Raw genomic sequence first — 225230 nt, 5'->3', positions numbered from 1 at the left:
TTTCCCTATTTTGGAATCACTGGCATCCTTCCTTGGCCTGTTAAAAGAAGCTTTAGAAGAAGTATGACAGCAAACAGCCCTGTGTGAAGAGAGGCTATTTATTTAATACACACAAGGAAGTGACCCCAATAAGATCTGAACTTAAAGAAAAAAAAAAAAAAGCATCTGATATCATTCCCAACTTCAATTTTCTCTAAAATAGGTTTCACAAAATCTTAGAGATTAAAGCCCCAGTTAAGTATTCTATAATACTCCATGACAGATATATACTCCATATTCCACTTGGCTTTTTTGTTATTGCTGTTTTTTTTTTTAATTTCTCCTTGGTCTCAAAGGCCAAGAAATTTTTGAATTTCAACAGCTGCTTAAAACTGTTGTCAAAAAAGGTCATAGAGAGGAGAAAGGCAAGATGGTGGAAGAGTAGGGAACCTCATTTCATCTGGTCCCTTTTTAAAATTTTTTTTATTTTTTAATTACTTTTCAGTATACTAGATAGAATTCATTGTTTATACACCACACCCAGTGCTCCATGCAATACGTGCCCTCCACAATACCCACCACAAGGCTGGCCCAACTTCCCCCACACACACACACACCTGACCCTTCAGAATCCTCAGATTGTTTTTCAGAGTCCATAATCTCTCATGGTTCATCTCCCCCTCCAATTTCCCTCAACTTGAATTTAACTAGATAACTATCAAATCATTCTGAACACCTATAAATTCAACTTGAGATGTAAGAAAATAATTACTGGAATTCTACAAGTAGAAAAATGACCACTTTCTGGAAGGGTGGAGGTGTGGAGATCTGAATCTGAAGGGATATATTGGAAGATAAACAGCAGGTACAGTGAGCTTCCATAAGCTGGTTACCAGAAAGTGATATAGCCCTACAGGGAAAAATCAGAACCCTTAGAAACATGCTCCAATGAGAGACACCCTTGCCTGAAAGGTCCTCAGGTAGTGTAACAAGGCAGAATCCTAGGTGGGACAGTGTGGTCCCAGGATCCCCATAGTCACAGAAAAAAAAGGCAGTGCCTGGGCCAGCAGAGTTCCCAAGCATTGAAGCAGGGAAACTAGCCACCCTCAGTGAGCCTGGGAAGGGGCTCTCAGCTCGGTTTGCCAACAACTGGGAACTTTGGTGTGATTAGGTGACTTCTCTCCATGCAAGGGCCCAGCAAAGGGCAAGAACTCATGGACCCTCTCCCTTTCCCTGGGAGGATCTGTGTGGGCACATATGGCTGGTGTTTACAGGGTTTGGTGCACACAAAAGTGAAAATGGCTTTTCCCTGAGGGTTTATCTAAGAGAAGGTGCCATGACCTTTCAGCTCCAGGGCTGGAGATAAGGGTGCAGTCATTTTTATTTTCATATTCTAAAGCAGTACAGACGCTTTAAGGAAAAAAAGCCACAGAGAGCAACCAGAATAAGCTTACACTGAGCCCAGCCCACTGCCAAGGGGAGGTACAACTATGCCCAGGCAAAGACACCTGAGAATCAGTGCAGCAGCCCCTTCCCCAGAAGATCAGCTGGAACAGAATGCAAATACCAAGCTTACTGAGCACACAGAACTGCACAACTCCAGTGTTAGAGGAAAAAGAATATAGAATTTTTCTCATGATTCTTTTCTTTCAGTTTAAAAATGTCCTTCTCTTTTTTTTTTTTTTTTTCCTTTTCAACTAGTTTCCTATTTTGTCAACTCTTTCTTTTTAAGCCTTTTTTTAACTTTCATTTTTACATTTACACTTTATAGATATATTCTTCTTTGGCTTCCATTATTGCATTCAATTTTGTTTTGGTATATAAATCAGTTTTTCTTTCTTTAGAGTTTCAGGATTCAGTGTCTTCTAACAAACAGACCAAAATACACCATGACCAAGTGGATCACCTGGTTTTGTAGACCTGGATTCTCTCCCCCCACCCTTTAATTTTCTTTTCTAGTTCTGACCTCTTAGAATTTGTCTAATATGTATTATGCTTCAGTCGTGGTTGTTATTTATTTCTTCATTCTCTTTTTCATCCATTCTTCTCTGGGGAAAATGACTAGAAGGAGGAAATCATAATAAAAGAGAACCAGAGGCAATACTCCCTGCCACAGATATATCCATGTGGATATAAGTAAAATGGTCAGAGCTGGAATTCAGAATGATGATTATAAAGTTACTAGTTGGACTTGAGAAAAGCATAAAAGACACTAGAGAAATCTCTTAGTGCAGAAATGAAATCTAATCAGGCCAAAGTTAAAAATGCTTTAACTGAGAGGCAGTTTGAAATTGATATTCTAACAGCTATGGTAAATGAGGCAAAAGAGTCAGTGGCATAGAAGACAAGATGATGGAAAGGAAGTAAGCTAAGGAAAAGAGAGAAAAACAAATGACTGACCATGAGGGAAGGCCTTGAGAAACCATCCATACCATAAAGCAAAACAATATTAGAAGTATTGGGAGGAAGAAGAGAGAGAAGGACAGAAAGTATATTTGAGCAAATCATAGCTCAAACCTTAAGAAATTAAAGAAATACATTGATAATAATACAGTAATACTAGGGGACTTTGACACCCTAGTCACTGCAACAGACAGATCATCTAAGCAGAAGATCAACAAGGTATAAGAGAATGGTCTGGTTTCATTCTTCTGCATGTGGCTGTCCAATTTTCCCTGCAAAATTTATTGTAAAGACTGTCTTTTTTTATTGGATATTCTTTCCTGCATTGTCAAAGATTAGGTCATAAATAGGTCAAGCAGAGAAAGACAATTATCGTATGGTTTCACTCATATGTTGAATATAAGGAATGATGCAGAGAACCATAGAGGAAGGGAGGGCAAAATGAATGGGGGGAAATCAGAGAGGGAGACAAAGCGTGAGAGACTCTGGACTCCAGGAAACAAACTGAGAGTCATAAAAGGGAAGGGGTGGGGGAATAGAGTAACTGGATGATGGATATTAAGGAGGACACATGTTAATGTAAGCACTGGGTGTTATGCATAACTAATGAATCATTGAATATTACATCAAAAATTAATGATGTACTATATGTTGACTAATTGTGCATAATAAAAAATAAAAATATAAAAAATTTTTAAAAGACCAACAAGGAAACAAAGGCTTTGAATGACACATTGGACTAGTTGGACTTCACAGATATGGACAGAGCATTCCATCCTAAAGCAACAAATACACATTCTTCTTATGTGCACATGGAACATTTTTCAGAAGACATCACATCTGGATGAGATGGACATCACAGATATATTTAGAAAATTCCATCCCAAAGCAACAGAATACACATTCTTCTCTAGTGCACACTGAACATTCTCCAGAATAGATCACATCCTGGGTCACAAATCAGGTCTCAACCGGTGCCAAATGATTGGGATCATTCCCTGCATATTTTTAGACCACAATGCTTTGAAATTTGAACTCAAGAGGAAATTTGGAAAGAATGCAAGAACATGGAGGCTAAAGAGTGTCCTGCTCAAGAATGAATGGGTCATCCAGGAAATCAAAGAAATATTAAACAATTTCATGGAAACAAATGAAAATGAAAACACAACATTCAAAATCTTCGGGATGCAGCAAAGGCAGTCCAAAGAGGAATGTGCATAGCAATACAAGCCTTTCTCAAGAAATAAGAAAGGTCTCAAATTCACAACCTAACCCTACAACTAAAGGAGCTGGAGAAAGGTCAGCAAATAAAGCCTAAATCCAACAGAAAAAGAAAAATAATAAAGATCAGAACACAAATCAGTGAAATAGAAACCAAAAGAACAGTAGAACAGCTCAACAAAACTAGGAGCTGGCTCTTTGAAAGAATTAATAAGATGAATAAAGCCCTGGCCAGACTTATCAAAAAGAAAAGAGGAGATCCAAATTAATAAAATCATGAATGAAAGAGGAGAGATCACAACCAACACCAAAGAAATACAAACAATTATAAGAACGTATTATGAACAACTATATGCCAGCAAATTTGACAATCGGGAAGAAATGGATGCATTCATAGAGAACATAACAACCAAAACTGAACCAGAAAGAAATAGAAAACCTGAACAGATCCATAACCAGCAAGGAAATTGAAGCAGTTGTCAAAAATCTCCCAACAAACAAGAGCCCAGGACCAGTTTCCCAGGGGAAATTCTACCAAACATTTAAGAAGAAATAATACGTATACCTCTGAAACTGATTCAAAAAGAAAGAAAGAGAGAGAGAGAGAGAAAGGAAGGAAGGAAGGAAGGAAGGAAAGGAAAGGAAAGGAAAACTTCCAAACACTTTCTGTGAGGCTAGCAATACCTTGATCCCCAAACCAGACAAAGACACCACCAAAAACAAAAATTACAGACAAATATCTCTGATGAACACAGATGCCAAAATACTCACCAAGATCCTAGCTAATAGGATCCAACAGTCACTAAAAAGATTATACACTATGACTAAGTGGAATTTATTCCTGGGCTGCAAGGGGGGTTCAACATTCACAAATCAATTAACATGATAGAGCACATTAATAAAATTGATTTATTTTATTGATGTAGAAAATGCATTTAACAAAGTGCAGCAGCATCCTTTCTTGTAAGGATAGAGAGAACATACCTCAATATCATAAAAGCCATCTATTAAAAGCCCACAGTGAATATCATTCTCAATGAGAAAAAACTGAGAGCTTTTCCCCTAACATCAGGAACATGACAGGGATGCCCACTCTCACCACTGTTGTTCAACATAGCATTATAGGTCCTAGCCTCACCAATCAGACAATAAAAAGAAATAAAAGGCATTCAAATTGGCAAAGAAGAATTCAAACTCTCACTCTTTTCAGATTATGTGATACTCTATGTGGAAAACCCAAAAGACTCCAGCCCAAAATTGCTAGAACTCATACAGGAATTCAGCAATGTGGCAGGATACAAAGTCAAGGCACAGAAATCAGTTGTGTTTCAGTTGCATGCACTTTGGAATTCATCTCTATTACTGAGTTTTCTATTTTAGTCACTTAATTTTTATATACATTATGTCAAACCAGATTTAATAAGCTAACTCTCAAATAAGCATGTTTTACCCCATATAGTTCTCAGGATATAGGAGAAAAGGTCAGGGTGAAGAAATGCCCAGAGGCTGAGGTATGTGGCATCTTTGCTATCCTTTTTTCATTTCAATCAGACTTGAATACTACCCTGATATCACCCCGTCATGGAGCTTGTACTGCCTTCCAAGACCAAGTTCATGGATGGAAAAGGGTATGGGTTATGGAGCTTTCCTGGTCTCTCGGCATCAATAGCACTAGGTTCTCTTCCATTCTGGGGTACCATTATCCCCTACACCAGCACTCAACTATATGTATAGTTTTATCTTAATTTTTCAACTTCATTGATTTCTACTTTTGTAGCTTTGAGTGAGGAGGCACTGTTCTGGTTAATTTATCAACTTTTTGAAGTAAAAAGGGGGGGAATCCTAAGTTTAAATGCAGAATAGAAGCTATTTTATAGATCTGAATCTGGCAAAATTTTGTTACTATTCCTTAGGAATATCTATTGGCTTTAATCAGATATAACAAAGAACTGTTAGCACTTTAAAAAATTAAAATTCCTTCAGGGACATTCAATCCAATTAGATGTGTTGTCTTTGATAGATAATAGGGAGCTTATCACTAAAAGTGCTCAATTATAAAACCTAAGAAAAACTTTGAGAGTAAAAGTGAGAAGAGGACTGTCAAGGGGCTCCCCCTATATCCCCCGCACTGGGATCAAGAGAAACAAGAGTAATGGGCCTTCTGGGTTCCACAACTGCCTCATAATGGAATAATATAGCTAGTAGGTGGGCTCAAGTCTTAGCAGTCACTACCAGCTGGAAGATGGGTCCAAAAAGAGTGGAGATGAAGAAAGAAGCAGAGTTGAGCAGCAAGATAGTAGAAGAAACATGCATTAAAATAGAGCAGGGAAGATATATTGATGACTGGATGAAAACAGACATTTAGGAAATGTAGATATTTAAAGAAAATCATTGGGAAGACTTTTACGTGGTACGCTATATAAAACTCCAACAGTAAAGGTCTATACTATTCCTCAAGGCACCTGGAAGTCATATTTGTTTTTTCACTTCCTATGATTCTGTGCAGAGATTAGGTCACTAGGGCCTTGTATTTTATTCAGAATGTTGATAAATAAACCCCTGACCAGGTGCAAGTTAGTTTGACTTTGCTTTTCCAAGTCATCAAGTCCTGAGCATGTCATGTGTATCCTTTAACATACCATTTGCCAAAGTGGTTCAGCAATTATAAGTTTGGGATGTGTAGGCTTTTAAGGTTTTTAAAATTTTTTTATTTAAATTTAACTTAATTAACACATATTGTATTGTATTGTTAATTTCAGTTGCATATAACACCCAGTGTTCATTACTTCAAGTGCCCTATTTAATGCCCAACACCCAAGTACCTTATCCCCCCACCCCCCACCCCTCTAGCAACCTTGTTTGTTTCCTATAGTTAAGAGTCTCTTATTGTTTGCCTCCCTCTATTTTCCTCTTATTTTATTTTTCCTTCCCTTCCCCTATGTTCACCTGTTTTGTTTCTTAAATTCCACTTATGAGTGAAATGGTATGGTATTTCTCTTTCTCTGATTGACTTATTTTGCTTACCATAATACCCTCTACTTTCATCCACATCATGCAAATGTGAAGACTTCACTCTTTTTGATTGCTGAGTAATATTCCATTACACACACACACACACACACACACTTCTTTATCCATTAATCTGTCAATGGACATCTAAGCTCTCTCCACAGTTTGGCTATTGTGGACTTTGCTGCTATAAACATTCAGGTGCATATGTCCCTTTGAATCACTGTATATGTATCACTTGGATAAATACTTAGTAGTGTTATAGTTGGGTCACAGGGTAGCTCTATTTTTAACTTCCTGAGGAACCTGCATACTGTTTTCCACAGTGACTGTGCCAGCTTGCATTCCCACCAACAGTGTAAGAGGGTTCCCCTTCTTCTTCATCATTGCCAACACTTGTTGTTTCCTGTGTTGTTAATTTTTAGCCATTCTGACTGGTGTGAGGTGATATCTCATTCTGGTTTTGATTTATATTTCCCTGATGCCGAGTGATGTGGAGCACCTTTTCATGTGTCTTTTGGTCATTTGTATGCCTTCTTTGGAGAAATGTCTGTACATGCCCTCTGCCCATTCCTTGATTGGATTATTTATTCTTTGGGTGTTGAGTTTGATAAGTTCTTTATAGATTTTGGGTACTAGCCCTTTATCTGGTATGTCGTTTGCAAATATCTTCTCCCATTTTGTCAGTTGTCTTTTGCTTTTGTTGACTGTTTCCTTTGCTGTGCAAAAGCTTTTGATCTTGATGAAGTCTGAAAAGTTTATTTTTGCCCTTGATTCCCTTGCCTTTGGTAATGTTTCTAGGAAGAAGTTGCAGTGGCAAGGTTGAAGAGTTTGTTGCCTGTGGTTGAAGAGGTTGTTGCTTGTTTTCTCCTCAAGGATTTTGATGGATTCCTGTCTCACATTTAGATCTTTCATCTATTTTGACTCTATTTTTGTGTGTGGTGTAAGGAAATGGTCCAGTTTCATTCTTCGGGATGTGGCTGTCCAATTTTCCCAGCACCATTTGTTGAAGAGACTTTTTCCACTGGATACTCTTTCCTGCTTTATCAAAGATTTATTGATCATAGAGTTGAGAGTCCATTTCTGGATTCTCTATTCTGTTCCAGTGACTTATGTGTCTGTTTTTGTGCCAGAATTGTACAGTTTTTTTTTAAAAGATTTTATTTATTTATTTGACAGACAGAGATCACAAGTAGGCAGAGAGGCAGGCAGAGAGAGAGAGAAAGGGAAGCAGGCTCCCTGTGGAGCAGAGAGCCCGACGCGGAGCTCGATCCCAGGACGCTGAGATCATGACCTGAGCCGAAGGCAGCGGCTTAACCCACTGAACCACCCAGGCGCCCCGGGAATTGTACAGTTTTAATGAGTTCTTTGCTGCTGGGTTTCTTAGAACCTTTAGCATGCAAATGTTACTATAATTGCCCAAGAAGGAGACACAGTATGCCACATTTCTCAAATTTGACAATAGAATCCTTTTTCTCAAAACATCTCAGGATACTACTGTTCCATGGAGCAAACTCTAGGAAATAATTCTGATGGATTGCCTACCTTTATTGAGTTAGAATTTGGCTTTAACAGATATAGTCAAAAACAACTTCTTTTTGCAATTGTTATGAAATAGTATCTTGCAAGAAACATTCTTTATCTTACTATAATCTAGCAATTACTTTAACTATGAAATTGTTATTTTTCATTTATGTTGATATGCATGACCACGTTCAGTTAAGTAATTTATTTCAAAGTCTCCTGCATTGTCCTTTGTGTCACCACATGTAGACATGTGGTTGGTCTTGTTTTCCTAAGAGTATGTAAGCTCCATGAAGTCAAGTATCATGCCTCCACTTTCCCTAAATCATGCATAGCTCTTGCTGCAGTGTTAGATGCACGGTCAAGATTCAACAGGCACACCTTGATTAAAGAAAATAAAGTTTAAAAACGCAGAAGTAAATTTTTAATAAACTTCTTACATATTTGGTAACATGTCATCTAAGTATTTTTGTGCTTTATTTAACACTCTCCTTCTTTTTCCTCTCTGTCCCTTTTAAGCACCAAATACACCCTGTAAGGAAGATAGAGGCAAAAAATCTAAACAATGGAGTCCTGAAAAGGTTTTTTCAAATTTATTCCAATATTAAGGATAAATCTTTGGCTAACAACTTAAAACCATTCCAACTAGTCTTTTGCTTGATTCTCACCCAGTTTATTCATTAATTGGCCAAGGTTTTCATTCCCACTTTTTCATAGCTATGTTCTCCTTAATCTATAATAATATCATATCTTTCAGAGTTTTCTCTTTGCTTTGCAAGTCAGGAAAAATTTCCCTACCATCTCATTCTAAAAGCACTTGGCAGGTAAACTTCTGTTATCATATCTTTGTGTAAGAAGGTCCTTAGCTTAGTCTAATGGTATTTTGCCAAGTAAACAAATTACAGTCTATTATTTCCACTGGAAATTCCCTTTATAAAATTGAAGAATTTCACAATAAAAAAATCACTAGTCAGATAAACCCCAAGTTCTTCTTAGTTATGGCATTTGGGGGGCGCAACTTAATGGGGTTGTTATTCATATGACTGAGTTGATGACACCAATATATCAAATTTATAATGGAAAATTTAAGACCAAGTATTTCTGCCAGTAGTTCCATTGTTCCCACTTCCCTTGTCTGCCTGCTACTTCCTCCAACCCATTCGTCCATAAAATCACTGGCCTCTCTGCATTAACCTCTTTAGACCCTGCCCTTACTATCTTCTTGGTCTTATCCCTGCCCTTGAACTTATCCATTATCCTTGCTTCTTCCCATTAACAACCTTGGCTGGCTTCTTTCATTGTCCCTTTCCAAACTTTAACTGTACACATACTTTCTTTTTTTTCCTCAAGTTTCTCAATTAGTGGCCATCCTTTCTTCCAGTCTAACCCAAAAGCAAACCAAGATGTGGTTGGCACACTCCTCACGGAAGCTTCCAGGCCATAGCTCCAAAACACTTATCAATAGTCACAGTTATTCTGTCCATACAGGATTCTCCCAAGATACCCATGGCTGTCATCCATAGACTCTAGGGCCATCCCTCAGCTTCCTTGAAGTCAGACTCAGTTTTCATTCCTACCACACTCCCACCATCCTGTAAATGGATTACAATATCAAAGTTGACCATCCAGCCAACATCCGGGCCTTTCACATCCTCAGACTTTTCTTCCTTTCCTCCTAATTCACTTCCCTTAGATGCGCCCCCCACCACCCATGCACACACAGTGCTGACCGGTTCTAAGATCTTGTAACTGGTTTATCAGATAAGCTGGACTGAGTAGGGGTGACATAAACTAGCTTAGTGTTTATTTTCATACAACTGTCTTTGAGTCCATTGAACTTGTTCAGTCTTTCCCACCCCTGAATGAAATTTCATGCAGGTCCCATGTTTTTTTCTGGTTCCTCCTGGGTGTTAATAAATAGCTTCATAGTAAATAAATAGCTTTGATGTAGTAAAAAAGTTCAATTAAATCTAAATCAAAATTTCACTCTTTTAGTCCATTCAAGTGCTTCTCCCCCCTTACTCTTTGAGCGATTTGCCTATCCCCTCCCCTGTTACTGGTTAATTAACCACTCATTTTTACTTCTAGGGAAGTTGAGGTAAGTGGGAGGGAAAGATGTAAGGAAAAAAGAGAAGTCTCATTATACTGATGCCACTGAAATCTTTTGTGTTTCATGCCCAAATTCTGGCTCTTTTTCCCTTTAGTGCTTTTATGCATTTCTAGGAGACTCATCTACATTCCTTTAGCAAAGGTAATATCTGCTCCTTATGGTCTCAAACAACATAGCTCCCAGGCTCTGACTTCTGGTGGTCTCTGAGGGTCTGACCTTCTCACTCTTCCCAACAGACCTGTATGGGAAATCCTTTAAGACAACTCAAAAACAGCAATCTGTAACTCAATAATAAAAAGACAAGTTATCTAATTTTTTAAATTGACAAAAAGAATTGATTACATTTCTTCAAAGAAAATATACAAATGGCCAATAAATACATGAAAAGATGCTCAACATCAGTATCATTAGTGTAATGAAAACCAAAACTATAATCAGATACCACTTAATACCTACTAGTCTGGTTATTGGTTAAAAAAAAGAGAGAGATGGACACCTGGGTAGCTCAGTGGGTTAAAGCCTCTGCCTTCAGTTCAGGCCATGGTCCCAGGGTCCTGGGATCAAGCCCCGCGTCGGGCTCTCTGCTCAGCGGGGAGCCTGCTTCCTCCTCTCTCTCTCTTTGCCTGCCTCTCTGCCTACTTGTGATCTCTGTCTGTCAAATAAATAAATAAAAATCTTTTTTTAAAAAAAGAGAGACAATAATAAGTGTTGGCAAAGATGTGGAGAAATCTGAATTCTCATACATTGCATTCTCATTGTTGGTGGAACTGTACAATGCTACAGCAGCTTTGCAAACACTCTGGAAATTCCTCAAAATGATTAACATAAATTTACGTATGACTCAGCAATTCCTCTCTCAGATATACACTGAAGAAAAGTGAAAACAGACATTCAAACAAAAACTTGAAACACAAATATTCATAATAACATTATTTGTAATATCAAAAACAAATATCCCTCAACTGTTCAATGGATAGACAAATATGGTATACCCACACAATGAAGTATTACACAGCCATAAAAAGTAATAGAGCACTGATTCATGCTAAAACATAGATAAGCCAGCAGACCCCAAAAAGGGGGGGGGGAATATTTTATATAATTCCATTTACATGAACTGTCCCAAGTGGGCAAATCTATAAATACAGAAAGTTGATTAGTGGTTAACTACAGCAGATGGGTGGAAGGAATGGAATGGGGAATGACTGCTAATGGATATGGGGTCTCTTTTTGGGAGACAGAAATATTCCACATTTAGATAATGGTGATAGTTGCACAACTCTGTGACTAATCTAAAATCCACTGAACTGTATAATTTAAGATGGAAAATTTGATGGTAAAATAAACTGGGGAAGAGGAGGAGACCAGTCACTATATCAGGTCCATATCACTGCCACTATGGTCCCTTCCCCTTGCTCTAACAAGGTACCCTCAAATTAGGCTTTCCTTATGAGACATTTTTTCAGGAACTAATCTCTCTGTCAGCCAAATTTTGGGAAGCATATTTTAAGCTCTTAAGGTGATTCTGAAAAAGCAGTGTGTTACAGACAAAAAGAAATGAATGAGCATGGTTGTGCTCCAAATAATCTTTAATTACAAAAATGTGTGGTGGCCAGAGTTGGTCCATGGGCCTTAGTAGGCTTATGCTGTTCTAGAGTCAAGTGGAGGAATTTAGATAGAGAAGGAGGATATATGGTACTTTTGCTCAACTGGAAGAACCCATTTTAACACCCTATTATAGTATTACATGACGAAAACCCTCTCTCCAATCCTACTATCCTGTCTGAACACTGAAGCCACCACTTTGCCCTCATTACCCATCCTGTCCCTTCACACCTCCCTGTTTACCTGATTGCCTCACTTAAGTCATTTCCTTACATCCTGGTCCATAGTTTCAATTTTGCTATATCTTTATCCTACATTCACTTACCCCCCTGATCTCATACCACAAGTTCCTAAAGAATTCCCAAGTCTCAGGAAATCCAGACTTGTGGTGTTTTTCCCAGTGCTGTACTGGCCAGTAGTACCAGGGCAATCTCACAGCCACAGTAGTAAGTTGTTCTACCACACAGTTAAACCTCTGGCTGCATCAGAGCCTCGCCACACACCAGCAGGCTTTTCTCTAACCCTCAAAAAAGACTTTGAACTTCTGTCTTGCAGAGATGGTAAGGGCCACCTTTATGAACTCTCATTATCCAACTTAAAAGTGCTTTGTATCTCAACCAATACCTAAACTATCCAGTATGGTGGCCACTAGCTACAGATGGCTATTGAGTACTTGAAAAATGTGTAGCATAACTTGGGACACCTACACTGAAGCAGTGTAAAATACTTTCTGCCATATGTACCCCAATGTTCATAGCAGCAATGGCCACAGTCACCAAACTGTGGAATGAGCCAAGATGCCCTTCAACAGATGAATGGATAAAGAAGATGTGGTCCATATACACTATGGAGTATTATGCCTCCATCAGAAAGGATGGATGCCCAACTTTCATATCAACATGGACGGGACTGGAGGAGATTATGCTGAATGAAATAAGTCAGACAGAAAGAGTCAATTATCATATGGTTTCACTTACTTGTGGAGTATAAGGAATAATATGGAGGACATTAGAAGAAAGAAAGGAAAAGTGAATTGGGGAAAACTGGAGGGGGAGATGAAGCATGAGAGATTATGGACTCTGAGAAACAAACTGAGGGTTTTGAAGGGGAGGGGAGTTGGGGGTTAGGTTTGCCTGGTGGTGGGTATTAAGGAGGGCATGTATTATGTGGAGCACTGGGTGTGGTGCATAAACAATGTATCTTGGAACACTGAAAAAAAATTTTTTAAGTTTTTTAAAAACACAATTTTGTGTTAGCTGGAGTATTTCATTGTAACCACTGAAAATGTAGCTTCTGAATTAAGGTGTGCCATAAGTATAAAATGCAAACTGAATTTCAGACAGTAAAAAAAAAATGTGAATTGTTTTATTGATAGTTTTATACTGATTACCTGTTGAAATAATAATATTTGATATTATGTCTATTACAGTGTGATACTATACTATTCTCAGCTCCTCTGGTATCAGAAGAATAAGGAACATTTTGGGTTTTGTTTGTTTGTTTGTTTTGTTTTGTTTTCCTTCAGGACCATCTTCTACAGAATTTACAAATTCCAAATGCATTTATCCTATAGAATGCCACATGGTATTCCTTTTCCTAATTATCATTAAACATTTCCTCTTTACTAGTTCATTTTTTATCAACAACATATCAGAAAATAAGGCAGGATGGTTAGTAGCCAGTTCTACTGAGGCTTTCAGGAGGAATGAAGAAAATGACTCAGTGAGCTCAGATATCCAAAGTTAAGGGCTGAAAGTCTAAAGGGAATTTCTTTCCTTACCCAGGTAATTCGAAGCCAGGAATAAAAGAGGCGATAGCCCCCAAAATGGAAGAGACCCTCAGTAGATTTGCATTAGTGCTGTTGCTAGTTATGTCTACCTAAGTAATAAAGAAATTGGTCCAGGATTTAATCCAGACAGGGTTCTTAAAAACAGACTGAGACAGTCCACTAATTGGAATTTTGGAAATGTGGCTATGAAAGGACTCACCTAGTTTCATTTCAGTGAAGACCAACCAACTATTTGTGTTTGAGGGCATTTTTTGCCACTATTTCTTGTTTTTAATACTATTTTTTTATTCTGCTAACAGTAAAAACAATAAAAAATAATTGCTAACAGTAAAAACAACAAGAAGAAATGATGAATGTGTGTCCTCCTTTGAGAAAGAAATTATGTTTCTCTCCCCTGAGACTCACTGGGTACTGAACCCAGTTTAGAATAGAAATAGAAGCTAGCAGGTCAAATCTCTGGAGTTTTCAGGGTGGGGGGAAAAACCACTAACCATTTCAAAAGCTGGGCTTTTGCAAGTCCATTACTCCTTAATAAAGAGTTCTGCATCCATATTTTAGTATCATTTTATCTACAGTCTATCAAAACAAGAGGTAGTGGCTTCTTTTATGTCTGAGTTTCATCCTTGAGTTTCATTTTTGAATGTACATGAATAATTTTCAGAAATTTCTCTTTCAGGATGAAGGAGTGCACTTGTGATGAGCACCAAGTGATGTATGGAAGTGTACTATTTTGTATACCTGAAACTAATATTACACAGTATGTTAACTAACTAAATTTAAATAAAAATGTAAAAAAAAAAAAAAAAACCTGCCCTTTCAAATCTTGGGCTTCAGTGTATAAACTTTGATCAGTTTCTGGCATAAAGAGAAGCTTATTCATAGCCAGGATTTTGACTTTGAGATCTCTCTGTGTAGGTCTTCTTGGATCTCTTTATGTAGAGACAAGAAAAAAGAGATTTTGTGTATGAACACTGGTACATGAGTGGCATACTCATGTATAACATGATCCAGAAGGTAATGCCAGAATAAAATTAATATAAAACTGGAATTTTAAAGAAATCTAACCTGTCCTCAAATATAGGTAAATTTGACTCTCTTCCAAAGAGTATTGGGAGAAAGTAACTTCACAGTAAAGAAAACTGACAAACACTGTATTATCAAGCAAGTGATCCAGTCAATATCAATAGCAACAGGACATGCTGATAATTATGTACCTTTTTTTAAAATTTTTTATTTTTTTAAATCTCTTTTTAGTGTTCCAGAATTCATTGTTTATGCACCACACCCAGTGCTCCATGCAATCCGTGCCCTCCATAATACCCACCAACTGGCTCCCCCAACCTCACACCCCTCACCTCTCCAAAACCCTCAGATTGTTTTTCAGAGTCCACAGTCTCTCATAGTTCATCTCCCCTCCAATTTCCCCCAGGATAGTATGTAGCTTTGATACGATGTGATAAGAATGGCCCTTTATTTCTGTGGTCTTCCTCCTCCAAACACCTAACTCTAGTCTAGTCATGATTTTAAAAAGAAATCAGAGAAGTCTCAAATGAGGGGCACCTGGGAGGCTTAGTCATTTAAATGTCTGATTCTTGATTTCAGTTCAGATCATGTTCTCAGGGTCATGAGATCAAGCCTTCCATCAGGCTCTACACTGGGTGTGCAGCCTATTTAAGATGCTCTCTCTCCCTTTGCCCCTCCCCCAGCTTTCTCTCTCTCAAAAAAAAAAAAAAAAAAAAAAATCCCAAATGAGGGATATTCTACAAAATACCTGATGAATATTCCTCAAAATTATCAAAGTCCTCAAAATCAAGAAAAGTTGGAGAAACTGTCATAGCCAAGAGGAGCCAAAGCAGATATGACAATTAAATGTAATGTGTTGGAGTGCCTGGGTGGCTCAGTCAGTTGAAGTGTCTGCCTTTGCCTCAAGTCATGGTCCCAGGGTCCTGGGATAGAGCCCTTGGGGGAATCCCTGCTCAGTGGGGATCCCGGGTCTCCTGCTGCCTCTGCTGCTCCCCTGCATATATGCTCTCGCTCTCTTTCAAATAAATAAGCAACCATATAAATAAATAAATAAAATGTAGTATCCTGAATGGGAACCTGGAATGAAAAAAGGACATTAGGTAATAAATAAATCTGAATAAATTATGGATTTTAGCTAATAATATATCAATACTGGTTCATTAATAAGAGCCAATGTACCATACTAATGCAAGATGTTAACCATAGGGAAACTAGGTTCAGAGTATATGGGAACTCTTTGCACCCATATTGTTCTAAAATAAAAGGTTTATTAAACATAAAAAAGAGAAATGTTGCTTGTTTGTTCTAGTATAGGCCCCTAATAGATTATTAAAGACAATGAATATGAATGACTTGTTATGGAACTTTCTGTAAAACATCCATCCTGGAGTCCATGCCATGTGATTAAAATAATTACCATATAAATAAGATCACTATAGGATTAACTTCTGTTAATGCTTTAGTAATTCAATGCCCCAAGGAGTATTCCACTCCACAAAAAGTGGGTAGATTCCTGGATCACACTAAACTTGAACAGATAAAATTTTAGCCTGCCATTCTGGTATTGGCCGGAACTCACCATTATTTATGCAATTAGTAATTGAATTTTCTTGGAACAAATCTTTCTCAATGTAATAAAAATACCATAAAGTTCAAACTGAGTAGCAATAGGCAACTTTTAATAGCCCAATCTGCTCCCAATTGTAAAGTAAACCAATTTGGGAAAGAAGCTTGTAGACATATAAATAAGTATTTGTTTTATTTGTTAATCACATTTTTCTGTTCAGTTTTTTCTCAATTTAGGAATAAGTTAAAGTTTTAAACTGACTAATACCAGTTGCTAATTGAAAAGCAGAATCTCTGTAAATTTTACTTTACTCCTTTAACTTTAGACACAAAGCTAGATTTTTCAAAAGATGTTGTAAGTTGAATGTTATGGTATTATACTTTCGCAAACAGTTGCCGTCAGAAAGCATTTAATTATCATTAGGAGTCTGTGCAAGCTTTTATTTAGAATATAAATAGTGGTAATGAGAAAAATAGATCATTCATGTTACCCATTCACCAAATATTGAACCATCATCTGCTAAGTCCCAGCATAGGCGTATACTGGGGGCCAAAAAAAGATGCAGGCCTTGTCTTCTTGGTGCAGGTGACATTAGCCAAGTAATTCATGTCAGATTATGTAATGGATTTGATCCAGCAGCTTCAACAACTTGCATACAAATATAAAACTATTTTCTTTTTCTTTTCTTTTTTTTAAGATTTTATTTATTTACTTGAGAGAGAGATAGTGAGAGAGAGCATGAATGAGGAGAAGGTCAGAGAGAGAAGCAGACTCCCCATGGAGCTGGGAGTCCGATGCGGGACTTGATCCCGGGACTCCAGGATCATGACCTGAGCCGAAGGCAGTCGTCCAACCAACTGAGCCACCCAGGCGTCCCAAAACTATTTTATTTTTCTAATAAATACCTTTAATTCTGCCCTGTGAACCGTTCTTTTTACTGGATAGCAGGACCCCTACTGTTGTCTCTTCTCTAGTCCATTTATTTGCTCTCCCTTCCATTAATTATAACAGGATGTTTTTGTTTGTGAAGTCCTGTTTATTTTTAAATATCAATCACTTATTTGATAGACTCTCCCACCTACCTTGCAACTAGACTTAAAGCCCTAGGCAGGTATGGATGGAGTATGTGGGGATTCTCTTTCATAGCACATCCTCCTTCCCTGCAATGTCCCTTCTTTTGAGTCTAACCTCAGAGGAGTCAGAGAAAAAGACATCTGGTTATGGAACAGCCCAGGCAATGCTGCTGTTTCCTTTCTTTTGATCATCACCACTGATCAAGCTTGCTGTCTATAGACAAGATGTGGGGAACCAGTGACCAACAGATTCACTGATGAGGAATTTATCCCAAGTAATTTGTCTAGGTTTGGTAGTCCCTTGAGAGATCCAGTCATATTTTCCAGCTGGAGGCCTCATACCATGTTCTTCTGATGTGCATGCCCCTTTGTTACCCACTAGAACAGCAAGCCTGCAACCCCAAATTGCATGGTCTCAATCCTGCTGTATATGGAAATGGGCCAGATCCATTTTCTGTACATATTTGGAAACACAAATTTCCTTCCTCACCTGCATTATCATACACTATATCTTCTCAAACTTCTTTCCTGATCTTTCCCCTTCTCAGGTAAGAGGAAGTCAACAAGACCATGACAAAGAGCAACTAAGAAAGAAAATGCCAATCTCTAGATACCCTCTTACTTACTAGCAATTCTCTTGCCCACCACTCCTCACTTCCTGGGCTTTGGGGGTGAAGAGGGACTAACCAAGTTTACCCCTTCCCTACAAAGAAATCAGAAGAGGGAAGTATTCCATGCTGCTGCCTTCAATGGCAACTTGGTGTAGCAACTAATTATACGGTGGCCTATCCCCCAGCCTCTGAGTTGCCTGAAGCTACTGGGCCTCCAGGCAGGAAATATGGGTGAGCCCAAGTAATCCAGATGCAGAACATCTGTTTTGTAGTATCTATTAAAACTGAACACATGACTACCCTATGACATAGCAACTCTACTACTGGGCATATAGTCAACAAAAATGAGTATATAAGCACCCCCAAAAGGTACAAGAGTGTTCATAATAGTCAAAACTGAAAAGAAATAGTGGAAATTTAGTAAAACAGCTAAATAAATTGTGGCATTCACACACAAGAATACTTTTCAGCAAAGAAAAGAGAGATGCGCCTGTTATATGAAACATGGATGAATCTCACAAATATAATATTGAGGCAAAGGAGTGAAAGGAAAAAAAAATTTCATGTGAATTTTAAAAGTAAGCAACATAACTGACAATGCTAAGTATCAGGATAATGATTACCCTTAGGGAAGAAGGATGTATAATGGTGGGAGAATCGGGTGGTGCTAATGTTCTATTTCTTGATTCAAAGTGTTTATTGAATTCTATCCTTTACAATCTGTGCATTTTCCTGTGGGTTACATAAATTACGCTTCAACAGAATGATTACCTAAGGGGGATAAAAAAAGACAATGTAATTCCTTCTATAAAAAGTTAGTAGTTGTTATGTAAGAACTGTGCCCAAAGAAGCAGATTTAACACATGTAGCTTCAGGAGTTAGTACTTACATATTTCCAGATAAAGCATGACTTCATTTGGAGCAAATTTATAAATTATTTTGCTCATTTTCAGTTCTAAGTGTTTTTTGCATGTACAAAAGTAAAGTGAGAACTACCAGTGGGTTGTCTCCAATAGCAGAACTTCTCAAAGTGTTAAAATATGTCAATTTCACTTCAAAGTCTTCAGACACTTCAGAGAGAAAGTTATTTAAGATAAATCCAATAAAAATTCATTGTTTTCTTGTATTGTAGGGAATCAAGTTTAGTTCATTATGATGAAAGTGAAACAGCTCTCACCATTGTTAATGTCACTGTAATTCAATTTAAAATTTCAACATTCAAGATAAATTTACTTGGCTTTTGTAGTTATTATAAATATATACAGATATTTTGGCTTAACATACATAAGTATATAATTTAATTGCAAAGATTTTTTTGCAAATATTTTTAAATAGAACTGTTCTATAGGTGCTACCGGTGTAGCAAAGCCAATATCTTACAAAGTTAATAAATTCCAAAAATTATATCGTTTTAATGATTTTAACCAGCCCTCTCAAAAGTGTCCCTATTGTTATATATTACATATAAATTAAGTTCACTCTCAAAAATGTTCCAATTAGGAGTGACATCAACAAGATAAATGGGAAGCCCAAACCTCATTCCCCCACAGAGACACCAACTTGACAGCAGTAAGTGGTACAAAGAGTCTTTTTGAGAACTCCAGAAAACAATTAAGAAGTTATAGTACTCCAGGCTACTGCAGAGGCAAGAATAGTGGTGCTGAAATGAGTAACAAAAGCCATTAAGTTTTATCCAAGATAACGCTTTCACCAAGTTGGCACAGCTCAGCTTGGACCAGGATAAAATACCCCATTCATGACTTCTCCCTCAGGAAGGAAAGAGTAGAATACCATCTAACATTCCAGCTTTTCATGTACTACCAAGTACTGGTTTCTGTCTAACCCAATTTGGAACACTGACAGGGAGTTGACTTACTTTGGATGTCTGAGGGACACTAAGAACAAAGAAGAACTCAGTAGCTTCTTGCAGCACCTGAGAACCTGCAATTCAGATAGACATCAGAGGAAATGATAGGTTATGAACTTCAGAAAAAGAAAAAAGCAAACCTCTGTAGCTGGGAAATTATATGTGCAAGCCCAGAAGACACATCTCCAGAAAACACTTTAGAGGCCTCCAGAATCTCTAGCCAGGCTGATTAGTAGAAGGCTTCCCCCATAGAAAGCCAGTTTGTAAAGAATGGTAGAGGTGCTTATTCTTGCAAGTGTCCAATTTCCAGCGAAATATAGCACAGCATATGAAGCAACAAGGACACATGGCAAAATCAAAGAAACAAAATAAATCTCTAGAAACTGACTCTAAGGAAACAGACACCTATGAGTTACCTGACAAAGAATTTAAAATAATACTCTTTTAAATGGTCAGTGAGCTGTAAGAGAACACAGATAGACAACTACTAAAAAAAAAAAAAAAAAAAATCAGAAAATGATGCATGAACAAAAATGAGAATAGCAAGAGGGAGGTGCAAGATGGTGGCAGAGTAGGGGACCTCATTTCATCTGGTCCCTCAAATTTACGTCTCTTGTTGAATTTGTGTGTGTTCATTACACACACACAAATTCAACAAGAGATGTAAGAAAATTTATCTAGGTCTCTACAAGAAGAAAATGACTACTTTTTGCCAGGTAGGAGATGTAGAACCTTGAATCTTTGGGGAAAATACCAAAGATTTCCATGGGGAAATACCCTTCCCCATGGAGGGGAGGGAGCCTTCATAAGCCAGCCACCAGAAAGTGATATAACACCAGAGCACAAAATAGGGACCCTTAGAAATCTGCTCCAGTGAGAGACATCTATTTCTGAAATGGGCACAGGGGATGAATAGGGCAGAATTCTAGGTGGATCATCATGGTCTCAGGATCCCAGGATACTCAGAAAGAACAGGTGAGCCTAAACAGATACAGTGTGCAAGCAGTGGAGCAGGGAGACTGGTTATGGTCAGTGAACCCAGAAGGGACCCAGCTCTGGTCACCATAAACATTGAGCTGGGCCAGTAGGGAGACCACTCTCTGCTGGACCAACCTGAAAAGGACAAGAAGGTGAATGCTGTTTAACATCCCAGGGGAGATACGAAGTGGCTGTACCAACCACAGAGCAACAGCTTTCAGGGCAGTGTGGCCCCTGAAAGGACACCAGGGGGAACCCATCCATGACCTGGGAACTGCAGAAGAGGGTGGTACATGAAAAAGCCCATGGCCACTAGCAATTGCAAAGGCACAAAGCACAGAGATGCTCGTGGGTCTCCAGAAGTCCCCTGGGAGGGTTGCAGCAGGCAAGAATAGCATGAGTCTGTGGAGTTTGGTACACAGAGAAGTGGAGATGGTTTGACCTGGAGGGTTTATTGAAGAAAGGGGAGTCCGACCTTGTGTATCTAGGCCAGAGATTCCTGCACCATCATATTTATTCTGACCCTCTAAAGAGAAGCAGAACGAGAAGAGAAAGGGAACAAAAGCCACACAGACCACCAGCTCACCTTAAGCCCATCCCCCTGAAAAGAAGTAGGCAACTCCACCCAGGCAATGACACCTGAGAAGCCAGGCAGCAGGCCCCTCCCTCAGAAGACAGACTGGAAGAACAGGTGAATGATAAGCTCATTTCTCATAGGACTGTAAAACTCCAGCACCAGGGGAAAACAATATATGGAGCTCCAGGTGTTCCCTCATGACTCGTTTATACTTGAGGCTCAAATTTTACATTTCTGTTTTGTTTCTTTTTTTCTTCTTCTTTTTTTTTACCCTGTTCCCACTTCAAATGGATTCTAATTTCCCAACTTTTGTTTTTAAGTCACTTTTTAACTTTTATTTTTTACAGCCATGTTTTACAGACTTATGCCCAATATTAGACTGTTTTTCACTCTATCCATTTTATCTTGATATATATATTTTTTTTCTGACTTCTTTGCAATTTTGGGATATAGAGTCTTCTGACACAGAGACCAATAATCAATCATGAACAGGCAGATCACCCTGCTTTGTCCACCCTGACAGATTATAGTGTCCCCCCTACCTTTTTGTTTTGTTTTGTTTTGTTTTGGATCATCTTGGATTTCTTTGCATATCTGTGGTAGATTTTGATCACTTCGGATTTTATCTAGGCTGCATTTTGTTTTGGGTTTTTTGTTTGTTTGTCTTTTGTTTTTCTAGGGTGCATTTTTTTAAATGTACTTATTTTAAGCATAACAGTATCATTATTTTTTTCACCACACCCAGTGTTCCATGCAATCCGTGCCCTCTATAATACCCACCACCTGGTACCCCAACTCCCACCCCCCTGCCACTTCAAACCCCTCAGATTGTTTTTCAGAGTCCATAGTCTCTCATGATTCACCTCCCCTTCCAATTTACCCCAACCCCCTTCTCTCTAACTCCCCATGTCCTCCATGCTTTTTGTTATGCTCCACAAATACACAACTTGGGTTGTGGTTGATGTGTTGGATTCTGCTCATTTGCTCAACCATCCCTTGACAGAATGACTATGAGAAGGAATGTTCAACAAAGAAAAGAACCAGAGACAATGTCCTCTGCCACAGAACTAATAGATATTAGATAGTAGATAGTAGATATAATAGATAATAGGTATTGATAGATGTCAGAGATGGAATTCAGGAAAGCAAATATAAAGCTAATAGCTAGGCTTGAAAAAAGCATACATGACAATACAGAATCTCTAAGGGCAGAATAAGATTTAATCAGACCAAAAGTAAAAATGCTATGTATGGGGTGCAGTCTAAATTGGATGCCTTAATGGCTAGGGTAAGTGAGGCAGAGGAGAGAAAATGTGACCTAGAACACAGGCTGATGGAAAGGAAGGAAACTGAAGAAAAAAGAGAAAAATAACACATAGCACATAAAGAGAGACTTAGAGAATTTAATGATACATTGAAAAGAACCAGTATCAGGATCATCAGGATCCGAGAAGGGGTGAAGAAAGAGGGGGGTGAGTGGGCTCAAAGCTATATTTGAGAAAATCATGGCTGAGAACTTCTATAATCTGGGGAAGGAAACAAACATTCATGCCCAAGAGGCAGAGATGACTCCTCCCAAGATCAACATCTTGATGTAACAGTGAAGCTTGCAAATATTACAGCTAAGGAAACTACCCTGAGAGCACCTAGGGGGAAGAAATTTCTTATTATAGAAGGATGAACATCAGAATTACACCAGAACTATCCACAGACACTGGCAGGCCAGTGGCAAGATATAGTCAGGGTGCTAAATGAAAAGAAAATGCAGCCAAGAACTTTATCCAGTAAGGCTTTATCCACCAAGGCTATCAATCATAGTGGAAGGAGAGATAAAGTGTTTCCAGGGAGACAGAAAGTGAAATAATATGTGACCACTAAGACAGCCCTGAAATATTAAGGGGAATATTGTAAGTGAAGAGATACCCCAGGAGCAACACAGACCAAAAAGTAGCAGGGACAATCTATAGAAACAGGAACTTTACTGGTTATACAATAGCACTAAATACATATCTTTCAATAGTTACTCTAAATATAAATTGGCTGAATACTCAAATTGAAAGACACATAGTATCAGATTGGATTAAAAAAAAAAAAAAAAAGCAGGACCCATCCACATGTTGTCTACAAGAGAGGCATTTCAAACCTAAAGATACCTCCAGATGGAAAGTGAAGGGATGGAGAAGCATTTACCATACTAATGGAGCTCAAAATAAAGCTGGGGTGGTAATCCTCATATCGAACAAATTAGATGTCAAACCAAAGACAGTAGTAAGAGATGTAGAGAGACACTATATCATACTTAAGGGTCTATCCAACAAGAAGATTTAACAATTGTTAAATATTTATGCCCCCAACATGGGAGCAGTCAATTCTATAAACCAATTAGTAACCAAAGTAAAGAAATGTATCAATAATAGTACATCACACGCACCACACGGACGAGTAGGGCCAAGGCTGGGGGAGGGGGGACGGGGGGGGGGGGGGAAGAAAAAAAAATAATAGTACGTTGATAGTAGGAGACTTCAACACTCAGAGCAATGACAGATCCAAGCAGAAGATCAACAAAGAAACAAAGAGTTTTGAATGACACATTGGGACAGTTGGACTTCACAGACATATACAAAACATTCCATCCTAAAATAACAGAATACACATTCTTCCCAAGTGAACATGGAACTTTCTTCAGAATAGTTCACATAACTGGGTCACAAATCAGGTCTCAACAGATACCAAAAGACTGAGGTTATTCCCTGAATATTTTCAGACCCAATGCTTTAAAAATGGAACACAGTCACAAGAAGAAATTTAGAAGGAACTCGAATACCTATAGGTTTAACAGCATCCTGCTAAAGAATGAATGGATCAACCAAGAAATTAAAGAAGAACTTAAACAATTCACTGAAACTAGTGAGAATCAAAAATTGGATCAAAACCTATGGAATACTACAAAGGCAGTCCTAAGAGGTAAGTATGTAACCATCCAAGTCACTCTTTAAAAATTAGAAAAAATCCAAAATACACAAGCTAACCTTACACCTAAAGGACCTGGAGAAAGAACAGCAAATAAAGCCTAAACCCAGCAGGAGAAGAGAATTCATAGAGATTAGAGGAGAAATCAATGAAATAGGAACCAGGAAAAAAAAAAAAAAACAGTAACACAGATCAACAAAACTAGAAGCTGGTTGTTTGAAAGAATTAATAAGAATAATAAACTTCTGCCCAGAATTATCCAAAAGAAAAGAGAAAGGACCCAAATTAATAAAATCATGAATGAAGGGGGGAGATCATTACTAATACCAACAAAATAGAAACAATCATTAGAAATTTTTATCCTCAACTTTACGCCAACAAATTGGGCAATATGGAAGAAATGGATGCATTCCTGGAAACTTATAAACTACCAAGACTGAAACAGGAAGAAATAGGCAATCTGAAAGACCAATAAGCTGCAAGGAAATTGAAGCAGTAATCAAAACCCTCCCAAAAAACAAGAGTCTATGGCCAGATGGCTTCCCAGGGGAATTTTACCAACACTATAGAAGAAATAATACTTTTTCTACTGAAGCTGTTTCAAAAAATGTAAATGGAAGGAAAACTTCTAAAGTCATTCTATGAGGCCAGCATTATCTTGATCCCCAAACCAGTCAAAGACCCCACCAAAAAAACCCACAAAAATTACAAATCAATATCCCTGACAAACAGGAATGCCAAAATACTCACCAAGATCCTAGCCAATAGGACCCAACAGTACACTAAAAGGACTATTCACCATGACCAAGTGGTATTTATTCCTGGGCTTGAAGGGTGGTTCAACATTTGCAAATCAATCAATGTAATAGGGCACATTAAAAAAAGAAAAGACAAGAACCGTATGATCCTCTCAATTGATGCAAAGAAAGCATTTGACAAAATACAGCATCCTTTCTTGATTAAAACTCTTCAAACTATAAGGATAGAAAGAACATAATTCAACATCATAAAAACCTTCTATGGAAAGCTCACAGTGAATATCATTCTCAATGGAGAAAAACTGAGAGCTTTTCCCCTAAGGTTAGGAGCACTACAGGGATGTCCTCTCTCACTGTTATTGTTCAACATAGTACTAGAAGTTCCAACTCAGCAGTCAAACAACAAAAAGAAAAGGTATTCAAATTGTCAAAGAAGAAGTCAAATTCTCTCTCTTTGCAGATGATAAAAGACTCCACCCCAAAAGAGCAGGAACTCATAGAGCAATTCAACAATGTGACAGGATACAAAATCAATGCACAGAAATCACTTGCACTTCTATACACAAACAATGGGACTCAAGAAAGAGAAATTAAGGAAGTGATCCCATTCACAATTGCACCAAAAAACCATTGGCTACCTAGGAATAAGCCTAAATAAAGAGATAAAAGGTATGTACTCTAGAATCTACAGAACACTTCTGGAAGAAATTGAGGAGGACACAAAAATATTGAAATAAATTCCATGCTCATGGCTTGGAATGAACATTGTTAAAATGTCTACACTGCCCAGAGCAATCTATACATTCAAACCAAAATACCACCATTTTCACAGAGCTGGAACAAACAATCCTAAAATGTGTGTAAAACCAGAAAAGACCTGGAATAGCCAAAGAAATGTTGAAAAGGAAAACCAAAGCTGGGGGCATCACACTGGCTGACTTCAAGCTATATCATAAAGTTGTGATCATCAAGACAGCATAGTACTAGCACAAAAGCAGACACATAGATCAATAGAACAGAATAAGATCAGAAATGTGCCCTCAAGGCTACAGTCACCTAATCTTTGACAAATCAGGAAAAGATATCCAGTAGAAAAAAGACAGTCTACTCAATAAATAGAACTGGGAAAATTGGACGGCCACATGCAGAAGAATGAAACTGGACTATTTTCTTATACCACACACAAAGATAAACTCAAAATGGATGAAAGACTTCAATGTGAGACAGGAATCCATCAAAATCATTGAGGAAAACCGTCAATATTGGACAAAGCAACTTTTTGCAAGACACATCTCTAAAGGCAAGGGGAAAAAAAGCAAAATGAACAATTGGGACTTCATCAAGATAAAAAGCTTCTGCATAGCAAAGGAAACAGTCAATAAAACTAAAAGGTAACTGAAAGAATGGGAGAAGATATTTGCAAATGACATTACAGATAAAGGGCTGGTAGCCAAGATCTATAAAGAACTTCCCAAACTCCACACACACACACACACACACACCGCAAAAAAAGGAAAGAAAAGGAAAAAAAAAATCCAGTCAAGAAATGGGCAGAGGGCGCCTGGGTGGCTCAGTGGGTTAAGCCGCTGCCTTTGGCTCAGGTCATGATCTCAAGGTCCTGGGATCGAGTCCCACACCAGGCTCTCTGCTCAGCAGGGAGCCTGCTTCCTCCTCTCTCTCTCTCTGCCTGCCTCTTGCCTACTTGTGATCTCTCTCTGTCAAATAAATAAATAAAATCTTTAAAAAAAAAAAAGAAAAGAAAGAAAAGAAATGGGCAGAAGATGTGAACAGACATTTCTCCAAAGAAGACATACAAATGGCCAACAGACACATGAAAAAATGTTCCACATTACTTACCATCAGGAAAAAAAAAAAAATCAAAACCACAATGAGATACTACCTCACACCAGTTAGAATGGCAAAAACTAGCAAAACAAGAAACAACAGATGTTGTCAAGGAAATGAAGTAAAAGGAACCCTCTCACACTGTTGGTGGTAATGCAAGCTGGTACAACCATTCTTAGAAAACAGTATGGAGTTTCCCCAGGAAGTTAAAATTGGAGCTACCATATGACCCAGAAATCGCACCACTTGTATTCACCCCAAATATACAGTTATAGTGAAAAGGAGGAACATATGCACCCCAATGTTAATAGCAGTAATGTCCACAATAGCCCAGCTATGAAAGGAGCCATGATGTCCTTCAAAGGATGAATGGATAAAGATGTTCATATATAGAATGGAATATTACTCAGCCATCAGAAAGGATGGATATCTACCATTTACATTGACCTGGATGGTACTGGAGGGGATTTATGCTAAATGAAATAAGTTGAAATTAAGAAAACAATTTCACTTACAATTGCACCAAAAAAGAAAAAAATGCCTAGGAATCTAATTAAATAAGGTGAAAGACCTATACTCTGAAAACTGTAAGACACTGGTAAAAAAAAAAAAAAAAAAAAAAAAAAAAACAACCACCTGGAGACAACAAAAACAAATAAAAAGATATACTATGCTTATGGATTAGAAGAATTAATATTGTTAAAATTCCCATACTAGACAAAGCAGTCTGCAGATTCAGTGCAATTCCTATCAAAATACCAATAGCATTTTTCACAGAAATAGAAAAAAAAAACAGTCCTAAAACTTATATGGAACCAAAAAAACCCTAAATAGCCAAAGCAATCTTGAGAAAGAAAGAGCATGGAGGTTCCTCAAGAAGTTGAAAATAGAGCTACCCTACAACCCAGCAATCGCACTACTGGGTATTTATTCTAAAGATACAAATGTAGTGATCGAAAGGGGCACAAGCTCCTGATTGTTTATAGCAGCAATGTTCACAATAGCCAAACTATGGAAAGAACCTAGATGGCCATCAACAGATGATTGGATAAAGAAGATGTGATACACACACACACACACACACACTGGAATACTATGCATCCATCAAAAGAAATGAAATCTTGCCATTTGTGACGATGTGGATGGAACTAGAGTATATTATGTTGAGTGAAATAAGTCAATCAGAGAAAGACAATTATCATATGATCTCCCTGATATGAGGAATTTGAGAGGCAAAGTGGGGAGTTGTGGGGGAAGGAAAAAATGAAACAAGATGGGATTAAGAGGAAGAAAAACCATAAAAGACTCTTAATCTCAAAAAACAAACTGAGGGTTGCTGGAGGGAGGGGGGTAGAGAGAGGGTGGTTGGGTTATGTTCATAGGGGAGGGTATGTGCTATGGTGATTATTGTGAAGTATGTAAGCCTGATGATTCACAGACCTGTACCCCTGGGGCAAATAATAATAAAATTATATGTTAATTTAAAAAAATTTTTTTAAACCTCCCTGAATTGAACAGATCATCTAAGCAAAATACCAAGAAGGAAATAAAGGCTGTAAATGAGACACTGGACCAGATAGACATCACAGATATATTCAGAACATTCCATCCCAAAGCAACAGAATATACATTTTTCTCTAGTGCACATGGAACCTTCTCCAGAATAGAGCACATCCTGGGTCACAAATCAGATCTCAACCAGTACCAAAAGACTGGAATCATTCCCTGCATATTTTCAGACCACAATGCTCTGAAACTAGAACTCAATCACAAGAGAAAAGTTGAAAATAACCCAAATACAGGGAGACAAAAGAGTATCCTACTAAAGAATGAAAGGAACAACCAGGAAATTCAAAAAGAATTGAAACAAATTCATGGAAACAAATGAAATGAAAACACAACTGTTCAAAATCTTTGGACACAGCAAAGGCACTCCTGAGAGAAAGGTATATAGCAATACATATCAGCCTTTCTTATTAAATAAGAAAGGTCTCAAGTGCACAAACTAAGCCTACAACTAAAGGAGTTGGAAAAAGAACAGCAAAGAAAGCCTAAACCCAGCAGGAGAAGAGAAATAATAAAGATCAGAGTACAAATTGATGAAATAAACACCAAAAGAACAATCAAACAGATGAATGAAACTAGGAGCTGGTTCTTTGAAAGAATTAATAAGATGGATAAAGTCCTGCACAGAGAAAGAATCCAAATTAACAAAATTGAAAATGAAAGAGGAGAGATCACAACCAACACCAAGGAAATACAAACAATTATGAGAAATATTATGAGCAACTATACGCCAGCATATTTGACACTCTGGAAGAAACTGATGCATTCCTATAGACATATAAATTACCAAAACGGAACCAGGAATAAATAGAAAACCTGAACAGACCCATATCCAGTAAGGAGATTGAAGTAGTCATCAAAAATCTCACAACAAACAGGAACCCAAGGCCAGATGGCTTCCTGGGGGAATTCTAACAAACATTTAAAGAAAAATTAATTCCTATCCTCCTGAAACTGTTCCAAGAAATAGAAATGGAAGGAAAACTTCCAAACTCATTTTATGAGGCCAGAATTACCTTGATCCCAAAACCAAAGACTCCAGCAAAAACAGAATTGCAGACCAATATCCTTGATGAATACACATGCGAAAATTCTCACCAAAATACTAGCCAATAGGATTCAACAGAACATTAAAAGGATTATTCACCATGACCAAATGGAATTTATTCCTAGGCTGCAAGGTTGGTTCAACATCCACAAATCAATCAATGTGATACAATACATTAATAAAAGAAAGAACAAGAACCATATGTTACTCTCAATAGATTCTGAGAAAGCATTTGACAAAGTACAGCATCCTTTCTGATCAAAACTTTTCAAAGTGTAGGGATACAGGGCACATACCTCAATATCATCAAATCCATCTATGAAAAACCCACAGCAAATATCATTCTCAATGGGGAAAAACTGAGAGATTTTCCCTAAGTTCAGGAACATGGCAGGGATGTCCTCTATCACCACTGCTATTCAACATAGTACTAAAAGTCCTAGCCTCAGCAATCAGACAACAAAAAGAAATAAAAGGCATCCGAATCAGCAAAGAAGAAGTCAAACACACTCCATCCAGATGGCCAACAGACATGTGAAAAAGTGCTCCACATCACTCGGCAGCAGGGAAAGACAAATCAAAATCACAATAAGATACCACCTCACATCAGTCCGAATGGCTAAAATTAACAAATCAGGAAATGACAGATTCTGGCAAGGATGTGGAGAAAGGGGAACCTTCCTACACTGTTGGTGAGAATGCAAGCCAGTGCAACCACTCTGGAAAACAGCATGGAGTTTCCTCAAAAAGTTGAAAATAGAGCTACCCTATGACCCAGCAATTGCACTACTGGGTATTTACCTTAACAATACAAATGTAGTGATCCGAAGGGGCACGTGCACCCAAATGTTTATAGCAGCAATGTCCACAATAGCCAAACTATGTAAAGAACCTAGCTATTTAGTAACAGATGATTGGATAAAGAAGATGTGGCATATATATATTATATATGTATATAATATATATAATGAAATACTAGGCAGCCATTAAAAGAAATGAAATCTAACCATTTGCAACAATGTAGATGTAACTAGAGGGTATTATGCTGAGCGAAGTAAGTCAATCAGAGAAAGACAATTATCATATGATCTCTCTAATATGAGTAATTTGAGAGGCATGGAAGGGGGATGTGGGGAGTAGGGCAGGAAAAAAGAAAACAAGATGGGATCAGGAGGAGGACAAACCATAAGAGATTTTTTTTAAGATTTTTATTTATTTATTTGACAGACAGAGACCACAAGTAGGCAGAAAGGCAGGCAGAGAGAGAGAGGAAAAAGCATGCTCCTCACTGAGCAGAGAGCCCAACACAGGATACGATCCCAGGACCCAGGGATCACGACCCAAGCCAAAGGCAGAGGCTTTAACCCACTGAGCCACACAGGCACCCCACATAAGAGTCTTTTAATCTAATAAACTGAGGGTTGCTGTGGGCTGAGGGGTAGGGATAGGGTGGCTGGGCTATGGACATTGGGGAAGGTATGCACTATGATTAGTGTTTGAAATGTGTAAGCCTGATGATTCACAGACCTATACCCCTGGGAAAACTAATATATGTTAATAAAAATATTTTTTTAAATTTTGGAATAGAATATTACTCAGCCTTGAAAAAGAAGAAAATCCTGCCATTTGCAACAACATGGATGGCCCTTGAAGGCATTATGCTAAGTGAAATAAGACACACACACACACACACACACACCACATTTGCATGATTCTCTATTAGGTATCGAACTTTTAGAAAGAGAAAAAAGAATGGTGGTTGCCGGGGACTGGGGAGGGCAAAAAAGAGTTTCTGTTCAATGGGTATAGAATTTCAGTTTTGCAAGATAAAAAGTTCTAAGAGATCTATTGCACAACAATGTACATAGTGTTAGTTAACACTATTATTAAAAAAGGAAATTTTGTGTTTTTTTAAAGATTTTATTGATTTATTTGACAGATTGAAATCACAAGTAGGCAGAGAGGCAGGCAGAGAGAGAGGAGGAGGAGGAAGCAGGCTCCCCGCTGAGCAGAGAGCCTGATGAGGGACTTGATCCCAGAACCCTGAGATCATGACTGGAGCTGAAGGCAGAGGCTTAACCCAGAGTCACCCAGGTAGTCCAGAAATTTTATGGTTTTTATAACTTTTTTAAAAAGTGTCTTACTTAAGTCATGTTATTGGTTTCCCTATCTAGGACACATAGTGAATCATTCAACTGATCATTCCTTTTTAAAGCAAGCTATCTCCAACACTCCTCTCCAACCTACTCTGGAGAATGAATCACTCAAAGCTGTGAGTTATGATAAATCTGCCTGAGTGAGGATGGTGTAGAGAACATTGAAACATGGCTTTGCTTATGCTCTTCCCAGTTTGAAAAGTACATGACTTATTTGGGGAACTAGTTCATCTGCTATGGCAGGAGAATGAAGACTGAAGTGGTGGGAAGGAGGTGAGGTTGGAAAGATCCAGTTTTAGAGAAAGACTTTCAAACTCTGACCCTTTCCAAACAGGTGGAAGTTTGCCCCCTAGTCAATGGAAAATCTCTAAAAAGTCTCCACAGAGGCAAGTGATAAAATCCCATTCATGCAAAGGATATATCAACAATGGCAAAGACTAGAAGCAAGAGATCAATTAGTGTAGCTCAGATGGTGTCATTTGTGGTTTTGCAAAAACTTCTCAAAGAGATTGTGGAAGTGATTGATTTAGGAGATGTTTTTGAGAGAGAAGAGGATTTGGTGACTAATAGGTGAGAGGATTACTTGAAAAGCAATTAAAGAAACAAATGTAATACATTTGGCATAGGCCTGGCACATAGTAGGCATCCAATAAATATTAATTTCTCTGTTTCTTAAAAGTACACATATATTTCACATCTAGCATGAATTTTCTGTTTCTTTGTTACTGGACTAACTATGACTTTTTAAAAATCAATATATTTTCATCTGGAAAAAAAATGTCGAATAGAATAAAAAATTGAAAAAACCAGTTTGCAACATTTTTGATAATATTTGACAGAATTTGGTTACATTGAGTAAAGTTGATGATACTCATATCCTAAGTCCCTGCAAGTCTATTTCTACTATAACCCCTAAAAAGAATCTCACACATGTGAAAATTGGAACCAACCAAAATGTCTGTTAAGAGGGATGTATATATTGAATTGTGGGACAATCATGTAATGGCATGCTATACAGTATGTATAAACTCCAAAAACATATTAAGCAAAACAAAAAAAGTTGCAGAGGGATATGTATGACCGTTAGTTTAAAGCCTGTTAAATAATACTATATAATAAGTAAGGGAAGAGGCTTGTATAAAGGGGAATGTGTACAAGGAGTCTTAATTATATTTATGACATTTAATTTCTTTGAAAAAAGGACAAGCAAATATAATGTAATGGTAGGATTTGTCAGAGGTGGATATAGTAGTATTTATCACAAGATTCTCTACTCTTCAAAGGGAAAAGAAAGAGAGAGAGGCAAACCAAGAAATAGACTCTTAACTATAGAGAACAAACTGATGGTTACCAGCGGGAGGTGACTGAGGGGATGGGTGAAATACATGATGGGATTAAGGAGTGCACCTGGGGTGAGCACTGGATGAAGTGCTGAATCACTATATCATGCACCTGAAAATAATATTATACTTTTTGTTTACTAACTAGAATTTAAATTAAAACTTAAAAAAAAATTCTGTTTATAACAGCAATGTTTACAATAGCCAAACTATGGAAAGAACCTAAATGTCCATCAACAGATGAATGGATAAATAAGATGTGTGGGGTATATATATATATATATATATATATATATATAATATGGAATACTATGCAGCCATCAAAAGAAATGAAATCTTGCCATTTGTGATGGCATGGATGGAACTAGAGGGTATTATGCTTAGCTAAATAAGTCAATTGGAGAAAGACAACTATCATATGATCTCCCTGATATGAGGAAATGGAGATGCAATTTTGAGGGTTTGGGGGGGTAGGAAAAGAATAAATGAAACAAAATGGAATCGGGAGGGAGACAAACCATAAGGGACTCTTCATGTCACAAAACAAACTGAGGGTTGCCGGGGAGGGGGTTGAGAGAGGGTGGTTGGGTTATGGACACTGGGGAAGAAATGTGCTATAGTGAGTGCTGTGAAATGTGTAACCCTGGTGATTCACAGACCTGTACCCCTGGGGCTAGTAATAAATTATATGTAAATTTAAAAATAAATATAAATATCTTTTAAAAAAAGATTCTCTAGTTATTCATATGTTTGAAACTTTTTCAATAAAATTCAAAGAAAAATGCAGTAGCCAAATGTCTATTGTCCACTAAGCTGCAGAATAAGATTATGTCCAAAATTTGCTAAATGTTTCAGAACAGAAACTGGATCACTTCTTTTTTTTTTTTTTTTAAGATTTTATTTACTTATTTGACACAGAGATGGGGGGTATTACAAGTAGGCAGAGCAGCAGGCAGAGGGCGGGGGAGGAGCAGGCCCCCTCTGAGCAGAGAGCCTGGTATAGTGCTTGATCCCAGAACCCTGGGATCATGACCTGAGCTGAAGGGAGACGCTGAACTGACTAAGCCACCAAGGTGCCCCTGGGTCACTTCTTTAAGATCTTGAATGATCTCCATAGAAACATTAACCACATTGATGCACCAAAGAGTTCTGAGATATTAGTGCTCATTTTGGCTCTGATCTTGAGCAACTCAACAACTGTCTTATGGAGAGGAACCAAAGATGGTGGAGGAGAAGAAGACCATAGTTTTGTCTGGTCCCAGGAATTCAATAGATAGCTATCAAATCATTCTGAACACCTGAAAATTCAACCAGAGATCTAAGAAAAAAAAAAATAGCTGCAACTCTACAAATAGAAGTGACCCCTTTCTGCAAGGTAGGAGGTGCAGAGAAGTGAATCCAAGGTGATATGTGGCAAGATAAAGAGCCTCCATAAGCCAGCTACAAAGTGGTATCATAACAGAGAGCAAAATTGAAACTTTTAGCAGTTTGCTCCAGTGAGGGACATCCCTGCCTAATAGGCACTTAGGTGGTGAAGAGGGGCAGAATCCTATGTAGAACAGTGTAGTCAGGATCCCCAGGGTCATAGAAAGAATGAGGTTTCCTGAGTGCAGCAGCATTCCCAGGCATCTAAGCGAGGAAGCTGGCTGCAATCAGTAAGCCCAGGAATGGGCTTTCTGCTCAGTGTTGACATAAACTTCAAACCACTGCAGGGTCATAGGACTGCTTTCCAAGAAGGGGCCCACCAAGTGGCATAACAGTGATGAGATGCCCTTCCCTCCCCCAAGAGGAGCAGCATGGGTGCATGCCACAGGAGTTTGCAGTGTTTGGAGCTGGAAACAGGGTTTCATGCCTGAGATACAAATGCTGGGTCACACGCTGGGTGAGCACAGAGTGCAGTTAGAGATTAGGTAGACAGGAGTAACTGAGGGTACACTGAGTGGTGCTCCAAGCTCTCAGCTCCAGGACTGGAGATTGGGAGGCCACCATTTTCATTTTTAACCTCTAAAGAGACGTGGAAAGTTTTCCAGGAACAAAAGTCACATCGGGCTATTGAGAGCAGCTCATTTAGCCTGGCCCCCTGGTGAGGGCATTGTAATTCTCTCTGGGGCAAAGACACCTGAGAATCAGTGCAACAGGCCTCTCCCCCAGAAGATCAGCAAGAATAGCCAGCTAAGACCAAGTTTACTGATGACATAGAACTGCAAAACGCGGGGGAGGAGTCAAGATGGCGGAGGAGTAGCAGCTGAGACCACAATCGGTAGCAGGGGATCAGCTAGATAGCTTATCAATCCATTGCAAACACCTACAAATCCAACAGGAGATCGAAGAGAAGAAGAGCAGCAATTCTAGAAATGGAAAATCCACCACTTTCTGAAAGGTAGGACGGCGGAGAAATGAATCCAAAGTGACATGAAGATAGACTGAGGAGGTAGGGGCCAGCTCCTTGCAAGTGGTGGAGCAACGGAGCACAAAATCAGGACTTTTAAAAGTCTGCTCCATTGAGGGACATCGCTCCAGAGGCTAAACCGGGGGGGAAGCCCACACGGGGACAGCGTGGCCTCAGGACACAGAGGGGTCACAGAAGGATCGGGGGTGTCTGAGTGTCACAGAGCTCGCAGGTGTTAAAGCAGGAAAGCCGGCTAGAGCAACAGAGCCGAGAAGTGAGCTCTCAGCTTGGGGTTAACTTGAACCTTGATCCATGGCACAGGCCACTGCTCTGTGAGCAGAGACCCTACAAGATCCAGGGTGACCCCTGAAAGAGCTCAGGGATCTGCGGGGTTTGGAGACTCCAGGTGGGGCTGTGTGCCAGAGACAGAGATGCTAGGTCACAAGCTGGGTGAGCTCAGAGCGCAGCAGGAGGCCAGGGAGACAGGAGTGATTGAGCACTTTTCTCTGAGGGCGCACTGAGGAATGGGCTCCTCCGGCCTGAGACTGGGCGGCCGCCATTTTCATTCCCCTCCTCCAGAACACTACGGAAAGTGTTCAGGGAACAAAAGCTCCCAAAAGCAAACCCGAGTGGATTACTTAGCCCGGCCCCTAGTAAGGGTGGAGCAATTCCGCTATAGGCAAAGACACTTGAGAATCACAACAGGCCCCTCCCCCAGAAGATCAGCAAGAAATCCAGCCAAGACCAAGTTAACTTACTAAGGAGAACAGCGGAATTCCAGAGGAGGAGAAAGCAACGCATGGAATTCATGGCTTTCTTCCCATGATTCTTTAGTCTTGCAAGGTTAATTTTTTTTTAATTTTATTTTTTTTTTCTTCTGCTACATATTTTTCAACTTTTACCCTTTCCTCTTTTAACGTTTTTTAACTAGTTTATCTTAACAATACCTTTCATTTTAAAAAATATATCTTTTTAGAACCTTCATTATTATAGCCATATTTTATCCTTCATTTTATCTAACTTTATTTTTTGTATAAACATAGGGTTTTTTCTTCTAAAAAAATTTTGGGGTACAACTTCTTCTAATAGATCAAAATACACCCTAAATCTAGCACAGGGCTTTGTTCTAGTCTCCAGCCTGAGCAAATTCTCTCCACTTTCTTTTTCTTTATTCTCCCAACCAACTAAACAACTCCTTTTTTAGAAATTAAAAAAAAAAAAACTTTTCATCTTTATAGTCATATTTCATCCCTATATTGTGTTTACCCTTATATATGTTTCTCACTTTTTAAAATTTGGGGAGGTAGTTTCTTCTAAGAGACCAAAATACTCCCAAAATTAAGTGGGTGACCCTGTTCTATTCACAAGTATAATATATATTTTTTCTTAATTTTTTTCTTTTTTTTGTCTTTTTTTCTTTTTCTGAACTTCTTTTCTTCCCCCCATGTTTTGGGTTCTCCTCTGATTAGGTTAAAGCACATTTTCCTGGGGTCTTTATGACTGTTTTAGTATTTTATTCACTCCTTCATATATTCTTATCTGGATAAAATGACAAGGTGGAAAAACTCACCACAAAAAAAAAAAAAAAAGAAAAAAAGAAAGAACAAGAGGCAGTACTGAAGGTTAGGGACCTAATCAATATGGACATTGGCAATATGTCAGATCTAGAGTTCAGAATGATGCTTCTCAAGGTGCTTGCTGGGCTCGAAAAAGGCATGGAAGATATTTGAGAAACACTGTCTGGAGAAATAAAAGCCCTTTCTGGAGAAATAAAAGAACTAAAATCTAACCAAGTTGAAATCAAAAAAGTTATTAATGAGGTGCAATCAAAGATGGAAGCTCTTACTGCTGGGATAAATGAGGCAGAATAGAGAATTAGTGATACAGAAGACGAATGACAGAGAATAAAGAAGCTGAGCAAAAGAGAGACAAAAAACTACTGGACCAGAAGGGGAGAATTTGAGAGATAAGTGATACCATAAGACGAAACAACATTAGAATAATTGAGACTCCAGAAGAAAAAGAAAGAGAGAGGGGAGCAGAGGATATATTGGAGAGAATTATTGGAGAGAATTTCTCTAATATGGCAAAGGGAACAAGCATCAAAATCCAGGAGGTGCAGAGAACCCCCCTCAAAATCAATAAGAATAAATCCACACCCCATCATCTAATAGTATAATTTACAAGTCTTAGCGACAAAGAGAAAATCCTGAAAGCAGCTTGGGAAAAGAAGTCTGTAACATACAATCGCAAAAATATTAGATTGGCAGCGGAATTATCTAGAGACCTGGCAGGCCAGAAAGAACTGGCATGATATATTCAGAGCACTAAATGAGAAAAACATGCAGCCAAGAATACTATATCCAGCTAGGCTATCATTGAAAATAGAAGGAGAGATAAAAATCTTCCAGAACAAACAAAAACTGAAAGAATTTGATAACACCAAACCAGCTCTAGAGGAAATAGAGCTACCCTATGACCCAGCAATTGCACTACTAGGTATTTACCCTAAAGATACAAATGCAGTGATTTGAAGGGTCATGTGCACCCGAATGTTTATAGCAGCAATGTTCACAATAGCCAAACTATGGAAAGAAATTAGATGTCCATCAACAGATGATAGGATAAAGAAGAGGTGGTATATACACACAATCGCATACTATGCAGCCATCAAAAGAAATGAAATCTTGCCATTTGCAATGACGTGGATGGAACTAGAGGGTATTATGCTGAGTGAAATAAGTCAATTGGAGAAAGACAACTATCATATTATCTCCCTGATATGAGGAAATGTAGATGCAACGTTGGGGATTTGGGGGATGGGAAAAGAATAAATGAAACAAGATGGGATCAGGAGGGAGACAAACCATAAGAGATTCTAAATCTCACAAAACAAACTGAGGGTTGCTGAGGGAAGGGGGATCAGGAGAGGGTGGTGGGGTTATGGACATTGGGGTGGGTATGTGCTATGGTGAGTGCTATGAAATCTGTAAACCTGGCAATTCACAGACCTGTACCCCTGGGGATAAAAATATATTATATGTTTATAAAGAATTTAAAAATTAATTTAAAAAAGAACACATCATGTGCAAATATATGCCAACAAATTATGAAATCTGAAAGAAATGGATGCATTTCTAGAAACTTATAAGCTTCAAAACTGAAACAGAAATAGAAAACATGAACAGACCAATAACCAACAAAGAAATTGAAGCAGTTATCAAAAATCTCCCAACACACAAGAGTCCAGGGCCAGATGGCTTCCCAGGGGAATTCTACCAAACACTTAAGAAAAATTAATATGTAGCTAATGAATCATTGAACATCAAGACAGCATGGTACTGGCACAAAAACAGACACATAGATCAATGGAACAGAATAGAGAGCCCAGAAATAGACCCTCAACTCTATGGTCAACTAATCTTCAACAAAGCAGGAAAGAATGTCCAGTGGAAAAAAGACAGCCTCTTCAATAAATGGTGTTGGGAAAATTGGACAGCCACATGCAGAAAAATGAAATTGGACCATTTCCTTACACCACACACAAAAATAGACTCAAAATGGAGGAAGGACCTCAATGTGAGAAAGGAATCCATCAAAATCCTTGAGGAGAGCACAGGCAGCAACCTCTTCGACCTCAGCCGCAGCAACATCTTCCTAGAAACATCGCCAAAGGCAAGGGAAGCAAGGGCAAAAATGAACTATTGGGATTTCATCAAGATCAAAAGCTTTTGCACAGCAAAGGAAACAGTTAATAAAATCAAAAGACAACTGACAGAATGGGAGAAGATATTTGCAAACGACATATCAGATAAAGGACTAGTGTCCAAAATCTATAAAGAATTTTGCAAACTCAACACCCAAAGAACAAATAATCCAATCAAGAAATGGGCAGAAGACATGAACAGACATTTCTGCAAAGAAGACATCCAGATGGCCAACAGACACATGAAAAAGTGCTCCATATCCCTCGGCATCAGGGAAATACAAATCAAAACCACAATGAGATATCACCTCACACCAGTCAGAATGGCTAAAATCAACAAGTCAGGAAATGACAAATGCTGGTGAGGATGCGAAGAAAGGGGAACCCTCCTACACTGTTGGTGGGAATGCAAGATGGTGCAACCACTCTGGAAAACAGCATAGAGGTTCCTCAAAATGTTGAAAATAGAACTGCCCTATGACCCAGCAATTGCATTACTGGGTATTTACCCTAAAGATACAAAGGTAGTGATCCGAAAGGGCACATGCACCTGAATGTTTATAGCAGCAATGTCCACAATAGCCAAACTATGGAAAGAACCTAGATGTCCATCCACAGATGAATGGATAAAGAAGATGTGGTATATATACACAATGAAATACTATGCAGCCATCAAAAGAAATGAAATCTTGCCATTTGCGACAATATGGGGGAACTAGAGCGTATCATGCTTAGTGAAATAAGTCAAGCAGAGAAAGGCAACTATCATATAATCTCCCTGATATGAGGAAGTCGTGATGCAACATGGGGGCTTAAGTGGGTAGGAGAAGAATCAATGAAACAAGATGGGATTGGGAGGGAGACAAACCATAAGAGACTCTTAATCTCACAAAACAAACTGAGGGTTGCTGGGGGGAGGGGGTTGGGAAAAGGGGGGTGGGGTTATGGACATTGGGGAGGGTATCTGCTTTGGTGAGTGCTGTGACGTGTGTAAATCTGGCGATTCACAGACCTGTACCCCTGGGGATATAAATATATGTTTATAAAAAATTTAAAAATTTTTTTTAAAAAATAAATTTCTTATCAGAAAGAGGACTGGTATCCAAAATATATAAAGGGTTTATCAAACTCAATGTCTAAACAATAATCAAGAAATGAGCAGAAGATATAAGAGACACTTCTCCAAAGATGCAATGGCCAAGAGACACATGAAAAATGCTCAACATCACTCATCATCAGGGAAATACAAATCTAAACCACAATGAGATATCACCTCACACCAGTCAGAATGGCTAAAATTAACAAGCCAGGAAATGACAGATGTTGGTGAGGATGTGGACAAAAGGGAACCATCTTATACTGTTGGTGGGAATGCAAGCTGGTGCAACCACTCTGGAAGACAGTATGGAGGTTCCTCAAAAATCTAAAAATAGAGCTACCCTATAACCCAGCAATTGCACTATTCGGTATTTACCCCAACAATACAAACATAGTGATCCAAAGGTGCACATGCACCCCAATGTTTATAGCAGCAATGTCCACAATAGCCAAACTATGGAAGGAGCTCAGACGTCCCTCAACAGATGAATACATAAAGATGTGATAAACATATACAATGGAACCCTACTCAGCCATCAAAGAAATGAAATATTGCCATTTGCAACAACATGAATGGAACTACAGGATATTATGCTAAGTGAAATAAGTCAATGAGAGAATGACAACTATCATAAGATCTCACTCATATGTGAAATTTAAGAAACAAAAGAGAGGACCAAAGGGGAAGGGAGGGAAAAAATAAATATGAAATCAAACAGGGAGACAAACCATAAGAGCTTCTTAATCATATGTAACAAACTGAGGGCTGCTGGTCGAGAGGGGGATGGGGGATGGGATAACGGTGAGACATTAAGGGGAGCATGTGATGTATGAGCACTGGATATTATGTAAGACTGATGAATCACTGGGCTCCGTCTCTGAAACTAGTAATATTTATGTTAATTAATTGAATTTAAATTTTAAAAAAATTTTAAATAACTGTCTTATGACCTTGAGAAAGTCATTTCATTTGGTCCTCAATTTCTTTACCTCTTCTTCTACCAAAACAGTTAAGGTGACAGTCTGTGTCTTATTGTGAATCTTAAAAATAACAAGGATAGCTGCCATGTATTGCTCCATGCCAGAGATGCTAGTAAGCACTTTAATTAGGATTAAATGGTACAATGTTATTATTAATCTATCCATCAGGAAACTAACTTGCCAACAGACAAAGCAGGGATTTTAACTCAGATACATCTATCACTTTCTGAGTCCAGAGTCCATGCATGGTCTTAACCTGACCCAAAGACACTTACAAGGTCAGATCATACTAGTAGTGAGTATCTCTCCTCAGGTTCTGAGTAGGTTGGACATGTAAGTTCTCCTTCAAAGTGGGACACTTCAAGTGTAAAATGGACACTGCTAATATTATGCCAGTCAAAAAACAGGACTGTACTAGGAAACCAGAATAGGTGGTCAGCATAGTTCTGGCTCTGTAGCAAACAAACTCCAGCAACCTTTTCAGAGCTATCATACAAGCACAGTGGCTTCTAGTAGTAATGCAACAGGCTATTTAGATACCCAGTCTAAGGTTCTGTTTCTCTCCGCACCAGACGTTCTCCCAGTCCATCTGGCAGAAATAGAGGGCTAGAATGTTGCCTTCAGATGGTGTCTTTATACACAGCTGTTGCCCACACTGGGGCACACAGCTGCTCCAAATCCTTCTGTGGTTTATCCCCTAGTGCCCTATTCATGTTCTAGCATGCTCTCCCTCCCTAAGCCTTTGATCTAAGAATGGGATGATGTCGCCCTCTGGTGTTAGTAAGGTGGCATTGAATGGCTGTGCAGCCGGTTAGGACAAGGGTGCCTAGCCCTTACCAAGCAAGTGCATTAACACATTTTCTTATTTAATTCTGACAACTTTAAAGTTCATTCTTATAGTCTCCATTTTTATACATCAGAAAAATGCTCGAAGAGACTGAATAATTTATTCAAGTTTATACCGCTAGGAAATAGGTTGAAATTTGATTCCAAATCTGTCTAGCATTAAAGCCCATGGTCTTTCTTCATATCATTCTGTAGGCCACATTAAAAACTGAGTGTCTAAATATTCAAAATACTTTGATAAAACACTATTTTATGAAAGAAGTTGAAGTTGAGGATAGGCTGACTTATTCCATAAAGAGATCTCTGAGAACTTTAAGATGATGTATGTAACCGTGCATACTTCAGGGCTAGGAGGGCTTAGTCCCTCTGCGCCTTTGCTTATGTGATTTTTTTCACTTGTAATGCATTCTTACATCTTTGTTAACATTTTCCTACATCTTTCAAAAAAAAAAAAAACTATCTTTCTCGTTGATTCTTGTTTGTCTCTTGCTTCTGAACTTCCTACCAGTTTTTCTGTACCAGATTTCTTACTCACCTTGTATTACAGCCATTCGTGAATCTAATTCTGCCATCTGCATGCTTGTATTATAAATACTGAGACCTGAGACCATGTCTTCCTTTTTTTCACTTAAAACCCCTATAATATCTATCATAGCACTCCTTAAAGAATAAATCCTCAAGGCATCTGCAGAATTTGAACTACAGTAAATGTCAGCCACTGTCCTTGATGAGATCTTAATTACAAGACATTAATATCTTCTTCCAACTTGACAGTATCCCATTGGGTCTTCTTAGAGAATGAACGAGCCATATTAAATGTCGAATAGCCTGGCAAGATCAAAGCTCTCCTAACACACATCCACATGCTGCCAAAAACATAGGTCAATGAACGCTGGTGCTGGCCTGGAGGCACGGTGTCTTTCCACGTCTCAAGCGTGGAGGTTGTGGGGGCAGCGTTCTGCCAGCCTCGTCTCTGTCTTCCTTCGTTCCCCCATCCCCCTCCCACATTTAGTGGTTACTCTGTTCTACCCTAACACCATCTACCCTCTCATTCAATTACTCCCTTAAATAGAACCTTTCTACTTTTTCCTTTCCCTACATGGCTTTCACTGATTCTGACTTTTGTGAGTCTTCTGTTTTCAGGGAAATGTGGCTAACCTCCTGACCTCTAATTCTGCAACAGACCAGCTGTCTTCCCACAGGCCATGTTTTAACCCTGTTTAAGCAAGTCTTTAAATTCCTGGGATGCTCAGTCGGCAGCTTCATGAGAGCAGCACCATATGCTAGGAGTTTAACCCCTGGCTCCCTGGGTTTTAACAGTAGAGGTGGGTTAGAAACCCAAGCTTCCATATGTGACTAGGTATAAGCCACATAATATCTTTATGCTTCTCTGCAATTCCACTCAGTGTCAGCAAAGTAAGTTTTGATATTGAAAAGCAAAATCAATATTGATATTGATATTAAAAAACTTTTATCTTAGCTTCAGTGATATGTAATAGCAAAATACTAGAAGCAACGTATATACTCATTCAATACAAAATTCAGCCCTATGATAACACAGCTAAAATATTTTAAATGACTTTAGAATATTCTGTGGTATTTATTAAGCTGGAGAAGTGCTTAAGTTATAATGTTAAGGTGGAAGAAAGGTAGAATATAAAAATGAATTAAATAGTAACCATTTTGAAGTACTTTTATCCAATTATTTTTTCCTACACATACATTCTGAAAAAAAAATTTTCGGTGGGAATTAGAGAGGGCACGGATTGCATGGAGCACTGGGTGTGGTGCAAAAATAATGAATACTGTTATGCTGAAAATAAAAAATAAATTTTAAAAAAATTTTGAAAAATTTTTCAGAAAGAATTGCTATTGATTTCAAAACTAATTTTACATATTCGTAGTAATAACAAATCAGTGCAAATACAACAGCTCTGTTGTAGGTACAGCATGTTAAGTAGCATAAGCCCACAGCATACAGGTGGGATAAACCATTTTTATTGCTTCCACCAGGTCCTGGAACGTTCTTCTATTACCAATTCTTCAACAATGCCATGAAAATAACAACGACAACAACAACAAAAACTTTCCTTTCTTCTCAAAGTCATCCCAGGCCCTCTTCTTAGCACCTCTCTGAGTCACAGATTAGGGGAGTAGAAAACCAGAACACGGCAAATACTTCTCCTATTCCAACTTTCTACCAAGAATACCCTCCTTGAATCCCTGAGAAAACACAGGGCACTGTCACTAGAGATAAGCTGGTAGCCCATGAGTACACAATTCTACTAAAAGATGACAGTCTCCCCACCGCAGTTTCAGATAGACAAGGTTGGATTTTGTATAGTAATTGTTTAACTCTGGCAAATAGGCAAATAAATACAACAGTTGCTTTCAAAAATGGTAATATAGGGCCCTTTCAGACCTTATATGCAGAAAAGATCTTATTTCTCCTCTTTGCATTTGTTCGCAGGACAGGGCAAGAAACACAGAGATCACATGACATAACACTTGTCTCTCCAGACAGCTGAGTATTCCATGGATAGACATGGAGGAGTTCTTTAATATGTATTTAGAAAGCAGATGTTTAAAACACAATGTAGCCTGTCAGACAAAGAACCATTTCCAGTTATTTCATTTATATTCAGAATGTAATCACGTCAGAGGAATACCCACAGATAACAGAGGATAAAAAGGTCGGCATAGGTCAACAGCAAACTCCATTCATTGTAGCTTGAAATTTGAGGAAGAAGTACACAGAGGAGAGGCACAAGGAGTTATAGACAATTAATTCCTTGACAAGGTTTCCATTTTTATGAATGCTCACACTGGATAAAGTTTTCATTGTCCTTGAATGACTATAGCAAATACACACACACACGGCCACCCACACTATGGATCAAGCTTCCAGATATTCATAAAATGGAAAAAGTTGAATTTGAGCCAATGAAGAGCTTAACTCATAATAGATAGAGTTGACAAATAGAGTGTAACATTGAACATTTAGAAGTCTCTTATAAATAAAACAATAAGATAGCAAAATAAGTAACTTTGTAAGTAAAATAAAACTTAATAAAATTATTTGGAGAAAGATAATAATTATCAAGTCCTACTGGTCATACATCTGTAATCTATCTGACTGACCTCTTTCTATCCAGGGCTCCCCAAACCTTAGACTAAGCTTGACTAGAATCTTTTACTCACCCTGCCCAAAAAAAAAACAAGAGAAGGAGTAGAATTAATGATGGGAAGAGTTATTAAATTTGGAATGTAGTGAAATTAGATGTGCCCAAGAATTTCCAAAGAGGCCGTCAGAAACAGGGGACTAAAAATAAAGAAAGAGAATAGGGGTGGAAGCAGACATTAGGGAGTCATCTAAGTGAAAATGATGGCTGGAATAATGAATAAGAAAGGAAGCAAGTCAGGCTGACGCCTGGAATAATCCAAGAGTAACAGAGAGAAAGAAAAGGAACAAGATAGATATGGAAGAAATGCTTTTTCCTGAGTTTTTTTTTTTTTTTTTTAACTCTTCTAAAGGTTCACAAAGACCAAGAGAATGGAAAATTCTCAGAATTATCATGATTGAATGTGACAGAAGGGCACAAGAAAATGAAGACCAAGGTCATTGATTTGATGTTTAAGAGTTGACAGACCTTTGGTTTCTGGGTTCACTACTCCACTAACGTGCTCCTCTCCGGTCCAGAGGGCTTAAAGGGTGAATGAGCCATGAGGGAAAACAAAGAAAAAGGGTAGAGTCTTCCCTTTCCTTCACTGTCAGATTTATTCCCATCTTCTCTTTCAAGATAAGAGGGTAATGAAATCAAATGAACTTTCTGCAGAATGAAAGAGGTTTAATTATAACCATTAAAACTTGAACTATTTTTCACAATATGCCAAATAAATTGGCCATTACATTTCCTTCAGCTCCACTTATACTTTAATTTTTTGTATATTTTAAAGGCACTTTTTATTAATGAATATGAACATAACCATCTGGACAACAATGAAAGCTGAAGATCCTCTAATTCTTTTTTTTTATATAGAGATCCTATAATTCTTAATGTCAGAGTTGGGAAGCCAATTGGTGGTCATCTAGCCTGGTCATCTACAGAAACCATATTTTCTCCTAGGGTGTTTCCAGAAGTAGTAGTAAAAAAGTCTCTATATAGTAAAATTTAAACATTTTTAATCTCTCCAATTTATTGTTCTGTTTTTAATGGTAGAAAATTAAAAACAAAGGGAGGCTATTAAAGAGGGTCTCAATAATTAATTCCTCTCCCATATGATAATGATTTTCAAATATTTGAAGGGTTGTCATATTTCTAAGTCTTCTTAATGAATTCATTTAATAAACATTTATTGAGTGCACTGTGCAAAGATGATAAAAACTTCCACACTCCAAAAATACTTAAGTTGCAAAAAGAACCTAGTTTTTGGTATCCTCTCACCTCCTTAACTTGTTCTATGCATCATCTAATGGTTCTATTCTTTTTTTTTTTTTTTTTTCAAAAGTATGCCTATGTGTTGGCCTACATCAAGAGAGTAGAAGAAACATTAATTTTTGCATTCTTCATACTGAATCCTGTATTCAGTGTCACATGGTTTGTAAGTGGTTTTAAAGTCAGATGTTTATAGTGTTTACCAAAAACATCCCCCTGGTTCTACTGGAAGGTATTACCATGTCAAATAGAGAACCTGATCGTGTGGATAGTATCTACAACTCTTCAGAAACAACAGCTAGGCCAGTTGTCTTGAGAAGAAACCCAATCTGGAGGGTTAAAAGAAGTGCTATACACAACTAATGAATCATTGAATACTACATCAAAAACTAATGAGGTACTATATGTCGGCTAATTGAATTTAAATTTTAAAATTTTAAAAAGAAGATGTTGGTTGAAAAATAAATAAATGAAAGAAGTAGAACATTCTCATGCTGTCAGCCTCTCTAACAAATCTTTCCTCCTTTCACTAGGGAAGAAAAGATGGAAGATGTTCCATGGATTATCAGGTCAACAATCCCTGAATCTAACTTCCCGATTGCAGGGTAAAGAATCAACATATTCCAAACATAAAGCCCTTTGTTTGTTTGTTTGTTTGTTTGTTTGTTTTTTGAAGTCTGAAATAGAATTTAAACTTTCCAAACTTTCCAAATTTATCTGATTTTTGGTACAGTTCACAAACTAGTAAAGGCATAAGCAAAATATTGCAAGAGTATTGTTGGCTTAGAATAAGGCTTTTTTTTTTTTTTTTTTTTTTTTTTTTAAGAATAAGACTTTAAAAAGAAGGGATTTCCTTACCCATCCCATGGAATATTTTATAGGTGTGGAAATAACTGAAAATATAAAGTTTCCAGAGAAATAAATATTTTAAAGCAGGATTCTCTGAACTATTTTTTTCTCTGTATGTTTAGTACCATATTTGTGGTACTATTAAATTTAAAAAGATCACCATAGCTATGTAGTTACAAATTCCTAAAGAAAGCCAAGCTTACAGGAGGGAAGGTATATGTTGTTCTTTGGGCTTCTTATTTTCTCAATAGGTAAAACTTTGTATAAAGTAGTCAGAATACAGAGAAGTACTTAGGTAGAATTTCATTTAAAAGCTTGCTATTTTTGATATGTTCATAGTTTTCAGATTGTCAAGTATAATTGAGATAAATATAAAATTTGGAAGGCAAAAGAAAACTTTTGAATCTTAACATTTTGGAAAATATTACACACAACTTTAAATAATTTTCCATTATTGGGTGTATCCAGCAATGCAAGGTTTAATTAAACTGGGGGATATAAATCAAAAGGAAGGGCTGACAGTTTTATTTAATGTGAACTATGAATTGAAAGGAAACACCATCAACTGCTCTAATTTTTATTTCTTTTAGAAATAATATACAGCAGGACTGGAAGAAAATAAAATTCCTTTTACAACTCAAAAAAAAAACATGCTGTTTTTTTCATATGCTGTTTATTTTTTCTTAATTTAATTTTTTTCAGTGTTCCAAGATTCACTGTTTATGCACCACACCCAGTGTTCCACACAATATGTGCCCTGCTTAATACCCAACACCAGGATCACCCACACCCCACCCCCTTCTCTCCAAAAAGTTAAAAATAGAGCTACCCTATGACCCTGCAATTGCACTACTGGGTATTTACCCCAAAGATACAGATGTAGTGAAAAGAAGAGCCATCTGCACCCCAGTGTTCATAACAGCAATGGCTACAATCACTAAACTGTGGAAAGAGCCAAGATGCCCTTCAAAAGATAAATGGATAAAGAAGATATGGTCTGTATGTAAAATGGAATATTATACAGCCATCAGAAAGGATGAATACCCAACTTTTGCATCAACATGAATGGGACTGGAGGAGATTATGCTGAGTGAAGTAAGTCAAGCAGACAAAGTCTATTATCATATGGTTTCACTTATGGAGCATAAGGAAGAACATGGAGGACATTAGAAGAAGGAAAGGAAAAGTGGATTTGGGTAAATCAGAGGGAGAGATGAAGCATGAGAGACTGTGGATTCTGAGAAATTAAAGCTTGCTATTTTGTGGTGCCTGAGTGGCTGTCGTTAAGCATCTGCCTTTGGCTCAGATCATGATCCCAGGGTCCTGGGAGCGAGCCCTGTATCTCGCTTCCTGCTCAGAGGGAAGCCTGCTTCTCCCTCTCCCACCCCCGCTGCTTATATTCCCTCTCTTGCGGTCTCTGTCTCTGTCAAATAGATAAAATCTTTAAAAGAAAAAAAAGCTTGCTATTTTAAGTAATTTCATGTTCCCATAAGATGATAATTTCTTCTGGATATAATAAATATGTAGGTAGCCCTACCAGGAAATAATGCTACAAAATTCATCTAGTATTCATGCTGTTACAAATAATGACATAAATATAATATAGCCATATATTTGCAAGCCTTTCTGAAGCAAGGTCTGTACCATCTCATCTTTATGAATCCGCTCACAGCACCAAATGTGTCCACAATTAGAGGAAAGGGCTATGCTTCTTGTGCTGGTCATCTGCCTGCTTACTCTCAGATTTACTTCCAACATTCCCTAGTTCTGCCTGTATCTCAGTGTCGACATTTTTCAGGCTTTCTTAACAAGTGGCTCCTGAATAGGTTTAGCAAATGGGAAGCTTTGCTGGAATATGTGGGGGTGGGAGAAGAGAAGGAGCCAAAGTATTTTGCCCTCTCTTTCTCTGACTTGGTGGTATCTCTGGCAGTAGCTGTTTGTCCATAACACCAACTCCCATGGGATAATCATTCTTATGTATTTCAGATCTTGTAAGATTGCCACTTGGAGTTTCCAGCTCCTATTGGATAGCCCAGTTTCAGAGCTTTCGTAGCACTCTGTCCCCTCTACACCCTATCCACCAAAAGAGTGGTAGCAGCTTCCTGCTTTTTCTAACTTCAGGATTGCCTCAGTATCTTATTTGGCTTCTCAGTTCTTCTATGACCTCTGTAACCAATCACTTGCACTGAATTTCTTCTGTTTGTGACACCCAAAGTAGTTTCTGCTTTTCTGAATGGCTTCTTACAGATAGAGCTCTTTTTACCAGGAATGGTCACAGGAAACTGGTATTCAACATGGAACTGGGATTGAATTGTCATTTATTTGACTAGAACGCAGTGAAGACCTCCTTACCCTAGTAATTCGACATGCAGTGGCATCATAATTACTTAAAATGTAACCTGTGACTTCTTGAAAACTAGTATAGGACAGGGTAAAAATGATGCTTTGTTCAATTAATTAATGCACTTGACCATCTTAATAATTTTGATTAATAAGAATTGTGATTAACAGGGAAGAGTGTACACGAAAATAGGCCTAAGACCTTGAACTTTTAACACAAAATCTTAAGCTATGTAGCCATATTCCATAGCCCTATAGCCATAGGACAGACATGTCTGAGAAGCAAGCCCAAGTCTTAATAACACAGGCTGCAAAGTTGCACATTAGTTAAATTTATTATCAAGTATTTTATGTTAAGGACCCTAGATGGAAAGGAGTATTTTGCCGAGACTTTGGATGGTGACATTTGGGCAGACAGAGTGGAGGCTGCAAACTCCAAACTCCCCAACTCCCTGGACCTTACTAGCTATCAGAAGCAGTTGGTCAATTTAACACCTCACCTGAGGCAACCAATCTTCACTTACATGAATACATTTACATGATTTCACTTGTGGTTGTTGCCTGAGAATAGAATACTGATTCTCTGCAGATGCCATTCTAACCACCCCTCATTGTTTCTAGTCTCACAAAAAGAGTTCTATCCAACACAGACCAGATGGAAAAGTGCAGGTCCTGCTCCAATAAAAGACAGCAAACACACCAAAGGATTTGCAGAATTCTGTCAATTTGTATTTAAAGAAATCTGGGAAACATGTATGAGAATATGTTTTAGTCTATTTGGGCTGATACAACAGCCCAAATTTGGGCTGTCCTCTGTGAATCAGAGGACACTATCAACAGAGTGAAAACACAATCCCCAGAATGGGAGAAAAATACTTGCAAATCACATATCTCGTAAGGAATTCCTACCCAGAATATATAAAGAACTCCCAAAACTCAAAATCAAGCAACTCAATATTAAATGCACAAAAGACTCAAATAGACATTTCTGAAAAGAAGATATACAAATGACCAATAAACTCATGAGAAGATACTCAATATCACTAATAAGCACAAATCAAAACTACAGTGAGACATTGCGACCTCACACCCATTAGTATGGCTACTGTCAAACAAAATGAAAAAAAAATAATAACAAGTGTTGGTGAAGATGTGAAAATATTTGAACCCTTGTGCCTGCTGACAAGAATGTAAAATGGTATTGCCACTATGGAAAATAGTATGGTGGTTCCTCAAAAAATAAAAACAGAATTATTATATGATTCAGCAATTCCACTTCTGTGTACAGACTTAAAAGAATTGAAAGCAGAATCTCAGAAATATTTGTATAGACATGTCCATAGCAGCATTATTCACAGCAGCTAAAATACAGGAACCACTTAAGTGTCCATCAACAGAAAAATAAATAAGCAAACTGTAGCATATATACAATGGAATATTATTCATCCTTAAACAGAAATTCTGACACATGCTACAACAGGGATGAATCTTGATGACATTATTCTACATGAAATAAAAACAGTCACAAAAAGGCAAATACTGTATTCCACTCATATGAGGTATTTAAAGTAGTCAAAGAGGGGAGGAAGCAAGATGGCGGAGGAGTAGGAGAATGAAATAGCATTAGGTCCCAAAAGTTCAGCTAGATAGTTATCAAACCAGTCTGAACAGCTACAAACTCAACAGGAGATAGAAGAAGAACAGCAGTTGTAGAAACAGAAAAATTGACCACTCTCAGGAAGGTAGGACATGTGGAGAAGTGAACCCAAAGCAAAAGGAAGATAGACCTCAGGGGGATGGGCCAGGTCCTAGCAAGCAGTGGGGCAAAATCAAAACTTTCAGAAGTCTGCTCAACTGAGGGAAATCACTCTGGAGGCTAAGCAGTGATGGAGCCCTCGAGGGGACAGTGTGGTCTCAGGGTCACACAAAGACCAGGGATATCTCAGTGTGGCAGAGCTCCCATGTATAGAAGCATGGAAACTGGTTAGAGACAGAGCCAAAGTGGGGGCCCTCAGCTCAGGGTTACCTTAAACTGTGATCCAAGGCACAGTTGGGCCACTGCTCTTCGAGCAGAGACCCCACAAGTGGCAGATCTGGAAAGACTCCCCTTGAGGAGTCTCCAGGAGGAGTGGCACCAGAGCGCACTGTAGGACTCTGCTGAGTTTGGAGACGCCAAATTGGGCCATATGCCAGAGATAGAAATGTTCAGTCACGGGCCGGGTGAGCATGAAGCACAGCTAGAGACCAGGGAGACAGGAGGGATTGACTGCTTTTCTCTGACGGCGAACTGAGGAGTAGGGCCCTGAGTGCTCAGCTCTTCTGGTTGAGAGATTGGGAGGCTGCCAAATTCATTCCCATGCTCAGAGCTCTACAGAAAGCATTCAGGGAACAAAAGCTACTGAGAGCAAACCTGAGCAGATTACTTAGCCTGACCCCTGGCAAGGGTGGTACAATTCCACCTCGGACAAAAACATTTGAGAATCATCAACAGGCACCTCCCCCAGAAGATCAGCAAGATCATCCAGCCAAGACCAGGTTCACCAATAAATGAGAATTGCAGAACTCCTGAGCTAGGGGAAAGCAACATATATAATTCATGGCTTTTCCCCCATGATCCTTTGTCTTGCAAAGTTAAATATTTTAATTTCATGTTTTCTTATTTTGTTTTTTTCCTCCTTCCTCTTTTAACATTTTTAAAATATTTTATCTTACTAATACCTTTCCTTAAAAAATCTTTTAAAATTTTCTTTGTTATATTCATATTTTATCTCTTCATTGTATGTAACCTTATTTATTATATACATATAGGTGTTTTTTTTCTTTAAAATTTTGGGATATAATTTCTTCTAATAGACCAAAATATACCCTAAATCTAGCTCCAGCCTGATCACATTCTCCTCTATTTTCTTTTCTTTTTCCAACCAGCTTATTTTATCAATTCCTTTTTTAGAATCTTTTAAAATTTTCATCTTTACACTCATATTCCAAATCTTCATCATGTTTACCCTTATTTTTGTATAAATATAAGTTTTTCTTTCTTTAAAATTTTGGGACATACTCTATTCTAAGAGATCAGAATACATCCAAAATCAAGTTGTGGCTCTGTTCTATCTGCCAATCTAATATACAGATATAGATATAGATAGGTATATATCTATATAGATATATACATTTTTTTTTCTTCCCCCTTTCTTCTACCCCCAGTTTTGGGTCTCTTCGGATTTGGTTAGTGTACATTTTTCTGGGGTCTTTGCCACCCTTTTAGTATTTTACTCTCTCATTCATATACTCTTATCTGGATAAAATGACAAGGCAGAAAAACTCACCACACACACACAAATAAAAGAACAAGGGGCAGTACCAATGGCTAGGGACCTAATCAGTACAGACATTGGTAATATATCAGAACTAGAGTTCAGAATGATGATTATCATGGTCCTAGCTGAGCTCAAAAAAGGCATGGAAGATAATAGAGAATCCCTTTCTGGAGAAATAAAAGAACTAAAATCTAGACAAGTTGAAATTTTAAAAACTATTAAAGAGATGCAATAAAAAATGGAGGCTCTTACTGCTAGGATAAATGAGGTAGAAGAGACAATTGGTGATATAGAAGGCCAAATGATGGGTCTACGGCCATACCACCCTGAATGCGCCCGATCTCGTCTGATCTCGGAAGCTAAGCAGGGTCGGGCCTGGTTAGTACTTGGATGGGAGAAGGCCAAATGATGGAAAATAAAGAAGCTAAGCAAAAGAGAGATAAACAACTACTGGACCACAAGGGGGAGAATTCAAGAGATAAATGGTGTCATAAGACAAAACAATATTAGAATAACTGGGATCCCAAAAGAAGAAAAAAAGAGAGGGGCAGAGGTATATTGGAACAAATTATAGCAGATAATTTCCCTAATATGACAAAGGAAACAAGCATCAAAATCCAGGAGGCACAGAGAACACCCCTCAAAATCAATAAAAATAGGTCCACACCCCAACATCTAATAGTAAAAGTTACAAGTCTTAGTGACAAAGAGAAAATCCTGAAAGCACTTCGGGATGAGAGGTCTGTAACATACAATGGTAGAAATATTAGACTGGCAGTTGACTTATCCACAGAGACCTGGCAGGCCAGAAAGGACTGGCATGATATATTCAGAGCACTAAATGAGAAAAATATGCAGCCAAGAATACTATATCCAGCTAGGCAGTCACTGAAAATGTAAGGAGAGATAAAAAGTGTCCAGGACAAACAAAAACTAAAAGAATTTGCAAACACCAAAGAGCCCTACAGTAAATATTGAAAGGGGTCCTCTAAGCAAAGAGGAAGTCTAAAAGTAATAGCCCAGAAAGGAACAGAGACAATATACAGTAACAGTCACTTTACAGGCAATACAATGGCACTAAATTCGTTATCTTTCAGTATTCACCCTAAATGTAAATGGGCTACATGACCCAATCAAAAGACATAGGGTATCAGAATGGATTAAAAAACAAGACCCATAGATATTTTGTCTATAAGAAACTCATTTTAGACCCAAAGACACCTCCAGATTTAAAATGAGGGATGGAAAACAATTTACCATACTGATGGACCTCAAAAGAGGGCTGGGGTGACAATCTTTATATCAGATAAATTAAATTTCAAGCCGAAGACTATAAAAAGAGATAAGGAAGGACACTATATAATACTTAAAGGGTCCGTCCAACAACAAGATCTAACAATTTTAAATATCTATGTCTCTAACATGGGAGCCAATTATATAAACCAATTTATAACAAAATCAAAGAAACACATCAACAATAATACAATAATAATAGGGGACTTTAACACTCCCCTCACTGAAATGGACAGATCATCTAAGCAAAAGATTAACAAAGAAATAATGGTTTTAAATGACATGCTGGGCCAGATGGACATCACAGATGTATTCAGAACATTCCATCCCAAAGACACAGAATACACATTCTTCTCCAGTGCACATGGGATTCTCTGGAATGAACCATATCCTGGGTCACAAATAAGGTCTCAACCAGTATCAAAAGACTGTGATCATTCCCTGCATATTTTTAGACCACAATGTTCTGAAGCTAGAACTCAATCACAAGAGGAAAGTTGGAAAGAACTCAAATACATGGAGGCTAAATAGCATCCTACTAAAGAATGAATGGGTCAACCGGGAATTTAAGAAGAATTGAAAAAATTCATAGAAACAAATGAAAACACGACTTTTCAGAATCTTTGAGTCACAACAAAGGTGGTCCTGAGAGAAAAGTATATAGCAATACAAGCCTTTTTCAAGAAACAAGAAAGGTCTCAAGTACACAAACTAAGCCTACAAATAAAGGAGCTGGAATAAGAACAGCAAAGAAAGCCTAAACTCAGCAGGAGAGGAGAAATCATAAAGAGCAAAGCAGAAACCAATGAAATAGACACCAAAAGAACAATCAAACATATCAATGAAACTAGGAGCTGGTTCTTTGAAAGAATTAAATAAGATGGATAAAGTCCTGGCCAGACTTCTCAAAAAGAAAAGAAAAGGAACAAAATTAACAAAATCATGAATGAAAGAGAAGAGATCACAACCAACACCAAAGAATTACAAACAATTATAAAAATATATTATGAGCAACTATATGCCAGCATATTTGACACTCTGGAAGAAATGGATGCATTCCTAGAGACATATAAATTACCAAAATGGAACGAGGAAGAAATAGAAAAACTAACAGACCCATAACCAGTAAGGAGATTGAAGTATTCATCAAAAATCTCCCAGCAAACAGGAGCCCAGGGCCAGATGGCTTCCTGGGGGAATTCTACCAAACATTTAAAGAAAAATTAATTCCTATCCTCCTGAAACTGTTCCAAAAAGTAGAAATGGAAGGAAAACTTCCAAACTTATGAGGCCAGCATTACCTTGATCCCAAAACCAAAGACCCCAGCAAAAAAAAAACAGAATTGCAGACCAATATCCTTGATGAAGACAGATGTAAAAATTCTCACCAAAATACTAGCCAATAGGATTCAACAGTACATTAAAAGAATTATTCACCACGACTAAGTGGGATTTATTCCTGGACTGCAAGGTTAGCTCAACATACACAAATCAATCAATGTGATACAATACATTAATAAAAGAAAGAACAAGAACCATATGATACTCTCAATAGATGCTGAGAAAGCATTTGACAAAGTATAGCATCCTTTCTTGATCAAAACTCTTCAAAAAAATAATAAAATAAAATTTAAAAAAACTCTTCATAGTGTAGGATTAGAGAGCATATACTTCAGTATCATCAAAGCTTTCCATGAAAAACCCACAGCAAACATCATTCTCAATGGGGAAAAACTGAGAGCTTTTCTCCTAAGGTCAGGAACATGGCAGGGATGTCCATTATCACCACTGCTATTCAAAATAGTACTAGAAGTCCTAGCCTCAGCAATCAGACAACAAAAAGAAATAAAAGGCATCTGAATTGGCAAAGAAGAAGTCAAACTCTCTCTCTTTGCAGATTAAATGGTACTTCATGTGGAAAACCCAAAAGACTCCACTCCCAAACTGCTAGAATTCATACAGGAATTCAGTACAGTGTCAGGACATAATACCAATGCTCAGAAATCAGATGCATCTCTATATACTAACACCAAGACAGGAGAAAGAAATTTAGGTGTCAACATCATTTAAAATTGCACCCCAAACCTAAGATACCTAGGAATTAACCTAACCAAAGAGGCAAAGAATCTATACTCAGAAAACTAGGCCATCATATCCAAAAAAATGGGCAGAAGATATGAACAGAGACTTCTCCAATGAAGACATACAAATGGCTATCAGACACATGAAAAAATGTTCATCATCACTAGCCATCAGGGAGATCCAAATTAAAACCACATTGAGATATCACCTTACACCAGTTAGAATGGCCAAAATTAGCAAGACAGGAAACAACATGTGTTGGAGGGGATGTGGAGAAAGGGGAACCCTCTTAAACTGTTGGTGGGAATGCAAGTTGGTGCAGCCTCTTTGGAGAACAGTGTGGAGATTCCTCAAAAAATTAAAAAGAGAACTTCCCTATGACCCTGCAATTGCACTCCTGGGTATTTACCCCAAAGATACAGATATCGTGAAAAGAAGGGCCATCTGTACCCCAATGTTTATAGCAGCAATGGCCATAGTCGCCAAACTATGGAAAGAACCAAAATGCCCTCCAATGGATGAATGGATAAGGAAGATGTGGTCCATATACACTATGGAGTATGATGCCTCCATCAGAAAGGATGAATACCCAACTTTTGTAGCAACATGGATGGGACTGGAAGAGATTATGCTGAGTGAAATAAGTCAAGCAGAGAGAGTCAATTATCATATGGTTTCACTTATTTGTGGAGCATAAAAAATAGCATGGAGGACATGGGGAGTTAGAGAGGAGAAACGAGTTGGGTTAAATTGGAAGGGGAGGTGAATCACGAGAGACTATGGACTCTGAAAAACATTCTGAGGGGTTTGAAGTGGCGGGAGGGTGGGAGGTTGGGGCACCAAGTGGTGGGTATTGTAGAGGGCACGGATTGCACTGGGTGTGGTGAAAAAATAATGAATACTGTTATGCTAAAAATAAATAAATTTAATTAAAAAAAACTATAGAATACTCAAGAAAGAAATTGAGGAAGACACAAAGAAATGGAAAAACGTCCCCTGCTCATGGAGTGGAAGAACAAATATTGTGAAAATGTCTATGCTAACTAAAGCAATCTACACTTTTAATGCAATCCCTAACAAAATACCATCAATTTTTTTCAAAGAAATGGAACAAATAATCGCAAAATTTATATGGAACCAGAAAAGACCCCCAATAGCCAGAGGAATGTTGAAAAAGAAAGCCAAAGTTGGTGGCATCACAACTCCAGACTTTAAACTGTTACAAAGCTGTCAGCATCAAGACCATATGGTACTGGCACAAAAGCGAACACATAGATCAATGGAACAGAATAGAGAGCCCAGAAATGGACCCTCAACGTGATGGTCAACTAATCTCTGACAACGGAGGAAAAGAATGTCCAATGGTAAAAAGACAGTCTCTTCAACAAATGGCGGTGGGAAAACTGGACAGCCACATGCTGAAGAAGGAAACTGTACCATTTCCTTACACCACACACAAAAGTAGACTCAAAATGGATGAAATACCTCAATGTGAGACAGCAATCCATCAAAATCCTTGAGGAGAACACAGGCAGAAACTTCCTCAACCTCAGCTACAGCAACTTCTTCCTAGAAACATCGCCAAAGGCGAGGAAAGCATGAGCAAAAATAAACTATTGGGACTTCATCAAGATCAAAAGCTTTTGCACAGCAAAGGAAACAGTCAACAAAACTGAAAGACAACTGACAGAATGGGAGAAGATAATTGCAAATGACATATCAGATAAAGGGCTAGTATCCAAAATCTATAAAGAGCTTAACAAACTCAACACCAAAGAACCAATCAAGAAATGGGCAGAAGGCATGAACAGACATTTCTGCAAAGAAGACATCCAGATGACCAACAGACGCATAAAAAAGTGCTCCATATCACTTGGCATCAGGGAAATACAAATCAAAACCACAATGAGATACCACCTCATACCAGTCAGAATGGCTAAAATTAACAAGTCAGGAAATGACAGGTGTTAGAGAGGATGCAAAGAAAGGGGAACCCTCCTATACTGTTGGTGGGAATGCAAGCTAGTGCAGACACTCTGAAGAACAGCATGGAGGTTCCTCAAAAAGTTGAACATAGAGCTACCCTTTGACCCAGCTATCACACTACTGGGTATTTACCCTAAAGATACAAATGTAGTCATCTGAAGGGGCATTGATGCACCCAAAGGTTTATAGCAGCAATGTCCACAATAGCCAAACTATGGAAAGAACCTAGATGTCCATCAACAGACGAATGGATAAAGAAGATGTGGTGTATATATACAATGTAATACTATGCAGCCATCAAAAGAAATGAAATCTTACCATTTGCAACAATGTGGATGGAACTAGAGGGTATTTTGCTAAGCAAAGCAAATCAATCAGAGAAAAACAATTTTCATATGATCTCCCTGATATGAGGAATTTGAGAGGCAGAGCACAGGTTGTGGGGGGGTAGGGGAGTCTAAAATGAAACAAGATGGGATCAGGAGGGAGACAAACCATAAGAGACTCTTAATCTCACAAAACAAACTGAAGGTTGTTGGAGGGGTGGGGGGCAGAATAGGGTGGTTGGGCTATGGACATTGGGGAGGTCATGTGCTATGGTTATGTTTGAAATGTGTCTGATGATTCACAGACCTGTAACCCTGAGGCAAATAATACATTATAGGTTAATAAAGATAATTTTTTTAAAAATACAATTTTAAAAAATAAAGTAGTAAAATAGATAGGAACAGAAAATAGTATGGAAGTGGCCAGAGGCTTAGGGAGGAGTTTGGGGGGAAGGAGGGTGAATAATAAATTATTGTTCAATGGGTATAGAGTTTTAGTTTGCAAAGTAAAAAAGTTCTAGAGATCTGTTGCATAACAGTATGAATATATACAACAGTATAGAACACTTAAAAAATGGTTAAGACAGAAAATGTTAAGTTTTTACCACAATAAAAAGAAAGGTAATGCAAATAAAGTACAAGAAAAAAAAAAAGATTAAAACATGAAAACAGATGCTGAGTGGAAAAAAACACAAGAGCATGCTAATGATTTGCTTGCTTGTTTCCACACTTATTTCTCATTCTTTCTTCTGAATATACCATGTGAATACTTTTCAGTCTTCTTTGCCAATCACTTCTGGTTAAGTTCAGCCAAGGAGAGACATGGTAGAGAGCTGTAAGGAAGAAGAGAAAGCCAGCATCTTTCTCTTTCTTTTGCTGCTACAGGTAGCATTTCCAGCAGACACTTGGGTCTTCTCCGTGACCCCAGCCCTTAAAAGATAGCTCCTCCCTTTGTGACACCACCTCCCACAGGCAGTGTCTGCCACAGTTCTAACTCCTGATCTGTAACCCCATCTTCTCCTGATTTCCAGTGGCTTAAACATCACAGTGGCTATTAGATGTCATTAATCCCCATTTTGCCTTACAATGCACTATTTATTTTTTAATTTATTTTCAGCGTAACAGTATTCATTGTTTTTGCATCACACCCAGTGCTCTATGCAATCTGTACTCTCTCCAATACCCACCACCTGGTTCCCCCAACCTCCCACCCCCCGCCCCTTCAAAACCCTCAGATTGTTTTTCAGAGTCCACAGTCTCCCATGGTTCACCTCCCCCTCCAATTTCCCCCAACTCCCTTCTCTCCATCTCCCCTTGTCCTCCATGCTATTTGTTACGATTATCACAAATAAGTGATAATCATATGAAAAATGGGCAGAAGATATGAACAGACACTTCTCCAATGAAGACATACAAATGGCTATCAGACACATAAAAAAATGTTCATCGTCACTAGCCATCAGGGAGATACAATGCACTATTTGACATTTTTTCCTCACCCATTTAACTCATGCCCTATATTCTACTCATCTTGATTGAAAGAGTGTATCTTCTGTTTTTTCAACTGAATCCTAACTAATGCAATCTCTTATTATAGGTACTTCCAAACCAAATCCATATGAAGAGACCATAAGTCCCCATAAATCACACCATTTGACCTACACACTTTTTTCCTTAAGATTCCTTAAGAAAAGAAAAAGAAAGGGTGCTCATGAGCTGGAGAGGAATAGAGGAAACGAATCTTAAGTAGGTTCTCGACTGAGCACAGAGGCAGAGCCCATATGCAGGGCTGAATCCCATGACCCTGAGATCATGACCTGAGCAAAAAGCCAAAACAAGCACTCAGTTGACGAGCCAGATACGCCAGATCTACAGACCTTTAAATAAGGTCTACATATTTGTTTCTATGTTTTGCACATCCTTAAGTGTTTGATATATATTTATGAAATATACACATACATACTAGGAACTTATCATATATGTCAAGTACTACAGTCTTCTTTAGTAAGATTCTTATAATCCAAGAGCACTGGTGTAATTACCCACCCTGTGGATATTCCAGGAAAAGAGATTGCGAGATGGAGACTGGCACTCAGGAAGTTTTGTGGAGAGGCCCAAGATCAAACCTGGGGGCCGAAGAAATGCAGTCACAACAAAGACCTTGACCATTGCAATGAGGGCTCTGGAGCTGGCCACATCCATTCAGAATTGTCACAGGTCTATGTGAGAAGGCTCAACTCATTAGCCCCACATTCACCAGTCACTGATATCTAGCCACAGATAGATATCCCCTCCCAGAACAGGGCATGACGTCTGGCAAGGCAGCTGTCCTACCTCAGTCTGGGGTACTTTTCAGGAATATTCTCAGTGGACATCCCACTCCTAGATGAAAGTCCTTAAGAGTTACCAGTAATCAGAGCACCACCTTGAGCCAGTCACTTGTCTTGTGTAATACATTTTTAAAGCATCTCCATCCTCTGCCCCCCAGAATGACAAAGGAAAGTTAAGTAAGATGAACTAGTTCTGTGTTGCAGCTGTTCTGGGGCTACAGTTGATACCCATCATCTCCCTCCTCCACTACCCACCAACACTAAACTTCCTGTCACTCTCAACCAGCATCTCTGCTCTCGATGGCTGATCTAGTGGGGTAACCTAGAATTTGGTTACCATGCCTTTTTCATGATTTTTGCACTTGTCAGTTACACAACAAAATGGAGCAAGGAAATGTCCAGAGTCACCAAGTACACCCCTGGGTGCCAAATATATCCCTCCCTGTGCCCATTGTGTAGCAGCAGCTGGACCTCCAATGCCATAGGTCTGCATAGCCCAATAGGAAGGGCCACTTGCACTCTAGCCTACGCTTGCTGCCAAGGTCCTTCCCGTTTCCTACACCAACTCATGACCAAGAGCACACAGTTATTGAGTTACGAAGTTCTTTGGGCCTCAGTTTCCTCACCTGAAAAAATTAAGAGAATTACAGTACATATTTTACTGGGCTGTTGTGAAGATTGAATGGTTTCATGTATATAAAGCAAATAAATAGTACCTGGTACAAAATAAATCATGAAAGAGTAAATTCTAGTTTTTATATTAATTTACATATTTGCCATGATCCACAATAAAGAAATGCAAGTGCCTAGAATATGCTTAGAAAACACAGGACTACTCTTAAGTTTTTTTTTTTTAATTTTTTTTTAAGATTTTATTTATTTATTTGACAGACAGAGATCACAAGTAGGCAGAGAGGCAGGCAGATAGAGAGGAAGGGAAGTAGGCTCCCTGCCGAGCAGAGAGCCCGATGTGGGGCTCGATCCCAGGACCCCGGGATCATGAACTGAGCCAAAGGAGAGGCATTAACCCCTGAGCCACCCAGGTGCCCTTTAAGTTTATTTTAATAAGAACTTTATCATTTGCTGTTGTAATTTTAAGTACATTTCCTTGACTTGTTTTAACAGAATTCAAGATCGCCCACCACATCATATTTGAGGATAAAAGCTGAACCTCAACAGATGAGAGAGTTAATAACATCCAGGTTAAATGACCACTGACCATGAGGGTCGAGCAGCCATTGGATAAATCTTCTCCTCTTCCACTCCTCAGGTGGACATTCACAGGTGAATTTTACTTGGTTCCTTGGAGGGCTCCTGGTAAGTTCAAGCCTTAGTTGCTCACAGAAGTAATCAGCAGAACACACCATTGAATGGGCTTGTGTTCTTTCCCCATTTAATTCTTCCTAGTTCCCACTCTTCTTTTTCTTTTTTTTAAAGATTTTTTCTTTATTTATCTGACAGAGATCACAAGTAGGCAGAGAGGCAAGCAGAGAGAGAGGAGGAAGCAGGCTCCCTGCAGAGCAGAGAGCCCGATGTGGGGCTCGATCCCAGGACCCTGGGATCATGACCTGAGCTGAAGGCAGAGGCTTAACCCACTGAGCCACCCAGGCGCCCCGCCACTCTTGTTTCTTAAGACCACATCTCAACATCAACTACCTGCAAGGAAGATCTCCCAGACTCTGTTCTTTGGAGAAACTTGGGCCAAGACAGTCATTAACAGAAGCAGCCCAACAAAGCAGATGCTTCTGGATTTGGATCACTCTCTAGTCACTCTGTTGGTGGATGACCCCAGTGCACTTTCACTGGTGGTGGATTTGAAGTACAGGTGGCAGAGAAGCACCAGCTTACAGGGGAAGCAGTAAGCCATATGGTGCAGTTTTAAGTATAAGGACTGTGAGGTTGTCGGGTTCTCAAGATTTACTTTGGACATCTTGAAAAAAGAAAACGACAGGCTCAGATTAGCCAATTTCAACTCCAGACATACTGTGAAAGTCAGATACACCCAGAACAGTGCTTTAATGATTATTTCAAGCAGCCATGGGGTAAACAATGCTAAAGATCAGACACAGGATGTGTGTAATGGTTGCAGAGCCACAACAAAGATGAGCATAATCTTCAAGGTTGTGCAAAGTGAGGTTCTAAATGCTGGGATAGGAACATGTGATAGAAAAACCAAAGAAGAGTCACCTGGGTGACTTAGTCAGTTAAGCTTTGGATTCTTGATTTTGGCCCAGGTCATGATCCCAGGGTCATGAGATCGAACCCAGCACTGAGCTCTGCACTCAGCGGGGAGTCTGCTTGAGATTCTCTCTCCTTGTCCTCCACCCCTCACACCCTTTCTCTCAAATAAATTTTTAAAACAAGTGAAAAGCCAGAGAAGCTCAAATCCCCAGATGTCCTTGAACCCTTAGGGCCCTCCCCCTTCCTAGAAAAAGAAACCTCCTTTTGTCTGGATAACTTGCAAAGTTCTTACTTGTGAAAGATGCCTCAAAAGACTGTTTGTCCTCCTTAAGACCCACCCATGCCTCCCTTCTTTGAACTTGAGATCAGTAATTATGGTGACATCACAGTACCAACTGAACAGATGTGTATATAGCACTTAAACCAAAAGAAAATAGCTTTCACACCCAAAGACTTCTAAAGACCTGACTAATTCTAGGTCCAGGGACTGAAGAAACATACAGTAGTGGATCTTGAAAGTGTTTAATCTGAGATATCTAAGACTGCATAAGGAATAATGTATTGATATGGTGGCATTCTATTGTGATTCAAGATTTTTAGTCATAGTAAAAAGTCAGTCCTAATAGCAGCAGGCATGAATTTCTTGAAATTAGGTGTGGCAGGTTGTGTTCCTTTGGAAGCATACTCTGAAATAGAGATTAATGTGCAACTTGTGGGAAACTCTGGGATGGGATGGCTGAGGTGGACTTAGACTGAGCCTTAATACCCACATATCTTCCAGGCATTGGAGGTTCCCAGTAAGGGGTCATTTCAGGCTCACAATGCTAGTGTACAAAGATTCATTGTTCTGGCATGAAAAAGTAAGGTTGTTGGTACACAATAGGAGGCAAGAATAAGCCTATGTGGAACCCAAGTGATTCACGGACAGCTCTTGCTTCTTTCACGTCCAGGGATGGCTGGCAAACTCAAGCAACCATGCCCAACAAGCACAAAACATCTTGTTGGGATGAAGATCTTGGTTGCCAAACCCTAGGAAAGCAATCTAGATCCACTGGTGCACTGGTGCAAAGCTGAGGAAAATCTGGAATGCTGACAGAAGAGAGACAGTGACAACTAGTCATCATAGCCTCAAAATCAGCTGCAGCAGTGGACTCTACCTTGTTCTCCTCCTCCGTGTTTTGTTGAGATTATACTGCGTCATTATGTCAGTCCTCAGATGCCTCACATCCTCTCAGCTCACTTCCTTACTGCCATCATAGCTTGGCGACCAATTGCACACAAGTGTAACTTAATAGCACTTCGCCTTTTGCTTTCTGTACCATCACCCACTCCATTTCCCCACTACTATTATATGGGATTCCTGCAGGAACCTACTTAGTGAATTTAATAGATGTACAAACAGGAAGAATTAACACACTTTTCTCATGGAAGCCCACAAATTCTCTCCTCTCTCATCCCTCATGAAGACAATTTTGAGTGCATTCTACTCAGCTCCTCAAAGGGTCAGTGGCAAGTTTATGTCCCCGTTGCCCAGAGAGGTGATTGGCTCAATATTGCACCGTTGACTTGGCTTTCCCTCTTTCTCTATTGTTATTCCTACACCCCTGTTCTTCCCTGGGATCATTTCTCCAAATAAATTACCTGCATGCAAACTCGTCTTGATGTCTGATTTTTCTAACATTTCATGAGATTCAATTTATTACATCCATTTTACCATTAAGGGTACATTTTTATCAAGGTCACATGAGGGAATGCAAGGACACTTGGTTAGTGTCTTGATTCCTCTATTTTAGGAGTATCTTCTTAATAAGCCAGTTGTCCTAAAATCTGGTCCCTCTGAGATACACTTGAAGTGATTCTATTCTGGAGTGCTTCCTAAAGGCTAGCCAGTGTCAAGACCTCTATAAAGAAAGGATCCTTGGGGTTGGTAAAAATGGCCAGTCAGTAGGCACTGAGCTAGAGATTTGCTGATGCTCACAATCTGTTACCACAAAACCTTCCATTACCTTCCCTAAGCACTTATTAAACTGGACAGTTGTTTTGTTTTATGCTCTTCGAGAATAATCTGGTCTCTATCACACCATATCTTAAAATCACTTTTCAACTGAATATCCCTAAACAGTTTCAAAATAGCTATTTGTGAGCCTTTCCCTCCCCCCTTCCAAGATTCTAAAAATTTAAGATACCTTTACTATAACACTTTAGTATTTTACATCATAAAAGAGTGTTTGCAAAGTGAATTCTTAGGAGGATATGGAACTTGTACAACTTTATATCCCCAAAGCACTTTGCTCATAGTAGATACTTGAATTGTTTGTTGAATGGATTTATTCTAGGTCTTGGGAGGTCTGCTTATTGAGACAGATTACTGCTGGTAACTCAGCAGATCTGATGGCTGTATATCAGTCAGGATGGGCTAGATCATGCTGCAATAACAAAACTTTATGAAGACATTGAGATTTGGCTGTTGTTTCTCTCACTTCATTTTCTGTGTAGGTCAGCAGGCAAGCTCTGTTTGTCAAAGTCAAAGACTTAGGATGGAAAGCTGAATCTCAATATACACTTCTATCATCACCAAAGCAAGAAAAGGGAACATGGCAAATTGCGCACTGGGTCTTAAAGCCTCACTTCTGAGTCCCTCTGCTCATATTTCTTCAGCCAAAGCAAGCCATAACTAAGGCTAACTTCCAAATCTATTCTAAACAAAGTACTATTTAAGCAGTAATATAGCTTTCACAGGGGGTGGGGGAGAGTAGCATGAATCTGTAACTTTTTGCCTGAATTACCTTGGCTTCCTACTTCACTATCCAAGAGATGTACTAACCTAAAAGCAAACACATACTGCACAAATACAGTAAAAAACCAAGACAAAGGTATGCAGTTGCAAAATGGCCATTTATTGCCTACAGGGGAAGGAAAGGGAGGGAGAGAAGAGGAAGTACACAGGTGCAAGGAAACAAGCATATATTTAGCCCTATACATCATGTGTGAGCAGTACCCAATCTCCAAAATGGAAAAAAGTATTTTGTCATCTGACATAGTAGTTAAGGTTCTTAAGCACCTCCCTCTGAGCTGCCACAAGATTTAAAAGGCAGGACTGCTTTGTTTAGTCAATGTTCACATTAATGAAAAAATACTCCCACCCAACTGTGTCCTTTTGCACGCACATTTTGTACAGTGTCTATTGTGAAAACATCTCAGCTGAGCAGTTTGCTCAAGTTTCAGACCTCATCAACCGTTTAACTGTAATAAATAGAAAAATAAAGCAGCTGGTGATTTTGTCAGAGAGAATGTGTTCAGTAAGAGCAGAACCACTTTCTCCAAGGATGACAGAGTGTTAAATGATTAGGACACCACAGAACCAGTCTATTAAACATTAAACACTAGTAAGCTATAATTACATGGCACTTCATTAAGTCTTCTAATTAAAAAGAGAATGATTTTTTTAAAAAAAGAACACAAAGAAGAAAAAAGAAAAAGAAAGGAAAATCTTAGATCTAAACTGATTACTGGAACACAGTAACAAATTGATTTGGTGCTTGGCTTTTTCTTAGGACAAAAACAAAGTAAATATACAACCTAAAACAGGAGAATTTGTTCTGAAATAGTATCAGTAGAAACCCCCAAGTATTTAGAGGAAAAATTACCGAAATATCTTGTTCAGTTTTAAACTGAAGTGCTTTGCTTACCAACCATTAAATTAGTTACAAAAACACTTTATAGGCCACAGAATGACTCAAATTTAGGCAAAACAATGAATTATTAACTTAATGCCAAATAATGAAAATAAATGAACCTTTCCCTATTTAAATGGTAGAGTTGAAGAGTAGATCGTCTCATGGATATTTAGTTGGCACTTGTTTTATGGTTGAAAGAAATCACAATGGAAGATATAAATTAACCCATAGTGAATGTGATCAACACCCTGGCCTTTCCGAAAGAGAAGGTACAAACACACACTTTCTCTTAAAAAACAAAAACAAAAAACAAAACTCCCTCATACCACCCCATCCAGAGGTAAAAAAGCCTAAGTTTGAAATGCTCATCCTCAAAATATTCCAAGGACTCCAATGAACTCTATTCCTCAACTTCTCCTGGATGAAAGAAATGCTTACATTTGGACAACTGTACAAATGCCCATAGTGCACTTCTCAGTGCTGCTGGTGTTTAAGAAATTTGCCACTCACAACACTGAACAATTCCAGATCCAGTGTGCAATAATACAGCCATCCAAACTCCTCCCCACCCCGCCCCCCCAAAAAAGTTGGCAGAGCACCGCTCAGGAATTTCACAGGTAAGGGAATATATTTTTAGCAAGTTAAGCACAGAGAAAGAACAGTACAGCTTCTGAATACATACACACCCAGACTACTGCATCACTTACTGTATCAAGACTGAAACAAGTAGCAGGAAACTAAGCCTGTTAAGAAGCAAAGCCATTGTTTGACACATCAATGCTGAGCCAATTGTGTGAGTTAAGATAACTAACTAAACGAATATGGTACATATAACCACTGTTAGCTTCAAAGAAAATACAGTTATATGTCAAGTAACTAGAAATTAACACAAAACTAAAATGAGCAAGGACGGACCACTTCTGAGAGGGTTACCATGATTCTTATGCTTTTAGAGTTGAAAGTGACAGATACACAAGTAGGAAAATTATCTAAATCTGGAGGAGATTGTTGAAACAAAGAACTACTAACAGGTGCCAAACTATGACTTCTCAAAGTTTCGGAAAGCTGTATGTACCAAGGTACTATGCCAAAAGAGTCATATCACTTGGCATTTACATACCCTTTTCAAAATGTGATTTATTGTTTCTGATAACGCAATTTCTAATTTCAAAACAATGCTACTGAGTTTATACTAAGTGCCATAAAAAATGAATATTTAGTTGACAGAAATGTCCTTATTTCATATGTTTTGAAAGTAAAATTTTACTTAAAAACATTCCATTACTTCCATGTCATAACGTATGCTGAATAAAACCTCAACATGCTTGTTTTCCTTTGGTTCCAAAAATAACCCAAACAAACTTAGGCCAAAAGGAATTACTAAGTAGGTTAACCAAGCTTGTTTTTCCTAGTTATCTCCCTACTTCTTGCTGTAGGACTTGAGTAATTCAACAGAGAAACTTACATAAAGAAGGCATTTGGTTAAAATAATAAAACATGCACGCTCTCCTTAACCACCTTCCTGAAAAGAAATTTTTTTTTTCTTCTCATGGATCTTATTCAGAACACCCTGCAGTATAGCTTGAAGAGCTTTCTTCTTTCTTCTTCCCCAGAAGCTTTAAGATGATGCTTATACAATAAACATTTCCAAATCATTCTGTAAAATGAAAGATGCTCTAGCCATCCTGTTCTGGAAACAGATTTCAACTTTGGTAAATAAGCCAGGTTAAAGGTGTACTAATTTATTTAAGTCTCAATTTGAATTTGGTGATCATGATGCCATAAAAAAATTAAATCAAAGCAACCATAAGTATAAAAGTTCTCATCTGCCTACAAACTGAAAACTTTAGTTGAAGTTCCTGGCTTAGAAAAATATTCTACTTTTCCTAGTTAATTTATCTACCTAGAATTCTCAGAGTTCTATAAACATGACATAATTCAGAAGGAAAAGGTTAAACAAACCTACACATTAGAAAGTTGTTTTTTTTTTTTTTTAAGGGTAGGGCAGGTTGGAGAGAAAGAGAGTACCTCATAAATGTGAGAATTCACATTTCTGTCAAAATATAGGTACATGAGTGCTACTTTTGAAAACGTGCCACGAAGTCATTGCTTGCTATATAACCATTATTCTATGGCCTGCCAAATGTATCAGAAACTATGTTTTCTGTGACCAAAGCTACTGCTCAGTCAGTACATTTTACAAAGCTATTAAAATCTCTCAGAATATAAGACTTAAAAACAAATAAGTACTGGTAAGTACTGGGACACAGTCAATTTGCTAGAAAACCTAGCCCTGTATTAGGAATGAAAAGCACATGCCTCTCATTCCATCAAAGAACATATTTAATCTATTTTGTCTTGTGCTTTCTCTACTTCTTGCTATTTGATTTGAAAGTATAGAGAGCATTTATGATTTTTAGAAACTCTTGGAAATGCAAATACAAACTTAATTTTTCACCCACTTAATAAGAGATACTTAGGAGATACAATTTTAAAATGGAACACAGCTACGTTTGCCTATGTTCCAGTTTTAATGTGCCACATCCTCAATTCTAACACAACCCACCAAAGAATCAAGTGATATGAGCCTTAGGTATCTTTCAACTTTCTCCCTTCTCTGTGATTCAATACATAACTGGAACACACCAAATAACAGGGACAAATAAGAAAAGAAGCTTTATATTTCTGCAAACTACAACACTAAAACACAGTGGCTTCTTTAATACATTCACACAGGATGCTTATTAGTAAAATTAAACATCTGCCTAGGAATATCAGAAAAGTAATTTGAAAAGAAAGAGCTTGGAACAAGGCAAACAGGGGGAGGGGCGGGAAGCTGGTCTCAGAACCCATTGTGCCGTTACCTGACTTGAACATGTGATATTCAAACGAACGTTCACACGCCTTACATCAAAGAAATGAAACGAAAATATTCAGCTACGTTGTACAAAATTTTTTTTACATAAAACATCATAAATCTTGAACAGATTTACTATATCTGAATTCTAAAAAGTTGCCTATAGAATGGTGCTGGGATTCTGTTCTCTGCTTGCTTTTAGGCAGTGCTGTTGCTTAAAAGTTGACACCAGGCACAATATTTTAAAACAAAGTCAACAAGCAAGGAGCAGTAAGTGGATTTGAGCCTTTCCCAGATGTCAGTCCTGAGGATGCTGCAATATTCCCCATCAAAATGTGTAAAGCTATGAGGCGGATACTGATGCCTGAGAGAGTGGGTGACTTGACATGCACTTGTATGACTGTTGTAATAGCAAACAGTGCAGTTTTCCCTTCCTCAAACAACACTGTTTTAATAAATTTAAGGAACACTCCAGTTCTTAGACAATTATCAGAAATCATATTTAACAGTTAAAAACAACACATATTATCACAACCTAAAAATGCCCAAATTTTCTCTTAGCTTCAGATAAAATATGCAGCAGCCCCAATGGCATAAAGCTTATTAAACTTAGATTCTGAGAACTAGAAAGTATATAAGCATAAATATTGACTTTCATTGAATATATACCATATGTCATTCACCTCTTCCTTTTGGCTTCTCACTGCCAAAGTTCTGAACGGCATGCATTGTAACGAGACAATACTGAGGAGAGCAGCATTTCTGATCATCTGAATTGGCAGCTCAAAACAGATACCACTCCTTTTACAAAGGGAACAAAGGGTGAAAGGTGTGTGAAATCTGGGCAGTGGGCTAAAGGGAAACCGTGCACATGAAATTTGGGTTACCATGCCCCAAGTGTGTGTGCCACCCAAAACATAACACAATTACCTACTTCAACAGAGCTACTACCAACATTTACTAAAACCACATTAAAAATACACAGGATAATGAATGCTTTGAAAGAGTGCATTTGGAAGCAGAGAGAACCCAATTACACACCTTCCTGCAACAGAGTGCCTCGATCATACACAAAATAAACTTAAGCTGTTTACAATGTTTCCCAATTTTTTTTTATTTTTTCCCTCTACATTTAACTATTAAAAAAGTTTTTTATTAATAAATGGGCTCCTCTGTGGTTCATATACAATCATAAGTGAACTTTAAATTCCATTTTATACAAACATCTCAAAAAATATTGGGAGTGAAGTATGGTAGGAAATATTGCTCACATTGCTAATTAACATGCGTGTATGAAAGAAGGAAAATGTTCTGTTAGTGCATATACCTCCAGAGCAGAAAACCCGCCCGAAACAAAAGATTTAAAATAAAACATACAGTAGCTGATTACAAAAAAAGGTAATGTCCACAAAATTAAGTTTTTCATGCTATTCTACTTTCCAGTACTATGGTTCAGGTAATCAATTTGCATGGCTAGATGTTGAATGTTTGAGGTATATAAGAAGGGATACCTGCACACTGAGGAAAATCTGTCACCTTAATGGTTGTTTCTTTGTTATTTGTTTGTTTATTCTGGTACTTTACCATTTTTAAAAGAATATTTTATTTACATCAAACTTCACTCAACTACAATGACATTCCAATTATAATAGATGACAAACAACGCCTCTATCACTAGGCACTTTTAAAAGGGAGTTTAGGCTTTACAGAACCCTTCTGATGCAATCCCGTATATGACATTACATCATCCCACCACCCTCGTCCCACTAAAATTATCCTTCTTGGGAAATATTATCTTATACAGCCTGATTAATTTACTATGGAAGAAATTAGTATAAAAGGACCAAAGGAAATGCATCATTTAAGACTAATAAAACAGCCTAAGGTGTTAGGTTTGAAAGAGGAGGCAAATTGTAAATATTTAAAACTAATTAAATAATTTAAATTTGACCTGTACTTTATATATTAGTGAGACACAAATATAGGCTATTTTCTTTTAAAATTTCATTCACATAATGGAAAATTTCTTGTTTATTAAAAATATCACATTTTGAGACTAGAAACAGTAAAGTGCATGAAAAGTTTAAAATATAAATTTCAGAAAACTCTTATAGCAGCAAAAAAGCAGAATAAAGAAAAACTTAAAAACACAGACACAACCTTTTCCTGTTAACTGTGCCATAATTAACATCAAGTAGCCAACCAATTTTTCCCCCAGAAAACAGTATTACGTTCACTGCCTCTTGAGTCACAGATTTTTAACTGGCCCCTCCTGGGCAAAAAAAGGATTCCAACACTTCTAAAGAGCATTGACAGCTGGGAATAAACCAGTAGCTTCTTAATTCAACCCTGACAGACAACAGAAACAAAGATTAAAAGCATATAATGGCCATTTGGCAACTAGAGTCAGGAAAAATGATCCGAGGTTTTCAGCTACTCCCTGTTCTTTCTACGCCGCCCCCAACCAAATCCTTTCCACTGTTACCTCAAAAAGCCAAAACTAGTAGCCACTTGTCCTACTTCAGGAAACACATGAGATATTTGTATCGCTTTTCCCTTTTAAAACTTGGGTCAGGGGGTTTTTATTCAGTAGTTTGTTTATTTTTTTAAACATTTGACTATAACAGCAAAAATTATTATACAGATCATATAATATCTGTTTCTCTAGCACAACCAGACAGAAAAAAGGTAGATGAGAATAATGAAAAATACTGGACACTAATTTTGTGGGCATCCTAAAATATAACATATCCTATTTTCAAGATGTGTGGCAGTAGAAATTACCCACTATTTCCCAATAAATAAACTGGACAGAAAGGCTTAAAATTAATACTTCTAATGAGGTTATAACTAATAGAGGAACTAAATACAGTGACTCCTCAAAAAAAAAAAAAAAAAAACCAGCGCTTGCCCAACAAACTGTCATGTGCTGTTGAATGCCTGATTTTGAAAGCATATTGTGCAACCATCTTTAATTTCTCTATTTTTCATATTATGGTTAAAGGCTGTATCATAGTTTATGTACAGGTCTAGCAAATTTAAGTGCTTTGTTAATGTGCAAAAGACTTGGGGAGCCAAAAATCAGTTTGTTATAATGGAAAACAGAAATTCAAGAAACTTTTCCTGTAAGGCATGCCATCATTCAGTTTAAAATGTCATATTTATAGTTTTTAAAAATTGCCTTTTACAAAAATGGTTGGCTCATTTGAAACCATTCAAAAGAAAGTATTTGTTTTGGAAAAACAAATACACTCTTGTTGGGCCTTAAATTGGTGATTTATTAATTATGAATGTTGACTCCTAATATAATATGAAGAAGGTCGAATTTAAAAACATGTTAAATTAAAAATTTGGAAAGAGTAATACTTTGGTTCCAGCCCTAGTGCCAAATGATACCAATATGCACAAAAATGTACAAAATCTTAGAGCAAACACATAATGAAAGGAACCTGAAGAAGCAGCTTAAGGATGGCCATACTTCACTCCTACATACTTTGATTTACAACTGTACAGGTCCATAGCAACAGCTCCCCCGTCGTTGCGGGGCAGTACTCCACTACCTCCGATTAGGCAAGTGAACACCATTGACAAGAGGCAGAAGTGGAGGGTGGAGTTCAAGTTGTGTTAACAGTGAGAAGTGGTCTGAAGGGATGTGAGGGTGCGGACACCCAGTGATGTTGTTCTCAACCAGCCATTGAGGATCTAAAGGCCCCAGGACACCAAGCACGTTCATATGAGTCTTGGAATAGAAAATGTAGTCAATCACGCCCTGGAAAGAGATGAGAGGTTGGGGGAAAAGAAAAATAAATGCTTAGAAAGAAAGAATAACTCAAGATATATAAAGAACAATCCATGATTTGTAAAAGCCAAATACCTGAGTCACCTGTACTTTCGGTACCTGTTGTCGTGACAAGAAGTCAAAAAGGACTCAAGTCTTCAGTGGGTATTAACGAAATAAAGAGGGCTCAACAGGGAAATACGTGGCCCTACTGGTCAGAGAGCCCTGCATTTGTGTCCAAGTGGTAAGCAAACTAAGCTAAACACACCATGTTGTGTCTAGGCATCTTCTTTAAAAATGGCTTGCTTAGGTCAGTGAAATCTAATACATCAGTATAAACATTATGGGAACTACACTAAATCTATCAGTTTCAACGAGCTGTTTTTATATAAATGTGTGACAAAAAGGTATGACCCAAATTAACTTTTTAATGTTAACTGGCATTATTTTCAGTTACTTGCACATCAAGATATCCAAATACACCTGAATGAAGTCATGGTAAAGCAGGTTTCAGATTTGCCAATTCTAGTTCAGCTTTCCCAGATATGCCACATATGTACAAAATACTACATACACTTAATTTTTCTAATGTGTTCTTTTTCACAGGTTCTCATTTTCACAAATTCTGGATTCTTTACCAAAAAAATTTCAGCAGGGATGTGTGTGTGTGTGCACACACCCAACTCTTGATTTCAGCTCAGGTCTTAATCTCAGGGTCATGAGTTCAAGCCCTGCACTGTGTTCCACACTGGGCATGGAACTGACTTAAAAAGGGAAGGAGGGATTATAGTCAAATTTCTTCCTAGCCGTATCAAGAGAGCCTGAGCCCAAGTGCGGAGAAATATTTCCAGATATGGAAGTATCTATTTAGAAATGCTACACATAATGAGTTCCAGTAGTCTTTTAAATGTTATCACAATGAAATGGGCTACTTAAAAAAAAAGAAAAAAATTTAATGAAAAAAACTTGTATTATCAAAATTTGGAAATAATTACTTCAGTTTGTTGGTTCTGACATGACCAAGACCAAAATAACGACATTGTTCTTTTAAGGAAGAAGGCCTCATTAACATTTAGAAACCATAACCTTGCCACAAATTAAGGTACCTACTTGAATCCAAGAAATGGACTTTCTGCCATTTATACTCCAAGTTCAAATAGTTATGAAATGATATTTGTACAAGGTATTATCCTTTCATTTTGGCTCATGCCCAGTTTTACAGTGACATTTTAGGAAAAGGGTTCACAAGGGTCAGGGTGGATTTATTTGCCTTTATGAGACCACCCCTTTGCTTCAACTATAAAGTAAAAAAAAAAAAAAAAAACACACAACTGAAATACTCTGTTACGTAGGTTGGATAAACCTAGTGACTTTATTAGAGTGTCATCATGCAGATCAACTGATAGACTTACAGAATCCTTTGCAAACACAGGCCTCAAGAAGATGTTAAACATTCTAGAAAGTAAGACATACTTAATTGGAGGCATCACTTGTAACTATTTTCTCAGTGTGAAACATCCAGAGTAAAATTTCTCAATCAGAACCCTTAGCAAGGACGTATCTGCAAACTCATCCAAATATCTGTACATATGTATTTACATTTATATACTGCCATTTCCAAAAAGTAGGTTATTAGACTAATGATTCCTAACCTTTTCCTGATTCAAACTTTTTAAAAGGCTATAATGTAAGGAAAATAACTTTTATATTAGGAAAGACTGTAATAAGTCTATAGAAATGTATTTGAAAAAAGGTAAAAATAATGAAAATAATTTATGAGCTAGCATTATGCTGTTTGTCTTATAAAAAGAATGTTAGAAAATTATATACTATAAATTTCATAATGTAATAGAGAAAGATTTACTACTTGACAAAACAAAGAAAGATTTACTACTTGCATTAACTGGCTCAGGCACACCCTTAGACTGGTGGGATAGAGAACAGCAACAGCGAAAAGTCTGAATTAAGCTGTTAATTCAATGTATCTGGTGTTATAGTCTAAAGGTTTCTGTCCCCCTAAAATTCTCAGGCTGAAATTCTAACTCCTAAAATGATGGGAGATGGGGTTTCGGGGAGTTAATTAGGTCATCAAGGTAGTGTTCTCATGAATGAAATTAGCGCTTTATAAAAAGAGGCCCCAGAGAGCTCTCTTAGACTCTCTGCCACTTGAGGATACAGGCAAACAGCAGTCTGCAACCCGAAGAGGGCCCTCATCCAAACCCAACCATGCTGGTACCCTGATCTTATACTTCCAGCCTATAGAACTGAAAGCAATGAATTTCTGTTATTTCTAAGCCACACAGTCTATGGCCCATATTCTGTTAGCTCTTATGAGAACACCTGGTCTACAAGTAATTCTCCTGTTTACCTACCCTTTGGTATCTTCCCAATTAGTTCTAGATTAAAGGAATCTGATTTCTAAACATCACTTTTCTACATTTCTAAATTATTCAAGGACCAAGAAAGGAAACAAATGCTAAGCCAAATGAGTAAAATTTAACAACACTCTACTGATCCAATGGCAGAATACTGTATTTAGATCCATATGTAATGTTGATTACATGAGCCTTTTATATTTTATGTTACCTAACCTTTTTTTACTGATTGACTTTAATAATAGGATGGCATAAAACACTTTACATAAAACTGAAACACTCACTGCCATTTGGACTAACAGCTTCGTTCTCTGTTGTTAGGTGTGCCCAGTTCTTCCTCAGCTCACCCTGTCTTTCCAGCCACTTCCCATCTTATCCATCTACCCATCAGGTCAGCCCGTGTATCTCTCTTCCCATGCGCACCTGTCTCTCACGGGTTTACAGCTCTATCCTTCTGTCTCAACCTATCCCCATACTCAAACATCAAACACTCTGAGTCACGCACGCACTTTTGGTTCTTTACCTGTACTTCCTTGGACAATGAAAATGGTTAAGATTTTTGATTCAATTATTAACACATGTAAAATCTTTTGAAGAAATATCAACAAAGGATTTTAAAACAATTCGGATGGTTAAGAAAGATGGCTCAGATTAATATCCCAAATTCTGTTTCTCTAATTTCCATTGATGGACAAGGAAAAATAACATTTATCAAAGCCTAGATGTGATAGAAATGATTTGGTCTTTTTAACCACAGGCATACGAAAACAGCAATAAGAGCTGCAAAACTATTAAACATTTATTGTGGGGAACTTTAATTCAGATATTCTGGGTTGTGCTGGCAGAGACGTATTACGTATCACTAGAGTCACAGGGATAGAAATTAACCTATGGTAAACCATGTGCCATGAAGCCTAGAGGTTTTCCTTTGAGGTTGCACAAGAGCAGGGGTGTGCTACAGTCAGAGAGTACCTGCTTTCTTAGTGCTTCATCCCCACTCTGAATTGAATGGTATTATGCTGGGAGCTTGAAATCTACCAGAATGGGAAAACTTACACCACAGAAACCAGCAAGCACCTGGAGTTAGTGTTTCTTTTTCTCAGAAAGCTGGTTACTAGATGTCTACCAGCCCATGACTGCGTATGAGTGATCTGAATAAAATGAATTATCACTTGGGATAGTACTAACTACTCTAACAGCAAAAGTACTAAAATTAGATTCAATTCACTCTACACAATTTTTTCCTCCACCTCATGATCACAAAAGTCAACTAATAACATCACACAGATTTCCCTTTTTCCTATTTGCCCCTTAAAAAGGGGCTAACAAGCACCAAAAATATAAAATGGTTATTGGAGATGTGAAAGACCATTTTGAAAACTTCCTTTGGTATTTTTATTATATTCCCTCTAGGCTTCTTACATGAAACCACTTTCTAATATCTGCATTTTTTTCAAGATTCAAGATTTTAGTATAGATGCCTGAAGTGCCAGAAAGTCAAACAGAGGTACAATGGAGGAGTTACATACAGTCAGAAAGACTGATCGGATAATTGGCAAAGGGAAAGTAATCTTACCTACAGAAAACCACTACAATCAATCCTTCTAAAGAACAATTTGTCTTGTACAATGGGTCCTCTAAATTTTTTTTATTTTGAAAAAATATATTTTTCTTTCATTAAGCTGGAGTGTTCCACGCCTGGGACTATATTAATTTGACTATGTGGATATATATATATATATATTATATATATATATTAGACCCTAAGTACAACCATCTCTAACCCCATCTCCCAAAGAAACTTAGAAAATTTAAAGATAAATAAGACATTAATGGAAAGTACAAAGAAAATTTTGAGCGACTATTATGTAAACTCATTCAAGATCATATACCCATATCAGGTTGCTTATTATTTAGATCCTTACTGAAAGTTAGGGATGGTATGGACAAGTGAAGGTTAACTATATTAATAAATATAAAGTGTTCTGAACTAAGCATTTTGGAAGTTTTTGTTATTTATCAGTATTACTTCAAATGTGAAAGTTTGAAGGTTTAAAAATCTTCTCAAATCAGTAATAACAACAACAACAAAAAACAAAGCTAATAAATCTCCTGACATTTAGAAGCATACTTAGTCAAGACATTTTGAGAATCTAAAAATTCCCAGAGATTATACAAGTAAGTATTATAAATAATATTTATCTTTCTTGTCGTAGGTTTGTATTTGAAATAAGTTCTGTATCAGCCCAGAGGGGGTCACTCACTTTGAAATCAAAGGTGTAATTGGTGTAAGGCATCAGGTTATTTTCATAGGCGCTCTTCAGCTGGAAGCCGTGTGTGATTCTCCCTTCTGAGCTCCCATTCTTGCCATTGCAGCTGAAGTTCATAAGACACTCATTGTACCTTAGCTCCTTGAAGTCTTTATGGTTGTCAGCTACTCCTCCATTGCTCAAATATTCCACGACACCTAGTAAAGAAGGAAGGAATACTATCAGTTAGCATTTTAGACCTTCTATAGGACTTTATGACCAAAATTTTGTTGTCAGGTGGATATACCAGGTTCGGGATGATTTAATTAGGTTGAGCCATATACAATTGCCTTTTTCTGGTTGTCACTGCTAAAAAGAAAAAAAAAAATCAAACACCAACAATTTCATATGGTTAAATCAGACTGAAGAGTATTTCCCTATTTCAGAACAAAGTATCAGGATCATCCAGAAATATCTTCAGGTTTCTTAATGGTTCTTCAAGCTAAAGAGGATTCCCTGAGCTCAAGGTGGCATTCACTAAGAAGGTCTTAACCCTGAAGGCTTTTAGACTATTATCCTAAACCACTATATCTCATTAGTATTTCACTATTTTATGCAGTCAATTAACAACTTTGGGAATATGTAAAATAGTGCATAAGTAATAAAAAATCATTTACAACAAAAACAGATTTTAGATCTTCAACACTTTAATGTTTAGGTTAGGTAGAAAATATTCTTTATTTTGAACTATAGTGAGGCTCTTTCCGTTTCATACTATAAGGGACATTGTATGCTACTTGGTCAAAAATATTAGGTATGTATAAAGAGCTAAAAAGAGTAGAAGCATTCGAAAAATACATTGCTTCCATTTAACAAGCAAATATGAGAAATATATCAGAACCCTTGTGATGATGATTAGTGAAGACTGTTAGCCATCTCCTTCTGTCTGTGATCAGGAATGACAGCAACATATCATGAGTTAAGTGATGAGCACAGTTATCAGTACTGTGAATATGTGAAAAGCACTTATCTAGCACTTACTACATGTTAGGCACTGTTCCAAGTGCTTTATACACTTAAACCTCACAAACAACTTTATGTGGTAGATGAAATTGTTATCCCCTTATTTAAAAATGAGGAACTCAGAGACTGCACTTGTAAGTGGTAGAACCAGGTTCCAACCCTGACAGTCTGGCTGCAAAAGCAGCTCACCATGCTGTACTGTCACATGACAACTCCCCGGCTTAAAGAAAGCAAGCGAAGCAGGAGAAACTTGTACTTGAGAGCATTCAACTCAAAAGGACTAAGAAAGGAAGAAAATATTCTTTATTTTGGTTAAGGTGCCAACTGGGTTAGATGCTGAAGACAAGTATTCATTGAAGACAACATTTATTTACTGAGGAGAAAAAGTAAAGATATTTTCTAGATTTGTGACTTATGAGTTTCCAATTGCAAGTATTTGCGTTATGTCACATTTACTGTTGAGAGAGTAAACAATTTAAAATAGCTTATTAAACATATAAAAAACTTAGTAATACCAAAACAGTAATACTTAAATGTTTTACATTGAAATTTAATATCTAAAATGCAGAAATTAATTTTTCCATAGATCTAAAATAATGTAAGTTAGGACATAAAGTAGTTTAGTGAGCTCTAGAAGTAATGTCACATCCAAGGAGAATATGGATCAGTCTTCTGCACCACATATTAGTAATTTATCTTAATGAATTCACTGAAAAGTTGCAACCCTATTAAACTACCCGTGCTGAATATTCCCTGGTTGCCTCTTCTCCGCTGCACTCCGTGCCCCAGGAGGCTGATGGCATCAATTGCAACCCCTCCTTCCACTCTACCTGCTGCCTGGACTTGGTCATGGGCGGACTGGCAGGAGAGCAGAGTGAGACTCCCATCTTACTGCTGACTTTGCCTTCACTCCTACTACATAATCCTCTTCTTAGAACTACTTTTTCCAAGTTATGATAAAAGTTCCTACCCTTTTCTAAACCTTTAGGTGTAGATGTGGTAAAGGTCCTAATTCCCTTAGTAGCAGAGGACTGCACCACCCCTTATTTTGTGTACCTTAACCCCATACACATTTGTGTTCATAGCTTCTATATTAAACTCTCCATTACCCCAGGTCCTATCATCCCTGGATGCATACTAATACACTCCCTTAATCTGGCAGAGAAATTCACTCAGAAGTTGGGAGCTAGCTAGCCCTTCAACTAGCTGTTAAAGCAAAACTGAAAGGAATGAGGAAATGATGTTATAAATACCTGAATCTGGCAATGAGTTAAGATCTGCACATAGCACCAGCGGGATGGAATTAGGATCTGCGGTTGGGCTGCCAGGCCTACTAGAGGCTTTCTCCAGAATGTTTTTAACCTCTGAGACAAACATCATGGTCTGGATGAGTTTCACATCAGAATACTCTGGGTCCCAATGCATGTGGGCATTCGCCACTATAAGCAGCTGTTTGTCTGCAGCATGAATAGGCTTCATACCTAAATTCAAACATTTGAAACAAGAGGGTAAGATTATGGTTTATGTCTCAAAAAAGCAATTATCTTAAGGTTTTCTCCCAAAAGCCCATAGCCCCTTATTTTTTTTTTCCATTAATCTGTATCTTCCATTTTATCTCATAATGTAGTTCTTAGAAGCTAAAATGCTAAGATTCTGGTAATCCCAACATGGGAATTACTCCTCTAGATCAGGGTAGACAAACGCAGCCCCAGGCTAAATCTGGCCCACCATCTGTTTCTGTACAGCCTGGATGAGCTAACCCTGGTTTTACATTTTCAAAGGAGTCTACAAAAATATCTTCGAAAGACTGTGAAAGAGACTGTATGTGGCCCACAGAGACTAAAATGTTAACTTTCTGGCCCTTTACAGAAAAAGTTTGCCAACTTCTGCTCTATATGCCCAAGTTAAGAATTATATCATGATACAATCAACATTTGATTATAGTTCCTTGACTTGCTGAGTTCTTGATGTAAACAAGAACTTTAAATACCTCTGTCATTTAAAGATCACAATCACTTAGTGAGGCAGGTTTTCAGTTATCTGAATGACCTAAACCTTTTAATTTAAATTCTTCCCACTGCCCAGTACTCACTCACCTTGCATTTCCTGAGCACATCAGTGATGGATCAATAAAAGGTAATAACACTATATTAACTTATACAAATTACGTAAGTAAGAAAATTTCCTACCAAAACAAATTCATACTAAACACCCAAAGAGAGTAATTTTTAAAAGGAGACACAGGAATAGTGTGCTCTCAAAAATCTGGACACAGTTTTTGGACCTGACTTTTTTACTGTTTATTTTGGTGTTGGAATGCTTAACTTTTTTGGTACTTAGGTTCCTTTGGAAAGTGAGATATTCAACTAAAAAAAGGTTCTTTCTTCCCCCTAAAATTGCTTTATAAATTTTGTCAAAGTAAGTATTAACACAGTATTAGCTGTCAAAATGGGAAACAAAGTAGACAATACATTAAAAATTGTAAAAATTAAACTTGGTTAACAGGTACAGAGAAAGACATCCATAAAATACTGAAAGCAAAGTTCAATGTGCATGGTATGAGGCCATTTAAACTATACATACATACATATACATACATTCTCTATTAGTAATGAAAGTAAGAAATTAGCAAGAGCCACTCCTAGAGAGTATGAATAAGGAATTTACTTTTTATTTTATATGCTTTTGCACTATTGCAGTATTAGTAAACATGCACAATTCATTTTCTATTAAAATTTCTATAGAACTACACTATGATCCAGCAATTGTGTTATAAGGTATTCAGCCAAAGGACTCAAAAGTAGTTCTTCTAAGGGATTCATGCACCCCAATGTTTATAGCAGCATTATCTACAATAGCCAAATCATGGGGAAAGCCCAAATGTCTACCTACTGATGCATGGATAAAGATGTGATTTGTATACACACACACACACACACACACACAGAGGAATATTACTCAGCCATCAGAAAGAATGAAATCCTGCCATTAGCAGTGACGTGGAATTGGAGAGTATACTGCTACATGAACTAAGTCAGAGAAACACAAATACTGTATTATTTCATTCATATGTGGAGTTTAAGGGGAAAAAAAGATAATGAACATGGGGGACAAAGAGAGGCAAACCAGAAAACAGACTCGGAACTACGGAGAACACACTGAGGTTGCGGGGTTCGAGGGAGGTGAAGGGGATGATAGGGATTAAGGGATTAAGGAGGACACTTGTGATGAGTGTTTTAAGTACGTGATGAATCATTAAACTCTACACCTGAAACTAATATTACACTATATTTTAACTAACTGAAATTTAAATAAAATCTTAAAACTACAAAAAAAAAAAAATCCGTAGGAATGTCTCTTAAATTTTTCTATTGAAAATATAAAACTCTGCATGCAGAAAAAGACTGAATTTTTAAGTCTACTGTTTTGATAAAATTAAGTTTCCTTTCACCTTACTAAGATATAATTATCTTCAATGTTGAGTATAAACAAGTAACTGAAGTGTCTGCTATATGTGACAGAAGTAGACATTTTAAAAAAATTCTATTGAGGTATAATTGACATTACATTGCTTTCAGATGTACAACATAATGATTCAATGTTTACATACATTGCAAAATGAGTTACCATCTGTCACCATATAAAGTTAACTCTTGGGATTTACTTTCTTTCTTTTTATTTTTTAAAGATTTTATTTATTTATTTATGTGATAGAGATCACTAGCAGGCAGAGAAGCATGCAGAGAGAGAGAGAAGCAGGCTACCTGCTGAGCAGAGAGCCCGATGCGGGGCTTGATCTCAGGACCCTGGGATCATGACCTGAGCTGAAGGCAGAGGCTTTAACCCACTGAGCCACGCAGGCGCCCCGGGGTTTACTTTCTCATCAACTTTCAAGTGCACTTCCCTCATGCCATACATTCTATCCCCATGACTTATTTATAAGTGGAAGTTTGCACCTCTTGATCTCCTTCGCTCTTGTTCCCCGGTCCCTAATCCCTCTCCCCTCTGGCCACCACCACTCTATATTCTCTGTATCTGTGACTCTGGTTTAGCTGTCATGGTTCATTTGTTTTTTTTTAGATTCCAGATATAAGTGAGGATATACAATATTTCACTTTCTCTGACTTATTCCATCTAGCATAACTCCCTCAAGGTCCATCCACATCAATGCAAATGGCAGACTTTTTTTTTATAGCTGAACAGTATTCACTGGGTATATATACAACCTTTTCTTTATCCATTCATCTGTTGATGGGACACATAGGCTGCTTTCATGCCATGGCTATTGTAAATAATGACACAATAACATGGGGGTGTATATCTCTTTTCAAGTTAGTATTTTCATTTTTAATTTTTTGTGGAACCTCCATACTGTTTTCACAGTGGTTGCACCAGTTTGCATTCCCACCAACAACGTGCAAGAGTTCTCTTTTCTCCATAGCCTCACCAAGACTTGTCATTTCTTGTCCTTTTCATAATAGCCATATTAACAGGCATGAGGTGATAACTCATTGTGGTTCTGATTTCCATCTCCCTGATGATTAGTGATGTTGAGCATCTCTTCATGTGCCTGTTGGTCATCTCTGTCTTCCCTAGAAAAATGTCTATTCAGACACTCTGCCCATATTGTAATCTGACTGTTCATTTTTCTTGCTAATGAGCTTTATGAGTTATTTACATATTTTGGATATTAACCCCTTATTGGATATATGACTTAAAAATATAGAAGGTCATTTTTAAAGCAATTTTACAAGATAAAATCTTATAGCCAAAATTCTCTACACTCCACTCTTTTCCTAGAAATTCTGTAGTGTCACTTCTGGCTGTACATTAAATGTTCACTATATTAAATACTAAGAACTATTAAAAACAACGAAGCCATCAGCACCTTCTACATTAAATTCCTCTTGTAGGAATAAAAGCCATATTTCAAAATGTGAAAGTATCTGCTGTATAATTTCTAATTACTTTTCTGAATACTAAAAGAAGAATAAAACTCCAAAAGGAATTGAATTTTCATGAATTGAAGTTACCGAAAAAGAGGTAACTAACTTTTGAAAAGAGTAAGACTGGAAAGGACATAAAAGTAGGTAAAAATGGAAAGACCAAAAAAGAAGAAAAATTTAAAATAACTTATCAAAGATTATCTGATGATGGATAAAATAACAAAGAGAAAAGGGAGGTTTGACAGATAGGCATGGTCTGAATAATTCAAATCAATACTCAGGGCAAACATCTTTTCTTCTACAGTAAGAACAGAAAAAAAGTTTAAAAATAAAGCCCTAATGTGGTCTTAACATCTTCTCCTTGTTCTTGCCTAAAATATACTAATTAAGTAAACAATGAAATGTGCAAAGGCAGGCAGGATAAAGGGGAAAAAAAGGTCTCGATATGCAAAATACATAATGAGTTTCTGACTTTGAAAGAAGCTATAAATAATCTAAAATGCAAAAGCTAAGTACCAGGTAGATAAAAGATCCTGCTCTTACCCTGACAATGACTGAGATATAACAAAGAAATTAGAGAAAACTTGCCAAGTACTTAACCTTAAAGACAAAAGATTTCACACTCAAGAAGCTAAAAATATGGCTAAAAAGAGAACCAACTCATCATAATTTCCAAATTCAGCATTTCCTACTTCAAATAACCTTTTCGAAATAATGGCATATTAAAGACTTTCCTTTTTACAGATTATCTGGTAAGTAATATCCCTAGATATATATATGATGGTTTACATAATTAGTGTTATTTTCCAGCCCAACTCCCCCTAACTTTCCTCAAAGACCAAAAAATCACTGTGCAACAAATAAGGCAGAGTCTACGCACTTGCTTGAAATGGAAAGCACAAGATGGTGGTTATTTTTAGTAAGAATATTTTAAATGGCACTCACCTGTTCCAAATAGTTCTTTGTGGACCTCTAATACCACAGCGACACCAATATTATCTTTTGTCATCACTCTGTTCAGCATAGCTTCGGATCCATCTGAATTAGCCATTGCCACCTGGTTAAATTCCACTGTATGCTTTTGCACCAAGGTAAATCTAAAAGGCACAATGCATTAATTAGTATTAGGTGTTAGGTACTTGGACTATCGTGCTAAAAGACATTAGATGACGGAACACAAGATACATACTATTCACGGTCTCCCTAGTCATTTTCCATCTGCAAGGGGACATGCGATGAATTTACGCCAGTGAGACATAAGACGTGTGATTAAAAAATTTCTTAGAAGTGTCATCTAGCAAAGGCATATGTCTTTTTATGGCTTTATCCCTGTGGTAAGCAGGAGGGCAAAAGCCAACCCATTATGGACTGGGAAGCAGATGAAGCAGTTCTGGACTACCATATCTGGACTTGTGCGAAAAAAGTGCTCTTCTTTCATTTCTTTAAACTGCTGTTAGAACTTTCTGGCATTTAAAGGTGAACACAACCTTAACTCAGCAGATTAATGACAAAGAACAGAGTAAAATCTACCTACCATGTTTGCCGTTTTATTCTTACCCCATCAAGAGATTTGTCACACCCTTGTCTCAACTAAGAAGGCAATTTTTCTACCTGGCCTTTACTAAAAAGCTGACATTACATGTATGTAAGGCTTCAGGGGAACAGCTTCTATAAGGTGACCACAGTTTCTGCATGGATAGTATTTTCTTTCTTTACTTCCAAGTTAATAATCATAGATTTATAGGACTTAACAGAATTGAGTGTAGTACTGACATAGTCATACTGATGACATACATATGAAAAAGTCACACTGCTTTGGGTCAAGCCATTTAACAACTCTTTTAGCCTAGTTTTATTAGATCTGTAAAATATAACTAAACTAACTAAAACTAACTAAACATACTATTTTCACTAAGTAGTATGTGGCGAGAAGACACCTTTACTCTTTGAACAGGCCTCCATCTCATCCTCCCCCAGCTTTGAAACAGAAGCATGCGCTCATATCTTTATAAATATAAACTAAAATCTGACTATGCTGCAGGCCACTGTGCTAGATAAAATCATACTCCTCTCCCTGCCCCACTTCTCATGCGGAGAAGAATAAAGTCAGGTTAAATGCTTATTTCTAACCCAGAGTGATAAAAAGGAGCACAGTTTTCACCTCTACTTTAACGAAGTGACATTTAAACTGAAACATGAAGGATGAGGAGTTCCCAGGGTGAAGAATGGAATTAAGAGCATTCCAGGTTAAGGAAGAAGCAAAGATCCTCAGGCAGCAAAGACCTTTGCATGTTTGTGGGATGGAAGAGAATGGAAGGGTATGAAATTATGTTAAAGATGAAAGGAAACAATGGAAGGTTCAATGGTATTACATGGTATTACTTTAAATTTTAAGATCACTCCAGCTACTTTGTGGAGAATGATTATAGGAGCTGAAGTGAGATCAAACAAAGTTTTTGAGGTTGTATAAATGACAGATGATGGTGGCTTGGACTAAGGCAAGAGAAATAGAGAAGAAGGAAGATTCAAATATGTTCTACAGGTAGATATGACCATTCTCCATATCAGACTTTTCCAAACACCTAGGCAATAGATATCTTTTTCAAATAGTTTCTGGTAAAATTTGCATACATAAAATAAAATAGTATTGTTCAAATAAATCAGTCACTGAAAACAATGAATCCGTTTTGATGAATATAAAAATATTAAATCAGAGGGTACTGATAATTATAATCTTATATCCGCCTCTGTATCCAGTTTAGTTCTGTATTTTTGTTTTAGTTATAGAGTATTGACAAAACTCCTGATTCACAGATGGGCACCTGGGTGGCTCAGTCGTTAAGTGTCTGCCGTAGGCTCAGGTCATGATCCCAGGGTCCTGGGATTGAGCCCCACATGGAGCTCCCTGCTCCACAGGAAGCCTGCTTCTCCCTCTCCCACTCCCCCTGCTTCTGCTCCCTCTCTCTCTGTGTTTCCCTCTGTCAAATAAATAAAAAATCTTAAAAAAAAATCCTGATTCACAGAGACACACAGATATTATTAGTAAATAACTGACTGACCTTGAACTCAGAAAACCTAAGCAAGCAGGAACAAACTTGATTCAGAGGTCTGCACAAAAACAACTCAACTAGGCAGCACTTTTGAAACATGATATTAATTTCCAAGTGTTAAAATTTGGTACTTGAAACATTTGAGTGAATACGTTATTAAGTTACAGTTTCATTAGTTGTATTTAGTTTTTGAAATATATTCTAAATATTTACAGAACTCTTAAGACTTATTTACAGGAACCTTGTAGGAAAGTGTAAAAATCCTGCTTAATGGTAACGTTTTTAGTATTGGAATATTTTACTTCTACCAAAGTCAGGCCATTGTGAGGGAAGGGGGCATCTAATAATTAGAAATGTCTTAACTAAAATTTGTTTCCCTGTACCTTTCTTCCACTGAACCTAGATCGATATTTTCTTTAAAAGAATACAGAATAAAAACTAGTATAACTTTACACTACTTTAAATATCACTCCACTATACCTTTCCTAAGAAATGGCCAATTCTTTATATGATATAGGACATATATGTTCATTTAACAACTCAAGTTTACCCAAGGTACAGTACCTAGAATGGGGCATAAATGAACTAGTGCCTTCTTCATTTTAAACTGTACTTCTGTTAATAAAGACTGAAACTGCATTTGGGGAAATATTAATTATAACCCAAAGAAGAACCAAGATACAACCAAAATTTCCTGGACTTTTTCACTCTTAAACCAGTCCTGCATTCCATAGATGCTTAAGAACAAATAAGTGGACGGGACACCTGGGCGGCTCAGTTGGTTAAGCGCCTGCCTTTGGCTCGGGTCATGATCCCGGCATCCTTGGATCAAGTCCTGCATCCGGCTCCTTGCTCGGCGAGGAGCCTGCTTCTCCCTCTGCCTCTGCCTGCTTCTCTGTCTGCCTGTGCTCACTCTCTCTCCCTCTTTCTCTCTGACAAATAAATAAATACAATCTTTTAAAAAATTTTAAAAAATTAAAAAAATAAGTGGAAAAAAATGACCATACAATAAATGTATTATACAGACTTGGGAACAAGGAAAAATATAAAGAAAATTTAAAGTTACCTGCAACCAAATATCCCCACTAAGTCAATATATTTCCCACTGACTTTTCCCCATGCATTTGCATACAAATATTTTTATACAATTATAATACTCCATAATTTTATATTTTGGTTTATTAATCCCCTCTATCAGGGATAAGACTTATAAAATTAAATATTATTTAAATTTAATATTTATGATTGTATTATAGTCCACTATACAGATTCACCATAATTTATTTAACATTCTGTAGTAGACATTTAAATTACTTCTTGATTTGAGCTATTACTTATTTCATTTTTTTTTCAGTGTTCCAGAATTCAATGCTTAGAACCACACCCAGTGCTCCATGCCATAAATGCCCTCCATAATACCCACCACTAGGCTCACCCATTCCCCCCACCCCCCCAAAACCCTCAGTTTGTTTCTCAGAGTCCACAGTCTCTCATGGTTTGTCTCCCCCTCCGATTTCCCCCAAGCTACTTCTCCTTTCCATCTCCCAATGTCTTCCATGTCATTCTTTATGCTCCACAAGTGAAACTGTATAATTGACTTTCTCTACTTGACTTATTTCATTCAACATAATCTCTTCCAGTCCCATCCATGTTGATACAAAAGATGAGTATTCATCCTTTCTGATGGAGGCATAATATTCCATTGTATATATGGCCCACATCTTCTTTATGTTGATGTTAGCCATTCTGACATCTCATTGTAGTTTTAACTTGTACTTCCCTGATAAGTGACAATGAGTATCTCTTCATAAGCCCATTGGCCATCTGTATGTCTTCTTTGAGAAATGTCTGTTCATGTCTCCTACCCATCTTTTAATTGGATTATTTGTTTTTTAGGTGTGGAGTTGTATAAGTTCTTTATATATTTGGATATTAACCCTTTATTTGACACATCATTTGCAAATACTTTTCCTCATTCTGTAGTTTGCCTTTTAGTTCTGTTATTTCCTTAGCTGTGCAAAAACTTTTTACTTTGATATAGTCCCAAAAGTTTATTTTAGTTTTTGTTTCCCTTGACTCAGGAGACCTATCTAGAAAAAAGTTGCTACTACTGATGTCAGAGAAATTACTGATTAAGGACACTTAGAAATTTCATTCTTTTTTCCCCAAAAAGATTAAATATCCCTACCATTTTTGGTTTTCATAAATGGTAGGTGTACATATTGGTCTTCTCTCAAATAATCAAAATTCTCAATAGGACAGAACTAGTAATAAAAATAATACATGCTGCCCATTACTGAGGATCTACTTTGTATCCAGACTTGTGATAGGTACTTGATACATATTAGTGCTAAAATCTGCAAAAATTCTTCAAAGGGGTGAATATGGAAACACACTGTCCAGATTCCTCATCAATCTTTCAGGAATTGCTCTAGCTGCAGAAAGCTACATCACCCAAGGTCCAGTACTTCTAGGAGTGACGTACGTCCATTTATAGATCTAAAGCAAAACATAAAAGTTTAGGGATTTTGGTCCCTCCTGGGTTAACTCTGACAGGCCATTCCAGCTCCAAAACTACAGGTGGGGTCAGCTGCGGCTGTGAGGCCTGCTACACACCTCTGTTCTCTGCCCAATTTCTTCCCTGTTCCCTTCCATAAGAGAACACCAAACTGCCTTATCTTTTTGAAAAATGAGGTCGTTTGTTCATCTTCAGTATCCTAGGAACTTCTCTTGCACTGCAACATTCACAATAGATCGCCCATGCCAGTTCTGCAGGCATACTTTCACAAGATTTTTTAGTACCATGGGATATCATTATCTTGATTTGGAAACCTAACTAGTTCAGGCAGTTTAGTGACTCTCTTGCCTTACCAATTTCCTCTTCGCCTGGTCTTAGTCTCCACTTTGAAGACAATTCTCTATAGAGCTCATAAAAGTAAAATAGAAGGGGTACAGCTGTTCTATACCTTGATCCTCAATTAATGATTACACAATCCACAATGGGTATATCCCTTTCTTTAAGTGCATGGTATTTAAAATACCATTCTTAGCATTTTCACCAAGTCTCTGATTTTTCTTAGTCTCTTGGCAAAGATCACAGGTTCACTCAACTTCTTGTTAAAATACATGTTTGGTTACTGACTTTGCTTCATTTAAAATGAATCCTGAACAATTATTTAGTTTACTAAGTCTTCCATCTATGCCTTCAATAGTTGAAGGGACAGTGCCCTCTTCTCAAGCACAAATACCTTTCTTTCTAATTGGTATAATTAATGATTGTATCACCTCACTTTTGACTTTACAGCTTCCCAATCTTCTTGAAGTATCAGGTTTTTAATATCTGTGGTCTCAAAAAGTTCAGAAAAATAAATGAGGTTTCCTAAACAAAATATATACTTAGAACTAATACTCCCTTCCTTGACACTTAGGTCATACTCTTGAATTTTATCATTTCAGCTTCACCAATTGTTTGCTTTTTGGTTTTTTCATATTTACTTATTTAAGAGAGAGAGAGAGAGAGTGCGTGCGCTTGTGCACACATCTGGGGAGGGGGGCACGGGCAGAGGGAGGGGGTGTCCTAAGCAGACTTCAAGCTGAATGTGGAGCCAGACACAAGGTTTCATCTCACGACCCTGGTCTTATGACCTGAGCTGAGACCAAGAGCTGAATGCTTAACCAAATGAGCCGCCCAGGTGCCCCCTCACCAAGAGTTGAAGAACCAAAGAGATAGTTGAGCACTAAGGAACCAAAGGAAGTTCCTTCTTTACACTTAGAATTAAGCAAGAGCAAGAAGTGCTTCTTGCAGGGTAAGAACTTTCATTTAGTCTGCCTTAAGAAAATTTCCAGCACTAGGTCAGGTAACTGTAGTCTCCTACACCTAGTCTTGTTTTTCTGTTTATTTTATACTATATTTATAAAACATTTATAGTATAGTAAGAAATAATTATCCATATTCTATTCATACTATCTTACCAATACTATTTCTTAATTTCCCCTCTTATACATAACCAAACACACTCCACTGTTTCCATTTTCTGCCTCAAATTTATCTACAGGTGACATTTTGACATACAGAGATGTCTTCCTCATTCCGTCTATTAGATGTTAGTTCTGGATTAAACATACTGGTTTATAATTACTTTCCAGTCACTAATCCAAACTATCAATCCTTGGTTAATATGTAAAATCTTATGATTTGTCTCTATTTCATTTTATTATTTCTGTTCCATATCAAGTACACAGAGGCCATAAGCATTAATCCTCATGCTATTTTAGTCTAAGGATTCTTCTTTATACCTTTGTGAAAGTCTTATTTTATAGAAAGTCAAATGGGCATAGCGAGATCACATAAAGATTGCTATAATCAAAAAACAAAGATCCCACCCTTCTTACATGATTTGAGGCAGATTATTAGGCTGAATGTTTCAAATACAGGAAGAACATGTCCAAAATAGCCTTCAAACAGAACAATGAGATAACTCAATTTCTTATTAGCTTATGATCCGGAAGTAATTTTATGGGCTGTGATGTGATTCAGTCACTGGTAGAGAAAGGACAATGAATGCCAACTACCAGCGAGCAAAAAATATACCCCCCCCACCCGATTTCATTTACACGCCAAAGCGAACTTGAAAGGTACATAGTCAAGAAATGAGTATAACCACACAAAAGCAAACTATGACCCTTTCTGGATCATATTCCAGCACTCTTAAGCCTAAACCAAACAGAAGTGTTTATTGTATATTTAGGGTGAAGATACTATAAAATGTGTTCTTGGGTCCCTTTAGATAATCATGGGAATGCCAGAAAAGAACTTGCTAAAAAAAAGTAAGCTTAGACACTGGGATGAATTGGGAAAAGTAGATATGCACTATCCTACCAATCTTTGTACAACTCTTTGAACAACTGAAACCATTTTTACATTCTTGATTTTAGCCCAGAAGAAACCTCTCAAATTAGGTCAAAGTTACTACTATCTGTATTGTACCCCATGTGGCACAAAAGAGTAATTTTATGTTCCATATTAAATTTATGGGACAATGAACAACAGAAACACAATCATAATCTGTTTTTTTAAAAAAAATCACACAGACAAATTCCAAATGCAACCACCATCGATGACACAGGATATCAGTATCTGAGAAACCAGTGAGAAGGAATTATCACATTAGGTCATTTTGGAATGATACTGTAACTTCTGGATACCCTCTTCTCAAGCACAGAATTACTGTAATAACATAGGAAGGAAAAGCAAAGACTTGGCCTCACCTGGCTAATCTAAGACTGGAAGCAGGTTAGAAAGCAGAGACAACAAAGCAAGGAATGAGCACCATGACAACCTAGTTCTAAGTCCTCTTGGAAGACACTGCTTCTCCACAGTGTAATGGTCACCTGTTCTAGCACTATCTCACCTTTCCCTTTCTCACTGATGTGAAACAAAGCATGATCAGATCAGAACTATTAACTTCAGGAACAGCAAGTCTAGTATCTAGGTCTTGCTTCATCTCCATTTTTCTCCATTTTCACTTTCTTCAAATTGTGCATCTGGATCCAAGCCCACTTCTGCTAACCACTAAGTCTATAGGACAAAATACAGCAAAAGAAAATTTAAATTTCTGAGTCTAAAATACTTATCTAGGGGCGCTTGGGTGGCTCAGTGGGTTAAAGCCTCTGCTTTCGGCTCAGGTCATGATCCCAGGGTCCTGGGGTCAAGCTCTGCATCAGGCTCTTTGCTCAGCAGGAGGCCTGCTTCTCTTCCTCTCTCTTTCTCTGCCTGCCTCTCTGCCTATTCGTGATCTCTGTCTGTCAAATAAATAAATAAAATCTTAAAAAAAAAAAAAACCTTTAAAATACCTATCTATAGTAAGTCTTTCCATATAAACACAACAACAACAACACAAATGTATTTTAACCCACTGAGCCACCCAGGTGCCCCAACACAAATGTATTTTATAAAATATTTTGCACTAAAGATAATAATAGCTACTGAGATAAAGGACAAAGCAAAAGCTGACTTCTAGCATTTTATGAACTGAAACTTCTTTTTTCTGGTATCTCCATGCATCTAACTACCCAAAAAATGTTTGTAATGATGACCAAAAAGTCCTGCCAAATCCTGAAGTCCCTTCCGAAGCCCTGAAGAGTAAACCACAATGAATATGGTGCAGGACTATTCTACTGTATTCTAGCTCTTTGAAAATTGGTCATCTGTGTCCCACTCTTTACTAAGTAATTTCCTATTCTTTCGTTATGATGGATAAGAAATTTTTATTACAGTATTTTGCTAAAAACAGTGATTATTATAGTTTCTACTTATGGTTACTTACTCTGTATCACTGTTTTCCATGACAGGAAAAACCATCATCAATCTAGAGTAGGAATTTTGAGATACTCCGGTTTTAGAAGAATGAGACTGAGAATGAGACTCAAAGTACTCTTCCTACAGCTGTCTTTTGACTTTGTCAGTTTTGTTAACTACATAAAGCAATTATCTTAGATGGTAACATACAAACAAATACAAATGAGGAAATAAGTCCTGAACAGGAAGTGACTCATTCAAGATTATATAGCCACATAAGTAGGAGAACCACCTGGCTTCACAATTCTTTTCTTTGCACTGTATTATCTCTCCAATCTGAAGAACAGAATAGAATAAAGGCAAGGTAGTATACTTTGTGTTAAATTTCAAATAGTTTGGCATTGGACAGTTAGCTCATACAACATCAACAAGTATTTAATACTGCTCACAAAAGAATATAATAAGGTATTATATTCAAAGTATTCATCTGTTACTGGATCCACGTTACTGATCAGGCAAGAAGAGTTGACATGAAAGAAAACCAAATGATGCACTGAAGTATTTCCTGTGTGCACCTCTTAACTAATTCACAGCATTTTTAATAATTCAAGCTTCGATTTTCAAATACTTTGTTTAAAGTTTCCTAGATAATAGTTATAACTGTTAGTTCAAAATCTTAACTACCTCTAGTAAATTATCAAGGCATTTTAGATTTTCCTCTCAATCTGTGATGGGAATGATGAAAACTATATTATCTTCCTTTGGGAAGACACAGCGGCAAATGGAAAAAGAACCTGATGTTTTATCTTAATATTACCAGTACTCTTTTTCCAATTATGGTGTTTCAAGAAAATGTGCTTATGAATGTAAGTAACAAACATCAAATTCAAAGCAATCTTTCCAAATGAGGTAAACTTTTAAGAAGTATAAGTAATATTGGAAGCTCAATAAGAAACCTAAAAATTCAGTTTAGTACCATGGTTAAAAGGACTGACTATGAAGCCACACTACTTTCTATACATTGGTCTCCTTATGTATAAAAATGAGAATACAGCTGTAACCCTAGCTATGAGGGTTTAAAAATTCAGTGAGAGAATCCATAAAAGGCCTAACAGTATATAAAAGTAATATCTATTGTTATTCTGAAATTCATACATAAAATCGTGAACCAACTACAAGAATTCAGTATATTCTAACCTCAAACACTGCAGGCCTATCCACTAATTATTAGCCAAAATGACAATATCTCTATTAAAAATTCACAGAAAAGACAGGAAAATAGGTACAAATAAATGAGAAAAAGTAGGTCAAGTATCTCTCAAATTCACTTATTTGTTTGCTTAACATAATATGCTAGTAATATGCCTGTATCAATAAAAACATGTAATTTCTTTTGTTATGACTGGTATTAAAAAGGGGCCAATATTGGAAAATAATACATGCTTATCCTATACATAGATGATTCCCTGTATTAACCATGGGATTCCACCTCTATCAGATTTTATGCATTTCAGTTTTCTATTGAAGATTCTTTTGTATTTTCCACTATAAAATTGGCAGCCTTTCTGAGGCAAAAAATATGCTTCTCTCTTTTCCTCAAGATGATAACTAAATATGTCTGTTATCAACAAGCTACTTAGCCAGCACTCAAAAGGAGACAGATTTCTGAAAGTGTTGTGGCTCTACATCCTCAAGTAGGAAATGCAGTTTCCTAAACCCAATGCAACAAGATAACAAAGGTTTCCACAAGATCATTTATGTATTTTAATAAGTAGATTCACAACATTCTCAACTTTTACTTACTTTAATCAAGTACATCAACAGCACTGAAAAAACCCAAATCATGTTTTCTCTGTTTGATAATGGCTGCTTTCCACTGTCCTGTCTCAGTCAATCCTTTAACTCTCCAGCTCCACAAGCTGTGTCTCTCTTCCACCCTCCCTCATCTATGCAAATCTCTATCTCATATATATCATTTTTATTTTCTTATGTCATTACCTTTTCCTACTAGACCAGAGCTCTGAGTGGGATTAGAACTATGTCTTATCTTTATGTCTATGTTGACTAGCACAGCACTGGATACAAAGCAAATAAATGCTCAGTTAACATTTAGTGAATAAATGATTAAATAAATGAAATGTTAATTGAAAGGATAAAAAAGGTTATCAAAATTAATGATTCTGAAAAAGCCAACTACCAAAACAAAACTCACAGAAAGAAACTCAGATCACTCATTCAAAATCCTAAAAAACCATTACACTTTTTTTTTTAAACACCAGAATTAGTATTTTACTTCATGAAAATATATTTGGAAATATGATAACACAACATATTCAAATATATACCTCTCAAAAATTAGTGTAATTTGGCAATAGAGCATAAAGTATAATAAACATTATTTCCAATACGGTCTAAGAAATACAACATTACCAACAGTTTAAATTGTTACATCTCTTGCTTTCTAGCTAGCTTACTGCTAATTTGTGTGTTCAAGAAGTAAGTATACACTATTATGCTTTGTTTCCTTAACTCACTTTTCTGTTTTGAAGAATATTGCACAACCGTCCACATGCTTTCTCTCCTGCTCAGACATGATTTTGGCACGTGACTTTGGAGAAAAAAATCCATCATATCCACGCTCCTTCAATGCTGGCAGAAAGAGAGTGAAGTATTGCTCTGTTTCCACTTCCTGAGGTGAAAGAAAAGTTGTCATTGACATGACAGAGGAGAACTTTAAGATATAAAAATTTTTAGCAGTTTAAGTAAGGTGCAACTAAGTTAAAGTAATTCTATTTACTAGAAAAATATTATCTATCCTACCTTACCTCTAGCAGCAGTCATCTGATAATGGCAGCTTTTAAACCTGAAAGAACCTGAACTGTTGCCTGATTTTCTCTTGCTTACTAGCTAGTTGGTCACAAATCTCTTTAGTTCCAACTTAGAGTTCATTCTACTATATAATAATTCCTTAAAACTGGTAAAATTGGACAGATTATGGATTAAGCAGTAAGGAATAGTAAGTTTAATTTAGAGGGGTAATTTTAAAAACTATTTCTCTTTCTCAACTGCAATGGAAAGGAATGATACCCAAGAGTGAGAAGTCTAAGATCAATCAACAAAAAGTTCAACTTTAAAGAATTTAAGGTACCTGAACACCAATCACCCAATAGTCTCTGTTAATCCAGTATTTTTAAGTTAGATTATTTCATTTTTTGACCCATAAAATGTTTTTAATCTTTCCAAATGAAATAATTAAATGTGAAGATAATGATGATCTCATAACATGATTTTATAATGGTAAAAACTAATAAATAGCCTAAATGGTCACTAGTAGAGAAAATGCTGAATCAATAAATATATATTCATATAATGAATTGGCTTGGAAGAATTTTAGTAATATGTTAAGTACATTAAGTGCAATAGTATGATCTCAACTTTACTTTGAAAATAGATCCGTAAATAAATTTTTTAAAAAATACAACAAATACTTCAGAAGTTTTAGGGGTTTCCTCCATTATTTTTTCAAAATATTCAATTTCTCTAGAATGAACATTTTATACTATGGTATTACCTTTACAATAAAAATTACCTTTTAAATTATGTTTTTATCCTTCAAACTATACTTAGAAGAATGTAAGGCTATCATTACTACAAATACTAAATAAAAAAGAAGGAAACTAACTTTGCCTCCTTCTCCCCCATGATTCTGTCAGTTCTCCATGTTCAGAAGAATTTAATTTTTGAATATTTTTATTATTTCCCAGGAAGTCATATGAACCACAGACAACATATATTTTCAAGCTACTCTAGTACAAAAAATGATTTAAAAAGTAATACCTTTCTTCTCAGGCTGTGCTAAAAAGCAGCTATGAAATTCTTACACTTAAAATTTTAAAATACCTTCATAAATATGTAATATGCTTTGAAAGTTGCTAAGAAAAAAGTTATTAAATACTACCTAGAAAACTTGGCTATTTATTAGTTGAGTGTTATGTAAAGTGCTAAAACACATATTTCAACAGAAAGGTGTTTCTTCAGTTAAATTCATTATAATAAAGTGCTATAAAACAGAAAAGTCCATTTTAGAGACAGTTTTTAAAATAATGCAAAAGTGCATGATTTATAGCACAATATTTGTGTTTACAATGTTTATCATTAAGGAACAGTGGACAAATAATATTTTTTCAAGATTCCATTATAAGTTAAATTCACATTCTTAAATCAAACAACCTTCTGCAGTTTTCTCTTTCAATAATACCAGTGATCTGTTCATAAGATGAACTGTTAAATGGATGAAAAATGAAAAATGGATGAAATTATTTTTCACTTAATAGTAAATGAGTACAGGTGGATGGCTGTACTTAGCAAAACAGTTCGACCTTGGAAATGTCTTAGATGCTTACTAAAATTGCCCTTTTTAAGAGGAGAGAAAACAAATCCTTCTGAGTTGTTTTGAACACAGACTCTCTCCTGGAAGTAAGATCTATTAAGATCATCCTTAAGTTTCAGACAATTGAATTTCCTTTTTTTAAATTTTTTTAAGACTTTATTTTTAAAGTAATCTCTATACCCAATGTGGATCTCAAACTCACAACCCTGAAATCAAGAGCTGTACTCCACCAACTGAGCCAGCCAGGTGCCCTCAGACAATTAATGTCTATGGTGTTACCTGAAGACTAATGATATCTGCATCACAGTTAACAATTTCTTCCATAATTCCCTTTTTCCTGTATTCCCAGTTTAATGCCCAGGATGGGCAATAGCCGTATAGCTGCCGGGTGGCGTATTTATCACATAACACATTGTAACACATAACCGTGAATGATGCTAAGAAATGGGAGGGGAAAAAAAAAGACAAAAGGGAGAAAATTAGGCAAGAATTCAAAGAGAAGTTATCATATGTATACCTGCACAAGCACAGATGGCATACAAACCTATCCCAAATATCATCACTGTGAAATGCCTTCGGCAAAATTCTGTTAAACTTTATCTACTAAGACTTCATTGAAGTCCGTCACATCAAAGTTCTTTCACTAGAATTAGACTTATAGTTCACATTTTAGATTTTTAGGAAATTTATTTTAATAAAAATTCAAATTCTAAGTCAGGATGCTAATATTTTGCACATAATTTTTTGAGCGAAGCTTCATTTAACTGGAACAAAAGTGAACTTAGTTTTGTTCATTAAAAGACTCTAACTTCATTTTTACTAACAAAATACCCATTAGTTAATACTTTTGGGAGCCTCTTACTGCTCTTATCACTCTGAGCCAGAACACTGACTAACAAAGTTTAGTTGTAAGAGAATTCTTTCTGCCAAATCATATATTCATTTTTGAAACTGAATTCTCATTTTAAAATGCCCCTGAACTATAGAAGGACTGTGAACAAACTAAAAGGAGAATACAGCTTATAGCCTTGCTACCAAAAAATGTGCTCTGAAGACCCAAAGCATCCACTATCACCTAGGTACTCAAAAATACAGACTCTTTGGTACCACAAAGACCTACTAAGTCAGAACCTGCAAGCTAAAATCTCCAGGTTATTCATATGGACATTAATTTTAAAAGCCCTGATTTTTACCAGTAATTCTCTATCCAGGATGCCCATTAGAATCACTCTGTACATGCTCATTCCCAGGGCCCTGCTCAAGACTAAGTAAGTTAGTATATTTAGGGCCTAGATATACATATTTTTAAAAAGCATCCCAAATGACTATAGTGGACAGCAATGGCTGTGAATCACATACTTGAATAAAAGGTGAGGAATCCAAATAATGAAGTAATAATACTTGACTGAAGTTGGTTAGATTCAGATAATGGGGAAAGTATTAAGAGAAATTCAGTTCAATAGTCCCCTGGGGATCAAACTGGAGGCCATTTCGTACACTGTTAGCTTTTTCACTATATGGTACTGATTCTTACAAAATAAATCCTAAGTATTATACACATCTCCCTACTCACCAGAAGTAAAAGCCCCTTTATTTAGCACTCAGATTCTACTGAGGAAAGTACAATACATCCCAAGGAAAATCCATACTCATTTTTCAATAAGGAAAACCCAAGAACACATTACTTTGAGAATTCAACAACTGATGAGATCATGTTTCTGTTGTTCTTTTTCTTAATGAAAATGTACGTATGCAGTATTAGGAAAACTTTTCTTCAAGATTATGTTCACTAGTACTCAAAAAAGGATTACTTTGAAGAATCAGAAAATAGTGTTTTTAAAATCAGAAAGGTAATTAATTATGCATTAAGGAAGAAGGCTAAACAAAATAAATCCACCAAGTTAAGACTCTGCAGAAAACCTCAGGAATTCCTTTTACTCAGACCATCAATGTGCATCCTATTAATACAAGTGTTCTTACAATGGACCAACGACACAGTGCCTCCTAGAACAGGCTCATCCTGTGACTCTAAGAGTGTGGTAGTGTTAAAATTACTGCCGCTGGAAGACACAGAAATGTACTGCTTATGCTGTTACCATATTTTGTTTCCTGGTACATATTTTGTTTCCAATATAGCAAATACAGACTCAGTCTAAATTAATCTTTCAAAAGTGTTACCACTCTAACCACTGAAGAAAGATAAAGCAGTCAAGTGGTTTAAAATTTTCAGAAAAAAATTATTTTTCATTTTTTTATTTAACTATTTAACTCACCCAATACCCTGAATGAAGAGGCCACTTGGAAGGCTTCATTTATTTTCTTATTTGTAAGGCTTTATTTACAAGGAATAATTGTGAAACCAAGAGCTACATCATTGTGGAAGATAAAGGAGATTCCTACACATGGCCTTAATGTGGGTTTTATACTTTTAAATCTACCTTTCAGTACTTTTTGAAGCTCATCTACCTTGTGGACATAAAATGAAGGCTTGTTATACTTGTATCACAAAGCCCAAATGGTATTTCCAGTATTTCTGGGGAAAAAAAAAAAAAGTCAAGAAAAATATGAAAAACTATTTACCTGATGGCAGAATTTGGTCTCGTTCTTTTAATGTAATCCATGGCCTCGGAGGAAGCTGCTCTGGATGAACTGGTGGGGGGAGAAAAATCTTTCTTAAACACAAGCTATTTTCATGTGCTTCTAAAATCAGTATCATTTACTTTATAATGCCAAATCAACTTGTTTTCTCTCTTCAGCTATAGTGGCCCACAACTGACTTAAAAATATAATATTTAAATACAAAGATTTAGCAGCCAAAGGAAGTTTGAGCAGACCTAAGCAGAAAACACATAATAAATATATGAAAAGAACATTAGGTAACTCATTATTCGCAGTTCCACTTACACAGTATTTATGAGAAGTACCTTTTTAAAACCTTAAGATCAGGGCACCTGGGTAGCTCAGTCAGTTAAGTATCTGACTCTTTTATTTTTTTTATTTAAGATTTTATTTATTTACTTGAGAGAGAGAGAGGGCATGAGAAGGGAGAGGGTTAGAGGGAGAAGCAGACTCCCTGCTCAGCAGGGAGCCTGATGCAGGACTCGACCCCAGGACCAGGATCATGACCTGAGCTGAAGGTAGTCGCTTAACCAACTGAGCCACCCAGGCGCCCAAGTATCTGACTCTTGATTTCAGCTCCAGGTCTTGGGATGAGCTCAGCCATGGCTCTACTCTCAGCAAGGAGTCTGCTTAGGATTCTCTCCCTCTCACTCTAGCCCTCCCCTGCTCATACACACTGACTAAAGTAAAAATCTTTAAAAAGGAAGGAAGGAAGGAAGGAAGGAAGGAAGGAAGGAAGGAAGGAAGGAAGGAAGGAAGGAAACCAACCCACAATCTTAAGTAAGCTCTTATGTCTTAATTACAAATGTAAATAGTATAATTTCCCTGCTGAGAAATCAAAGCTATGGGAGGTTCCAAAATACTAATGAACTGAAATACTCAAATACTGTTAAAATAGAAAAAAAGAGAGGAGGAATAAGATGGTAGAGTAGGAGAACTAAATTTCATCTGGTCCCAGGAATTCGGATAGATATTTATCAAACCATTCTGAACACCTACAAACTCAACAGGAGATTCAAGAAAAGAATAGCAGCAATTCTAAGAACAGAAGAGCAACCACCTTCTGGAAGGTAGGATGTGCAGAGAAGTGAATGCGAGGTGATATACAGGAAGATAGACTGTGGGGGAAGGAGCCTCATCAGCTGGCTCATGGCAAGTGATCGAGCAGCAGAGCACAAAATCCTAACTTAGAAGTCTGCTCCACTGAGGGACGTCGCTCCAGTGGCTAAGTGGGGGTGGAATCCTTACTGGGATAGTGTGGTCTCAGGACCATCAGAGTCACGGAAAGACAGGAAAGGCCTGAGTGTGGCACAGCTCCCAGGTCTTGGAGTGGGGAAGCCGCCTCAAAGACGGAGCGGAGGAGTGGGCTGTTCGCTCAGGGCTGCCACAGGTCATGATCCACACTCCAGTCAGGCCACTACTCTCCAAGCAGGGACCCCACAAGCAGCAAACACAGGGAGACTCCCCTTGGACTCCCAGAAGGAGCAGCATGGGAGGGCACTGCGGGAATCACCTGGGTCTAGAGACGGCAAATGGAGCTGTGTGCCAGAGACAGAAAGGCTCTGTCACAGGCCAGGTTTGCAGGGAGTGCCGCCAGAGACCAGAGAGACAGGAGTGATTGACCGCTTTTCTCTGAGGGCTCACTGAGGAGTGGGGCCCTCATTTCTCAACTCGTCCTGAGCCAGATATTGGGAGGCTGGCATCTTTATTCCTGTCCTCCAAAGCTGTACAGAAAGTTTTCAGTCAACAAAAGCTACCATGAGTATACCCAAGCAGATTATTGAGCCCGGACTCTGGCAAGAGGAGATCCACCTTGGACAAAGACATTTGAGACTCACTGCAACAGGTCCCCTGCCCCAGAAGATCAGCAAGAATATCCAAGTTTGCCTATCAATGAGAACTGCAGAACTCCAGCGCTAGCAGAAAACAGCACATAGAATTCATGGCTTTTCTCCCATGATTCTTCAGGCTTACAAAGTTGGGGTTTTTTTTATTTTTTTCTATTATTTTTTAATATTTCCTCTTTCCAATTTTAACCATCTTATTAATCCCTTTTTTAAAATATTTTTTTAATTTTCATCCTTACAATCATAGTCTAACCTTTCATTGTATTTAAGCTATGCTTTGTGTTTATCTGTTTTTCTTTTTTTAAAATATTGGGATACATTTTCTTCTAACAGACCAAAATATAACCCAATCTAGTATAAGGCTTTATTCTAGTCTCCCACCTAATCACATTCTTTTTTTTTTGTATTTCTATCAACCAACTTCTCAATTCCTCTTTAAAAATCTTTTTTATTTTCATCTTTACATTCATATTTCATCCCTTCATCGTATTTACCCTTATCTTTATATATATGTAAGTTTTGCTTTCTTTAAAATTTTCATAGGCACTTTCTTCTAAGAGACCAAAACACACCAAAGATCTAGTATGTCACTCTGTTCTACTCACTAGCCATCAGGCTGTAAGAAAAAAACGTATCCCAAAATTTTAAAGAAAGAAAAACTTACACAAAAAAATAGGTTAAATTTCAATGAAGGGAAAGAATATGACTGTAAAGATGAAAATTTTTAAAAGATTTTTAAAAAAGGAATTGATCGGATAAGATGTTCATTAAATAGGAAAGAAGAAAAATTCAAAAAAATACTTTCTTTCTCTTTCTTTTCCCACCAATTTCAGGTCTCTTCTGACCTGGCTAGTGTGTATTGTTCTGGGACAATGTTATCCTTTTAGAATATTATGTTCTTTCATTCATATACTCTTCTCTAGACAAAATGACAAATATTGAAAAAACCTCACCTCAAAAAAAAAAAAAAAAAAAAAAGAACAAAAGGCAGTACAACCTGCCAGGGATATAATCAATGTGGACAATAGTAAAATGTCACAACTAGAATTCAGAATGATGATTATAAAGATACTAGCTAGGCCTGAAAAAGACATACTAGACACTAGAGAATCCTTCTCCGCAGAAATAAAAAATCTAAAATCTAACTAAGTCAAAATTAAAAAGGCTATTAATGAGGTACAATGAAAAATCAAGGCTCTAACATTTAGAATAAATGAGGCAGAAGAGAGAATTGGTGATAAAGAAGACCAAATAAAGGAGAAAAAAGAAGCTGAGAAAGAGACAAACTACTAGACCACCAGGTGAGAATTTAAGAGATTAGTGATACCATAAGACAAAACCAGTATTAGAATAATTGGGATCCCAGAAGAAGAAGAAAGAGAGGGGCAGAAGGTATATTGGAGCAAATTATAGCAGAGAACTTCCCTAATTTGGGGAAGGAAACAGGCATCAAAGTCCAGGAGGCACAGAGAACACCCCTCAAAATCAATAAAGATAGGACCACACCCTGTCACCTAACAGTAAAACTTACAAGTCTCAGTGACAAAGAGAAAATCATGAAAGCAGCTCGGGACAAGAGGTCTGTAACATACAACAGTGGAAATATTAGATTGGCAGCAGACCTATTCAGAGACCTGGCAGGCCAGAAAGGACTGGCAAGCACTAAACAAGAAAAATATGCAGCCAAGAATACTATATCCAGCTAGGCTGTCATTGAAAATAGAAGGAGAGGTAAAATGCTTCCAGGACAAACAAAGCTAAAAAAAATTTGCAAACACCAAACTAGCCCTACAGGAAATACTGAAAATGGTCCTCTGAGCTAAGAGAGAGCCTAAAATTACATAGACCAGAAATGAACAGACAGTATGCAGTAACAGTCCTCTTACAGGCAATACAATGACACCAAATTGATATCTTTCAGTAGTTACACTGAATGTGAATGAGCTAAATGCCCTAATCAAAAGACACGAGGCACCAGAATGTATGAAAAAAAGCAAGACCCATTAATAGGCGGTCTGCAAGAAACTCATTTTAGACCCAAAGACACCCTCAGATTTAAAGTGAGGAGGTGGAAAACAATTTACCAAGCACATCAAAAGAAGGCTGGGGTAGAAATCCTTATATCAGACAAATTAGATTTTAAACCAAACGCTATAATAAGAGATGCAAAAGGACACTATATCATACATAAAGGATCTGTCCAAATTGTTAGGAAGATCTAACAATTGTAAATATCTATGCCCCTAACATGGGAATCAGCCAAATTATATAAACCAATTAATCTACAAAATCAAAGATACATATCGACAATAATACAGTAATAGCAGGTTTCTTTAACAGCCCCATCACTGATATGGACAGATTATCTAAGCAAAAGACCAACAAGGAAAAAAAAAGGCTTTAAATGACACACTGGACCAGATGGACATCACAGATGTATTTAGAACATTCCATCCCAAAGCAACGAATACCCATTCTTCTCTGGTGCACATGACACAGTCTCCAGAATACATCACATACTGGGTCACAAATCGGGTTTCAACCGGTACCAAAAGACTGGGATCATTTCCTGCATATTTTCAGACCACAATGCTTTGAAAGTAATATTCAATCACAAGAGGAAAGTTGGAAAGAACTCAAATATATGGAGGCTAAAGAGCATCCTACAAAGAATGAATGGGTCAACCAGGAAATTTAAGAAGAATTTTAAAAATTCAAAGAAACAGGGACGCCTGGGTGGCTCAGTTGGTAAAGCAGCTGTTGGGTTATGATCCCAGTGTCCTGGGATCAAGTCCCACATCGGGCTCCTTGCTCGGCAGGTAGCCTGCTTCTCCCTCTGCCTCTGCCTGCCTGTGCTCGCTTTCTCGCTCTCCCTCTCTCTCTGACAAATAAATAAATAAAATCTTAAAAATAAATAAATAAATAAAAATTCAAAGAGACAAATGGAAATGAAAACACAACTGTTCAAATCCTTTGGATGCAACAAAGGCAGTCATAAGATTAAAGAATACAGCACTACAAGCCTTTTCCAAATATGCAACCTAACACTTCACTTAAAGGAGCTTCAGAAAGAACTTCAAATAAAGCCTAAACCCAACAGGAGAAGAGAAATAATAAAGATCAGAGCAGAAATCAATGATATAGTCACCAAAAGAAGAACAGAACAGATCAACGAAACTAGGAGTTGGCTCTTTGAAAGAATCAGATCAGTAAACCCTAGCCAGACTTATCAAAAAGAAAAGAGAATGGACCCAAATTAACAAAATCACGAATGAAAGAGAAGAGATCACAACCAACACCAAAGAAATACAAACAATTATAAGAACATATTATGAGCAACTCTACCCCAGCAAATTTGACACTCTGGAAGAAATGGATGCATTCCTAGAGACATATAAGCTACCACAACTGAATCAGGAAGAAACAGAAAACCTGAACAGACCCATAACCAGTAAGGAGATTGAAGTAGTCATCAAAAATCTCCCAAGAAACAATAGCCCAGGGTCAGATGTCTTCCCAGGGGAATTCTACCAAACTTTTCAAAAAGAATTAATACCTATTCTCCTGAAACTGTTCCAAAAAAAGAAATGGAAGGAAAACTTCCAAACTCATTTTATGAGGCCAGCATTACTTGATCCCAAAACCAAAGAGCCCATCAAAAAGGAGAATTACAGACCAATATCCCTGACGAATATGGATGCAAAAATTCTCACCAAAATACTAGACAATAGGATCCAACAGTACATTAAAAGGATTATTCACCACGACCATGTGGGATTTATTCCTGGGCTGCAAGGCTGATTCAACATCCACTAATTAATCAATGTGATACAATACATTAATAAAAGAAAGAACAAGAACTGTAGGATATTCTCAATAGATGCTGCAAAAGCATTTGACAAAGTATAGCATCCTCTCCTAATTAAGACTCTTCACAGTGTAGGTATACCATATCATAATATGGCCAATATCATAAAAGCCATCTATGAAAAACCCACAGCAAATATCATTCTCAATGGGGAAAAACTGAGAGCTTTTCTTCTAAGGTCAGGAACACAGCAGGGATGTCCACTATCACCACTGCTATTCAACACAGTACTAGAAGTCTTAGCCTCAGGAATCAGACAACAAAAAGAAATAAGAGGCATCCGAACTGGCAAAGAAGTTAAATTCTCATTCTTTGCAGATGATACTTTATGTGGGAAACCTCAAGGACTCTACCCCAAAACTGCTAGAACTCATACAGGATATAAAGCCAATGCATAGAAATCAGTTGCATTTGTATACACCAACAACAAGACAGAAGAAAGAGAAACTAAGGAGTCAATCCCATTTAATTACACCCAAAACCATTAGATACCTAGGAACAAATTTAACCAAAGACACAAAGAATCTGTACTCAGAAAACTATAGAATACTCAAGAAAGAAATTGAGGAAGGCACAAAGAAATGGAAAAATGGTCCATGCTCATGGACTGGAAGAACAAATATTGTGAAAATGTGTATGCTACCCAGAGCAATCTACACCTTTAAAGCATTCCCCAACAAAATAGCATCAACTTTTTTCAAGGAAATGAAACAAATAAGCCTAAAATTTATGTGTAACCAGAAAAGACCACAAAAAGCCAGAGGAATGTTCAAAAAGAAAACCAAAGTTGTTGGCATTACAATTCGGGACTTTAAGCTCTATTATAACGATGTGATCATCAGGATGGTATGGTACTGGCTAAAAACAGACACACAGATCAATGGAATAGAATAGAGAGCCTTATGGTCAACTAACTAAGCTCTATGGTCAACTAATCTTCGACAAAGCAGAAAAGAATGTCCAATAGACAAAAGACAGTCTCTTCAACAAATGGTGTTGGGAAAATTGGACAGCCACAGGCAGAAGAATGAAACTGGACCATTTCCTTACACCACACGCAAAAATAGACTCAAGATGGATGAAAGACCTAAATGTGAGAAGGAATCCATCAAAAATCCTTAAGCAGAACACAGGCAGCAATGTCTTTGACTTCAGCTGCAGCAAATTCTTCCTAGAAACACCGCCAAAAGCAAGGGAGGCAAGGGCAAAAACAAACTACTGGGACTTCATCTATCTAAAAAGCTTTTTCACAGCAAAGGAAATAGTCAACATAACCAAAAGACAACTGAAAGAATGGGAGAAGATATTTGCAAATGACATATTAAATAAAGGGCTAGTATATAAAATCTATAAGGAACTTATCAAACTCAACACCTAAAGAACAAATAATCCAATCAAGAAATGGTCAGAAGACATGAACAGACATCGCTACAAAAAGACCAACAGACACATGAAGAAGTGCTCAAAATCACTTGCCATCAAGGAAATACAAATCAAAACCATGGTGAGATACCACCTCACACCAGTCAGAATGGCTAAAAATTAACCAGTCAGTCAACAACAGGTGTTGGTGAGGATGCGGAGAAAGGGGAACCCTCCTACACTGTTGATGGGAATCAAGCTGGTGCAGCCACTCTGGAAAACAGTAGGTGGTTCCTCAAAAAGTTAAAAACAGAGCTACCCCACAACCCAGCAATTGCACTCCTGGGTATTTACCCCAAATATATACATGTAGTGATCCAAAGGGACACGTGCACCCAAATGTTTATAGCAGCAAGGTCCACAATAGCCAGACTATGGAAAGAGCCCAGATGTCCATCAATAGATGAATGGATAAAGAAGATGTGGGGTGTGTGTGTGTGTGTGTGTGTGTGTACACAATGAAATATCATACAGCCATCAAAAAACCCATAATCTTGCCATTTGGAATGATATGGATGGAAGTAGAGGGTATTATGCATGGAAGTAGAGGGTATTTTGTTAAGTGAAATAAGTCAATCAGAGAAAGACATTATATGATCTCACTGATATGAGGAATTTGATAAACAAGGCAGAGGATCATGGGGAAGGGAAGGAAAAATGAAACAAAATGAAACTAGAGACGGAGACAAAACAAATTGAGGGTTGTTGGAGTGGACAGGGTGGGAGGGATTGGTTGGTTTGGTGAGGGACACTGGGGAGGGTATGTGCTATGGGTATGTGCTATGGTGAGTGCTTTGCATTGTGTAAGACTGATGAATCACAGACCTGTACCCCTGAACCAAATATTACATTAATTTTTTAAAAATCAAATGACCAATGTCAATAAATAAATAAATAAATAGGAAAAACACATGTGAATGCATAATAAAAATTAATGAATTTTATAATGGGGTTTTTATTTCCTAATTTTAAATTTTATTTTATAACATCCATGCAAAACAAGAGATTAGAACTACATTATACAGAAAAAAAGAAAGCACTGGTTAAACATTAATTACTCAGATATGGTTATCAATACCATTGAACTAAAAGCTACCCAACTATCAGATGAGAGAAAATTCACTAAGTTAAGATTTAACTTCACTTTTACTTTTTCCTTTTAAGAACACTGACAATTACAGGACAATTAAATTCAAGTTTGCAGATTTTTCCAGGGAATATAGTGGCTGAGAAATGTATTCCTTTAAAACAAAACACTCTTATCTTTATCCAGCCATAGAAGTTTTGACCAGAGTATTTATGATCTTTATAAGTTTCACTTTACTAACAATTTTGGTGTTCCAAAAGCCTATCTAAAGGATGCATGTTTAGCATCCCAACTTTTCACAACATGGAATGAACATTATTTTGCATAGCCCATATCTTGCCAGGAAAGGAATGAAGGTTATCATAAGATGACAAACAAACCATCCAGCTGAATCAACATACTGAATCCTGGAAAAAATTATGCCTGCCAGGAGTACCATGCCACAGTTATAACAACTATCTAAAAAACGGAAAGCCCAATACATAAATACAATGAAGTGTAAAGAAGGAACCTCCTAACTGTTGGGTTCCTTATCAGTAAATGGTTAAAAATTCAGAAATCAAAAAAATCCTCAAAATAAAACAAGTAAGATGATGCTGACACTCTGGTGCTTCCCAAAACTTTACTAACATATTTTAATTAATACATCATAATATATCAGTATAAGTAAAATGCACAGTAGTCACCAACAATATCCAAACAGCCAAAATCCTATAAAAAACACTGTATCTCACCAATAACCAGGAAAAATAAAAAGATGAGAGAGCATGTTTTTAATCCAGGTTGTCCCAAAAATTTTAATATATGCAAAATTGATGATGGTGGTAAGATATGAATACTTGCATGTATAGCTGGTATAACTATAAACTGGGAGCTAGCTCAGAGAACAAGCTGGACCATCTTTTAAAAATCTAAACATCCTTGTCCCTATGACTCAACTATTCTATTTCCTGGGATCAACCCCATCTGCTAAGGAAGCATTCAAATAGATACTCACTGCACTGTTGTTTATAACAGCAAAAACAAGGGTAAATGACTAATATCCATTTTACAGAAGTCTATGCTATAGTTTTAAAGGATAAATACATGTCTGCTAAAGTGGAAAGCTATACAAGTAATACTGAGCAGAAACAACTAGAAAATATATAATGATGAAGCACCTGGGTAGTTCAGTCAGTTAAGCAGATTTCAGCTCAGGTCATGATCTCAGGGTCCTGGGATTAAGCCCTGCATTGGGCTCCACATTCAGTGGGGAGTCTGCTTGAGATTCTTTCTCTCTCTCTCTCTGCCCCTCCCCGTGCTTATGCATGCACTCTCTCAAATAAAATAAATCTTTAAATACATATATAATGATAAAATAGAGTATGTTTTATTTGCAAACTTTTTAAAAACATGCATGAAAAGTAATGTCGTAACATTTCTACTGGTACAATTTTTATATGTAAATGTCTATAAAAATATCTACAAGAACACACATCCAACTTAAAAGCATGTTTACTTACTATGGAGGGAACACGGAATTAAAGATAGTGGTCAAAGAAAATTTTAGTCTTAACAGGAATTTTTACAAGGAGAATAATATATTCATGTGTGACATATACTAAAAATTTATGTTTGTAAGATGAAACTGCAACATCAGTGTAGGACAAACCATCAAATAAAGACTGTTTAATAGGTATACACAGTCCTAGAAACAGTACTAGAATTTGGATCAACACAGAAGTCTGTTCTCCTGAACAAAAGAGACAGCAGTTAACACAGTAACAGGTCTCTCAGGATCATACCTAAAATGTGATAAAACAGTAATCCTCCCATTTTTACCACCCATACAAGCCACACCAGGTGCTAGACAGCCCTGCAAATAGACTGGAGCCATGCGGAATAGACTGGGGGCAGGGAGTGGGAGAGCAAGAAAATCCTGATCTCTCTGGCCAGTGAAGCCAAAACAGAAGTACAGCAAGAATTAGGTGGGAAATTCACAGTTAGTGGCAGTGGTAATCCAACATGCTAATGGCAGTCTCTCTAACAAAACCCAAGAGAGCCAACCCATCCCACCTCAGTGACCAGCAGCAATAAGCCTGGTTTGCCCACGGTTAGGGTATCAGCTGAGCCGAGAAGAGTGGACAGAACCCACATGCTAAACCCAAACTGGGGAACTGCCTGCTAAAATTGAGATTTGATTTTATCAAGTCTCCAAACATAACATTCAAAATATCCAGGAGACAGCGAAAATCACTCGTCATACCAAAGACCAGGAATTATCACAAATTAAATGAGAAAAGACTATAACAGAGACCAACACAGAGAAGATTCAGATTTGACAATGACAGAGATTTTAGAGAAGGCGTCATAAAGCTGCTTCAAGGAGTTACTACAAATTCTCTTGAAGCAAGTGAAAAAATAGCCCAAAGAAGCAGTTCTACTTTTTGAAAAGATCCAAAGTGAAATTATTCAACTAAAAAATACAATAATCAAAATAACAAAACTCACTGGGAGGGTACAAAAATAAAGACAACAACAACAACAAAAAATCTCAGAGTGAATCTGAGAATTCCATTTGAACAGTTAAAAGGAAACTAAACTGGGGGTGGGGGTGGGGATAGAATGAACAGAGCCTGAGAGACCTGTGGAACTGTAACAAAAGTTCTATGACTCATATCATCAGAGTCCAGAAGGAGAGAAGAAAGAACGTGGGCTTAAAAAGTATTTTGAAATAATGGCTAAAATGTCTCAAATTTGGAAAATGACATAAACCTACAAACTCAAGAAGGTGAACAAACTTCAAGTAGAATAAATGGAAAGAAATCCACAAGAAGAGACATCATAAACTGCTGAAATCCAAAACAAAAACAACAAAAAAACAAAACCAAAAAAAACCTCATGAACATCAAAGAGAAAAGACACATTACCTATCAGGAAACAACGGGTTTCTTTTCTGAAACCATGGCAGCCAGAGGAAGTGGTACACTTTCAAGTGCCAAAAGAAGAACTGTCAAACCACAAATTCTGCATCCTGAAAAACTTCCCTTCAGAAATCAAGGGGAAACTGAGGCACGTGGGTGGCTCCATCGGTTAGGTGTCTGCCTTTGGCTCAAGTCATGATCTCTGAATCCAGGGATCCAGTCTCTGCTTATCAGGGAGCCTGCTCCTCTCTCCTCCTCTCCCTCTCCCCCTGCTTGTGCTCATTTTCTCTCTCTCAAATGAAGTCTTTAAAAAAATTTTTTAGGGGCGCCTGCGCCTGGGTGGCTCAGTGGGTTAAGCCTCTGCCTTCGGCTCAGGTTATGGTCTCAGGGTCCTAGGATCGAGCCCCGCATCAGTCTCTCTCCTCAGCAGGGAGGCTGCTTCCCCCTCTTTCTCTGCCTGCCTCTCTGCCCACTTGTGATCTCTCTGTCAAATAAATAAAATCTAAAAAAAAAAAATTTTTTTTTTCAAAAGAGGGTGCCCGGGTGGCTCAGTCATTAAGCATCTACCTTTGGCTCCAGTCATGATCCCATGGTCCTAGGATCAAGCCCTGCATTGGGCTCCCTGCTCTGCTGGGAAGCCTGCTTCTCCCTCTCCCACTCCCCCTGCTTGTGTTCCCTCCCTCACTGTCTCTTTCTATCAAATAAATAAATAAGAATCTTTTAAAAAAATTTTTTTAAAGAAATCAAGTGGAAATAAAAATGTTATAAAAGGAAAACCATGAAACTTTGTTGCTAGCAGACCCGCCCTTAAAAAATGGCTAAAGGAAGCTCTCTAAACAGAAAGGAAATGAAAACAGAAGAACTGGAACATCAGAAAGGAAAGAACAAGCAATGAGTAAAATTAAGGCTAAACACAATGGATTATCCTCTCCAAGCCTCTTAAAATATATCTAAAGGTTAAAGCACAAATTATAACATCTGTGTGATACTCTGTGTAGGTAGAGGAAAGAGTAGAGACAATTACATTTTAATAAAAGTGGGGAGTGTGAAGGCACATAAATGGAAGTAAGGCAACAATAATGCACTTTAGTTTATAAAACATTATCAGGAGACTATGCTAAATATGTATATTCTGATATTTAGAGCAACACTAAGAAAAGAAGAGTTCAAATCAGAACTCTTTAAGTTTCAAAAATAGCATAAATAAAACAATGTAGAATTCAAAATGTTTAGGTAACCCCCAGGAAACCAAGACAAGATAAAGTAAGGAGAAACAGAGGAAACAAACAGAAAACAACTAAAAAAAATGGAAGACTTAAGTTCTACAATCAATAATTACTTTAAATTAAATTATCTAAGTATACAAATTAAAAGAGCAGAATCCTGGCAGGACAGATATAAAAACGAGATGCATGGCATAACTGTATATTGTCTATAAGAAACTCATGTCAAATACAACGACGCAGTAGAGTTGAAGGAGGATGGAAAAAGACCGTGCCAGTATTAATCAACAACAACAAAAAAGCATTGTGGTTATATCAACAGCAGCTAAAGCAGACTTTAAAGAGCAAGGAAAATACTAGAAACAAAGAAGATCATTACATAATAATAAGTTTCAAACCATCACATTAGAATGTAGTAATTCTAAATATGTATACACCAAATAATACACCTTCAAAAAACACGATGCAAAACCTGACATGGCTGAAAAGAAAAACAGACAAATCTATAATTACAGTTGAGAATTTCTACACTATAATGTCAGTATTTATAATAGCACTAGATAAAAAATTAGAAAAGATAAAGACGAATAGAATAGCACCCCCAACTAACATGATCTAATTTAATTTACATTTATAGAACCATTCACCAACAATAAAACAGACCCCAGAAAATTTAAAAGAACTAAAATAATGCAGACTGTGTTTTCCAACTGGAATCAGACAAGTATAACAGAAATAACAAGAAACAACATGTTTCTAAATAATCCATGAGTGAAACATGTTTGAGCAACATGTTTGCTCATGAGCAACATGTTTCTAAATAATCCATGAGTGAAAGAGGATGTCTCCAAGGAAATTTTTAAAAATACATCAAACAGAATGAAAATACAACATATCCAAATTTGTGGGGTACAGCTAAAGTAGTTCTGAGAGGAAGAACTATAATGCTACATGCTTGCATTTATAAAAAGGAAGAATTTCAAATCAAACTGTTTTTCCTTCAAGTAAGAAAAAGAACAAAATAAAACAGACAGAAGGAATTACTAGGATATAAGGAAACAGAAAGCTTAAACATAAAAGAACAGAAAAAAGTATACAGTGCAAATTCTAACCAGAAAGAACTTGCATAGCTACATATTTTCATTAGCCATACTAATATTAAAGTAATAAGAATAGCATCAGGAGCTGATAAAACACTTCAAATAACCAGAAAAATGAAACACATGAAAATATACCCTCATTATATATAATTAAAAAGAAATAGTAGGAGCAAAGAAGGTGATTACATAATGATAAAACAATCAATCCTTTTGATCCCTGCAAGAGCTATAAGAAATAAACAAATCTACAAAGGGGGAAATTTTAACACAGGTCTACAAATAATAAATAAAAACAAAGTACCGAGTATATATGTCTTATTCAAACAATGAACAAACTTAAACTAATATTTACAGAATACCAAATAACTACAAAATGCATATTCTATTTCAGTGTATCTTAACATTTAGAAAAATTAAGCATATGCTGGCTAATAAATAACACATTTTTAAAATTTTGATCAATTCGAGTACTCTCTGACCACAATGAAATTAAGCTAGGAATCAATGACAAAGAAAACATTTCCCCTAGAAATAAAGATACTTCTAAGTGATTCATCTAAAAAGAAATGATGAGAGTTATTAGAAAATATAAACTGGGTGTGCCTGGGCAGCTCAGTCGGTTAAGTGTCTGTCTTCGGTTCAGGTCATGATCCCGGGGTCCTGAGATGGAGTCCTGCACTGGGCTCCCTGCTAGGCAGGGAAGTCACCTCTTCCTCTCCATCTACCTCTCCCCCTGCTCATGCTCTCCCTGCTCTCACTCTCTCAAATAAAATCTTAAAATATAGGTAGATAGATAGATAGATAGATAGATAAATACAAACTGGATGATAATGAAAATAATACAAATTAAAACTTGAAGGATGCAGCTAAAAGCCATATTTAAAAGGAGATTTATAAGTAAATACTTTGAGGAAAAAAAGAAAGTCTAAAAGTTAATGATTTAGACGTTAAGAAGTTAGAAAAAGAACAGCAAAGAAAACCCAAAGAAAGGCAAAGGAATAAAAATTAAAAATCACTGATATTAAAAATAAGAGCACACCAATAAAGTTAAAAATTGGTTCTTTTTTCCAAAGAAAATATCAATAAATACCTGGGCAAGACTATGCATGAAGGGCAACATAAATAACTAATATCTGGAATGGAAAGAGACATCACTATATATCAAATAAACATTAAAAGATATTCTGAACAACTTTACGTCAATAAATGTGAAGATTTAGATAAAATGGGCAAATTACAAAAAAACACAACTTTCAGAAACTGATAGAGAAATCAAGAATCAGAACAGTACTACAGTTATTAAAGAAATTTAATCAGTAATTGAGAATTTCCTTCAAAGAAACCCCAGACTCAGATGTATTCTATAAGACGTGTAAGAAGTAAGAACACCTTGGGGCACCTGGGTGGCTCAGTCAGTTAAGCATCTGCCTTCAGCTCAGCCCAGGGTACTAAGATTGGGTCCTGCATCTGGTTCCCTGCTCAGTGGGGAGCCTGCTCCTCCCCCTCTCTCTCTGGCCCTCCCCACTTCGGATCCACACATGCATGCACACACATGCTCTATGTCAGATAAATGAATAAAATGTTAAAAAAAAAAAAATCTCAAATACTCTTTCAAATAACAGAAAATAAATTTTATGATGCCAGTATAGTCTTTTTATTAAAACATGACAAGGATAGTGAAAAAAGGAAAATATCAGCCACTCTCACTCAAACTCACATGTGAAAAATCCTAAGTAAAATATTAGCAAACTGCATAAAGGGATATATAAAAAACTATATTACAACCTATTTTAATTTATTTTAAGAATAGAAAGGTGGTATAACATGAAAATAACCAGTACATTTACCAAAGTAACAGATAAAGAACAGAAAATATATCTTTATCTTAACAGAGAAAGAGCATGTGAAAAATTAAACATTTGTTCATATTAAAAAATTAGAAACTAACAAACTAGGAACAGAAGAAAATGTATTAATCTGATAAGCTTCCTTAACTTATATAATGGTGAAGTTCACATTAAATTGTAATTAATAAAAGCTATAAATTTTGAAATTAGACAAATTATCACTACTTTTGGTTATCATCTACTGGTGATCTTAGCAAGTACAAAAATACAAGAAAAAGAAATAAAAGATATAAAGAATGAGAGATTAATAAAAGTGTCATTATTCACAAATTATACAATTGTAGAAACAAATAAAAATACATTAGGATTAAAAAGAGGTTAGCAAAGTGGCTGTATATGTATTTACCAAAAGCATTTACAAGTGTTCAGCAAAGTATATGAACACCAATAAATATATAAAACCCAACTATGTTCCATAAATAAGCAATAATAACCTTATTAAGATTCATTTCTGAAAAGACAGTTTATGAGGCCATCAGAAAGTCAATACCTAGGCTGGGTGATGGACATTGGGGAGTGTACGTACTATAGAGAGAAAAATAAAATAAAATAAAAAGTCAACACCTAGAAAAAATGTAATAAAAAAAAAAGTGAAGACCACTACACAGAAACCTAAAACTCAATAGTGGGAGAGATTAGAGAAAGCACAATAAATCAAAGAATATTCAACACTGTTAGTTCAAAAGATCCAGTGTTGTAAACATGTCAATTCTTTCCAAAGCAATCTATAGATTCAATATATTCTCAACCTAAATCCCTATCTTTTAGGGAGGGGAGAAATTTGAAAAGCCAATTCCAACAATTTTAATGAAAATACAAGGTAAAGGAAGCACAGGCCTAAAACTAGCTTAGACTTCAGAATCAAGTCAAGAGGGAAGACCTACTCTATGGTCTTAAGACATTTTATAAAAATACCGTAATTAATGACATTGTTATACTGTCTTAAAGACTACTAGAAATGAACAGAGGATACAAAACATCAGAAATAAACTCATATATACAATGACAATTTATGACGAAGATGGCAATAAAAAGCAGTAATGAAAGGACAGTCTTTTCAGTAAGTGACTTGAGGTCAATTTAATCTGTATTATGGAAAAGTTATGAAAATTGACTCCTGTGCTATACAAATTTCAATTCTAGGAAGATACTAGCTTTAAATATTACAAGTGAAAGATAGAATTTTTAGATATAGGAAAATACATCCTTGAGCTTGAGGTAGGGAAAAATTCTTAAATAGCACACAAAAGCAATGCCATAATAGAAAAGATCAATAAATTCAATTCTTTAAAATGTTTTCTGTTCATCAAAAGACAAATTAAGAAAGAGGAAAGGCAAACAGCAGCATGGGGGAAGCTACCAGCAATATATACACCAACAAATGACTTGTATCTAAAGCAATGAAGAACTCCTTAAAAATTACACACACATACACCCATATCAATGCATCAAGTGGCTACATCTATTTAGAGAATGGAGATATGTATTTTTAAAGCAGAAAGGAAATAGTGTACACATACATAGCTAAATTAAACTTTTAGCCATATATTCTTAATTTGTTATTGAAAAGACTTCTCTTAAGTTTATTATCTCTCTCCCACCAAATTTTAGTCTTTATAGCCAAAAAATGTTAGATGATATTAATTTGGTTTTACATTATTGTAAATGTTACTTTTAAAAAAAATTGTATGTAGGTGTCTTCTATGATGGAGAGAGAATTAAAGAGTATATGTTCCGTAAATAAAGATTAGATTTCACACTTTTCTTTAAAAAAGGGGGGGGATAGACAGCATCCTGTGATGACGGCCTCATGCTAGAATCTAGATTTCTCTAGCTCGGTTTCAGGATTCTGTATTTTAGAAAGACATTATTCTAAGAAAAAGATCTGAATTTAAGCATCTACAATCTTTTACTCATATTCTGAATACTTAAGCAAAAAAAAAAAAATCGTGTCAATACTTAAAGGATTTCTTACAGAAAAATTTCCATTTGGAATACAACTATTTTAGTCAGACAGATCTGGTGTTCTTAATCAAAATCCTGCTCACAAATCTCTACAACTGTATAGTCAATCAAACTGTAATTTCATGCACAAAAAGTGTGTACAGTGTATGTGATCCACGTAATATCCATCAAATTCAAATAATTAATAACTATATATTTGTGATTAAGAGCAAGAGAATCTTGGGTTCACAGTGCTGGCATTAACCAGCTGTTGTTAATTTGGGAAAATTAATTTATTCACTGAATCTCAGAACTTGCATGTGTACAATACCAGTAAAAATTTGGACCTCTTAGATTCTTAGAAAAATTAAATGAGATAATTTAACTAAAGCTCCTAATATATTGCTTGGTAAATACAAACCACTCAGTATATGAAAAGAATGTCCCACTACCATGGGATACAGTAACAGAAGAAAATCTAAAACTGAGAAGCTATTAAAAAAAAAAAAGGTCAAAGAGCATCTGTCATATTATTCGCAGTAATACATGTAGAGTTCACTGACAGATCATTAAGAGTTACCTGCAAGATTGTCAAGCATGAAGTTCAGTAGCTTTCGGGTTCCATCTGGGTCCTGGTATAAATTGAGAATATCCTGTGATAAAGGATTGCCTAAAGCAGAATACAAAAATAAAATCTGTAAGACAGACAGATGTACACAATAAAATACTAATTTTGTAAAGTGAATTTTAAAGAATTTAATCTGTTACATAAATTTAAAGAAATAATGTGAATCTAAAGAAATACTTTAAGATAGTCATAAAATTTCAAAAATGTTCTTTCCTGATTTCACTGTTTATACTATATACCTACAATTTATGTTTGCCAAAATCACATTTATAAACATATATATTAATCTTAGTCAATTCTGAAGTAATATCACAATTCAGCACCCTGAATTAACCTTTATAAGTTCTACTTTATCTCTGAAGGCAATATTCTAACTGAAAGACAAACAGTCCTATATGAGAAAGAATGAATGCTATCATTTAAAAAAAAAAAGTCTCCTTTTTTTCTTCCTAGTTAGAATATTTATATTACATGGAGAAAGGAAGACATTTCAAGTTAAAGGAAAACCTTGTACAAACATGAGTTGGTAAAATATGAGAGGAAAATAAGAATTTTTTCATGATGGTGATCAGGAATATCTGAGTACTAGCAGATCAGGAATATCTGAGTACTAACAGTCAGATGTATCAAATATTAAAAAAAAAAAGCTTATGTCAAGTTTATATATTCCCTTCAGAAATAAAAGAGGAATTTGTTCAGACAGGCATGCAACAACAGTCTTGCAAAAAGATCTGAAAAGACAAAAACCATGGAACTTCCAGAAACAAAGGTTTTAACTACTGAAGCTAACAAAATCTTCAACACACACTCAGCAGAACAACTAAAATTTAAAAATATTGACCAAAAAAGTAAAAGAAAAATGTAGGGTACTTGGAACTCTCATATTGCTAGTACAAGTATAAAATGCTCCAACTGTGGTGAAAATCTGGTTGGCAGTTTCCAAATGACAATGAATGAGAGAAATGAAATGAAAGAGAAAAATGAAATTACCTGGTGTGACAAAAATGCCCTTATCTTAAGGTAGGCAGTGGTAACACATGTGTATACTTTTATCAAAATTAGACACAGTGCATACTAAAATACTGGGATATTTTACTACATATAATTATAACTCAAAGTACTAGGCGGGAAAAAAAACTATGATCAACCAGTTAGGCAGTACATCAGACACAACTAAAAATAAAATTAGTCAACAGAAAAAAATACATTCAAAAAAACTACCGAATATGCATCACAAAGAGTCAGAAAGATATAAAGCAGGAGACAGTAATAGATATGTTAAGATAAGAAATCTTAACATATATTAAATTAGAGCTCTAGAAATAAAGAACAGGAGTTGGGTTTCTGGCTCAATATATAAAGAACTTGGAAGTTAGTCACTCCTGTCTGCACAATTGAAGTCATAAGGCAAACTGCTGCCATGAACACAAACAAGCAGATACAGGGAATCACAGCCGAACGGAAGCAAAAGTCTAGATACAGGAGCCCAGGAATAGAGCTAGGATTAGTGGACACATTTTAAGTCATAATGAACAAATTGCTGGAGGCATGGAGAAAATTAGCTTGAGAGTTTTAAAAAAAAAAAAAATCAAAGGTACCCAATCTTAGGAGCCTCCAATAGGTCCCTGAGTTTTACTTCCAAGACCCCACTAGGTTTTTAATATAAAAACTGGGGGAAAAAAATTCCCCTTGTGTTTCTGAGGGCAGTAATGCTCCCATTAACAAGTCCTGCATGCAAGGAAAAGTATTTTAGCAGAATATAATGAGGTCAGTTTTTACCTTTTAATCTCAAGTAAATACCCGACACTCCAGCCCCCTCTAACCGATTTGGGGCAGAGAGAGTAGGAAGGAACAGATCTACCTCAAATGCCCATTAAAACACTGAGACCTAATCATAAAACTACAGGACTCTTCCTCTCTTTCCACATCTTAAAACCGCTTGAGTGTTGCTCCTGTGTAGTAAGATAATTACGGTAAATAGAACTATGAGCCTCAGAGTCTCTAGGAAAACCCAAAGGCAACAAAGGAGAAAAAACAAGAAAACTGAAGGAAATTTTAGATTCTGACATACAACAGCAGCAAACAATAAACAATGGCTAGTCTAAGTCCTAGCCAGAAAGAGAGTTTGGAAAGAAGTGAGAAGATGCATTATTTTAAAAGAAAAAGGCAGCAAACTTTCAAAACATAATTTTTTTTTAAATGACTAAACTGACGGAAGAAGCACAATGTATACAAAGAAGTATATGAAAGGATTTCATTTTACTTTGTACTGCAAACTAGAGAATGCCAATTGCAAGCAGAAACCTTTAAAACCTATTAGGGAAAATAACTAATTACTTAAAACAAAAACAAAACAAAAAACATGGTAAGGGCAGTAAAATTCATTAGCAAGAATGGAAGCTGGAATACAGAGCAATAGTATTTTCAAAGGCTGCAAAACGGTGTTCCAGACTTCAACACTCCTCCACTAGTTATCAACAAAAGAAGTAGTAAACAAAGTCAGTAAAGATGGAGATCAGAAAAACACATCAAGCAGCTTGACATGATATTTATGTAATACTGAGGAAAATACACAATTTTTTCAAGTGTACACGAACAGCCACCAAGACAGACCATATTCTGGTCCAGAAAACAAACTGTAACATGTTTTAAAGAAATGAAGTAAGAGCATATTGACCATTAAAAAACTATAAATCAACAACAGAACTAGAAAATCTCCAAGTACTTAGAAATTAAACATCACACTTCCATGGCTCAAAGATAAAAATCACAAAAAGTTTCAATTAAAATGAAAATACATTACCAAATTGTAAGATGAACCTAAGTCAGTATCTAGACAGAAATTTATAACATTAAATTCTTATATTGGAAAAAATATCTAAAATTAAGGACTTAACTTACATATTAAGAATCTTAAAAAGGGGTATTTGACAAAGGGCTGATGGCCAAGATCTATAAAGAACTCCTCAAACTCAGCACATAAAAAACAGATAATCATGTCAAAAAATGGAGAGAAGACATGAACAAACACTTCTCCAAAGAAGACATACAAATGGCTAACAGACATATGAAAAAAATGTTCATCATCACCAGGCATCAGAGAGACTCAAATCAAAACCACACTGAGATACCACCTTACATCAGTTAGAATGGCCAAAATTAACAAGACAGTAAACAACGTGTGTTGGAGAGGATGTGGAGAAAGGTGAACCCTCTTACACAGTTGGTGGGAATGCAAGTTGGTGCAGCCACTTTGGAAAACAGTGTGGAGTTCCATGGAGGACAAGGGGAGTTAGAGAGGAGAAGGGAGTTGAGGGAAATTGGAAGGGGAGGTGAACCATGAGAGACTCTGAAAAACAATCTGAGGGTTTTAAAGGGGCAGGGGGGGGGGACCAGGTGGTGGGTATTAGAGAGGGCATGGATTGCATGGAGCACTGGGTGTGGTACAAAAACAATGAATACTGTTAACGCTGAAAATAAATTTTTAAAAAATGAAAAAAATGGGGGGGGGGTACTTGAGGGCTCAGTCATTAAGCACCTGCCTTCAGTTCAGGTCATGATCTCAAGGTCCTGGGACCAAGCCCCCATTCAGGCTCGCTGCTCCATGGGGAGCCTGTTTCTCTCTCTCCCACTTCCCCTGCTTGTGTTCCCTCTCTCACTGTGTCTCTCTGTCAAATAAATAAATAAAATCTTAAAAAGAAAAAAAAATCTAAAAAAGAAAAGCAAATAAACCCCAAAGAAACCAGAAAGAAAAATAAAGAGCAGAAATCAATAAAATTTACAACGAAAAACAAGAGACTACTACTGAGCCTAAATATGGTAGTCTGAAAAAGAGACAAAGGAAATTGATAAACCTATGCTTGATCAAGAAAAAAAAGACACAACTCATAAAGAATTAAATAAGTAATACTCCTTGAGGCATTAGGACAGGGAATACTAAGGAAACTTTGTTCTTAAGTTCAACAACTTAGAAAAAAATGACCAAATGCCTTTAAAGAAAATATCACACATCACTCAAAACAAAATAGAAAACTCAGCCAAAAATGTCAGAGTAAGGACCTCCAAAAATCTGCCCCTTCATAAGAGCAAAATGGCAGAATATGGGTAAAGTAATTTGTGGAGTTTGAGTTCTTCTGGGCCCTCACTGCCAAGGCAGCCTGGAAACCAGTGAAGTAACCAAGACTGAACTAGAGCCTTTCAAAACCTCATTCTCAAGACTAGCCATTATCTGACTTGTGTGCTGGTAGTTCCTTAACTCCTGCAAGTCCTAAAAGTCTTCCACCTGAAGGGGGAGAGGGTGTAAAGGCACATACATTTGTAGAAATCATTACTGGTAAATGATCTAACTTATGGCTGCCTGAGGTCAGTGAAACAGGTAAGGCAGACAAAAGACTAACCTAAATGCTTAAAAGGAAATGCTTTGGAGTAAGATGTCAATAAGGGCTTTGTAAAGTTCTGACATATTCCAGGTTATCTAGAAAACCATAAATGTGGGCAGCTTTGCATATGCTTAGGAAAGACCTAAAAACAATCTAAGCTCTCACCTCTTCCTGATCTTGAGGCTGTGCACAAGTCAGAATCTGAACAGTAAAATGGACAGATTTCAGTGGCTCAGTCAGTAGAATATGTAGCTCTTGATCTTGGGGTCATAGGTTCAAGCCCCCTGGTGTGTGTAGAGATTACTTAAAAATAAATCTTAAAAAAAAAAAAAAAAAACTATGGAGGCCAAAAGGTAAGAGAATGATATATTCAAAGTGCTGAAAGAAAAAAATTGCCAACTAAGAATTCTATATCTAACAAAAATATCCTTCTTAGATGAGGGAAAAATTAACACTTTTCCCAGATAAACAAAAACTGAATGAATTTGTGACTACATCAGTCCTACAGAAAATATTAAAAGGATTCCTGGATGGTAATTTGAATCTGTATGATAAAAATAAAGAGTACCAATAAAGATAACTACATAGGTATCTATGATGACAGTATAAATATAATTAGTGGTTTTACCACTTTTCAATCTAAGAGACAACTACATATAGCAATAATGATAAATCTATGTTGATGGCCACAATATACAAAGATGATACTTATGACAGTAACAGCATAAATGAGAAGCTGAATGGAGTTATATATATATGCAAAACTTTTTTTAACATTACTTAAATTAAGTTGATATTAATCCAAATTAAGACTACTATAAATAAGATGTTAATTATAATTCCCCAGGGTAATCACTAAGAAAACAGGTCAAAATAATACAGCAAAAGAAACAAGGAATAAAATTGGCACACTAGAAAATATTCATTTAACACAAAAAAAGAAGGCATTAATTGAGAAACAGAGGAATGAGAAGGAACTAAGATACAGAAATAGCAAAATGTGATGAAAATCCTACCTTATCAGCAAATACATTAAGTATAAGTGGATTAAACTCTGATTAAAATGCATAGATTAGCAAAATGAATAAAACAATTAATTTTACGCTCTCCACAAAAGATACACTGTAGATTCAAAGACACAAATAAATTGAAAGTAAAGAATAGAAGGTATGCCATGCAAACAGAAAAGAGGGGAGTGGTTATACTAAGAAAGGGATAATCTCAATGTTCTTTATCAGTGAAAGAAATTGAATTAGTAGTTAAAAACCTTTCAACAAAAAAATTCCAGGCACATATGGTTTTACTGAAAAATTCTACCAATCATTTAAGGAAGCAGTAATACAATTGTTATGCAAGCTCTTCTAGAAAAAAGAAGTGTTAAGTTACACTTTCCAACTCATTTTATGAAATCACCAGTATCCTGAAATCAGATCAAGGACATTTTAAGAAAAACACTATACAATGTCTTATGATCACTAATGTATACCTTCTCAACAAAATAGTATATATTTAGATACATACGAATAAATATACTTAGATATATACTAGTATATATATTTGGTATATATTTACATAATACATTTCAATATATTAGAATGAGAATACATAATGACCAAGTCAGTTTTGAAATGGGAATAGAGGCTGGCTCAACATCTGAAAATCATTTAAGTAATTCAACACATAAACACAATAAGGAAAAAAAATTGCAAGAACACCTCTTAGTCACACACAAAGTATTGGATCATATTCGACTTGCATCAATGACAAAAATCTTCAAGCAAAAGTGAACTAGAAGGAAATTTATTTAACCTGAAAAAGCATCTACCAACAAACTTGTCTACTGATATAATTAATGGTGAGAGACTGTTTTTGCATAAAATTGAGAACAAGGCAAGGATGTGCACTGTCATCACATGTATTTAATACTCTCCTAATACTACTGCCAATGTGATAAGGCAACAAATTAAAACAATATGTATCAGAAAGGAAGAAATGAAACAGTCTCTATTCACAGATTAAAAGATTGTAAAAGTTTACAGATGTTGCAAGAGACCAGGTCAATGTATTTAAAAAACAACTGTATCTTAGTTCTATAGTATCAATGAATAAGTAGAAATTCAAAAACCACTATCATTTACAACTGCATCAAAAATATCAAGTAAGTATAATATAGCAAAATATTTATAAGATCTGCATGCTGAAATCTAAAAAGCATTAAAGAAATAAAGAAGACTTGCATAAATGAAGAGATATACTGTATTAGCAGATTGGAAAACACAATCTTAAATCCTAAAATTAAGATATTGAATCTCCTCAGACTGATCTACATGTTCATCACAATCCCCCCAAAATTTTAGCAGGATATTTTGCAGAAATAATAAGCTGACTCTACAATTTATATGGAAATGTAAAGTATCTAAAGGTATAAGAGCAAATGTGAAAAATAATCACAAAGTTGAAGATCTCTTGCTACATAACCACAAAGAGTGGTATCAAAAGGGAGAATAGTGTAATTCAAAAATATCTGAACCCACATTAAAAACAAAATAAAGTCAGAAAGAATTAAAAAAAAGTCCAGGAGTGTCTGGAGGGCTCACTTGATTAAACACCGGACCCTTGATTTTGGCTCAGTTCATGATCTCAGGGTCCTGGGATCAAGTCCTAGCCTGGGCTCCCCCGGCTCAGCACAGAGTCTGCTTGTCTCCCTCTCCCTCCGCCCCTCCCCCTGCTTGCACACACACTCTCTCTCAAATAAATAAATCTTTAAAAAAAAAAAAAAAAAGCAAAGTCCAGCTATATACTATTTGTAAGAAATACACCTAAGCATGAGTACACATAAAGTTTGAAAGTAAACAGATGATAAAATATATATCAGCCAAACATTAACCAAAAGAAAACTTGCACAGCTGTAATATTAGACAACATAGACCATAGATGAAAATACTTAACAAGAGAGGAAGAGGATCACTACGTAATATCAGATTCTATTTGCCAGAAGGTATAGCAATATATACAATACAGCAAATATACTGCAATATATAGGTGTACGTGGTATACCTAATAAAATAATCTCAAAGGGTATAAAGCAAAAGCTTAGTAAACTACATAGGGAAATTAGCACATCCACAATTTTAGTGGATATTTTAGCATTAATCACCTTAATTACTAAGAAAGCAGAGTCAAAAATTTGTAGAGATATATAAAACCTGAGCAACAAATCTGATCTAATTGACAAATATACCAATCTATGCCCAACAATTAGAAAAACAATATTCTTGCAGATGCAAAAACATTTACAAAAATTGATCACATACTTTATCACATACTAGGTCATAAAGTATGACTCAACAGATGTCAAAGGATAGATTCATACAGATTACCCTAACTGCCTATAATGCAGTTAACTTTAATGCTAACAATAAAAAAAGATATATTTAAAATCATATATGAATGGAAATATTAAATAACTAATGGGTCAAAGAAGATATGATAACCTGTATTAAAAGTACTTAGGCCAAAACAAAAATGAAAATACTTCATATCAAAATTGTGGGATGCAAAAACAACAAAAATAGCCAAATAGGCACACTTATAGCCTTACTTAAATGCTTATATAAAATAAATATAAATATATATAATAAAAGTATTATATATACCTATATATATTATATATAATATATAAAAGAAAAATAAAATAAGAAAATCTAAGTATAAACGAAACCATGTATCCAACTTAAAAAGAGAAAAAAGGGAAATTTATATCTAGACAAAACAGAATAAAGAAACACAGAAATGAACCAGTTTTTGAAAAATAAAAGATAACATTGACTCAATGAAAATAACGTAACGGACAAATCCGTGGGGAGGCTACATCAGAAAAAATAGCACAAATAAACAATCTTAGAAATGAAGAGGGGTGATACAGCTATAATAGAACACTGTAAAAATGTATCAAGACAGTTTTATGAACTATCAAGACAGTATTATGAACACTCACGCAAATAAACATAAAAAATTAAAAAGCTAACAAATTTAAAAAAAAAAATCTAACAAATTCCAGTAGTACACATGGTCCAACAAAACTGACTCATTAACAATCAGAAATCCTCAATAGTTCTTAAAACTACAAATATATTGGGGTGGTACTTAAATATCTTCCACAAAGAAACAACTGGCAATGAGAGTTTTACAGAATTATTCAACCAAAATTTTAAGGAACACATTAGCTCAATCTTACACAAATTCTTTAAGAAAAAGCAATTAAGAAGTTTATTTAGGTCTGTCTTGTTCATGAGCAAATGTTTAAAATTCCTAAAAAAAGTTTTTTTATTGGGAGAGGCAGTCCACCAGGGACCTGCGTTTCCCTATTCATTCTTGGTGAATGTGACAGATTCTGAGGCTTTTGAGTTTGATGCTGAGCAGTTTCTGCAGCTACTTACATAGGCAACTAAACAGGTTAAGGCAACCACAGGTAACTCTTTGCCCCCCACCCCCGGGGAATCAGAACTAGCTTTTTGCTGCTTACTACAGTATTCGGTGCTAACTTGAAAAGTGCTAGAGTGCTGGCCATTAACCACTCAGCTACAACACAAACTCACTATGTACATAGCATATGTCTGGGCCCATCTTGTGGCTTAAAGTGATAACATTTTTTGTCTCCGACCCAGAAGTCGCACTGTTCTCTGCCACTACCTATGAAACAATAGTTGCCTAACTTATTAGCTTATTAGCAGGGTAAAATCTCAGAGCCTTCACAGACCTTGACAGATATTACCAGAATAAATCCAGTATACAGAAGCACCAGGCTGGATTTATTTCAGTACGGCAAGGTGAGTTTAAACTGGAAAAAATGGGGGCATCTGGCTGACTCAGTCAGAAGAACATGTGACTCTTGATGTCCAGGTCATGAGTTCAAGCCCCACATTGGGTGCAGAGATTACTTAAATAAACTTAAAAAAAAAAAAGAAAGAATAAATAGGAAAGAATGTATAGATATAATTTATTAACTCAACCTATGAGATGATAAAATTACCCCACAACAGATGAAGCATTTAATAAAATTCAGCACTCACAAAAGGATTAGCAAAACAGAAATAGAAGAAAACTTTTAGAAACTAAAAAAATGTGTTTTACCAAAAATATAAAGCAAATATGGAAAAATACTAGAAGCACTTCTTTTAAGACTGGTAATAAAAGCATGCTCACCCAGTATTAATGCTTCTACTCAACACTATACTAAACATTCTGGTCAGACATTAAAATAAGAAACATGTAATAAGAGTTTGATACCAAACTGCCATTAGCACATGAAATGATTAACTGCATACACAACTCGAAAAAAATTGCAGACAAATTTTCTGAAATATAAAAATTGAACCAATAAAGCCTACCACAGATCAGTTTTTTCTTTCTTGTATTTCTACATCCCAACAGCTAAATAGGCAAATAAAAACTTTATAAGTAATTATAATAGGAAAAAAAAAGTATAAGTTTAAGTATAAGAAGTATAAGAAACAAATCCAACATATGCCTGAGCAAAAGTCCATAGTTAAAAAATTGTATTTGAAGACATTAAATAAGATCTAAATAAATGGAGAAGATGCCAAAATTCAGATAGGAAGACTCAATATATTAAGATGTCGGTTTTTCCTAAACTGATCTACACATTCAATTCTGAAGTCCCAAGAGCACTTTTCATTAAACATAACAAGCTGCTTCTTACGCATGAGCAATCCAAGACTGCCAAGACACTATGAAAGAAAAATGTAAAGGCAATTTCCAAAGCAGGTATCAATTCTTACTAGAAACCCATAATAATGACTATGATAATGTAGTAATTAGTCCAAGGTTGGACAAACTGACTTCAGTGAGACTTTTGATTATTCATAGAAAAAATGGTTACATCACTCCCTAAATGAGACCCCTCATATCATATTAAAAAATCAGTTCCAAAAGAGTACTGTAATGCAACAGGTAAATGCAATAGGTAATGCAAAAGAATGAAAGTGGACTACTTTCTCACACCATATACTAAAATGAACTCAAAATTGTTTAATAACCTCAGTGTAAGACCTGAAGCCATAAAACTCCTAAAAGAAAACATATGCAGTCAAGTCTTGGACATTGGTCTTAATACCTTTAGGAATCTCTCTCCTCAGGAAAGGTAAACAAAATAAGTAAAATAATTAACTGGGACTACATCGAAGTAAAAAGCTTTTGCACAGCAAAGGAAACCATCAACAGAACAAAAAAGCAACTTAATGAAGGGGAGAAGATATGTGCAAATGCTATATCTATAAAGGGTTAATATCCAAAATATAAATAGAACTCATATACATCAACACCAAAGAAAATCTGATTAAAAATGGGCAGAGGACCTGAACAGACATTTTTCCAAAGAAGACATACAGAGGGCTGAGAGACACTTGAAAAGATAGTCAACATCACTAATCATCAAAGAAATGCAAATCAAAACCACAATCAACCATCACTTCACACCAGTCAGAATGGCTAGTTTCAAAAGACAATAACCAGTATTAGCAAGCCTGTGGAGAAATGTGGTAGGAATGTAAATTGGTACATCTAATATGGAAAACAGTATGGAGGTTCCTCAACAAGTTAAAAATAGAAACCCAATAAATTCTAGTAATTCCACTTTTGCGTATTTACCAGAAGAAAATGAAAACACTAATTCAAAAATATGTATGTGGTCCTATGTTTATTGCAACATTATTTACAACAGCCAAGATATGGAAGCAACCCAAGTATCCATCCATAGCTGAATGGATAAATAAGATGTAGTGTGTATATATATGTGTGTATACATGTATATATACACATGTACATACACATATATACACAATGGAATATTACACACATATATATACATATACACTCACATACACATACACACGATGGATTACTAAGACATTAAAAATGAGATCTTGCCATTTCAGACAACGTGGATGGGCCTAGGGAGTATTATTCTACCCAAAAGAAGTTAGAGAAAGACAAATACCATATGATTTGATTTATATGCAGAATCTAAAACACAAAAACAAATGAACAAACAAAAAGCAGAATCAGTCCTGTAAATACAAAGTGATGCCTGCCAGATAACTGCCAATGGACAAAATGGGAGAAGGCTCCCACTTACGGAATGAATTAAGTTAGCGGAATATAAAGTACATCATAGGAAATACAGCCAGTGGTATTTAAATAGTGTTACCTGGTGACAGAGGATAGCCACACTTGTGGTGGGCACAATATAACTTATAGAGTTGTTGAATCACTAAGCTGTATACCTGAAACTAACGTAACATTGTGTGTCAAGTATACTCAAGAAAGAAAGAAATCAATGGACCTTAAAAAAGATATACACGTTCCTGTTAATTGCAGCATTATTTATAACAGCTAAGATACAGAAACAATGCAAGTAACCAATGATAGATGAATGGATAAAGATGTGGTATAGATGTACATACAATGAAGTAACACTCAGCCGTAAAAAAGAATGAAATCTTGCCATTTACAAAAATATGAATGGGCCTAGAGGGAATTATGTTAAGTGAACTAAATCAGAGAGAAAAAAACAAACACCATATGATTTCACTTAGATGTGGAATCTAAAAGAAACAAAAGAGGGGCACCTGGCTGGTTCAGTCCATAGAGTATGGGACTCTTGATCTCAGAGTCTTGAGCATAAGCCCCATGATGGTTTTAGAGCTTTCTTAATATACACACACACACACACAGGGGTGCCTTCCTGGTTCAGTCAGTTAAGCAGCCGACTCCTGGTCTCAGCACAGCTCCTAATCTCAGGGTCATTAGATCCAGCCCCACATAGGGCTCCATGCTCAGCAGGGAGCCTGCTTCCCCTTCTCTCTCTGCCTGCTTATAATCTCTGTCAAATAAATAAATAAAATCTTAAAAAAAAAAAAAACTTCCAATCTTAAAATGAATAAACCATGGGGATAAGTACAGATTAGGGAAGATTGCCAATAATACTGCAATAATGTTGTATAATGACAGGCAGTAACTAAACTTAATGTGGTGAGCATTTTTATGTGTATATACACACACACACACAACTGTCAAACTACTATGTTGTATACCTGAAACTAATATGTCACCTACACCTCAACTAAAAAAATTTTTTTTTCATTTCAAACGCCTGAGAGAATTTACTACAAAGAGTAAAACTTGATAGAACTTTTAGGAATATAGCAAAACATGTTTCTGATGTGGGGTAGGGTAGGATTTCTTTCACAAGTTATGACTTCATAAAAGAAAAGCTTTTTAGGGGCGCCTGGGTGGCTCAGTGGATTAAGCCGCTGCCTTCGGCTCAGGTCATGATCTCAGGGTCCTGGGATCGAGTCCCGCATCAGGCTCTCTGCTCAGCAGGGAGCTTGCTTCCCTCTTTCTCTCTCTCTGGCTGCCTCTCTGTCTACTTGTGATTTCTCTCTGTCAAATAAATAAATCTTTAAAAAAAAAAAAAAAGCTTTTTAAATTCAACTACAATAAAAATATCAAACCTACTCATTAAGATACCTAAGAAAACAAAAAGGAAAACCAGAGTAGAAGACATTTACAATACAAAACACACAAAACTTAAAAATTTCTATAAATAAATACTTCAAGTGAAAATGAGCAAAGACATCAATAGTAACTTCAAACAAGAAACATGGCCAATAACCATATGAAAAGGTGTTTAATCTTCTAAGCAATTAAGAAAACACAAATTGCTTATTAGCAATTAAGAAAACACACTGGGGTGCCTGGGTGGCTCAGTGGGTTAAGCCTCTGCCTTCGGCTCAGATCATGATCTCAGTGTCCTGGGATCGAGCCCCACATCAGGCTCTCTGCTCAGCAAGGAGCCTGCTTCCCCCCTCTCTCTGCCTGCCTCTCTGCCTACTTGTGATCTCTGTCAAATAAATAAATAAATAAATATTTTTTAAAAAGAGAAAGAAAACACAAATTTAAGAAAACTAGAAACTATTTCACACCCAGTAACCGATAAAACTTTTTTAAAAAGTTGACAATACTATGTGTTGAGAAGAAGACAGAAAAATGAAAACTGTTATTACTTTTGAGAGTGTACTTTAGTACAACTACTTGGCAAAACATTATGGCATTGCCTAATAGAGCTCAGGAAGTAAAAGCAGATCTCTACAACCTAACTATTCCACTCCTAGGAGCTCTATCAGAGATACATACAAGAATGTTCATGGCTGCGTTAATTATATTAGTCCAAAAAAGGGGCAAATAATCTACATATCTACTGTGGAATGAAAATATATATCAAAGTACAACACAGCAATTAAATTACAATTGCATGCATGAATATGGCTGAATCATAAAAACATTAAGCTGAGAACAAGTCACGAAAAACAAATTCAGTAGGATCTCATTTATTTACATAAAGGTTAAAACACTGGTAATAGTTACATATATAACCCAAGCATCTGGCACATACTAGGTGCTCATCAATGTTCAATTGAAAGAAAAGTAAAGGAATGACTAATGCAAAATTCAGGACAGTAGTAACCTCTGGGCAAAGGGATAAAAATGTAATCACGAAAAGGCACACAGGACAATTTTAAGATCCAGGGGATCTATACCAACAAGAAGTGATTGTACCTATTTCCCATAATCTCACCAATAGTAATTCAACAGCTTTTTGAAATTCTACCAATCTAACAAGTAAAAGTTGAGTAGTCCCATTACATTGTATTATTATGCATAAGTTGATGAACTTCTTATGTTTTAAAGCCTCGTGTATATCCTCTTATATATGCTCTACTGGATTGTTCTCTTATCAATTCCTAGAAGCTCATTATAAAACACAGAAATGAGTACTTTGCTCCTATATGAAGGCATATTTCTATACTTTTAATCCAAGAATGCTGGCAACATTAAAGTACCACAAAATGTGTAACTGACAGATTTTCAAAGTGCATTTCTTAAAAATTTACTGCAAATATATAATGGGTATCCAGTTATTGATCTTATTTTCCTTAAAATGTAGGTTATTCTTTTTCATTTCATGAATACAAAAACATGCAGAAAAAGCATTTGACAAGATACAGCATCCGTTCCTGATTTAAATGATTCAAAGTATAGGGATAGAGGGAACATTCCTCAACTTCATGAAATCTATCGAGGAAAAACCCACAGCAAATATCATCATCAATGGAGAAAAACTGACAGCCTTCCTTCCCTTTGAGATCAGGAACACGACAAGGATGCCCACTCTTACCACTCTCGTTCAATATAGTACTAGAAGTACTAGCAACAGCAATCAGACAACAAAAGAAATAAAAGGTACTCAACTGGCAATGAAGAAGTCAAACTCTCGCTCTTCGAAGATGATATGATACTTTACATGGAAAACCCAAAAGGCTCCACCCCCAAACTACTAGAACTCATACAGCAATTCAGTAATGTGGCAGGATACAAAATCAATGAACAAAAATCGGTTGCTTTCTTATATACTAACAACGCAAATACAGAAAGGGAAATTAGAGAATTGATTCAGTTTACTATAGCACCAAGAACCATAAGATGCCTGGGAATAAACCTAACCAAAGAGGTAAAGGATCTGTACTCAAGGAACTACAGAACACCCATGAAAGAAATTGAAGAAGACACAAAAAGATGGAAGACCATTCCATGCTCACGGACTGGAAGAATAAACATTGTTAAAATGTCTATACTGCCTAGAGCAATCTATACTTTCAATGCCATCCCGATCAAAATTCCACTGGCATTTTTCTTTTTTTTTTTTTTTTTTTTTTTAAAGATTTTATTTATTTATTTGACAGAGAGAAATCACAAGTAGTCGGAGAGGCAGGCAGAGAGAGAGAGAGGGAAGCAGGCTTCCTGCTGAGCAGAGAGCCCGATGCGGGACTCGATCCCAGGACCCTGAGACCATGACCTGAGCCGAAGGCAGCGGCTTAACCCACTGAGCCACCCAGGCGCCCTCCACTGGCATTTTTCAAAGATCTGGAACCAACAATCCTAAAATTTGTATGGAACCAGAAGAGACCCTGAATTGCTAAGGAAATGTTGAAAAAGAACAACAAAACTGGGGGCATCAAGTTGCCTGATTCAAGCTTTACTACACAGCTGTGATTAACAAGACAGCATGGTACTGGCACAAAAACAGACACACAGAGCAGTGGAACAGAGTAGAGAGTCCAGATACGGACCCTCAACTTTATGGTCAAATAATCTTCCGCAAAGCAGGTAAAAATATCCAGTGGACAAAGAGAGTGTCTTCAATAAATGGTGCTGGGAAAATTGGACAGCTATGTGTAGAAGAATGAAACTTGACCATTCTCTTAGAACATACACAAAGATAAACTCGAAATGGATAAAAGACCTCAACATGAGACAGGAATCTATCAAAATCCTAGAGGAGAACATGGGCAGTAACTCCTCTGACACTGGCCACAGCAACTTCTTTCAAGATATGTTTCCAAAGGCAAAGGAAACAAAAGCAAAAACTAACTTTTGGGACTTCATCAAGATCAAAACCTTCTGCACAGCAAAGGAAACAGTGAACAAAACAAAGAGGCAACCCACAGAACGCAAGAAGATATTCGCAAATGACACTACAGACAAAGGGCTGATATCCAAGATCTATACAGAACTCCTCAAACTCAACACAGACAAAACAAATAATCATGTCAAAAAATGGGAAGAAGACATGAACAGACAATTCTCCAAAGAAGACACACAAATGTCTAACAGACACATGAAAAAATGGTCATCATAATTAGCCATCAGGGAGATTCAAATCAAAACCACATGGAGATACCACCTTACACCAGTTGGAATGGCCAAAATTAGCAAGACAGGAAACAACATGTGTTGGAGAGGACGTGGAGAAAGGGGAACCCTCTTACATTGTTGGTGGGAATGCAAGTTGGAGCAGACACTTGGAAAACAGTGTGGAGATTCCTTAAGAAATTAAAAATAGAGCTTCCCTATGACCCTGCAATTGCACTACTGAGTATTTACCCCAAAGATACAGATGTAGTGAAAAGAAGGGCCATCTGTACCCCAATGTTCACAGCAGCAATGGCCATGGTTGCCAAACTGTGGAAAGAACCAAGATCCCTTCAATGGATGAATGGATATGGAAGATGTGGTCCATATATACTATTGAGTATTATGCCTCCATCAGAAAGGATGAATACCCAACTTTTTTATCAACGTGGACAGGACTAGAAGAGATTATGCAAGCAGAGAGAGTCAATTATATGGTTTCGCTTATTTGTGGAGCATAAGGAATAACACAGAGGACATAAGGGAGATGGAGAGGAGAAGTGAGTTGGGGGAAATTGGAGGGGGAGACGATCCATGAGAGACTGTGGACTCTGAGAAACAAACTGAGGGTTTTGAAGGGGAGGAGGGTGGGGGTTTGGGGGAGCCTGGTGGTGGGTATTACAGAGGACACGTATTGCAAGGAGCATAAACAATGAATTCTGTGTATGGTACATAAACAATGAATTCCGGAACACTAAAAAAGAAATAAAATAAAATAAAAAACACGTTATTCTTTTATATTTCATGAAAAAAAATTCACAAGTAAAAGAAGTTTCTACTCTATGGTCCATTTTATTTTAGGGGAGATAAGTAATTCTTGGAAGAAAGCTAGAAATCTTTACAACTGCTGAAGTTCTAAATAGTTTACAACCTGCTACTTCAATGTTTAATGCATGAGGACAACCCTTTGGCCTATCTGTCAGAAAAAGTATTGCCTTACACCTTAAGACATAAGTGGAATAACTGCTTTTACTTCCTCCTTCTATAAAATTAATACACTCTGGATTTTTCTTTTAAGTGACTTAACAGCACATTTCCAAATTACTTGACTGGCCAAGCCTGTAGTTATTAAACTGGCCCTTTTATCCTAACTCCTCAAATACTGCATATAGCCTTCACATATACTCCTCAAATGTCAAAACTGAATCTCTAGAAATTAGCTTGTTAGTCCAGGATGATCAAACTTATTATCAATATTTCCCTATCTGTGCTTCAGGGGAAGACAAAAAAAAAAAAATAGGAAATAGGTGTTCTTTCTTTCAGTTTCAAGACAAAAGGGCATCTCAGAGGTTGTGCATGGCTTCTTTTAAATAAATCACAGTGTCATTTTAAATGCTTCACCCTACTCCCTCCCCTTTTCTAGACACAAAGTACCACTATGTGGCTACTAAAACAGATTAGGAAATTATTTCAATTTTTACCTTCCTAAGAATATAAAGTTACCATTCATCCGGGACATTTTACTTGTTCCATTGCTTCATAAAACCAATCCTGTTTTTACCATCTCAATTTTTTGAAAAATGGCAGAAATAGCTGCATTTCCTTCATTCTAAAAGGTCCTCCGCTTTTCTATACCAGATCACCAGAATGAAAAGTAGCACTACCAAAAAAACTGACTCTCAAAGAAGATGAAAAAAATACCATATAGGTATTTACCATACAACAAACTATAGTTTAATGAAGAATTTACTTACAGGCACGCACAAAGGTAAGTTACAGTTCACAAGGCAAAGCTGGTACCTAATCTCAAAGACTAGCAGCCTAAGAAGAGATTTTAACAAATATGACTCAGTAGACAAAAACGACACCAGGATCGAAGACCAACAAAAACAGTAGCTTGGAAGATAAAGATTTTTAACTAGTAAAATAGAATGAAGGCCTGAGGAAATAATAGATATTCAGAATGATTCATTCAGTTGACGCTTAGTATAAATTTTATGGGAATCTATCTTTATGTGAGATAACACAGAATAGAGTTATGAAACAGTAGGATATGTAATATTTGCTTTTTCAGAACATCACATGGTACAAAGGGTAAATCACGGAGTTCAACAGTAAATTATTCATTTGTCACTGATGTGCTCTCCATCTATAATAGCAAGAGGAAAACAGCTGTTCTAATTGATGTTAAAAGAAACAATATGTTGGGGAGTCTGAGTGGCTCAGTGGGTTGAGCCTCTGCCTTCGGCTCAGGTCATGATCCCAGGGTCCTGGGATCAAGCCCCAGCATCGGGCTCTCTGCTCAGCAGGGAGCCTGCTTCCCTTCCTCTCTCTCTGCCTGACCCTCTGCCTACTTGTGATCTCTGTCTGTCAAATAAATAAATAAAATCTTAAAAAAAAAAAAGAAAAATATGTTGTTCTTAGAAACAAAAAAACTATTACAATCAGTATTATAGTGTAAATTTCATACTTCATGAATCTAAGATTATAAAAAATGACAATTCTGTAATATTATTTAATAGAAAAGAATCAACCTATTCCCACTCCAACTCTAGCTGGATGGTTATTTCAACTATTTTTATAAGAATAAGGTTTAGCATATATAGATTAAGGTGAAGTGACCCAACAGTTGCTTTGGGTTCAACCTCAAGAAAATAGTTTAGACGTACGTATCCTCTGGTTCACTTCATATGTAACAGAAAATATCAATGAAGTCCTACCTGGAGAAACTTAAGAGAGAAACTAAGAACACAAGACAGACCATTCATATAATTATATAATTTACAAAAGGTTAACTGTACAAAGAAGTCTAATACCATTTCTGTCATTTCAACCAAAAATGTCAGGATTCTTTCTACTCATATTGAAGCTTCTTTCTTAATAGTCCATTATACGACATAAGCAAAGCAAACAGAACGTGTTCACAGAGACTCAAACTGTCTTTGAAGAAGGAAAATAGTACAAGTGTTTACTTTGTACGGCTTTGGTTAATGTTCATTCCTCATGAGCACAGAATAAAATGTTTAACCAACACAGCACATCTGTATTTAGTCCTCTGAATTCAAAATAAACTCTTCTTCCTATGCTATAAGAGGAAACTAAGACAAGTTTCAGTATTTATATGAATTAAGAAGGACTTTCATTCCAAGCTGATTAAGATGAGATTATCAAGGAGCATATATTGTGGACTGATACATTTTATTAAGAATAATCAAACTTATTAGGTATAGTTCATTTTACCATTATCATTTTCTCTCTCCTATCCAATATGTCAATGCAATTTTATCTATTCTATCAAAACTTGACATGGATCATTCTGGTTAGGGTTTACTCTATTGAGTCATTCCTTTAAAATGGCAGTGGGGAGAACTAGAATGTTAAATTTAAAATATCTCCTCTAATATCAGATTTCTTAGAAAATTAAACATGACATACAAAAAATAAACCTCCCTATACAAGTTTATTAAAATGATGGCAGCATGCTGAAATTCTGAAACTCAATTTGATAATGAAAACCTACTTTATTTCAAAAGAAAGCATATTTACATTCTCAAAATTGTGCTAAACCTGACCCATACTGTAACCAAAATTAGCTTTAAAAGGCTCACAAATGCTTCAATACTGAGATCTTGTCATCTCTTAAAAAATCACTCACCTTTCAAACCTAGAGTTTGTAGCTGGAAGAGCCGACCAAGTTCATAAGGCAAAACCCGTAACAGATTGTTATTTAAAAGCAATTCCCTGTTTTAAAAATAAATAAAAACTGTTTAAATATATCAAACTTTATTAATATATAATTTATTAATATATGAATATATAAAATTTATATATATATTTATATAATATATAAATGTATAATGTATAATACATTTATTAATATATAAAGATATATCTATTAATATATAATTATTTTCTTAACCTTCCTTAATATACTATGAGTGATATTTACATTCAAGGCATTTTTTTATACTTTTAATCCAAAAGTGTTAATATTAAAGTACCACAAAATGTGTAACTGACACAACTGTTAACAGTGTTTCTATAATTTACACATTCTCTAACACAGATTATTAAAAAGTTGTAAGAACTGTATATCATTCTCGGGCTAAATCCATCCCCTTTTCTCTCACCCAAATGTCCAAGAGATACAAATCAGAGTGACAGGTATTCTCAGTCCCAAAGATAACCCAGTCTAATTCATAGGAAAAAAAAGCCAATCACCTTTGGCAATTTTTATAACTAATAACTGCAATTACACTAAGATCTGACACAGAACATAAACACTGAAAATAAAACATAAGATAATACAGATAATAGAATACAGATAAGATCCACATTTATGATTTTGAAATTTTGGCCAGACTACAGACGAAATAAATAGCCCCTCATTAGACAGCTAAAAAGTACTTAAAAAAAAAATAAGAGGGGCGCCTGGGTGGCTCAGTGGGTTAAGCCGCTGCCTTCGGCTCAGGTCATGATCTCAGGGTCCTGGGATCGAGTCCCGCATCGGGCTCTCTGCTCAGCAGGGAGCCTGCCTCCCTTCCTCTCTCTCTGCCTGCCTCTTCATCTACTTGTGATTTCTCTCTGTCAAATAAATAAATAAAATCTTTAAAAAAAAAAAATAAGAAAGAAAAGAAAACCAACAAAAACATATAATAAGGAGATGGTGAGGAACAAGATTCTAAAACAATATATATGTTTAATTTTAAATTATTTTTAAATTTTTAAAAAATTACTTCTCAGCATATAAACATAGACAAGCAATCCCTGTTGATACTGAGAACATTTATACAAGGTCTTAAGGGACCTACAATTTTTTCCTATGAAGAGATTCTCAAAGAATCCTGAAAGACTAGAAATAAATCCACTTATTATCAATTTTTAAAAGTTTCCTTTAAGAGTTGTGATATAGGGTGCCTGGGGGGCTCAGTGGGTTAAGCCACTGTCTTCGGCTCAGGTCATGATCTCAGGGTCCTGGGGTCGAGTCCTGCCTCAGGCTCCCTGCTCAGCCTCTCTCTCTCTGCCTGCCTCTCTGTCTACTGTGATCTCTCTCTGTCAAATAAATAAATAAAATCTTTAAAAAAAAAAAAAAAAAGAGTTGTGATATATAAGTATACTTCGCCTTACAGAACAAAGATATGTTCCTAAAAGTTACTACAAAAACAGAATATTTTCCCAATTATTTACAATTACCTTATCACACTCCTGAGCCTCAAGTGAGACTTAGTATTTTAACCCCAACCCCACCCCACCTCAAGTGTGTCAAAAGAAATATAAGCAAATTCTAGCTAGAAACCTTTAAGTTAAAGGAAATATTCAGTGGAAGCCAACTCAAGCACTATGTTTAGACAGTTTATATCACTTATTTTTAAACACATATGGAAATCCTCCTGTAAGAGGAGTACTATCTCATAATTTTCTTATTTGGTAAATGCAGAATTTTATATAGTAAGTCCTATCTATACTATTTTCTTACCTGAGAGACACCATGTTTCCTAGTTCTGCTGGTAAACTTCTGAGTTTATTGGATGACAGATCCAGGTAAACCAGATTATGAAGCTTGGCAATATCAGGTGGAATGCGACTAAGGTAATTGTCATTTAGGTGCAGTGCTGTCAAGTGTGTCAATGACCAAAGTGATGTACTTAAGCTCCGCACTCTACCTAAAAGGCAAAATACTGAAGCATTAAATTCAACGCCTAAGACAAAGACTAAACTTTAAGAAGTAAAAAGTGAAGAGAAAAAAAAGAGACTACAATGTATACAGATACTATTTATCTTTGACGTTTAATTTTGTATTAATGCCATTTGATTGCTTCCAAACACACCTGGCCCTTCTTTAATTTCATTCCATTTCTGCCTGACAACCATTATTTCCTCATGAACCTTCCATGCATTAAATGAGATGCAGCATAACGAGGCCCTTGGAGTCAGGGTGATGAGAAGCTCTCAAGAAAAACACGGGCCTGACTTAAGCTTTTATGATAGAATCGTCTTGAATTTTATTTTAAGGCACAGTCCTAACAAAAGTACTTCTTACATACCCTACAAAAAGTATGTAGTGCAAGGTTTATCCATAATTTGGGCCTGGGTTATTCTACAAACTTAAAAAAGATAAGAGTAATAGATTCAAAACCAACCTTAGGTTGATCACTAGAAAACCATTTTACCCCTAAAGGACTTACCTTTCCCCAGATTTCTGATGGTGTAATTAACAACTCTGGTTTAAGATTTTGCATTAAATGCAACATACTCAAGTGAAATGGTCACACTTTAAGCTTTAGCAATCAGTCAACATCCGACAGCTCAATGATGCAACATGTATCAGAAAACAACAGAAAACCTATTTCAGAGTCCTGACTTTTACCATTTACTAGCTATATAAACCTAGGAAAATCACCCAGCCACAGCTGCTCTAAAATGTGTATTATCTTAATAATTTATAAGAATATCATTTTATAAACATTACAAAAATAAAACAGAATTTAACTTTATATCAGTATTGAAATAACAGACTTTGATTAAAAGAGCAATGGAACGTAGAGAGGGCACAAAATCTCAAACAGTAAATGCTAGCTACCAACCAGCAAACTCAAGCTTACATATGTTGGGGTTCTTTCTCTCACAGGTTTCTTTATGCTGTATAAAAGCAGGCTTAAAGTGCCAGGATTTTGTATTTATAGGACCGAAAGGTTTCAAAGTGAAGAGAGGCTCTGGCAAAAGAAACTTATTTCAGTTGTACCTAGGATTTAATCAGGTGGTTCTCAATCAGTGGCAATTTTACTCCTTAAAGGACTTTGGCAATCTGGAGACATTCTTGGTTGTCAAAACTAGAAGAATGCTACCAGCATCTGGTGGGTAGAAGCCAGGAACACAGAACACTATGCTGTACAAATGAAACTAATGTATCATTGTGTGTCAGCTATACTTCAATTTAAAAAATTATAATTTATGTGAATTACAGTCCTAAAGATCTCCACTGATATGTATTATGGCAATCTTTTATCCCATGTGTGTTTTAATGGAATTCTTTACAAGATGGCAATATCTCATGCTAATACTCACATGTATTTAAATGTTATAGATGTTAATACTAACATATTTAAACATATATATGGAAAACTATCATATTAAGGACCCAAATTGCTGGATAACTATTTTCATTGTCAAAATTCCAGTATCATGTCTGCCATGAAATTAATGTCCATTAAATCTTTAAAAAAAGAGACAAGTGGCGCTACTGGCACCTAGCAGGTAAAGACCAGGAACAGCTGAACAACCTATACTGCACACAATTGGCCCCGACCACAAAGAACTATCTGGCCCTACATGTCACCAATGCCAAGTTGAGAAACCCTGGGTTAATCCATTAGGATTTACTCATATTCATTCTGCCCATTACCAATCACCTATCCACCAGGTACCTTTTAGCTAAATGTACAGGTAATTCTTGCTATTGACACTATAATGTGGTTAATACTTCCAAATGAAAGCCTAATGGAGGAAAAACATTCTACATATTATATGTATTGTACCAATTCATAAAAGAAAGGCAGTAATTATATTCTATTTTCAATACTTTTAATTTTATAATTTTAGATTTACAAAAAAGTTACCAAGATAATAGAGTTCCTGTATACATCTCATACTGTTTTCCACTAATGTTAGCTTCTTATATTACCATTGTACATCTGTCAAAACTAGGAAACTAACACTGATACATTACTTGTTTTACTGGTACACTACTAATTTATAGATTTTATTGGATTTCACCAGTTTTTACACCTTTTTGTTTTAAGAGTCAATTCAAGACAGCCTTTTACCATTTCATCATCCTACCTTAGTCCCCTCCAGTCCGTGACAAAGACTCACTCTCTCCTTGTTTTTCATGACTTTGACAATTTCGAGAATTAGTAGTTAAGTATTTTGTAGAATGTCCTTTAGTTTAGGTTTGTCTGATTTTTTTTTCTCACTAGTAGACTGGGGCTGTAAGTTCTTAGAAATCATATTCTATTTTAACAAATCCTAAACATGAAAGGTCATGTAACACAGTGATTAGTTATTTGTAGAATAAACCAATAGCCTCTAGATTTCCTCCTCTGCCAAAACTAGGATGACAGAAGAATTGCAAAGATTTCAATTTGCAAAAATAATTACAATAGCCAAAACAAAATCTAGTATATCAAAGAACCTGGTTTACTGAGAAACTGAATTCCCATTGTCCTCAATTACAGATGCCACCCCTGGCCCAAGGTATTATCTCAAAAGAATTAACAGAAATAAAGATATTTAGTCACGGGTAAACTAAACACTAGTACTTCTGCATCCTGTATTTTCTCAGTTCACATATTTTAAAATGTACAACAAAGAAATAAATATGACAATATTCAACTCATGTTCATTATTGCTATTATATCCTAGATTAAATGCTTCAAGATTCCACTCACCAGAGATTTCTAATTCTGCCCAGTGAGATTTTTTCCCATTGGCTACCTCCTCTGCTGACATGATGGTATAAATTCTTCGAGGATCTGGAGGATCATATTTTTCCTTTGGCATCCCTATTAGTCTGTTTAAACAAACAAAAAAGATGACCATCAATTACTACATCTTATAGAAAAAAAAAAAAAGAAAAATGGAATGGTAAATTTTCTTTTCCTCTCCCCTTGCCAGATTACTAAGTCATTTTCTACTACAAATTCTCACTAGAAGGAAAACACATCTGCAGTATGTTTGACTCTTGCAGAAACTCCATAACAGATGCCTAAGGCAAAATGCAAACAATGACACTGGATTTAACACTGAACTTTGTGGTTGCTTCCCAAACATCCATTCTATTCCAAACATCCATTCCCTTCTCCTTCCTTTAGTTGTCTTGCTTTCCTAAACTGACTAACCTTATACCAGTTTTCTGAATGGACTCTGACTAGTCAAAGAATATCAGAGTAATTCATGCTCTCACCTCAGTGATATTCAAATATCTTATATCTAAGACAATCAACACATGACATTCCTCTTATCACAGAGATTAGTTCAGAAGTATCTAATAATCGCGAGGCTTAAGATTCATTCTATGTTTACGGAAGGAGCAGTCTTCTCTCTCCTGCCAGTCATGAAAGAAGAATATAGTCCACATGGTTATTGGGAAACTAGCCATAGAAGTAAGAGTCTAGAAAATAGAGAAACAAAGAGCCCCCACCAAATCATACCACAGGGCTCCCAAACACTGGGCCTTTTCAGTACACAAGCCAATATACTTCACTTGTTCAGGTTGTGTTTTCTGTTACTTGTAGTCAAAAGCATCCTACATAATGATATTTTCTTAGTATGAGCCAGTCTTGGTTTGATCTGATGTTCTTAAGTAATGTAAGTCCTTTTCACTCTCAAAGTGTCCAACTTGGGTGGAGGGTGCACCTGGATGGCTTAGTCATTTAAGCATCCAACTCTTGACCTCAGCTCAAGTGTTGATCTCAGGGTCCTAGTTCAGCCCCAATTTGGGCTCCACACCCAGTGTGGAGCCTATTTAAAAATAGTTTTTTTAAAAAAGTGTCCAAATTTGAAGATGGAGTTACATGGGCACCTTAACTGAAACGAATATTATATAATCTTGTTCACATAACTGCGAGAATAATCACCAAATGATCATGAGCGATGACAACTAGGTATAAAAGTCAAGTGTGCAATGTATGAAGCCATATGACATATGACAAATGGCCCTAAAAGTAACCATTCAAGAGGTCCAACACAAGAATTACTGCTTAATTATTGGCAGAAAATAAAATTGAGCTCAGAGCTAGCAAGAAAAGCAAATGACAAAGCCCCAAGCCTGATTAAAGTCCTGCATGCTATCTGTAAATCACCTTGTTTTTTTTGGTAGTTGGTTCTTTGTTCATATTTAACACACACACACACACACACACACCAAAACCAAATATGAGAGTGTTTCCAAGTAGAGTTTAGAACTTATGATTCAATGGAATTTACTTTCAGGTGGTCTGAAATTCATTACATAACAGAGAATAAATAAAAAGTAGTGGTATCCTAGTTGTTTCAAAAATACAACTAGTTCATAAGAACACAAAGTTTCCTACACCATATGTACTCTTTGTATTTAAGGTAAAATAGTCACTTTCCCTTTACCAAAAGGTGAAAAGAGAAAGTACTCCAGATTTCTTTACCTGTAACAGTAATTTGCTTCCAAGTTCCCAGGCTAAGCCCACTCCTTTAATTTTACCCCACAATTTGATTAATACTAACCCATATTTTATTTCCCATACATATCCCAGATCTTTGCACAGTGCACAAAGAATAGGATCATTTTCCACAGGGGAAAAAAAAATTGACTTCTACCACATTTGACCTATGTAAAATACTTTTCCCTTTTTGAAGAGTTTGTGAGAGAGAGAGAGAGGGAACAAGCAGGGGGGGCGGCAGGCAGAGGGAGAAGCAAAAGCTCCCCACTGGGCAAGAAGCATGATGTGGGACTCTGTCCCGGGACGCTGACATCATAACCTGAACCAAAAGTAGGTGCTTAACCAAAAAAGCCACCTAGGCATCCCATTTCTAAAATAAAATTTTTAGATGACAAGGTTTTCAGAATTTCCACTGTGCACAAGGCACCTGTATCTCTGTGAGTACTTCTGCAAGCTAATACAAGATTCCACAAAAACACAAGATTAAGCAAAGCCAAATCAAACAGATCCAAACTCAATGACATGCTACAAATCCATTCACTACATTGCAGATGGGTAAAAAATAAAGACAGCAAAATATGCAAAAACAAGAAAAAACAAACAAACAAGGAGCACCTGGGTGGCTCAGTGGGTTAAAGCCTCTGCCTTTGGCTCAGGTCATGATCCCAGAGTCCTGGGGTCAAGCCCCACATCAGGCTCTCTGTTCAGCAGGGAGCCTGCTTCCTCCTCTCTCTGCCTGCCTCTCTGCCTACTTGTGATCTCTCTGTCAAACAAATAAATAAAATCTTAAAAAAAAAAAAAACCCTGTTCCATTAATTTTAGATCATTTTCATAAACCATAGAGCATGGGATCAGGGTCAACTTAATGTGGCTTTTAATCATGATATGTTCCTTAAGGGGACTATGAGTTATTTCTGTGTGAAGGCATATCCTTTTTCTATTGCTATATAGGTCCTACCACAAAGTAGGGACTTAATACGTATTTGTGGAAGAGTACATGCTTTATAATCCTAAAATCTGCCACATTTCATTCTTCTTGCCTTTTCCACCTCACAGTTTTCAGTCAATACTTTTCTAAAAATCAATCCCAGGAAATGGTAATTAACTCACATATTCAACTCCCCTAAATATTTTAATAATCTGGACAGGTCAATAATTGCTCTATCTTCTTGGCCCTCTAATTCTAATTTTGAAAACAACTACTTTACAAAAGCTTTTTTTTTTTTTTTCCATAAATTCCCACCTTCCTAATTCCACTAAAATTTACAAAATCTGTACCCGCAAAACAAATCCATGAAATGTTCACCAGTGTTTACATGTAAAACCAAAGTAATAATACTGTCATATTAGGGGTCAGAGATCTCTTTCAAATTTGATTAGGAAGCCAATGAAAATACAAGTCACTTAATGCAATATGAATATAGATTTGGAGATTCTGATTAAAGCTGTAATCTAGGGACGCCTGGGTGGCTCAGTTGGTTGAGCAGCTGCCTTCGGCTTAGGTCATGATCCCAGCGTCCTGGGATGGAGTCTCACATTGGGCTCCTTGCTCAGCAGGGAGCCTGCTTCTCCCTCTGTCTCTGCCTGCCATTCTGTCTGCCTGTGCTCACTCTCTCTCTCTGACAAATAAACAAAACCTTAAAAAAAAAAAAAAAAAAAAGCTGTAATCTAGGGGCACATGGGTGACTCAGTTCTTGGGTGTCTACCTTCAGCTCAGGTTGTGATCCCAGGGTCCTGGGATTGAGCCCCGCATCAAGCTCCCTGCTCAGTGGGAACCCTGCTTCTCCCTCTCCCATTCCCCCTGCTTGTGTTCTCTCTCTCACTATGTCTCTCTGTCAAATAAATAAATAAAATATTTAAAATAAAAAGAAAAAAGGCTGTAACATCTTACATTTGGGTTAACTAACAAGCAATTTAGTAGAGTCTATAGTTCTGGTGATCATTACTGTCTCAAACATCAGATTTTCAAATATGCTACCAAAGACATAGAGAATTCACATTTGGGTAACTTAATTAAGTTATACATGAACTTAATTCAGTTAATACTGAAGCCTCCTATTCAGCTTTATTTTCCCTCCTCAGTTCCTCAGCATCAGCTTTTCACATTGGAGACATACCACAAAAACCTACTTTAAAATAAGGTGAAATATAAAATAATTCAAATGTAATTTAACTCTCTAAACATGATACTGATAGTGTGGGAATTTCAAATAGTCTCATAGGTCGTTCTAAGGCTTAAATACTGAGTTTTTCTATCCAAATACTGGTATTTTTCTATCCATAAAATAGGAATGTTTCATTTTGGAAAGCCTAACAGCTAATTCCTTATCTTCTTTTTCAAACTGATGAAACAAGTAGGTTTTTGAATTGGTTTTTCTATGGGTTCTAATTTTTACATCTTATATCAGTTCCCAAAAGATCTTACTGTTACATCAACCTAATTTATACTAGGGATCCTGCTCACGTAGCGGAGCACAATAAAAGCCCCTTTCACAACATAGCCTGTTTAACTTCCCAGTCCTCAATCCTGTTCCAACACTATAAAAAATATTCCACCTAACTCCCCAAATGCTAACTACATAAGTTTCTTTAAACCTGCCATCCACTTTTCATTCACTGAACCTTAGGGTATCACTTACATGACCCCCCCAGATTCTACTGCAAAACTTCTGAGAGTTACCATCAGTCCTGGACCAAGAACCTAACTACGTCATACTTCTTAGTTCCTACATGAAGAACCCTAAAAGTAAACTAGTCATAATCTCCACCACTTAAGACTGATTAATCACTACCACACAGTGAAGATTCTCATTAGTTTATTTCTCAGTCTTCTGTTACACAGGAAAAATGTCATGTAAACTCATAAAATACAAACTGTATGGAAAATGTACTCCAATTTTTTTCAGTGATGAGCAATATTTAAGATTTATTTACTTTACAAAGAGAAAGCATGCGGGGCACCTGGGTGGCTCAGTGGGTTAAGGCCTCTACCTTCGTCTCAGGTCATGATCCCAGAGTTCTGGGATCAAGCCCCACATTGGGCTCTCTGCTTGGTGGAGAGAGGCTTCCTCCCTCTCTCTGCCTACTTGTGATCTCTGTCTGTCAAATAAGTAAAATCTTTTTTTTTTTAAGATTTTATTTATTTATTTGACGGACAGAGATCACAACTAGGCAAAGAGGCAGGCAGAGAGCGCGAAGCAGGCTTCCCGCTGAGCAGAGAGCCCGATGTGGGGCTGGATCTCAGGACCCTGAGATCATGACCTGAGCCAAAGGCAGAGGCTTTAACCCACTGAGCCACCCAGGAGCCCCAAATAAATAAAATCTTTAAGAAAAAAAAAAAAGAGAGCATGCAAGAGTAAGCAGGGGGAGGGGCAGAAGGAGAGAGAATCCTCAAGCAGACTCCCTTGTGGGCACAAAGCCCTATCTTAATCCTACAATCCTGGGATTATGATCTGAGTCAAAATCAAGAGTCGGCAGCCCAACCAACTGAGCCACCCAGGTGCTCCCAGTTACAAGCAATATTATATGTAGCACCTGAGCTACTTTGCCCTAGAAAAATTTAAATTGGATTTTCCAAAACCATAAATAAAATGCAAAATGCTTATATATCATGTTGTTTTAGTGAATAGCATATTATAAAACATATATGAAATACACCCAAATATACTATTACTAAGGAATCCCAAATCTCAGAGTTTATATCTGAGGCTAATAAAATAACACAATTTAACTTCTCCCCTTCCAAAACAAACAAACAAACAGACAAAAAAAACTCATCTGAGCCAAATCACAGCAAACAATTAAAGGCTAGAACTGAACTTCTGTTATTACTGGTTATCTTGAGCAACTTACAAAAACAGAACAGCCAGTATAATACATATAAAGATGTATGTTTTTTCTGTTAAACCAGAGCTTCCCTCTCACCATCCTATCTAAATTTAAGGTCATTTTATTCAAGTCTATAGTTCACCACAATTACTATTATTTCATTCAGAATTCAGTCTAAGAAAGAAAGAATACTACAACTATCATAGACTGCTTCATAATGAATACTCAACCCTAAAATACAAATTATTAGACACATATTTATTTCCATACAAATATTAAGTGGTTATCTCAACTGCAGTTTGCAAAGCAATCCTTGTCAGAAATACTGCTGGCAAAGTTCCCAAAGTTGGAGGAAGACAAAATTCAATTTTTAAAGATTTTATTGATTTGAGAGAGAGAGGGAGAAAGAGAGATATCATTGGGGGGAAAGAGGGGTAGAGGTAGAAACAGACTCCACTGAGCAGGAATCCCAAAATGGAACTTGATCTCAGGACCCTCATATCATGACCTGAGCTGAAAGCAGATGCCTAACCAGCTGAGTCACCCAGGAGTCCCTGGAGGAAGATAAAATTAAGCCCACATTAGATATTTCTACCTACATTTTAGAGCAAGATGTCAATGATTTATACATTTTAAATATCTCAGATAAATCTGTTCTTATACTGGCATTTATTCCCAAAGGTTATGAAACACATTATGTTATTTAGTGAATAACCCACCTAACATCCATGCTTCCCATCTGGCCTTAAGCATTAAGACTGATTTCCTTTCTGGGCACCTGGGTGGCTCAGTTGGTTAAGCAACTGTCTTAGGCTCGGGTCAGGATCCCAGAGTCCCAGGATCGAGTTCCACATTGGGCTCCCAGCTCCATGGGAGTCTGCTTCTCCCTCTGACTTTCTCACCTCCCATGCTCTCTCTCACTGTCTCTCTCTCAAATAAATAAATAAAAATCTTTAAAAAAAAAAAAAAAAAAGACTATTTTCCTTTCTGAAAAAATAAATCTAAGTTTACCTTCTTTAATGAAGCAAAATAACCGTGGAGCTGCAACATTTCTGAAATGTCTATTTCCTCATCAGTATCTATTTTTAACTACATACAACTTTTTAAATTTTTTTAAAGATTTTATTTATTTATTCGACAGACAGAGATCACAAGTAGGCAGAGAGAGGCAGGAAGAGAGAGGGGGGAAGCAGGCTCCCCGCTGAGCAGAGAGCCCGATGTGGGGCTCCATCCCAGGACCCTGAGATCATGACCTGAGCCAAAGGCAGAGGCTTAACACACTGAGCCACCCAGGCACCCCATCTGTATACAATTCTTAATCATTATAATTGTTACACAAAATTTGTTCCTTCCCTGAATGGGCTCACCATCTGATATTAAAAAACAGTACCTAGCAAATCACACTACACATAGTAGGATCATATTGTTAAAAATTAGGATTGATGACACGCAAGAGCTTAGAAGAAACCCTGAGATAATGATGTCATTAGCATTCCCCGCTCTACTTCTATACCAAGGCCCTCTCTGGATGACATTTGTCTGCAATGACAAATTCAACTAAAGTCCACAGACCATAATCATGCGAACATTAAAAAAGAACCCCAAAGTTTTCATGAGTGTCTCCCACTCTAAACAAAACACTAAACACTATTCTAAACAAAGCAAAACAAACCCATGTTTTAGGACGGTAAAATCACACATGATTATGAAAAAAAAAATCTCAGATCTTTGGAATTTCATGTTTCTGACCAGTTTAACATTTATTCAACAAATATTTATTGCAGGTCTACTACCACCATGTATTACACCAAGCACTAAAACTTCTACAGTAAACAAGATAACTAACATCTTTGCCCTCATGTAGCTTATACCATTTTCATAGCACTATTTGAAAAATAAAATATAGAATATATATTTTACTTTCAAACAATTCTATAAAGAATGTGGCATTTCTTGCAATTTCTTTTCACTCTTATCAGATAGTTGCATTACTCCCTCTTGTCACTATGCTCAAAGAGTACAACTAAAGGGAAAATAAAACATCCTTATCACAAAGGATGAGGGTAATGAAGCTAATCCCTGAACAATGTTGGGTTTGAACTACTTAGTTCTATTTCCAAGCAGACCTTTTTTAATAGTACCATAAATGTATTTTCTCTTCCTTACAATTTTCTAAATACCATTCCCTTCTCTCTAGCTTACTTTATGGTAAGGATAAGTATATAACATATATAACTGCTAATTGACTATTTATATCAGTAAGGCTTCTAGTCAACAGTAGGCTTTTACTGGTTATGTTTTAGGGCAGTCTAAAGTTATACCTGAGTTTTTAAATATTTGGGGGATTGGCATTCCTAACCTCCAAGTCATTCAAGGGTCAACCCTAGCAAGTAATCTATACAATGGTCAAGGACAGGTGGAGAGAGCACAGTTCCCAAAACAAGAATGGCAAGTTTTAACACTGGGGAACAGACCAAAGACAACCAGGTTAAAACTTACCAGTACATTTAATATAAGGTGATAGCAAATACTTGCCGAACCCAGAGACATTATTTCTTCTATGATCCTAACTGAGAAACCAAATTTTTAGATAACTGTTTAGTAACGAGGGCTGTTTTGGTCTTTAAAAATACTTGGTCTTGGGGGTACTGGCTGGCTCAATCAGAAAAGCATGCAACTCTTGATCTTGAGGATCGTGAGGTTAGCCCCATGTTGGGTGTAGAGATTACTAAAAAAATAAATTTAAAAAAATAAAAATACTTGAATTCAATAGGTCTTCTTTCTAGATGGTTTATTCTTAAGAATCTACTTCAAATCCCAAACCAAACTAGTTACCTACCCAAACAAAATGCATAGGCATACATGACAATAAAGCCCCTGGATGAAAATGAGATGTCATAATGGTTTCTATACTTCTATCTAAAGGTAATATGGTAACCCACAATGATAGCTAAAGGAAATTTCTCATTCTATAAAGGGGTAAAGGCACAGTTTACTTGTCAGCTAAAGTACTCTGAGGGAAAAAAATAAGAATCAGAATATAACTCCTTTTCTACACATTGGAAATTTTCTCTCATATGGGAGATACCAGAAAACAAGAGCAGCAACACAAAACAAATAAACACTAAAAGGAAAAGCAGAGACCTGGGATTATAAATCAATCACTTCAAAATTCCAAAATACTCGGTCGGTTGAGCATGTCTTTGGCTCGGGTCATGATCCTAGGGTCCTGGGATCCTGGGATAGAGCCCGGTGTCGGGCTCTCTGCTCAGCGGACAGCCTGCCTGTCCCTCTCTCTCTCTGCCTGCTGCTCCCCCTGCTTGTGCTCTGTCAAATAAATACATAAAATCTTAAAAAAAAAAAATTTCCAAAATATTTAGATGACTTTCATTTTGTTTCATCAGCATCCAATTTGACTAACCAAACCATTATAACGCTAACATTCTAAATTAGGTCTTAGTCTCTACCTAACAGTCACTATGCTTTAATGCCTCTTGTATTTACTTATTACTCTCTCCCACCTACCTAAACATACTGAATACAATCTAATTATCCTGCAGAGAACAAGAGGTAATTCGACTAGATTAGAATTTTCACATCAATTTTTCTAGGACTATGATTTCTTCCTCCCCTTTTAATCTTTCCACTTTTTCTGGTGTAACTTTTGTTTTCTATTTCCTATGATGTATACATTTTCATTTCTTTCAATTCCTATCCACACTTCATGACTCAAGTCCTCTGTCACCTCTTCTTCAGACTATTTCCCCATTTAAAAATCAACAAGCTAATTCTAAAATTTATACAGAGGAATCTAAAGTAGCCAAAACACTTTTGAAAAAGAAATAAAAACTTGTGAGTACCCACTATTTTAATGTTAGCACTTACTATAAAGATCTATTAATCCAGACAGTTTTGTATGGATGAGGGGACAGACTTCTATAGTTCGAAAGAACAGAACTGAGAAACTAGAAATAGAACCACACCTATACAGCCAATAGATTTTACGAAAATGTGCAAAGGTAATTCCAGAGAGATTAGTTGTTCTACCAACATTTGCTGAAAAACCTGACATCCACGTGCAAAAATAAATAATCATCCATCCATATCTTATACTATAAACAAGCTTACAAGGATCATAAATTTAAATGTAAAACCCAAAACCATAAAACTTGTAGAAGAAAACATGAAAGAAAAATCTTTACGACCTTACATTAGGCAAATATTTCTTAGATAAAACACAGAAAGTATGCTCCATTGAAGAAAAATACTAGTAAACTGAATTTCACAAAAATTTAAAACTTCTCCTCTTTGAAAGATGAATGAAAAGGCATGCCCAGAACTGAAAATAAGTATTTACAAAACACAAACCTGAAAAAGCACTCCAGAATATATAAAGAACTCTCAAAACAAAATCATAAGAAAAACACCCTAATAAAGAAACTGGCAAAAGATTTCAACGGCACTTCACTAAAGAAGATATACAGATAAAAAATAAGCATATGGAAAAAATGCTCAACTGTAGGCATTTGAGAAATGCAACTTAAAACAACAATAAGATACCACTGCATGCCTACCAGACTGAGTAAATTAAAAACTTACAATACCTATGGCCAACAAAGATGCATCAACACCCATCCTTGTGTGTATGTTTATATATACATGTACATATTCATTTATATTTTTATAAATAATATTCATGCATGCATGCACACACACATTCATGCATACATACATATACTCTCACATTTCACTGGTAAAAAGCAAAACAGTACTGCCACTTTGGAAGGGAGTTTGGTTGTTTCTCACCAAGTTAAACATACTCTTATATAACCAGCAATTCCACCCTTAGGTATATAGCCAAGCAAAATAAAAACTTACATTCACAAAAACCTGTCATAAATGTTTGTAGCAACTTTATTTATAAGCCAGCACACTTGGAAACAACTCAAATATCGTTCAACTGACAATTAAATACTAACTATAGTACAGTCCCCCAATGAAATACTACTCAGTAATAAAAAGGATAGAATTAATGACAAAAACAAATATGGATGAATGTCAAATACATTATGCTAAATTAAAAATACCATTACCATACTTAAAAGGCTATGTATAATGGATCTCACCATAATAAAGACCATATGACAAGCCCACAGCAAATATTTTCAATGACAAAAGCTGAAAGCTTTTTCTTTATCATCAAGAATAAGACAAGGAAGCTCACTCTTGCCATCTTTAATGAACACAGTACTGGAAGTTATAACCAAAGCAATTAGGCAAAAAAGTAAAGGGCATCCAAACTGTAAAGAAAGTAAAACTGTTTGCAGACAATGTGACATTAGATATAGAAAACCCTGGAGATTCCACCAGAAAACTGCCAAACTAATAAACTCAGTGAAGTTGCAATATACAGAATATACAAAACGGTCTCATTTCTGTACATTCATTAACTATTAGAAATTATGAAAGCAATCCCATTTATAATTGCATTAAAGAACGAAATACCCAGGAAAAATTTAAGTAAGGAGATGAAAGATCAGTACAATGAAAACTGTAAGACACTGACGAGAGAAACTAAAGATGACACAAAGAAATGGAAAGATAATCCATGCTCATGAATTGGAAGAATATGGTTAAAATGTCCATAACACCAAAATAATCTACAGATTCAAAATAATCCCTATCAAAATTCCAATGGCACTTGCCAGAGAAATAAAACAAGCAATGCTAAAATTTGTATGGAACCACAAGCCACTAACAGCTAAAGCAATTTTGAGAAAGAAGAACAAAGCTGGAGACATCATACTCCTTGACTATGAAGTATACTATAAAGCTATAATAATCAACACAGCATGGTACTGGCATAAAAAGACTCGTCAATCAATGTAATGGAATAGACAGTCCAGAAATAAACCCATATATATGATCAATTAATTAAAACAAAGGAGCTAAGAATATACAGTGGGAAAAGGATAGCCTCTTTAACAAACTATGTTGGGAAAACAGAATAGGCACATGAAAAAAATGAAACTGGATCTATATCTTACACTGTATACAAGAACAACCCAAAATGGATTAAGGACTTGATCATAAGACTGAAACCATAAAATTCCTGGAACCTCCTTGACACGGGTCTTAGCAACAATTTTTGGAATTGATACCATAATCAAAAGCAACAAAAAACAAACATATGGGAGTACCTCAAACTAGAAACCTTCAGCTTGGTAAAGGAAACCCATCAACAAAATGAAAAAACCTGCAAAATGGTAGAAAATATTTGCAAATCATATATCTAATAAGGGGTTAATATCCAAAATATACAAAGAACCCACACAACTCAACTGAAAAAACAACCCAATTAAAAAATGGGTAGACAATCTGAATAGACATTTTTCCAAGAACACCAACAGATACAGGACAAACAGCACTAATCATCAGGGAAATGCAATGAGACAACACCTGATTGAACGGCTATCATCACAAAGACAAGAGATAAGTGATGGTGAGGATGCAAAGTAAAGGGAACCCTTGCCTACTGTTGGTAGAAATGTAACCTGATGCAACCACTAGAAAAAAAAAAAAACAGTATGGAGGTTCTTCAAAAAAATTAAAAATAGGGGGAGCATGAGTGATGCAGTTGATCAAGCATTCAACCCTTGGTTTCAGCTCAGGTCGTGACTTGAGACTAAGTCCTGAATGGGGTTCCACACTCAGCCTGGAGTCTGCTTAAGATTCTCTCCCTCTCCTTCTGCCCCCCCAAATAAAAAAATAAATCTTTAAAAAAATTAAAAATAGAACTACCACATGACCCAGAAATTCCACTTCTGGTTATATATCCAAAGGAGCAAGATCACTATCTCAAAAAGATATCTGCACCCCACCATGTTCACCATAGCATTATTTACAACAGCCAAGACATGCAAACAAACTGTGTATCCATGTACTGGCAAATACCTGCATGAAGAAAATGTGGTCTAATACACATAGATACATACATACATACACACACACACACACCCCAACACAGTGGATTTTATTCAGCCATAAAAAAGGGAAAAAAGTCCTCTCACTTGCAACAACATAGTTGTCCTCTAAAGGTATTGTGCTAAGTGAAATTAGTCAGACAAATATTTTTTTTTAAAGATTTTATTTATTTATTTGACAGAGAGAGATCACAGTACACAGAGAGGCAGGCAGAGAGAGACAGAGGGAAGCAGGCTCCCTGCTGAGCAGAGAGCCCGATGTGGGACTCGATCCCAGGACCCTGAGATCATGACCTGAGCCGAAGGCAGCGGCTTAACCCACTGAGCCACCCAGGCGCCCCTAGTCAGACAAATATTATATGATCTTATACATGGAACCTAAAAAAAATCCTGAATTATAGATGCAAAATAGACTGATGGGCAAAATAAGTAAAGGAATTCAAAGGTATACGTTCCAGGTAAAAAGCATGTCCTGGGATGTAATGCACAACATGGTAATTATAGTTAATCTTGTGCTAAACATGTAAAAGTTGCTAAGAGAATAAATAGATCTTTAGGGGCACTTGGCTGGCTCAGTAGGTATAGCATAAGACTCTTAATCCTGGGGTCATCAATTCTAGCCCACATCAGCTGTGGAGCACATTTAAAAATAAAAAGAGAAAGAGTAGATCTTTAAAGCTATTATCACAGGAAAAAAAAATCTATGTGGTAACGAATGTGGACTAGACTTATTGTGGTAATCATTTCACCATATATACATAAATAAAATCATTATGCCATACAACTAAAACTAATAGAACATTCTATGTCAATTCCATCTCAATTCCTCAGGGACTACATACTGGATGAATCCATTTATAGGTCATTCCAAAACAATCAAAACTATTGGGACAGTGAACTGGTAAGTGGCTGGCAGGGGCTAAGGGTGGAAGGAGGGAGAGACGGAATGAGGGAATTTTTCTGGGATGTGAACTAGATATACTGGCTAATGAGAATTAATCATAATAGTACCCTCAGAAATACACTCGGGAAATAAACTGATAAATAATAAACTAATAAGCTGAGAAAAAAAAATTGCTTTACCATCCAAGAAAGCGCTAAGAGAATAAAAAAAGGAAAATAAGCTAACAGGATGTAGGATTTCCCGACCTCTCACTTCTCGAGGCATTTAAAAATATGTTAGCCTAAAAACAGCATTAATTGACCAGCAAGTAAAATTACATAAGCAAAATGCTGTGGATTTAACTTACTTAATGTCAAAGAGTCACAATAAATCAACTATATTATTGACTAATAAACGCCAACAGGGTTTACGTGACCTCAGTCATTTGAGAAGTATAATCCCTCCCTCTCTCTTTCCCCTGCCCCCAACACACAGAGGAGAGGGGATTACAAACAGTTAAGGATTGCTAAAAATTATCACACCAAGTATAGAGAAATTGCATTGTATAGGAGAGCAGAGAAAAAATCATGGGAAATTCAAAAATCTGTTTTGCTTTCCTGACTCCTTCCAATAGATTGTTTTCCTAACATAAATGCCTGCCAGCCATAAGAGAGTCTAATAATAAACATGATACTATTAATTCTTGTTGCCTCCTTTCACTGCCTTTTACTTTCTTCTGCTCAACAGCATTTCTTCTGGTCATACTTCCAAGTTGGCCCATATCTTCTACTGAGTCAGTTGTCACATTCTTACAGAAATTACAAATGCCTTAAAAGCCCTATACTTATATGAAATATAAGAATATTCTTGTCACTATCCATCATAAAAGCAAATTACAGCACAGCACTGACTGCTATCACATTTTACCCAAGACTTTTAGCCTGCACAATTATAATTATTAATGTAGTGAACAGATCCAGTTAGCATAAGATCCAATTCTAAAATGTGTACTCATAATCTTCTTTGAAATTGAGAGACTCCACTTAAATAACCTCTAAATTCAGGATTCTGTAGGGTCAGCAACTAGCCTATCTACTAGCTCTAAAATAAATCTATCAGATTTTGAAACATATGTGAAATATAAATACATATGAAAAACTACAAGAAATAAACGTAAGGTAGGAAATCTAGACAGACCATTCATCTAAAAGAATGATTTTATACCTCAGAAAAAAAACAACAAACTCCCAAATTTATGCTTTATGAGAGTTAATGAAAAATTCCTACTCAGCGATACTTGGTCATAATTTTAGAAATGTTTACTAGGCCATCCAAAACTCCCATTTAAAAATTTCAGAATTAGGGGTACCTGGGTGGCTCACTCAGGTAAGCATCTGCCTGGGGCTCAGATCATATTCCCAGGATCCTGGGATTGAGCTCCATGTTGGGCTCCCTGCTCATGGGGAGCCTGCTTCTCCCTCTCCCTCTCCCCTGACTTGTGTTTTTACTCACTCTGTGCTCTTTCTCTCAAATAAATCAAACTTTAAAAAAAAAAAAAAACTTCAGAATTAACATGTATTTAATGAAAAACACTATAATGTATACACAAATGGTTGCATTAAAAACATAAAATGTCTAAATTAATACTTACTTAATAAAATACACTGCAATTTAATTTTTATACATAAATACATCAAATACAGCAATTCAGTTCCATAAAACTAAGGTAGACAAATGAACTGCCTTAAGAGAAAAAAAAAATTCCTAAAATTCAGTTGCCTCATGATTCTCTTTTAAGATGGGGAATTAGAGTACAAGAAATATACCAAATAATAAAACCCCATATTCTTTAGGAGACAGTTCTGATATGAGTAAGTGAACTCTCCAGTGATGGTTAGGAAGTGATGCCAGTCATTTCAAAATGGTGACAAAAATATGTAGAAGAGTAACGAAAAGGTTATATATTCGATACAATGTTAGTACAATTAACTTTAGCCAATTATTCTCCTTGCTTTAAAGATAAGAACTAGCTTCCAATATACCAGTAATTTGGTAATAACTATTTCGTGTTGATAATAACTACTAGAAGTTTCCTTTAACAACTACCTGAAAATTCTATTATTTATTTAAACACATGGACTGAAGCAATGAGTTTTTCAGAGTTACATAAAATATAAAATACTACAAAAATTATTTACCCAAGATTCTATCAGTTGATTCTAACACCTACCATCTGTGCTAATTTACAGTCTGCAATAAATAATCCCAAAGAAAAACATTAAGTTGCAATCAGTATAGTGTGGATATTTATATTTTTGTAGCCTAACCAGAAAACTGGTAATCTTTATTTAGTAAAAAGCATCTCTCCATAAACCAGAACACTCTATTCTCCAGTTATGGATGGGCCCTAATTCAATTTTTAAAAATCGTTGAACATCTAAGTATATGGAAAAGCATTCAAGATGTATCACTAACTCAAAACAAAAACTGACTGCATATACCATAACCCCATCTTTGTAAAAAAACAACATACACACACACACACACACACACACACACAAATTGTGTAGCAACAGGTATGAAAAGAGGTAGGAAAGAATGATAGGATTATGGGTAATTTTTATTTAGTTATATTCACTTTTATACATTGTTAATGTATTGTTCTTATAATACGAAGAAAGGACTTTTAATTAATAAACTTCATTTTTTAGGGCAGTTTTAGGTTCACAGCAAAATTGAGCAGAAACTAGAGAGTTCCCATAAGCTCTCCTTGTCCCCCACATGGTAAAACCTCCCCCACTATACACATTCAGCGCCAGAGTGGTACATTTGTTACAATCAATGAACTTTTACTGACACATCATCACCCAAAGTTCATAGTTTACAAAAGGGTTCACTCTTGATATTTTACATCCTATGGATTTCATCATATCTATAATGACATCTACCACTGTAACACCATACAAAATAATTTCACTGCCCTAAAAATTCCTCTGTGCTCTATTCATCCCTCCCTCCCCTCTAATCCCTGGCAACCACTGATCTTTTGACTGCATCTACTGTTCTGCCTTTTCCAGAAATGTTATATAGCTGGAATCATACATTATCTAGCCTTATCAGACCAGCTTCTTTCACTTAGTAATACACATATAAGCCTCCTCTATATCTTGCTATGGCTTGACTGCTCATCTTAGCATGTTATCAATACCGAGAAAGCTATGTATTACCTACAGACACCTGCAAAAATTCAAGATAAATAACAATCTTGTACTCTAAAAAATACAAAGATTAAAAAATACAAAGATAAATAAAAGGAATTCTGCCAATAAGAAAGGTAATTTAAAAAGAACTTAGATTCACAATTAATGAGTTATGTAAAGTGATCACTGTCCATTTAAACATCCATATTTTCTTTGATCAATGACAGTATTTTTAAATATTTTTGTGAAATGTTTAGTTATTAAAAGCCTAAAGCCACAGAAGTAATACTATGGCATACAATTTCTCTAAGGTTTATTCATCTGTTATACCCATAATATTCTCCTAAAGCTTTTTCCTATGAATGTAGTATATTTTCCTCTATAAATCATTCATTTATATATATGAATATATATAAAAATACCATGTTACATATGTATGTATGTATGTATGTATATAACAGTACTTTTTTAAAACTGCATCTAAAGGAAATGCTAAATGTTTTTAGAGATTCAAAACCATAGTCTTCCCAGAATATAGATACATACACACAACTAAAACATAAAACATTATTTTTAAAAGGGTGTTTTAATAACATAGTACCAAAAACACTTCACTATGTATTCATTTTTCAATGATTCAATAATCTTTTTAATATGAGAATTCTTTTTCTTTTTTTTTTTAAGATTTTATTTATTTATTTGACAGAGAGAGATGACAAGTAGGCAGAGAGGCAGGCAGAAAGAGAGGAGGAAGCAGGCTCCCTGCTGAGCAGAGAACCCAATGCGGGGCTCCATCTTAGGACCCTGAGATCATAACTGGAGCTGAAGGCAGAGGCTTAATCCACTGAGCCACCCAGGTGCCCCTCAATTATTCAATAATCTTAATTCAAATAAAATTTTATAATGTGCACATTTTCTTCATTCCTAAAAACATAACTGATTTGTACTGATACATGAAAAATAATAAGCTGGATTATTAATATTTCCTTGTCACTTTCTTAAGACTGGACAATCAACAATTTAATCTCTATTTGTAGCATGTGTCTATTCCTGTGGTGCAAATACCTCCATGTGGTTTTGTGGTACAAAATTACCCTTATTTTGAAAGGCAGGTTTCAAGCTGTTAACAGGATGCCTACTAACATATCATCATATTGATTTCAGAAAAAAGTAACCTAAAAATTTTAACAATAAAATATAGCAAAATAAGTAGAAAATGATGAGTTTTCAGGATTTGTTTCTAATATGGCTTAATTTTATGTTACATAATTTAATTTCTAATAGGTTGGATTCGATAATTGCCTTGCAAAATTCCTGAAAAATTAGCAACTAGCTCTTTCAAACCAGCCCAAGCCAACACTTAGCATACCACAAAGTCTATGAAACCCTGACTTCCCTCTCCTCACAGTTCCTTGGAATCATTCTGCTTCACCAAAAAATTCGAATCAAACATCAAATTGCTCCATGCTTTAGCGAGCAAAACTTAACTTACTTCTTTCTACTCCATCTCCAAGGAGGTTCATTCATCAAGTAATAAGACATGAGTTGCTCTTTATGAGTGAGAAAGGAATTAAAATTTTACAAACAGAAACAGATGATCATATACAGTCCAGTGGTTTTCAACTTTGGATAGCCTTTAAGGAAGAAACAATATGATTCTACACAGGCTCTTCCATAAAGTTGGAAGTGAATATTATATAATATCAAAACCAGATAGCACATGGAATGTTCTTGTAAAATTTTAGCAAATAAAATCTATAAAAAGGATTACATCATGCCAAGTTGTGATCATCTCAGGAAAACAAGGGCTAACATTTAAAAAAAATCAATATAGAGGCACCTGGGTGGCTCAGTGGGTTAAGCCTCTGCCTTCGGCTCGGGTCATGATCTCAGGGTCCTGGGATCGAGCCCCGCATCAGGCTCTCTGCTCAGCAAGTAGCGTGCTTCCTCCCCTTTCTCTCCCTCTGCCTGCTTCTCTCCCTACTTGTGATCTCTGTGTGTCAAATAAGTAAAATTTAAAAAAAAAAGTTATAAAAAATCAATATAATCCACTAATATTCAGATTAAAAAGCATTTTGAAAAATCTAACTACTATTCCTTTTTAATAAGAACTCTCATTTAAATAATAAAGGGGGAGGCCTGGGTGGCTCAGTGGGTAAGCCTCTGCCTTAGACTCAGGTCATGATCCCTAGGTCTGGGGATCGAGCCCCACATCTGGCTGCCTGCTCAGCAGAAAGCCTGCTTCTCCCTCTCCCAATCCCTGGCTTGTGTTCCCTCTCTCACTGTCTCTCTAACAAATACATAAATAAAATCTTAAAAAAAAAAAAAACACGAAAAACTACAGGTCTCATCATACTTAACCGTTAATCTCTAAATGCTTTCCTGCTAAAATAAGGAACAAAGCAAGGATGTCTGCCCTCACTTCTTTTCAACTTTGTACTGAATATTCTAGCCCACACAATTAGACAAGAAAAAAGCATAAAAGGCATTGAGCCCAGAGGAGAATTAACTCATCTTAGATCTCAGACAACGGGTTTGTGTATATACATAGAAAAGCCTATGGAGACTACAAAAAAGATTCAAGAACTAATAAGTTATTTAGTATTTCCCGCCAAAATCTATATTATTTAAAGTAACAAGCAACCAGAAACTGATTTTTAAAGTAGGCTTCACAAAGAGCATGGAGCCCAACACAAGGGCTTAAACTCATGAGCCTGAGATCAAGACCTGAGCTAAGATTAAGAGTCTGATACTGGGTCACCTGGGTGGCTCAGTGTAATGGTTAAAGCCTCTGCCTTTGGCTCAGATCATGATCCCAGGGTCCTGGGATTGAGCCTTGCATAGGGCTCTGTGCTCAGCGGGGAGCCTGCTTCCTCCTTTCTCTCCGCCTGCTTCTCTGCTTACTTGTGATCTGTGTGTCAAATAAATTGAAAAAAAAAAAAAAAAAAAAAAAAAGACTGGTTTGGGGCACCTGGGTGGCTCAGTGAGTTAAAGCCTTTGCCCTCCACTCAGGTCATGATCTCAGGGTCCTGGGATCAAGTCCCACATCGGGCTCTCTGCTCCATGGGTAGCCTGCCTTCTTCTCTCTCTCTTCCTGCCTCTCTGCCTACTTGGGATCTCTGTCAAATAAATAAATAAAATCTTTAAAAAAAAAAAAGTCTGATACTTAACCAACTGAGTCACCCAGGTGCCCCAGAAACACATTTTTTAAATACTATTTTGCATCAAAAATTATATAATACTTGGGGATTAATATGAAAAGAAATGTGGAAAAATAGCATAATCCATAAAACTTATAAAATCACTAGGCTATACACCTGAAACTAATAGAACATTGTGTCAACTATATTCAGATTTTAAAAAAAAGTCTGCAAAGTCTCAACACTGGAAACTATAACATATACTGACAAAAATTAAAGAGCTAAATAAATGGAGGCATGCATCATCTTCACAGAACAGAAGATTCAACAGTGTTAAGATGTTAATTCTTGGGGCACCTGGGTGGCTCAGTGGGTTAAAGCCTCTGCCTTCAGCTCGGGTCATGATCCCAGGGTCTTGGGATCGAGCCCCGCATCGGGCTCTCTGCTCAGCAGGGAGCCTGCTTCCTCCTCTCTCTGCCTGCCTCTCTGCCTACTTGTGATCTCTGTCTGTCAAATAAATAAATAAAATCTTAAAAAAAAAAAAAGATGTTAATTCTTCCCATACTGATCTACAGATTCAGTATAATAACTTTAACCAAATCCCAGCATGTAATTTTTGCAGAAATTGACAAACTCATTCTAAAATGTAAATGGAGGGTGTTATCCTGGTTATCTCAGTCAGTGGAGAAAGCAACTCTTGATCTCAGGGTCATGAAATCAAACCCTACACTGGGCGTACAGATTACTTAAAAATAAAATCTTAAAAATAAATAAATAAAAACAAAATGTATATGGAAGTATAAAGGACCTAGAATAGGCAAACAACTTTGAAAAGTAAAATCAAAATTAAAAGTTTATACTACCTGACTTCAAGAGCTATTATAAAGCTATGGTAATCATGGCAATGAGATATTAGCAAAAAGATAAACAGATCAAGAGAACAGAATAGGGTCTAAAAGCAAATTCACATATATAAGGTCAATTAATTTTTCAACAAAGGTACCAAGGCAATTCAATAAGGGAAAGGGGAATCTTTAATAAACAGTACTGGAACAACTAGACTGCCATATTCAAGCAAAGCAGCCACAACCTTTACCTCATACCACATACAATAATTAACTCAAGAAAAGTACCATCTATTAATTTTCATGCATTATTAATTCACCAATAATCACAACTATCCTACGTTGTAGGAGTTTTCATCATCTCTCATGTTAGAGAAGCAGGAGGAGCTGTAAATATGACACCTATTACTGTGCAGCTGACAACTCAACAAACTTAGAGAAAATACAAGAGAAACCACTTGCCCATTTCTCTAATAAATTCTCACACTAGCAGTTCCTTTTTTTCATTTCCTACTTCCTCACTAAAACAGATACAAAATAAACAAGAAAAAATGGTTTGGGATTTTTTTCTATTTGTACGCCTATCCTCCAAATTCACTGTCAGCCTAACTCCAAGAGTATATTCACATCCCTCTTAAAAAGACAGCTATAAAATATCCAGGCAAGCAAGAAAAAAACCACAGATAGAGAACAAAGTTTCCACCCTGTTACATACTCAAGATGCTATTATGTAGTCAAGACAGAGCTATCCAATACATCTGGCATGTGTTCAAGGATAAACATGGAAAGTCATTTGTCTAGCCTCCAGCATTCTCCTTAGCATAGGGATCACCAAAGGTCACTGTATCTGACTGCTGCAAATCCTCATTTGAATTTTCTTGCCTACAGTAAACCTACTAAAATGGGAGAAGGCAAAAACGAAAGCAAGAGCACTATATTCACAAGGACATCTACAATTAATATCAGAAAATTTACTTCAAGCATTCTCCTAAAACTGCTAATCAGTAAGAAGTCCTAACCAAAGAAAAGTATTCTAAATCAACTTGCTATGCAAACTAAAAGATGCATAAACAAGAATCCACAGCAGTGTCTTCAAACCTACCAGAAATGAAAACATCTTTGCTGCTATAAACAAAGAGTAAATATGTCAAGAGTAAATATGTTCAGACTCGGAGACAAATTGCAAGGGCAGCTGTAAAAAGATCACAGATCACCTAGATAAGCTAGATTGTTAGAAAGCAAGCACATCAACAATTTAGACTTCTTACCAACTCTAACAAATCCACTAGAAAAATTGGACTCAACCAACCTGTTCAAATTTGGGGAAAAAAAAATACTAAAGTAACATTCTAATACTTCATACAAAATACACTTTTTTTCCATCTCCTACCTTCTAATTTCAGGGGCTTCCCCTCTCTACTGATAAATAAAACCAAAGAATTTAACATTTCACAAATATAATGTCTTGAGTTTATTTATAGAAGCAAAAAATCATGTGTGTATTAACTAAGAATATGCATCAAGAAAATATAAACCCTAATCCACAAAACTGGTTTCTGTTGCTAGAAAACTGATAGTACCAAAAGCTAAGAATTTAACTAATGAATCTCTCTTCATAATGAACAGGTTTTCTAATTATTTAGCTTTTCTATTTATTTAGAAAATAATTAAGTCTTTAAATCTTGACTGATATGAAAGTCTGCAAGTAACCAAAGTAACTATCCCATACTTTTGACCTGAACCACATAACAACAATGCTTAAGCATCAGATATACTCAGTAAGATACACACTTAAAAGGTGTTAAAACTAGTTTGATATATCTGAGAGCCAGGGTTTACAATCTGTAAAAGCCATATCTAAATGTACAAAATTCCATTAAAAATAGCAGAGTAGGAGTGCCTGGACAGCTCAGTTAAGCATCTACCTCTTGATCTCAGCCCAGGTCTTGATCTCAGGGTCATGAGTTCAAGCCCCACATTGGGCTCCAAGCTGGGCATGGAGCCTATTTTTTAAAAAGAGAGAGAACAGAGAGAAAAAAGAGAAGAAAAAAATAGCAGAGTAAAACAGAAAAACCTTAGTAACCAAATTCTAAAACTTGATAAGGCACCAAGTAAAGCTCCATCCAGGAAAGGGTTCCAAGGTGCCAGCATCTTAATCATGAAAGAATTTAAAAGGCAGAGCCAATGCTGACTCACATTGGTCCCAAACAGATAGCATCAAACAATAGAGCTAATCCTTAACTTTCTGGCAAGCATAAATGCCTAGGAGAGTACCACTCTACTCACAAATGACTGCCAAGAAAGTGGTGCTTTGTACTAAGCGGAAAAGGTTGGAAGGGAAGGGGTGTCAGCTTTAAAATAGTTCCTAAAATAGTTGCTTAAAAGGATAAAGAATAAGAACTTACAAAGGCTTTCAGTCCAGCTTGGTTCCAGGAAAAGGATACTTTGGCTCTATGTGAAAGCAAAAACCAGCCATTGTAAAACATAGATACCCAGATTTTGTCAGCAAAAGGAAGAGTATTGTTCATCATTTCCCACAAAGGTAGCAGAGTCTTTAACTTGGATTCCTACTTTTTTTCCTGGCAGGTAGATAACTCTGCAAAAGCAACAAAGCAAACTAAATATAATACTCTTCTCAATTTCAATCCTACAGTCAAAATGCCAACTTCACAAACTCAAAGGTCACAGAGAAACAAATTTCCTGTTTTGTTACTTAAATTCATTACCTTCTCTCTAAACTAACCAATACAGAATTTCCTTCTTGTTTTGAAGCTGACAAAATAAGGACAGGATACTTGCAACATACTAGGAAGCTCCCCAGAGTCAAGGAATAGAATTTGATACCATTTTCTAAAACCCAATTACAAGGCCGCCTGGGTGGCTCAGTGAGTTAAAGCCTCTGCCTTCAGCTCAGGTCATGATCTCAGGGTCCTAGGATCAAGCCCCGCATTGGGCTCTCTGCTCAGCGGGAAGCCTGCTTCCCCCTCTCTCTTTGCCTGCTGCTCTGCCTACTTGGGATCTCTGCCTGTAAAATAAAAAATAAAATCTTAAAAAAAAAAAAAAAACCAATTACATATAATCTATGTCTATTCTTTCTCCACTTGAGAAAAAAACTGAATGTTATTATTAGCAATTTTTAAAACTTTATTTTGAGGTTATTTTATAAAAAGAGAAAAGTGCAATGCTTTATAAACATTTGTCAAAAAAATGCATTATAAATATGTCAAATATCCATTATTTCAATTATTAGAACAGTGTTCACTGCCCTAAAAATCTTATCGTCTAGGAAAGATTAGAAAAATGTAAACAATGATTATTATAAACATTTATGTATTTCCCATCTCTTTCTAAAATACACGAAGGATATTCTACACTGTTCACAAATTATTATAACTTAATGAAAAATGTGTACAAATTCCATAAGGGCCTACCAAGAAAAATAAAATAAAAATGGAGAGGTAGTATCTGACCGGTCTGATGGATTAACTGAAATGTGCCAAGAGTACTGTAACTCTAAGAGTAAAAATGACCAAAACTTGTTTATAATTTATAACTTGTCTATAACTTGTCTATACACATATACATATACTATGTATTAGTACTCCTATCCCTGTCCTCTTATTAGCATCCTAACAATGAAATAAAAAGGAAGAGTTGCAACTATTTTTCTAAGATATAAATAATTATGGATAATGTCCCATATGGCTTTATTTAGTCTTCACCCTATTAAAATATGGTTCTCTCATCACTCCAATGGAAACTCTTATTCTTAAACATAAATGACAAAAAAAAAAACCCATAAATGACTTCACTATTACAAAACAATTTTCAATCCCCTTTTTAGTCAGCTCATCCTGTATAATTTCCCTGATTTTAAAAACTGAGGACCACCCTCTACTCCTTAAAACCTGCCCTCTCCCATCTTCCCAATCAGATTATAAATAGGTTGAAGGAACAGAATTTGAGTGGGAGAGGTAAGAAAACATGTATCGAATGCCCAGCCTGTGTTCAAATACTGTGCTAGATGATATGCACACATTATCACATTTAACGTCACTAAAATTAAAACGTGTTATTAATTCCCACTTTACCAGTAAGGAAACCAAAGACCAGAGAGGTTGTAAAATATCCAACACTTCATACTGTGTCATTCATAAGTGACTAGACACATGACTCCAACCACAACATCCAAGATTCTTCTACTAAACTGTGACAAATTTAATTCTAAACATATATAGCAGAAAATGCAGAATAATAATCTTTCAATCTTGGAGTGCAGAAAACTTTTCTAAAGTTCAAGACCATAAAAACAAAAGAATGACAGATTAAATGATACAAAAAAAAAAAATTAATGTCTGTAAGGCAAAGAGCCAAGTCATACAGTCAGAAGATCAAAAGGAAATGGGAGTAAAGTCTCAGTAGTATTTATAATGGATAAATGAGGTAATGTTTCTAAAAATATAAGCAACTTTTACAAATCAATAAGAAAAAAATGTAAATACCCCAATAGAAAAATTGGGAGTAAAGGTCATGATCAGGCAAACCACAAAAAAGACTGGCTCAAAAAAAGTGAAAAGAAATACAACCACCCAATTAATCAAATAATTGCAAATTTTAAAAAACATATGACTTTATTATCAGAATAGGAAAGATTAATAATATAAGTTTGGGGAAACAGGCACCCATTACACAGCTGATGTGAATACAGTTCTATACATTTCTAAAGGGTAACCCAACAAGATATATCAAAATTTTAATGTGCAATCATTTAAATCCAGCAAGTCCACATCTAGAAATTTATCCTTTAAAAAAGTGTGGAAATGGAGCCTATGTGGCTTTGTCAGTTGAGCATCTGACTCTTGATTTGGGCTCAGGTCATGATCTCAGGGTTGTGAGATCAAGCCCACACTGGGCCCCATGCTTAGTGTGGACACTGTTTAAGATGCTCTCTCTCCCTTCCCCTCTAAGGCCCCCTCCCTTTTAAAAATAAATAAATAAAAATAAACAAACAAGTAAATGTGAAGTGTATGTATGAATCTTTTCTCTGCATTAGTATTGATGATTGTCCAAGATAAGGAAATAAATTGCCAATCAGTAGGGGACTGAATTATAGGACATCAATAAATGAATTACATTTCAGCCCTTAGAAAGCATAATGTGTGGAAATGTAAAATGCTGCCACTGCTGCTGTGAAAAAGTTTGTCAGTTCTCAAAAAATTAAAATAGAACTGCCGTACGATCCAATAATTACACTCTCAGGTATATACCCAAGAGAACTGAAAACAGATGTCCATACAAAAATGTGTACATGAATGTTCATAGCAGAATTATTTATAATTACCAAAAAGTAGAAACAACCCTAACAGCTAATGAACAGATGAACGAAATATGATATACCCATATGATGGCATATTACTCAGCCATAAAAATAATACTATTACATGCTACAACAGGAAATAATCTTAAAAACATTACACTAAGTGAAACGAAGCCAGACCCAAAAAGTCACATATTGCATGATTCCGTTTATATTTAAGGCCTGGAATAGGCAAATCCATAAGAGGAACAGTAGACTGGTGGTTGCCAGCAGATGAATAAATAGGCCAAAAAGAATTGCTAATAAGGATAAGGTTTCTTTTGAGGATGATGGCAATGTTCTAGAATTAATAGTGATGGTTCACCCAAAACAAAACAAAAAAAATAGTGATGGTTCACAACACAGTGAAATACTAAAACCACTGAAGTGTATATTTTAAAACAGTGATTTTTTAAAATGGTGATCTCTCACTTTTTAAAAATGCTTAAAACTTTTTAAAAGCATGAGGCACATCTACTGATGGAAAAAAAATGACTGTAATATGCTGTTAAATCAGAAAACAAATGTAAAAAACCAGTATACAGAATCATTCTACTTATACATGTTTTGGGGTTATATACACATATTGCCCAGAAACAGACAATGGTTCAATACTACTAACGGTCTTGATTGCAATGAGATAGAATGACCAGGAAATTATGCTCTTCAGTATTTTTTTATATAAGGACACGTATTTCCAAAAGCAGACATGAAAAAATATTGCTCGGGGGGGGGCAGTACTATAACAAAAATACATAAAATAGATGGAAACCAGAAAATACAAGCAAAGATTGCTAAACTAAGGGGTCCGTAAACCTCAGGAAATCTATAAATTTGCATAAGAAATAAATTACATCACCATTTTCATTAATGTCAATTGAAAATGTAGTACCTCTTTTTTTTTTTTTAAAGATTTTATTTATTTATTTGACACAGAGAGAGAGAGAGATCACAAGTAGGCAGAGAGAGGGGGGGAAGCAGGCTCCCTGCTGAGCAGAGAGCCTGATGCAGGGCTCAATCCCAGAACCCTGGGACCATGACCTGAGCCAAAGGCGGAGGCTTTAACCCACTGAGCCACCCAGGCACCCCTGTAGTACCTCTTTTAATTAGAGCTAAGATACCTGCCGTGATATTAGCAGTACCTGTGATTTTGGTCACTAACACAAGTTATATTTTCGTTTCACATTACAGTTGTTACACATATCTCAAAATATCATCCGTACATACCACTACTTCAAATTTATGTTATTATACTCACTACTAGATCTTGCAATTTAAATGTATTGATAAAGAGGCACATATATCACAATTTTTTTTATAAATTTTACTACTTAAATTTAACAGGTTCCTTTTTAATCTTATTTTCTTTCAATCACTTAAAATCATTATTCTAAAAAGGCTCCACAGCCTTCTCCAGTCTGCCAAAGGGTCCATGCCACCAAACATTCACCTATTATCCAAATATACCACTCATCCATTAGAGACAGGAAGGGCCACCAATCACGAGGATATTCTAATTATTCAGGCATAAAGCAATTAGTGCCTAAATCCAGGGAAAAACAGAAATCATCCCAATTTTAATTAATTTGTCTAACAGAATTCATAATTTTCTTCCCCAAATTGTCTCTCCCAAATTGTCTTCTGGTTTCTCAGTCATCTCTGACTTCTTCCTTCACACTGAATCACCACTGTCCCTTTATTAAAAGCTCTAGCTATCCCAACTGAGAAGAGATTTCATGACTTATCACTTCACATTTTAATTCTTTAAAAAAGAGCTTCCCTCCTTCCATTCTAATCTCAACTGATTCTGCATACCTCAACCATATAATCTTCTTAAAGAGTTATTCCAAACTGCCACCAACCTGCTCAAAATCACTCAGTGCTACCAGTGCATTTAACAGTCATATTGGTAATTAAGAGATTCTAGAACCATACTTACACTCACTAATAATCAAAAGTAATATACTGCTATGTTCCATAAAGTATCATCTAAAACAACATTATAACAAGTCAGGCATTAGTAAGAGAACCTCAATTTATAGGTGTAAAAGATCACCCACTGCTCTAGCGTTGAACACGGGATAAAACTAAAATTCCTCACCTAGGCATTCAAACCCCTCCCTAATGATCAGGTTCCAATTTGCCTTATCAGCCTCCTTGTTGTCCCTGAAGCTCTGGAAGTTAACCAGAAATTAACTAAATTCCCTTCTCATACTTGAAGCTGGAGTTGGCCTTTCTCCTACTACATATTTGTTGATGTCATTTCTACCATTTGATTATTCATTCATTTAGTAACAGTAACTAAGACTCTTCTATATACTAAACACTCGGTACACTAATACATAGTAGGGGTTTAACCCCTACAAACAGTTGGGCTACACATGGAGTTATCTCCCCCCTTAAAAACTCACAGTTTAATGGAAAAGTAGAAACAGAAGCCAAAGGTTATGAAAAAGGAATGCACAAGATGCCAGGAAAGCACAGAGAAAGAACATAAAACAAAGACTGGAAGGATCATCAGGCAAGATTCCTCAAGTAGCAATAATATAAGGTAAATTATTTAAAAAGTCAGTGAGGTCATCACGTGTAAAGTACTGTAGGCACATACAAATCATAGACCAAGCTGTAACTCACTCAGTATGGCAAGCCTAGGAAGTATGTTCAGGAGAGAGAATAAAATGATAAAACTGGAGAAGTACAGTAGGACAAGATCATGATGGGTTTTACACATAACCTATGAAATCTCCACTTCCTTCTAAAAAAAATAAGCAGCAGCAGGTTATCCTGGAAAGTACACAGGTTTAGGAATTCCAAAGACCTAAATCTGAATTTGAGCTCTGTCATGTCCTTGTTATGTGCATTTCATCAAATTTGCCTCTCTGAGCTTCAGTATGCTCAACTATAAAACAGGGATTAATAATATAAATTTTTCCAGGATTCTAACAAGAATTCACGTAAATCTCCTAGTAGAGAGGTTAGCAAACTACAGCTTGGTTTGCCAGCAATGAATGGTTTTACGATCTAAAGTATTGGTTAAAAAAAAAAAAAATTAAAACTACAAAAAATAAAAAACAAAGAATATAGGACAGAGATCTTAATGTGACCCACAAGACCAAAGTCTATGTAAGGCCCTTTACGTAACACCAACTCCTGTCCTTAGCACATAGGATCCAACCAAAAAATAGTAACTATTACTATTTTAAGAACACTTAAAGATTAAAGATTTAAGATTTTAAGAAAACTTAAAAATGAATTTTGCAAGGATTTCTCTGTTGACAGTGTATACAAAGAAGCAGAAGTTAAAGAAGCAATAATGGGTGCTGGGAGAACAAGCAAGAAGGATGCTGCAGTGTTCCACTACCTTCTTCCTTTCCTTCCTCCTCCTAACCATAAAGGAGAGATCAACTTCTACCTCCTCTTCATCCTTGTAGATTATGATACAGCACTTAATGGTCTTTGATGGTTAGCATATTTTTCTTAGACTTCCTATTTATTGGGGCTTAGATCCCTTATAAGTAGTGTAAGAGTAAGTATTTTGGAGTCAAACAGATCCTATTCTAAATATTGATTTCACCAAGACTTAGGACTTGTTATTTAACTTGTATGGATCCTAGTAATAAGAAACAGAAATGGCTAAATTATATTCTGTTCTAAGCTTTGTTTTTTACTTTGGATGAAACACATACTACAGTTCTAAGCACCTTATAGAAAGACTTGATTTAATCCTCACAACAACCCTGCAAGATAAGAACTATTATTATCTCCCCATTACACATGAGCAAACTGAAATATGGAGAAGGGAGTTTCCCCAAGAGCTAGGAAGTGAAGGATCCAGGGGCTCACATTATTAACCACCTAATGAATGATAATCATACTCCACAGGATTTTCATGAAAACTAATTCAGATTACTATTTTAAGGAAGGCAGATGGCTTTTCACAATCCTTAGATCTCAGCAATCCAATAAATATCTGTTCCATTTCTTAGTTTAAAAAAAGATTACATTCCAGGGGTGCCTGGGTGGCTCAGTGGGTTAAGCCTCTGCCTTCGGCTCAGGACATGATCTCATAGTCCTGAGATCAAGCACAACATAGGGCCCTCTGCTCAGTGAGGAGCCTGCTTCCCCCTCTCTCTCTGTCTGCCTCTCTGCTTACTTATGAGCTCTGTCTGTCAAATAAATTTTTTAAAACATTTTTTTAAAAAATAAAAATAAAGATTAAATTCCAAATCTTATTGCCAAGAACCCTGAATGCAATTGCTGGTAGCCAGTACAAACTTAATATTTATTAAGTAAGATATACTTTAAAGTGATTAAAATCCTTGTGCTGTTTCAAGATCATATTCTGTATATTCTGTATATTCACAATATATTATTTCATAAATCGCAGAAGACTGCACTGACAGGAACCTACAGCAGAAAATACTCTTGCCAGTTTTTTGGTTTTAAATATAAACATTATGATCAGACAACAATGAATATATACATAAAGATCTCAAGAAAGTCATTGCACAGAGAGACATTACAGTTAGTATCCCTATATTTAGTTCTATTCTCTTAGTAGTATTTGTTAACTGGTATTACATAACTGATCTATGTTACTCATTTAGGGAATCTATTTAAGTAACATGGGAAGGGAAAAAGATTCTAAACTGTAAGATTACAGACAGAGGTTCTCTCTGCAAAAGATGAATATAAGAAGATAAAGTGCTGTAACTTCAACTTTGTGTCACCAATTAGTGTCACTATTTTCTTCTGTTAATAAACAATATGGGGGTGCCTGGGTGGCTCAGTGGTTTAAGCAGCTGCCTTCGGCTCAGGTCATGATCTCAGGGTCCTGGGATCGAATCCCGCATCGGGCTCTCTGCTCAGCAGGGAGCCTGCTTCCCTCTCTCTCTCTCTGCCTGCCTCTCCATCTACTTGTGATTTCTTTCTGTCAAATAAATAAATAAAATCTTTTTTAAAAAAATGTTTAAAAAAAAATAAAAAAAATAAACAACATGAAACGGGCGCCTGGGTGGCTCAGTTGGTTGGGCGACTGCCTTTGGCTCAGGTCATGATCCTGGAATCCCGGGATCAAGTCCTGCATCATGCTCCCAGCTCCATGAGGGGTCTGCTTCTCCCTCTTACCTTCTCCCCTGTCATTCTCTCTCTCACTATCAAATAAATAAATAAATAATCTTTAAAAAATAAAATTAAAATTAAAAAAATAAACAATATGAACGCCCCAAAATACCTGGCATCTGTTCAGTATGAATGAGTCCCTAACAGAACAAAGTGAACCACTCACTTCGTCAAAAAAAATAAAAATAAATTTTAATCTGTAATGAGATTTTAATGTGGTCTGAAAAAAAAAAAGAAATACATCCTGCTGCAAAAGAGAATAAATACAAAACCAAAAATCTATTACCACTTTCTAATTCTGACTTGTAAACAGGAAGACTCTTGGCTAACCCAAAATTATTTAACTTCTGCAACATATAACACAGAGAGAAAGAAATCTTTTCAAAATATTTTTTCTAATCTGGGGGCACCTGGGTGGCTCCGTGGGTTAAAGCCTCTGCCTTCAGCTCAGGTCATGATCCCAGGGTCCTGGGATAGAGCTCCGCATTGGGCTCTCTGCTCAGTGGGGAGCTTGCTTCCCTCTCTCTCTCTGCCTGCCTCTCTGCCTACTTGTGATCTCTGTCTGTCAAATAAATAAATAAAATCTAAAATATATATATATACACACACACACATATATATACACACACACATACATATAAGCAGAATGTACACAATTAAAGTTCCAAAAATTAAAGGGTAATCACCACTTCAAATGAAACATAACCTTATTTTGCAGAATAGAATTTCTCAAGAAAGCTATCAAGTTTTTTTAGAAAACTTAAAAAACAAAACCATTCATGCTGAAATATTTTGGGAAAAAGTTAACAGTCAGATTCATGGTATATATGTACTTCTTCATTAATCATACACTCAATAATTACAAAAACGTGTTTCCATCTTTTTAATTCTATGAGTAGTTCTTCATTTATGATTTAGTTTTCTGCTTAACTGTGTCTCCCACCAAACTAGCTATCAATGTAATCAGAAAAAAACCACAGTTTTTATTAAATGTTTTTCAAAAGAAACAATATTCTCCAGTACTCAAGAAAGCTGAATTATCCATAAAAATCTTTAAATTAAGAGATCTCCAAATGCACACACGGATGGCACATGCGTCCGTCCATACATATAGAACTGCAATGGGAAGGCAGACACTTTAGGGGACACTAAAGGAGCAGGGAAGGGAGGCAATCCGGGAGCGGGCTAAGGAGGTGGTGAAAGCTAGCTCCTCTTGCTCAAACAAGTTAAGCATTATTACCTACCACATGACTTGACAGAGCATCTTCAATTTTGTAATCCCCTCCTTCATCCTTCCCTCAAAACTCAACCCTAACACCCCAGGATCCCTTCATGAGAGAAATACTCAACAAACTAGAAACAGAACTTCATCAACCTAACAAAGAGCATCTACGAAAACCCCACAGCTAACCTCATACTTAATAGTGGAAGCCTTAATGCTTTCCCCCAAGATCAGGAACAACACAAGAATATCTGTTCTTCACACTTCTTTTCAACAATGTAATGGAGGTTTCGGCCAAGTCAGTTAGGTAAGAAAATGAAATAAAACACATCCAGATTGGAAAAGAAGTAAAAACTATCTACAGGCGGCATGACCCTTGTTACACAGAAAATGCCATGGGATGAACTAAAATATTAGACCTAATAAACAAGTTCAGCAAGGTTGCAAGATTCAAGATCAACAGACAAAAATCAATTGTATTTCTATACACTTGCAATGAACCCCTTAAAAAAATTAGGAAAACAATTCCATTTATAATAGCATCTAAAAGAATAAAATATTTAGGAATAAATGCAGCAACTTAGACTCTAAAAACTGCAAAATACTGTTGAAAGAAATCAAAGAAAATAAATACATGGAAAGATCCCATGTTTGCAAGTAGGAAGACTTAGTATCATTAAGATGGCAATGCTCCCCAAATTGATCAGATTTAACACAACTGCCATCAAAATTCCTGCTGGCTTCCTTGCAGAAATTGACAAGGTGATCCTGAAATTCATATGGAAATAGGAAACACCCTAAACAGCCAAAACAATCTTTAAAAAGAACAAATTTGGAGGACTCTCCCTTCTCAATTACAAAACTACAGTGGTCAAGACAGTACTTGGTATAAGGAAAATCAAAGAGATCAATGGAATAAAACTAAGTCCAGAAATAAACCTTCTGTTTATTGTTAATTTATTTTTGAGAGAAATGACAAGGCAATTAAATAGGCAAAGAACAGTCTTTTCCATAAATGGTACTGGGACTGGGTATCTATATGAAAAAAACAATGTTAGACTCCCTACATCAGGTCATATGCAGAAATTAACTCAAAATGGATCAAAAATCTAAATATTTGTTAAAACTAAAAAACTCAGGGCGCCTGGGTGGCTCAGTGGGTTAAGCCTCTGCCTTCAGCTCAGGTCATGATCTCAGGGTCCTGGGATGGAGCCTCTTGTCAGGCTATCTGCACAGCGGGGAGCCTGCTTCCCCCTCTCTCTCTGCCTGCCTCTCTGCCTACTTGTGCTCGCTCTCTGTCAAATAAATAAATAAAAATCTTTATAAAAAATTATAAAAACTGGGGGAACCTGGGTGGCTCAGTGGGTTAAAGCCTCTGCCTTCAGCTCAGGCCATGATCCCAGGGTCCTGGGATTGAGTCCCACATCGGGCTCTCTGCTCAGCAGGGAGCCTGCTTCCCCCTCTTTCTCTGCCTGCCTCTCTGCCTACTTGGGATCTCTCTCTCTGTGTCAAGTGAGTAAATGGAATCTTTAAAAAAAAAAATTATAAAAACTGGGACGCCTGGGTGGCTCAGTTGGTTGGACGACTGCTTTCGGCTCAGGTCACAATCTCGGAGTCCCAGGATCGAGTCGCGCATTGGGCTCCCAGCTCCACGGGGAGTCTGCTTCTCCCTCTGACCTTCTCCTCACTCATGCTCTCTCTCACTGCCTCTCTCTCAAATAAAATAAATAAATCTTTTTTTAAAAATTATAAAAACTTTTTTTAAAAATGAAAAACTCTTAGCACAGAAGGATATATCTCTATGATCTTAGATTAGTAAATAATTTCTTTGACATGACATCAAAAGCACAAGCAACAAAAAATTAGACTTTCTTCAAAATTTAAAACTTCTATTCTTTAAAAGACATCATCAGGGAAGTGAAAGGATAACTCACCAAGTTGGGGAAATATTTGTATCTATAATATTTGTGTCTGTAATATATAAAAGACTCTTTCAACTCGGTGATCAAAAGATAGACAACAAACAATTAAAAAATGGGCAAAAGATCTGAATACATACCTCTCAAAAAATATATGTACAAATGGCCAATAAACAAATGAAAAGACACTAAGCTTCTTCAGGGAAATGAAAATCAAAACTGCAATGAGATACTACCTAACACTCACGAGGAGAGCCTTGATCAAAAAGATAGTAACAAATGTTGGCAAGGATGTGGAGAAACTGGAGCCCTCATGCACTGCTGGTAGGGACGTGCGATGGTGAGGGTGCTTTGGGAAACAGAAGTTCCTCAAAAGTTTAAACACAAGAGGCACCATGGGCCACCTGCCTTGCTTGGTCTGTAGAGCATGTGACTCCTGATCTCAGGGTTGTGAGTTTGAGCCCCACACTAAGTGCAGAGATTACCAAAAAAGTAAAATCTTTAAAAAGTAAAGAAAGAGAAAATAAACATAGAGACATACAATCCAGCAATTCTATTCCTAGGCATATGCCCAAAAGAACTGAAACTATGTACACAAAAACTTGTCTATGAATGTTCATAACTGAATTACTCAGAATAGCCAAAAAGTAGAAATAACCCAAATGTCCATTAGCTGATAAACAAAATGTAATATATATCCGTATGATGGCACATTGTGCAGCCATAAAAAGAATAAGGTACCTTGAAAATGGGGGCACTCGGGTGGCTCAGTCATTAAGTGTCTGCCTTAGGCTCAGGTCATGATCCCAGGGTCCTGGGATTGAGCCCCGCATGAGGCTCCCTGCTCAGCAGGAAGCCTGCTTCTCCCTCTCCCACTCCCCCTGCTTGTGTTCCCTCTCTCATTGTGTCATCCCTGTCAAATAATAAATAAAATCTTAAAAAAAAAAAAGAAAGAAAAAAGAAACCGTGAAAATGGGGTAAGTGAAACAAGCCTGTAATAAAAGACATTACGTTAAGATTCCATTTGTACAAAATGTTCAGAATAGGCATATATAGTCAGAAAGCAAATCAGTGATTGCCTAGAAATAAGGGTATGGCAGTACAGGGGTACGGGAGGGTACTCTTAAAGGATACAGGATTTATATATCTCAGGGATATAAACGTTCTAAAATTAAGATGATGGCTGCACAACTGTGAATATACTAAACACCACTGAGTTACATATTTTAAATGGGCAACTTCTATGGTTTAAGTGAATTCTATCTCAAAAAAGCTGTTACAAAAAAAAAAAAAAAAAAACTCTCAATTTTTTAAGTAGTCCCTGACCCACCCACCATTCCATTTCATGTTACTCCCTCTCAGAATGTCTACAAACAGTTTATACTGTAGAGACTTGGGTTTGTTCATTCATTGTTTTTGAAATAACTAAATTGTTTTATCTCCTTTCCGCATAACCTACAAGCTTTGCAAGAGTCTTCTACTTCTTTCATACTTTAGAAACGAGTATAATAATGGATATGGAATGGGCCCTCAAATAAGGGCGTCAATTTTCAAAATACAAAATATTAACAATCTGTACCCTGAAGAAGTTAACAAGACTACTCAAAAATCTTCCTTTGGAGGAATACAGATATATATTAAACTCCTCAGATCCTTAACCAAACTGTTCAGAATAAAAATAAGTGAAGGAGAACATAGAGGTAAGGTTTCACATTATAATAATGCTAGGTAATGAAAAAATAAGTTAGGATTCAATTAAAATTAAAGTTGTCCAGAGATAAAATTCATTTAATATATTAGAGGCTCCCTGTTAGCGCAGTTAATCAAAGAAAGTTGTAGCATTTATCATGAAACAGCAGCACAAGTTAATAATTAAACCTTTGTTGTTTACTCGATTTTATTGTTCTCAGGGAAGTCTCACATATATTAATTAAAATGACTCTTGAGGGGTGCCTGGGTGGCTCAGTGGGTTAAAGCCTCTGCCTTCGGCTCAGGTCAGGGTCCTGGGATGCCAAGGTCCTGGGATCGAGCCCCTCATCTCTGCTCAGCAGGGAGCCTGCTTCCTCCTCTCTCTCTGCCTACCTCTCTGCCTACTTGTGATCTCTGTCAAATAAATAAATTATATCTTTAAAATAAAATGACTCTAGAATTATAAATACAGCTACAGCAAACAACAAAACAAGTTTGGTCCACCTAAATATTTCCTTAAAATATAAAGTAATAATAATAATTTATCTTAGAGAGAAAGTGAAAATTCAGAACCGTGTTTCCCATGAAACCCTAAACCAGAAACTGAAATTCGAGGTCAACTGATTTCAAAGTACAAAGAGAAAAACTCAAAGAGCCAGAACCCAGTAGATCACAATGACAGTTGATAGCTAGATAGTAAAGGAGAGACCTACTGAAGGTTATAAAATCCAACTGTTACGTTCTCCATAAAATCTGTATCCTTCAAGAGGTAGATTTCACTTGTCCTTCAAACTCATAGAAGACAGCTCTTCCTCCTTTGTGGCTTTAACTCCTTCCTTCTCTTACCCTCCCACCTCCACAGCCGCAGCTTTACTCTTTGAAGATGGAAAGCAATTTTTCAGGATTATAACTCACCTTTCTGACATAATTTCATAAATATATGCTACCCTCTAAAACAACATCATGAAATGCCCTAAGCTGTCCACCATCTGGGGACTACATTCCCATCCCCTTCGCATTCAAATAAGGCTCTGAGACATATTCTCACCAGTCATATGTGGGCAGATGTTTGTCCCTTTAAGTCTGGTAGTTCTTAAGAAATGGCCTGTAAGTAACATGCAAGGCTCCAAGGCCCTAAAGAATGCCAAAGCCATAGATGTTAAGGAGTGTGGGTCCCTCAAACGCCACATGGAGGAAAGCCACAAGCCTGCTAACCAGGAACACCTGCAGAGAACTGTTACAAGTGAGCAAAATACAAACTTACATCTGTTAAGCCACTGAAATTCTGGTGTATTTATTACCTAATTAGCATTATCCAAAGTAATACATGCAGAAAGTCTGAAGTATTTCAATTCCCCCTAATTAAAGACATTTGTAAGGGTTATTTTGGAAAGATTGTTTAAAAGCCCTTTAAGTAACATTAAATTTTAAAATCTAAACAATTTTCCACCTTGATTTTTTGGTAACATAATTACTTTAAACAATGATAGTATGAAAAGTTCCACTGTTAATAAATTTTACTGTCCACAGGTCTTAATATTTTAGTTCAGTATATTTTCATGATTTCATGATTACAAAGAAATGTCTTCTCAATTTCCCAAATTAAAAATTTTGGGAAAAAATACAAAGTATTTTAAAACATTGTAATTCATAATGTCTAATTTGTAATATCTAATATCTACCTAAAGGCAAAATTCATTTCTATTTTATAGTTCTTAAAGTATTAAAAACTATCCATAATTTCAGTGTATCTATTTCTTTACTTATTTTATTACCATCTATAACTCTTAAGGTAAGAATTCTTCCTTTAAATACAACCATATGGAGGATAATTCTGTTTGTTGTAAATGCACACATGCTCATAAGACACATACTTTAATAAAACAATGACATTTCGTGTTCTAATAAAGTTCTCCCTACTATCCTTCACAAAAGTGTTAAAATTTTAGTACTTTACAGGTTTTTCTTAAAGTTTAATATTGCTGATATAAATAAAAATAAGGCCTAACTGGGAAACGTGTCATTAGTAAACAGAGATAGTACAAACTTAACCCAATGAAACTCCTCCCACATTCTCTTCACCCTGCCTTCACCAAAGAAAAAAAGAAAAAAATCCTTTCTTAACCTCTCCATTGTCTTTACACTAAACTCCATATCATTATTTTTTCCCCATCAGAATACAATTAAAATTAAATGAACAGCACATTTACTACTCCACACAGAATAAAAATGGAAAACTATTGAAAACTGAGGATTTTTCCTTAAACCATTCAGGAAAATATTCCAAGAGATTTATGTTTACCAAATCAGTCAATGTGAACTAAAAGAATTACACAGCAATCTGGGGGGCATTATTCTTTGTGAATCTCTAAAGGTAAATTAGACTCCAGTTTCTTGATCTATTTTATGCTTCATTGCATTGGACTATATGTGCTACATACAGTGTAAACAATTTTTTCTAGGGGTATATAGCCAAAATTCATAAAAAATAGTGAAACTGAGAGACAGCCTATTAAAAATATGGGGAACAAAAAGTATGACTAGATAATCTCTATAAACTAATATAGTAGGCCACTTTAGTAACAATCTCGATTCCATGAAAGACATAAACTACAACATTAAAAGTTGTTTATATGTAACTTAGAGATTACCAAAAGACTCGGAAATGTTCTATTGTCTTGATTTTTAACCGACAGTTACATAAAATTGCACAGCTGTCAGATGGCTATGTGCACTTATCCATGTTTTCCGGGGCCCGCAACCAGGGCTGCAGGAGGAGGAATATTTAACTAAGCATCTACTATGCGCCAACCGTGCTTTCTCATTCGACCCCCTGGACAACCTACTATGAATGTATTATGTCCCGATGGCAGAGGAGAAGACTGGGGTCTGCAGACATTAGGTAAGCCGCTACGGTCCAACAGAAAAGAAAAATGGCCCAGCCAGAGTTCCGAGGCCTGAGAAACAAGCCCTTCAGCCACGCAGCCCCCTCTGTCGTTCCTCCGCAGTCGTCACCGGGGACAGCGCTCGGCTCGCCCGCGTCCCTCCGCCGGCGCTCCCCGCCAGCGGCCCGGCACGCCGTGGCACACCGGGCTCGGAGCCAGAGCTGCCGGCCACTCGGCAGCGCGCGGTCCGCAGGGGTCGTCGGGTCGTGAGTCCGGGGTCGCAGCGGCGCGAGCTCAGTCCGCGCCCACGGGCGGGCGGCGCGGTGCAGCGGCTGAGCGGGGACCCACGCAAACAGCATCTGTGCTGGGTCCCCGAGGCGCTGCACCCTCCCGGCAGCCGCGTCCCCACGGCCCCGGCCCGCCCAGGCCGCTCTCCCGCGGCCCTCCGAGAGCGCACCCCGGCTCCGCGAGAAAGGCTACTCGCTCGGGGTCCGGACACGGCGAGCGACACTTGTTGGTCCGCGCGCTGCGGCCGGGCAGGAAGACCCGGACAGAGGGCGCGGGGGGAGCCGGGGGCCGGGGGCCGGCGCGCACGGCTCGCGGGGCTCCCCCGGCACGGCCGCCGCCGCCGCTAGCCGGGCCGGGCCGGGTCGGGGCCGCGGACAGCCCCGGGAACTTCCTCTTCCCCGCGGCCCGCCCGGCGCGGCGCGCACCCGCCTCTCCCCGGGAGGCAGGACCTAACCTCTCCGAACGCGCGAAACGGCCCCGGCCCCAGCGCGGCGGCCGGCGGGCCGGGCTCCCGGCTTCCTCCGCCTCGCCAGGCTCCGCTGCGCTCGGAAGCGGCGCTCCGACTCTCGCGCGAGAGCGTCCGCCGCGCCGGCCGCCAGCCCGCCGCGGCCCTTCCACGGCCTCCGGGAAAGACGGAAGCGGCGAGCTCGAGCCGCGCGTCCCCGAGAGGCCCCGCTCGGATTCACTTTCCCTCGGGTCGCACCGCGGCGCGGGCCGGCGCCGGCAGCTCCAAAACACGCCGTCGCCTCTCCTCAGCAGACGCGGAGGCGGCCGAGGCGACGGCGACCGGCGCGTCCCGCCTCCGACCCTCACCTGCCCAGGCCCGAGGCAGCGCGCTGGGCCCCCGCGGGCCCGGCGTCCCGGGAGGCGTCCCGGGAGGCGTCCGAGGAGGCTGGCGGGAGGCGGGCGCCGGCGTCGGGCGGGCGCCGAGGCGGGTAGGCCGCGCTGCAGGCCGGCGCGCTTCCTGCCGGGCCCCGGGCTCAGCGGCGCGGCCCCGACCCGCGGCTCCCCCGGCCCGGCCGCCCGGCGCCCGCCGCGCGCACACTCGCCCTCCCCGGCCGGCTGAGGCCCGGCAGCTCCCACCCGCGAGCTCCGGAGCCTCGCCACGCCGGCGGGGCCGCGCCACTCGGGGTCCCGGACACGCGAAATCCGCCCCCGGAGTCCCGGGCCCTGCGCGCGGCCCCGGCCACACACACACACACACACACACACGCCCCGGGACCTCCGCGGCCGCCGGCAGCGACGCGGGTCAGCCCCACGCCCGACACACACCCACTCGCTCGGGGCCCCCGGGCCGCCTCCCGCCCGCCGGAGTCCCGACTCGCGCGGCCACACGCGCATCGGTCCGTCTCCCACCTCACGTCCCCGGGGACGCGCGGCTCTTCCCGGCACTCCCGGTCTGCTGGACGCACAAAAACACTCTACCTCATTCTCTCCGTCTGGCCCGGCAGCGGCGGCAGCAGCCATTTCCCCGCGGCCGGGACACACACTCACACACTCACACGCTCACAGGCTCACACACTCGCGCGCGCGCGGCCCCCACAGATGCTTCCCCTCGAGCCGCGGCCGCAGACGCAAACACAAACACCCACGGGCGGGCCTCGCTCCCGCCCGCCCCGAAGGGAAGCCGCGGCGACGGGCAGGGCCGGGCCCTTGCTCGCGGGCGGGGGCCGGGGGGCGGGGGGGCGCCGGGCGCGCGGGCCCGGGGTCGCGGGGGGCCTGCGCCCCCTCCTCACCTGCATTCAGCGCGCCGGGGTCCGGGCGGCGGCGGCGGCGGCGGCGGCGGGGCGGCTGCTGCGGGTGCTGGTGCTGCGGCGGCGGGGGAGGCGGCGGCGGCGGTGGCGGCGGGGCTGAGGGCAGCAAAGACATGCAGGCAGCCCGCCGGGGGGAGCGGCACCGGCCGGAGGGGACGCGGGGCGGGCGGGCCGGGCCGGGCCGCCCGAGGAACGGCAGAGGCGGCGGCGGAGAGGACGGCTGACGGGAGCGGGCAGACGGGCGGGGGGCGGGGAGGGGGACGAGGGCCGCGCCGCCGGGCTCCGCGGACGGTGACCCCGGGCGCTGAGCAGAGGCCCCGCGGCCGCGGCCGCCGACGCGAAGGCCCCCCGCCGGAGGAAGCTGCGCCCGCACGGCCTCCGAGGCCGCGGCTGTTACTCCGAGAGCGGCGCCGAGCCCGGCCTTGGCCTTGGCCTCCCGGCGCTGGGGCTGCTGCCGCTGCGGGGGTTGCTGCCGCGCCTGCTGCTGCCGCGGGGCCCGGGGCTGCTGCGCAGAGACGCCAGCTTTCGGAGCCTTCGTTCTCGCTCACACACGTTCACACCCCCGAGGCCGGGGGAGAGGCGTCCGCGCGATATCGGTATTGAGATTAATAACAAGGTGCAGAGAGTGCGAGAAGGAGGAGGGTTGATTGACGTGGAGGGGCTGGCGAGAGTCAGTCACTCCCCGGCGCGGGGGGTGGGGCGAGGCGGGGAGGAGGCGGAGCTCCGGGCCCGCCGCTCGGCCCCGCCCCCGGCCTCCGCGTTCGCCGCGGCGCGCGTGCGCGCGGGGCTGCCAGGAGTTGTGCCCATTTTCTCGTTCGGCCTTACCGCCTTTTTACTCGCTTTTCTTGGCTCGCGTGGCGGGCGGACCGGGGAGACCGGTGGCCTGTCAGAAACCCGCGTCCGCAGGGCCCCGCTGGGGAAGAGACCGGCGACGGCCTCACCCGGCGCTCGCGCGCGCCCTCGGCGCGGCCTCGGGTCCGAACGAGACGCCAGGTGAGGGGCCGTGACAGAGGCCGAGGGGTCCCGACCCGCCGACGGGCTGTCGTGCGCGTGCGGTGTGTGAACGTGACACACGCGCGTGCTGTGCCGCGAGGGGTGAAGAAAGAGCCTGCGGCGCTCGCCGACCTCCGCCGACCTCCGCCGACCTCCCTTCTCGCGATAGAGCGTGTTCCTGGGGCCGTGCCCCCGCCGCGGGTCGGGGACCGCACGGCGCGGAGGGGCGGGGGACGGGGACCGCACGGCGCGGGGGAGCGGGGGGCGGGGACCGCACGGCGCGGGGGGGCGGGGGACGGGGACCGCACGGCGCGGGAGAGCGGGGGGCGGGGGACGGGGACCGCACGGCGCGGGGGGGCGGGGGACGGGGACCGCACGGCGCGGGGGGGCGGGGGGCGGGGACCGCAGGGCGCGGGGACGGGGGACGGGGACCGCACGGCGCGGGGGGGCGGGGGACGGGGACCGCAGGGCGCGGGGGGGCGGGGGACGGGGACCGCAGGGCGCGGGGACCGCGCGGCGCGGGGGGGCGGGACGGATATCGCTTCCGGAGGGGGCCGCGGCATCTCAGTTTCCGGTCTTTGGTCAGGTTTCTGCGGGTCCGCTCCTGCGCTTCCCCACGTAGTGGACACGAGCCCCGCCCTGCAGGCGGGACCCGACCGGTGCGGTGTCGCGGTTTCTCTGAAGGCCCTCGTTTGCGGGGGTGGGGGAGGGGAGGTGCGGTGCTCGCAATCCTCGTGGAGCCGGAGCTCGTCGAAATTAGGAGTCACCGTTGCCAAAGAGCGATTGCACCACTTTCATTTTGTCCCGGAAAGTGAGTAACTGAAGAAGCCCCATAGGATATACAAGACTGTGGGCGACTTTGTTTTCTAACTGTGTTGGGTTTCTATTTCCCTCTCTAGCACCCCGATTCCAGCTTCTGGGACAGGTGTCCACGCGGCCTTAATCCTGCAGGAAGCCTCGCTCTTTCCCAAGTATCATGAAGATTTAAGCGTCTTCAAATACCTGTGGATATATAAATTCCTAGTTATCCACCTATATACAATAATGAAAGATCTGGGGCGCCTGGGTGGCTCAGGTCATGGTCTCAGGGTCCTGGGATAGAGCCCTGCATGTGGTTCTCTGCTCAGCAGGAAGCCTGCTCCCCACCCCCTGCCTGCCTCTCTGCCTACTTGTGATCTCTGTTTGTCAAATAAATAAAATCTTAAACAAAAAAAAAAAGAAAGAAAGAAAGATCTATGTGGGAGATACTATGTTCCAGACATTGTATTTAGCCTCAGAAACATAAAGATAAGCGTATATAATCCCTTTTTAAGTAGCTCACAATGATTGTAGGGGAAACAGACTCTAAACAGGAAATTCTCACAGAACAACCAGAAATGAAATTATGAAAGGTAACACAAAATTAATAGTCACAGCAGTCCCCAGGAGGACAGGCTGTTGGCAGTGGCATTTTTACTGGAGCCGTATGGTATCCGTCACTCTCATGGGCTGACTGGCCAGCAGTGATGGGTCAGGAAAGAGGGGATCGCCTTGGTGGATGTTAATTAAGGAAGCATTGGTGTGGTTTGCTGGTCCTGAAGCTCAGGTTTATATAGGGAATGTTCATTGCTGGTTTCTAAATTTTATATAGTAAATGATATATATCCATTGAATAATTATAATTGAGACATTCGAAATTGAGAATAGTAGGTGGTTTGTGGTTTTTTTTATAAAAAAAAAAAAAGAAAAAGAGCCAGTGGAATGCAGGTTAAATTTAAATAATCTCTGCTCTCAGGAATGTTCTCTTTATACCAGAGGAAATGTATTACTCACCGAAAACGGAAGGAAAGCAAAACTTTTATATATTAATAAATGTAACTGTATCATCCAAAAAACATTGTTTTTCTCATTTGCTATGAGATTGAGATCAGAGGAATAATTTTCACAGAGTAGACATTGTATAGATGCTGAGAAATTAAATCTTCCTTGATACTAGAAAGCTCTTATGATCCCAATTCAAAAAACATTGCTATAACAAAACATTGGCACTTAAGCCATTTTTTCTTAAGATTTTATTTATTCATTTGACAGAGCACAAGCAGGGGGAGCAGCAGAGGGAGAGGGAGAAGCAGACCACCTGCTAATCAGGGAGCCCAATGTAGGGCTCAGTCCCAGGACCCCGACATCATGACCTGAGCCGAAGGCAGCCGCTTAACCAGCTGAGTCACCCAGGCACCCCAAACCGTTTTTAAAAAATAGTTTTATACTAGATCATAGTTTGCAAAAGAATGGTAACCTGTTTTGATGTCTCATTTCAAGGGAATTTTTCATGTTTGTCAGACGTTGCAATTTCTTATTAAGATTAAAAATAAGAACATAATAGAAAAGTCCCTCTTTAAAGAAAAACAATTTATCCAGTTGAAAGCTTCTGGCATAAGTAAGGCCTTTTGACCAAATTGGTAATAGCACTGTAGGTACAATTTGTTCTGAAACAGCACTTACATTTATCTGTATTGTTACAGAATTGTTCATTCCTTCCTAATTAAAAAAAAAAAAAAGTACTTCATGTTTAGTGACCACCTGTGTCTTTTGCAAATTAGCAATTAATATTTGATCTGAGTATATCTGATATCTCCATGTTTTTTCTGTCAGTGCCATAGGTAACTGGACCTGTAAGATCCCTGAGAACTATGTTCTTTTATCTATTTTCTGAAATTCTGTTGAACAGCTTGCTCAAAAGGCAAAGGTTTACGGTTTTTATTTAAGAACATTATTACTATTTGATAAAGAACCAAATTTGATTGTATTGATTTCAGTACCCTTATATTAATAGCTACCTACTTTTTCAAGAAAAGCATCACATGTATTTAGTAAGTTGTAATTAGTAAAATAATTAAATGTGATTATTTAATTACCTGATACCCATTAGTATAACCTTTAAGCAAGTATTAATCAAGGTGATTTGAATTTTTACTTCCCAGACCTCCTGATAGGGCATCTAAACTGTATTGCAGTGACGTATTCTACCCTTTACTGAACCACATTCCTCTCCCATCTTCCCATCTTAACTCATCTTATTTCTCTTCTGTCTCCCTGTATCCTCAATACTTTGTTTCTAATATTTTCTGAAGTACCATCTGCCGTGGGTATGTCTATCCAAGAACGGTGTCTTTACTCAGGGCCTCTGCCCGTCTACAGGTCCACCAGCTCGCCTTCCATCAACTTGCCCTTATCCCTTTCTCTAGACTGACTACGGATGACACCGAGGACCATTCCACCACCTTGGCCAAAGAGGAACATTTTCTACCATCATACAGTGTATTTGATATGTTAGTCCTAGGTAAAATGACAAAGCAGGGAAAGTTCGTCTTGGTGCCTCCTGCTTCCTCTTTCTTTCTATACTTTCCATCTCAAGTTCCTTGGTCCCCGAGTATTCAGAATCTCCACCCCAGCCCCATCGACATCAGCACCACTCTTTCTAGTACTTCCCTTATTCCAGAAATGTTCTAGTTCAGCACTACCACCAACAATAGACATCTAGTACATCAGTTTATCAAGGACTCACGGGCACCTGGCATGCTATCTAATCAATAAAATCGATTATTTTACTGCTACATTCCAAGGATCCTAATGGGTTTTCAGAGGTACACGTCAGAATGCCACCTAGGGTACAGAGGAGACCAGATAGGTGGGACTTCGACTGGAAAGTTTCTGCTTTACATATTGACCATCTATTTGTCTCCCTGGTAACTTTCCTTTTCCTACAGACAATGCTCCTTTCTTTTGGAGAAACTATTCCTGCCTGTTCTCTAAACAGGTGACCTCAGTGGCAGCTGCTGCTCAGTCCCCCGACTTCTTGGCTGCAGAATGCACATGTGACTCAAGCCAAAGCAAGCAGAGCTCTTCCCCAGGATGTGTTCAGGTGTAACTAAGGAAAGAAGGGCTGTCCCACTACAGTGATAGTCTGAGGAAAGAAGGAAGACTTGATGATGGCAAGTGGCCGCATATGCTTTACGTGAAATGAAGCCATTACACAGAGATGAAAGTAGAGCAAGTCCTAGTGGTGCACCGATCTGGGGTACCAGTCACCCATGGGGTCCTGCTGCACCTTGTCACGTAGTGTGGTTACATTCACTGGTAAATTCCCTTCTACTTCTAGACTGACTGGAGTCAGACCTCACAACCAAAACATCCTTACTAATATACATTGTATTTCTGCATGGAAGTTCTTTCAAAGAAGGCTAACTACTGCTAAATAAGTTTGAAAGGCACTGAACTAAGCTATAATAAGACATTATTATCGGTTGAATCATGGTCTATGAAACGTTGAAGGTCACCTTGTCCTAATTCCCCCTTTTCCACATGAGGAACCTAAGGCACAGTGACTTGCTAAACATCACATAGGCAGTCAGTGGCAAAGTCAGTATCAGAAACTGATCTGTAGATACCTTGCTCATTTGTTCTCTTCATTACACTATACTGTCACCTGCTTAATTCCTCCCAGTGGTATTTTTAAGAGGTAAATACTTAGAGAAACCTTGATCTGTAAGAATAAATCACAACAGTGGCAATGTCAGTGACATTGGGAAGCCAAATAGCTTCCCACTCAGCATATTTGGCGCCACGAAGGCCGTAATAGAGGTCTTTTCCTCTTTAAGCCTTTCAGATGTTTTTCATATTGAGCATGAACACACTCTTTTTGTCTAAGATGGTCAGATCTACAGGTTTTAACTACCATTTTTATGCTTATAATTGCCAACCTACACTTTCCAATCCTGAGTTCTCCCCACACGTTCAGACCTACATGGTCAGTTTCCTCCTGGGTGTCTCCCCTGAACAGTCCGTACGTGTCTCCGCATCCCGGTGCTAAAACTGAGCTCATCGTCCTTCCTCCTGATCTCTGTTCCTGGCCTGGCTGACCCCCTCCCATTAAAAATGGTACCGCCCTGGGGCACCTGGGTGGTTCAGTTGGCTAGACGACTCTTGATTTCTGCTCAGGTCATGATCTCAGGTTTGTGGGGTCAAGCCCTATGTGGGGCTCAGCTCTCCGTGCACAGTCTGCTTGGCGTTCTCTTTCTCCGTCTCCCTCTGCCCCTCCTGCTGTTTGCACACACTCTGTCTTTCTCTCTCTCTCTCTCTCTAGTTAAGTCTTCTGGGAAAAAATGGTACTACTATGCTAATGGCATAGGAATCCTAGGAATTCTTAACTTTTCTCTCCCATCATTATCACAGTCTGCCAATTTAACCTGCTAAGTACATTCAGTAATCTAGTCCCTCCATCCCCGTGAACTGCTAATGTCTTAAGTCAGCCAGTCTCTTCTTGCCTGATTTTTTGCATTTTGTCTATTAAGACATCCCTACTAAGTATAATCCCAACAGCCTTCTAATACATTCTATTCATTTTACTCTGCTCTTTAAAATCCTTCAGCGACTTTCCATAATTTATAAACAGAAAGCCAATTTCACAAGTATATATGGCCCTTCATGATCTGCCTCTCCCTTACCACCACCATCGCCTGAAGCCATTAACTATCCTCCTCTCTCTCTCACCCCTGCTTTGAGTGAACCACTTAGGAGCACCTGGGTGGCTCAGTGGGTTAAGCCTCTGCCTTCAGCTCAGGTCATGATCTCAGGGTCCCAGGATTCAACCCCACATCGGGCTCTCTGCTCAGCAGGGAGCCTGCTTCCCCCTCTCTCTCTGCCTGCCTCTCTGCCTACTTGTGATCTCTCTTTCTCAAATAATTAAATAAAATCTTTTTTAAAATGAACCACTTAGGGACACCTGGGTGGCTCAGTTGGTTAAGCAGCTGCCTTCGGCTCAGGTCATGATCCCAGCGTCCTGGGATCGAGTCCCACATCGGGCTCCTTGCTCAGCAGGGAGCCTGCTTCTCCCTCTGCCTCTGCCTGCCATTCTGTATGCCTGTGCTCGCTCTCTCTCCCTCTCTCTGACAAATAAATAAAAATCTTTAAAAAAAAAAAATGAACCACCTATTTCCAAAACAGGACATCCTTTAGATACTTTTGCACAAGCTACTTACTCAGCATGGTATGCTTTTTCCCATTTTGTCCTCCTCTTGAAATCATCTTTCAAGCTTTAGCTCAAGCATCCCTTTTTTTGTGTAGAGCCATCTGTAGAAGTCCTACTGTGTATTCTCATAGCACACTGTGCCCACTTTTATTACAATGTATGTGCTTAAATTAACTAGCAAATTCTCTTCTACATCTAAGTTAATTTGAAGTAGACCTCTACAACCAAAATATCTGGACTAACACATTGTTTCTGCATGAGGGTTCTTTCAAAGAAGGCTAACTGCTGCTAAAGAAGTTTGGAAATCACTGAACAGTAAGGCATTATTCTTGGTTGAATCATAGTCTTTTAAAAAGAGACATCCCATTTGTGGAGACGAACTATAAACGATTCCTGTCTGTGTGAATGCCCTCTATCAGAGCCCGGCCCGCACTCACTTTTTGGCCAGATGTCTATGTGCGAAGTGCAAACTGAGCAACCATCGTGGTCTACTGTAATTCTCTACGGAGGTCTGCATCTGTCTTTCTCATCGTGGATTGTAAGCCCTGTTTTTATTCCTAGCACATCACAGAGCGATACATAATGCTCAAGAAACATCTGTGTAATTAATTAATTACTGGTAGCACTTCTTCAAACCATTTGGTCTCCATTTACTAGCAATTAGCTGCTATACAAGAAATCAGAAATAACAGTAACTTAAGATAAATTTTATTTTTCTCTCACATCAGAGAAGTTTGGTGGTAGTCGATGCAGGGCTGAAGTGGCACATCCATGTTCAGCAGGGATTAGTCTTCTCGCTGCCATCCTTGGAACAGGCTCCATGTCACCTCAGCATCCAGTAGATCTGTCAGGGCCACCTCACATGGCCATGCGCTTTATTTACTGCCAAGGCACCTGACCGGGAAGTGAGGGGATCCTTATACTGCAAGGTATGTCGCTGCTGAGAAGGGGAACTTCTTTCTAATTCATCTGCAAGGACCGGTGTTTCTATTCTGATTAAAGGTACCTAAGAGATTATCTTAGATACAGCCTTTGGGATTCCAACCATCCCATCCACTGTCCTAGAAAGGCAAAAATTACCCCCATCGCTAGGCACTTTCCTGAAAGTCTCACTGAAGAAATATTTCCTTGGATGTCATTGGCCCAAACTTAATGACAGGACACAACTAGCTAAAAGGGAAGCTGGGAAAGAGTGTCCAGTTAAACGTACTGCCACCACAAACAAATATACTGGGAAGCTTCAGAATAGGTGTAGCATACATTAAGTCCATCATTTCAACATTGTGTGGCTAAGGAGTCCAAAGAAATACAATTACGGCATTGTACTGAGTTTCACAACTAAAAGTTTAATAAAGCAAACTTAAACCTATGTTTATCTAAACTAAAGCAAGACACTTTCAATAAAATTTTCATGGTCTGTTTTTTAAACCCAGTAATCAGTCTCTTTCTAAAAGGTCAGTAGAGCTTATTTTTGGTACACTGAAGACTCTATATGTAAATTCTGAGTTATCAAGTAGAAGGACTCTCTTATCCTTTATAAATTAAAAAAAAAAAAAAACCCTTACAAAGAAGGTGATACTCCTCACCCTATTACCATTGAAGTTTTAGGGCTGTGTGTTTTGTATTCATACCTATACTTCTAGGCCAGTGGTAATTAGTAAAGGCTCCCCACTGTCTTTTGCTCATGGATCTTTAGAACCTTGATTCAGAGACTTTTCCAAACTTAGCACATTTTACCTTCATGTACCCTAAATTGCATCCAGACATGTTCCCTGCATATGCCCTGACTCCCACTTTGCACCTTTGACACTGTTCTTGGTTTTCACTTCTCAGCCTATCTCCACATAATCAAAACAAGCACATTTTTCAAGCACCCGTTCCAACGCTCCTTCTTTCGTAAAGCTTGACTCGATGTACCCCCCACGACCAGATACCTCTTCCTTCCCATCTGAATGCCCTCAGCACTTTGAGAGAAGGGACCCTGACCTTTTATTTGGTGTCGTAAAACTCCTATGGCTTTTGGAATAAGACAGATTTGAGTCAAGACAGGATACAACTCTGGCTCTGCCTTTCACCAGACAAATTGCTTAACTTCATTTGAAACATAAGTATAATATGTACTTGCAAGGTTGGCATGAAAACAAGTAAAATAGTAACTGTTGAGCCTGACAACAATAGAAACTCAATGTTTTTTGACTAAATTAATAAATATAGTATACAGGCTTTGCTGAGTTATATTATGTTGAGTCATAATATGAATTTTTCAAAGATACCCTCAAGGAGCAGTTGATATACTTTCTTCCATTCGATTTTATCAGAAGTAAAAATCATCAAAACATGTTTTTAAAAAAATACATTGACATAATTAAAAGGCATAATCACAAGTAGAAAATACCTAAAGCATGTTTTACTTTAAGAAATTTCTTCACCAGGGCGCCTGGGTGGCTCAGTGGGTTAAGCCTCTGCCTTCTGCTCAGGTCATGATCCCAGGGTCCTGGGATCAAGTCCCACATCAGGCTCTCTGCTCAGCAAGGATCCTGCTTCCCTCTCTCTCTCTGCCTGCCTCTCCACCTACTTGTGATCTCTCTGTCAAATGAATAAATAAATCTTTAAAAAAACAAAAAAAAAAAAAACAAAGAAATTTCTTCACCAGAAATCTCCAGGTAACCAGAACTTGAAAAATTGTGGAAATACACACATCTGTTTGCACTGAATGAGGAGGCAGGAGTGATGTGTTCTACTTCCAATTCTGTCATTACATATATTCTCCATCGTTGGCAATTTGCCAGGCTTGTCATTTCCCAGCTTCTTAATCTATCAAAAACAGTGGAGTAAAACCAAGACATTACATACCCTAAACAACTTAAAGGTGAAGATACCAAGTGTAAATATTATAAAAAATAATAAATTATTTTAAAATGTTACATATTATGTCCTATAATTATGTTATTAGACAAAGACAAATAAATGGTTAAAAGAAGTAATGTCTCTTGGCTCTCTTCCTGCCATGAATTTCTTCTTCATGCGACACCTTATTTTCTGATAACACTCCCTAATCAGTTCTCCAGAACAAACCCACCCACCCAACCTCACTTTTTCCTTCCTTCTTTCCCTTGATAATGCAGGATTTATAACTGTCTGACCAATTAAGTTAATATTTTTACCTGACCAATTCTTTTAGTGGATTGAAGAAATTATATGCTAATGCGTGGGTTGACCCATATAACTGCTTTACCAAAAATACCAAGTATCACTGTGTTCTCATGCTAACTGTGTTGAGGAGGATGTGCTTTTTTGTTTTTCTTGTTCTCATTTTTCCGGACAACCTGCAATTCTGTGTACCAAGCATGAGCTAGAGGTTGAAATCATAGATTATATAACATCAATCCAGGCCTCACACTGATAAAGTGAATCTGTTAATAAAGTTATAGTCAGTTGCTATAGGGATGATTTTTCAGATAAGAAATTTCTATGAAATTCCAAATTTCTAAAAGCATGTTCAACCCCTGGATTATTTTTGTTTTTATTTTGAGTATGTGCTTTTAAATTAAAATGTCAGAAAACTGAGTAGAGAAGTAGGAGTGCATTAAGAAACAAAGAGGTAGAAAAACTGGTACATTTTCTCAAGATTATAGTACTAGGCATCTTATTCTGAAAGCATGCATTGTACTATAATTTTCCAAAAGTTGTGAAGAATGGATACTTCACATGCTCTAAAATTTCTACAAAATGTCTATGAAGAGTTTTTAAATTTCTTTCAGAAACCAATTACACTTTGCTGGGACTTTCCCTGTCAATAAAGTACATTTAATATACCCTCTAAAAATGTGTCCCCTACTATGCCGAAGAGATTGCTGAACTAGCCACACTATTGGGCTGAGACCAAAGTTTCTTCCCACAAAAAGGATGGCGCTGGTTGGCTGACTGAGCCCACTGCACGTGAGAAGCTAGAACAGCAAGAGAGAGAATGGTAGACTAGCAGCTACAGGAAAAACAGAGAGGGTAACAGGTCACGTCCTTATGGTGTGTCACCGTGCTAAGGAGGCTCTGCCCAGATGTCCAGCTAGCATATTGGAGCTAGAAACCCAATTTCCTCCATCTGATATTAAAAAAAAAAAAGTGCAGAGTTGCACTTTAGACCCAGCAGCCCTACCCTCCGCCCCCCAGTAAACTGTGCTCTAGTGAATGTCAAGCTCTAGCGATCTGGTTTGCCACTCCTCTGTCCCCAGGGCACCGTGAGTAAGGGGCCCACCAGGAAAAGGGTACCATCCAGCATTTCCTAAACTGGGGAAAGAAGCCTACTCCTTTTCTCTGTGTGTCTTTAAAGTTTACTCTTAAATTGTGAAAGGCTCTCAGAAATATTTGGTAGAAGAATGGGAGATAGAAATGGGGTGGCACAGAAACATTTTACACATGACTACAAGTCCAGCATTCACTTATTGAATCAAGACGCCGAAAAACAGCTTTTGTCAAATCCCCTTCCTAACAAACAGCCTGGTAAGTCACTGAGAAACTCATTTCCTTAAGGGCCACATATTTTGTTGTTGTTAATAGTCCCATATTAATGAATTGTTAATAGCCCTTTATTAATGAATTTGCATTATAGAAAATATAGACAAATTAAAAAGTTACATTTCCACTACATTGAGAACCTTAGTTAGTGATGTATCCCATCCTCGTTTTCTCTCTATATTTTTTTTCTCTATATATTTTTAAACTAAATGAACTCATACTGTGTTTGCTGTTTTGTAGCCTGCTTTTTTTTTTAAGATTTTTATTTATTTATTTGACAGATCACAAGCAGGCAGAGAGGCAGACAGAGAGAGAGAGGGAAGCAGGCTCCCTGCTGAGCAGAGAGCCCGATGCGGGACTCGATCCCAGGACCCTGAGATCATGACCTGAGCCGAAGGCAGAGGCTTAACCCACTGAGCCACCCAGGCGCCCTGTAGCCTGCTTTTATCAGTCAATGATGCCCACCTATTTTAGTAAATATTTCTTTTATCTAACACATAGAATGTAGTCTTAAAAATTCCTTAATGACACAAAAATGTCCTTTAGAGTGGTTTGTCCAAACTAGTCAACCTCGAGTTGATGTGGCTGAGTCTCTCTTTATCGAGTATTTCCCTTTTCTATGACCTTGACTTGAAGAAACTGGGGCAGTTATCCTGGAGGACATCACACTTTCAGATTTGTCTGATCTCTTCCTTGTGTTATATCATCTGGTTTATTCCACTGTACCCTGTGTATTTTTGTAAACTGACTGTTATATGTAAGGTTTTAATGGATTCAGATTGGCTAGAATACTTCTTGGTACGTTCTGAATACCATCTTGCCTCTCATGAGGAGACACATAATATCGGGTTGACTCACAATAAATAATATTGGGTGTGGCCCCCTGAGTAGAGTGATGACATTCCCTTCACCGACCCAGAAATGTAGCTTAATGACCTGTGAGGTGGAGACTTACTAATTGTTTGGCCAAATGTAGACTTCCATATTGTTGTTATCCTTAAGAAGTTTATATGTTAGTTAATCTTACTTTGGTTTTAGAATCCATTAACTGTCTGTTTTGTTTTTATTTGGATGGTAGACTTACTTTCATGATTAAGTTTTACTTTGTGTATTATTATTATTATTTTTTAAAGATTTTTATTTATTATTTAATAGAGAGGGAACACAAACAGGGGGAGCTGGACAGGGAGAAGAAGGCTTCCCGCTGAGCAGGAAGCCCCATGCAGAACCCTGAGATCATGACCTGAGCCAAAGGCAGACCTTTGACGACTGAGCCACCCAGGCGCCCCTACTTTGTATATTATTAAAATTAGTATTTAATTTTTTATATATATTTTTAAGATTTTATTTATTTATTTGACAGAGATCACAAGTAGGCAGAGAGGCAGGCAGAAAGAGAGGGTGAAGCAGGCTCCCAGTGAGCAGAAAGCCTGATGCGGGGCTTGATCCCAGGACCCTGAGATCATGACCTGAGTGGAGGGCAGAGGCTTTAACCCACTGAGCCACCCAAGCACCCTAAAATCAGTTTTTATACACCATCTCCTGTGGGAAACCGTGGCCCAAAGGTACATTTTATGGCACAGTAAATAAACGAGATGTTAAAATCTTGCGTCAGATATTCCACACATTAAATAATTTACATTTTGAGGTTTGACATTTATATAATCTAGAATAACGCTTTAAATGCTAAACAAGAGGTTTTTGGTTTTGGGTTTCTTTTTAACTAATACCAACTGCTGATACACCTACACAAAACAATTTTGGCAAACTTCTACCAGTTGACCTTTAAAATAATCATTAAAGAGACTGTGCTATTTTCTGCAACAGAGATAATTTTGTTATTTGTGTTCTTTCCAGAATTATACTCCACTTTCTTATTTAGCTTGTCTATACTGGTGGCCCAACCCCCCCAAAAAACCAGGAAAGCGCAATATAACATCTCAAATCATCTAATTCTTTTCCTATTTATTTTCTATCTATACTATTATATTCTGTGTATATCTTCACTGTGCTCCATGTCTACATTGTATTATTTTTCTATAAACAATTTCAGATATAATAGTTTAAACTGAATAGACCGGCCAAACCTGTTTTGGGGGACTGATTTTATGAAATAGAACAGTCTTTTAGTGTGAAAAGAGCTTCTATCTCACTCTTATTCTAAAATGATTCATGCTCATCACACATTTTAATTTGTGTTCTTTTTTTTTTGAAGATTTTATTTATTTGAGAGGGAGAGAGGGCATGAGCAGTGGGGAGGAGCAGAGGGAGGAGGACAAGTGCAGAGCCCAGCGCGGAGCTTGCCCCCAAGACCCTGAGATCATGACCGGAGCCAAAATCAAGAGCTGAGCATTCAACTGACTGAGCCACCTAGGCGCCACTGTGTTCCTTTTTTTTTCCTCCCTTTTAAAATTTGTGTTCTTTTGTTAATTTTTCCACTTTCTTCTTTCTGTCAGCCTAAACTCACAAGTTAGGATTCCAACATACGATGTGATTTAAGAGAATCACTACACAGAACAATTTCCCTCGTTGCTTATTACAATGACTGAATATTAAACATGGGGACTCAATCCTTTGAAAATAAAACTTTCTAAAAATGTACATCGCCTTAAATTAGCATATTCCAACACCTGCTCTATAGCATACTACTTCCATGAAATTCTCAGGGTTTAGGGAAAGGGAAAATCTGTGGCAAATTATGCACAAGAAATGCTACAATTGTACTTCTCTTGAAAACTCACAATACCCTTAAGCTGGACAAAAAAAAAAAAAAAAGTGAAAAAGTCTTACCTAAGGAAACATATCTAACTTCATTTAAACCAGGGCTTTCTCAAATATATTGGTGACAGAACCCTATTTACTTAAGACCCATAAATGTCCTATTGTATCAGTGTTCTATAGATCATACTTGGGGAAATGCTTATCATTACAGAACCAGAAAGCTGGAATTCTTGTTATTGATAAGGTATCCCTAGGCCTTTGGTTTTTCAGATAAAGAAACACACTTATAAAATAAACACACACACACATGCATGCACACACAAAAGAAACACACTTATAAAAATTAAATGACTTGGCTTAAATAATAAAGCCAATATTAGAACCCATATTTTGTTTCCCATGTGATTCCTGGGAACCTAACCAATACATTTCTGTAATTCTTCAACTAAAATAAAGCACATAAATTGTTTGATCAAAATGCTACCAAATTATAGAGCACAGAAGAGGCCTCTTCAGTTGGGATACTGTGATCCCGTAAGTTATTACAGGGGAAGGAGTGTGAGTTTTGTTTATAAAAGTGGGATCAACCCATAGATAATGCTTTGAAATTTTCTTTTTTCACTTGATCTTATGTTACTTTTTAAGTGTATTTTTTTTTAAATTCCAGTTAACATAGTGTGATATTAGTTTCAGGTGTACAATATAGTGATTCAACAATTCCATATAACACCCAGTGCTCATCACAAGTGCACTCCTTTTTTTTAATATTTTATTTATTTATTTGGCAGACAGAGATCACAAGTAGGGCAGAGAGGCAGGCAGAGAAAGAGAGAGGAGGAAGCAGGCTCCCTGCTGAGCAGAGAGCCCGATGCGGGGCTCGATCCCAGGATCCTGGGATCACGACCTGAGCCAAAGGCAGAGGCTTTAACCCACTGAGCCACCCAGGTGCCCCACAAGTGCACTCCTTAATCCCCATCATCCATTTAACCCATTCCCCCTCCCTACTCCGCTCTGGTAATTAAGAGTCTTTTTCTTGGTTTGTCTCTCTTTTTTCCCATTTGCTCATTTGTTTGTTTCTTAAGTTCTATATGTGAGTAAAATCATATGGTACTTGTCTTTTTCTGACCGACTTATTTCTCTTAGCATGATACTCTCTAGCCCCATCCGTGTATGACAAATGGCAAGATTTCATCTTTTACATGGCTGAATAATATTCCATTATATATGTATATATATACACACACATTTATTATATATTATATATATTTTTATATATAAATACATAATATATATGCCACATCTTCCTTATACATTCATTAGTCAATGGACACTTGGGCTGCTTCCATAATTTGGCTATTGCAAATAATGCTGCTATAAACTGGGGCACATGTATCCCTTCAAATTAGTGTTTTTTAATTCTCTGGGTAAATGCCCTGGGTAAGTATTGCAATTGCTGGAACATAGGGTAGTTGTATTCTTTAACATTTTCAGGTAACTCCGTACTATTTCCACACTGTCGCACCAGTTTGCATTCTCAGCAACAGTGCATGAGGGCTCCCCTTTCTCCACATCCTTGCCAATACCTGTTGTTTCTTGTGTTGTTGAATGTAGCCACTGTGGCATGTGTTAGGCAATAAGTCATAGTGGCTTTGATTTGCATTTCCCTGATGATGAGCAATGTTGTGCATTTTCTCACAGGTCTCTTGGCTATCTGTATGTCTTTTTTGGAAAAATGTCTGTTCGTGTCTTCTGCCCTTTCTTTAAGTGGATTATTTGTTTTTTGGGTGTTGAGTTGTATAAATTCTTTACATATTTTGTATATTATCCCTTTATCAGATATGTCATTTGCAAATATCTTCTCCCATCTGTAGGCTACCTTTTAGTTTTGTTGGTTGTTTCCTCTGCTATGCAGACGTATTTTATTTTTATGAAGTCCCAATAGTTTGTTTTTGCTTTTGTTTCCCTTGCCTCAAGAGGCCTAACTAGAAAAAAGTTGCTATGGGTGACATCAGAGAAGTCACTGCCTTGCTCTCTTCTAGTATTTGTATGGGTTCAGGTCTCACATTTAGGTCTTTAATCCATTTTGAATTTATTTTTGTATATGGTTTAAGAAAGTGGTTCAATTTCATTCTTTTGCATATAGCTGTCCAGTTTTCCCAACACCATTTGTTGAAGGGGCTGTCTTTTTCCCACTGGATATTCTTTTCTGCTTTGTCAGAGATTAATTGACCTTATAATTATATTTATTTTGGGACTCTCTATTCTGTTCCATTGATCTATGTGTCTATTTTTGTGCCATATTGTTTTGATTACCACAGCTTTATAATATAAGTTGAACTCCAGATGAGATAAGTCCTCTAGCTTTGTTTTTCACTTTCATGATTGCTTTAGCTATTCTAGGTCTTTTGTGTTGACCTTATGTTATTAATATATTTTCTTGCCATTAAATATAATCCCAGAGCATAGTTTTCAACCCCATTAGGCCCAATACTCCCTTCTAATAGCAAATCTTTTATAATGCCTTCCTTACTATCCTAAGATGAAATGCATAGGTAATAAATAATTTTAATTTTTAAACAATTTTTTAAAAGCAATACAATTCACCAGCATAAAATATAGCATAATAAAAGCCAAGAAATCTATAATGAAATAATATGATGAAGCACTCAAACATGACTTCATTAGAAGGCAGAATGGAGAAGCTAGATGCTTGTACCTATATGTAGCTTTAATTCAAATGTCATGGCCAAAAAAGCAGACTGATATTCAGATGTGTTGATTTGTCATAGGAGTAACACTGTTGAGTGACAGGATTTTCCCAAAATGATGAAATGTCCTTGGTAAAATTCCAAAGAGAATAACGTTCATTTTTTTCCTCCATTTACATAATAGCTGGATTCCTAGAAAATTCATATGAACCGTGGGAGGGGGGAAATGCTTTTATATTTTAAGTAAAATGGAGTTCAATTCTAGATTCACATCATTATAGAAAGGGTTTTGGGTTTTGTTTTGTTTTGTTTTTCTTTTATACCTACACTAATGTCTAAAACGTCCATTTGAAAATCATGTAGGAGGGTGCCTAGGTGGCTCATGATACATTGTAATGCTTGTAATGCTTGTACCTAGTAAATTCACAGTTATGATCCCAAGGTCTTGGTCCCCAGTTGGGCTCCCTGTTCGGTGGGGACTCTGCTTCCCTCTCTCCTCTACCCCACCCTCCTACTTGTGCTCTCCCTCAAATAAATAAGGAAAATCTTTAAAAAAAAAAAAAAAAGTTGGGGCCCCTGGGTGGCTCAGTGGATTAAAGCCTCCGCCTTCGGCTCAGGTCATGATCTCAGGGTCCTGGGATCGAGCCCCGCATCGGGCTCTCTGCTCAGCGGGGAGCCTGCTTCCCCTCTGTCTCTGCCTGCTGCTCTGCTTACTTGTGATCTCTCTCTCTGTCAAATAAATAAATAAAATCTCTAAAAAAAAAAAAAGAAGAAGAAAGAAAAGCAAATCATGTAGGTTGCACAGGCAGCACCTTTCTCTGTGGAGGACTTTCCCGAGAATCACAGGACATACAGCCTCTGCAGCCCCCGTCCGCTCATCCCAAGTGTCCTTCATCCCCACTGCCACTCCCAGGACTTCATTGTCCAAAAACCTTTCATACAAACTCCCAAAATGCCCCTATCCGTGGACACACCAATTAAGAACTGCACTTGTGGAATGTATGTTAAAGATCGTTTAGCATTCCACTGAATTCATTGTATGACACTAGTGGGTTACCAACTATTCACCAAATTCAAGGGCAGTCCTTAAATCACCGAATAACCATAATGGAAGCTACTTACTGAGAGCTCACAATGTCCCAGACATTTTATTTGCATTAGCTTGTTTAACCTTTATAACCCCCGTGTAAAGGTAAATAATAGTATTATTTTCCCCCACTCTACAGATAAGAAACCTGAGTCTCAAAGATGTCAAATAACCTTCTTCAAGGGATCCAGGACCTAAGTCCAGGTTTTTTTAATGTTTAGGTCCCTGTGCTTAGCTACAACAATATATCATCAGATACGGTTTTTTGTTTTGTTTTGTTTATTTGACAGGAGAAAGAGAGAGAGCAGAAGCAAGGGAGACTCTGGCAGAGGGAGAGGGAGAAGTAGTAGGCTCCCCGACCGATCAGGGAGCCCAATGAGGATCATGACCTGAGCCAAAGTCAGACGCTCAACGGACTGAGCCACCTGGCGCCCCACCAGATATAATTTTTATTACTTCTTAGAGCAGCCATTCTCTTTCTGTTCAGTGCTTTTCTTACTTTCTGATGCAGCTTCCCTTCATAATTGTCTTTCCTTTCTGATCTATCTAGAACGGTTCTTTTCTGGAAATATGAGCCTATTTGCCACTCCCTCTTCTCCCTGCCTTTTAAAGTGAAGATCTGCGTTAGATTTCGATCTGCTACAATTGATTCTAATTAATGTCCCTACCCCCAGGCAGTCTCTGAATGAATGACTCAATATAACTGAGCAAATTTAATTTTTAAAGGAGCTTGAGAATTTTTAACCTGAACCAACATGTCCAGGGAGGATCCTATTACATGCTCATTGCCTCTTTTTTCTCACTAGCCACCACTTTTTAAACTGCTGGATGGTTGCTTTAATCCCACTCTTGTCATCCGAAAACATTATTTCAGTGGTTATGAATAACCTCCTCATTAGCAGACTGATTTTCTCATCCATTACTAGAATGGAAGTAATTTGAGGACAGAGAATGTATGTCATTTTGTTTCCCTCGTGATACATTGTAATGCTTGTACCTAGTAAATTCACAGTAAATATTCACTGAGTGACTGCAGGAAGCCCAGCACAGTCTGATTTATCACGATAATTACAAGCTATGTACGAACAGACTTCTTCACTTAGATCCTTTGTATTTTGTTTTCCACACCTATAAAATGAGCCAAACTGACAGGGTTGTGTTGTTGGGAAGACACAATGAGGTATTTATGAGTATCGCTAGAACTGTACTAGCACATACAAGACCGTTGAAGAGTAGCTTTTCTTCTTGTCTCTCCTTTCCTCATAGCCTTTTCCCCTTCACAGAGTGCTTTGAGCCGAAGTAATGAAGGTCCCAAGTTTGAATCTGTGTAGGTACAGGCTTTTTTTCCTTTCTGTGTGATTTGCACCTAGAACTTGGTGGGATATCTAGACTCAATCAACAAACTTGGTTTTTACATTATTTTTATTTTAATAAACACAGAGCCCATTTTCCTAATTACAAATGAAAGAGGAAACTAGAGTTTAGTGCCCTCATGATACGAAACTAACTTTCCCACCTGTACTATGACTGTATGTATGTATCTCTTGAGAGAATGTTCAGCTTATCGTGTTGTGATGCGGTCGGAACAACTACGTTGATACTTGCCAAGGAAAGGGGCTATTCCTCAGACAGGAACGTTTTTCTGAGTCGGTGTGCCCAAAATTGATATGAAGTAAGATTCGGTCTCCAAAGGTCAAAGGATCAGAATATTTGGAAGTGTATTTTTTTTTAAAGATTTTATTTATTTATTTGAGAGAGAGAGACCTCAGGCAAACGCACCCACATGCAAGGAGAGGGGAGAAGGACAGTCAGACTCCACATTGAGCACAGAGCCCCACTTGGGGCTTGAACCCAGGATCCTGAGATCACGATCTGAGCCGAAACCAGGAGTCACATGCTCAACTGACTGAGCCACTCAAGCACCCCTGGAAGTGTATTGTTGAGGGATTCCTATTAAAGATGGCTCCCATGGTCCACCAAGTGGTAGCAAAAGGAGAGCCAAGAAGAGAGGACACAGATAAGATCCATTTTGTTTTTCGATTGTCTTTTTTTTTTTCCCTCCAGGCTAGCACATGAGCTTTGGAGGCATGGTATAACTTCAATCCGGATTACCCAAATTCATACTATTATTTAGCTATTGTTTAGGTCACCTTTTGTTGTTCCCCAATCTTTAATAAACTTTTTTTTTTAGTTTTGTTGTTTGTTTGTTTGCTTGTTTCTTTTTTTTACATAATCTCTACTCCCAAGATGGGGCTCAAATTTATACGCCTGAGATCAAGCATGCTCTACCGCCTGAGGTAGCCAGGAAGCCAGGACAGGGTCACTTGCCCACGCTTGGGCTAGAGTGTCAACAGCAGGATCTGCACTCCCTCCCCAGTATGACTGTCTCAATGACAATCAGTTTAAAGACCCCCATGCCAAGGGAAGACCAGAGGAAAAAGCATGGCCACGTGGTCCAACTATCTCCTGATTATCTGGAAATTCTTCTAATGTTAAACTTGGAAGATACGGGTTCTATTTTTTAACACGTGATTACACATGACTCATTGCTATATCCTCCGAACCTTCCTAGTACATGGTGCTCACTGAGAATTTGTAGAATGAATAAATGAGCAAGTGTATCCCTAATGAGCTTCATCTTGCTTTGTGACTCTTCCTGTGTTTCATACCAGCATCTAACATACACTACAGGTAACTTTTATTCAGGTGCAACTCAGTATCTACCAAGTACATCCTACAAAAAAGGAACTAAGCTAGTTGCTCCGTGAGACACAACTACGTAAAAGATACGGCATCTTGCTTTAAGGAGCTAAAAATCTCATGGCTGAGATAGACACAGACATAAATAACTATTTCTATTATGTGTGACCTCAGGGATATCTGAAGTTCCCTAGCTCATTACCTTCCTCTTTTCGAAAGCGTTTTTCAATTTCTCTCCCCGTAAAAACTCTTGTGCTTTTGTGCTTTATCTTCCTTGCCTGATTCACTCCCTTGACACCATTCTCAGATTCTTTCATATCAACAATTCTTATTGTTCCGATAGCTCTTTCCTCTCTCTTTACAGTAAGCTTTAAATACATTCTTCTCAACTGAAGACAAGACTTCCCTCGAGGCTTTTCTTTGATTCTCTCTCAAGTTAGGTTGCTTTTCATTTCTTAGAAAGTTTTTCTGTACTTTAGGTTGGCCTTTCTTAACTTTCAATAGAATAACCCTCTTTATATTTTCCCCAGAAGATATTATGTAAATGTTTTATTAGTAAAATGAAAAATCTGTGCCTAATGTGTTTTTCCCCCTTAACACATAATATATTACAGAAGCTGGTTGAAATTCTTAATGGCAGACATAGGCACAATATTGCTTCATTATAATAAGAGACAATAAGTATAGTTACCTGAAAGCTGAGGTGGGCAGCAAAGGTCCAATAATTAGAAGTAAGATAAGACAGTATATGCCATTCTAATCCTCTCCAGTTTTCTGCAGTTTGGTAAAGAAAATGAGATATTACTTTGCATTTTAAAACAAATATTTTATTACTCTGTTTCTGATTTTGCATAGCACTTTAACAATTTACAAAACTTTTTTAAAATTTTATTATTTTCTTTATTTGACAGAGAGACAGTGAGAGAGGGAATACAAGCAGGGGGGAGTGGGAGAGGGAGAGGCAGGCTTCCCTCGGAGCAGGGAGCCCGATGCAGGGATCCTGGGATCATCATCTGAGCCGAAGGTAGACACTTAACGGCTGGGCCACCCAGGCACCCCATAATTTATAAAACTTTTCAATGTACAATCAGCTCATTTGATATTTACAACAGTATTGTTTGGAAGAAATCAGAGTTATATCATCATAACTTCCATTTTTAGCAGATAAGAAAATTCAGAGATGCCAGATGACATCTCCAAATTTACAAGCTCCCCTTGCATGTGGCAAACCTAGAGCTCAAATTCAGACATTCTCACCTTTAGTACCTGATTCTTCTGCCTCTAATAATAATTACGCTCTACATTATTTCATCAGGTCACTTGTGCTTAAATTTAAATGTGGTTTTACTTTCTCTTGAAGTTTCTGAACCACAACCTCTATTGTATAAATATTTTTCACTAGGACCTTATACAGAAAATTAATAGAGATGATTAATATGTTTAGCCAGTAGGACTAGACTTTTCACTATGCTGAATACAGTCGAGCTAACTACTAATGGAGATGGTTCTATTCCAAGCATAGGAGCTGGAGAAACCCAGGAGATGAACTTCCCAGACGTAAGTAATGACACAATTGCGTTGGACCCAAAGAGAGAGATTTCTTTTTCTTTCTTTCTTTCTTTCTTTTTTTCTTTCTTTCTTTCTTCCTTTCTTTCTTTCTTTCTTTCTTTCTTTCTTTCTTTCTTTCTTTCTTTCTTTCAAGATTTTATTTATTTGAGAGAGAGAAACACAGCCAGAGAGGGAACGGGAGAAAGAGAAGCAGGCTTCCAGACGAGCGGGAAGCCCAATGCGGGGCTCAAACCCAGGACCCTGGGATCATGACCTGAGCCCAAGGCAGATGCTTAACAACTGAGCCACCAAGGTGCCCCCAAAGAGTGATTTCTAACGAGCTCTATTTAAGACTGCATAAAGTGAAAACACTGACCCAATTGTCTATGTCAATGAAATAGCTCCAAATATCAAAAATATTGGAGACTTAGGGGCTACCATGTTATTCATTGAATATAATAATGACCTGACTCTTCATTCAAGTGAAATTCTACAGCATTAGATGTTTGTCTCAGTGAAACAGCATGGGGCAGCTCGACAATTTCTTGCAGTCAAGATAAATGAACAGAAAACATCGGAGAGTTTTTAAATAGAAGGAATAGATGGAAATGACAAACTAAAAATGAAGTAAAAATGAAAGACTTGATACTATTACTTCCAAAAGTCTTCGCTAGTCTTCCATATGTCTCAGTCTTATAAAACTAAGTCTCAAAAGTCTCATGTGCTCAGCTGTCTGCCACACTGAAAGGCAAACTGCTAATCAGGCAAGGGTAAACAAATTTTCTTAAAGCCTTTTCTTTCCCATGCTTCTCGCATAATACCGGACCCCAAATGACCAAAAAGAAAAAAAGAAAAAAAAACTTTCCAAACGTATATTCTAAAATAGTGGTCTAAAGACACTTGGGCGGCTCAGTCAGTAGAGCAAGCAATTCTTGGTCTCAGCATTGTGGGTATGAGCCCCACACTGGGTGGAGAGACTACACAAAGAAAAGAAAAGGAAAGAAAAGAAAAAAGAAAATGGGCTAACCGCCTGTTTTTCCCTCCTGGGTATTTATGAGTTGGAAGTTTGTCGCTCAAGTAGTATGATAACCAAAATCAGGTGACAACATTCAGTAAGCTCATTTAAGATGTGGATTAAAATCTCTATCAGCTGTATTTTTATCATATTTTTCTATCATATTCCTAAGATTATACATCTGTGGACTAAGATTTGGCATAAAGCAAAGAGCCTTAGAATAAAGTATGTCAGCATCGATGTAATCCTTATAATTGAGAAGAGAACCTGATTTAAGATACTTAGTAGATGTAACAGTCTCTTCCTGTACTCCTGGAATTTAGTGGTGGGTTTGGTTCTGGCTGTTGGAAAGTGTTTTGATCTAAAATATCTTGTGAGCAGTTACATGGGGCACATAGAACGTTTTACTGAGGAGACTGAATTGTTAATCTTGCCTTTGATGTTTCTTGTACATTGCTCTATTTTTCTGCTCCCAGGAGCAATTTCATGGAAGTCATAAAGGATTGGTAATTACCTAATCATGCTATATTTTGTATACCTATCTGAAAATGGTACCTTTTTTTTTTTTTCCTTCAAATTTTGTTTTGTTTTCTTGGGAAGCTTACATCTCCTGGAAACTCCTTTCCTTGCTGTATCATTCTAACCTGGATACGGACCCAGGTCTTAAACTGACTGTGCTTAACAGCCAGCCGTGTAATTTTGGAAAAATCTCCTCACTTTTTTGACCTTAGTTTTCTGAGAAATTTGGCCTTAAGTTCCTCTCAGGGAAGATTTTATTTATTTATTTGAGAGAAAAAGAGAGAGACTGTGGGAGAGAAAGGGTAAGAATCCCAAGCAGACTCTGTGCCAAGGACAGGGACTATCGTGGGGCTCAATCCCACCACCCCGAGACCGTGACCTACGCAGAAACCAAGAGTCGGGTGCCTAATCGCTGAGCCACCCAGGAGCCCCTCAGGGTATTCCTTCATCAATATTCTTTGACATAAAGCAATGTCCAGAAGCACTCACTGAAGGAATAAATATTAACCTGTTTTTCGCAGGTGTGGTCGGCCAGACTGCGAGGCGCTCTCAGACATGGATTGAACGCGAGGACCAGCTGGGAACAGGGCGTGTCCCTGTCCTGCCTGCTGCGTGCATCCAACATGAGGTGACGTCATTCAAGTCTACGAGTCATCAAGGACCAGCTAAAGGCCCTTGAAAGGTGATCACCAAATTCTGATAAAGTGATTATTTTGAAGTTTTCAGCTCTTACTTTTATGGTCATGAACAGGACTAGAGGGAGTGCCTGGGTGGCTCAGTGGGTTGAGCCTCTGCCTTTGGCTCAGGTCATGATCTCAGGGTCCTGGGATGGAGCCCCTGCATCAGGCTCTCTGCTCAGTGGGGAACCTGCTTCCTCCTCTCTGCCTGCCTCTCTGCCTACTTCTCTCTGTCAAATAAATAAATAAAATCTTTAAAAAAAATAAAAAATAGAACTAGAAAGGGGCTGAAGATATAAATTCTATGTACCTTGCTACTCATACACTGGTGTGGCAAGGAAGCAGAGTAGACCACTGATCAACCAGGAGAAGCATACCACACTGGAAAGACACGTTGGCAATTTTCGGGTAACTTAAGATTCTCTTGGATTCTCATCAATTATAGAAGAGGCTTGACTGTCAAATTTCCCAGTACTTTGGGAATTTCTTGGATCATCTATTATAATTTGGGATACAGAAAAACAAAGTCTGGGTGAACAAACATGTTAACGGTGGTGACTCCTGGGAAATGGGTTTGCTGGGGAGAGACTCCCATATTTTTTAGAGTCGTTGGATTTGGATTACTTTTGTTACTAGAAAAATAATTTTAATGTGCTATATTAACAATCTTAAACAGAAAGCAGCCTGGCCATCTGGACACTTCAGGCAATGGGCGTCATTTTCAGGCTGAAAAGAATTATTTCTAATTTATAGAGTAGATTTTACCACTAGGGCTTCTGTTTGTAGGTATTTGGAACAAAATTATTTTCCATTTGCTTCCTTCTCTTCATAACTATTTGGTTATTTTATTGTATACAGAAATTTCTGTGTGTTTATTTTGTCAAGGGATAGACTTGATACATATATTCTTGGTACATACCAAGTGATCAATAAATGTTTGTTGAAGGAATATATTAAATAAATCTTAATCCGATTCTACCTTGAAATCAGAAAAACTTTTAAAAGAGACAGATACCAATTTGGGTTCTGAAACCGTGTGTTGTTGGTGTTGCTGATTTTCCCTAGCAATCGTAAAGATTTTATAATATTCTCTAAAAGTTATCTTTTTAATTTTCCTACTTATTTTCAGGGAAATCTGATTTAACAAATAAGCTGTGAAAAAAAATCTGACTTAACAAATCAAGCCTTATATGATATCTCAGTTTCTAAAGAAAGGATTAAATAAAACATTTTATGTTGGCAAAGCACTTATGTGTTATTTAATTAGCTGTTCCTCACAGCTCCTCCTCTGTTGCTATATCTGCGTTCAAGGGGGAGTGATTAAATCAATGAATGGAAGAATGAATAAACGCTTTGCTAAGATCCCAAAGGTAAGGAGCAGCAAAGACACGTTGGTGTTCATTGGCCTCTCCCTCGACTGTCTCCAGAGCCCTGTTGTCTCCCCAGAACAAAGAGGTGGAACCGCAGAGCTTTCTTGCATGGCAGTGATAGTGGGTAAGTTTGTTCAGGCTTGGCAGGAAAAGATGAGAGACTAAGCCAGATAAGAAATGTCTGCTTGCTCTCGGCATGGTTCAGAATCCCCGTTCATAACTTACCTATAGTCAATATCCTGATCACTATCAGCTCGGCTCTGCACTTTTTTTTAGTTTGTGCACTAAAGAATGCACAAACTGACATTTCTTCTCCAGTGCCAAAATATAATTTCCTTCTGTTCTTTGCCTAGGAAGAGAAACAGAGAGGAGCGAGAGAGAGAATGGGAACAAAATTTAAATGGATCCGAATTACTGAGGTTTCTTTGCTGTATTTTATTGTATTTCACATTTTAAAATTGATGGAATGGATTTTACCGAAAAAAGTATTGGTATTGATAGGTATACTTTGTAGGAAGAGAGGGAAAATTATATTTTTGGCAGTAGGTCGGCTTTTGCTAAATCCACTTTCCTTTCTTTTCTTTCCTTATTACATTTTATTGAGTGTTTTCCTAGAGCTTTTTTGGACTTAACTGAGTTGCCCTAGGGGAAAACTTGTTTACGTGCAGAAGTGAGGATTTTTTTCCTCACTTCATTTAATGTTCACATGAATTTTTATTCAATTTCCTTGGCTTTGGATCTTCACCTCTCTCCATGTCCTGTGTTCTGAATAGTATTCTCCCTTCCGCCTATTGTTCATATAAATGAGGCATTCACAGTTGCATTTGCAAACTGTTCTGAAAATTACAAGTTTTCCTTTGTGGCATGTGCCTCTTAGGACACAGTTTATCCTTGACATGTGCCAGTTAATGCCTAGACCTTTCCGAGGCTAAACAACGATACAGGTGGTTGAAAGACGTCAGTGCTGAACTACAGCTTTTGACTAATAGACACAAAATCCCTTCTGTTGCATAACTGTATTTCCAACATGAATTATCTGAGTGATTTTTGGGTGCTTTACTTTTTTCAATCCCAAACTTTTGTTCTTAGCTTTACCTGCCCCTTCAAAGTACTGACCAGCATTCTGTCTCAGTATAATCACTGACAAATCTACATTATGATTGTGCTGGCTTTAATTCCCTACTAAAATGTAAATATACTTGAGGTATTATTAACATCCATTTACAATGTCCTTTTGATTCTTAATATGGAACAAATCCTGCTGGATAACATTATACAAACAGCAATCTGATTTCCTGAAAGTAAACCTAAGTAATGAAAATTCCTACCCCTCGGGCTTAGGCATTATTTTAAATGTCAAAATCTGCCTAGAAAAATCAAGTATATTCCCCTCCCAAGTAGTTAGCTATAACCAGAAAGGAAGAAAGAATTGAAATACTTTTATTTAAATGTTGTTACAGGATTAAATAAATTTGTCTTGAGTTTCTAATATAAAATGTCTCATAGAAGTCCCTCTGTTTGGAAGATGCAGCCCACTTCCAGACGTTGGTTTCGGGGAAAGATATTTAGAAGTAATAGCTTTTAGTCCTTTTGCATTATTAAGTTCTATTTTTCTCATTTTTTTAAGGGATGTGGCAGGTATCCCTACCTTTTATTGGTGCCAAAGGAGCTTTGTGATGAAATGACTATTTCTCCCTTGTCTTTATTAAAAACCTTCAATCCCCAAGGACTCAGGAACAAGTCAAGCTCCTCAGCCCAGCAGGCCAAGTCTGCTTTTTCTATCAGGTCTCTCACCATCTTTCCCAGTTTACAAACATCCTACACCTCTGGCTTTCTGAGAACCCTTTCTGATAGTCCCTGCTTTTGTCAATGCCAACCCCCTTCCAGAATCCACTAAGCCTTGGATTTTCAGTACAGACGCCTTTCCTTACAAAGTCAGCTGTGAAGGCTTCTCAAATACCAACCTCCCCTGCAGTTAAGTGATTCCCCTAGGGCAGTGGGTTTCCTAGGTGTGGTCTCCTTGAGGCTATCTCAAAGTCACCTCATCACCCTGGAAACTTGTTAGAACTGGAAGTTCTCTGGTGCACCTTAGACCTAATGAATTAGAATGTCTAGAGGTGGGATCTATTGTGTGCGTGTGGTTTTTTAAAATTTATTTTTACTTTTTAATTTTTCTTTTTTTATTAATTATTTTTATTAATGTATAATGTATTATTTACCCCAGGGGTACAGGTCTGTAAATCGTCAGTCTTACACAACTCACAGCACTCACCATATCCCATACCCTCCCCAATGTCCATAACCCAACCACCCTCTCCGCACACCCCCTCCCCCCAGCAATCCTCAGTTTGTTTTGTAAGATTAAGGGTCTCTTATGGATTAAGGAGCCCTGCTCTGGATTCTGACCCCGGCCCTAGAGCATCGATTTATAGCCATACAAATATCTTTCAACTCTTACTTATTTTCACAGCACGTGCTCAAGAAGACTTTCATACAAAACCAATCCTTCTAAACAAGCAAATAAAGGCTCCTGGGTGGCTCAGTCTCCTTTGGGTCAGGTCATGATCCCGGGGTCCTGAGACTGAGCCCCGGAATCGGGCTCCCCGCTCAGCAGGAAGCCTGCTTCTCCCTCTTCCACTTGGTCCTGCTTGTGGCCCGGCTCTCCATGCAGCTCTCTGTCAAATAAATAAATAAAATCTTAAGGAAAAAAATAAACAAGGAAATAAAAATGAAAATAGTTACCTAAAATGGGTTAACTAAAATAAATTAGCCGGAAGCCAATTTTTCCAAATATTATTTACATCATGATCAGGGATCCTATTGAACAATTTACCTAAAGTTCAATCTCCTTTGAGTGTTTTTTTACATCCTTATCAGTTTCCACACCTAAACATTTTTTAAACCACAAATGATTTCTCAACTTTCATTTGAAACCTCAGATTTTCCCGGGCTAAGTTCTCTCTCTTTTTTTTTTCCCTCAAGGTGAGTTAGCTGCAGGTTTCTCCCACAACATTATAAATTTCTCATTAATAAAACTCTTGTTTTTCTGGTTGTGTCTTATATAATGCTTTGTGTATAGTAGACGTTTGAGGAACGGTTGTTGGCTTCAGCGACACGATTCAGTATAATAGCGAGATAGTGTAGACCGGACACCAGCCATGTGACGTTGGGCGAGTTTTTAAAAACCACTCTATGCCTCAATCTCTTTATCTATGAAGTGGGCACAATGTGTAACAGTACTTGTGTCCAGGGTTGTCCTAGAGTAAAAGGTGTTTATATACGTGAAGCGCTTAGAATAGTGCCGGCGTAGAGTAGGCCTCATAGACAAGCTAGTTACTGTTCAGTATCCAAATCCCAGTTCTGCTTTTATGCAACTCTGTGTTCTCCTCGCCTCTATTCCTTTCCTTCTCGAGGTTTCTTGTCCTTGTAGCTGGGGTGGAGGGGAGCACGAGCCCCTGGCTCCCGGGTCCCAAACAAAACAGGTGGAGCCACGCCCCCCACAGACAGAATCCAAAAGCAGAGAGAGGAGCGACCGAGTAGTGGTGGAACAAGAAAGGAATTTAGTTCACTGAGGCCAACACCAAAAAACTGCAGACGAGCCCAGGGTTTCAAAGACTGTCTCCAAAGTCCTGAGAATACTTGCAGGTGTTATGGAAGGAATGTGTGGGACAAAGGTGGGTGGGTAGGTGCAGGTAGGCAAGGAAGGTCAAATCATCATGGTCTCGGAGCCCGTCATGGGTCTGATCTTGCTGGCTTAGGGCAGCCCTTATTGTTTGAGGGGGTAGTTTTCATTCCTACAAGGGGATACTTTGCTGTCCCAGTTTTCTCCCTGCGCAGGGAGACCAGTTGGAAAGGAGAACCCAAGCAGAATACCCGAGGTCAGACTAGAGGCAGCCAAAGCTCTCTTCCATTCTTATTTCTCTGCCTCTCCCTCATTTGGATTTAATAGAACAATTAATTTTGTCATAAAAAATAAAATATTACCACTTTTAAAAGTTAAGATGCATGCTTGAAATAGTTCATATTCTCTGGCCCAAATGCCTTCCAGAATTCCATCTTCTTTTTTTTAATGGTCAAACACTTAGCAAGAATTTATGGACAAAATACTCATTTTAGCTTTATTAACAATTCTTAAGTTTTTCACATATTTTGGATATGTCTTTTATCAGGTATGTGGCCTGCAAATATTTTCTCCCAGTCTGTGGCTTGTCTTCTCATTCTATTAATATATCTTTCCTAGCACAAAATCTTAAAATTTTAATGAAGTCTAATTTGCCAGTTTTTCTCTCATGGACTGTGCCTTCGGTGTTTTATCTAACATGTCATGGCCAAAACCAAGGTCACCTAGAGTTTCTTCCACGCTCCTATAAATTTTATAATTTCATGTATCACATTTAGGTCTATGTTCCATTTTGGGTAATTTGTGTAAGGTGTAAGCTATGTGTTGAGGTTCATTTCTTTTGCATTTAAATGGTCAATTGTCTTAGCACCATTTGTTGAAAAGACTATTCTGTTCTTTTTAATGTCAAATTCTATTCTTTCTCTCATGATAAAATATACACTATATTTTTATAGTGTATATTGAAACAGATTTCTTTTTTTTTTTTTAAGATTTATTTATTTATTTGACAGAGATCACAAGTAGGCAGAGAGGCAGGCAGAGAGAGAGAGGAGGAAGCAGGCTCCCTGCTGAGCAGAGAGCCCGATGCGGGACTCCATCCCAGGACCCTGAGATCATGACCTGAGCCGAAGGCAGCGGCTTAACCCACTGAGCCACCCAGGCACCCCTTGAAACAGATTTCTATACCCAGGATGAGTTGCTTCCACATGGGATGGCATGTCAGCAGACTGAAACTGGGATCACTTTTGTGTCCCTGTAAATGCTCACCTTGGCCAGAAACATAGCATATCAGTCAGTTGACCCCCACATGCCAAGCCAAGTTGAGCCTTCCCACCCCAGACAAGGCTGACTTATTTGGATCTAGCCAATCAGATAATTTCTGTTTTTCATTTCCTTGTTCTTTAGTCCTTATCCTATAAAAGCTTCCCATCTTCCACCCCATTTTGCAGTTCTCCAAAAGAGTAATTCATGAAGTGCTCATTTTTTTTTTGGCATAACCTTAATTATCTTCTTTAATAACTTTTTAACATGTGACTCAATGTTTCACTTCTTTGAGTAGAAGAAAACCTTTTATTTAGCTTATTTTGAATGAGTGGCTGGTTAGTTAATCATATAAAATGATAACTACATATCTTAAAGATTTTTTAAAAATTTAAAGTATATGGAACTCATTTGTTTGCTAAACTTTTCTTTGAATATGGACCTGCTGATTGTTGTTCTAAATTGCCTTTTTTTCCCATAAAACACACATAAAATGCATCGTGTATGATAGCCAGTGTTGTCAGCTAGAACTCAGACTTCTTAGGTTTAAAAGTGGGTTCCACCATGTAATTATCTAGAGCATCTTACCTAGCCTGTCTGGGCTTAAATTTCCTCATCCGTAAAATGAGGGTAATAACAGTACTTATCTCATAAGAGAATAAGTTAATAGATGTTAATCACTGAGAACATTTGTCTCACACATAGTAAGTATGCTACAGGTATTTGCATTAAAATGGAACAAGAACTTGTAGCACACTCTGAAGGAAGAATCTTAGATTTTTATTCTTTTTTCTATAGTTTTACATTTGTCTTGTTACCCCAAATTTGGCAGTGATGATTTTTATTGGCTTTTAGCAGCATTATCAAAATTCCAAAGCACTCAGATACATTTTCATATTTCAAAAAAACTTTCTTGGGGCACCTGGGTGGCTCAGTTGGTTAAGCAACTGCCTTCAGCTCAGGTCAAGATCCTGGAGTCCCAGGATTAAGTCCCATACTGGGCTTCCTGCTCGCTGGGGAGTCTGCTTCTCTCTCTGACCTCTCCCCCCCGTGCTCTCTCTCTCTCATTCTTTCTCTCTCTCATATAAATAAACATTAAAAAACTTTCTTGTACACACACATTTCATCAACAAACAGATTTGGGAAAACAATGAACTCTTAGGTATAAAACTGTCCTAGTGGGATAATTAGTGGGCCACAACAGAAGAGATTGGGAGAGAACTTCAGCTGACTCTATTTTGACCTCAGACTTTCTATTTGGATAGACAAGACTTTTCAGCTGGTCTCTGGGCTCAGGCAAAAAACCCTGACAGCAAGAGAGCAAAGCATCTCCTGATGGGAATTGAAACTACCCCTCAAGCAATAGAAACTGCCCAGAGCCAGCAAGACCAGACCCATGTCTGACTCCAAGGCCATGATTGATTTGACCTTCCTTGCCCACCTGCACCTACCCACCCACCTTTGTCCACACATTCCTTATCTAAACCCGGAAGTATTTCCAGGACTTTGGAGACAGTTTCTGAGATGCTAGGCTAGTCCTCTGTCTTCCTGGTGTTGGCCACACTGAGCTAAATTCCTTGTTTGTTTCACCTTCACTTATTTCTCTGCCTTTGGATTTTGTCAGCGGTGAGGGGACCAATGCAGTCCGCTTGGGATTCCCAGAGCCTGGGGCTCTTGCTCTGCTCTGCTGAGGCTACAAGGTTACTAGCCAGGTTTCCAGCGTGCAATGGACATCAGTCAGTTTGTTTACAAAGGTGATGAACGGGTTCGATTAACTTAGTTAACTGATTATGTGGCAGTTGTTTAATAGGGTGTACAAATGCAACAAATCCTCTTTTCTTTATCAGTATTTTTAAGCCTGCAGTGACGAGACCATGGCAAAGTTCAAGTGGGCTGGCTCTGTGAGATTTCCCAGTGAGCAAACTAGTCTTAAAGGTTTTAGGATTTTTTTTTGTTTTATATTTTATTTATTTATTTGAGAGAGAGAAAGCACAAGCAGGGGGAACAGCACAGGGAGAGGGAGAAGCAGGCTCCCCACTGAGCAGGGAGCCCGATGTGGGGCTCAATCCCAGGACCTGGGATCATAATATGAGCCGAAGGCAGACACGTAACCGACTAAACCATGTGGGTGCCCCAAGGACTTTAAAAATAAGCATCAAGTTTTCTTGACAATGGAGATTACATTTTGAGCATTACAACCTCAGTACAACTGTAGAGACCAAAATCGAGTCTCTCGCGTCAAGCAGGGGCCTGTGTCAAGCGATGGCGAAAGCTGTGAAGGTTCTGCTGCTAGATGTCACGGGGATGGTGTCCGCTGAGTGCCCGGAACTGATAAGGAGCAGAACCAGAGGAGGTCTGTGCCGATGCAAAACTGATTAAATCCCAATCCCTTTAAAAAAGGAGGGGCTTGGCAGCAAACTGTCCGGCTCCTCAGACCTGACCCCTCTATGTCTGACCACTTACGAAAGGCAGCTGTTGGGGAAAGCTCTGGGGACTGATCTAACAGAACCCACATCCTTCAGGGCTGGAAGATCAGAAGCCGTGTGTGCTGAGCTGACCTGGACCAGACCAAGGCCTTCTCTCAAATGTGTGCCGTGGACTGACTGCATGTTTGATCCGCTAACGTCCCACACCCCGCTGTTACCCTGTATGCTGAGCGCCTTGTCTTCTGTCCTGCGTTGTGTGCTCCGTGGGAAACCAAGTTCAACCGCGTGGCAAAATGTCGTGGAGTTTGGAGTCCTGAACCTACTTTATAATTGTGATTTAACTTTGCTTTATGAGGGAATAAAGCTGACGTTTTGGAAAGACACAACCCCTGTGTGCACCTTCATAGCGTGCTCACGGCAACAAAAATCCAGTAAATTGAGTAAAGTGCTCCATGATATTTCCATACGTAAGACAAGAAGTCATAAGTCATGGGTTGAGATTAGAGTGGACAGGCTTCCAGGAAGAATGCCAGCCTGGGGATCAGAAGTAACCGGCACCGATGCAGGCTGCCTGGGCCCAAGGATCCAGATGGGGCAGGGGTCCTGTGGGGCCGGCCCAGAGGGTTTGGGGCTGTGCACGGGATAGAAATCACAACGCAGAGTACTAACCACTATACGATCACGGCAGCACGGGATAGAAATCAAACGAAAGTTGGAAGGAAGTGAGAACAGAATTTATTTATTTACTTACTTATTTATTTTAAAGATTTTATTTATTTGGCAGAGAGAGATACAGCGAGAGTTGGGACACAATTGGGGGAGTGGGAGAGGGAAAGCAGGCTTCCCGCTGAGCAGGGAGCCTGATGCGGGGCTCGATCCCAGGACCCTGAGATCATGACCTGAGCCGAAGGCAGATGCTTAAAGACTGAGCCACCCAGGCGCCCCAAGAGCAGAATTTATTGAAGACATAGAGAAAAGAGATACAGACAGAGCATCTGGAAGAGTTGGAAAGGAAAGGAAAAAGACTCTTGTCTTTGCTTGGGGTCTGGGGTTTTTACTGAGGATTGTGCTCTGGTGTATGTAGGTCCTCTCACACATCCGGAAACTGGTTAAAATGGAGCCGGGTACGCAGTTGTCCTCCATAAATCGCTTATGCCCTGGAGCCAGGGGTCTTGGTGACTCAGTGGTCATGGAAAAGGTACACGCAGATCTTGCACAGTCGCTCTTTACATGTTATCCTTTGTGCTGGAAGACTCCAGAGAAATCACTAACTCCTTGACCATTATAAGGAGAATATACATTATCTGTACGACAAGACGTATGTGGGGCAGTGTGCAGGTCTTAACAAGAATGGGAGTAGGAAAAGGAGCAAAACGCAGTCCTTTGAGGGGTCCCCTTGGTTTCCCTGTCTCAGTACCACGTCTCATTCTGCAGCATATAAAACTGACTCTAAGGAGCGCCCGGGTGGCTCAGTGGGTTAAGCTGCTGCCTTCCGCTCAGGTCATGATCTCAGGGTCCTGGGATCGAGCCCCACATCGGGCTCTCTGCTCAGCAGGGAGCCTGCTTCCCTCTCTCTCTCTGCCTGCCTCTCTGCCTACTTGTGATCTCTGTCTGTCAAATAAATAAATAAAATCTTAAAAAAAAAAAACTGACTCTAACTGGAAAAAACCCACCCAGGATTCAAATAGGAAAAAAAAATCTAGTAATTCATCCACTTGAAAAGTATAATCAAGTGGTATCAGACTAATCACTAAAAGCGTTTATCTTGGGGTGCCTGGGTGACTTGGTTAGTGAAGTGTCTTGACTCTCGTTCAGGTCATGATCTTGGAGTCCTGAGATGAGCCCCACATTGAGCCCCAGGAGCCCCACACTAAGTCCGTGCTCAGCAGGGGATCTGCTTCACTCTCTCCCTCTACACCCACCCATCTACCTTACCCACCTCCACTTCCAGTTGTGCATGTGCACACATGTTCTCTTTCAAATAAATAAATTAAAGTCTTAAAAAAAAAAAGCTGGTTTATCTGAAGCACTTTGACTAAGAGTAGTCAAAAAGTATATAAAAAAGAAAAAACATGAAGATACAAAATATCCACCCACTTAACAAAAAGTGCAAAATTAAATATATTAAATGTAATAAGGTTCTGATGGGAAAGGCCCTTAAGTATATCACTTAACATATGGAAGTCTTTAGCAATAGGTTTATTTCTTATTCTGATAGACATCCAAGCAGGACCATTGAAAAGGAGTGGGATTGGAGGGTGCAGACTCCAGTGACTGCAGGGTAGTGACCTACTTTGTGATTTAGTGAGCCAGTGGCAACAATGATGATCGCGGGCGCACTTGGAGCTCCGGGAGCCATCTAAAAAGTGTGATGCCCGCCCAGATCCAGTGGGTCACAGCCATGTCCAAATGTGGGCCCAGTATGGCTGGGTCTGCTGATTATTTAAATATAATATGTTAGCTTAATTAGTTGTCAGTATAATTGAAAAAATGTCTGTGGGCCATTAGTGTATTAGCAAAGCGTATTGTCTCTGAGAATTCATATTTCTATTAAGGAAACGTGTATGTGTGATTGTATGAATGATCTAATAGCTTTCTGCTTAGCAGAAAGAAGAGTGTGACATTTTGGCAACTTGCACTAGAGGGAGAAGTTAGAGAGGATCTTACTCTATCTAGTCCACGGGCCTTGGAGCGCGCTAAACAACAGTAGGAACTATCTTGGAGGTTTGGAGTCTCCGGGGCATTATCCTTGACCAAACCACTCCGAAATTGGATATGTATTGTGTTGGCACGGTTGTAAGTCATGGGGGTAAGACCATCTCTTTTATGTGCAGAAGGGGTTTCCGCAGACTGGGGTAGCACCGCAGTTTGGAATTAAGAGGAAGGTGGTATCTTACCTTAAAACATAAACCTCAAGGCAGAGTTAAGATCATAAGATAACCTGCTAGACTTCTTGCCTGTGTTTCTTTTGAACTGTGGAAGTTTTTATTGTTAGCCTATCGTTAAAAATTTTTCACCAACACGCATAATTCTCTTTGTTTATCCCACCATTTAATTTAAAGTCTGATCTAACAATATAGTGACCAGGTGTTTGTATGAGTCAGGGGCCTGGCAGGAAACAGATGGCAAACTCAGAGTTTAACCAGAGAGGTTAAAAGGGAAACTATTTACATAAGTGTGGGCTGGGTTCAGGGATGTTGAAATAAACATAGAGGAGATAGGAAGGGAGCCAATGCCACCCCAGGTCTGAAGAGACAAGGGGAAACACGGTGTTATTAGAAATGAGGTGAGAGGCAGAGCTAGGGAAGGAAAGCTGCCTGGAAGAAGCAAAATGCAGCCACCTCCGGGGCGCAGCTACCTCTGGAGCCACAGCTACCTCCGGAGCCACAGCCACCTCTGGGGCGCAGCTACCTCCGGAGCCACAGCCACCTCCGGAGCCACAGCCACCTCCGGAGACACAGCAAACAGAGGGAGCCACAGCAAACAGAGGGAGCAGGGCAATACACTGGCTTCTCTTTCTTCCTGTACTCTGCCTCTTGCTAGAGCTCCCTACTAGTAGCCCTAGTGAGAAGCTGGAGGCAAGGGAGCCCAGGAGGTGCCCTTTAAAAGGGTCAGTCTCTAAGGGTACACCTAGCAGGGTGAACAAAAGTGAAAAACAAATGTGTCCAGTGGCAAGTGGAGTATAATCAGTATAATACCCCATTAAAACAAGACATTTTCTGTAATTTACCAGATTATAGCAAGGAGGAAAAAAAAATCTGTTAGGAAAAAATGAGGAAAGATAATGACATATTTTTGTAGAGTGTGGATTTGTGCCGACATGATAAGGACAGTTGTTTCTTTCTAATCTGCTAAGTAGTTTCTTTCTGATCTACTAAGTTATTTGAAAGAGGTCACATAAATAACAAAAGAGGGTTAGCCAGTGAATACAATTCATTCAGATTTTGCAATGAATTGCAATAATGCCTTCTTGTAGATAAACGAAAGATACTTAATTCTCATGGAAGAAGGAATAGAGTAAATAGTCATAGGTAACTTGGTAAGATTTGGCAAATTAGTAAGAAAACAAGTGAAGAAAAAGAAAGAGACAAACAAACAAACAAAAAAAAACAACCCACAGACTCTCTTTTTTTTTTTCTTTAAATATTTTATTTGTTTGACTGAGAGAGAGAGTACAAAGCGGGGGGAGCAGCAGCCATAGAGAGAAGCAGGTTCCCCACTGAACGGGAGCCAAATGTGGGGCTCGATCCCAGCACCCTGGGATCATGACCTGAGCGGAAGGCAGGCACTTAATCAACAGCCACCTGGGCACCTCAAAGCCACAGATTCTTAACTATAGAGAACAAACTGGTGGTCTTCAGGGGCTGAGTGAAATAGGTGAGGGGAATAAGAGTTCAGTTCCCATGGGTGCCGGGGTGGCTCAGTGGGTTAGGCTGCTGCCTTCGGCTCAGGTCATGATCTCAGGGTCCTGGGATCGAGTCCTGGGTCAGGCTCTCTGCACAGCGGGGAGCCTGCTTCTCTTCCTCTCTCTCTGCCTGCCTCTCCATCTACTTGGGATTTCTGTCAAATAAGTAAATGTCAAATAAATAAATAGTTAAAAAAAAAGCGTACAGTTCTCATGACGAGCACTGAGTAGTTTACAGAATTGTTGAATTCCTCTGCTGTACATCTGAAATTAATGTAACACTGTTAAATAGACTGGAATTAAAATAATAATAATAATAATGATAATTTAGAGAATTAGACAAGGATTTCAGATTACAATGGACCCTCAACATGGATTTGAACTATAGGCAATTTTTTTTTTTATAAGTACGTTATAGTACTGTGAATGCATTTTCTCTTCCATATGATTTTTTTAGTGGCGTTTTTCTCTAGCTTCTGTTACTGCAAGTATACAGTATATGATACATGTAAGTATGAAATGTGTGCAAATCAACCGTTGATGTTATCCCTAAGGCTTCTAGTGAACAACAAGCTATTAATAGTTAAGCTTTTGGGGAGTGAAGAGTTACTCATGGACTTTGGACTCTACAGGGGATTGGCACCCCTAACCCCCACATTGTTCAAGGATCAACTGTAATTCAACTAATAGTTAAGAGATAGGGTCCATGTGCCATATTTCAATCTGTGACCTGGAATTAGATATTTTATAAAGAGACACAAGGGGAAAAAAACCAGCTAACCTTGGCCCAAGGAAATCTAGGAAAATCAAACATTGGACGAGACCTAACAAACTTCTTAAACGGGCAACATTGTTGTAAAAAATAATCATAGTTGCCTGTCTTCTCCTCAGATGGCTGTGTACATGCTCCTGGTGTTTTCCAGATGAAGGGTGAGCTAGAGCCGTGGTATTTCTCTGCCATTAGGACCCCACTAGTACCGACTGGATCTACGCCTCGCCCTCAGTGCTCTTGAGCTCTGGATGGGTGCACTGGTTCTTGCAAGGGTGTGTCACCCTGAGGGGTTCCCAACACACTTGCTACTGCATTGTGTGTGTCCTTTTGTCCCCTTCTGCTGCTTTTGGTTCCTTTCTGGGTGTCAGACCATCGCTGCCCCGTGTGTCAGACCCCGGCCTGCTGCATTCGAGAATGTGTCTGCTGTGTCTTTGTTCCCTGGCTCCTGTGAACAGATCCTGGGCTCCCGGGTCCCCACGTGGTTTTGGGGAAATGTCTCTTTCACACGTTTCTTTTGCCTCCCTGCCCCGGGGGTAACTCTCATGCTTGGCAGGCTCTGGGGGTAGGCAGGGCCCTGAGGCCCACACTCAGGCTTGCCTTCTCTCCATAGTGGTGCGGTGCGCCGTCTCCCTCAAAATGCTCTCACCTCCCTCCTTCCCAGGAACGCTCCTCAGAGCCAAGCAAAGATGCCTGCAGCTCTTCTGTCTGTCCAACCGGTAGGCACTCAGCTTGGGGTAAGTGGAGCCCTCCTACGACACAGAAGCCACTTCCTCAGTCTCTTCTGTGTGCCACAGCAGTGGTGAGTTGCGGTAACTCAACAAAAATCCCCGCTCGCTGTCAGCCTCCTCTGATAGTGGGACACAGGGAACCGGGGCATCCTACTCCCCCCTGCATTTCTGCAGACCTCTTTCTAGAGAGTTCGGGAAAGCAATGCATTCTTGTGTTTTGTTGTTGTTGTTGTTGTTGAAGAATTACATGTTTTATATCAGTTCTGGTGGTACCAACCACTTGAGGACCTAGATCACTACAGTTGAAAATAAATGTTATTTAGGAACCTATCTGACCTTATTTCTAATCCCAGCCATTCCTCTTTTCTTTTGAGCTTTGGGGAAATTTATTAGTTTTCCTCAATGCAATTTCCTTTTCCTGATGGATGAAGATACTTGCTTCCTTTCCCTGGGCCTGTGCGTCTCTTTGATCTCTGTTTGTTCGCTTGGGTTAGAGCTCCACCATCTCTCCTAGGGGAGTTAGAAGCACCTTTTATTTGTCAATTAAAAATTAAACTTTGACAAGTATTCATAGTTGTTTAGCATAAATTAACAAGATATCACAGCCTCTAAGGAATTGCAATGGAGAATCACGTTCCACGAAAATGTCGAAAATGTCATCATGCCTATTTTCAGATGGAAAGACAAAGGCATTGAGTGGGGACATAACCTGCAAGCGATGACTAAGCCAGGAAAGAGCCTGACCTGAAACTCTGGTTGCTTCTTTTTTTTGAGATTTTAGTTATTCATTTGACAGAGAGACACATCAAGAGAGGGAACACAAGCAGGGGGAGTGGGAGAGGGAGAAGCAGGCTTCCCACCAAGCAGAGAGCCGGATGTAGGGCTCAATCTCAGGACCCTGGGATCATAACCTGAGCCAAAGGCAGAGGCTTAATGACTGAGCCACCCGGGTGCCCCTGAGCCTCCTTCTTGCTTGTTAAACGTTCCTCCCCTCGGAGTCTCTTTCCTTCCCACCCCTCCCCCTACTATTCTACCTCTGCCATTTGACAACTAAGGAAGAAGAGAGACGCTAACCCACTTCCAACCATAGAGAGGCTGTTAGACGGACTAAGGTAATTGAGACAAAGATGAGATGCTACTGTACATGGGTGAATATTGGAGTATTAATTTAGACTCAATATTTTTCAGATAAAATGACTAAGAAATAATTCCCAAGATCCTCTAAAAACCTGGGACTCATTTCCTGAAGCAGTACAAAGGAGATGTCCGGAGAGAGAGAAAGATCTTGTTTCCCCGAAGACTAGGGCTTGAACTCAGCTTCAGTTCGACCTTATCTAAAAGAAAGACAGGACCTGAGAAAAGGGCAACAACAAAATGTCAAGTTCACTTCTAAGTCTGCAAAACAATAAAGCCACACAGTACAAAAGGGAGGAAGAGAGTCACATCCTCTCAGTTACTTACAGCCTCCTCTTGTGGGTTGGGCACACTCTTCTGTAAAAATAAAACATTTTCCTGAGAATTGCTTTGTTGGTATTGTTACTTTTCTCAGAGGTATCAAGTGTTTAAAATACACAGTTCCAGGGACACCTGGCTAGCTCCGTCACTAGGGCAGGTGACTCGATCTCAGGGTCATGGGTTCAAGCTCCACATTGGGTATAGAGATTACTGAAAAAAATAAATAAACTTAGAAATTTTTTTTTAAAAGTTGGGTAAGAGAGGCCCTCAAAAATAAATTTAAAAAAGTAAAAATGCATTCTATATTTAGATAAACATTTCAAGCAAGTTTTACCACTGCACGCATTGAAGATAAAAATTAACTCTAATTGGTGTTTGGTGGGTGCTTGTGACTTCCACACTTGGCTTTGAAGATCAAAAAATAATACATATGTGCTTACATGTTATTTACTTTCTCCCCCACACTCTGATAATATCTGGCCATTTTCTAATTTAAAACATCAAAAATATTGAGTCATGGATACGGGTATGTCTGTTTAGACACCAGAGTTTCAGGACAGTGAAGCAGGAGGAGGGTGTGACGGTTAAAGACACAGAGCTGGCACTAGGCCCTAACACTCGCTGTGTGCCCTTCAGCAAGACACTAACTTCCTGGAGCCTCGGCTTGTTTATTTATAACATGGGAATTAAGTAAGATACGATATGTATGGTGCTTAGTGCAGAGTCCAGCCTGAAGTATGTGTGTGGTACGTGGACAATAGTGGTTACGAATGTCGTGTACGAAGCCAGCCAGCCTGGGCTGAGATCTCAACGCAGGCAAGCTACTTAACCTCCAGTGCCTCTGTTCCTTCATCTGTAAAATGAGAATAACTATGGGG

The 225230-nt window shown here is 37.9% G+C and overlaps 1 protein-coding gene across 8 annotated transcripts; it reads right to left on the bottom strand.

Annotated features, from left to right (window-relative positions):
• Nucleotides 1-69519: 69519 nt before the first annotated feature.
• On the bottom strand, nt 69520-184500 carry CNOT6L (CCR4-NOT transcription complex subunit 6 like). Of its 8 annotated transcripts, XM_082726553.1 has the most exons (13): nt 181747-182432; nt 179949-180134; nt 142969-143090; nt 139998-140184; nt 138177-138262; nt 118323-118412; nt 100403-100471; nt 98102-98259; nt 95967-96121; nt 85030-85181; nt 80392-80619; nt 78131-78333; nt 69520-73482 (listed from the first exon to the last, which is right to left on the bottom strand). In XM_082726553.1, the coding sequence occupies exons 3-13, from the start codon at nt 143078-143080 to the stop codon at nt 73270-73272; spliced, it is 1653 nt and encodes a 550-aa protein (XP_082582679.1). In that variant the 5' UTR covers nt 143081-143090; nt 179949-180134; nt 181747-182432; the 3' UTR covers nt 69520-73269. The 8 variants fall into 8 exon arrangements, with proteins under 8 accessions (XP_082582679.1, XP_082582676.1, XP_082582674.1 ...); XM_082726550.1 differs by lacking the exons at nt 179949-180134; nt 181747-182432 and adding an exon at nt 183810-184500; XM_082726548.1 differs by lacking the exons at nt 179949-180134; nt 181747-182432 and adding an exon at nt 183499-183709.
• Between the last annotated feature and the right edge of the window lie 40730 nt (nt 184501-225230).

This window comes from Mustela nivalis (genome assembly GCF_964662115.1).
Source record: "Mustela nivalis genome assembly, chromosome: 4".
Classification (NCBI taxonomy): Eukaryota; Metazoa; Chordata; class Mammalia; order Carnivora; family Mustelidae; genus Mustela; species Mustela nivalis.
This window is presented reverse-complemented; position numbering and strand designations above follow the sequence as displayed.

What these genes read in the sequence shown, in the direction of transcription:
- CNOT6L (XM_082726548.1), bottom strand. An exon ending in GGCAGAATTAGAAATCTCTG is followed by an intron (nt 140,185 to 142,968) that starts GTGAGTGGAATC and finishes TTTGCCTTTTAG; the next exon opens with GTAGAGTGCGGAGCTTAAGT. An exon ending in CAGATATCATTAGTCTTCAG is followed by an intron (nt 96,122 to 98,101) that starts GTAACACCATAG and finishes CTTTCACCTCAG; the next exon opens with GAAGTGGAAACAGAGCAATA.